This window comes from Protomyctophum parallelum, assembly GCF_964188405.1.
Source record: "Protomyctophum parallelum genome assembly, chromosome: 6".
Lineage (NCBI taxonomy): Eukaryota > Metazoa > Chordata > Actinopteri > Myctophiformes > Myctophidae > Protomyctophum > Protomyctophum parallelum.
Genome location: NC_139701.1, coordinates 40033799 through 40322156, shown reverse-complemented (window position 1 = coordinate 40322156; position 288358 = coordinate 40033799). Strand labels below are relative to the sequence as shown.

At 41.2% G+C, this 288358-nt stretch overlaps 11 protein-coding genes and 1 pseudogene across 21 annotated transcripts; 3 read left to right on the top strand and 9 right to left on the bottom strand.

Moving 5' to 3' along the window:
- The first annotated feature begins 5945 nt into the window (after positions 1-5945).
- Positions 5946-12672, top strand: LOC310859745 (chymotrypsinogen A-like). The gene is made up of 7 exons (XM_083766445.1): positions 5946-6097; positions 6335-6438; positions 7268-7347; positions 7739-7817; positions 11608-11788; positions 11891-12024; positions 12497-12672. The coding sequence occupies exons 1-7, from the start codon at positions 6046-6048 to the stop codon at positions 12656-12658; spliced, it is 792 nt and encodes a 263-aa protein (XP_083622571.1). The 5' UTR covers positions 5946-6045; the 3' UTR covers positions 12659-12672.
- Positions 12673-14786: 2114 nt separating this feature from the next.
- Positions 14787-15863, bottom strand: LOC310859954 (GMP reductase 1-like; the record flags this gene model as incomplete). The annotated part of the gene is made up of 1 exon (XM_083766721.1): positions 14787-15863. One exon carries the CDS (start codon positions 15861-15863, stop codon positions 14787-14789), a length of 1077 nt encoding a protein of 358 aa, XP_083622847.1.
- A 1013-nt stretch (positions 15864-16876) lies between these two features.
- Positions 16877-18463, bottom strand: LOC310859953 (glutamyl-tRNA(Gln) amidotransferase subunit B, mitochondrial-like; the record flags this gene model as incomplete). Its single annotated transcript, XM_083766720.1, has 1 exon — positions 16877-18463. One exon carries the CDS (start codon positions 18461-18463, stop codon positions 16877-16879), a length of 1587 nt encoding a protein of 528 aa, XP_083622846.1.
- Positions 18464-28003: 9540 nt separating this feature from the next.
- LOC310860539 (mitochondrial import receptor subunit TOM70-like) lies at positions 28004-49865 on the top strand. Its single transcript, XM_083767511.1, is given in 13 exon segments — positions 28004-28293; positions 28296-28324; positions 33555-33728; positions 34292-34418; positions 35450-35559; positions 38473-38627; positions 40176-40383; positions 41679-41813; positions 43142-43249; positions 46641-46757; positions 47033-47130; positions 47521-47643; positions 48078-49865. Coding segments are annotated over 13 exon segments (1752 nt in total). The 5' UTR covers positions 28004-28079; the 3' UTR covers positions 48232-49865.
- A 116-nt stretch (positions 49866-49981) lies between these two features.
- LOC310860538 (forkhead box protein K2-like) lies at positions 49982-53432 on the bottom strand (annotated as a pseudogene). Its single transcript has one exon. The product of its transcript is annotated as a forkhead box protein K2-like (transcript).
- A 933-nt stretch (positions 53433-54365) lies between these two features.
- Positions 54366-68285, top strand: ddx49 (DEAD (Asp-Glu-Ala-Asp) box polypeptide 49). The gene is made up of 13 exons (XM_083766372.1): positions 54366-54611; positions 55534-55657; positions 56147-56232; positions 57526-57647; positions 58666-58853; positions 61839-61979; positions 62200-62275; positions 63063-63139; positions 63867-63964; positions 65310-65384; positions 66429-66517; positions 66849-66920; positions 67760-68285. The coding sequence occupies exons 1-13, from the start codon at positions 54497-54499 to the stop codon at positions 68024-68026; spliced, it is 1530 nt and encodes a 509-aa protein (XP_083622498.1). The 5' UTR covers positions 54366-54496; the 3' UTR covers positions 68027-68285.
- Positions 68286-116905: 48620 nt separating this feature from the next.
- On the bottom strand, positions 116906-143675 carry LOC310860231 (unconventional myosin-Va; the record flags this gene model as incomplete). Its single annotated transcript, XM_083767035.1, has 35 exons — positions 116906-117147; positions 117538-117618; positions 117754-117928; positions 118777-119077; positions 119527-119665; positions 119956-120045; positions 121729-121880; positions 122693-122815; positions 123330-123438; positions 123680-123803; positions 124181-124281; positions 125841-126041; positions 126434-126582; positions 126839-126932; positions 127367-127582; positions 128689-128928; positions 129348-129504; positions 129684-130007; positions 130116-130202; positions 130566-130663; positions 132611-132763; positions 133046-133129; positions 133801-133932; positions 134659-134799; positions 135491-135572; positions 135922-136190; positions 136414-136526; positions 136640-136747; positions 137393-137474; positions 137681-137824; positions 138931-139087; positions 140059-140203; positions 142411-142579; positions 142679-142789; positions 143649-143675. 35 exons carry the CDS (start codon positions 143673-143675, stop codon positions 116983-116985), a joined length of 5043 nt encoding a protein of 1680 aa, XP_083623161.1. The 3' UTR covers positions 116906-116982.
- A 637-nt stretch (positions 143676-144312) lies between these two features.
- Positions 144313-154358, bottom strand: mbd3b (methyl-CpG binding domain protein 3b). 4 transcript variants are annotated; one of them, XM_083767599.1, is made up of 8 exons: positions 154271-154322; positions 152236-152313; positions 151032-151191; positions 150290-150427; positions 149955-150045; positions 148524-148701; positions 147733-147885; positions 144313-147189 (listed from the first exon to the last, which is right to left on the bottom strand). In XM_083767599.1, the coding sequence occupies exons 1-7, from the start codon at positions 154282-154284 to the stop codon at positions 147738-147740; spliced, it is 807 nt and encodes a 268-aa protein (XP_083623725.1). In that variant the 5' UTR covers positions 154285-154322; the 3' UTR covers positions 144313-147189; positions 147733-147737. The 4 variants fall into 4 exon arrangements, with proteins under 4 accessions (XP_083623725.1, XP_083623723.1, XP_083623726.1 ...); XM_083767597.1 differs by lacking the exon at positions 154271-154322 and adding an exon at positions 152770-153090; XM_083767600.1 differs by lacking the exon at positions 152236-152313 and having other exon boundaries at positions 154271-154358.
- Positions 154359-161607: 7249 nt separating this feature from the next.
- On the bottom strand, positions 161608-191459 carry tcf3b (transcription factor 3b). 5 transcript variants are annotated; one of them, XM_083767406.1, is made up of 21 exons: positions 190878-191459; positions 187878-187983; positions 185148-185220; positions 179778-179851; positions 178511-178583; positions 177500-177540; positions 177133-177265; positions 176482-176528; positions 172692-172791; positions 172479-172579; positions 172052-172172; positions 171712-171770; positions 171503-171578; positions 171065-171126; positions 170389-170589; positions 170134-170245; positions 169563-169710; positions 169237-169290; positions 167927-168165; positions 167485-167633; positions 161608-164702 (listed from the first exon to the last, which is right to left on the bottom strand). In XM_083767406.1, the coding sequence occupies exons 2-20, from the start codon at positions 187959-187961 to the stop codon at positions 167491-167493; spliced, it is 1941 nt and encodes a 646-aa protein (XP_083623532.1). In that variant the 5' UTR covers positions 187962-187983; positions 190878-191459; the 3' UTR covers positions 161608-164702; positions 167485-167490. The 5 variants fall into 5 exon arrangements, with proteins under 5 accessions (XP_083623532.1, XP_083623534.1, XP_083623531.1 ...); XM_083767408.1 differs by having other exon boundaries at positions 172052-172142; XM_083767405.1 differs by having other exon boundaries at positions 170389-170592; positions 190878-191458.
- Positions 191460-200399: 8940 nt separating this feature from the next.
- On the bottom strand, positions 200400-229461 carry zbtb7a (zinc finger and BTB domain containing 7a). 3 transcript variants are annotated; one of them, XM_083767318.1, is made up of 5 exons: positions 229111-229151; positions 226565-226633; positions 213202-213761; positions 211509-212437; positions 200400-208863 (listed from the first exon to the last, which is right to left on the bottom strand). In XM_083767318.1, the coding sequence occupies exons 3-5, from the start codon at positions 213685-213687 to the stop codon at positions 208431-208433; spliced, it is 1848 nt and encodes a 615-aa protein (XP_083623444.1). In that variant the 5' UTR covers positions 213688-213761; positions 226565-226633; positions 229111-229151; the 3' UTR covers positions 200400-208430. The 3 variants fall into 3 exon arrangements, with proteins under 3 accessions (XP_083623444.1, XP_083623443.1, XP_083623442.1); XM_083767317.1 differs by lacking the exon at positions 226565-226633 and having other exon boundaries at positions 213202-213765; positions 229111-229461; XM_083767316.1 differs by lacking the exons at positions 226565-226633; positions 229111-229151 and adding an exon at positions 227905-228043 and having other exon boundaries at positions 213202-213765.
- Positions 229462-231671: 2210 nt separating this feature from the next.
- map2k2a (mitogen-activated protein kinase kinase 2a) lies at positions 231672-248770 on the bottom strand. Its single transcript, XM_083766498.1, has 11 exons — positions 248015-248770; positions 247282-247492; positions 244190-244336; positions 243905-243982; positions 241938-241989; positions 235703-235827; positions 234826-235039; positions 234338-234402; positions 234051-234112; positions 233722-233767; positions 231672-233582 (listed from the first exon to the last, which is right to left on the bottom strand). The coding sequence occupies exons 1-11, from the start codon at positions 248101-248103 to the stop codon at positions 233472-233474; spliced, it is 1200 nt and encodes a 399-aa protein (XP_083622624.1). The 5' UTR covers positions 248104-248770; the 3' UTR covers positions 231672-233471.
- Positions 248771-252008: 3238 nt separating this feature from the next.
- pias4a (protein inhibitor of activated STAT, 4a) lies at positions 252009-267625 on the bottom strand. Its single transcript, XM_083767412.1, has 11 exons — positions 267561-267625; positions 265694-266075; positions 265354-265438; positions 263962-264003; positions 263497-263587; positions 263169-263297; positions 261920-262025; positions 259523-259596; positions 257974-258134; positions 257370-257521; positions 252009-255259 (listed from the first exon to the last, which is right to left on the bottom strand). Exons 1-11 carry the CDS (start codon positions 267585-267587, stop codon positions 255003-255005), a joined length of 1506 nt encoding a protein of 501 aa, XP_083623538.1. The 5' UTR covers positions 267588-267625; the 3' UTR covers positions 252009-255002.
- Positions 267626-288358: the final 20733 nt, after the last annotated feature.

Sequence of the window (288358 nt, the reverse complement as noted above, 5' to 3'; positions counted from 1 at the left end):
CAAGAACTTCATTGGCACACATTTTCTCGCCCATTTCCTGAAAAGCAACAGTTTTGGACATAATGGGTACAATCTTTTCTTTCACCCAAAAAGATGAGGTGCTTGGCTGGATCGACTTCATCCACCCTCTGTTGTCTGTGTCGGAATGAATAAAGGAGGACTGAAACGATCAATTACATACAGTTTAAACATTTAGCAAACTGACCGACCAGTGCCAAGTCGGAATGAGCAAAGTAAACATTGTGTTTACTTGGCTCTGATTTTGAGTTTACTAAATTATAGTCAACAAACAAGGTAAATAGTCACATGGAGTACATTTTTTACAGTTGCTGAATATTTCTTCTGTCAATTCTTATCTATATTCTATATTTATAATATTTGTACAGAATGCAGTGCTGTGCAGGACTCTTCTGTAATGACCTTTAATGTCTGCAGGGATACAGTTGACCCTGGCCTGTTTATTTCCTCACTTGTCAAGGGCTCAACTGCCTTAAACTAAAGGAACAGCTATCCATATTTGTCTTCTTTGCACCAGTAGTTGAGGAAAAACGATACATAGAGCAAGGAAACTCAACCTGGGAGCAGTGTGCGGACTGCTTTCCTTTTTCAAGGAAACTCACTCAGGGAAAAAACCTAGCTTAGATTAGTTTGTAATGTTTCTTTTTTGTTCTGTTAGTCTTCTATTGTTGAATATCCTATGTATTTATTTCCCCCCTAGATATTGGGCACATCTTATTTAAAATAAAATAAAAAGTCTAGCAAAAATTAGTGAAATGAAAGAGAAATTGACATGAATGAGCTAAGCCCCTTTGACAAGAAACGCAAAGTTTGAGTCTACAAAAGGAACCATTACGGGTCCATTTGGTCATTTTCCGTGGTGGAAAAAGTACTCAATTGTTTTACTTAAGTAAAAGTACCAATACTACAATTTAGAACTACTTTGTTACAAGTGAAAGTACAGAATTGAAAATCTATACTTGAGTAGAAGTGCAAAAGTATTGGCATCAAAATGTAATTAAGGTACTCAAAGTAAAAGTACTCATTGTGCGGAATGTGCCATTTCACAAGTTCAAAATGTGTACAGAATCTATTGAATAGCAGATCAACAAGCTCACAATGCGCCGCATTGTGAGCTTGTAAATCGGATATTTTCAAATGGCCGAAATGTATGTAGCTTTGAAGTGGTTAATGTATGTTTTCTAATCAAAATTAAAATCTCCAAAGTAACTAGTAACTAAAGTTTAAAAATAATTGTAGTGAAGTAAAAGTACAAATTTTGGCTTTGAGATGTAGTGGAGGTAGAAGTAAAAGTATTGGAAATTGGGGGGGAAAAGTACAAATACCTCAAAACTGTACTTAAGTACAGTACTTAAGTAAAAGTAATTTTGTACACTTCTCAGATTTACAGTGGGTGTCCTAGAGCCAGATGACATAGGGTGGGGGGGAGGGCAAGGTCCACATTCCTCACCGGGGAGGAATTCCATCCAGTCGGAGCATGCAGTCATTTCATCATGGGAACATGCACCACCACAGGACTCCCCTGTTCCTGTTCCTGTGGTTCTTAAACATATTTGTTATGTCCCAACAAAGTTGAGAAAGACAAATATCAAACTTATATGGTTTACATTATTTTCTGGTTCCACTGAAAGATCGGCCATTCATTTTTTCCCCCTAGAGATTTACAAAAACATCAATTATTTTAAGCCTATAGATTCAAGCCATCCAGGATCCTGGTGAATCTTGACCATAAAACCTTTGATACTGTGAATAGAAATTATTGAATATTTAATTATGATAAATTACATTGAATAATCACCCTTTGTTTAGCATTCTTTCACAGTATCAAAGGTTTTACGGGCATAATTCCCCAGGATACTGGATGGCTTGATATTTTTGTAAATCTCTATGGGGAAAATGAATGGCCGATTTTTCAGTGGAACCAGAAAACTATGCCCACTGCTATGACCTAATAATATTTTTTAGACAAACATGAAGTAGGCCTACAGTGCCATCTTGTGGTCTCTTCATGTCTGTAAATGTCTTGGGTCTTTGACTGAAACATCATTTTAAAATGCTACAGTAGATATTCAAATTAGTGGAAAAGCAGAACAGAACTTATACTGTATGACGTAATTTGCCATTCTCACTGAATATCTTTCATTACGTTGGCTAAAGGTGTTTGAACAGCTGAAATCTGCCCTGCCTCAAACTTTAAGTTGAGCAGTTTTGTCAGAGGAAATATCCAACTTGGTAAACTAGTCCTAAACTCCCAAATATACAGGGATACAAGATATATTATCAATATACATATAACTTAAAGGGATTGTGACATTAAAAAGAAGTTTTGGAATTGTTCTTATTTTTTTTAGGTTTTCTAATCTCAATTGCACCCAAAAAACATGAACTTTTAACATTCAGTAGATTTTCTGTGATCTGGGGTTTTCTGGCTCAAACAGGTGCTCTGATTTGCCGGCAGTTTGTGATGTAAGAGCCTGCAAATCCCATGGGATTTGCCAGCAGATGTCACTGTTTTCACTGTGTTGCCTGTTTTCATTGTAGCTCAAAAGGCTTCCAAACCCCAAAGAAAACTTCAGACCACAGAAAATCCACTGAATGTTCAAAGTTCAGGTTTTTTGGGTGTAATTGAGGTCATAAAACCTAAAAGAAAAAAGAAAAATAAATGAAAATGAATGTCATAAAACCTTTAAGATCTTACAATAGAGGGTATGCGCATACATAAAGTGAATGGCAAATCGAGTGGCAAATTGAGTTTAACATGGTTTAACGTCATTTAATGCAATCATATAGGACTTTTCTGTTTGGATGTATGGGCTGTCAAGGCCAGAAAGTACTTTTTGGCCACCGTTCCCGGCTCCGCATAACTTCTGGGTTTGATGATGTCACACGCATAGGCTTACTTGCAATGTAGCTGGACAATGCTAGACAATTTGAATGAACAATTTAGAATGATAATGTACAGGCCATTGTACCAAGTACCTATAGCCTGGGTTCCATAGTAACCACCCACCCTCTGACTGACACATGATTGACATGATTTCATTAATTAGCAATTTCACTGCATTCATTTAAATAAACAAAACAAAATGAAACAGGTAGGTAATTTGGCTCCAACAATAATTAATTAACTTCAAGTATACTTCATGTCCACGTAGCTATTATAGTTTATTGTAATAAATGTCTCTGAATGTGATTCACAAGAATGGAGACACTCTGAAATGATGGCACCAGTAAACGGCATGGATTACTTTTATTGTGGAGACTATATCAGTACAAGTCAGTGGTTAAATCGGGGTCATCCCTATGTTCTCCAGGTTCTATGTTCCCCACTTACCTTAGGGTTTAGGGTTAGCGTTATAAGTTTCTGGTTTAAGGACTTCAGTGTTTTGTACCATACAATTGTATGTATAAGACTAAGTACAGAACAAAGAATGTTTGTTTTTTCCATCTTTGTTGAAGAGTCTGAGCAATTATGTTTTTGTTTATTTTATGCCAGTGTTAATGTTTAGTTGGCTAAGACTAGATAGTTTAAGTAGCCTAGGCAGGCCTAAAGTCCAATTGTTCAAAGACTGATTTGCTCCTAAAAGTATGTAACACTAAGACTAAGTTGCTAAAATACGTTTAGTCTTTACTAGAATTACTAACATTACTAGGTCTGGTTTAGGTTTATTCTAAGTGGGGAACAAAGAACCTTTTTTGCATGGTGGGGAACATATATAGAACCTGGGGAACATAGGGTATGCTCCCGTTAAATCAGACATTCCACTCAACAAGGACATGTTAATGTACGAAGTACACACATGGAAATGTATAAGAACAGTCGCACCACTGACTGAGGTTCACTGTAAGTTAGCACACAGTTTTCACTTGTACCACCATTTGGCTCACCACTATGTTTTTACCATTTCACCACTATGCCACAAGGGCGGATGGACGTGGTCTGATAGGTCTAATGTGAACTACACCACGTGTAGTTCACATTAGACCCGTCAGACCACGTCCATCCGCCCTCCACATAGTAATCATTCAGTCCAATCCAGGTCTGTCCCTGTCCGACCATTTGGGTCATAGTTCTGGATCAGGGTTCGGATAAAGGTGCTCTCCTCCTCGCTGTGGATGGACACAAGGTGGGCACCTTCAGACCGGCAGTTCTTCTCTGCGTCGTTCCAGGTCATGTGACTAGGTATGTATTGCACACACACACACACACACACACACACACACACACACACATCTTACAAATATCCACAAAATCAACATCTACAAGATGTTAGACATAAAGTTGCAACCATTATGTCCTTATGTGGAACCATATGGGAGTGGTTCTCAAAGTATGGTCTGGGGACTCCCAGGGGTCCCCGCCGGGGGGTGTCCAACTAAATTATTTATAGTTAAGAGTCAAATGGACCCTTACAGTTCTGTGACTCTGATTATATCGGAGTTAAATTAACACTTTACAAGTTTACAGTGATTGGATTTAGAGACAAAAAGGCTTGCGTGAAGTGAGGGCCTGCAGGCTAATGTATGTCAAACTGGGGCCCTTAAAACCATATAATACATTTAATACTAATATTGCCTATAGTGCCATGAGGCCCAGCAACTAGCAAGCACAGGAGTTGAGGAGTCAGCAGCAGCATGTGAGGTGGTCTCTGTGTCCGACTGTCCGTGGATAGTTTGGGTTCTAGAAGGGTTGTTGCTGTCTGTCTTTTTATGTGCTCCCCACGAGGGTGTCTTCACAGCCCGCATCATTTGATTGGTCTCACGATACTGTAACACGGGAACAATCGCCAGCCTGTGCACAGCTATGGTGTTGCCCCACAGCCGTGTGTGTGTGTGTGTGTGTGTGTGTGTGTGTGTGTGTGTGTGTGTGTACTGGACATATTGTGTTCCTGTTTCTATTGGCTGTGATGTCTGTTTCGCGTGAGCCTGGGAATTTTACATGTGTGGGTACTTAGGCAAATTAGGTCCACTGGCAGAGCCTGACCAGAGCCTTTTGTGGCGGTGTAAACATTGTGACCTGTTCTTCATAGTTTCTTGGTGAAGGTGCAGCCAATGTGCAGAACAGTGAAAGAGTACAGATGAACTCCGGTCTCCACATGATTAAAGGAGTCCAGACCCTCCTCATAATTCAGGTTCCAATGTTACAGGCAGACCTGGGGCTCCATTTTCGTAACCACTAAACCCCTTATCCCTAAACTTCTTTGCTTATTTTGAAAAACATTTTTGAATAGTTCAACTAGCCAATCTACATTGACACGTTGTGAGCTTGTTGTCTGGCCATTTTAACTATTCAAAAATGTTTTGCAAAATGAGTGAGTGAAACTGTCAAACTGCACTGGCAGTGTTTATGTCCTTTCTACAAGGTATTCCTGTACTTCTCATTATGTGGACATAAATAAACATTTCAAATGTGTGTGTGTGTGTGTGTGTGTGTGTGTGTGTGTGTGTGTGTGTGTGTGTGTGTGTGTGTGTGTGTGTGTGTGTGTGTGTGTGTGTGTGTGTGTGTGTTCGTCACTTCAATATATTTTTTTCAGGCAATGAAGAAAACCTTGTCCATGTCCATTAAAACCAGGAAATAATCTGTCATTTTAGATGTTATAGCTATACAGCACATTGGTTCTTTATACTTATATATACTTATATACGCTATGAATGCTTTGCTTCCGGGGGTCCATGGAACAAGTTACAACATATACATATGACATAAAGGTTTTGAGCGCAACTGATATAGCAACATACGTTTTTCAGAAATTTTGGAAATGTAGAAATTCAGTTCTATAATTAAATTGCAATTGATGTCACATTACAATTGAATTGCTTCATAGCATCTAATATGTTGTGTTCATATGCCAAAAATATTTTATTCACGTGCAATGAAGGACAGAGTTTGTGCACTCTGCAGGATCAACTAAGGACATGCAAGGCAAGCTGTTCAAACTCCCACCAGGAAGATAAGATGGAATGATATGATGTTCCAGTATAAAGGAGGCTGCAGTCAGCCTGCTAGAGTCAAGCTGTAAACCAACCATGGCCTTCTTGTGGATTCTCTCCTGCCTTGCCTTTGTTGGCGCTGCCTACGGTAAATATATAACTGCTTTTTTTTGTGTGTTTAGCGACTTTGACTATACATAAATTCTATTTATTATTATTATTATTACTATAATGATTGATTACCTGCCATCTTTCGGTCAATTATAATGGAATGCTCCGGAACATTTTTCACCGGGATTGCTCCCGCTTCAATTGATTTATTTTATTAGATTGAATGGTTGTTCTGCATAAAGTTCCTGAACTTGTAATTTTATCTCTCCACCAGGCTGTGGCTCTCCAGCCATCAGTCCAGTGGTCTCTGGATACTCCCGTATTGTCAACGGTGAGGAGGCCGTGCCACACTCCTGGCCCTGGCAGATCTCCATGCAGGTGAGCCTCCTTTACATTCATTACTACCGTCAAGTAAAAGTGAAGTTTCCCTCAGAAATACATGGGCAACTGGCACATGCATGCGGCCCCCACCTTCACTTAATGTGGCCCTCAGGTTAATATCTGAATATTGATATAGTATTTATTTATTTATTCAGCTGTTTTCCAATTCCAAATATGCAAACATAACATAACCTGCTTCAATTACTTCAATCTATATTAGTAGCTGAATGACTAGAAGTCCATTTTTATGTACACTGTATTTGCATTTAAATTCAGAATATTACTACTAACTAAATGCATTTGAAATTAAATACATTTAAAAATAGTGAAAAAATAAATAAATAGAAAAGACATTCAGGATTTAAATTAAACATGTCTGTCTGTCTGTCTGTCTGTTTGTCTGTCTGTCTGTCATGTACTACTTTTATTTGAGTCAATATTTTGCTGGCATAATAGCTGAATTACTGTGGCCTCCTCTGGTAAAATTGCATATCATTCAGGACTAGACGATGTAATTAGGCAAAAAAAATTGGCCTGAAATAGTTTGGCCTAAGTCAGGTTTACAATAAGTATAATTTAAAACACAAAATGGCCTAAGTCATTTAATCCTCTTCTGTTACATAACTGACAGACTATTTGTATGTCAATAGTCATATATTGTTATTTGTTATAAACTTTTTAGGTGAAATGATTAAGAAATATTGTTTTGGTTCATTCATTCGTTTTCCGAAAAGAAATGACAAGACGCCATTATTAGCATTAAGGTGACGGTATGTAAATTAAATCCTACGGTTGTTGGTTGCTAATAAATACAATGTGAATTCAGGATGACACCGGCTTCCACTCCTGCGGCGGTTCCCTGATCAACGAAAACTGGGTGGTGACTGCTGCCCACTGCACTGTCAGGTACAGTAGTCCAACAGCGCCATCTGCTGTTCACTGATGATACTGACAGCACGTTTGGGTTCTGTACATTATACCAGTATTATGTCTACACACAGTACTACAGAATAACAGAACCATACCCATGCATTTCCAAAAGTGAGACCTAAGAAAATTATAGTATTTTAAAATGTTCAAGAGGTACATACAAGGCTCACCAAATCATAGTCTGTAATAATAGCTGCCTAATAGCCTATCCAGTGGAAAATATAATTACAATTACAGTATTTTCATTGTGAATGCTAAGAAGTCTGACTGAAGATAATTAGGTATTATTAGGCATTGGATATTTATTGACCTTTAATTAATTTTAAATTGACCATTAATTAATTTTAAACCTTTTTTTGTGTGTCAGAACTAATACCGTTATAGTCCTGGGCGAGCACGACCGCAACTCCAACGCCGAGGACATCCAGAAGATCAAATGGTCAAAGGTATGTTTTTAACACATTAAGACCTGAGGCAGATTCTTCTAAATCAGTAGTTCTCAAACGTTTTTGTTAAGAAATGCAAAATCAACAACGTGTTCCACGTGCTATGTCCGGCCGGGCATATTCCCCCTGTCAGGTGAAAAGAAGCAGCTTGCACTCCTTATGCATAGAAGGAAGCATGAGGTCAGTCCGCTGCCCCCTAGGTTGGCAGAGGAAGTGTAACGTCCAGGATTACATTAGATAATTGACACTGGGTGAAAAGAATGGGTTGCAAAATCGTGGGATAAAAATTATATATAATTTAAAAAAAGATCAATCATCAAAAAATAAATTCAAACACTTACAGTACAACATGTAAAAGCTTGTGAGCTTGTAGATCTGCTATTGTATCTGTAAAAGTATTCAAATGTTTTATTTAGTCCTATAATTAAAAGTGTCAATACGGCAATATAGAAGTACTGTGTTGCAAGTATAAAAAGCCAGGAATTCAAAACATACTTGAGTAATAGTACAAAAGTATTGACATAAAAATGTAGTACGGAAACTACACATTATGCAGAATGTCCCATTGCACGTTTTCAATTATGAAAATATTTTGAAAATGGCAGATCTACAAGCTCACAATGTGACCTATTGTGAGCTCGTATATTTTCGAATGGCCGAAATACATAGGGCTAGCTAGGGGGAGGTTAATGCCTGTGTTTTAATAATAATCAAAATCTACAAAGTAACTACCGGTAGTAACTAAAGTTTTAAAATAAATGTAGTATAAAAGTACAATATTTGCCTCTGAGATGTAATGGAGTACAAGTAAAAGTATTGGAAGTTGAAAGCACTCAAGTAAAGTACAAATGCCTAAAGATTGTACAGTACTTAAGTAAATATACTTAGTTCATTTCCACCACTGCTAATGGGATGAGACATCCATATGGCATGGAAGATCATGGCTATGTCTACACCTCCGATCACCCCCCAGGTCATCTTTGAGCAGGCCACCATTGGACAGGTTAAGAAAATTGTGTCTGACCCCTCCCATGTACTATACTAGCTAGGCGGGAAATAGAGGTGATAGTTCAGTTGGTGATAGAAGCATGAAATTTGGCACAGATGACCTTTATATGACCATAATCGATAATCAACCTCGGGCCACGCAAAATTCCTCCATTTTCCAAGATGGCCGCCAGTTTGCAATTGGACATACGTTTTGGACTACACCAATTTGCGGGGCCTATAAAACTTAGAATTTCCCCTAATTTTGGTATAAGATATGTCCTGGAGGTATTTCTACCAAGTGAGATAAAACAATAACATTAGGTTCCAATATGACGGCATATTTTTCAATATGGCTGCTGAGAAATTGCATAAATGTACATCTGCTCATGGTTAATCCACAGTTGGTGATACAAGCATGGCATTTGGCACAAATAACCTTTATACCACACTAATTGGTAATCAACCTCAGGCCACGCATAATTCCTACTTTTTTCAAGATGGCCGCCAGTTTTCACCAGTTGTAATGGCTTCAACTGTGCCTATGTTTTGGACTACTAATTCTTTTTTAATTTCCCCCTCATTTTGATATAAGAGAACATGTTCTGGAGGTATTTCTAACTAGAACTGCACTCTGTCGAGTGCCTACTTGCTTGTTGGACACAAGTAGGCCATAAATGGCCTACTAGTGCGCAAGCAGAGCGTGCAAGTACTGTAGACCGCTACAAACTTTCAAATCTCAGCCTCTCTGTGAAAGAACATTTGCTATATTGAATTATTAGGTTTAGCTATTTGCTATGTACCTTGCTTTTGGATGAAAAAAGGTAGTATTTTGAAGTATGGTAATGATTACTTATGCCTGTTATGGCAGTGGTGCCAGATTACATACATAGTGTATACATAGGGGCATTACCTTTAGTCCACCCGACACTGAAACATGTCATCGTTACGTCACCATCGATAACCAATTATACCCTGGCATTGGTACATATATTCACCACGTATACTGTATGTCTATATATATGTATATGTCTATATGCATGTATAATTTCTGAGTTGGTTAGTGGTATAATGTGGTTACTCGGGTGGTTTGATGCATATGTCCCTTGAATCCACCCGACACTGAAACATATCATCATTACGTCACCATCGTAAACCAATTATACCCTGGCATTGGTACATATCTGGGGCATAGGCTTCGTAGCATGACGGAAAACATACCTGCACGGTCTGCTTTCGTATGTCCCGTGCCAGCATATGACTGCTAAGGGACATTGGTACATATCTTCATCACGTCATGGGACATATGCTTCGTAGCATGACCGAAAACATACCTGCACGGTCTGCTTTGTGCCAACATATGACGTCATATCATATGCTGCTAAGGGACATACGCATCGTAGCACCTGACTGATAACATTACTTGCACGCTCTGCTTGCACAAGTAACAAGTAAGATCACCTGTACACCTTCCGAAAGACTAAAGCCCTGTCTTCCTTGGCTCGGCTCTCCCGTGCTGGCACATCCTGTCAATGCAGGTGCAGCTGTTTAACTTTAATTTTGGGCAAGCTAAACAGCATTTAGGAAACCTTATAGAAAATGTATTAGCATTGAACCCGGCCATGCTGAGTATCACAGCTATAGTGTCAACCAGTGTGCCCTGGTACTGCAATAACAAAATAACAACTTGTCAATTGGGCTTTTGGGATTTTGTAAACCTGTCAGCCATCTTCACAAATTGAGGGATTCTGCATGGCACGAGGTTGATTACAAATTAGTGTGGTATAAAGGTGATCTGTGCCAAATGTCATGTTTGCATCACCAACTGTGTATTAACCATGAGCAGATGTACATTTATACAGTTTATTGGCAGCCATATTGGAAAACATGCCGCCATATTGGAACCTAATTTTACTTTTTATATCGTACTTGGTAGAAATACCTCAAGAACATATTCTCTTACATCAAAATGAGTGGAAATAAAAATATTTACAGCCCCAGCGAAGTGATATAGTCCAAAACGGAATTGGAATTCTGCGTGGCCCGAGGTTGATTATCGATTAGGGTCATATGAAGGACATCTGTGCCAAATGTTATGCTTCTATCACCAACTGAACTATCATGCATTGAAAACAGCTATTTCCCGCCTAGCTATACCCTGAGTATCGGCTAATGCCATCAGGTAGGAGGTATGAGGTCCATGCGTGCAAATATAATAGGTAGGCCTACAAGCATTCCTTTGTCCCTCTGTCAATCACACTCCTTAACAGAGTCCTTGCAGAGGGCAGACAGGGTAGGGGTCGAAGGTTATGAGGTGATGTTCTTCCTCTTTTGCACTAGGTATGTTGGTGTGTGGTTTTTTAATGTTGTACGGGTCACTGTGTGCCTTTGTTGTCTTGTATTGTGTATTGTTTTGTATTGTATTGTATTGTATTTGTATGCTGCAGGGCGGGTCCTTGGGGTCCAAGACAAATTTCTCTCTTGGGAGACAAAATGGACCCCCATAACTCTGTGCACAAATGGAACCAAAAGGACCCTGCAGGTCCATTTGATTAAATTCGTAACCTCTGTTACAGGACTTTTATGGTCATTCAGAGCTATCACTTTATGTGTTTCTGGTAATATTATTGTCCAATGTCCACTCATTTTGTATGTCTATGGCAAAACATTATAACATTTTTCACATATTGGAATATATTGTTGAAGCCGTACATGCATTTACTCAACAAAGAAGACTTCTTTTAACACATCTCTCCTAACAGCTACAGTTGACTGTTGTGTGTAACTTAATCTTCTCTGACAGTACATCAAGCACTCGCGCTACGGGTCCAACGGCAACAGCTACGACATCCAGCTGATCAAGCTGAGAAGCCCTGCCAAGATGGGCGCGCACGTGTCCCCCGTGTGCATGGCCGAGGGCCGCGACGACTTCCCCGGCGGCATGATGTGTGTGACCTCCGGATGGGGCCTGACCGACCCCTGGGGTAAGGGACCGGCACAAAACATTCACCCATTCAGACACGGACCCAACAGACGTTCTGTCCAATTAAACCTAACACTTTGAGATTTCTTCATTTCTTCCCCAGCCTATGGCACGCCTGCCCTGCTGCAGCAGGCTTCCCTCCCTCTCCTCTCCAAGGACGAGTGCAAGAGACACTGGGGCGGCAAGATCACTGATTCAATGATCTGCGCCGGAGCCCAGGGGGCCTCTTCCTGCATGGTGAGTGACATCAAGATGACACTTTTGACATGAAACACATACAATTCACAAATGAAGCGTAGCCTGGCTGCGAGCTAGTTCAGGCAGATTACACTCATCTCGAGAGGTTAACACTCATGTGGAGCTTTTTGTGGCCCCGCGGCAATCCGCGCGGACGTTCGTTTTGACTGAAATATTCCTGGGGGAGCGGCAAATCACCCTAATAAAACGGAATCTCACTTGAATTGGATTCCTATGTGGGCTGGCATTAAGGATTCTGTTTGTTTCCCCCCCCCGGGGGGTTATAGATGTATATGTCTCTGCTCTTAAATGGCCATCTGCTAATGTGCTGTGCACTGCAGAGAGTAATGTATAAGCAGAGCCTGAATGCCAGGTATATCAAATATAATATTCACACTTTATTAGCAATTTATTATTAGTCTCAATCTATATGTATTGGTGAGTTATCTGACTGGACTGCTTGTTGTTTCAGGGGGACTCTGGTGGTCCCCTGGTCTGCCAGAAGGATGGCGCCTGGACCCTGGTTGGTGTGGTCTCCTGGGGCAGTGGATACTGCAGCGTGGACTCGCCTGGCGTGTACGCCCGCGTCACCGTGCTGCGTTCCTGGATTGACCAGACTGTCGCCTCCAACTAAACCCTGTCAGCATTGTCGATCTACAAGCTCGAACTTGTAGATCTGCTACTTTTGATGCTTTTGAATGTGAATCCTGAAAAGTAACAGTTTTGGACAGATTCACAATAAAAAAACTACAACCAATTCAAACATGTTGCCTGAGTGTACTTGTCAAATTGTGAAAACTTGATAAAATGCACATTGCTTATTGCTTGAATGAATAACTCTTGGATTCATGGTTGATTTGTGGTTCTTGGGTCTTCTTTACGGTAGAATAAGCATATGTACAGAAGTTTAATCCCACAGGGTAATCTCTGTGCCATTCACGATATAAAACATAGATTGGTTACGTAACCAACAACAGCCAATTAGCTGCTTCAAATGTTATGCAAAGCTAGGCCAATCACAGCGGAAGTTAGATTACTCCGGAATAGTCTGTTAAACAGACTATAGTTATAAACGATAATAATAATAATACAGACAATTTACATAGCACATTTAAAAATACTTAAATTCGCTCTAAAAGGAACAGAAATGAAATAAAAACAACTTTTATAATGGTCTGTGTCGAAGGTGGCAAAATGTGTTTGGAGGTTCAGCAGTTATACTTACCATAGGCAGCACCAACAAGGGCAAGGCATGAGAGAATCCACATGAAGGCCATGGTTGGTTTACAACTTGCAGCCTGTCAGCCTGCTGGGTAGCCAGCCCCCAGCTACCTTTATACTGTAGCTGGGGGCGGACTCGTAAAAGATCACCACAGTTTGGCTTTTGGTGACTAGTTTTTGAATTTTGGTTTGGTGTTAAGTATAGGTATAACTTATAAGGTTTTCAAAAAGCTGTGCAAACACGTTGGGCGCGCCCTCCTGGTGGGCTGTTTGAACAGACTCAAATATCAGATACGTATAGCTATGGTTGTAAACCAAAATAATTGATAAAATAGATTTTCAATGGATTCTGTTGCTGGGTGTGCTAAATGACAAGCTAAAATGTTAGGAAAAACAAACAACCAGAAAGGCATCGTTTTCAAGATGGCGTCCACGGTGGCTAAAATGAGCTAAAATGCCTATAAACTGGGATTTAATATGTAAAAAAACTGAGTTTTCTCCATTGCTCTGTAAAGCAAATCATGCAGCTACGGCATACGCATAAAACAACCCAAGTAACCACAGTATACTACTCATCAACTTACAAATTACATATAGACCTACCGGTACATGTATACAACATACATGTATGTAAGTTGTACTGTTTATATGACGATATGTACCTTTATGTTTCAGTGTCGGGTGGATTAAAGGTAATGCCTCTATGTATACATTTATGTAATCTGAAATCTTTATTATGTCACCATCGAGAGTTATACCCTGGCATTGGTACCTACTGGTACTCCTAGTCATATACTGGTGCTCATTAACGTCACATAGGTGAACAACACACAGACACGGACATTGCTATTCTTTGGAGTGGTTGCACCACTCAAAAAGTCCATCGACTTGGCTGCCACATGACGTGACATAAAATAATTCTAAATTCTAAGATATTGAAGACCAAACAAAATGCAAAAGACTCAAAAATGGTCAAAAAAATCACCTGTGTGAAGTGACGGGCGCTTTGTGTTTTGCGTCATACTTGGCAGACATTTGACCTAATTTCTCCTTTCATTGTCAATGGCAAATATTGAGACATGTGGGGACAAAAGCTGTAGCCCCTAAAAGATTGGAGACACACAAGCTCGCTGTGAGCTGGTAAAATGCTATTTTTAAGAAGCCGCTTTCTGTTGTCGCCATACACAAAGAGTATGTAAAATCTAAAATGACACCCGTTCCGGTTTTAAGTACCCATTTAGACCTGAGGCCGATTCTAAAAAAATGGCTTCTAAATCATGACAATTTTCAGAAAAAACCATGTTTCTCTGTCAGTCGTTCTCAAACATTTTCATGTCAAGGACCCCCCAAAATATCTGTATTTGGCCGCCGACCCAGGGACCCAGAAGCAAAGAGTTAAGTTAAAAACAAAAAAAGCACGTATCGTGGCACTTGGTGACGTGCTATGAGCTTGTAGATCTTCTTATATACACAGCTTTTGTCCCCACATGTCTCATATTTGCCATCGACAATGAAAGGATTCATATGATCTATAAGGAAGGTCATATGTGCCTCAAATATGTCCAGTTGTCATCACCGAACACGGTGTTGAGCTGCTGCGTGACCCTGATGAAGGTGGTCCTGCGGCTCAGCTCCTTCAGCTTGGCTGCGCCCACGTAGGTGCAGGTGGAGCGCACGCCGCCCAGCACGTCGCGCACCGTGGCCTCCACGGGGCCCTTGTACGCCACCTCCACCGTCTTGCCCTCGGACGCCCGGTACTCGGCCACGCCGCCGGCGTGCTTCTTCATGGCCGTGTCGGAGCTCATGCCGTAGAAGCGCTTGTACATACCGCTGCTGTCCTCCTTCTCGACGACCTCGCCGCCGCACTCCTGGTGGCCGGCCAGCATGCCGCCCAGCATCACGAAGTCGGCCCCGGCGCCGAAAGCCTTGGACACGTCCCCGGGGCAGGTGCACCCTCCATCGGAGATGATGTGGCCGCCCAGGCCGTGGGCCGCGTCCGCGCACTCCATCACGGCGCTGAGCTGCGGGTAGCCCACCCCCGTCTTCTTGCGAGTGGTGCACACAGAGCCCGACCCGATCCCCACTTTGATGATGTCGGCGCCGGACAGGATCAGCTCCTCCACCATCTCTCCCGTCACCACGTTCCCCGCCATGATGGTGTGTGTCGGGAACTTTTGACGGACGTCCTTGACGAACTGCACGAAGTGCTCGGAGTAGCCGTTGGCCACATCCACGCAGATGTACTGCAGCTGGGGCACGGCCGTCACGATGGCCGAGAGCTTCTCAAAGTCCCCGTCGCTGGTTCCCGTGCTGACCGCTATGCTGGCCTGTATGCACTCTGGGTGTTTCGCCGCGAACGCCCTCCAGTCGTCCACGGAGTAGTGCTTGTGGACGGCGGTGAAGAGGGTGAACCTGTGCAGCGCCAGAGCCATCTCGAAGCTTCCCACGGTGTCCATGTTGGCGGCGATGATGGGGATGCCTCTGTAGCTGCCCTTTGAGTTCCTGAAGGTGTAACTCCTTGTCAGGTCCACCTCGCTGCGAGACTTTAGCGTGCTCCGCTTGGGCCGAAGGAGCACGTCCTTGAAGTCCAGTTTGATGTCAGTTTCAATGCGAGGCATTGTCACAAACAGATAAATGACGCTCAATCTAAGCAACGGCTGAACCGACTGACCGCCGCTATACTTAATAGAAACATTTTGCACATGCTCTTTAAGATTTAAAGGCACAGGTGGACAGCAGGTGATGTCATGATTATGACATCAGTTCTGATTGATTGAATGATTAATTGAATACTTTATTACAGTACTGCAGTACAGGTAGTACAGTCACAGGTTAGGCTAAAAGGATAACACATGCTAACTCATGCTATTGGGATAATTTATTGATTGATTGAATATTGTATTAGACGGAACCGTAAACAGGTACAGTCAAACATTTGAGCTAAAAGGACAAAAAGCCTCAAGGGCTTATTGTGGGCTGGAGTAGCTAGGCTACTATTATCATCATAATATTCCCGGGCCTTTCGTCCCCTGGGCTGTGACGTCATGTGGGCCAACCAATCGGAAGACAGAGGGAGGGTTCCATGTGGGTCAATACATCATCATCAAGTATAGTATAGAGCTACTAGAGCCCACGCTGTTTCTTAAGGAACAGTACTTTCTATTTAGGGGTCAAGCCCAAAGGGCATAGACCCCCTTCCGTGTAATTCTGCCATTTTTGCGGATTTGGCGTTCTTCATGGCAATATGGTAGAAGGCCGTGAGGATCCCTCAGGAACTGAAGCTCACAGTCATTCGTCAACAGACCTCTGACCTTTAGATTTTCCGATGAGTATATTGTTATGATTTGGCCTTTTCTTTGCCACGTCAAAAGTGTGAATGGAGTCTGACTGTTTACGGGACTACAGCGTTAACAGACAACGGTGACTGTAGAAAGGAAGGGTCAGTTCTAGTCTACTACCGATGTACAGGAATTCCTTTAGGTCAGTTTTGTTTTTGTTAATCAAACAGGGTGTCCCTTGTAATTAAAAAGGTTGAGAATCAGTGCTGGAGATTCTACAGTGTAATGTTCTACAAAAGTCCACCAAGTCCAAACTCTCTCTTGTTGACGACTGTGATCCAGTGTGGTCTCCTTCAGGAAGTCTTCTCCTCAAGAATGGAGCAGAAGCAGAGCGGGTCGAACCGGCCTTTGGTCTCCCTTTGGACCAGACCCATCAGCTTGTTTAGAACCTTCTTGTTCCCCTTCCTGATGAGCTGGACCTCCTCGGGGTGTGAGTCCACCACCCTCTGACAGACGCTGTGGAGCTGTGTAAAGTCACTGACCATCCCCAGGTCCTGCTCCTGCACCAACTGGCGGGCCGTCTTCCCCGGACACCTCCACATCTCCTGAAGAACGCGCTTGGCAGCAGAGGCAGAGACGAGTCCTGTTTCCTGGAGTTGCAGAAGCTCCGCCAGCGCGGAGGGAGATACGCGGCTCTGGCTGACCTTTAGATGGTGCTGTTTGAGCAGACCGAGCAGCTCGTTGGTCACCCAGCCGACCACCTTCCTCGGCGCCCTACTGGTCTCCTCGACGACCGCCTCGAAGTAGTCCACGAGCCCTTCCTCGTTCAGCAGGGTGAAGCCGTGTTCGGGCAGGATGCCGTAGGTCTGCAGCAGCCTGTCTCTCTGGACGCTGGGCAGCTCGGGCAGACTCTCACGGAGCCGCTCCACCAGCACTGCCTGGCTGGGGTCCGCTCCGCTGGGCAGGGACGCCTCGTCGTCGTACACCGTCAGCGGAGGGAGGTTGGGCTCCGGCATGAACCTGTAGTCCTGAAGCCCATCCTTGTCTCTCAGTGGGACGGTCTGGCCAGATCTGGAGTCGAAGGCTCGGGTCTCATTCAGAACCGTACCGCCACTCAGCAGGATCCCCGTCTGTCTCCGGATCTCATAGTCTATAGCTCTGGCTAGGAAGCGGGCGCTGTTGATGTTCTTCACCTCCGTCCGGACACCCAGAGGTTCTCCCGGCCTGTGAACCGACACGTTGGCGTCCACCCGGAGCTGGCCCTTGGACATGTTGCCCTGACAGGTGCCCAGAGCCTGCAGGATGAGCTGCAGCTCTCTGACGGCGGCTGCAGCCTCCTCGCCGCAGCTCATATCCGGCTCCATCACCAGCTCCATCAGTCCAACTCCTGCTCTGTTGAGGTCCACGAGAGTCTGGCAGCGGCGGTTGTCGTGCAGACTCTTTCCGCTGTCCTGTTCCAGTTGGATTTGCTTGATGTGTACGGTCTTGGTGACGACCTGGCTTCTCTTCTCGCTTCCCAGGCGGCTGTAGGTCAGCAAACCGTCCACGGCAATGGGTCGGCGCCTTTGGGTGATCTGGTAGCCGGCCGGGAGGTCAGCGTAGAAGTAATGCTTCCTGTCGAACAGTGACTTCCTGTTGATGGTGCAGTTGAGAGCCAGTCCCGTCATGACCGCTGCCTCGACAGATCTCCTGTTCAGCACCGGCAATGTGCCGGGCAACGACGCATCGAAGAAGGACACCATGGAATTTGGTGGTGCCATGAAACGGACCGGAGAGCCGGAGAAGAGTTTTGTGTTGGAGTGGATCTGTGCATGGATCTCCAGCCCCACCACACCAACCAACTCCTGGAGAGCACTTGTACTGTGTAATTTAGTTCTGGGATAAAACACTATTTGTTTGTTGACGTTACACAGCAGCAGGATGCGAGAAGAGGCTGCCATTTGGCAGTACTCAGTACTATGGTAGCTGTATCAGCACTATGATAGTTGTATAACCCCAGTGTGGCCCAGGTTGGTGGTTCGACAACGGTGATGATGTCAGTCAGCTATTACAGCCGTGCTATGACATCAGTGCTGAAGTCCTCAAAGGTATATGGAACAGGGGAAAAGGGGATATCATGTTTGCCATATAGGTCACATATATACCAATATCTCTTAGTCTGTAAACGTGTGATATTTGGACTGAACAGTTGCATTTTTGCTTTGTCAGTGGGTTAAGACTCCTATACCACGTTCAAATGTAAAATATGTGTCTCTCTTCTCTGTTCTGTCCAGTGAAGGAGACATGTCATCAGTGAATAATGACCTCAGACTTACAAAAGGAAAATAAGTAACTGATTTGTTTATTTTTGGAAGACAGTTCTTATATGATGCAATAAGATTTCCCTGGAATTGTTGACAATTCCATAGGGAAACCTTATTGCGTCATATAAGAACTGTGTTCCAAAAATAAACAAATAACTATAGATTTATCTGAACATTTAAACATATACAATTCAACCAACCCGGCCATCCACATTTAAAATATACCTCTCTTTCTCTCTCTATCTCTCTCCACCTGTCTGTCTGTCTGTCTGTCTCTCATCTCTATCGCTCTCACGCACGCACGCACATGCCTACCATGCTATTTAGTGTCTGAAGAAACTTTATTTGCAATAATAACTGTACTAGATATCTCCACTGGTTATTTAAATGAGCATTTGTGCCTGTCGTAGACATGCGCAGAGCAAGTTCAGTCAGGGAACCTCAGTGCAGTTGCTACCGGCCGTTAATTGGGCCGCCTCAGCATCACGCTCTCATTCACATGATTCACTCAGCCAATCACACACTCACTCACTCCATCTTCATACCGGCTACTTTAACCGGAGGTTTGCATTTCTCCTCCTGCTTCCTTCTTTGCTGCTGCTGTATCAGCGTGCTGCTGTATACAAACCTGCTGCTCACCCACCTCCACCCCAGCTACCACCTGTCGTTTTGTATCTACTGTTTAGGTACGGGGCATTCAGAGTCCCTATGGCCGGGACTGATGCGCTTGATCTGAGTACCTAAAAAGCAGATCCAATACATCGCCAAACCATAATAAATATATTGCTCATCTTATATTGCACCCTTCATCTATTCTAGACCGAGTGGCAAAACACTGAGCAGCATGATGGAGCATTGGAGTTTGGAAGTGCTCGTTCATGGAAATCACTCAACGGTCCTGCGTACCTGTATTTTTTATCATGAAACAGAAACTTTGCCGAGAATAATTCAAGCTTTCTGTACAGCTGCAATGTTGTTGAGTTTAATGTTGTTTAATACAATAGAGGGTATGCGCATGCTTAAAGTGAATGGCAAATCGAGTGGCAAATCGAGTGGCAAAGCAACAGGCAAAATGAGTTTAACATTGTTTAACGTTGTTTATTAATGCAATCAGATTGGACTTTTCTGTTTGGATGCTGTGAAGGCCAGAAAGTATTTTCTTGCCACTCAGTAGGCGTTCCTGCGTAACTTCCGGGTTTGGTGATGATGTCACGTGCATACCCTCTATTAGATAGCAGGACTCTGTAGGTGGACTCTGTAGGCGTTCCCGCATAACTGCCAGGTACGATGATGTTGACACACATACAGCTTTTTTCTTTTTTTCTTGCAGGGACCCATTTCTGGGAAATGACCTGACTGACTTGCGGAGAGAGAGAGAGAGAGAGAGAGAGAGAGAGAGAGAGAGCATGCATGTTTACAGTTTGCCTCATTCCCTCATACAGTATATGCCTATACTGCGTGCATGCATTGTTTGAAGACATGGTGAGTCATATTTCATGTATCCTATAATTTCGTATTTTCTCTGTCATTTGCCATTTCTTTATTTATTTTAAGATACTTTTCTTTTTGGGGTGGGGGAGGGGGTTGCCTTTATTGAATGATACAGTAGCCTTTTGATTGATTGAATGGTTTATTGAAAATAAATGTAAAAACAGCAACAGAGTACAGTCAAACACTCAGTTCAAAAGGGATGTTTCCATTTAGGCCCTATATATGCAATCAATCTGTCTGACAGGGAATGGGGACTGGGGAGAGAAAGAGGGGTAGTGACATGCAGGGGATCTGCATTCGAACCGGCAACATGCTGTCATTAGCAGCCTATAGGCTGCTCTCAGCCTATAGGCCTGGTTTCCATTTTTACAGCGTGGCTCTACAGTAGTTTGTCCATTATTGGAATTGTACATCGTCTCTGTCGGGTTCAAAAATAGCAAAAGTAGTAGTAGTACAAGGTTGTGGATCTGTTGATTTTGATGCTTTTGTGTGACACTGTTAGCATGACAGGACGTTAAATTATGAAAAAATTAGAATATGAACATAAGAGGTTTCTGTCCGACAGCAACAAAATGGAATTAGGTATATGAACTATTTTAGGTTTGTATGCCAGTTTTGAACAGTGACATTTACTATCAATTCAAACATGTATTCAGAACATTGAAGTTAATTGTTTTGCACCCTGTCTGTCTGTCCCTCCGTCCGTCCGCGTGTGTCCGTCTGTGATAAGCTAATCTCCAGCACTGTTGGCTTGATCACAGCCAAACACACACACTCCCTGGATGCCAGAGCTGAATTAACCTCTTCCCCCATTTTTTCACATTGGCCTGTTATAGTGCCATGGAGGCCAACTTTTGCCTGTACTGTACATCTAATTGGTGAGAAAAGATTATAATGCAGTTGTTATCTTCTCTGATTCCCCAGTGTTTTGCGTCATGATTGGTTTGAACAACCATTGAAACCAAAGAGAGAGGGCATATCACTGATTGGTTGAAACCATCGCCACAGTGAGTAACTGATAGGTAAGACCTGTGTGTAGGCTACTGCAGTGCTTCTCAAAGTGCGGTTTGTGGGAAAACTCAACAATTAGGCTACTTTTATGTGTTCAAAATATAGCTTTAACTGTGTGTGTGTGTGTGTGTGTGTGTGTGTGTGTGTGTGTGTGTGTGTGTGTGTGTGTGTGTGTGTGTGTGTGTGTGTGTGTGTGTGTGTGTGTGTGTGTGTGTGTGTGTGTGTGTGTGTGTGTGTGTGTGTGTGTGTGTGTGTGTGTGTGTGTGTGTGTGCGTGCGTGCGTGCGTGCGCGCGCGCGCGAGTGTGTGCACGTGTGTGTGTGTGCGACAAATACTACTTCTGTCCATAACTCCACTGGGAGCAATACAGCCCCGCACACAACATCCACTTTCCCAAACTGCACTTTTTTCTAGTAATCGTTACCTGCAGGTAATTTACAGGACAGCACGTCAGTACCACAGGTTTGTGCGCGTGGCAGTGGTGTGACCTTTAGTAGTAGCTGAGCACAATGCTTATTTGCAACGCCCTGCAAAAAGACTAACAGTAACAAATATGGGTGAGTTCGGATATGCGCACCGGGAGCGCACTCACACTTTTATTGCAGTGTGCTCAGTGCGCTATCCAAACGCACCCCTACAGTACACACACACACACACACACACACACACACACACACACACACACACACGCACACACACACATTGATTGATTGATTGAAATCTTTATTAACAGTTTGTATAATTTACAGTACATTTTAAGCACGAACTCAATACACACACACACACAGAGAACACCTTAGGTTTGTGTACATAAATGACACAGCGACATGACAGCTGCACGTGGGTGTGGGAGTACAAACTTAATCTGAAATTGGGTATGAGAAGTGTTTCCTGATGCATGTAACTTCAACTATGCAGCTTATTGTGTTCAGTCTTTTGACTCTTTTCACATCAAAAGTATTCAAATAATGAAGCTGACATGTTAACATCATGTGTTTGTAACAGAATCCACCATGGGGACACTTAAGCAGCGCATGTTGGACACTCTGGACAACCTGATTCACGATGAGTTTGACAGGTTCAAGTGGCATCTAGAAGAGCCTGAAAATGTTGACGGTCTCAAGCCGCTCACAAAGAGTGTTCTGGAGAACGCCAAGAGGACAGACATAGTGGACCTGATCGTGCAGCGCTACCCTGGTAGAGAAACTCAGATCATGCTGAATGTTCTGACAAAGATATGCAGGATCGATCTAGTGGAGGGTTTTAAAACCACACCAACAGGTAGGTGAAGAGAGGATAGCGATTTTAAGTTTATAAGTTAATATTATATTAAAACACCCTTGTAGATTGTAATGAGTGTGTGTAAGGATGATTAGCTGACCTTTGGAACAATAAAATGAGTCTGTAGATGGCGGCATCCATTCTGTAGGTGTCTAACAATATGTCTAACTTTGATCAAAGGTGGGAGAGACAACTTTTAGATTAGGCATTAATGATAATGATAAATGAAGGACAGACGGATCAGATGTATTGATGATGATTGTAATGAAAGACAGTAGATTATGGGGAAAATATGGTCTGACTCTGCGGCTAGAAGAAGAATTGAAGAAGGAATTTGGTCTAGACTAGAGAGGACAGGTTTTTGGGCTCAATGGATGCCACCAGTTTTAGGAGAGACAGGAGAGAGGGCTGGGGGTTGTGGGTGAAGTTATAGGAGGTGGCAGTGTTATCTGTGGTAATCCAAGTCTAATGGTGAGGTGATAGAAACAGAAAGGGTAGCTGGGGGGTGGCAGTGTTCTCTGTGGTAATCCAAGTCTAATGGTGAGGTGATAGAAACAGAGAGGGTAGCTGGGGGGTGGCAGTGTTATCTGTGGTAATCCAAGTCTAATGGTGAGGTGATAGAAACAGAGAGGGTAGCTGGGGGGTGGCAGTGTTCTCTGTGGTAATCCAAGTCTAATGGTGAGGTGATAGGAACCACAGAGGGCAGCAGTGTTATCATCTGGTACATGTCACTGCAGATCCGCGGAACGCAGCGAATCAGGCTGGAACCCATGCAGGCTAATCATCTGGGGTAATCCAAGTCTCACGGTGGGGTGATCTCGGTCAGAACATGTAATTAGCCCTTCGCTAAGGCCCTACCGAAACTAGCTCTGGTCCATAGCCCTAATGCCCTTTGCTGCCGTTGCAGAGCTATGGAACAGAGCTATACCGAACCCATCCTTTGGACCATCGCTTTTGGGGCTGGAGAGAGGGTCTGGGCAGGAATTAATCCAGGCTGCTGATTGGTTTTCATTTTAACATGTTTCACCATTGGATATACTTGCCTGTTTGTGTGATTCTTCAACGGCGGGTCATGAGTTTACCGGTTTGATTTCTTTCTATTTTGACCGTCTCCAGTTTCTCCAGGGTCTGCCGTGTCCACCACCCATGCTTCAAGTCCACCAGAGCGTCCGGGAAACAGATGGGACTTTTTGAAATGTGAGTGCATTTTCATTAGTGGTGTAGGTTTATGAGTTATAATGTCATAATGTTGGTCGGTCATGCCCAAAGATGGAGTCTATCATGATGTCAGGTAGCTCCTTATATGGAGTTCCATGCATTCTGTAACGTGATCTGACTCACAGTGGTATCCATGACGACTAGCTATCAAGTATTCTGTAACTATAGCAATCTGCCCAAAGATGCTATGATATGAAAGACACACACACACACACACACACACACACACACACACACACACACACACACACACACACACACACACACACTACAGACACACACACACACACACACACACACACACACACACACACACACACACACACACAGACACCACACACACACACACACACACACACACACACACACACACACACACACAAACACACACACACACACCTATAGCAACCACACTAATGGCCAACACAGAGGCACCACGTTTAAAGTGATATATTTTGCCATGTGTTCACAGATTCCTGTAAACTTTCACTGGACCAAAACACAGTGAGCAACAACCTCGTCCTGTCAGAGGAGAACAGGAAGGTGACTTTTGCACGACGAGACCAACGTCACCCTCAACATCCACACAGATTCACCCAAGCGCCTCAGGTGTTGAGTAGGGAGAGCCTGCCTAAACGTGGTTACTTCGAAGTGCAATGGAGTGGATGGGTCAGCGTAGCGGTCAGTTATAAAGACATCAACAGGAAGGAGGAGGTTCTATCAGGCTTTGGAGAAAACAACAAGTCCTGGGCGTACAACTGTTCCTCCACATTGGGGGGTAGGGGGATAGTGGGGGTGGACGTGGATCACAGAGCAGGTACCGTGTCGTTTTACAGTGTTTCCAACAACACGACGACCCTCCGCCATACAGTAAACGCCACCTTCACACAGCCTCTCTATGCAGGGATAAGTATCGGCATGTGTGGAGATACAGCAGAGGTGTGTAAGATATGGCTGTTAGAGAGCAGCTAAACACAGAAAGGTAAAGGAACCTAAAGTTGTTCTTCACAGCGATGTCATAGCAGAGCCATTCTTTGGGTCCAAGAAGAACAGTTCAGGCATTTTTTTAAGTTATTTATATTGGAAACCTGTGACAATAATAATAATACAAAAAGAATATTCTTGATACTTGGTTGACCGGGGGTCCCCCAGGGGTCTGTACTTTGTCCCCTCCTTCATTCAAAGCTGTACACCTTGTAGATCAGGTATTTTAATTATGCTGTTTGATATAAAAAGGTTGTAAATAAATGAAGATGTACAAAGAGGAATACTTTGTTGTTGTTGTTCATTCATTCATTGATCCATCCATTCATTCATTCATTCATTCATTCATTCATCCCTTCATTCATTCATCCATCCATCCATCCATCCACATTCATTCATTCATTCATTCATTCATAAAGCTTTAGTTTTTGGTCATGTTTTCACGTCCCAGACTCTTCTCCCTTCTGGCTCCCAAAATGTGGAACAAACTCCATTGCAGGTAGAACTGCTCACTCCCAATTTATCTCTGTAATCTGAAGCCTATTCATACTCCAGTTTTAGGTGATAAGGTGACCAGAGAGATCTGTTTGGGTGAGAGGTGAGTCGCTTACGCGGCGTGACATCATGTTGTAATTTGCGGTGGTCACCTTATCTATATGGAAACAACAGACCATGTATTGCACAGCACTGTACTTCCCTGTGCTTGTCCATGCAAAGTGTTAATAAACTATTCAATCAATCAGTATTCTATTAAATCATTATTATTTCAGTTGTTTTGTGTATGTGTGAGGAACCAAAACAATAGAATGTTTACTTTTATATTCTTTAATCCTTTGTGTCTTCACCGCCAAGTTCACATAAATATTCTGTAACAGATGAGTGTATGTATGACAGAGCTGCATAGAATGTCTTGTACTTTTTAAATTGACCACTAGATGGCGACCATAGTCTGGAATGTAATGTATATTTGTTTTGATATTTGATATTTTTGTCGTAACAATATCTTATTTTTAATGTAATATGTTAACTGCAATTTGTGGGAAGCTGTCATAAAATCTTAAATCAGTTTTTTTGTTTGTTTTGTTTTGTTGGTCAAATCATGACTGCACGTTTCTCATGTTATTTGATGCTGTTTTTAGCCTCTTTATTCAGTTTAGATTTTACGGTAATAATTAATAAAGTGCCTTTTAACCTCTTTGGTAAAGTCCTATTCAAATAAGATGCATTGGCTTTTTTCCACAGTACCCGTGGAAAGCCTGGTTTCTATTCCCAATTAACTAGTGTGATCCGGTTTAGAGCCCGCCTATTGTATCCGATATTTTCCAACATACAAAGATACGCATTTAAAAGGTTTTTTTTCATATCCGCTCTAGAGAACTATGGTCTAGAATCCAGACCGGATCAGCAACTCCGGCGTGAAGCGCGGCACGCAAAGACCAGTGTTGCCATGTCCACTTATTATAAGCGACTTGTTTTTTTCTGTAATGTTGCTTGTAAATATTGGTAATTGTGGGTTGCTTTATTTGGGCTTGCATGTTGTTTTTGAAACAGTGCATGGATGGTTCTCAAACATTTTCGTTCATGTCCAGGACAGTCCCAAATGAATATGCATTTGTCCGCACTCCGCAGACCCTCACATCTGAACAATATTTTGATTTTGTGCCAGGGAACCCACAGCCCTCACCCGGCCATACAAGATTTACACTTTTACAGTGTTGTTAAAAATGTTTCAAAAATATGTGAAAGATGTTTTTCTTCTTTAAAAAAACCCCCAACAACCATAGCCTAGTGCAGTGGACAACTGCACTAGGCTATGGTTGTTGTTGTTTTTCTGCCATTGGTTCTCAACCTTTTCAGGCTGTGACCCCCAAATAATAATTTGAACTTGTGAAAATAGCAGATCTACAAACTCACAACGCCTCCATCCATCCATCTTCAACCGCTTATCCATAGTCGGGTCGCGGGGGCAACAGCTCCACCAGAGTGCTCCAGACTTCCCTCTCCAGAGCAACATTAATGACTTCCTCCTGGGGGATTCCGAGACGTTCCTGTGTGAGTGGATAGGACCCGAATGGAAACAAGGTCGCAAGGTCTTTCTTCGGTGAAATCCTTTTTTGGACAGAAATGCCTGACTGTACATTGTGCTGTTTGCATTTATGTTGCTTAATAAAGTATTCAATTCAATTCAATTCAAATTCCAAGGCCAGTGATGTGTTTCCTCCAACTGTGCCTTGGTCTGCCCCGGGGTCTCCTCCCAGTGCGTCGAGGACCTCCCTAGGGAGACGCCCGAGAGGCATCCTAACCAGATGCCGCCCCGAACCATCTCAGCTGGATCCTTTTCAGGCGAAGGAGCAGCGGTTCTACTCCGAGTCTCTCTCATGTGACTGAACTTCTCACTCTATCTCTAAGGGAGATGCCAGCCACCCGGCGAAGAAAACTCATTTCGGCCGCTTGTATTCTCAACCTTATTCTTTCGGTCATGAAAGAATAACACTTCATGACCATAGGTGAGAGTAGGAATGAAGATTGCTCGAGTCGGTAGGCGCCTTGTGTTTTGGATTATGTTTGACCAGTTTTTCTTTTCTTCTTTCTTCTTAAAAGTCCTTCAATTGACACTTCACTGTCATCTGGCGACACCCCTAAAATCATGCACATGATGACGCTCGTTCATGACAGATTGACAGTCATGTTCCAATAGTAGGGGGACTCTGTTTTGGGGGTAACAAGAAGACTCACCCCGGTGCGTGCCCGTTTTTCCTCCCGGAATTTTCCCCAGTGAGGGGGATAACTTTGTAATATGCTATTGGCTGTTTGTATTCTTTTTGGAAAAATATAAAAAGATACTCCTGTGGAAAGGCTATATTATATTACTTATATTGACCCTATAAACAATTTAGTATTAGTATAATGTTACCTCGTCAGATAATCCCCACATATCCTACAACAACTTCTGTGAACAGACTTCACTGTAGTAGCTTTTCATAAATTATATTTGTACTTAGGCTGTCTGCTGTCATGAAAGTTTATAGTTAGAGAAATTCAAAATCCAGCCGTCTGCTGTCCAGCCTCTCCCACCCCTCACTTGGGCTTGTTTTCATAGACCTGGTTGCTTGTTTTCCACAAAACCTGGCAACACGAACACTGGCGGATAGCGTCAGACCTACGTCAGACCAGAAGAAGAAGAAGCAGGCTACGGAGGCTCAGGCTAGGCTATCAGCTGAGCAGACGGTGTGGATTCTGGAAGTCAGAGAAGCAGCAGGATCCAGATCATGGCTGCTTCCAAGCCGGTGGTCACGGTGGAACCGCAGTCCGCCGATAGCGGCCTGCCGCGGTGGCAGCTAGCGCTGCTGGTGGGCGCCCCGCTGGTGCTGGGGGTCGGCGCCGTGTACCTGTGGAACCGCAGCCGGGCCAAGGAGCCGTCCGAGGGGGGCAAGGGGACCGCCGCCGCCGAGAGGAAGACTCCCGAGGGCAGCGCCAGCCCCGTGTAGAACAACAACACACACCACCACCACATGTGCCATGCTGCACGATTTAATACTTCAATTTTTGTTGTTTATTTGCTATGTTAAATGTACTGTAAAAGTGGTAATCTTATTGTTATTAATATTTAATTTTTTATTGTTCAAAAGGTTGAAGCTCTATATTCTGATCGTGGAATTAAAAAAAATGGGTATCCCGACATGATTTGAACATGTATTTCAGTTCACTAAAGAAGTGGAGAGACAACAGGGAGACCCCTGTTACTGTACAAACACTACACTAAGCAATGATCGAATCAGAATTAATTGATTGAGACACTTATCTTTCAACTAAAACATAATCATCATAATTACTACTGCACATTTTTTAATGAACTCTTGACAGCCAGCCAGGGTACAAAATGTAACCAAATGGACTCGGTCGGGCGGGGGGGGAGAGAGGAATCAAAATGATTAATTTGACATATTAAAACATTTTGCGAAAGGGACGTCTGTTTTTTTTTTATGTGTGATTTCTTGTGTCGCACATAAAGTAAAAAGCTCAAGGGCACCATCAGCTGTCACACCGCTGTGTGCTGCTGCGGATATGCTAGGCTAGGCTAGCGAGGCTAATGGTCACTGTCTGTGGTCAGTGTGGTGGTGGATTAGCAGCACTGTCTGTAGCTAACGCTAGGCGTATGTTAAGGATGTCGACCTTTTCCAACGAAGCAAAGCACCGTTTATTTAATTGTTGGTCTAAATGCCGTGTTTGGACGGAGTTTGGTTGAATTGTAACCACGCGTTTCACATTTGACGTTTTGGAGAACGTGTCAAAGTGAAACATGTTTTTATTGCTTTAGCCATGCCTTAGCCTTATGTGGGGCTATGAATGATTCTGCTAATCAGTGTTAGCTGAGCTAAAGCTAGAGGGGGGCGTGGATGGTTGAACATTTGTAAGAAGTGAACTGAGTGGTGTTGAGTAATATGCTGGACATACATTACAAATACAATACTATGGATTATATCATGATGAATGTAGATGATCACTGCAGGGTCCCAACGTCAGGTTTGGACTTGGAGACTAGTACCATGGGTCCAAAATCCAAATGGACCATGATGTGTCTGTAACTGAAACCATACACATGGAACCAAATGTGCTCCAAACACTGATTTTAAAGTGTAGTTCGGGCTTCCAGTATAGCTTAGTAAAGTGATTAATTCTCAAGCTCTTTCATTTCATGGACTTGATATGCATTTTTAGGCAGCATATGGTCATATCATATAGTCCAGTAGTCCACAAGGTAGGCTAGGGAGTAGGGACCTCCATTTGATAAAATTACAGACATGACATAAGTGACATGTCATGAGGGATAGCGGACTAGATCTCGTCACAAATTGTCACAATGAATGAATGAATGTGCTGTAAGATGAGTGTCCAAATATGATTGTTGCTGGTCATATTTATAACTGAGGATCACACACAGCATAATCCTGAATGGTACATTTAAATAAGACAGTGAAATGTAACCAAATGGACCCCCAAGGGTCACAGATAGTTACAAATGTATAAAGCAACTGGATTTTGTAGGATGTGGGCTCTTCCAAATTATACATATCATGTTGGGGGTCCTTGACATGAAAACCACTGAAATAGCAACAGAGAGACAGAGATGGGTTAAATGTTCCATCCTTCAGCTGTGAAGGCCAAGGCCACAATCATTTTCAACCAGCCAGCCACTGGTTAAAGTTCAGTAGCCTTGAGAGAACCAGGTTCCTGAGCCGTGGGGCCAATAGGTCAGGAGGCTATCTCCTGTTCCTGTAGCCAGTGTGATGCAGCTTAATTGCGAACGCGGTGAAGTAACTATGATTGCGAACGCAACCCGCCCGCCACCAGAGGGTGCAGCTGCATCACACAAAACACGCGCACACACACACACACACACACACACACACACACACACACACACACACACACACACACACACACACACACACACACACACAGACACGTTAACTTAACAAAAACTTAACTTAAAAAAAAACTTAACTTAAAATGAAAAAGAAAAAACTTAACTTAAAAAAAACTTTAAAAACACTTAACTTCAAAAAACTTAACTTAAAAATACAATCTTAAAAAAACACAAAAAAGAGAACTTTAAAAAGAAAAAGTATGTAATTTATTCTAATTGTTGTTATTGCCATTTACGAGCTGCGTTCGCTTCCCGCGTTTGCGCGTCTTACTTGTGTACTGTACAAGCCAAGGACCCACCTGATTCACTCTTTTCAGGGGGGTTATGTTTCGCTCCGGATGGTCGTGTTTTGAGGATGGGGGGGAAAAGAGACTCCCTAGGTTTAGGCATAGTTTTTTTGTGAGGTTAGACTAGAGATATGAGTATTAGTAGGGTCCGATCCCTGGGCGAAACACCCTGGAAAGAGTCCCGTACAAGGACGTCCCCTTGTCCCTGAGTGCCGAACAGGGTGACAATTCTTGTAGTCTTTAGTATGACTAGTATGCAGAGAGTTGGACTTTGCTTCCGGTTAATGTAATGATGTAATTTAGGACGCTATTCTAATGGATAATATTTTTTACATTAATGCAATCTTCCCCTAAAATGACTTGCCCAAAATAGGGACCCATTAGTACTTATTTTATAAAACGTATCAATATATATATTTTTTTAAATAATTATAATTAAATCGATTACTTTGACTGTTCTCAAGTTCACTAGACCTGCCCTGTGAATCGTTATTTATATATTTCTGTGCTGCTAGCCTGCTACGTCTAACATGCACATGAATTGTTGTGTTGAATTCTAGATTGTACCTTTTTTGAAGGTTTTGTGAATTTATGATAATTAATAATAAGAGTATAGAAGTCATGACATAAAACCAACAATCCCTGGCTCATGCCAACATTGCCAAGGGAGTGTTTTTCCTCATTGAATAAAAAGTAAAACACAAACAAACATAAACATGAGTCTGTCAATTCTGTCAGGGAAGTGGCTCTGTGTAATTTATGATATTTAATGATATTTTATACTGTCTGTGTGGATGGATGTCGGTGGTGAGGGCAGCTTTTGTACCGTTTAGGGCCCATTCTAACTAGTTCCAACTACTTTTTGAACAGGTTTATAAGATTACCTCTCACATAGTTGTTGGCCACTGTGCCATTTGATCACATTCTTGAAGAGTAGCCGAAGGGGGGGTGGGACTGTCACCATGCTGAAAGCTGGGCGGGCAGCTGTCTAATTATTACATTTATAACGGTTTGTCTGCGAGAGTCCAGAGTCCGGCGATTCTTTATTTTTTATTTTTTTGTACAGCTCAAGTTGAGGTCAATAACGCTCCCTTTGTTTTGCTTTTTGATCAATCATTAGGGCTGACTCTACTATTGTTTTCTTACAGTAATTTTAAATAAGTGAATACAGCCTATCTACAAGATCACATACGCTTTGTCAGCATGTAGGTAGGCTATTATTACCCTATACTGACATGCCCGAAAGAGAGATAAGATTATTAATTGTTATAAAATTATAGATCAACTGTTTTACCCCTAAAACCTTGCCAGTTGGAAGTAGTACCAGCCGTCTTTCCCCCCTGAGGACACTAGACGCATCAATTAGACGGCACACACTGTGGGAATTAGGAATTCTACTGATTTCTATTTGCTTAGCTTTTTAGCCTGAGCTAAAAAACCGGATGTAATCAGTTCAGTGGCTTTGTGGTTAGTGTCCGCTCTGAGTTTGTGAGGCCGGGGTTCTATTCCCCGCCTGGGTCATACCTTAAGACTATAAACAAGGGGACCCCCTTGGCACTCTGCATCATTATCAAGGTTTGGATAGGGGTAACATTACTAGCGTCCACAATGTCCAGGCGGTGTACTGTACTTGTACATCATGTCCAGGGATGTTCTTGCTCTGAGTTTGTGAGGCCGGGGTTCTATTCCCCGCCTGGGTCATACCTTAAGACTATAAACAAGGGGACCCCCTTGGCACTCTGCATCATTATCAAGGTTTGGATAGGGGTAACATTACTAGCGTCCACAATGTCCAGGCGGTGTACTGTACTTGTACATCATGTCCAGGGATGTTCTTGTAATGTACATCATGTCCAGGGGGGTGTACTTGTACATCATCATCAAGCCGCCTCGCGCTACAGAAACAGGAGATAGGCTCCTGCCCCTATGGGACACATCGCTCAGTAAAGCTTACTTTAATTACATACAAGGTTCCATTTGTTGTACACTCTCAGAGTTACAGATCCGTGGGGTACATTTGGAAGTTACCCCTCAAGTAACTCAGTAACCCCCTGGTTCTCACTTTAAGAACCATGAATCTGCTTTTGAGGAGAGTGCTACTGACATAATGAATGATATCATGTGTTGTCTAACTTGTCTATCTTGGCTCAGGCATGTGCCCTGGCTGAAATAACCGTTTTCCTTGTGCTAGAGAGCTAAAGAATTTGTTGCACCCACACTGTGGAATGATTTACCACTCTGCTTGAGAAACGCTGTGTCTGTTGAGATCTTTAAGAAACTACTGAAAACGCATTTGTACCGCAAACATTTTGGCTTGCTCCAGTGATTTCTATGTATTGTTTTATCTGATCTATTTCTAGGTACTGTCTTTGCTGCTCTGTTTCTTATTTCATTGTTGGTTTACTTTTGATTGAAATGTTCTTATTTTATTCCTTTTATTTTTATTGTACAGCACCTTGTAACAACTGTTTTGAAAGGCGCTCTATAAATAAAATCACCTTACCTTACCTAAAGGTGTCAAGTCGATGAGTGTTATTGTTGAACGCTGATTATGTTTAGTAGTAGTATCAGTATTGTATGTGGACATAAGGACTTGGGCTTTCTGACTTAGTGGCCTTAAATCCTGTGTGTTAGTTAAGCCTATTTGTTGTCTAGCCAAATGCTCCACAGTTTAGCAGAGATGTGGCTAACCTGCTTGCTTCTCAGGCCAGTAAAACAGTGGTTCTCAAAAGTGGGGTCTAAATGTATTAATTTAATATACATCACAGTCAGTTTAACCACCAGTTTGACCCTAATTTATCTTGACTATTTTTGAAAACATTTGAAAGCAATTGGGAGAATTTGAATAAATGTAACACAAAAATCATCTCTTCTGCACCAAATCCTTTCAGACGGGAGGGGGGGGGGGTTAGTCAAATACATGTCAATTTGGGGTCCTTGACACATGAACGTGTTTGAGAACAACTGAGCTCTCTTGCGGGATGGAACAATGCCATTTAATCTAAAAAACGTTACCATTTCTTCTTCAGAGTCCATTGGACCGGGCCCAGGCGGCGAAGAACAAGGGCAACAAGTACTTCAAGGCCGGCAAGTACGAGCAGGCCATCCAGTGCTACACAGAGGCCATTGCCCTCTGCCCCACCGAGCAGAAGTCTGACCTGTCCACCTTCTACCAGAACAGAGCCGCTGCCTATGAACAGCTGGTAAGTACAGTTAGAGCTGACACGATTTCACGTTTAAGATGACTATTAATTGTCTCCCAAATAATTGAGATTAACAATTGTAAACTTTGGAAAATATGAAATATGAATACAATTATTATTATTTTCTATAAAGTATATTTTTTAGGTTTTAACAAAATCAATAAACGCAAACACAACAAGAACATAACAGAAAAGAAAAGAAAAACAGCTCAACACTATTGTATACAAAGACATGAGCAATATTGACAACAAAGGACTATCGATAGTCTCATTAAGGAAGGAATAGAATGCATATAAAAATTGAATAAAAAGACAACACAGTTGTCATAGGCACACAACTTGGGTCCAATATGATCTAAATAAGGATCCCAGATTTTGTAGAAAGTGTCCAATTTAGAATGCAACATACATGTAATGTATTATGGATGAAATATATACAGTCGGATCATATATCCATGTAGTATGGGGATATGTGTGCACTGTGCATACATAAATTCAGCACACTCACAGACGTGTGTGTTTAATGTGTGCTAACGTTGTTGTGTAACATTGTGTGATTTCAGATGAAGTGGGCGGAGGTTGTGCAGGACTGCTCCCAGGCCGTGGGTCTGAACCCTCGCTATGTCAAGGCTCTGTTCAGGAGAGCCAAGGCCCTGGAGAGGCTGGACAACAAGAAGGAATGTCTGGAAGGTAGTTTTTACAAATCTTTAAATTTTGGCTCTTCAAGAGGGGGTCCCGGACACCCATGGCTCCAAAACTGGGCCCAGTCTGGCCCCTTGGCATTTCTGTGTGCCCCCCCTGAACAATTTAGTTGAATAGCCCTGAAGTATTGGCTACCGTTTATATGACTATGAGGGTGTCTGAATGACTTTTGATTGAAAAGTAAAAAAATGCAAATATTTCCAATGGAATCTAAATTTAAGGTGTAAGTATATGCTTATCGGTGTTGTGAGGATGAGGAAAATGTCTCCCCTCCAAAGGGTACCAGGGCCAAAAATGTTTGAGAACCCCTGGCCTATGGTGTCATCAGAGTTACTAGGATAGCATCCCCCCAAAAAACGAATGTATTTTAGATTTTAAGATGTGTAAACAATGTGTAAACAAACCGAACATTTACCGGTAATTTACATATCACAGATGGGGGCTGTCAAACAAATCTATGACGTTCAAAGAGAAAAGATGTGCACACCCCATAGCAGCACAAAGTAATGAGAAAAATCAAACGTCTGCACCCTTGAACTGAAATGACACTTTTTGCACGGTAAATAATTATTCTGAGCTACAAACTATCTGCGGATCTAAACAAATCTATGACACCATCAAAGCTGCTGCATCACTTGGAACAGACCCATGGGCACTTAAAATAAATCCAGTGAAATCTGTTGACGGATCACAGATGAGACACACATAATGTATATATATCGTTAGCCGAAAAGCAAAAATATTCAAGCTTGTATGTAGATGGGCTATTTCTGAGAGCATTTTAACTATTTTTTACAAAATTATGACATGCCCAAATTTGGGATGCTGGATTGGAACTTGAAAGTGGATGAAAACAAGTTGTGTAAAAAGTTAAAGCTGTTGCACTACCTCCAAGCAGACGAGGCCTCAGCCCCAAGGGGGCGAGGGTCCGGGGGGGGAGTGGCGATCTTTCGTTGGGCTTGTTGTCATTGTGGTACGAGAATATAAGGAATGCTTGTCTTGTTGTGTCCCTGCTGCAGACGTCACAGCCGTGTGCATTCTGGAGGCCTTTCAGAACCAGCAGAGCATGCTGCTAGCAGACAAAGTGCTCAAGCTGCTGGGGAAGGAGAAGGCCAAAGACAAATACAAGGTACGACGTAAACGTCCAAGTAAAAACGGAGTCCGTACACTGGATCATGCAATTTGTAAAAATGTATTTACCACCGTACGGATGTGACGTTTAGAGCAGACCTGGGCATTGTACGGCCCGCGGGCCAAATACGGCCCGCCGGCTGACTCTGACCGGCCCGTGAAAGATTACTTGATAATCCGAAAATAAAACATACTTTCTAATTACCTTATGCGTGGACTAAAACCGCATCGCTTTTATTTTGAAGCCCATGCATTCTCACAGTTCACACAATCTGCACGTCAACTGTGCACGTGAATTGCGTGTGATTGAGAACCTGTCTTCCTTCCTTCACCCCCCTCATATGCGAAAATGTCGGCTTTTTGGATTTATTGTTGACGACAACGTCGGTGAATGCAAATAGCCATGAAGCATGCAGCTCCACAACACGGTAGGCGCAGGCGCATGCTTACCAAACTTCATCGCAGAAGGACAAGTTAAATCCCATTATGCTTCATTGCTTTATTTAACCCGCCTCGCCAATAAAGTTAAGATGTTTTAAGATGCTGCATCGTAAGGCGGTGTTGCGCCCAGAATGTGGCATGCTTCTGAAGTTCAGAACGCTTGGGCGATGCGCCGTGAGCTTGTGGATCGTCTGTTTTCGGCACACGAGTCGATCGACACCGTTGTACCACAAAGTAAATATGGCAGAACGAACGTGCACACATCAACATACAGCGCCTGCCAGGCTGCCAAGTCTCAACAATACCATTACTGGTTGGCTTATTATTGTTTTCAGAACGTCGTTGTTTAATGGTTGTGACTCAACACTCATCTCTCGCTGATAGTAAGCAGCGCGCCATGGGTTGTGAAAGTGGCACCTCCAGGGTCCTCCGAATGGAACTATTAAGAGAGCTACCTCTAATGTTCTCATTGTTAAAAGAAAATGCTAGTATTTACAGGACTTGTAACTTAAACAAAAACATAGTTTTCAACTGGGAAAGGAAACGTCTCAAGTAGAAAGTAAAAAAATCACACCCATGTGAACTTGTGAAGTGAGGGGTGCTCTTATTGTACATCATCATGATGTAAAATAGTCACTAGCTCTGCCTATAATTTGAGTCAAATGTTTCACATTTAGTTTACCATTGCTTGGCAAAACAATGCCATTTACTGCTATTTATATAGAAATAAAATTGATATTATGCATAATTAAGTTCAGCCTTTTGGCCCGGCCCTCCAAAATATTTTCTGTTTCTCATTTGGCCCCTTGGGGAAAATAATTGCCCACCCCTGGTTTAGAGCCTAACCTCAAAATGGATTGTTTGAGGCCGAGCCCCCTCAGACAATCTAATCTGGCAAGGGAGTGAGTAGGCCAGTTACCGACATTTGTGTGGGCGTGGTATTAATTGGCATAATGACTAAATTGGAGAGAAAAGGAGAGCAAGGGTAATTGGCTACTCTGAATTAAAGAACTGACTTAGGTCACATTCATACCAGAGAGCTTTGCTGCGATTAAAACGAATCCTGCTGCGCATTGTCAGAAAGTGCGCTTCGTTTGGCAGGTGTGAAGGCTCATTCGAATCCTAATGCGCAGCAAATAACCGCATTTTACTCCGCCCAAAAACGTGGGTTTCGCTTCGCTTCGAATCGCACTTGACTACGATTCGGTGCAGGTGTGAATGCAATCCGCAGTAAATAAAGGAAATGAAGCAAACATAATGTGGCGGGTGAGGAGCTGAACACAGTTGGAGACGGAGAAGGCATATTTTACGCAGCGCAAAGATGTCCCGTTACTGTGGATAGACGTGGTCGAATAAGGAGACTGAAGCCCTGATCAAAATGAGGACGTGTACATTAATCAATTGCTTAAGAAAACACATAAAAACACTGCAGTGTATTATAGCCTACATAATATTCTGTCTGTCTGTCTGTGCGTGCGTGCCGTAAACATGGAGTGCTGTCACTGTGTGGGACTGGGGAGTTATATCAGTACGCTCATGCAGCGCTGTGCTGCATGCCCAAAAGAACAGTGTGTGGCGGCTGCGTGCGTAGAGAGAGAGAGGGGGGGGGGGTCCCAGACAGCACGACACATGCACGTTATGAGTGTAATTTTATCACCATAGATTTCACTGTGTAGGCTATAGTTTATGAATGGAACACATTGATAAAGGTCCCCCCTACTGCGTTTCCAATTGCTGCGAATGACAGTGTGAAGGCGAACCGCAAGAATCCCAATTTCCCCGCCCATACGGATCTGAGTCTACCGAAGTATTAGGTGAGAATCTGACCTGAGAAGGCAGTTGTAGAATCAGCCTCAGGTAATTGCCTGCCACGATTGTTTCAGTCTCAGCTGTATTTTAAAGTGAGGTGCCTTATTCAAGGAGCAAAAATAACCCCTGGCCTTAACTGGAAGTTAAGCTCACGGATAAGCAATCCTATCGCGGGAGGATCGCAGACCACCAGAGGCGTGATTTATTTAATTTTTTTACCGCGATCAGTGACGCGACCGGAATCGGCCATAAATAAAGCTTGTTTTTATTAGAATCTGAATCTGGGAATAGAATCTGAGACAGACCAACCACTTCTGGTTTAAGTCCTAGACACGGACACTCGACACACGAACAATTTCGTTCTCCGCATTTGACCCATCTCTTGGAGCGGTGAGCCGCAGTCAAGGCGCCATGAAATGCAGCCGTGCCTGGCCCGTGACCCCCCAATCCAACCCATTGATGCCGAGTGCCAATAAAGCAGGGAGGCATTAGGTCCCATTTTTACAGTCTTTGGTATGACCCGGTCGGAGATCGAACCCCGACCTCCCAATTTCTGGGCGGACACTCTTAACCACAAGGCCACCGTCTGATCGGTGTGTTAATTGTCATGTTGTTGAAAGTTCTCGCCAGCTTACTTATTTTTCTCTCATATCCTCTCCAGAACCGCGAGCCGCTGATGCCCTCCCCTCAGTTCATCAAGTCCTACTTCAGCTCCTTCACCGATGACATCATCAGTCAGCCGCTGCAGGAAGGAGAGAAGAAAGACGAGGACAAGGACAACGAAGGCGAGGCGGCGGAGGAGGAGGTCACCGGCAGGTCAGGAAACCTCCAGCGCCCTCTAGGGGTCTTCAACACGGGGTCCTCGGATCTCTGTGTCATAGGATACATGTTTTGACATTATCCACTTGTACCATAGCGTGTTCTGTGGAGAACTTTACACAGATCTGCTATTTTCAGCAAAGAGGTTTGGTGTAGAGTTGATAACGGACAAAGTTCAGGGTGAAAGAATAATCTTTATGCACTGAAAAAGACAGTCGGAGCTATTTTGGTGAAATAGTCTAAGTTGGCAGGGAATGAATGAATGAATGACGATTGCATCAATATGTTGGCGTATCTAGGTTGTTGTAGCGTCTTTTAAACTGAGTCCTCTTCAGGTGGCTTCAAGGGGAAAAGGCTTTTAAAGGGTCAGGCGTGTGCGCTGGGTGCAGATTCAAAGAGAACAGAAAGAGAATAAATCCGCTCTCAGTCGTAGTAAGAGTCTTGTTTAATAATGTTGAGGATCCGCAACAGCAGTCAATCCAGACAAACACGTTTCGGCGCGCAGGCCTTCGTCAGTGTCCGAATTATGGCACTGGGCCTGGGCCATGGCTCAGCGGTCCAGGCGCCTTGGCTGGTGGTAATCCAGTCTGGCAGTGTGCTGCGGGTTCGACTCCCGATCCCGACGGCCTTTACTGCATGTCTTCCCCCCCCCCCCATCTCCTGTCAGTCCCTCCATAAAATATATAAAAATAAAGGCGAAAGCCACAAACATTTTAAAAAAAAAGCATTATGGCACTGACGAAGGACAGTCAGTGCCATAACAAGGTAGCTGGTTCACCCAGTCTGTGTGTCTGAGCAAGACACTTATCCCCTTCCTAAGAGCTCCCCTGTGTGCTCATCAAAGACATCTGTTCAGATCTCCTTCCTCTTTCTCAGTCACTAGGAAAATCTCCCTTTACCCTTAAGTATACAATACAATCGAGTTGACTATATGTGCTTATGCAACACATTTGTGTGCTATCACTCTGGCAGAGATATTATGAATTGCCACATCATTTGCACATTTATGATGACATGTTGCTGGGGATAGAAACCGCAGCACGAGTTCACTTCAAGTTTATTGTAATTTTACCGTAAATCTGTGAGCGTTTCATTATACCATACCGGTCGGGCTACACCAAGCACATGTGCGCGTAATTCGCAATTCGAAAAGTGCATGTGTGCATTTATTTGTGTGTACTGTATATGCACACACACGCTTTCAAAAGCCTGGTTTAGCTCGGACGTATCTCTGTGAGCATTTCTCACTGTTTCCCCTTACAATTGTAGAGGACTGGTGCACGAACAGTGCTGACAATATTCAGAAAAATGGCCATTCATTCGGACCTCAATATTGATTGGGAGCTTATGCTGTAAATGCAGCCATTACTGTAACTCCATATGCTATTTTCAATATAAACGCATATAAATGCAGCTTTCCATCAACGGTCTTGATGAGTATTGTTTCTCTTGGATGGTGCTTGTGTCTTTAGCGCAGTACTATAAAGTATAAATTCATCATGCAGCTCTTCATCAAACAGTTTTTGTTTCATTTGTACGGTGTAGCTCTGGCTACCTAAAGGCCAAGCAGTACATGGAGGAGGAGAACTACGATAAGATCATCAGTGAATGCACCAAGGAGGTGGAGTCCGAAGGCAGATACACTGCTGAGGCCCTGCTGCTCAGAGCCACCTTCTACCTGCTGATCGGAAACGCCTTGGGCGCCCAGCCTGACCTGGACCGGGTCATCAACATGCAGGACGCCAACGTCAAGGTACTGGACCCAGTTATTAGCCAACGCCAAGGTACTGGACCCAGTTATTAGCCAACGTCAAGGTACTGGACCCAGTTATTAGCCAACGTCAAGGTACTGGACCCAGTTATTAGCCAACGTCAAGGTACTGGACCCAGTTATTAGCCAACGTCAAGGTACTGGCCCCAGTTATTAGCCAACGTCAAGGTACTGGACCCAGTTATTAGCCAACGTCAAGGTACTGGACCCAGTTATTAGCCAACGTCAAGGTACTGGACCAAGTTATTAGCCAACGTCAAGGTACTGGACCCAGTTATTAGCCAACGTCAAGGTACTGGACCCAGTTATTAGCCAACGTCAAGGTACTGGACCCAGTTATTAGCCAACGTCAAGGTACTGGCCCAAGTTATTAGCCAACGTCAAGGTACTGGACCCAGTTATTAGCCAACGTCAAGGTACTGGACCAAGTTATTAGCCAACGTCAAGGTACTGGCCCAAGTTATTAGCCAATAGCCACCATCAAGGTCCTGCCCCCCCACCCAAGAAAGTGTTATTTCTACAGTTTATTCAGCCTGTGATTGAATGTCTTGAATGCAAGGAGAATTATTGTTTGTATAACATTCCTTTTACGGTGAATGAAGCAAAGCTAATTTTGAAAAAACAATTAAGATTTTTAACAACTCAGTATTTTTGAGATGGAGGTCAGCGGCCAAATGCAATTCGATTGTTTTCTTGACATGGAAAAAGATCTTTCAGAAAACGGTTAGGATTTAGACGGCATTTTTAGAATTGGGTCTTAATGGCTTTCATTTCTTTACACTTTTTCAACGGAGGAACAGAAACAATTCTTATGCAGAAAGAAATTGTGACCATCTCAAATAATCCTGTGCAGGAGGATGCTAAACGCACACCAGTCTTAGTAGTGGTGCCAGCTCACGGCAGAGACATCTAAAGAGTTAAGTCTTAAAAAGACAAAAGAGTGGCTGCACACACTGTTACTAGCCAAAGTGACGAACCCCTTTTGGTGTTAGCATCATGTTATGCTTTAGCTATTGAAAAATAGCAGATCTACAAGCCTTTTTGAAAAATCGAAGAAAAATTAATTAAGATGATCGGGGATGTGAGGTCACTTTGTAAAGTCAACCTTTTTAGGAAAGTGTTTCCGGTTCATGGCTTTCAGAGTAAAGGCGACCAGACAACTCTGGCACCCCGGAGCTTCTATTTTGATGCACTTCCGGCACTAAATGTGTTTTAACGGTTCCTCTCCTGTGCCCTGTGTGACGGGTCTTAACGGTTCCTCTCCTGTGCCCGGGCAGCTCCGCGCCAACGCGCTGATCAAGCGAGGCAGCATGTACATGCAGCAGCAGCAGCCCATGCACTCCACGCAGGACTTCAACATGGCGGCGGAGATCGACACGCGCAACGCAGACGTCTACCATCACCGGGGACAGGTACAGTAGATTCTGACCATCACTGGGGACAGGTACAGTAGATTCTGACCATCACTGGGGACAGGTACAGTAGATTCTGACCATCACCGGGGACAGGTACAGTAGATTCTGACCATCACCGGGGACAGGTACAGTAGATTCTGACCATCACCGGGGACAGGTACAGTAGATTTCTGACCATCACCGGGGACAGGTACAGTAGATTCTGACCATCACCGGGGACAGGTACAGTAGATTCTGACCATCACCGGGGACAGGTACAGTAGATTCTGACCATCACCGGGGACAGGTACAGTAGATTCTGACCATCACCGGGGACAGGTACAGTAGATTCTGACCATCACCGGGGACAGGTACAGTAGATTCTGACCTCACTGGAAGGGGATGGACTAGTCTAGTTCAGTGGTTCCCAAAGTCACCTTTTCCCTGATTTATTTATTTTATTTTATTTTTTGAGGGGTGCTAGGCCCTCCTATGTCCAGCTTTGAGGGTCTGTGTAAACCCAAACATTGAAGACAAAAGTGAGGACGCAAATTGTGATTGGCCAGAATGAGATGACGTTATGATGATAAGAACGCCCCTCACTTCACACGGGTGTGATGGTGTGATTATATATATTTTTTAAGTTTATTGCTTTTTTTCAGATACAACACAAAGTGACATGCATGAAAATGTAAATAAAATAATCATACAATTAGACAACAAATTAAATGAAACGAAACAAGACTAATACTACAATACCAAACTCTACAGAAAAGATACAATACTCTTTCTCTGGTTTCTTAATCCATCGCCACACATTGTGATCTTGTAGATTGGCTATTTTTGAGAAGTGTATAAGGCTTAGGTGGTTCAGATGTCTGAAACCGTGTGTGTCAAACTGTTTGAGCTTGAGATCCAAAAGGTACATTTGGTGTCTCCCCGGGACCCAAAGAAAACTATTATGAATGAATCACCTAAGCCTTATTTTTTTAGTGAAAATAGCAGCTCTACAAGATCACAATGCTTGGCAACAAAAAGCGGTGTATATCGGCTATTGTCACTATTTCTTAGAAAAGACTGTGAACTTTTGGAATGTTTTATCTTTTTCTGACATTCTTTTGTAAAATGTTTGAAAAGTCCTGAGAAGAAAAACAAAACAAACATTTAGTTACATTTTTGGAAATGTTTAGAAATCATTATTTTTTGGTGGGGAAAAAAAAATAGGAAACGGAAAAACTGAAAAAGTTTAAATGGGCGCACAACCCCAAGATTGTTTGGGAAATATTGTTCCTGTAGTGCAAGAATCCGACTCTTGACGCTGCATGTGCTCCTCCTGGGTTCCTCAGCTGAAGATCCTTCTGGACCAGGTGGACGAGGCGGTGGGAGACTTTGACGAGTGCATCCTTCTCAGACCCGACTCGGCTCTGGCCCAGGCTCAGAAGTGCTTCGCCCTCGTAAGTCAGCGACTGAACGTTCATTTGTTATGATCTGTTGCTTAACCCATTCTGACCTGAGATCAGATTCTAAAAATGTCTTCTACATCCTGACAGTTTTCTGATAAAGCTATGTTTCTATGTCAGTCGTTCTTCGATTTTTCAAAAATAGCAGACCTACAAGCTCCGAGTGGCGCGCTATGAGCTTGTAGATCTGCTATTTTTCAATAGCTAAAGCATAACAATGCTAACACCAAAATGGGTTAACGTGGTCATGTCCTCCGATTGATTTAGATTGTATTAGATCCCCATTAGCTTACTGTGAGTCACAGCAGCTGAGCTATTCCTCCTGGGGTCTTAAACATATCATCATTACAACATTTCTTCCATATTATTACATACATTTACATCCAACATCCATCCAACACAAGTTACACAACAAAACAACTCATGATCCGTCTACTACATTTGATAGCTAGCTCCACAGTACAATCAAATCTTCAACATTGATAATAAAGTAAATATACATTATAATATATATTTATATAAATATATATATATAGCTCATATGCATCTCCTTCACATCTCTTGAGTGAACAAAAACAACTTCAGCTTCTTCTTAAAACTCATATAGTTATCATTAACAAAATACATAGGTAAAGAAAAGAGTTCCATGCCACCATTACTCTGTAATGGACTGTTCTTTGTTTAACATTTGTTCTACACTAGAATTTCGCGGCCGCTCATCCCAGAGTTACTTTGCCGCGTACTATGGGAAGAAGGAAATTGCGGGAGTTGACTCCACATGTAGTAACGGATGGGTTATTAGTTATTATTAGTTATTAGTTATTATCCTTATTAGTGTAGTGTAGTGTAGTCAACACGTTATGGCTCATACACACTGCCCGGTATTTTCTCCGATTATGCTGTCGGGGAGCATTTCTGGCGCTGGCCGACAAAACCCCTGATCTGATGTTACTGGTAGATCGTGATCTACCTTTTGGGCACCGCTTAACTCAACCTTTTTTGTCCCAGGGCACACTTTTCATAGCCTAAAAATCTCGGGGCACACCTAGATATACGGTTTGTGTACACTGTATATATACCGGTGTGTATATATAGTAAATATATATAGTGAATATATATATTATATATATATTATATATATATATATATATATATATATATATATATATATATATATATAAATATATATATATACATATACATATAGAATATTAGTGGTCCATGACATGAAAATGTTTGAGAACCACTGCTGTAAAACAACATTGGACAATGATGTTTGACAGTCAGCAATATTGTTGCTTATTCTAGATTTATTTTCTGACTGATCTGGCCTGTTAACATTTTCATAGACCTGGTTGCTTGTTTCCCTCTCAGTCAATGTGGCAACCCTGGTCAATGCCGTGTTGACTGTTCTGTATGATGATTTAGCTTAGCACACAACAGCTAGGAGGATGCAGCAGGCTGATGCTGTCATGTTTAACAGTATTTTGCGCAATTTATGTCCCCGAATTTATGGATATGGACTTATGGCTCCATCGCTGCCTCTTTCTTTAGTAGAAGTAGAAATTTAACGTGTTGCTGACTGTTTACCTCCCTCTCACACGCGCGCACACACACACACACAGCTGACGTCCTCTCCCACCGACGTCAGCTGTTCATTTATCTCCTTATTCATACACACTTTGAGCTGAGAGAAGCTATAAAGCGCCTTTTAAATATGACAATGCTGTATATATATCAGCTGCACAGTTCAGGCAAGTGTCTGTGGCATATGTAACTTTAACAAAATAGGTTTGACAGCTTAAATCCGCGCGGCAGTGTTGTGTGTGTGTGGGACACGGGGTAGTGTTGTGTGTGTGCGTGCGTGCAATCAGAAGTACTGGCAGTAGCGAAATAACAAACACGATCTGTCTAATCGTAGGAGTTAGGCACAGAGCCGGAGTGTTTTCATCATCCTCATGGGGGCCCCTCACTTTTTGTGCACGCAAATCTGCGAGAAATGCCACGATTGCACTGTAGTGTAGTTGGAAACAGTAGTTGCTCTCAACGAGGCAGCTCTCACGGTCCAACGCGTGGTGCACAGCGGTTTCAAAGACGGGGCATTTTCATCCTGGTGCTCCTTGAACCAGGCGAGTCTCTTTGGTGAATTCTTGATCAGTGTTATTATGTCATGACTCAAGAACAACTACCATGAAATTCTGACACGCTTTGATGTTGTGGACATCTGGCTAGGTGAAAACAAAAGAAACCCGATTAGCATTTGAGTACTTTTTAACACCTCTTGGACGTCCGGTGGAGTAGTCTCTCAAGACAGACTGTTGCCTCGCAACAGTTGAGGAACAACAGGGGAGGCGCTGTTTTCCCGAATATTTGACGATGGGATTCTCAGATTGCCGTCGGAGAGGTCCAAAATGTTCGGAAAATCTGTAATGTAAATGTAAAATGTACACAAAAATCTTCATGGGGGCCTAAAGGGGCCCTGGGAGTCCTCATGGGGGCTATGGCCCCGTGGCCCCCACAGACTCTACGTGGTTGGTTAGGCACAAACCAAGTACTTTCTAAGAACAATGTTAATGTAACTAAGACATTCGCTGAGCAAGCTATATTTTAAATACAGAGATTTAGAAGGAATAAGCAAAATGGTGAGGCGACTATAGGTAAGGTTTCTCTGCGGAGTGCGGAGAGGGAGATCCATAGGGGAGATCACATTACAGCAGCCATAGAGGGAGGGGGGGGCTGAGAGCTAGTGACGGCTGCGCAGATGTTGGCTTGGTTGAGTTTTCATTGGCTAGTGGCCACATCTTATGGGCACATCTTTTCATTGGCTAGTGCGCACATCTTTTGCGCCACATGACAACTTTACAACTATTAAATTAGATGATTGATGCTCTGCCCGAATGAGCAGATACATATAACACATACTACGTCACACGACGTTTAAGCACGAATAACTGCCAATCCTCACAAGGTGGTGTTACACATACAAAACAATCATCCCTAATAACGGTATTGGGGATGATTTTTTACTACCTTTCTTCACTGATGAAAATGAAATAAAAAATAAGATTTGGTGACTAAAACTAGCACTAAATATATTGACAATTTCGTCAACTAAAAACTAGACTAAAATGTTATGGAGGGACTAGTATAAGATATCCAGTAGAACTAAAAGACAAGTCATTTTATGTTTCGTTGCTCTCGGGTGTTGAAGTCTGCAAGTAGTGTTGTGAGGTTGTAGATCTGCTATTTTCAGCATGCAACCAAGTGTAAAATCAGGCATCGCGACGCCATCAAGGCCCGCCCCAAAATACATTCCTGTCGTTAAAATCAACTGTCAGCGGTCTGTAAAATCTTGCGTATGTGTGTTGCTCTTTGTGTGTTCCAGTACAGACAGGCGTACACTGGAAACAACCCGAACCAAGTACAGACGGCCATGGACGCCTTTGAGGACGTCATCAGAAGGTTTCCCAAGTGTGCAGAGGGATACGCGCTGTACGCTCAGGTACACCTCGTCGACCGCTTATAACACATCCTACGTTGTTGTTGCAACCTTAATTCCTTTCTCTATTTCCTGGAATGTTTCGAGAAGCATTTGAGTTTATCGTCATTTAATTTAATACAATCAGGTTGGACTTTTTTGTTTCATGAATGGGCTGAGAAAAGCTGAGGGGACTTTATTGCAACTTGCATCCAAGTAGCTTGCTTTTTGAGTAGCTGTGGCTGTTGAAAGGCACTGGCCTCGTGGCAGCGTGTTCAGCGTGCCTCCTTGTGTTCCAGGCCCTGACTGATCAGCAACAGTTTGGAAAAGCAGATGAGATGTACGACAAGTGCATCGACCTGGAGCCAGACAACGCTACCACATACGTCCACAAGGGGTAGGAGAATGTTGCGTGACAGACTGGTGGGGGGGGAAAATACTCACATTTTGTTACTTAAGTAAAAGTATCTATACTGCTATATAGAAATACTAAGTTAAGTTTAAAGTAAATGTCTGGAATTATTAATTTGAGTAAAAGTACAAAAGTATTGGTACAAAAGCATAAAGTATTGCAACATTGCTTGTAGATCGGCTATTTTAAAATGTTCCCGTACTAACTATAGTGGCCCTCTGGAGTGAGTGTGGAACTATAGTGGCCCTCTCCATTGTTAAAGTTGACCACCACTGATCTAATCCAAGATAAGATCTGTGATTGAGATTGATCAGTCCTGTATGTGTGCGTGTGTTCAGTTTGATTGATATTGATCAGTCCTCTATGTGTGTTCAGTTTGTTGCAGCTTCAGTGGAAGCAGGACCTTGACCTTGGTCTGGAGCTGATCAGCAAGGCCATCGAGATCGATAACAAATGTGACTTTGCCTACGAAACAATGGGAACCATTGAGGTTCAGAGGTGAGTTGAACACTAACACGCTTCACCGCAAAATAAATAAAACCTAGAAATCACATACATAGTAAGTAGCCATGCCATGTGACCCATAGCTCCTGTTACTCTGCCGCGAGGCGGCTTGATGTACAATCATCAGTGTTCATTTTGTTGACTAAGATGATTCAATTAAAGTGTCAAAGAAGGAGGAGGGAGAGAAGGAGAGACAGAGGAGATGCAGGCAAATACAAGTAGTGGCAATAACACTAACCCTAAAAGACTTAAGATTTTCATATTCTATCGATAATGATGAACGTCTGAACACTAGATCACTTGCAAAATAACACTGGTGGTACAGTCGGTTACTGAAGAGAAATCTGAGCAAAGCCTTTTGCACATCAAACGCATCGTCCCATGACTGCGTGACCTGTGACGGCCTTTTTTCTTCTCCTCCCTTCCAGGGGAAACCTGGACAAGGCTATAGACATGTTCAACAAGGCCATCAACCTTGCCAAATCGGAGATGGAGATGGCCCACTTATACTCGCTGTGCGACGCTGCCTACGCCCAAACAGAAGTAGCCAAGAAGTACGGCCTCAAGCCACCAACACTGTAAATGTGTACTGGGTAGCGCACCGGTGGCGAACAGGGGAAAAAAATAAGGCGATCTACAAACTCGCAGAGCTTGGCGATGCAACGTGGCGGGAGCTTGTAGATCGGCTTATTTTTCCCACCCCATGTCGCCGGCGCCCAGCCGAGTATAAATCTAGGTTTAACTTCTCCTCCCCACTGCTGAGCCCGAGTTGTGTTGAAACTGCAACTTAAACCGTTATTGTGTTGTTTTTGTATGAAAACGAGAACCGGATAAGAAAAGCAAAAAAAAAAAAATGTATGTGAAGAAAACGTGCTCGCCGAGTATGAGCCGTGTTTACGTCACAGTGCAGTGGTTGGTTGGCCACCGGAGAGGGGGAGGAGCCACCAAAGGCCACGGTCCAAGCCTCTGGTTGGTAGATCCCTCAGGGGACGATACGGTTTTACCCAACTGGCCTCCGCTGGCGTTTAATTTGACCCCCACCGCCCCTTTACGTTTTTTAAAGGTGGTATAAGTGATATTTTTTCTTGTTGAAAAGCGTGTTAAAATGGCTCTATATTCTGGTAGTAGAAAAAAAAGAATCATGTCCACATCATTGCTTTTGGGTGTTTGTACATCAACAAGGGGGTCTCCCTGTCTCTCTAAGCTCTTTAGGAAACCGAAAATACATTTTCAGATCAGGATTCCAACTTGATTCAATCAGGTGAGAGCACATTTCAGTGTTCCAACTCCAATCTTGTCTGCCCCTTTTTCTTCTTTTTTTTTAAGTTAACTTCATGTATGATATTGTAAATGAAAAAGTATTTTCTGTTTATTAAAGAGCTGGACAGAAAGCTGGAATTACTGTTTGTTCAGTAACACCGCTGTTACTGAACAAACACTAGGGCAATTATGTAGACTAGAGTAAATTATATAATATACAGATTTAACATGGAGGGGGGAAAAAAAGAACAAATCTTTGTTTAAACCAGAAACGTATCACTTGCAACACCTTTTGACTCTCATGTAGCCCCGGATCAGTGTCTGTCAAAAGAATCCAGTCTGTCCCGTGTATATAATTTAGAAAGGAAAACGTATATATACATGAATATACATGAATGGTCATATAATATTATAGCCATCTGTTCACTAGTGATTTTCAAATGAATAATATGCATAACTAAGAAGAGAGCTGAGAATGTGCTCGGTCTGTTCAGCCCGTTATTGGCTACTGATGCTTCTGTGACATTTTGTCTGTCTCCAGTACATGCTGTGAGAGCGCCCTATAGTTCTAATGGACTGTTCACTTGTTTAATTTATGTTGATTTTGTTCTCAACAAGTGCTTTTGTCCTTCAGCCACTTCCTTGTTCTAAACGAGGACTGTCTAAAGAGGACGAGACGCGAAGACCGTATGGGCGACGCCATGTTGCTCCATGGTGCTCCATGGAAGGAAAGAAACATGCGCAGTTGAGACCAGGAAGTTGTACATGCCCAAATTTGTGCGTGTACAACTTCCTGGTCTCTACTGCGCATGTTTCTTTCCTTCCATGGAGCAACATGGCGTCGCCCGTACGGTCTTCGCGTCTCGTCCTCTTTAGACAGTGCTGGTTCTAAAAGCAGCGGTTCTCAAAACGTGAAGATTTCCCGGACCCTCATCATGACTCTGAAAGTATAACGAGTGTACAAATGGAACCACTGGCCAACCTCCGAACCCTTTGAAAGAATACTACGGTCTCTTTTTCCACCAAAAGAACTTTGGTTCTACAACTGGTTCCATTCTTTATTTGTTTATGATGGTTTTTTTATATCTCATCTGCATCTTCCAACCTGAATAGTGACGACTTAGGGCAAGAAGTAGTATTGATTTTTGGTTCCAGTTCCAAACCAACTTTTAGGGATCTGAACCAATTCATAATGGATAAAAATGTAGGTGGGAAAAACGCCTGGGGTGTTTTTCTTTTTCAAAAACATCGGGTTGAACAAGTTCAACCCGGGCGGAAAAGGGCCCACTGTGTATCTTTTAACGATGGTGGTGTTGCTTCAACGCACGATATAGCCGATATAGCCAAAGTACAAAACAGTTGTCAGCAGTTTGTCTGGGGCCATGGTGATAGCTTGAACTATTAGCTGTGCATATGAATATGGAGGTTTGGAGTCATCCTTGGGGCTGTCTCCACCTGAGGCCTCTTTGTCATTTTCTGATTGGGAGTTGTCCCCTATAAGGTCAGAGGTCAAGACGCAGCCCATACTGTAGCTGGACAGTCCTGCCCCCCGTGGACTTGAGGGGCAAGAGTTTGCCGCACTGGATGATAGAGGTCCCAGCGGAGTCCTGAAGCAGGGTACGCCCCTAGGCCTGCGCTTCCTGAAAGCCTGCTCTATCAACTTGCTCTCGGAGGATGGGTCAATCCTCCAGAACGAGCCTTTACCCGGCTCTTCCTGGGACCGCGCTACTTTGATGAAGTAACTGTTCGAGGACAGGTTGTTGACGAATTGAGTTCTGCCAGCCTTTGTCTGCTGTCCGGTAGTAGGGGTAATTCTTGGTGATGTGAGTGTATATTCCATTCAGTGTCAGCTGTTTGTCTGGGGCCATGGTGATGGCTTGAACTATTAGCTGTGCATATGAATACGGAGGTTTGGAGTCATCCTTGGGGCTGTCTCCACCTGAGGCCTCTTTGTCATTTTCTGATTGGGAGTTGTCCCCTATAAGGTCAGAGGTCAAGACACGGCCCATCCTGTAGCTGGACAGTCCTGCCCCCCGTGGACTTGAGGGGCAAGAGTTTGCCGCACTAAGGTTACTGGTTGGTGAAGGCAAGGGGCTCATGAGGTTGGCTATGTTGTCTGGAATGTTGATGGTTAGCGGTGAAATCTGTGGCTGGACGGGCTTGACCGGCGACTCCGGCACGTTCCTTCGTTCCTTCTTGTCAGTGGACAGGGCTGTGAACGTGATCTTTATACTTGTGCTAGAGAACCGAAAACAGCACATCCGTGGCAGCTGGAGAGGTGGAGCCCCTCGTCTCTGGAACACCCCGTCTACAAACACCCCGTTTGACCCCCGGCATCGGAGCAGTGGGGTCTTTTGAGGGATGAATAATAATATATACTTAATGCCTACTAAACTACGCCACCTTTTTCTAGAGGGAAAGTAACAGGTCTACCTGGTTACATATGGATGGGGAGTTTTTCCCCCTTTTTGGCTGGCATGACATTGTGGCTTGTTCTTGTTCCTCAGGCTCTTTCTTTCGTTCGATCGTTCACTTGGTCTCCATTTGGTTCCACTTGTACACTCGTACACTCGAGTGTTTTTATCCAAAATGAGGGGTTCCATTTGGAACCCCCTGGGGAAACCCTGAGGGTCCCTGGACCCCACTTTGAGAACCACTGTCCCACCCCTGTTCAAACGTAGTTGCGTGCTGGTGTTGCGTAAAAAACAAATGGACCAATGCAAACTCAAACGCAGCTTTAAGCTTGTAGATCGGCTACTTTCTTTACAAGACATTGGCGCGCAGCTAAGTAGAAATGGCGTGTGATGTGGGGTTGCAAGGGTGGAAATCGCAAGATTGAAATGATCTAAAATTGTGTATAATTGTCAGTGTTTGGTGTAATGCTGGAATCGATCACATGGGATGATGGGATAAGGGTACACGGAGATAAGGTTCTGTAAGTGTTGTCTTTTTTATTTGGGGATTGCCTGTTTGTTTTTTGTTTTTATATATTCTGTACAGCATGTGATATTTCTCTTTAAATTAATAATGGTAATGCAATGCTTGTACCGACGTCAAATTCTGAACATTAGAACCCCCCCCCCCCCTACCTATAAATGCAAACTTTTCCATGACAAACAATTGACATAACTTTTCACATTTCAGTGTTTTTAGTTGGATTGGTTGGTTTTCCCATTATCCACTTGCCTCTAGTGTCAACGTTTGGTCATTTAGCACTTATTTTCTAGCACACTCAATTCAAGGAAAATAGTTTTTCTATTTTAATATTTTTTTTGGTTTCACACAGTGTTCAGATGCATCTCTTTATACACGTAGTCGTCCTGGAAGCTGGTTAAATACAAACCTTTGGGACCCTTTTGGTTTATTTTTTTCTTGCAGCAAATGCCTTATTGTTGGTAACTTGGCACCATCCTTAAAGGAATATTACAAACACCACGAAGCCTTGAATTCATTTAATTTTTGTTGTGTTTCTAAGTCAATAATCGGTTGTTTTTCTTTTGTATTTTTATTATAATGCACGTTATCACGTATGAGTCTTTCTCTTGGCTTTGTCTTTCTCTAACCTTATTGAACCCCACCCACCACGGTGAATGAAAAATACATTGTGACCATTATTGTCATGGAGGGACTTTTAGTCTTTTCTTCTCAGATTGGCATTTTCAGTATAGCTGTGTTTTGTGGAAAGAAAACGCAATGTTTATGCATGGAACAACACTCATGGAACAAGCTGATGCCACAGAGCTGCCTGACCTAGCATACGAGTATGACCAGGGGTCGGTCGTCTATAACAATTTCAGGTCTGTCATCTCAAGAAGTTGACCATCTAAATTCTAAAAAGATGGACATGAAAGCCGGTCATCAGATTATTGGCTGAGGAATGCGACAAAAACTAAAAGATCTCCGTGAATTCAAGGCTTCATAGGGTGTGTAATTGATATAAAATTCCTTAAGTTAAGATTCCCATGCCATTTTTGTCTAAGAATGAGTCTTAAGAAATTGGGTGCAACTGGAATGCATGCTTCATCCACTTGCAAAAAAACGACCTGCAAGCTAACCCGTGGCTTGTAGATCAGTTGTTTTTGTAAATGCTTCAGTCATCGGCCCTGGCAGTTTTCCAGCTGACTCTGTGAATCTAAACCAGTTCCACCACTCATTAGACAACATCTGAACGGCTCCACAAAAAAACCCGGAGTTAAGCAATATTTATTTTACTATATTATGTCCAGAAACGCTAACATTCTTTATCCCGAGAGATGTATCATGACCAAACTTTGAGAGAAAAAATCGTAATAAAGTTATAGTTCCTGGAAAAAAAAACTCTTCCCTTGTTGAGCTGCTGTATATGCCCACAACGTGAAACTGTGGCTACCTCTTCACACCTTTTGAAGGTCTTCATAATTTTGAGGAACCGTGCTGCCACTTGCTATAAATGTCCACTTGGAGGAGACAAAGGATAAGGAATGTATCTCAATTCATTTTAATTTGAAGTCTCCAAATTGACTGTACTTTGCTGCACTTAAGCTGACTTATTTTAATGAATAAAATGATGTTTTAACCAATCTGCATGGTAGAGTATGTTAATACAATAACTATTACATCTGTATGGAAGAGTATGTTAAAATTGAACTATCTGTAAGGTAATGGTAGAGTATGTTAATATAAATGGAAGTAGTACATCTGTATGGTAGACTGTAGAGTAGTTCGATTTCACCCATTTTCAACCTATCGTCATATAATTGGTCCTCACTAATATAATGGTACTATTTTCATCATCGTTAGACAGATTTCTTTATTTTACAAGAGTTATTTTTTGTATTAAGAACAATGGCTTCCATTATAGCATGACAACTTTCAGGAATAGAAAACCTGTTTCTATTAGCATTGTGTCCCTGGTAGGCAGTTTTCTGAACATGTCCACAGCCCTCTGAGAGACGAACTGAGTAGACAAAAATGGTACCATGTTATGAGCATCAGTGAGGACCAAGTATATGAAGATGGTGGAAGTCGTCCTTTAACTTTAATACAATATAACTAGTGTAGTTTTTGGCAACCATACCCTAGGATTGGGCAAGGGCTAAACAGGACGTAATATTCCCAATATACATTTTCCATAAATTATGAGAAATTAAAAGGCACCAAAGGCATGATCACATCTCTGATGCTCTCATCAAAATCCTCTTTTGACTTAGAATTACCAGTAAGTGAGAAACATCAGTTTCGAAATAAAAATAAAATAAAACGATTTTAGTACGCCCACCGGAAGTAGGCTATAATGTTAGTAAACTTTATTAACTAAACTTTATTAACTAAAGTTTACTTTATTTTACTATTGTAGCCTATTTTAGGCCTTTAAGGACGACTGCCCCCGGTCTGGAAAATGGACCAATCACAGACGGCTCAACCTCGGATACCCCCCCCCCCCCACCCTGACGTCATAACTCAGCGACGAAGCATTCGACACGAGGAAGGATGTGTAGTTCTTACACCTTCAGATAGCAGCGCATTTCTATGTTTATTAGTTTTCTCTTGCATATGAAACAAACATAATAAGGTTATTTAATAACGAGCGGATCCAGAAGATAACAGAATGGGCGATTTCAAGTCCCTGGGCCTCTCCGATTGGCTCATCCAACAATGTAAACAACTGGGGATCTCTAAGCCCTCTCCTGTGCAGGAGAACTGTCTGCCTCCCATCCTCCAAGGTAAAGCACATTTAAATATACTAACTTACTGAATGACTGACTGACTGCCTAATGTAATTTTCTTTAAACGTTATGACACTTACATTATGTAAGTGTTAAAATGACATTGATATTTATGTATATACAATTCCATGGTTCTTGGTTCGCATGACGCTCGTACGATCGTGACAGTCATGTTTCAGGGCTACAGCACATTTTAGATGTTGTTTACAGTTTAGACATTGATTGAAGTATTTATTAACAGTTTGCAGAATTACAGTAGGGCCTACATTTCAAGCACAACTCAAATACAAAAACTGTTAACTGTGAGTGGACACCATTTAGAGACGTACAATATTATACACGTACAATATACATATAGCCAAAAACAGGAAATCACCATAAAAGGGGAAACAACATACAGTGAGGGGAAAAACAAGGAGTCAAAGGGATTCACGTGTCTTAATGACAGTTGGTAGGGCGTTCCACATTTTTGTGGCATAGGAGCGAAATTAATTTAGTCCCTTGTTTGTGCCGAATCTGTGTTGCACATGGTTTGTTGAACTCCCGCTGGTGGTGTGGATTTCATTGACATTAAGGATAAGGAAGTATTTAGGTACATGGGTATCTTCGTCAGGTGCCTGGTGTATCAAAACCTGTGGACCAGACCCATTGCAAGATGCTGTACTTTGACAGATGCTAGTTTCTTTGAGGCACTGCGACGGCATTGTTATTATTTGTTAGACTAGAGTTGATGCTGCGCTTAGTTTACCCGCTTGTTCCGATCTTTGCTTTTTGTACTATGTATAGTGTTCTATATTGTTTGTTTTAATGGACCCTGAGTCTAGACAAATGAAGTTGATTGATATTGTTCCATTTAATAACATAGTTCTGCTAGTGACAGTATAGTTCATCACAGTTGTGTTGTGTTTGTGTTGTGCAGGTCGGGACTGTCTGGGCTGTGCTAAGACAGGCAGTGGAAAGACGGCAGCTTTTGTCCTGCCGGTTCTACAGAAACTGTCTGAAGACCCGTACGGTATCTACTGTCTGGTGCTGACGCCTACCAGGTTGGTGGTGTCTGTTCATTTCTACAGCATTGGATCTCAATGTGGGGAGTAGCAGATCTACAAGCTCACAGCGCGTCACTTTGGGGCCACAATATAAGCTTGTAGATTATGATAGGCTCACGATTAAAACAAAAAGAGCACATCTACAAGCTCACAGCGTGTCACTTTGTGCCGCACTATGAGCTTGTATATCTGCTATTTTGTCTTATTTTTATTATGAGAATTGGGTATAATGAGACAGAATAGTGCTCAATGTCTTGTTACTGATAATGAAGATATTAAGTCCTATGTCTGACATACAGTATGCTGATCTGTATTCAATAGAATGTATACATAAATTACACCACTGTAGTATGTAGTGGTACAAAAAACATCTTTCTGAAATGTAAAGCCTATGTAGGCAACATGGCTGTGTTATAACGATGAGACGTTTACATGTATTAATCTTACACATTGTCGACGCTTGTAAACATGGCGTTTGTTTGACAGGGAACTGGCGTACCAGATCGCTGAACAGTTCCGAGTCCTGGGGAAACCTCTGGGTCTGCGAGACTGCATCGTGGTCGGTGGAATGGGTAACGTTTCAATCATATCATACTGTATGCACATTCTGTTTGTAGTCTGCCACTGGGAGCAGGCAAAATGGGTAATTCAAATACATTGAATTTTCCTGTCGATTCCTATCGTCTCTGTCGGTGGAAACTGGAAACCTCATAATATTCTGTCCAAAATTCTTCACTATTAAAATTCAAAAGTAGCAGATCTACAGTACAAGCTCAAAACGTGTTTTTGTGTGACGCTGATCAAGGAAGATGATGCACATACACACACACACACACACACGCACACACACACACACACACACACACACACACACACAGCAGCTACTCACAGCTGCACTATATCGCTCTGATAAACCCACATTAAGGAACAAGAAGTCAATAACGGCTATCGCGGACTCACGCTGCATTATAAAACCCAGAGTAGACGGACAATAATAAGAACACTTACGTTATGTATCTGCAGTTTCTGCAATGTACAAATTCAACTTTGTTTAGTGTGGTAATAATGCTCCCGCAGTATTTAATTTGTTTTTATTGCGGACTGCAGATCTCCTGAAATGAATTCTGTCAGAGGAGAGCCGTAGCCTACTTACTTAGTACTCGGTGTGTGACTGTGTGTGTGTGTGTGTGTGTGTGTGTGTGTGTGTGTGTGTGTGTGTGTGTGTACAGCTGCGCTGCATAATAATTAGGAGAGAGAGAGGACGAGAGTTTAGGAGCAAGAGAGATGGAATGTAAAACACGTTGTTTCAAAGTCTTTATAGTTTTGACCAGATTTTAGTGTGCTTGTGTGTGTGCGTGTGTGTGGAGGGGTTATTGTCACGTCGTCACTATGGAGCAGACAGCAGCATGCTGCCGCGCTGCGGAAGCAAGTCCATGCAGTCTGGGAGATTAATCGGAAAATGAATATAACGGCGCGTGAGCCTGTCTGGCCCACGGCCCGTTGGGCAGTGACAAAGTCGGCCCGGGCCCGGCCCGTTTTGGTGGGCCTGGCCGGGCCCCGTCGGTACCCGACGGGCTTGCAGGGCTCTAACACACACACACACACACACACACACACACACACACACACACACACACACACACACACAGTCACACACACACACACACACACACAAAGTTAGAATTTGGAGATAAGAGGTTTCTGCCCGACAGCAACGATATAGCAGTTGTCTTATCTCACCTCATCCTCTGCTCTGCTCTCACGTTGGGGTTTTGCGCTGGGCTTTGTGTGAGTACTGTATTTTTATGTATGACAAATGTTTGTATTCCATTCTATGCTCTTAAGTCCGCTGTGTCTCCAAACAGACATCATCACGCAGGCCTTGGAGCTGTCAAAGAAGCCTCATGTGGTGGTGGCGACTCCAGGAAGACTGGCCGATCACATCCGCAGCTCCAACACCTTCAGCATGAGCAGACTGCAGTTCCTGGTCTGTCTTCTTCTCCTTCTTAATCTACAACTTGGTTTATTCATCAACCACTTCGTTTCAACCTGCTGTCCCTGTTTCGGGGCTATACATGTATACATGCTATACATGTACAGTGATGTAAATCAATGTAATGAGTCCCGGGATGCAGGGAAGGTCTTTTAAATGAGTCCCAGGGACATTTTATGAGTCCCACTTCAACGACGTTAGGAGTCATATTTTGCCATTTTTACAAATTGCAGCATTTAACTCCCATTTCATTTTGGTTATAATGTGGTTATATGCATGTAGAAAACAGAAGAAAAAATTATTATTATAACTAAAGCTAGCAAAATAAACTAGAATAAAAAAACAGTACAGTAGTGCAGAGGTCGTTGTTTTATTGCGTCCCTTAACTATAAACTGCGTTTTGGGATGCAAAATGCAGCCTATTTTAATCTCTGCATGTATACATGCTATACATGCTATATATGTACAGTAGCAACATAACTATTAAAAAAATGAATTTGAAGGTTTTCAGAAACCTTAGGTCAGGCCCTAGAAGGCCTTCCCAGATTCTGCCTCAGGCATCAACGGGTTACCTGGCTCAAGGAGACCAAATATTTACTTATTTAGGGGTTGGAATTAGAGTTAGGCCTGATTTAAACTTGGTGATGGTGACATCATGCAAGCTTGATTTTTGGTGTGCGTTACTACTGGCACCCAACGTATAACTCAGGCTTTAGGGTTAGTGTTAACCCATTCATACGAGCTTGTAGGTCTGCTATTTTTGAAAAATCGTGAAAATATTTATTTCAGAAAAATGGATTTTGAATATTTATTTTTTAATTTTGAGGTCGGGCCTAAATGGTAAAAATGATAAAATATTTCATTATAAGTATATTAGTTATACGTGTGTGTGTGTGTGTGTGTGTGTGTGTGTGTGTGTGTGTGTGTGTGTGTGTGTGTGTGTGTGTGTGTGTGTGTGTGTGTGTGTGTGTGTGTGTGTGTGTGTGTGTGTGTGTGTGTGTGTGTGTGTCAGATCCTGGACGAGGCTGACCGGCTGTTAGAGCAGGGCTGTGAGGACTTCACTAAAGACCTGGAGACCATCATCAGCTTCGTGCCCAAGAAGCGCCAGACGCTGCTGTTCAGCGCCACGCTCAACGACACGCTGCAGCAGCTGCAGAGCGTCGCCCTCAACCAGCCCTTCTTCTATGAGGCCCAGTCTGAGTGAGTCTGAGTCTGAGACCCCCCTCTCAAAGTGAGGCTCCCCCCTAAGGGCCCATTCATACTCCTATTTTACCGCTGTTTCGGCGCTGTAGTGCCGAAATGATTTCGGCTCGTCAGAAATTTTCAGTAGCACCGAAGAGCCGACTTTAGGTCGGTACCCGCTAGGGCATTCACTTCTAGTCATTTTTACTAGTTGACTAGTTGCCTAGTTTACTAGTCGACTAGTTGTTTAACTACCTATTATGTAAAAAATAGGAAATAAATATGTGTACATTGGTGACTATAACTATAATCTACCTGATCGTGTGGCCTACAAAATCGGGAAGAAAATGTACTTCTTTTTTTTCTTATCAACTAGTCAACTAGTACCAACAAGGTTGACTAGTGGATTTACTAGTCAACTAGTAAATTAGTCGACTAGTTGCTTAATGCCCTAGTACCCGCCCCCCCGAACCTCAAATGACGTCACATTGTAGGCTCTACAGAGCCTCTAAAATAGGAGTATGAAACGGCCCTAAGACCTCCACGGGTCTTAGGACCCCACTTTGAGAACCAATGGTCTGAACTGAACATCTATGAATGGCCGCGTTTATATGAAGGGTGATCATTCCGAATAAATGCTTCAGAATAAAATACTTCGGAAGTAATGTTTTTTGCTGCGAGTTTCCATGGGAAATGGTCATTCCGAATGAGTGTTTATATGGAGAAGTGATATAAGACATGATACATGTTAATTCACGTGAAACTACGCCATCTGTTGGACACATAAAATATAGGCAGTTCATTCATTGTGACTGTCTCAACAATACAAACATTACAGACGAAAGACGATACTTTGAAATCCCATCATTTCATTCCACAGTAGCTTTGAGGCTGCTGGTTGGATAGGGGCGGGCATACAGTGCCTTCGGAAAGTATTCACACCCCTTCACTTTTACCACATTTTGTTTTGTTACAGCCTCATTTCAAAATGGATTAAATTTGTTTTTTTCCTCATCAATCTACACACAATACCCCATAATGATGAAGTGAAAAATGTTTTCTCAAATATTTAGTTAATTTATAAAAAATAAGAAACTGGAAAAACACATGTACATAAGCATTCACACTCTTGACTTAGTACCAAGTTGAGGCACCTTTGGGGACTTTTTGGGAATGATCCTACAAGCTTGGCACACTTGAATTTGGGGTATTCTCCCACTTTTTCTCTGCAGATCCTCTCAAGCTCTGTCAGGTTAGACGGGGAGCGTCGCTGAACAGCTATTTTCAGGTCCTTCCAGAGATGCTCAATGGGGTTCAAGTCTGGGCTCTGGCTGGGCCACTCAAGGACTTTCACCGAGTTGTCCTAACCAATCCTTCGTTATCTTAGCTGTGTGCTTGGGGTCGTTGTCCTGTTGGAAGGTGAATCGTTGACCAAGTCGGAGGTCCTGAGCGCTCTGGAGCAGGTTTTCATCCAGAATGTCTGTACACTGCTCCATTTATCTTTCCCTTTATCCTGACAAGTCTCCCAGTTCCTGCCGTTGAAAAACATCCCCACAGCATGATGCTGCCACCACCATGCTTCACCGTAGGGATGGTATTTGCCAGGTGATGAGCGGTGCCTGGTTTCCTCCAGACCGAAGCCTCTCCTCAATAAAAGGCACATGACAGCCGGGCGTCACAGCGCACTTGGAGTTTGCCAAAAGGCACCTAAATGACTCTCAGACCATTATTAACAAGATTCTCTTGTCTGATGAAACCAAAATAGAGCTTTTCGGCCTGAATGCCAAAGCGTTACGTCTGGAGGAAACCAGGCACAGCTCATCACCTGGCAAATAACATCCTTACGGTGAAGCATGGTGGTGGCAGCATCATGCTGTGGGGAGAACAAGTCTCCCAGGAACTGGGAGACTTGTCAGGATAGAGGGAAAGATGAATGGAGCAGTGTACAGAGACATCCTGGATTAAAACCTGCTCCAGAGCGCTCAGGACCTCCGACTTGGTCAACGATTCACCTTCCAACAGGACAACGACCCCAAGCACACAGCTAAGATAACGAAGGATTGGTTTTAGGTCAAATTCAAGTGTGCCAAGCTTGTAGCATCATTCCCAAAAGGTCTTAAGGCTGTAATTGCTTCCAAAGGTGCCTCAACTTAGTACTAAGTCAAGAGTGTGAATACTTATGTACATGTGTTTTTCCAGCTTCTTATTTTTAATAAATTAACAAAATATTTGAGAAAACTTTTTTCACTTTTCACTGTGTAGATTGATGAGGAAAAAAACGAATTTAATCCATTTTGAAATGAGGCTGTAACAAAACAAAATGTGGTAAATGTGAAGGGGTGTGAATACTTTCCGAAGGCACTGTATATGTTTACTGTCTTTTTATCCCCACCCGCTGCGGCTCCCCTTCTTCGCTGGGAAGGTGATCATCTCGTTTTTATTTGTACTTTATTATCTACAGCACGGCCAGGGCACACAACACACTGATTATTATTGGGTCGCTCGTTATTTTTGAGAGAGAGAGAGAGAGACCGTTGAACACACACACACACTGACACACACACACACACACAGATCAGGGGTATCATCATCTGCTGCTGCTCCACGTTTTTTGTGGATTTCGGATCTGCAAAATGCACGAAATAACGCGCTCTATGTGCAAACTCCTCGGCGCGCCTTGGATATGAGCGCCTTGGAGCATGCTCAGAAAGACCAGAATGAACTTACATCCGAAGCAGTGTGTATACATGAGTCCAATTTTCTTTCAATCGCATTGAACATTGGAATAATCCGGCCAGTGACATCGGAATGGTTTTTAGATCGCATCGAGCATTTTCATTCGGATTTAAGTTTTTGTACAGTAGGTGTTTACATGACAAGTGTAATAGGATTGAACTTCTATTCGGAATGAAAAGGGGATTTAACTGCCCATGTAAACGTAGCCAATGATTCGTCACGTGCCACCACGACTCGGAATAAACATATTTTCTGTTGCGACGTCAGGACCCGTACGGTGGAGGAACTGGACCAGCGCTACATGCTGACCCCGGAGAGGGTGAAGGACGCCTACCTGGTCCACCTCGTCCAGAACTTCACTGACCAGCACTACGACTGGTCCATCCTCATCTTCACCAACACCTGCAAGTAAGACAACAGTCGCACAGCACTTCTGTTTTCTGTGATTCTTATGCGTGTTTGTTGGCTTTAAATAATAATAATACGCTTTTTTGAGGGGGGCTAGCCGCTCTCAACATCTGTCTTTTGGAATTGTGTCATGTGGCAGCCAAAGTCTATGGACTTTTTAAATGTTTGTTTAGAGCACTTTAAACAAACATAACCAGGTGCCCCTCACTTCTTCTTCCAGAAATTGCCAGATCCTCACCATGATGCTGCGCGAATTCAACTTCCCTACCATCTCCTTACACTCCATGATGAAACAGGTGATTGATGTGGGACTCAAACACTTCATCAAACTGACCCATTTGAAACGGTCTGCCATCGATAGAATAATCGGCAAAAATTGATAGTGGCAGCCCCAAAAATGAGAGTAACAATCAAGCTGTGCTTCGTTTATAGACATTCTTAACTGAAATGTCATGAAAGGTCCCTGTGTACTTCAGCAACGCACTGAACCCTGATCTTGCTCCACTCAATCTTATCTACCGTATATGAATTTTTATCCCACGATTTTGTAACCCATTTTTCACCCCTGTGTCAATTATCTAATTTATTATTTATCTATTTAATTATCTGATCCTGGGCTCTACACACCCTCCACCAACCTAGTCCCCATATATGGGGGGACATGGGGAGAGCAACGGACTTGAACTCATGCTTCCTTCATGCCTGAGTGTCCAAGTTGCTCCTTTACACCTGACAGGGGGGAGTTTTCCTGGTTGGACGTAGCGCGTGGAAGGAACGCGTTATTCCAACCAGTTCCTTTCCCCTCCATCAGGGAGGCAGTTTAGAGACCAGGATTACTCAATCTTATGAATGGAGCAGGATAAGAATAATGGAAATATAAAAACCCTCTGAGCCGATAACAACTCTCTTGAGAGAGAGAAATCCCATTTGCTTTCTGAAAAGAGTGTGATTTAAATTTGTGCGGCGGCACAAAACAATCATCCCCCCAATCATCTGCACTAAAGAGGGTTAAGTCAGGTGATGATAGGGTCTACTCTGCACAGTAAATCACAGCTTGCCTCATTCGTCGCCTTTTCTTCACAGAAACAACGCTTCGCCAACCTCTCCATGTTCAAGTCCAGCGTCTACAAGATCCTGGTTGCCACGGACGTGGCGGCGAGGTAACCGTGTTCCTCGTCTGCGAGCTGCACTTCGTATGATACAGAAATGAGATGAATTGATTGATTGAATACTTTTAACAGTTTGCAAAGAGACACAGTGGTACAATTATACAAATGGTGCTTAAATAAAGGATAACACAGAAATCCATGAGGCGTTGCTTCCATTGTGGGCCTGTGTATACAATTCATAAAGACATACAATAATATCTACACTCGGAGTTAAATTAACTTTGATTGAATATACATTGGGGTCCCAGAGATCCGTAGACTAATTCAGGTCCAACCTGGGGGTCCTTGAAATGAAAATCTGTCAAAATCACTGCCGGAGCCGTAAAGATCCTTGGCATTTTATTTTCTACTTTCCGTGGGATAAGGAGTGTCAATGTGGGGGGTCCTTGACATGGAAAAGTTTGGGAACCACTGATCTATACTAGTAGCGATAAAAGAAATGTATCGCACCCAAACATGAAAACAAAGTACAAATCCTGCTCAGGGTTTCATGACGCCCTTTTAAGGGGGCGGGAACCCCTTTTGGTGTTTTAAACATTATGTTATAATTTAGCTATTGGAAAATAGCAGATCTACAAGCTCATAGCGCGCGCGCTACGAGCTTGTAGGTCTGCTATTTTTGAAAAATCCTGAAAATATTTTTTTTTTTAATTTCGAGGTCAAGCCTAAATGGGTTAAAGGTGTTCTCTGACTGGTTGTTGTGTGTTCACATCCCCAGGGGTCTGGACATCCCTACTGTCCAGGTGGTCATCAACCACAACACCCCGGGACTGCCCAAGAACTACATCCACAGAGTGGGGCGAACGGCCAGAGCTGGTAACATCAGCTCCACACCACACCACACCACACCACACCACACCACACCACACCACACCACACCACACACACCACACCACACCACACCACACCACACCACACCACACCACACCACACCACACCACACCACACCACACCACACCACACCACACCACACCACACCCCACACCACACCACACCACACCACACCACACCACACACACCACACCACACCACACACACCCCACACCACACCACACACACCACACACACCACACCACACCACACACACCACACCACACACACCACACACCACACCACACACACCACACACCACACCACACCACACCACACCACACCACACCACACCACACCACACCACACACACCACACACACCACACACACCACACCACACACACCACACACCACACCACACCACACCACACCACACCACACACCACACACACCACACCACACCACACACACCACACCACACACACCACACCACACACACCACACCACACACACCACACACACCACACCACACCACACACCACACCACACACACCACACCACACCACACCACACACACCCCACACCACACCACACCACACCACACCACACACACCACACACACCACACCACACCACACCACACCACACCACACCACACACACCACACCACACCACCCACAGTGTCCTTTGTTCGATCCCTGCAAGACCCCATTACATGAATTAATGTTCTCAGTCACCACAAATAATTTCAGTTATTATATATTACAGAAGTCTTCCATTCAAGTCACCCCAAGCTCACAATAGGCTATTTTTTAAAGAGTTATCGAAGTGTTCAAACGAGCAATAGATTCAATTTAAGAGTGTTTGAATTGGTCAACATGGCTATAGAATGATCAGAAGCCTCTTCGGATATTTAATCAAATCAAAGGTTAAAGCCTCGATCTGCGATTTCTTCAACTGGGAATGAAGAACATCATTTAGGTTCCGAAAAATCTGAACAAAACATCATAATTCTACATGTTGTTTTTGGAAACACTCAGTTTCACAAATCACAGATTGTCTAACAAAAACAATTGCTGGTCATGAGATTTGGTGGAAGATGGAATGAAGACGTATGATGCACTTTAAAACCCATTTTGTTCGGGAACCCCTTTTGGTGTTGGCATTATGTTATGCTTTAGCTATTGAAAAATAGCCGATCTACAAGCTCATAGCTTGTAGGTCTGCTATTTTTGCAAAATCAGTAGAAGACATTTTTAGAATCTGATCTCAGGTCAAAATGGGTTAACACTGGTGTGAAGACTGCAAGGATATATCACAAGTCTTAGCATGTGCTGTGCTTGTTGTCTAGGAAGGAATGGAGTGTCCATCACCTTGGTGACTCAGTATGACATCCACCTGGTCCAGTCCATTGAGGAGCAGACCCGTAAGTCCAAACCAGGGTTTGTCAAAGTGGGGGAATATGGGGGATATGATCTTTGGAATTGATCAATATCTCGTCATACTTCGTAAAATGCACCGGGGTTGCACTGTACGTTGCGTTATTTTTCGATCTACAGTGCACCTAATCTTGCCAAAAATATCTCACAACACGTAGAGCAGAGACAGATGGTCTTCTCAATATTGTAAGGATTGTTATGTTACAAAGACTGATATTGCAAAAGTAATTAAATTTCCAAACGCTCTTCCTATTTATTGTGGCTGGTATTTTAACTAAGTGTATGATGATGTCTTCAATGTTACTGTACAATAGGAATTACTATTTCAGTAGATGAGGTGGTCCTCATTAGTACCATTATTTGCTTTATAGCTTAGAATGTAAACTGCTACTGGGATGTGTAATTAGGTCATACTGTTTGAGTATGTTTTAAGCTGATGGCTGAGGGTAAATGGCATTAATTGTCCAAAAGGTGGTGCTGTTTACCATTCATTGGAATGGCTCAGAGCACATGCAGACTGACTTGGGACTTTGTTAGTCCCGGCCTAGGCTGACAGTACTCAAGCTTTTCAAGGCAGCCAGCACAGGCACACCTGAGCTTCCATGCGTGGCCAAAAGCCGCTCGTGGCCGGTGTCTCTTCCTGGTTTTTAGACCGCTGGTGGATGGAAATTAAGCTCCACCCACGTGGCAGAATGCCGCAGGGGGCGAACATTTCTGGGAATTTAACCGACGCAGCATTTTGCCGCGTTGGTGGAGCTCCGTTTCCAATTTCCACCCACCAGCTGTCTAAAAACCTGGAAGAGACGTCGGCTACGAGCGACTTTTGTCCGCGCATGGAATCCTAGGTGTGCTTACACCCATAGAGATTCAAACTAGCGTCCTATTGGTCCACCAACCTATGTGAGCCACCTTTTTGAGCTTGTGGATCCACTACTTTTGATGCTTTTGTGTGAGACGCGTGATCAAGTAGTAGTGATTTATGAAAAAAGTAAAACAAAGTTTCAACAGCAATTTGCTCATGCTTTGTGCAGAGACCAAGCTGAAGGAGTTCCCTATGGAGGAGAAGGAAGTACTCAGCATCCTGACCCAGGTCAACATCACCAGGAGACGCTGTGAGATTGTACGCAAAGCTTCTGTCTTTCTGTTCATACGTTCTGTACACACACACACACACACACCTTTAAAGTTTACATGGAATAAAGCTCAAATAAAATCTTATGACTGAAAATGTAATGTTGTTTAGGTGTTATCATCCTAAACCTATATGCTGCTGTTCTTCATCTAAAAGGCCTTGTGTGGGTTTGACTGTAACATCTTAAATCTGCCCTGCATCGCATCGCACAACACAAATAGTCTGTATTCCATTTCCTAGTAGGTACCGATAGTTAGATGTTCATTCATGATCGTATCGTAATGCTTTTCTATGTTCCACTGTGTGAACCGTTTGACAGAAACTGGAGTCGACAGACTTTGACGAGAAGAAGGAGACTAACAAGAGGAAACAGATGATCATGGAGGGCAAGGTAAAACTAATTATGTATTGCAATGAATATCAAATAATTAAATATCGAATCAAGAAACCGGGCCTGCACACAAAAGCCTGAGTAAATGTAAAAAGTGATTCAATCAATCTGTATGTCACTAACTGCCTCCAGATTTTATTTTATATATTTTATATAAAATAAAAAATCGCCTAAAGCTAATGTGGCTACCGTCTTTTTATAAGTCATCAGAAGCGTTAATATTTTAACCGCGACGTAGCAACGATTTAGTAATGAGCCACTAAGGGCCGATTCATACACTTTTACCGCTGTTTCGGCGCTGTAGTGCCGAAATGATTTCGGCTCGTCAGAAATTTTCAGTAGCACCGAAGAGCCGACTTTATTACGGTACCCTAAAATGACGTCACATTGTAGGCTCTACAGCACCGAACCGACTTTTATTCGGCTCTAAAATAGGAGTATGAATCGGCCCTAACATCGACGTTCTTAAAACCCTTTTTTTTACTCAATTCTGAGAAAAAAAGGGGTTTAAGATTCTTGCTCAAATGTGTATCTCGATTTTCCTCCACAAGAATTGAGATCCTGATTCTCATTTTTTCCATGAAAATATTTATTAAAAAAAAACCAAACTAAAATGAATTGGACGGCCAACTGCTGCACGAAAGTGCTGCACGATTCGTCACAAAATGAGATTGCATAGGTGTCTGAATCTAGATCTTGATCTTTTTTCGATTCTTTGTGCAGCACTACTATATAGTTAAAAGTTTCATAGTGCTTCTTTAAGTGATTGATCTTTGTTCTGCTACGTATACAGTGCAGGGGCAGTGATGGTGGGTTGGTCTGGTCTGCTCTCTTTCCAGGATCCTGACCTGGAGGCAAAGAGGAAAGCAGAGATGGACAAGATCAGGAGACACAAGAAACGGTTCAAGAACAAGATCCGGGAGGACATGAAGAGGCAGCAGGAGCAGGAACAGCACGGTGGGAAACACCCTGACAAGACAGACGGGAACACAAAACATGACGAATCCAACAAGAAGAGAACTGCACCCAAGAAACAAGTAGAACCAACAACATCGGCAGAAACAGCCAGACGAAAGCAACCAGAAACCTCTGCAGAAACAATCTAAAATAAATCCTTTTCTAATACAGGAACTTTGCAAGCCGTGCTGTGTAACATTGTCCGTCGGTGGAAACCTCATGATTTCCAACACTGTTACTTTTCAGGATTAAAACTCTAAAAGTAGAAGATACACAAGTTCAAAATGCATTGCTTCACACTGCGTTTCGACCTTTTGGATCTGCTACTTTTTATGCTTTTGTGTGACACTGTAGTATGATCAAGTAGGCAGGGCATTTATTTATAAAAAAAAATTTAAACTCACAAAGTTAGAAAAACACTCTCCCCATGCTTTCGGCCTGGTGGAGACAAACGGACATAAGGTTTCTTCCCAACATCGATATTTCACAGGTTCGTTTCCATTATGCTACAGTTGGGTTTCAGAAAATATGGTTCTCAGAACCTATTTTGGGTCCTGATCTCAGTGGTAAATGGTAAATTTATGTAGCCTCTATTATCCAAAGTGCTTTACATAGATTGTGCATTATTCACCCATTCACACACCGATAGTGGAGGAACACATGCAAGTCACCAACCTGCACATCGGGAGCAATTAAAGGTTCAGCACTTTGCTCAAGGACACCAACTTTGGGGGATGGACTCGAAATCGAACTGGGAACCTTACGGTTCCCATCCGTCCAATCTACAGGCCACGCAACCCCTGATCTACTGCCTCGGTGCTGCTCGGGAGGTTAAACAAACTCTGAACGTATACTTCCAACATGACTCCCCTTTCTGCTTCTAAAATGAATGTCGTCAGACTCGTCACACGATACACTGCTCTCCTGTCTTTTTATTTTTAACCCATTCAGACCTGATGCTGATTCTATCTACAAATGCCTTCTAAATCAGTTCTCACACTTTTCAAATATAGATGTACAAGATGTGAGCTTGTACATCTGCTATTTCTTTAAGCCGTTTGTGCTGGCTTTTTTTTCTTCACTTGATTATCGTTGGGTCCAGCTGATGTGCATATCCTACCTTCATCTGGTTCTTGAGCACCTGCCCTTTTGCAGAAAGTGCCCTTTGTCACAATAATAATAATTATTTCTTTTTTATTTATTTGGGCTATAGCACATATCGGACGGCATACTATAGCACGCCGTTTTTCATCATTGTTGAGGATTTGAAAAAAAGACGAAAATCACTCCGATACCATGGATTATAGCCCATAAGTGATTTTCGACTTTTTTTCAAATCCTCGTTTTTCATCATTTTCACTTTCAACTGTCGGCGTATCAACGTCGTATGTAAGCTCCACAGTAAGCTGAATAATAAAAAGTGTGAATGGAGTTTCTAGGTGAAAGTGATTTTTGACGTACCAATGTCTGCCATTGAGCCCCATTGTAAATTTGAAAGCACTATATTTCTAAAACTATGAAACATTTCAAATATTCCTTTTCAGGCAAACATGTCCACCGTAAGATGAACCTAATTAGGCTAGAATGGGGTTGCTAGGTGTAAGAATGTAGGCTTCTATGTTGTTAGCAAAACATCATGGGTGTTGCGGAGGATGAGATTAGTTTCTCATCCTCCGCAACACCATCCTCTCATACACCGCTATACTTTTAAGTATGTTGCGGTAGAGAACGTCATCATTTTGGACCATGGGCTATAGCCCATATCGTACGGCATAATATAGCACGCCGTTTTTCATCATTTTTGAGGATTTGGAAAAAATGAAAAAAATGATGGGTTATAGCCCATCGTTTTTTGAATTTGATTTATCCTCGTTTTTCATCATTTTGTATGTAGGACTAGTAGCATGCCAAAGTTTGTGCTATTGCCATAGAGAATGCATTGGGCGTTTAAGTTGAATAACTCATAAACTACAAAACATAAAAATAAAAAAAAGTTCCAGCATGTGTCTCCACAGTAAGCTGAATAATAAAAAGTGTGAATGGAGTTTCTAGGTGAAAGTGACTTTTGACGTGCCTATAGAGCTGCCATTGAGCCCCATGTTAAATGTCTCAAATTTGAAAGCACTATATTTCTAAAACTATGAAACATTTCAAAGATTCCTTTTCAGGCAAACATGTCCACCGTAAGATGAACCTAAGTAGGCTAGAATGGGGTTGCTAGGTGTAAGTATGTAGGACTAGTAGCATGCCAAAGTTTGTGCTATTGCCATAGAGAATGCATTGGGCGTTTAAGTTGAATAACTCATAAACTACAAAACATAAAAATAAAAAAAAGTTCCAGCATGTGTCTCCACAGTAAGCTGAATAATAAAAAGTGTGAATGGAGTTTCTAGGTGAAAGTGACTTTTGACGTGCCTATAGAGCTGCCATTGAGCCCCATGTTAAATGTCTCAAATTTGAAAGCACTATATTTCTAAAACTATGAAACATTTCAAAGATTCCTTTTCAGGCAAACATGTCCACCGTAAGATGAACCTAAGTAGGCTAGAATGGGGTTGCTAGGTGTAAGTATGTAGGACTAGTAGCATGCCAAAGTTTGTGCTATTGCCATAGAGAATGCATTGTGTTGCGGAGGATGAGAGGAATGGTCTCATCCTCCGCAACACCCATTCTCATACACCGCTATACACCGCGAGGATATGGGCTATAGCCCATATCGTACGGCATACTATAGCACGCCGTTTTTCATAATTTTTGAGGATTTGAAAAAAATGAAAAAAACGATGGGTTATAGCCCATCGTTTTTTGAATTTTTGAATTTCTTTTTAATCCTTGTTTTTCATCATTTTGGAACATGGCCTATAGCCCATATCGTACGGCATACTATAGCACGCCGTTTTTCATCATTTTTGAGGATTTGAAAAAAATGAAAAAAACGATGGGTTATAGCCCATTGTTTTTTTTATTAAAAAAAAAAAATTATCCTCATTTTTCATCATTTTTGACCATGGGCTATAGCCCATATCGTACGGCATACTATAGCACGCCGTTTTTCATATTTTTTGAGGATTTGAAAAAATTTGAAAAAATGAAAAAAAAAACGATGGGTTATAGCCCATCGTTTTTTGAATTTTTGAATTTTTTTTTAATCCTCGTTTTTCATCATTTTGGACCATGGGCTATAGCCCATATCGTACGGCATACTATTTCACGCCGTTTTTCATCATTTTTGAGGATTTGAAAAAAATGAAAAAAACGATGGGTTATAGCCCATCGTTTTTTGAATTTTTGATTTCTTTTTTAATTTTCGTTTTTCATCATTTTGGACCATGGGCTATAGCCCATATCGTACGGCATACTATAGCACGCCGTTTTTCATCATTTTTGAGGATTTGAAAAAAATGAAAAAAAACAAAAAAAACATGGGTTATAGCCCATCGTTTTTTGAAATTTTGAGAAAAAAAAAGAACCTCGTTTTTCATCATTTTTGAACATGGGCTATAGCCCATACCGTACGGCATACTATAGCACGCCGTTTTTCATCCTTTTTGAGGATTTGAAAAAAATGAAGAAAAAAAAAAAAAACATGGGTTATAGCCCATCGTTTTTTGAAATTTTGAAGAAAAAAAAAACTCGTTTTTCATCATTTTTGAACATGGGCTATAGCCCATACCGTACGGCATACTATAGCACGCCGTTTTTCATCATTTTTGAGGATTAAAAAAAAAAAAAAAAAAAAACATGGGTTATAGCCCATCGTTTTTTGAAATTTTGAAAAAAAAATAACCTTGTTTTTCATCATTTTTGAACATGGGCTATAGCCCATATCGTACGGCATACTATAGCACGCCGTTTTTCATCATTTTTGAGGATTTGAAAAAAAAACAAAAAAAAAAACATGGGTTATAGCCCATCGTTTTTTGAAATTTTGAAAAAAAAAATTAACCTTTTTTTTCTTCATTTTTGAACATGGGCTATAGCCCATACCGTATGGCATACTATAGCACGCAGTTTTTCATCATTTTTGAGGATTTGAAAAAAATGAAAAAATAAAAAAAAACATGGGTTATAGCCCATCGTTTTTTGAAATTTTGAAGAAAAAAAAAAGAACTCGTTTTTCATCATTTTTGAACATGGGCTATAGCCCATACCATACGGCATACTATAGCACGCCGTTTTTCATCGTTTTTGAGGATTTGAAAAAAAAAAAAAAAAAAAAAACATGGGTTATAGCCCATCGTTTTTTGAAATTTTGAAGAAAAAAAAAACTCGTTTTTCATCATTTTTGAACATGGGCTATAGCCCATACCGTACGGCATACTATAGCACGCCGTTTTTCATCATTTTTGAGGATTTAAAAAAAAACAAAAAAAAAACATGGGTTATAGCCCATCGTTTTTTGAAATTTTGAAAAAAAAATAACCTTGTTTTTCATCATTTTTGAACATGGGCTATAGCCCATATCGTACGGCATACTATAGCACGCCGTTTTTCATCATTTTTGAGGATTTGAAAAAAAAACAAAAAAAAAAACATGGGTTATAGCCCATCGTTTTTTGAAATTTTGAAAAAAAAAATTAACCTTTTTTTTCTTCATTTTTGAACATGGGCTATAGCCCATACCGTATGGCATACTATAGCACGCCGTTTTTCATCATTTTTGAGGATTTGAAAAAAAAAAAAAAAAAAAAAACATGGGTTATAGCACATCGTTTTTTGAAATTTTGAAAAAAAAATTAACCTTGTTTTTCTTCATTTTTGAACATGGGCTATAGCCCATACCGTATGGCATACTATAGCACGCAGTTTTTCATCATTTTTGAGGATTTGAAAAAAATGAAAAAATAAAAAAAAACATGGGTTATAGCCCATCGTTTTTTGAAATTTTGAAGAAAAAAAAAAGAACTCGTTTTTCATCATTTTTGAACATGGGCTATAGCCCATACCATACGGCATACTATAGCACGCCGTTTTTCATCGTTTTTGAGGATTTGAAAAAAAAAAAAAAAAAAAAAACATGGGTTATAGCCCATCGTTTTTTGAAATTTTGAAAAAAAAAAAGAACCTCGTTTTTCATCATTTTTGAACATGGGCTATAGCCCATACCGTACGGCATACTATAGCACGCCGTTTTTCATCCTTTTTGAGAATTTGAAAAAAATGAAGAAAAAAAAACAAAACATGGGTTATAGCCCATCGTTTTTTGAAATTTTGAAAAATAAAATAACCTCGTTTTTCATCATTTTTGAACATGGGCTATAGCCCATACCGTACGGCATACTATAGCACGCCGTTTTTCATCATTTTTGAGGATTTGAAAAAAATGAAAAAAAAAAAAACATGGGTTATAGCCCATCGTTTTTTGAAATTTTGAAAAAAAAAATCCTCCGCAACACTCCGCAATTCCTCCGCATCCTCCGCAACACTCCGCAATTCCTCCGCAACACTGCTTTGAATGCCAGCATCAGAGTTTTGTATTCTGTGACTACCGGCCGTTAGCAAATTGCGGAGTGTTGCGGAGGAATTGCAATTAACCTCGTTTTTCATCATTTTTGAACATGGGCTATATAGCCCATACCGTATGGCATACTATAGCACGCCGTTTTTCATCCTTTTTGAGGATTTGAAAAAAATGAAGAAAAAAAAACAAAACATGGGTTATAGCCCATGGTTTTTAGATTTTTTTTATTGTATAGCAGTGGCTCACAGCCTCAGCCTGATGACCTCAAAAGTCTCATATCTCCCCTGAGCCATAGGCAGTTGCTTTGGCTTAGTGGTTAAGATGTTGTCCTTCAGTGCAGGTGACCTGTGTTCGATTCCTGGGTGTTACACTCTGATGAACGTGATTCTATGTTCAACTCTTGATTCTTTCAACTTTACTATCTGAAGGCTAACATACAAAAGATCGCTTCAACAGTACAAAGAGGCAGATGTTACTGAGTGATGGTGTAGTAGGGGTTATTCCGCACAGAGAGTTCATTTTCAAATCCCACTCTTCCTAAAGTTTAATGCTAGTTATTGAGCTTCATTTACTGCTATTCTAGCAGTGGCTCACAGCCTCAGCCTGATTACCTCAAAACTCTAATTGTCGTAGTGGTTAAGATGTTGGCTTTCCACGTGGGAGACCAGGGTTCGATTCCCGGCTGTTACACTATCATATAAAAGAAGACCTCAACAGCGCTAAGAAACATCTGATTAATATGATTCTGTGTTATTTAAACTTTACTAACTGAAGGCTAACGAACAAAAGATCACTTCAAAATGACCAGGAGACTTTGCCTGAGAGTGTCTGACTGATGGTGCAATGGTCTAATCATCAGGCTTTCAGTACAGACATTCCATGTTCAAGTCCTGTTCCTCCTACAGCTCAATGCTGCAGTAATTTGGACTTTTCAAGGCTTGAATGAAAAATAAAAACTCAAAAGCACCAGGAGACATCTGCTGAATGCCCAAAGGTGCCTTGGCGTAATGGTGTGGAGTGCTTGACCCGTTGCCTCTGCTACAGGCAGTTGGCAGGTTCAAGTCCCATGTCATGACATCAAGGTGCTGGAGGACCATCGGGAGAGGGTGCTCTCTCCCCCTGTTTCCTGAGATGTAACGGTTGGGGCTTATATCTGAAAGAACCCTGTCCAGCTAACCTTTTACCATGTCCAATTTAACATACTCTTACCACCTCTCAGTTTGCCCTTTTCCAACTGGCCTGGAAGCCAGACATAAAAGAGGGACTTTCCAACCAAGTTTTGGCCCAGTATGCAAATACACAGACTATTCTTTCTGTCAGATGATGGGCCAAATTGCTATTTTATTTTTAAACGTTTGACCTAATTCTTATCTGTAAAATTTTAGGTGGACAGGGTTCTTTCAAACATAACCCCCAACTGCTACTTTTCAGGAAACAGGGGGAGAGAGCACCGTCTCCCGATGGTCCTCACTAGTACCTTGCATGGGACTTGAACCTGCAGGCAGGTGGTAGCAGAGGCTACCGATCAAGCACACCACACCATTGAGCTAAGGCACCTTGGGGCAATCAGCAGATGTCTCCTGGTGCTTATGAGTTTTTATTTTTTATTCTAGCCTTGAAAAGTTCAAATTACTGCAGCATTGGTTGAGTATTAGTTTTGAACCAGTAACCTTTGGATTATGAACCTCAGATTTATCTTTTGAGCCACATCGGCATGTAAGGTACAATCGGGAACTTATATTTAACCAGCCGTTTAGAATTTAGATGGACAGTGAAAATGTTCTTCAGGAGAATTGAACCCGGAATGTTCTGCTTATAAACCCCAGGTTTATCTATGGTGCCACACTGGCATGTGAGGTACAATCGGGAACTTATATTTAACCATCCGTTTAGAATTTAGATGGACAGTTCTGTTTATAAACGTCTAAAACAAGTCTAAAAATAGACGTGTTTTAGCCGTCTGTTTTGAGGATATGAAAAAAAAAAAAAAAAACATGGGTTATAGCCCATCGTTTTTTGAAACTTTGAAAAAAAAAAAACTCGTTTTTCATCATTTTTGAACATGGGCTATAGCCCATACCGTACGGCATACTATAGCACGCCGTTTTTCATCATTTTTGAGGATTTGAAAAAAAAAAAAACAAAAAAAACATGGGTTATAGCCCATCGTTTTTTGAAATTTTGAAAAAAAAAATAACCTAGTTTTTCAGCATTTTTGAACATGGGCTATAGCCCATACCGTACGGCATACTATAGCACGCCGTTTTTCATCATTTTTGAGGATTTGAAAAAAACAAACAAAAAAAACATGGGTTATAGCCCATCGTTTTTTGAAATTTTGGAAAAAAAAAATAACCTTGTTTTTCATCATTTTTGAACATGGGCTATAGCCCATATCGTACGGCATACTATAGCACGCCGTTTTTCATCATTTTTGAGGATTTGAAAAAAAAAAAAAAAAAAAAACATGGGTTATAGCCCATCGTTTTTAGAAATTTTGGAAAAAAAAAATAACCTTGTTTTTCATCATTTTTGAACATGGGCTATAGCCCATATCGTACGGCATACTATAGCACGCAGTTTTTCATCATTTTTGAGGATTTGAAAAAAAAAAAAAAAAAAAAACATGGGTTATAGCCCATCTTTTTTGAAATTTTGAAAAGAAATATAACCTCGTTTTTCATCATTTTTGAACATGGGCTATAGCCCATACCGTACGGCATACTATAGCACGCCGTTTTTCATCATTTTTGAGGATTTGAAAAAAAAAAAACATGGGTTATAGCCCATCGTTTTTTGAAATTTTGAAAAAAAAAATAACCTTGTTTTTCATCATTTTTGAACATGGGCTATAGCCCATATCGTACGGCATACTATAGCACGCCGTTTTTCATCATTTTTGAGGATTTGAAAAAAAAAAAAAAAAAAAACATGGGTTATAGCCCATCGTTTTTTGAAATTTTGGAAAAAAAAATAACCTTGTTTTTCATCATTTTTGAACATGGGCTATAGCCCATATCGTACGGCATACTATAGCACGCCGTTTTTCATCATTTTTGAGGATTTGAAAAAAAAAAAAAAAAAAAAACATGGGTTATAGCCCATCTTTTTTGAAATTTTGAAAAGAAATATAACCTCGTTTTTCATCATTTTTGAACATGGGCTATAGCCCATACCGTACGGCATACTATAGCACGCCGTTTTTCATCATTTTTGAGGATTTGAAAAAAAAAAACATGGGTTATAGCCCATCGTTTTTTGAAATTTTGAAAAAAAAAATAACCTTGTTTTTCATCATTTTTGAACATGGGCTATAGCCCATATCGTACGGCATACTATAGCACGCCGTTTTTCATCATTTTTGAGGATTTGAAAAAAAAAAAAAAAAAAAACATGGGTTATAGCCCATCGTTTTTTGAAATTTTGGAAAAAAAAATAACCTTGTTTTTCATCATTTTTGAACATGGGCTATAGCCCATATCGTACGGCATACTATAGCACGCCGTTTTTCATCATTTTTGAGGATTTGAAAAAAAAAACAAAAAAAAAAACATGGGTTATAGCCCATCGTTTTTTGAAATTTTGGAGAAAAAAAATAACCTAGTTTTTCATCATTTTTGAACATGGGCTATAGCCCATACCATACGGCATACTATAGCACGCCGTTTTTCATCGTTTTTGAGGATAAAAAAAAAAAAAAAAAAAAAAACATGGGTTATAGCCCATCGTTTTTTGAAATTTTGAAGAAAAAAAAAAGAACTCGTTTTTCATCATTTTTGAACATGGGCTATAGCCCATACCATACGGCATACTATAGCACGCCGTTTTTCATCATTTTTGAGGATTTGAAAAAAAAAAACAAAAAAAAAACATGGGTTATAGCCCATCGTTTTTTGAAATTTTGAAAAAAAAAAATAACCTTGTTTTTCATCATTTTTGAACATGGGCTATAGCCCATACCGTACGGCATACTATAGCACGCCGTTTTTCATCATTTTTGAGGATTTGAAAAAAAAAAAAAAAAAAAAAACATGGGTTATAGCCCATCGTTTTTTGAAATTTTGAAAAAAAAAATAACCTAGTTTTTCAGCATTTTTGAACATGGGCTATAGCCCATACCGTACGGCATACTATAGCACGCCGTTTTTCATCATTTTTGAGGATTTGAAAAAAAAAAACAAAAAAAACATGGGTTATAGCCCATCGTTTTTTGAAATTTTGGAAAAAAAAAATAACCTTGTTTTTCATCATTTTTGAACATGGGCTATAGCCCATATCGTACGGCATACTATAGCACGCCGTTTTTCATCATTTTTGAGGATTTGAAAAAAAAAAAGAAAAAAAAAACATGGGTTATAGCCCATCGTTTTTTGAAATTTTGAAAAGAAATATAACCTCGTTTTTCATCATTTTTGAACATGGGCTATAGCCCATACCGTACGGCATACTATAGCACGCCGTTTTTCATCATTTTTGAGGATTTGAAGAAAAAAAAAACATGGGTTATAGCCCATCGTTTTTTGAAATTTTGAAAAAAAAAAATAACCTTGTTTTTCATCATTTTTGAACATGGGCTATAGCCCATATCGTACGGCATACTATAGCACGCCGTTTTTCATCATTTTTGAGGATTTGAAAAAAAAAAAAAAAAAAAAACATGGGTTATAGCCCATCGTTTTTTGAAATTTTGTAAAAAAAAAATAACCTTGTTTTTCATCATTTTTGAACATGGGCTATAGCCCATATCGTACGGCATACTATAGCACGCCGTTTTTCATCATTTTTGAGGATTTGAAAAAAAAAAAAAAAAAAAAAACATGGGTTATAGCCCATCGTTTTTTGAAATTTTGGAGAAAAAAAATAACCTAGTTTTTCATCATTTTTTAACATGGGCTATAGCCCATACCGTACGGCATACTATAGCACGCCGTTTTTCAACATTTTTCAGGATTTGAAAAAAAAAAAAAAAAAAAAAACATGGGTTATAGCCCATCGTTTTTTGAAATTTTGAAAAAAAAAATAACCTAGTTTTTCAGCATTTTTGAACATGGGCTATAGCCCATACCGTACGGCATACTATAGCACGCCGTTTTTCATCATTTTTGAGGATTTGAAAAAAAAAAAAAAAAAAAAACATGGGTTATAGCCCATCGTTTTTAGAAATTTTGGAAAAAAAAAATAACCTTGTTTTTCATCATTTTTGAACATGGGCTATAGCCCATATCGTACGGCATACTATAGCACGCAGTTTTTCATCATTTTTGAGGATTTGAAAAAAAAAAAAAAAAAAAAACATGGGTTATAGCCCATCTTTTTTGAAATTTTGAAAAGAAATATAACCTCGTTTTTCATCATTTTTGAACATGGGCTATAGCCCATACCGTACGGCATACTATAGCACGCCGTTTTTCATCATTTTTGAGGATTTGAAAAAAAAAAAACATGGGTTATAGCCCATCGTTTTTTGAAATTTTGAAAAAAAAAATAACCTTGTTTTTCATCATTTTTGAACATGGGCTATAGCCCATATCGTACGGCATACTATAGCACGCCGTTTTTCATCATTTTTGAGGATTTGAAAAAAAAAAAACAAAAAAACATGGGTTATAGCCCATCGTTTTTTGAAATTTTGGAAAAAAAAATAACCTTGTTTTTCATCATTTTTGAACATGGGCTATAGCCCATATCGTACGGCATACTATAGCACGCCGTTTTTCATCATTTTTGAGGATTTGAAAAAAAAAACAAAAAAAAAAACATGGGTTATAGCCCATCGTTTTTTGAAATTTTGGAGAAAAAAAATAACCTAGTTTTTCATCATTTTTGAACATGGGCTATAGCCCATACCATACGGCATACTATAGCACGCCGTTTTTCATCGTTTTTGAGGATTAAAAAAAAAAAAAAAAAAAAAACATGGGTTATAGCCCATCGTTTTTTGAAATTTTGAAGAAAAAAAAAAGAACTCGTTTTTCATCATTTTTGAACATGGGCTATAGCCCATACCATACGGCATACTATAGCACGCCGTTTTTCATCATTTTTGAGGATTTGAAAAAAAAAAAAAAAAAAAAACATGGGTTATAGCCCATCGTTTTTTGAAATTTTGGAAAAAAAAATAACCTTGTTTTTCATCATTTTTGAACATGGGCTATAGCCCATATCGTACGGCATACTATAGCACGCCGTTTTTCATCATTTTTGAGGATTTGAAAAAAAAAGAAAAAAAAAAAACACGGGTTATAGCCCATCGTTTTTTGAAATTTTGAAGAAAAAAAAAAGAACTCGTTTTTCATCATTTTTGAACATGGGCTATAGCCCATACCGTACGGCATACTATAGCACGCCGTTTTTCATCATTTTTGAGGATTTGAAAAAAAAAAACGAAAAAAAAACATGGGTTATAGCCCATCGTTTTTTGAAATTTTGAAGAAAAAAAAAAGAACTCGTTTTTCATCATTTTTGAACATGGGCTATAGCCCATACCGTACGGCATACTATAGCACGCCGTTTTTCATCATTTTTGAGGATTTGAAAAAAAAAAACGAAAAAAAAACATGGGTTATAGCCCATCGTTTTTTGAAATTTTGAAAAGAAATATAACCTCGTTTTTCATCATTTTTGAACATGGGCTATAGCCCATACCGTACGGCATACTATAGCACGCCGTTTTTCATCATTTTTGAGGATTTGAAGAAAAAAAAAACATGGGTTATAGCCCATCGTTTTTTGAAATTTTGAAAAAAAAAAATAACCTTGTTTTTCATCATTTTTGAACATGGGCTATAGCCCATATCGTACGGCATACTATAGCACGCCGTTTTTCATCATTTTTGAGGATTTGAAAAAAAAAAAAAAAAAAAAACATGGGTTATAGCCCATCGTTTTTTGAAATTTTGTAAAAAAAAAATAACCTTGTTTTTCATCATTTTTGAACATGGGCTATAGCCCATATCGTACGGCATACTATAGCACGCCGTTTTTCATCATTTTTGAGGATTTGAAAAAAAAAAAAAAAAAAAAAACATGGGTTATAGCCCATCGTTTTTTGAAATTTTGGAGAAAAAAAATAACCTAGTTTTTCATCATTTTTTAACATGGGCTATAGCCCATACCGTACGGCATACTATAGCACGCCGTTTTTCATCATTTTTGAGGATTTGAAAAAAAAAAAAAAAAAAAAAACATGGGTTATAGCCCATCGTTTTTTGAAATTTTGAAAAAAAAAATAACCTAGTTTTTCAGCATTTTTGAACATGGGCTATAGCCCATACCGTACGGCATACTATAGCACGCCGTTTTTCATCATTTTTGAGGATTTGAAAAAAAAAAAAAAAAAAAAACATGGGTTATAGCCCATCGTTTTTAGAAATTTTGGAAAAAAAAAATAACCTTGTTTTTCATCATTTTTGAACATGGGCTATAGCCCATATCGTACGGCATACTATAGCACGCAGTTTTTCATCATTTTTGAGGATTTGAAAAAAAAAACAAAAAAAAAACATGGGTTATAGCCCATCTTTTTTGAAATTTTGAAAAGAAATATAACCTCGTTTTTCATCATTTTTGAACATGGGCTATAGCCCATACCGTACGGCATACTATAGCACGCCGTTTTTCATCATTTTTGAGGATTTGAAAAAAAAAAAACATGGGTTATAGCCCATCGTTTTTTGAAATTTTGAAAAAAAGAAATAACCTTGTTTTTCATCATTTTTGAACATGGGCTATAGCCCATATCGTACGGCATACTATAGCACGCCGTTTTTCATCATTTTTGAGGATTTGAAAAAAAAAAAAAAAAAAAACATGGGTTATAGCCCATCGTTTTTTGAAATTTTGGAAAAAAAAAATAACCTTGTTTTTCATCATTTTTGAACATGGGCTATAGCCCATATCGTACGGCATACTATAGCACGCCGTTTTTCATCATTTTTGAGGATTTGAAAAAAAAAACAAAAAAAAAAACATGGGTTATAGCCCATCGTTTTTTGAAATTTTGGAGAAAAAAAATAACCTAGTTTTTCATCATTTTTGAACATGGGCTATAGCCCATACCATACGGCATACTATAGCACGCCGTTTTTCATCGTTTTTGAGGATTAAAAAAAAAAAAAAAAAAAAAACATGGGTTATAGCCCATCGTTTTTTGAAATTTTGAAGAAAAAAAAAAGAACTCGTTTTTCATCATTTTTGAACATGGGCTATAGCCCATACCATACGGCATACTATAGCACGCCGTTTTTCATCATTTTTGAGGATTTGAAAAAAAAAAAAAAAAAAAAACATGGGTTATAGCCCATCGTTTTTTGAAATTTTGGAAAAAAAAATAACCTTGTTTTTCATCATTTTTGAACATGGGCTATAGCCCATATCGTACGGCATACTATAGCACGCCGTTTTTCATCATTTTTGAGGATTTGAAAAAAAAACAAAAAAAAAAAACACGGGTTATAGCCCATCGTTTTTTGAAATTTTGAAGAAAAAAAAAAGAACTCGTTTTTCATCATTTTTGAACATGGGCTATAGCCCATACCGTACGGCATACTATAGCACGCCGTTTTTCATCATTTTTGAGGATTTGAAGAAAAAAAAAACATGGGTTATAGCCCATCGTTTTTTGAAATTTTGAAAAAAAAAAATAACCTTGTTTTTCATCATTTTTGAACATGGGCTATAGCCCATATCGTACGGCATACTATAGCACGCCGTTTTTCATCATTTTTGAGGATTTGAAAAAAAAAAAAAAAAAAAAACATGGGTTATAGCCCATCGTTTTTTGAAATTTTGTAAAAAAAAAATAACCTTGTTTTTCATCATTTTTGAACATGGGCTATAGCCCATATCGTACGGCATACTATAGCACGCCGTTTTTCATCATTTTTGAGGATTTGAAAAAAAAAAAAAAAAAAAAAACATGGGTTATAGCCCATCGTTTTTTGAAATTTTGGAGAAAAAAAATAACCTAGTTTTTCATCATTTTTTAACATGGGCTATAGCCCATACCGTACGGCATACTATAGCACGCCGTTTTTCATCATTTTTGAGGATTTGAAAAAAAAAAAAAAAAAAAAAACATGGGTTATAGCCCATCGTTTTTTGAAATTTTGAAAAAAAAAATAACCTAGTTTTTCAGCATTTTTGAACATGGGCTATAGCCCATACCGTACGGCATACTATAGCACGCCGTTTTTCATCATTTTTGAGGATTTGAAAAAAAAAAAAAAAAAAAAACATGGGTTATAGCCCATCGTTTTTAGAAATTTTGGGAAAAAAAAATAACCTTGTTTTTCATCATTTTTGAACATGGGCTATAGCCCATATCGTACGGCATACTATAGCACGCAGTTTTTCATCATTTTTGAGGATTTGAAAAAAAAAAAAAAAAAAAAACATGGGTTATAGCCCATCTTTTTTGAAATTTTGAAAAGAAATATAACCTCGTTTTTCATCATTTTTGAACATGGGCTATAGCCCATACCGTACGGCATACTATAGCACGCCGTTTTTCATCATTTTTGAGGATTTGAAAAAAAAAAAACATGGGTTATAGCCCATCGTTTTTTGAAATTTTGAAAAAAAAAATAACCTTGTTTTTCATCATTTTTGAACATGGGCTATAGCCCATATCGTACGGCATACTATAGCACGCCGTTTTTCATCATTTTTGAGGATTTGAAAAAAAAAAAAAAAAAAAACATGGGTTATAGCCCATCGTTTTTTGAAATTTTGGAAAAAAAAAATAACCTTGTTTTTCATCATTTTTGAACATGGGCTATAGCCCATATCGTACGGCATACTATAGCACGCCGTTTTTCATCATTTTTGAGGATTTGAAAAAAAAAACAAAAAAAAAAACATGGGTTATAGCCCATCGTTTTTTGAAATTTTGGAGAAAAAAAATAACCTAGTTTTTCATCATTTTTGAACATGGGCTATAGCCCATACCATACGGCATACTATAGCACGCCGTTTTTCATCGTTTTTGAGGATTAAAAAAAAAAAAAAAAAAAAAACATGGGTTATAGCCCATCGTTTTTTGAAATTTTGAAGAAAAAAAAAAGAACTCGTTTTTCATCATTTTTGAACATGGGCTATAGCCCATACCATACGGCATACTATAGCACGCCGTTTTTCATCATTTTTGAGGATTTGAAAAAAAAAAAAAAAAAAAAACATGGGTTATAGCCCATCGTTTTTTGAAATTTTGGAAAAAAAAATAACCTTGTTTTTCATCATTTTTGAACATGGGCTATAGCCCATATCGTACGGCATACTATAGCACGCCGTTTTTCATCATTTTTGAGGATTTGAAAAAAAAAAAAAAAAAAAAAACACGGGTTATAGCCCATCGTTTTTTGAAATTTTGAAGAAAAAAAAAAGAACTCGTTTTTCATCATTTTTGAACATGGGCTATAGCCCATACCGTACGGCATACTATAGCACGCCGTTTTTCATCATTTTTGAGGATTTGAAAAAAAAAAACGAAAAAAAAACATGGGTTATAGCCCATCGTTTTTTGAAATTTTGAAGAAAAAAAAAAGAACTCGTTTTTCATCATTTTTGAACATGGGCTATAGCCCATACCGTACGGCATACTATAGCACGCCGTTTTTCATCATTTTTGAGGATTTGAAAAAAAAAAACGAAAAAAAAACATGGGTTATAGCCCATCGTTTTTTGAAATTTTGAAGAAAAAAAAAAGAACTCGTTTTTCATCATTTTTGAACATGGGCTATAGCCCATACCATACGGCATACTATAGCACGCCGTTTTTCATCGTTTTTGAGGATTTAAAAAAAAATAAAAAATAAAACATGGGTTATAGCCCATCGTTTTTTGAAATTTTGAAAAAAAAAATAACCTCGTTTTTCATCATTTTTGAACATGGGCTATAGCCCATACCGTACGGCATACTATAGCACGCCGTTTTTCATCATTTTTGAGGATTTGAAAAAAAAAAAAACATGGGTTATAGCCCATCGTTTTTTGAAATTTTGGAAAAAAAAAAAACCTTGTTTTTCATCATTTTTGAACATGGGCTATAGCCCATATCGTACGGCATACTATAGCACGCCGTTTTTCATCATTTTTGAGGATTTGAAAAAAAAAAAAAAAAAAAAACATGGGTTATAGCCCATCGTTTTTTGAAATTTTGAAAAAAAAAATAACCTCGTTTTTCATCATTTTTGAACATGGGCTATAGCCCATACCGTACGGCATACTATAGCACGCCGGTTTTCATCATTTTTGAGGATTTGAAAAAAATGAAAAAAAAAAAAAACATGGGTTATAGCCCATCGTTTTTTGATTTTTTTTATTGTATAGCAGTGGCTCACAGCCTCAGCCTGATGACCTCAAAAGTCTCATATCTCCCCTGAGCCATAGGCAGTTGCTTTGGCTTAGTGGTTAAGATGTTGTCCTTCAGTGCAGGTGACCTGTGTTCGATTCCTGGGTGTTACACTCTGATGAACGTGATTCTATGTTCAACTCTTGATTCTTTCAACTTTACTATCTGAAGGCTAACATACAAAAGATCGCTTCAACAGTACAAAGAGGCAGATGTTACTGAGTGATGGTGTAGTAGGGGTTATTCTGCACAGAGAGTTCATTTTCAAATCCCACTCTTCCTAAAGTTTAATGCTAGTTATTGAGCTTCATTTACTGCTATTCTAGCAGTGGCTCACAGCCTCAGCCTGATTACCTCAAAACTCGAATTGTCGTAGTGGTTAAGATGTTGGCTTTCCACGTGGGAGACCAGGGTTCGATTCCCGGCTGTTACACTATCATATAAAAGAAGACCTCAACAGCGCTAAGAAACATCTGATTAATATGATTCTGTGTTATTTAAACTTTACTAACTGAAGGCTAACGAACAAAAGATCACTTCAAAATGACCAGGAGACTTTGCCTGAGAGTGTCTGACTGATGGTGCAATGGTCTAATCATCAGGCTTTCAGTACAGACATTCCATGTTCAAGTCCTGTTCCTCCTACAGCTCAATGCTGCAGTAATTTGGACTTTTCAAGGCTTGAATGAAAAATAAAAACTCAAAAGCACCAGGAGACATCTGCTGAATGCCCAAAGGTGCCTTGGCGTAATGGTGTGGAGTGCTTGACCCGTTGCCTCTGCTACAGGCAGTTGGCAGGTTCAAGTCCCATGTCATGACATCAAGGTGCTGGAGGACCATCGGGAGAGGGTGCTCTCTCCCCCTGTTTCCTGAGATGTAACGGTTGGGGCTTATATCTGAAAGAACCCTGTCCAGCTAACCTTTTACCATGTCCAATTTAACATACTCTTACCACCTCTCAGTTTGCCCTTTTCCAACTGGCCTGGAAGCCAGACATAAAAGAGGGACTTTCCAACCAAGTTTTGGCCCAGTATGCAAATACACAGACTATTCTTTCTGTCAGATGATGGGCCAAATTGCTATTTTATTTTTAAACGTTTGACCTAATTCTTATCTGTAAAATTTTAGGTGGACAGGGTTCTTTCAAACATAACCCCCAACTGCTACTTTTCAGGAAACAGGGGGAGAGAGCACCGTCTCCCGATGGTCCTCACTAGTACCTTGCATGGGACTTGAACCTGCAGGCAGGTGGTAGCAGAGGCTACCGATCAAGCACACCACACCATTGAGCTAAGGCACCTTGGGGCAATCAGCAGATGTCTCCTGGTGCTTATGAGTTTTTATTTTTTATTCTAGCCTTGAAAAGTTCAAATTACTGCAGCATTGGTTGAGTATTAGTTTTGAACCAGTAACCTTTGGATTATGAACCTCAGATTTATCTTTTGAGCCACATCGGCATGTAAGGTACAATCGGGAACTTATATTTAACCAGCCGTTTAGAATTTAGATGGACAGTGAAAATGTTCTTCAGGAGAATTGAACCCGGAATGTTCTGCTTATAAACCCCAGGTTTATCTACGGTGCCACACTGGCATGTGAGGTACAATCGGGAACTTATATTTAACCATCCGTTTAGAATTTAGATGGACAGTTCTGTTTATAAACGTCTAAAACAAGTCTAAAAATAGACGTGTTTTAGCCGTCTGTTTTGAGGATATGAAAAAAAAACAAAAAAACATGGGTTATAGCCCATCGTTTTTTGAAACTTTGAAAAAAAAAAACTCGTTTTTCATCATTTTTGAACATGGGCTATAGCCCATACCGTACGGCATACTATAGCACGCCGTTTTTCATCATTTTTGAGGATTTGAAAAAAAAAAAAAAAAAAAAACATGGGTTATAGCCCATCGTTTTTTGAAATTTTGGGGAAAAAAAATAACCTTGTTTTTCATCATTTTTGAACATGGGCTATAGCCCATATCGTACGGCATACTATAGCACGCCGTTTTTCATCATTTTTGAGGATTTGAAAAAAAAAAACGAAAAAAAAACATGGGTTATAGCCCATCGTTTTTTGAAATTTTGAAGAAAAAAAAAAGAACTCGTTTTTCATCATTTTTGAACATGGGCTATAGCCCATACCATACGGCAGGGTTCCCCAATTAATTTTCCTCAAGGGCCATATTTTGACTAGCGTACCAGGCTGGGGGCCGAGTCTGCACGCGCGAGGTCGAGGTCTTGCCCTGAAAATTCATTTTCAGGGCAAGACCCCATTTGAAAAGGATGCCCAGTTTGACATGCATAGGCTACTGACCCCCGTTTAATGCCATTTATATCTGGGACCCTTAAAAAAAAAGAAAAAAAAAAGATTTTTTTTTCTTTTTTTGGGGAAATTCTTTCATGGGCCACAAGGGGGCGCTCTGTGGGCCGCAAATGGCCCGCGGGCCGCCTATTGGGGAACCCTGCCATACGGCATACTATAGCACGCCGTTTTTCATCGTTTTTGAGGATTAAAAAAAAAAAAAAAAAAAAAAACATGGGTTATAGCCCATCGTTTTTTGAAATTTTGAAAAAAAAAATAACCTCGTTTTTCATCATTTTTGAACATGGGCTATAGCCCATACCGTACGGCATACTATAGCACGCCGTTTTTCATCATTTTTGAGGATTTGAAAAAAAAAAAAACATGGGTTATAGCCCATCGTTTTTTGAAATTTTGGAAAAAAAAAAAAACCTTGTTTTTCATCATTTTTGAACATGGGCTATAGCCCATATCGTACGGCATACTATAGCACGCCGTTTTTCATCATTTTTGAGGATTTGAAAAAAAAAAAAAAAAAAAAACATGGGTTATAGCCCATCGTTTTTTGAAATTTTGGAAAAAAAAATAACCTAGTTTTTCATCATTTTTGAACATGGGCTATAGCCCATACCGTACGGCATACTATAGCACGCCGTTTTTCATCATTTTTGAGGATTTGAAAAAAAAAAACAAAAAAAAAACATGGGTTATAGCCCATTGTTTTTTGAAATTTTGGAAAAAAAAAATAACCTTGTTTTTCATCATTTTTGAACATGGGCTATAGCCCATATCGTACGGCATACTATAGCACGCCGTTTTTCATCATTTTTGAGGATTTGAAAAAAAAGAAAAAAAAAAAAACATGGGTTATAGCCCATCGTTTTTTGAAATTTTGAAGAAAAAAAAAAGAACTCGTTTTTCATCATTTTTGAACATGGGCTATAGCCCATACCATACGGCATACTATAGCACGCCGTTTTTCATTGTTTTTGAGGATTTGAAAAAAAAAAAAAAAAAAAAACATGGGTTATAGCCCATCGTTTTTTGACATTTTGAAGAAAAAAAAAAGAACTCGTTTTTCATCATTTTTGAACATGGGCTATAGCCCATACCATACGGCATACTATAGCACGCCGTTTTTCATTGTTTTTGAGGATTTGGAAAAAAAAAAAAAAAAAAAAAACATGGGTTATAGCCCATCGTTTTTTGACATTTTGAAAAAAAAAATAACCTAGTTTTTCATCATTTTTGAACATGGGCTATAGCCCATACCGTACGGCATACTATAGCACGCCGTTTTTCATCATTTTTGAGGATTTGAAAAAAAAAAAACAAAAAAAACATGGGTTATAGCCCATCGTTTTTTGAAATTTTGGAAAAAAAAAATAACCTTGTTTTTCATCATTTTTGAACATGGGCTATAGCCCATATCGTACGGCATACTATAGCACGCCGTTTTTCATCATTTTTGAGGATTTGAAAAAAAAAAAAAAAAAAAAAAACATGGGTTATAGCCCATCGTTTTTTGAAATTTTGAAAAAAAAAATAACCTAGTTTTTCATCATTTTTGAACATGGGCTATAGCCCATACCGTACGGCATACTATAGCACGCCGTTTTTCATCATTTTTGAGGATTTGAAAAAAAAAAACGAAAAAAAAACATGGGTTATAGCCCATCGTTTTTTGAAATTTTGAAGAAAAAAAAAAAACTCGTTTTTCATCATTTTTGAACATGGGCTATAGCCCATACCATACGGCATACTATAGCACGCCGTTTTTCATCGTTTTTGAGGATTAAAAAAAAAAAAAAAAAAAAAACATGGGTTATAGCCCATCGTTTTTTGAAATTTTGAAAAAAGAAATAACCTCGTTTTTCATCATTTTTGAACATGGGCTATAGCCCATACCGTACGGCATACTATAGCACGCCGTTTTTCATCATTTTTGAGGATTTGAAAAAAAAAAAAACATGGGTTATAGCCCATCGTTTTTTGAAATTTTGGAAAAAAAAAAAAAACTTGTTTTTCATCATTTTTGAACATGGGCTATAGCCCATATCGTACGGCATACTATAGCACGCCGTTTTTCATCATTTTTGAGGATTTGAAAAAAAAAAAAAAAAAAAAACATGGGTTATAGCCCATCGTTTTTTGAAATTTTGGAGAAAAAAAATAACCTAGTTTTTCATCATTTTTGAACATGGGCTATAGCCCATACCGTACGGCATACTATAGCACGCCGTTTTTCATCATTTTTGAGGATTTGAAAAAAAAAAACAAAAAAAAAACATGGGTTATAGCCCATCGTTTTTTGAAATTTTGAAAAAAAAAATAACCTTGTTTTTCATCATTTTTGAACATGGGCTATAGCCCATACCATACGTCATACTATAGCACGCCGTTTTTCATTGTTTTTGAGGATTTGAAAAAAAAGAAAAAAAAAAAAAAACATGGGTTATAGCCCATCGTTTTTTGACATTTTGAAAAAAAAAAAAACCTTGTTTTTCATCATTTTTGAACATGGGCTATAGCCCATACCGTACGGCATACTATAGCACGCCGTTTTTGAGGATTTGAAAAAAATGAAAAAAAAAAAAACATGGGTTATAGCCCATAGTTTTTTGATTTTTTTTATTGTATAGCAGTGGCTCACAGCCTCAGCCTGATGACCTCAAAAGTCTCATATCTCCCCTGAGCCATAGGCAGTTGCTTTGGCTTAGTGGTTAAGATGTTGTCCTTCAGTGCAGGTGACCTGTGTTCGATTCCTGGGTGTTACACTCTGATGAACGTGATTCTATGTTCAACTCTTGATTCTTTCAACTTTACTATCTGAAGGCTAACATACAAAAGATCGCTTCAACAGTACAAAGAGGCAGATGTTACTGAGTGATGGTGTAGTAGGGGTTATTCCGCACAGAGAGTTCATTTTCAAATCCCACTCTTCCTAAAGTTTAATGCTAGTTATTGAGCTTCATTTACTGCTATTCTAGCAGTGGCTCACAGCCTCAGCCTGATTACCTCAAAACTCGAATTGTCGTAGTGGTTAAGATGTTGGCTTTCCACGTGGGAGACCAGGGTTCGATTCCCGGCTGTTACACTATCATATAAAAGAAGACCTCAACAGCGCTAAGAAACATCTGATTAATATGATTCTGTGTTATTTAAACTTTACTAACTGAAGGCTAACGAACAAAAGATCACTTCAAAATGACCAGGAGACTTTGCCTGAGAGTGTCTGACTGATGCTGCAATGGTCTAATCATCAGGCTTTCAGTACAGACATTCCATGTTCAAGTCCTGTTCCTCCTACAGCTCAATGCTGCAGTAATTTGGACTTTTCAAGGCTTGAATGAAAAATAAAAACTCAAAAGCACCAGGAGACATCTGCTGAATGCCCAAAGGTGCCTTGGCGTAATGGTGTGGAGTGCTTGACCCGTTGCCTCTGCTACAGGCAGTTGGCAGGTTCAAGTCCCATGTCATGACATCAAGGTGCTGGAGGACCATCGGGAGAGGGTGCTCTCTCCCCCTGTTTCCTGAGATGTAACGGTTGGGGCTTATATCTGAAAGAACCCTGTCCAGCTAACCTTTTACCATGTCCAATTTAACATACTCTTACCACCTCTCAGTTTGCCCTTTTCCAACTGGCCTGGAAGCCAGACATAAAAGAGGGACTTTCCAACCAAGTTTTGGCCCAGTATGCAAATACACAGACTATTCTTTCTGTCAGATGATGGGCCAAATTGCTATTTTATTTTTAAACGTTTGACCTAATTCTTATCTGTAAAATTTTAGGTGGACAGGGTTCTTTCAAACATAACCCCCAACTGCTACTTTTCAGGAAACAGGGGGAGAGAGCACCGTCTCCCGATGGTCCTCACTAGTACCTTGCATGGGACTTGAACCTGCAGGCAGGTGGTAGCAGAGGCTACCGATCAAGCACACCACACCATTGAGCTAAGGCACCTTGGGGCAATCAGCAGATGTCTCCTGGTGCTTATGAGTTTTTATTTTTTATTCTAGCCTTGAAAAGTTCAAATTACTGCAGCATTGGTTGAGTATTAGTTTTGAACCAGTAACCTTTGGATTATGAACCTCAGATTTATCTTTTGAGCCACATCGGCATGTAAGGTACAATCGGGAACTTATATTTAACCAGCCGTTTAGAATTTAGATGGACAGTGAAAATGTTCTTCAGGAGAATTGAACCCGGAATGTTCTGCTTATAAACCCCAGGTTTATCTACGGTGCCACACTGGCATGTGAGGTACAATCGGGAACTTATATTTAACCATCCGTTTAGAATTTAGATGGACAGTTCTGTTTATAAACGTCTAAAACAAGTCTAAAAATAGACGTGTTTTAGCCGTCTGTTTTGAGGATATAAAAAAAAAAAAAAAAAACATGGGTTATAGCCCATCGTTTTTTGAAACTTTGAAAAAAAAAAACTCGTTTTTCATCATTTTTGAACATGGGCTATAGCCCATACCGTACGGCATACTATAGCACGCCGTTTTTCATCATTTTTGAGGATTTGAAAAAAAAAAAAAAAAAAAAACATGGGTTATAGCCCATCGTTTTTTGAAATTTTGGAAAAAATAAATAACCTTGTTTTTCATCATTTTTGAACATGGGCTATAGCCCATATCGTACGGCATACTATAGCACGCCGTTTTTCATCATTTTTGAGGATTTGAAAAAAAAAAAAAAAAAAAAACATGGGTTATAGCCCATCGTTTTTTGAAATTTTGGAAAAAAAAATAACCTAGTTTTTCATCATTTTTGAACATGGGCTATAGCCCATACCGTACGGCATACTATAGCACGCCGTTTTTCATCATTTTTGAGGATTTGAAAAAAAAAAAAACATGGGTTATAGCCCATCGTTTTTTGAAATTTTGGAAAAAAAAAAAAACCTTGTTTTTCATCATTTTTGAACATGGGCTATAGCCCATATCGTACGGCATACTATAGCACGCCGTTTTTCATCATTTTTGAGGATTTGAAAAAAAAAAAAAAAAAAAAACATGGGTTATAGCCCATCGTTTTTTGAAATTTTGGAAAAAAAAATAACCTAGTTTTTCATCATTTTTGAACATGGGCTATAGCCCATACCGTACGGCATACTATAGCACGCCGTTTTTCATCATTTTTGAGGATTTGAAAAAAAAAAACGAAAAAAAAACATGGGTTATAGCCCATCGTTTTTTGAAATTTTGAAGAAAAAAAAAAGAACTCGTTTTTCATCATTTTTGAACATGGGCTATAGCCCATACCATACGGCATACTATAGCACGCCGTTTTTCATCGTTTTTGAGGATTAAAAAAAAAAAAAAAAAAAAAAACATGGGTTATAGCCCATCGTTTTTTGAAATTTTGAAAAAAAAAATAACCTCGTTTTTCATCATTTTTGAACATGGGCTATAGCCCATACCGTACGGCATACTATAGCACGCCGTTTTTCATCATTTTTGAGGATTTGAAAAAAAAAAAAACATGGGTTATAGCCCATCGTTTTTTGAAATTTTGGAAAAAAAAAAAAACCTTGTTTTTCATCATTTTTGAACATGGGCTATAGCCCATATCGTACGGCATACTATAGCACGCCGTTTTTCATCATTTTTGAGGATTTGAAAAAAAAAAAAAAAAAAAAACATGGGTTATAGCCCATCGTTTTTTGAAATTTTGGAAAAAAAAATAACCTAGTTTTTCATCATTTTTGAACATGGGCTATAGCCCATACCGTACGGCATACTATAGCACGCCGTTTTTCATCATTTTTGAGGATTTGAAAAAAAAAACAAAAAAAAAACATGGGTTATAGCCCATCGTTTTTTGAAATTTTGGAAAAAAAAAATAACCTTGTTTTTCATCATTTTTGAACATGGGCTATAGCCCATATCGTACGGCATACTATAGCACGCCGTTTTTCATCATTTTTGAGGATTTGAAAAAAAAAAAACAAAAAAAAACATGGGTTATAGCCCATCGTTTTTTGAAATTTTGAAAAAAAAAATAACCTAGTTTTTCATCATTTTTGAACATGGGCTATAGCCCATACCGTACGGCATACTATAGCACGCCGTTTTTCATCATTTTTGAGGATTTGAAAAAAAAAAAACGAAAAAAAAACATGGGTTATAGCCCATCGTTTTTTGAAATTTTGAAGAAAAAAAGAAAAACTCGTTTTTCATCATTTTTGAACATGGGCTATAGCCCATACCATACGGCATACTATAGCACGCCGTTTTTCATCGTTTTTGAGGATTAAAAAAAAAAAAAAAAAAAAAACATGGGTTATAGCCCATCGTTTTTTGAAATTTTGAAAAAAGAAATAACCTCGTTTTTCATCATTTTTGAACATGGGCTATAGCCCATACCGTACGGCATACTATAGCACGCCGTTTTTCATCATTTTTGAGGATTTGAAAAAAAAAAAAACATGGGTTATAGCCCATCGTTTTTTTGAAATTTTGGAAAAAAAAAAAAAACTTGTTTTTCATCATTTTTGAACATGGGCTATAGCCCATATCGTACGGCATACTATAGCACGCCGTTTTTCATCATTTTTGAGGATTTGAAAAAAAAAAAAAAAAAAAAAACATGGGTTATAGCCCATCGTTTTTTGAAATTTTGAAAAAAAAAATAACCTAGTTTTTCATCATTTTTGAACATGGGCTATAGCCCATACCATACGGCATACTATAGCACGCCGTTTTTCATCATTTTTGAGGATTTGAAAAAAAAAAAAAAAAAAAAACATGGGTTATAGCCCATCGTTTTTTGAAATTTTGGAAAAAAAAAGAACTCGTTTTTCATCATTTTTGAACATGGGCTATAGCCCATACCGTACGGCATACTATAGCACGCCGTTTTTCATCGTTTTTGAGGATAAAAAAAAAAAAAAACATGGGTTATAGCCCATCGTTTTTTGAAATTTTGGAAAAAAAAAAAAACCTTGTTTTTCATCATTTTTGAACATGGGCTATAGCCCATATCGTACGGCATACTATAGCACGCCGTTTTTCATCATTTTTGAGGATTTGAAAAAAAAAAAAAAAAAAAAACATGGGTTATAGCCCATCGTTTTTTGAAATGTTGGAAAAAAAAATAACCTAGTTTTTCATCATTTTTGAACATGGGCTATAGCCCATACCGTACGGCATACTATAGCACGCCGTTTTTCATCATTTTTGAGGATTTGAAAAAAAAAAACAAAAAAAAAACATGGGTTATAGCCCATCGTTTTTTGAAATTTTGAAAAAAAAAAATAACCTTGTTTTTCATCATTTTTGAACATGGGCTATAGCCCATATCGTACGGCATACTATAGCACGCCGTTTTTCATCATTTTTGAGGATTTGAAAAAAAAAAACGAAAAAAAAACATGGGTTATAGCCCATCGTTTTTTGAAATTTTGAAGAAAAAAAAAAGAACTCGTTTTTCATCATTTTTGAACATGGGCTATAGCCCATACCATACGGCATACTATAGCACGCCGTTTTTCATCGTTTTTGAGGATTAAAAAAAAAAAAAAAAAAAAAAACATGGGTTATAGCCCATCGTTTTTTGAAATTTTGAAAAAAAAAATAACCTCGTTTTTCATCATTTTTGAACATGGGCTATAGCCCATACCGTACGGCATACTATAGCACGCCGTTTTTCATCATTTTTGAGGATTTGAAAAAAAAAAAAACATGGGTTATAGCCCATCGTTTTTTGAAATTTTGGAAAAAAAAAAAAACCTTGTTTTTCATCATTTTTGAACATGGGCTATAGCCCATATCGTACGGCATACTATAGCACGCCGTTTTTCATCATTTTTGAGGATTTGAAAAAAAAAAAAAAAAAAAAACATGGGTTATAGCCCATCGTTTTTTGAAATGTTGGAAAAAAAAATAACCTAGTTTTTCATCATTTTTGAACATGGGCTATAGCCCATACCGTACGGCATACTATAGCACGCCGTTTTTCATCATTTTTGAGGATTTGAAAAAAAAAAACAAAAAAAAAACATGGGTTATAGCCCATCGTTTTTTGAAATTTTGAAAAAAAAAAATAACCTTGTTTTTCATCATTTTTGAACATGGGCTATAGCCCATATCGTACGGCATACTATAGCACGCCGTTTTTCATCATTTTTGAGGATTTGAAAAAAAAAAACGAAAAAAAAACATGGGTTATAGCCCATCGTTTTTTGAAATTTTGAAGAAAAAAAAAAGAACTCGTTTTTCATCATTTTTGAACATGGGCTATAGCCCATACCATACGGCATACTATAGCACGCCGTTTTTCATCGTTTTTGAGGATTAAAAAAAAAAAAAAAAAAAAAAACATGGGTTATAGCCCATCGTTTTTTGAAATTTTGAAAAAAGAAATAACCTCGTTTTTCATCATTTTTGAACATGGGCTATAGCCCATACCGTACGGCATACTATAGCACGCCGTTTTTCATCATTTTTGAGGATTTGAAAAAAAAAAAAACATGGGTTATAGCCCATCGTTTTTTGAAATTTTGGAAAAAAAAAAAAACCTTGTTTTTCATCATTTTTGAACATGGGCTATAGCCCATATCGTACGGCATACTATAGCACGCCGTTTTTCATCATTTTTGAGGATTTGAAAAAAAAAAAAAAAAAAAAACATGGGTTATAGCCCATCGTTTTTTGAAATTTTGGAAAAAAAAATAACCTAGTTTTTCATCATTTTTGAACATGGGCTATAGCCCATACCGTACGGCATACTATAGCACGCCGTTTTTCATCATTTTTGAGGATTTGAAAAAAAAAACAAAAAAAAAACATGGGTTATAGCCCATCGTTTTTTGAAATTTTGGAAAAAAAAAATAACCTTGTTTTTCATCATTTTTGAACATGGGCTATAGCCCATATCGTACGGCATACTATAGCACGCCGTTTTTCATCATTTTTGAGGATTTGAAAAAAAAAAAAAAAAAAAAACATGGGTTATAGCCCATCGTTTTTTGAAATTTTGAAAAAAAAAATAACCTAGTTTTTCATCATTTTTGAACATGGGCTATAGCCCATACCGTACGGCATACTATAGCACGCCGTTTTTCATCATTTTTGAGGATTTGAAAAAAAAAAACGAAAAAAAAACATGGGTTATAGCCCATCGTTTTTTGAAATTTTGAAGAAAAAAAGAAAAACTCGTTTTTCATCATTTTTGAACATGGGCTATAGCCCATACCATACGGCATACTATAGCACGCCGTTTTTCATCGTTTTTGAGGATTAAAAAAAAAAAAAAAAAAAAAACATGGGTTATAGCCCATCGTTTTTTGAAATTTTGAAAAAAGAAATAACCTCGTTTTTCATCATTTTTGAACATGGGCTATAGCCCATACCGTACGGCATACTATAGCACGCCGTTTTTCATCATTTTTGAGGATTTGAAAAAAAAAAAAACATGGGTTATAGCCCATCGTTTTTTTGAAATTTTGGAAAAAAAAAAAAAACTTGTTTTTCATCATTTTTGAACATGGGCTATAGCCCATATCGTACGGCATACTATAGCACGCCGTTTTTCATCATTTTTGAGGATTTGAAAAAAAAAAAAAAAAAAAAAACATGGGTTATAGCCCATCGTTTTTTGAAATTTTGAAAAAAAAAATAACCTAGTTTTTCATCATTTTTGAACATGGGCTATAGCCCATACCGTACGGCATACTATAGCACGCCGTTTTTCATCATTTTTGAGGATTTGAAAAAAAAAAAAAAAAAAAAACATGGGTTATAGCCCATCGTTTTTTGAAATTTTGGAAAAAAAAATAACCTAGTTTTTCATCATTTTTGAACATGGGCTATAGCCCATACCGTACGGCATACTATAGCACGCCGTTTTTCATCATTTTTGAGGATTTGAAAAAAAAAAACGAAAAAAAAACATGGGTTATAGCCCATCGTTTTTTGAAATTTTGAAGAAAAAAAAAAGAACTCGTTTTTCATCATTTTTGAACATGGGCTATAGCCCATACCATACGGCATACTATAGCACGCCGTTTTTCATCGTTTTTGAGGATTAAAAAAAAAAAAAAAAAAAAAAACATGGGTTATAGCCCATCGTTTTTTGAAATTTTGAAAAAAAAAATAACCTCGTTTTTCATCATTTTTGAACATGGGCTATAGCCCATACCGTACGGCATACTATAGCACGCCGTTTTTCATCATTTTTGAGGATTTGAAAAAAAAAAAAACATGGGTTATAGCCCATCGTTTTTTGAAATTTTGGAAAAAAAAATAACCTAGTTTTTCATCATTTTTGAACATGGGCTATAGCCCATACCGTACGGCATACTATAGCACGCCGTTTTTCATCATTTTTGAGGATTTGAAAAAAAAAAACGAAAAAAAAACATGGGTTATAGCCCATCGTTTTTTGAAATTTTGAAGAAAAAAAGAAAAACTCGTTTTTCATCATTTTTGAACATGGGCTATAGCCCATACCATACGGCATACTATAGCACGCCGTTTTTCATCGTTTTTGAGGATTAAAAAAAAAAAAAAAAAAAAAACATGGGTTATAGCCCATCGTTTTTTGAAATTTTGAAAAAAGAAATAACCTCGTTTTTCATCATTTTTGAACATGGGCTATAGCCCATACCGTACGGCATACTATAGCACGCCGTTTTTCATCATTTTTGAGGATTTGAAAAAAAAAAAAACATGGGTTATAGCCCATCGTTTTTTTGAAATTTTGGAAAAAAAAAAAAAACTTGTTTTTCATCATTTTTGAACATGGGCTATAGCCCATATCGTACGGCATACTATAGCACGCCGTTTTTCATCATTTTTGAGGATTTGAAAAAAAAAAAAAAAAAAAAAACATGGGTTATAGCCCATCGTTTTTTGAAATTTTGAAAAAAAAAATAACCTAGTTTTTCATCATTTTTGAACATGGGCTATAGCCCATACCGTACGGCATACTATAGCACGCCGTTTTTCATCATTTTTGAGGATTTGAAAAAAAAAAAAAAAAAAAAACATGGGTTATAGCCCATCGTTTTTTGAAATTTTGGAAAAAAAAATAACCTAGTTTTTCATCATTTTTGAACATGGGCTATAGCCCATACCGTACGGCATACTATAGCACGCCGTTTTTCATCATTTTTGAGGATTTGAAAAAAAAAAACGAAAAAAAAACATGGGTTATAGCCCATCGTTTTTTGAAATTTTGAAGAAAAAAAAAAGAACTCGTTTTTCATCATTTTTGAACATGGGCTATAGCCCATACCATACGGCATACTATAGCACGCCGTTTTTCATCGTTTTTGAGGATTAAAAAAAAAAAAAAAAAAAAAAACATGGGTTATAGCCCATCGTTTTTTGAAATTTTGAAAAAAAAAATAACCTCGTTTTTCATCATTTTTGAACATGGGCTATAGCCCATACCGTACGGCATACTATAGCACGCCGTTTTTCATCATTTTTGAGGATTTGAAAAAAAAAAAAACATGGGTTATAGCCCATCGTTTTTTGAAATTTTGGAAAAAAAAATAACCTAGTTTTTCATCATTTTTGAACATGGGCTATAGCCCATACCGTACGGCATACTATAGCACGCCGTTTTTCATCATTTTTGAGGATTTGAAAAAAAAAAACGAAAAAAAAACATGGGTTATAGCCCATCGTTTTTTGAAATTTTGAAGAAAAAAAAAAGAACTCGTTTTTCATCATTTTTTAACATGGGCTATAGCCCATACCATACGGCATACTATAGCACGCCGTTTTTCATCGTTTTTGAGGATTAAAAAAAAAAAACAAAAAAAAAACATGGGTTATAGCCCATCGTTTTTTGAAATTTTGAAAAAAAAAATAACCTCGTTTTTCATCATTTTTGAACATGGGCTATAGCCCATACCGTACGGCATACTATAGCACGCCGTTTTTCATCATTTTTGAGGATTTGAAAAAAAAAAAAACATGGGTTATAGCCCATCGTTTTTTGAAATTTTGGAAAAAAAAAAAAACCTTGTTTTTCATCATTTTTGAACATGGGCTATAGCCCATATCGTACGGCATACTATAGCACGCCGTTTTTCATCATTTTTGAGGATTTGAAAAAAAAAAAAAAAAAAAAACATGGGTTATAGCCCATCGTTTTTTGAAATTTTGGAAAAAAAAATAACCTAGTTTTTCATCATTTTTGAACATGGGCTATAGCCCATACCGTACGGCATACTATAGCACGCCGTTTTTCATCATTTTTGAGGATTTGAAAAAAAAAAACAAAAAAAAAACATGGGTTATAGCCCATCGTTTTTTGAAATTTTGGAAAAAAAAAATAACCTTGTTTTTCATCATTTTTGAACATGGGCTATAGCCCATATCGTACGGCATACTATAGCACGCCGTTTTTCATCATTTTTGAGGATTTGAAAAAAAAAAACAAAAAAAAAACATGGGTTATAGCCCATCGTTTTTTGAAATTTTGGAAAAAAAAAATAACCTTGTTTTTCATCATTTTTGAACATGGGCTATAGCCCATATCGTACGGCATACTATAGCACGCCGTTTTTCATCATTTTTGAGGATTTGAAAAAAAAAACAAAAAAAAAAACATGGGTTATAGCCCATCGTTTTTTGAAATTTTGAAAAAAAAAATAACCTAGTTTTTCATCATTTTTGAACATGGGCTATAGCCCATACCGTACGGCATACTATAGCACGCCGTTTTTCATCATTTTTGAGGATTTGAAAAAAAAAAACGAAAAAAAAACATGGGTTATAGCCCATCGTTTTTTGAAATTTTGAAGAAAAAAAGAAAAACTCGTTTTTCATCATTTTTGAACATGGGCTATAGCCCATACCATACGGCATACTATAGCACGCCGTTTTTCATCGTTTTTGAGGATTAAAAAAAAAAAAAAAAAAAAAACATGGGTTATAGCCCATCGTTTTTTGAAATTTTGAAAAAAGAAATAACCTCGTTTTTCATCATTTTTGAACATGGGCTATAGCCCATACCGTACGGCATACTATAGCACGCCGTTTTTCATCATTTTTGAGGATTTAAAAAAAAAAAAAACATGGGTTATAGCCCATCGTTTTTTTGAAATTTTGGAAAAAAAAAAAAAACTTGTTTTTCATCATTTTTGAACATGGGCTATAGCCCATATCGTACGGCATACTATAGCACGCCGTTTTTCATCATTTTTGAGGATTTGAAAAAAAAAAAAAAAAAAAAAACATGGGTTATAGCCCATCGTTTTTTGAAATTTTGAAAAAAAAAATAACCTAGTTTTTCATCATTTTTGAACATGGGCTATAGCCCATACCGTACGGCATACTATAGCACGCCGTTTTTCATCATTTTTGAGGATTTGAAAAAGAAAAACGAAAAAAAAACATGGGTTATAGCCCATCGTTTTTTGAAATTTTGAAGAAAAAAAGAAAAACTCGTTTTTCATCATTTTTGAACATGGGCTATAGCCCATACCATACGGCATACTATAGCACGCCGTTTTTCATCGTTTTTGAGGATTAAAAAAAAAAAAAAAAAAAAAACATGGGTTATAGCCCATCGTTTTTTGAAATTTTGAAAAAAGAAATAACCTCGTTTTTCATCATTTTTGAACATGGGCTATAGCCCATACCGTACGGCATACTATAGCACGCCGTTTTTCATCATTTTTGAGGATTTGAAAAAAAAAAAAACATGGGTTATAGCCCATCGTTTTTTTGAAATTTTGGAAAAAAAAAAAAAACTTGTTTTTCATCATTTTTGAACATGGGCTATAGCCCATACCATACGGCATACTATAGCACGCCGTTTTTCATTGTTTTTGAGGATTTGAAAAAAAAAAAAAAAAAAAAACATGGGTTATAGCCCATCGTTTTTTGACATTTTGAAAAAAAAAATAACCTTGTTTTTCATCATTTTTTAACATGGGCTATAGCCCATACCGTACGGCATACTATAGCACGCCGTTTTTCATCATTTTTGAGGATTTGAAAAAAATGAAAAAAAAAAAAACATGGGTTATAGCCCATAGTTTTTTGATTTTTTTTATTGTATAGCAGTGGCTCACAGCCTCAGCCTGATGACCTCAAAAGTCTCATATCTCCCCTGAGCCATAGGCAGTTGCTTTGGCTTAGTGGTTAAGATGTTGTCCTTCAGTGCAGGTGACCTGTGTTCGATTCCTGGGTGTTACACTCTGATGAACGTGATTCTATGTTCAACTCTTGATTCTTTCAACTTTACTATCTGAAGGCTAACATACAAAAGATCGCTTCAACAGTACAAAGAGGCAGATGTTACTGAGTGATGGTGTAGTAGGGGTTATTCCGCACAGAGAGTTCATTTTCAAATCCCACTCTTCCTAAAGTTTAATGCTAGTTATTGAGCTTCATTTACTGCTATTCTAGCAGTGGCTCACAGCCTCAGCCTGATTACCTCAAAACTCGAATTGTCGTAGTGGTTAAGATGTTGGCTTTCCACGTGGGAGACCAGGGTTCGATTCCCGGCTGTTACACTATCATATAAAAGAAGACCTCAACAGCGCTAAGAAACATCTGATTAATATGATTCTGTGTTATTTAAACTTTACTAACTGAAGGCTAACGAACAAAAGATCACTTCAAAATGACCAGGAGACTTTGCCTGAGAGTGTCTGACTGATGCTGCAATGGTCTAATCATCAGGCTTTCAGTACAGACATTCCATGTTCAAGTCCTGTTCCTCCTACAGCTCAATGCTGCAGTAATTTGGACTTTTCAAGGCTTGAATGAAAAATAAAAACTCAAAAGCACCAGGAGACATCTGCTGAATGCCCAAAGGTGCCTTGGCGTAATGGTGTGGAGTGCTTGACCCGTTGCCTCTGCTACAGGCAGTTGGCAGGTTCAAGTCCCATGTCATGACATCAAGGTGCTGGAGGACCATCGGGAGAGGGTGCTCTCTCCCCCTGTTTCCTGAGATGTAACGGTTGGGGCTTATATCTGAAAGAACCCTGTCCAGCTAACCTTTTACCATGTCCAATTTAACATACTCTTACCACCTCTCAGTTTGCCCTTTTCCAACTGGCCTGGAAGCCAGACATAAAAGAGGGACTTTCCAACCAAGTTTTGGCCCAGTATGCAAATACACAGACTATTCTTTCTGTCAGATGATGGGCCAAATTGCTATTTTATTTTTAAACGTTTGACCTAATTCTTATCTGTAAAATTTTAGGTGGACAGGGTTCTTTCAAACATAACCCCCAACTGCTACTTTTCAGGAAACAGGGGGAGAGAGCACCGTCTCCCGATGGTCCTCACTAGTACCTTGCATGGGACTTGAACCTGCAGGCAGGTGGTAGCAGAGGCTACCGATCAAGCACACCACACCATTGAGCTAAGGCACCTTGGGGCAATCAGCAGATGTCTCCTGGTGCTTATGAGTTTTTATTTTTTATTCTAGCCTTGAAAAGTTCAAATTACTGCAGCATTGGTTGAGTATTAGTTTTGAACCAGTAACCTTTGGATTATGAACCTCAGATTTATCTTTTGAGCCACATCGGCATGTAAGGTACAATCGGGAACTTATATTTAACCAGCCGTTTAGAATTTAGATGGACAGTGAAAATGTTCTTCAGGAGAATTGAACCCGGAATGTTCTGCTTATAAACCCCAGGTTTATCTACGGTGCCACACTGGCATGTGAGGTACAATCGGGAACTTATATTTAACCATCCGTTTAGAATTTAGATGGACAGTTCTGTTTATAAACGTCTAAAACAAGTCTAAAAATAGACGTGTTTTAGCCGTCTGTTTTGAGGATATGAAAAAAAAAAAAAAAAACATGGGTTATAGCCCATCGTTTTTTGAAACTTTGAAAAAAACAAAACTCGTTTTTCATCATTTTTGAACATGGGCTATAGCCCATACCGTACGGCATACTATAGCACGCCGTTTTTCATCATTTTTGAGGATTTGAAAAAAAAAAAAAAAAAAAAACATGGGTTATAGCCCATCGTTTTTTGAAATTTTGAAAAAAAAAATAACCTAGTTTTTCATCATTTTTGAACATGGGCTATAGCCCATACCGTACGGCATACTATAGCACGCCGTTTTTCATCATTTTTGAGGATTTGAAAAAAAAAAAAAAAAAAAAACATGGGTTATAGCCCATCGTTTTTTGAAATTTTGGAAAAAAAAAATAACCTTGTTTTTCATCATTTTTGAACATGGGCTATAGCCCATACCGTACGGCATACTATAGCACGCCGTTTTTCATCATTTTTGAGGATTTGAAAAAAAGAAAAAAAAAAAAACATGGGTTATAGCCCATCGTTTTTTGAAATTTTGAAAAAAAAAATAACCTAGTTTTTCATCATTTTTGAACATGGGCTATAGCCCATACCGTACGGCATACTATAGCACGCCGTTTTTCATCATTTTTGAGGATTTGAAAAAAAAAAAAAAAAAAAAACATGGGTTATAGCCCATCGTTTTTTGAAATTTTGGAAAAAAAAAATAACCTTGTTTTTCATCATTTTTGAACATGGGCTATAGCCCATATCGTACGGCATACTATAGCACGCCGTTTTTCATCATTTTTGAGGATTTGAAAAAAAAAAAAAAAAAAAAACATGGGTTATAGCCCATCGTTTTTTGAAATTTTGGAAAAAAAAATAACCTAGTTTTTCATCATTTTTGAACATGGGCTATAGCCCATACCGTACGGCATACTATAGCACGCCGTTTTTCATCATTTTTGAGGATTTAAAAAAAAAAAAAAAAAAAAAAACATGGGTTATAGCCCATCGTTTTTTGAAATTTTGGAAAAAAAAATAACCTTGTTTTTCATCATTTTTGAACATGGGCTATAGCCCATACCATACGGCATACTATAGCACGCCGTTTTTCATCGTTTTTGAGGATTAAAAAAAAAAAAAAAAAAAAAACATGGGTTATAGCCCATCGTTTTTTGAAATTTTGAAAAAAAAAATAACCTCGTTTTTCATCATTTTTGAACATGGGCTATAGCCCATACCGTACGGCATACTATAGCACGCCGTTTTTCATCATTTTTGAGGATTTGAAAAAAAAAAAAACATGGGTTATAGCCCATCGTTTTTTGAAATTTTGGAGAAAAAAAAAAAAACTTGTTTTTCATCATTTTTGAACATGGGCTATAGCCCATATCGTACGGCATACTATAGCACGCCGTTTTTCATCATTTTTGAGGATTTGAAAAAAAAAAAAAAAAAAAAACATGGGTTATAGCCCATCGTTTTTTGAAATTTTGGAAAAAAAAATAACCTAGTTTTTCATCATTTTTGAACATGGGCTATAGCCCATACCGTACGGCATACTATAGCACGCCGTTTTTCATCATTTTTGAGGATTTGAAAAAAAAAAAAAAAAAAAAAACATGGGTTATAGCCCATCGTTTTTTGAAATTTTGGAAAAAAAAAATAACCTTGTTTTTCATCATTTTTGAACATGGGCTATAGCCCATATCGTACGGCATACTATAGCACGCCGTTTTTCATCATTTTTGAGGATTTGAAAAAAAAGAAAAAAAAAAAAACATGGGTTATAGCCCATCGTTTTTTGAAATTTTGAAGAAAAAAAAAAGAACTCGTTTTTCATCATTTTTGAACATGGGCTATAGCCCATACCATACGGCATACTATAGCACGCCGTTTTTCATTGTTTTTGAGGATTTGAAAAAAAAAAAAAAAAAAAAACATGGGTTATAGCCCATCGTTTTTTGAAATTTTGGAAAAAAAAATAACCTAGTTTTTCATCATTTTTGAACATGGGCTATAGCCCATACCGTACGGCATACTATAGCACGCCGTTTTTCATCATTTTTGAGGATTTGAAAAAAAAAAAACGAAAAAAAAACATGGGTTATAGCCCATCGTTTTTTGAAATTTTGAAGAAAAAAAAAAGAACTCGTTTTTCATCATTTTTGAACATGGGCTATAGCCCATACCATACGGCATACTATATAGCACGCCGTTTTTCATCGTTTTTGAGGATTAAAAAGAAAAAAAAAAAAAAAACATGGGTTATAGCCCATCGTTTTTTGAAATTTTGAAAAAAAAAATAACCTCGTTTTTCATCATTTTTGAACATGGGCTATAGCCCATACCGTACGGCATACTATAGCACGCCGTTTTTCATCATTTTTGAGGATTTGAAAAAAAAAAAAACATGGGTTATAGCCCATCGTTTTTTGAAATTTTGAAAAAAAAAAAAAACCTTGTTTTTCATCATTTTTGAACATGGGCTATAGCCCATATCGTACGGCATACTATAGCACGCCGTTTTTCATCATTTTTGAGGATTTGAAAAAAAAAAAAAAAAAAAACATGGGTTATAGCCCATCGTTTTTTGAAATTTTGGAAAAAAAAATAACCTAGTTTTTCATCATTTTTGAACATGGGCTATAGCCCATACCATACGGCATACTATAGCACGCCGTTTTTCATTGTTTTTGAGGATTTGAAAAAAAAAAAAAAAAAAAAACATGGGTTATAGCCCATCGTTTTTTGAAATTTTGGAAAAAAAAATAACCTAGTTTTTCATCATTTTTGAACATGGGCTATAGCCCATACCGTACGGCATACTATAGCACGCCGTTTTTCATCATTTTTGAGGATTTGAAAAAAAAAACGAAAAAAAAACATGGGTTATAGCCAATCGTTTTTTGAAATTTTGAAGGAAAAAAAAAGAACTCGTTTTTCATCATTTTTGAACATGGGCTATAGCCCATACCATACGGCATACTATATAGCACGCCGTTTTTCATCGTTTTTGAGGATTAAAAAAAAAAAAAAAAAAAAAACATGGGTTATAGCCCATCGTTTTTTGAAATTTTGGAAAAAAAAATAACCTCGTTTTTCATCATTTTTGAACATGGGCTATAGCCCATACCGTACGGCATACTATAGCACGCCGTTTTTCATCATTTTTGAGGATTTGAAAAAAAAAAAACATGGGTTATAGCCCATCGTTTTTTGAAATTTTGAAAAAAAAAAAAAACCTTGTTTTTCATCATTTTTGAACATGGGCTATAGCCCATATCGTACGGCATACTATAGCACGCCGTTTTTCATCATTTTTTGAGGATTTAAAAAAAAAAAAAAAAAAAAAACATGGGTTATAGCCCATCGTTTTTTGAAATTTTGGGAAAAAAAATAACCTAGTTTTTCATCATTTTTGAACATGGGCTATAGCCCATACCGTACGGCATACTATAGCACGCCGTTTTTCATCATTTTTGAGGATTTGAAAAAAAAAAACGAAAAAAAAACATGGGTATAGCCCATCGTTTTTTGAAATTTTGAAGAAAAAAAAAAGAACTCGTTTTTCATCATTTTTGAACATGGGCTATAGCCCATACCATACGGCATACTATAGCACGCCGTTTTTCATCGTTTTTGAGGATTTAAAAAAAAAAAAAAAAAATACATGGGTTATAGCCCATCGTTTTTTGAAATTTTGAAAAAAAAAATAACCTCGTTTTTCATCATTTTTGAACATGGGCTATAGCCCATACCGTACGGCATACTATAGCACGCCGTTTTTCATCATTTTTGAGGATTTGAAAAAAAAAAAAACATGGGTTATAGCCCATCGTTTTTTGAAATTTTGGAAAAAAAAAAAAACCTTGTTTTTCATCATTTTTGAACATGGGCTATAGCCCATATCGTACGGCATACTATAGCACGCCGTTTTTCATCATTTTTGAGGATTTGAAAAAAAAGAAAAAAAAAAAAACATGGGTTATAGCCCATCGTTTTTTGAAATTTTGAAGAAAAAAAAAAGAACTCGTTTTTCATCATTTTTGAACATGGGCTATAGCCCATACCATACGGCATACTATAGCACGCCGTTTTTCATTGTTTTTGAGGATTTGAAAAAAAAAAAAAAAAAAAAACATGGGTTATAGCCCATCGTTTTTTGAAATTTTGGAAAAAAAAATAACCTAGTTTTTCATCATTTTTGAACATGGGCTATAGCCCATACCGTACGGCATACTATAGCACGCCGTTTTTCATCATTTTTGAGGATTTGAAAAAAAAAAACGAAAAAAAAACATGGGTTATAGCCCATCGTTTTTTGAAATTTTGAAGAAAAAAAAAATAACCTTGTTTTTCATCATTTTTGAACATGGGCTATAGCCCATATCGTACGGCATACTATAGCACGCCGTTTTTCATCATTTTTGAGGATTTGAAAAAAAAAAAAAAAAAAAAAACATGGGTTATAGCCCATCGTTTTTTGAAATTTTGAAGAAAAAAAAAAGAACTCGTTTTTCATCATTTTTGAACATGGGCTATAGCCCATACCATACGGCATACTATAGCACGCCGTTTTTCATTGTTTTTGAGGATTTGAAAAAAAAAAACAAAAAAAAACATGGGTTATAGCCCATCGTTTTTTGACATTTTGAAGAAAAAAAAAAGAACTCGTTTTTCATCATTTTTGAACATGGGCTATAGCCCATACCATACGGCATACTATAGCACGCCGTTTTTCATTGTTTTTGAGGATTTGAAAAAAAAAACAAAAAAAAAACATGGGTTATAGCCCATCGTTTTTTGACATTTTGAAAAAAAAAATAACCTTGTTTTTCATCATTTTTGAACATGGGCTATAGCCCATACCGTACGGCATACTATAGCACGCCGTTTTTCATCATTTTTGAGGATTTGAAAAAAAAGAAAAAAAAAAAAACATGGGTTATAGCCCATAGTTTTTTGAAATTTTGAAAAAAAAAATAACCTAGTTTTTCATAATTTTTGAACATGGGCTATAGCCCATACCGTACGGCATACTATAGCACGCCGTTTTTCATCATTTTTGAGGATTTGAAAAAAAAAAACAAAAAAAAACATGGGTTATAGCCCATCGTTTTTTGAAATTTTGGGAAAAAAAAATAACCTTGTTTTTCATCATTTTTGAACATGGGCTATAGCCCATATCGTACGGCATACTATAGCACGCCGTTTTTCATCATTTTTGAGGATTTGAAAAAAAAAAAAAAAAAAAAAACATGGGTTATAGCCCATCGTTTTTTGAAATTTTGGAAAAAAAAATAACCTAGTTTTTCATCATTTTTGAACATGGGCTATAGCCCATACCGTACGGCATACTATAGCACGCCGTTTTTCATCATTTTTGAGGATTTGAAAAAAAAAAACGAAAAAAAAACATGGGTTATAGCCCATCGTTTTTTGAAATTTTGAAGAAAAAAAAAAAAACTCGTTTTTCATCATTTTTGAACATGGGCTATAGCCCATACCATACGGCATACTATAGCACGCCGTTTTTCATCGTTTTTGAGGATTAAAAAAAAAAAAAAAAAAAAAACATGGGTTATAGCCCATCGTTTTTTGAAATTTTGAAAAAAAAAATAACCTCGTTTTTCATCATTTTTGAACATGGGCTATAGCCCATACCGTACGGCATACTATAGCACGCCGTTTTTCATCATTTTTGAGGATTTGAAAAAAAAAAAAAACATGGGTTATAGCCCATCGTTTTTTGAAATTTTGGAAAAAAAAAAAAACCTTGTTTTTCATCATTTTTGAACATGGGCTATAGCCCATATCGTACGGCATACTATAGCACGCCGTTTTTCATCATTTTTGAGGATTTGAAAAAAAAAAAAAAAAAAAAACATGGGTTATAGCCCATCGTTTTTTGAAATTTTGGAAAAAAAAATAACCTAGTTTTTCATCATTTTTGAACATGGGCTATAGCCCATACCGTACGGCATACTATAGCACGCCGTTTTTCATCATTTTTGAGGATTTGAAAAAAAAAAAAAAAAAAAAAACATGGGTTATAGCCCATCGTTTTTTGAAATTTTGGAAAAAAAAATAACCTTGTTTTTCATCATTTTTGAACATGGGCTATAGCCCATACCATACGGCATACTATAGCACGCCGTTTTTCATTGTTTTTGAGGATTTGAAAAAAAAAAAAAAAAAAAAACATGGGTTATAGCCCATCGTTTTTTGACATTTTGAAAAAAAAAAAAACCTTGTTTTTCATCATTTTTGAACATGGGCTATAGCCCATACCGTACGGCATACTATAGCACGCCGTTTTTCATCATTTTTGAGGATTTGAAAAAAAAAAAAAAAAAAAAACATGGGTTATAGCCCATCGTTTTTTGAAATTTTGGAGAAAAAAAATAACCTAGTTTTTCATCATTTTTGAACATGGGCTATAGCCCATACCGTACGGCATACTATAGCACGCCGTTTTTCATCATTTTTGAGGATTTGAAAAAAAAAAACAAAAAAAAAACATGGGTTATAGCCCATCGTTTTTTGAAATTTTGGAAAAAAAAATAACCTTGTTTTTCATCATTTTTGAACATGGGCTATAGCCCATACCATACGGCATACTATAGCACGCCGTTTTTCATTGTTTTTGAGGATTTGAAAAAAAAAAAAAAAAAAAAACATGGGTTATAGCCCATCGTTTTTTGACATTTTGAAAAAAAAAAAAACCTTGTTTTTCATCATTTTTGAACATGGGCTATAGCCCATACCGTACGGCATACTATAGCACGCCGTTTTTCATCATTTTTGAGGATTTGAAAAAAATGAAAAAAAAAAAAACATGGGTTATAGCCCATAGTTTTTTGAAATTTTGAAAAAAAAAATAACCTAGTTTTTCATCATTTTTGAACATGGGCTATAGCCCATACCGTACGGCATACTATAGCACGCCGTTTTTCATCATTTTTGAGGATTTGAAAAAAAAAAACAAAAAAAAACATGGGTTATAGCCCATCGTTTTTTGAAATTTTGGAAAAAAAAAATAACCTTGTTTTTCATCATTTTTGAACATGGGCTATAGCCCATATCGTACGGCATACTATAGCACGCCGTTTTTCATCATTTTTGAGGATTTGAAAAAAAAAAACAAAAAAAAAACATGGGTTATAGCCCATCGTTTTTTGAAATTTTGGAAAAAAAAATAACCTAGTTTTTCATCATTTTTGAACATGGGCTATAGCCCATACCGTACGGCATACTATAGCACGCCGTTTTTCATCATTTTTGAGGATTTGAAAAAAAAAAACGAAAAAAAAACATGGGTTATAGCCCATCGTTTTTTGAAATTTTGAAGAAAAAAAAAAAAACTCGTTTTTCATCATTTTTGAACATGGGCTATAGCCCATACCATACGGCATACTATAGCACGCCGTTTTTCATCGTTTTTGAGGATTAAAAAAAAAAAAAAAAAAAAAACATGGGTTATAGCCCATCGTTTTTTGAAATTTTGAAAAAAAAAATAACCTCGTTTTTCATCATTTTTGAACATGGGCTATAGCCCATACCGTACGGCATACTATAGCACGCCGTTTTTCATCATTTTTGAGGATTTGAAAAAAAAAAAAACATGGGTTATAGCCCATCGTTTTTTGAAATTTTGGAAAAAAAAAAAAACCTTGTTTTTCATCATTTTTGAACATGGGCTATAGCCCATATCGTACGGCATACTATAGCACGCCGTTTTTCATCATTTTTGAGGATTTGAAAAAAAAAAAAAAAAAAAAACATGGGTTATAGCCCATCGTTTTTTGAAATTTTGGAAAAAAAAATAACCTAGTTTTTCATCATTTTTGAACATGGGCTATAGCCCATACCGTACGGCATACTATAGCACGCCGTTTTTCATCATTTTTGAGGATTTGAAAAAAAAAAACATGGGTTATAGCCCATCGTTTTTTGAAATTTTGGAGAAAAAAAAATAACCTTGTTTTTCATCATTTTTGAACATGGGCTATAGCCCATACCATACGGCATACTATAGCACGCCGTTTTTCATTGTTTTTGAGGATTTGAAAAAAAAAAAAAAAAAAAAACATGGGTTATAGCCCATCGTTTTTTGACATTTTGAAAAAAAAAATAACCTTGTTTTTCATCATTTTTGAACATGGGCTATAGCCCATACCGTACGGCATACTATAGCACGCCGTTTTTCATCATTTTTGAGGATTTGAAAAAAATGAAAAAAAAAAAAACATGGGTTATAGCCCATAGTTTTTTTATTTTTTTTATTGTATAGCAGTGGCTCACAGCCTCAGCCTGATGACCTCAAAAGTCTCATATCTCCCCTGAGCCATAGGCAGTTGCTTTGGCTTAGTGGTTAAGATGTTGTCCTTCAGTGCAGGTGACCTGTGTTCGATTCCTGGGTGTTACACTCTGATGAACGTGATTCTATGTTCAACTCTTGATTCTTTCAACTTTACTATCTGAAGGCTAACATACAAAAGATCGCTTCAACAGTACAAAGAGGCAGATGTTACTGAGTGATGGTGTAGTAGGGGTTATTCCGCACAGAGAGTTCATTTTCAAATCCCACTCTTCCTAAAGTTTAATGCTAGTTATTGAGCTTCATTTACTGCTATTCTAGCAGTGGCTCACAGCCTCAGCCTGATTACCTCAAAACTCTAATTGTCGTAGTGGTTAAGATGTTGGCTTTCCACGTGGGAGACCAGGGTTCGATTCCCGGCTGTTACACTATCATATAAAAGAAGACCTCAACAGCGCTAAGAAACATCTGATTAATATGATTCTGTGTTATTTAAACTTTACTAACTGAAGGCTAACGAACAAAAGATCACTTCAAAATGACCAGGAGACTTTGCCTGAGAGTGTCTGACTGATGCTGCAATGGTCTAATCATCAGGCTTTCAGTACAGACATTCCATGTTCAAGTCCTGTTCCTCCTACAGCTCAATGCTGCAGTAATTTGAACTTTTCAAGGCTTGAATGAAAAATAAAAACTCAAAAGCACCAGGAGACATCTGCTGAATGCCCAAAGGTGCCTTGGCGTAATGGTGTGGAGTGCTTGACCTGTTGCCTCTGCTACAGGCAGTTGGCAGGTTCAAGTCCCATGTCATGACATCAAGGTGCTGGAGGACCATCGGGAGAGGGTGCTCTCTCCCCCTGTTTCCTGAGATGTAACGGTTGGGGCTTATGTCTGAAAGAACCCTGTCCAGCTAACCTTTTACCATGTCCAATTTAACATACTCTTACCACCTCTCAGTTTGCCCTTTTCCAACTGGCCTGGAAGCCAGACATAAAAGAGGGACTTTCCAACCAAGTTTTGGCCCAGTATGCAAATACACAGACTATTCTTTCTGTCAGATGATGGGCCAAATTGCTATTTTATTTTTAAACGTTTGACCTAATTCTTATCTGTAAAATTTTAGGTGGACAGGGTTCTTTCAAACATAACCCCCAACTGCTACTTTTCAGGAAACAGGGGGAGAGAGCACCGTCTCCCGATGGTCCTCACTAGTACCTTGCATGGGACTTGAACCTGCAGGCAGGTGGTAGCAGAGGCTACCGATCAAGCACACCACACCATTGAGCTAAGGCACCTTGGGGCAATCAGCAGATGTCTCCTGGTGCTTATGAGTTTTTATTTTTTATTCTAGCCTTGAAAAGTTCAAATTACTGCAGCATTGGTTGAGTATTAGTTTTGAACCAGTAACCTTTGGATTATGAACCTCAGATTTATCTTTTGAGCCACATCGGCATGTAAGGTACAATCGGGAACTTATATTTAACCAGCCGTTTAGAATTTAGATGGACAGTGAAAATGTTCTTCAGGAGAATTGAACCCGGAATGTTCTGCTTATAAAACCCAGGTTTATCTACGGTGCCACACTGGCATGTGAGGTACAATCGGGAACTTATATTTAACCATCCGTTTAGAATTTAGATGGACAGTTCTGTTTATAAACGTCTAAAACAAGTCTAAAAATAGACGTGTTTTAGACGTCTGTTTTGAGGATATGAAAAAAAAACATACCGTACGGCATACTATAGCACGCCGTTTTTCATCATTTTTGAGGATTTGAAAAAAATGAAAAAAAACAAAAAAAACATGGGTTATAGCCCATCGTTTTTCATCATTTTTGAACATGGGCTATAGCCCATACCGTACGGCATACTATAGCACGCAGTTTTTCATCATTTTTGAGGATTTGAAAAAAATGAAAAAAACGATGGGTTATAGCCCATCGTTTTTTGAAAAAAAAAAGAACTATCCTCGTTTTTCATCATTTTGGACCATATCGTACGGCATACTATAGCACGCCGTTTTTGACGTGCCTATAGAGCTGCCATTGAGCCCCATGTTAAATGTCTCAAATTTGAAAGCACTATATTTCTAAAACTAGGAAACATTTCAAAGATTCCTTTTCAGGCAAACATGTCCACCGTAAGATGAACCTAAGTAGGCTAGAATGGGGTTGCTAGGTGTAAGTATGTAGGACTAGTAGCATGCCAAAGTTTGTGCTATTGCCATAGAGAATGCATTGGGCGTTTAAGTTGAATAACTCATAAACTACAAAACATAAAAATAAAAAAAAGTTCCAGCATGTGTCTCCACAGTAAGCTGAATAATAAAAAGTGTGAATGGAGTTTCTAGGTGAAAGTGACTTTTGACGTGCCTATAGAGCTGCCATTGAGCCCCATGTTAAATGTCTCAAATTTGAAAGCACTATATTTCTAAAACTATGAAACATTTCAAAGATTCCTTTTCAGGCAAACATGTCCACCGTAAGATGAACCTAAGTAGGCTAGAATGGGGTTGCTAGGTGTAAGTATGTAGGACTAGTAGCATGCCAAAGTTTGTGCTATTGCCATAGAGAATGCATTGGGCGTTTAAGTTGAATAACTCATAAACTACAAAACTTAAAAATAAAAAAAAGTTCCAGCATGTGTCTCCACAGTAAGCTGAATAATAAAAAGTGTGAATGGAGTTTCTAGGTGAAAGTGACTTTTGACGTGCCTATAGAGCTGCCATTGAGCCCCATGTTAAATGTCTCAAATTTGAAAGCACTATATTTCTAAAACTATGAAACATTACATAGATTCCTTTTCAGGCAAACATGTCCACCGTAAGATGAACCTAAGTAGGCTAGAATGGGGTTGCTAGGTGTAAGTATGTAGGACTAGTAGCATGCATGTGCTATTGCCATAGAGAATGCATTGTGTTGCGGAGGATGAGAGGAATGGTCTCATCCTCCGCAACACCCATTCTCATACACCGCTATACACCGCGAGGATATGGGCTATAGCCCATATCGTACGGCATACTATAGCACGCCGTTTTTCATAATTTTTGAGGATTTGAAAAGAATAAAAAAAATAAAAAAACGATGGGTTATAGCCCATCGTTTTTTGAATTTTTGAATTTCTTTTTAATCCTTGTTTTTCATCATTTTGGACCATGGCCTATAGCCCATATCGTACGGCATACTATAGCACGCCGTTTTTCATTCAAATTTGAGACTTTTAACATGGGGCTCAATGGCAGATTTTGGCACATCAAAAAATCACTTTCACCTAGAAACTCCATTCACACTTTTTATTATTCAGCTTACTGTGGAGACACATGCTGGAGAGTTTTACTTTGAAATGTTTTTTAGTTTCTGAGTTATTTAACTTAAACGCCCAATGCATTCTCTAAGGCAATAGCACAAACTTGCATGCTACTAGTCCTACATACTTACACCTAGCAACCCCATTCTAGCTTACTTAGGTTCATCTTAGGGTGGACATGATTGCCTGAAAAGGAATCTTTGAAATGTTTAATCGTTTTAGAAATAGTGCTTTTAAATTTGAGAAATTCAGAATGGGGGTGGCAGATTTTGGCAAGTAAAGATTTGAGTGGGGTTTGAACCCACAACCTCCAGATCATGCAGCCAGTGTGCTAAGTCACTGATCTACTTGCTACCTGCCACAATGCAGTTTGTTGTTCCCTTTGAGTAACAACATTGATACAAAAATAAAATACAAAAAATAAAATAACAGGAGATTTGTCTATCGTTTCTTTTGCTTTTGTTTATCTCTAGACGTTCGAATGTTTATGAACCACAATGGAAACGTGTCTCTGGCTCTTCTGTCATCATCTATTCGGCCTTTTGAGAACAGCATGTGTGTGTAGTGGCTCACTGGGTACAGAGCCTGCCTGGGAATCAGGAGGCCGCAGGTTCATCTCTTGGCTCTGTCATATTGTCCCAAATTCATGAAAATATGACATACTATAGTATGCCGTCCGAAACCATGGACTATAGTATGTCGTTTTTTCATAATTTTCATATTTTTTTCAAATCCTCCAAAATCACGAAAAACGACATGCCGTTTCAGATAATGGTCGGAGATCCATAGTTTGTGTGTACAACATTTCACGCAAATCGCTCAAAGATCCAGTCAGAGAATCAGGTATAAGCATTTCAGTCACGACAACTCAAGAATGTATTGAATATATATTTATTGAATATAAAATGAGCAATATATTTATTATATGGTTTGGCAATGAATTGGATCTGCTTTTTAGGTATCAAGCGCATCAGTCCCAACCCTAGGGACTCTGAATGCCCGTACCTAAACAGCAGATCCAAAACGACAGGTGGTAGCTGGGGTGAGGAGGGTGAGCAGCAAAACTTTAGGCAGACAGCAGCGCAGCAGTATCAGTGTGTGCAGCAGCAAACAAGCAAGCAGCATGAGCAGTGCAAACTTCCAGTTCAAGTAGCCGGTATAAAGATGGAATGAGTGTGTTATTGGATGAAGTGAATCATGTGAACGTGATGCTGAGCCCAATTAAAGGGCCGGCAGCAACTGGCCCTCTACCATATTTCCGAGTTTTGCGAAAACCGACTTGCAGTTTGGGCAACTCCAAAGCAAACTCCACATGTCCCAACATTTTATTTACCTGCCATAGTGTCAACCCCTTACCCCTGTGTCGGATCTGTGGTTAGACTGGTATATTCACCGATACCGATATGGCCCGATATGACAAATAAGGGCCGATCCGATATTTCCCGAAACCGATAAAGTATCGGGACATCTCTAATATATTTATATATATATATATATGGTATGGTGTGTATATATATATATATATATATATATATATATATATATAATTAATATTATGCAGAATTCAGTTCAGCCTTTTGGCCCGGCCCTCCACAATATTCTCTGTTTCTCATTTGGCCTGGTGGGCCTCATCTCCAAAGGGGATGAGTCGGCCTACAGGAGGGAGATCGAGCGGCTGCAGAGTTGGTGCAGCAACAACAACTTAGAGCTTAACGCTCTAAAGACAGTGGAGATGGTGGTGGACTTCAGGAGGAACGCAGCCCCGCCCCCTCCCATCACGCTGGGAGGCACCCAGGTGACCCCAGTAGAGTCATGTCGGTTCCTGGGCATGATTCTCTCTCGGGACCTGAAGTGGGAACTAAACATCATGGCCCTCCTGAAGAAGGCCCAGAAGAGGCTGTACTTCCTCAGGCAGCTGAGGAAGTTCAGACTTTCAAGGACCATGATGGCTCAGTTTTACACAGCCATCATTGAGTCCATTCTCACTCACTCCATCATCACCTGGTTCCCCGCTGCAGCTGCGAAAGATCTCGCCAAGCTGCAACGGGTGATACGCTCTGCAGAGAGGGTGATTGGCCGTCCTCTGCCCTCCCTCAAGTCCCTGGACGACTCCAGGGCATTGAAGAGAGGAAGGAAAATCATGGCCGACCCCTCCCACCCTGGCCACGGCCTCCTCACCCTGCTCCCCTCTGGGAGACGGTTGCGGCTGCTGAAGACTACAAAAGTCCGCCACAGACTGAGCTTCTTCCCCTCAGCCGCCAGGCTGCTAAATGACTCTGGTTTCCCTCTCACCCCTGCCCCCTAGGGAGTGTCACCGGACATGTTTTTTGCACTATTCCATAAACTCTGCACTTTATATTTATAATTCCTGCACGGTGTTGTATTTGTGTTGTTGTTGTTTTTCGTTATATGTGAAAAAAGGAAAAGAAATGCACACATGTCAATGTCAAAGCAAATTCCTATGTGTTTTACACAATGGCTAATAAAGGTATCTGAATCTGAATCTGAATCCTCTTGGGAAAAAATAATTACCCACACCTGCTATAGTATGTCGTTTTTTCATGATTTTCATGACTATAGTATGTCGTATGTGTGACTAAAGGTACAACTCAGACTTCAGGCTTTGCGGAGGAAGGAGAGCTTAATGGAGTCTGGGATGTGTAAGTGTTCAGCATGAAGCGCTGGGGGCGGCTGGTAGGGGAAGGTGACAGGGAACACACGCCTCACATCCATCAGGAGCTGCTGGGAAGGCTGACGGTCAGAGCGCTCCTTCAGAAGACCCTGCAAGAGCCCAGACAGAGGCACTTACACAATGGCACATTATGCACCAAAAGGTTCATTCATTTCATGTTCACTGTGGAGACTTGATGGTACACACGGTATTGTTCAAAACTGTCACTTTTTCAGGATTCAAATTCAAAAACGTCAAAATTATAGCAGATATACATGCTCAACAAGCTTGTAGATCTGCTACTTTTGATCAAGTATAGGGCATTAATTTACAAAAGAAAGTTAAAATATGGAGATAAGAGGTGTCTGCTCAACAGCAACGATATATTGCATTTATGACAATGCCAAATTATAACATTATTTAACATAATTTTAAATAAATATAACTATGAGATTGTAAAAATTGACCTAGCATTTCGACCATACTACCATGGTGTGTACCTGGACAGAGCGGATAAAATTCAGCGTGACTCTTTCTTCAAGGTCGCTGTCGGGGGTGTAAAGGGTCAGGATCTTCACAATCTGTTGATACAAGTAAGACATCAAAGACATTCAGGCCTGAGAGCTGAACACACTGGAGTTACACAGTTCATTATTATTATTATTTATATTTTTCAACAAACACAGAAAGAAAGAAAAAACCAAAGGGAGAGCCACCTGAGGTTTGGCCAGAGCAGTGCAGGTCTGAACAATGGCCTGTGCATCTGCCTCAGTCTTCTTTCCCACCTGCAGCAGCTGGACGGCCTGAATGAGTGGCTCCAGCATGGCAACAGCACCCCCTGCCTGCAGGCCATGGCAACGCAGCCACTCCTCCAACAGGCTCACATTATATCTGGCAGAGAGAAATGTTTTAAAAATAATAACAAGCATCAAAGGGTAATAATAATAAATGTTTTACTCTGTACTCTTACATTAAGAACCATGTTTGTGTAAGTGTTCCAAATGATGAGTTGGATTCAAGAAGTGGCTGGCCTTAAGATTATGGTTCAACAATAATAAATTAAAACACCCCTTAATAGTGAACTATAACAATCCATCATACATATCCAGATATAAGGGTAATCCAGTGGAGTTAGTCTATTATGAAAATTTAAAATTTGCATTAAAAGACATCTCTGTGTATCTAAAAAAAGGTAATCGATAGAACAATCCCTGTGGAAAAAAAATCAATAGCTGCAGTCAGGGAACAGTCTCTCCTAACAGGTCTACACATGCATGCAAGGTTTAAAGCAAAATAAAAGCTTATGACTGAAACTTTTGTTAGGCCATGTCCCAATCTGAACAATGAGTTCTACATTCAGAACTCGCACATTGAAGCTTGAACATTTTTCTTTTGTGAAATATGGAAGTCCATTTTGGAAGATGCTTCTGAACATGCATTCTAGTTTGACCAATTCAAACACAGTTTGTCCTTACCGTATCTGCATGCCTCGTCTGCAGCAGCACATGTCTGTCCTTACCGTATCTGCATGCCTCGTCTGCAGCAGCACATGTCTGTCCTTACCGTATCTGCATGCCTCGTCTCCAGCAGCACATGTCTGTCCTTACCGTATCTGCATGCCTCGGCTCCAGCAGCACATGTCTGTCCTTACCGTATCTGCATGCCTCGGCTCCAGCAGCACATGTCTGTCCTTACCGTATCTGCATGCCTCGGCTCCAGCAGCACATGTCTGTCCTTACCGTATCTGCATGCCTCGGCTCCAGCAGCACATGTCTTTCCTCAGCAGAAGGCTGTTGAGCGCTGAGGCGGAGATGAGGTAGGTGAGCTGGTGGAAGGCCTGCTCCAGCAGGCTGGCGGGCAGAGCCTGGCGGGACAGGGCGGTGTGCAGGGCCCCCAGTTCCCTCAGCACCGACGCCATTGTGGGGGTGTCGGCCCCCGCGGTCCGGGGGTCTGAACCCGCTCGCTTCCTGGACCCTCCCAGTTTGAGAGCAGCAGACCCAGACAGGCCCGGTATGGTCTCACTTTCTAACATGGCTGTGACTGTGGGGGGGGGGAGAGGGGGGTAAGAACATGTACTCAACTCCCAGGTACTTAAGTTGAGACAAACTATAGATACTCCTGGTCAAAAATTACTCAAAGTTGCTCTGTTGAATTTATACTTACTTATTGAAATTTGACATTTTCCATCAATAATCAATGATTTTCCATTGAATAAAAATCTGATTCACGACACATTGTGAGTAGGTCGGCTACATATTGACTATATTTTACATAGGGCTCAAGTGGTTGCCTTCCTAGAGATGTAGTGGAGTCAAAAGTAAAATATTTACTTCAAGTCAAGTATACGACTATATAAGCACCCCTCACTTCAGACGGGTGTGATCTTTTAATAGCCAATGTGTAAAATACAGAGTAGGGGGTCCCTGGACCCCCTACTCTGAGAAACACTGACCTATAGAGTAGGACCCCCTACTCTGAGACCCACTGACCTATAATGTTCTGGAGGCGTGCCTCCGTGATGGAGAGGAGCTGCTGGTAGGTCTGGATGCACAGGTCGCTGAGGGTTCGGCTCAGGTCACTGAGGTCGCAGGTCAATGGAACCAGTGCCTCTGACCCCAGGGTTCCAACCTTATGGGAATCAATAACACCGCAATACGAATCAATAATGCTGCTTTTAATGATACATAACTATTCTGCTATCCTCCTCACATTGTTTGCAATGACCAGTGGACACTCCTGATTAAATATTGACATGCAGTTCATTAGCCGATCTGCAGCCAGCAGAGTATTATAGGTTTTTTCGTGTTACCACAGGCAGCCCAAAGGTATATCTCAGCGGCAAGGTTGTCTTTGTCCAGTGGATTATAGAGGCACTGAATTATTTACACGTTTCTTGTTAGTATGGTAAAGATTTTTACCTGCTTTGTCGAGTGCTGGGTCAATAGGTCATTCAACAGACAGGTATTTTTCATCCACAGTGCTGTCATATCTACATCGTTATTATGTTTCTGCAAGAAGATAATAGAACAGAGATGTCAGTAATTGTTATGTAATTAACACTTCTGTTCTGTGTGTGCGTGTGTGTGTGTGTGTGTGTGTGTGTGTGTGTGTGTGTGTGTGTGTGTGTGTGTGTGTGTGTGTGTGTGTGTGTGTGTGTGTGTTCAAATAATGTCATCATCAACTATGTGGTGGATTATAGAGGTACACATGCTGCCATTGCAACTCATTGGTTGCTAAGCCCCTGCAGAGTTGGCTGGGAGGCCCCACTGCCCCTTGAGCGGCATCTGTTTTAATTTAAGTTTTCGTTTCCCTTTTGTCCTTGGTGGAGGGTGTACGTGTAGCACTAGTGTTACCATGCGTGTTATATATACCTGGGATGGTAAATATAAAGAAATGCCTTTAAGTATAAAGACAATAAGTATGGTAGTTTTCTGTTTCCGCTTAAAAATCTTGAAAGTGCTTGGTAAATGGTAAATGGTAAATGGTGCATTTATATAGCGCCTTTATCCAAAGCACTTTACATAGATTGTGCATTACATTCACCCATTCACACACACATTCATACACCGATTGCGGCGGAAGCCATGCAAGGTACCAACCAGCACATCGGGAGCAATTTGGGGTTCAGTGTCTTGCCCAAGGACACTTCGACATGTAGACAGGAGGAGCCAGGATTCGAACCGCCGACCCATGGATCATTGGACGACCTGCTCTACCTCCTGAGCCACAGTCGCCCTTGGGATCATGTGTTCCGATTTGTGACTTCTGTAAGAGCACTAGAAAAGTGTGTTTTGAAGAAAACACAAAAAGGTGTACATGGGTGCATCATGATCCAAACAATGTCGATAAATATGGTTCAAGAGTTATGGCCCAAAACGTGAATATATATATCCTTCTACCCTAGGGGTACACGAGCACATGGCCGTTTATCCGTGTTCCTTCTCCTACCAAACCACACTGTTAGCACACATCTCTCCATGCAAAATAAAATCTGCACGTTCCCAGAATACATCTGCACTACATTGCATCCACGCAACTGTCATATTTACTGTACAAATATTACTTTTGTCAAACACACTGTTATTGCGCAACATTTCGCTGTGATGCAAATTACATCACAACTTTCTCAGCACCGGCACCTCCCCTTTTCACTGCACACACACACACACACACGCACGTGCGCACACACATACATAGGGCACAGCAGCACGGTACAGCACAGTACAGTACAGTACAGTACAGTACAGTACAGTACAGTACAGTACAGAATGGTAAGGCACAGCACAGTACAGTATGGAACAAACAATAGGGCCACTCAGCCAGGTTGCCAACTTTGCACTTTCCAAGCAACTGGATATATGAAAACATCATGGTTGCCATGTTTGCTTTTCCAAGTAAATAAAATAAACAAAAGAAAAGTATTGAGTATCACCCTTCCGCTATTGCCTTCTTCCCATTTGCCACACGTGGCCCTAGGATGAGCGGGCCAAAGCCCCGCTAAATTCTAGTGTATATATATATATATATATATAAGGCTTCACGGGGTGTGTAATTGATAGAAAATAAGTAATGTTTTGGGTGAACTACTCCTTTAGGTAGCCAGGAGGCAAGCTTCTCTCTGTAACAATGTCATGAATCGTACACGGTCAGAGTTAAATTGTCACAGATGATGATGTTAGTGTTACTGTTACCTTTACAGCTCCTTTCATGGCACTGACGGCAGCGCTACAGAGTGAACGTGCACGAGTCTGGTCTCCACTGCAGTCAGCCTGGCGCACACACAGGAACAGCACACTGGCCGGCAGACCAGGGGGCAGAGACAAGGCACTGTGTCCACGCACATCTTAACCACACACACACACACACACACACACACACACACACACACACACAGGTCATATTCACACAATTTAAGTCTTAGCTATTGCCCATTGTATTAACCACTTAAAGGGGCATTCCACTCATTTTCAACATTTTACTATGTCATTAATAGGAAATAATAAAAAAGTCCCCCCATTCTGTGTTTCCTAGAACTGTATGGAAGAAAAAAAAAAGTATGAAAGAATCATTAACATGGTGAAACACATCTTGATGATGTCATCAAGATGTGTTTCACCATGTTGATGATTGTTAATGATGTTAACAGCTCTAAGGTATATTAATGACATAATAAAATGTTGAAAATTTGTGGAATGCCCCTTTAAGATTTATCACACAACACACACGTCACAAAGTATCACAACGTGCTGTGAGCTCGCCCCAAAACACACTCGCCACCTATTTTGTCGAAGACCACTCACCTGAGAGTTTGTGTTCTTGTATTTGTTACTATTGGGACAAGGTTAGGAATACGTTTAAGGCTAAGCAGAGCTTTACCGGGGTTAAGTTTAGGAATAGGGTTAGATTTTTAAGCATAGTTTTACTGGGGTTACGTTTAGGAATAAGGTTAGGTTTTGGCATAGTTTGGCATAGATTTGACCCGGGGGAGCATGTTTTGTATTCCTGTGAGCTTGTAGGTCTGTGATTATCGCTATTTTAGACTTTTTTATTTTATTTTATTCTTGTTTAAATATAACATAGTGACTCCGGGTTGAAAGTGGTCTTGTTACAAATGCAGCTGTTTGAGTACAAATAAAAGATAATATGACTTCTCACCTGTGATGAGATTCTTGATAAGCTTGGCCTCATCTTTCTTCCTACATTCCAGCAGGCTGGTAACTGCCACTGCTTTAGGTTGGGAGGGAGTAGAGCCTTCTGGGCGCAACGATGATGGGAGGACTGGGCGGAGAAAACACCATAACACAGACCAGACAACAGGGGAGAAAAGACAAGACTACACGGCTGTAAATCCATGTGGAAATCCATCTGTTGTTTTTGCTACCATGAATTGGGCTTAATGCATTAGAGTTTATACTTCTCAGAGTTGTTGAATGAGGACTAGGCCAGGTAAATGGATGCTTATAACTTTTCACTAACTTCTGATGTTTTAAATAATGATTTTCCGGGGGCAGTGATATGAAAGAAAGCAGTTGTATTGCTGTAGTAGTAATTTATCACAATGTGTCATGAGTGGAGTCCCTTTATCACCTCCATATCGTCTCTGGTGGAAACCCCATATGTCCAAAACTGTTTCTTTTCAGGACTCAAATTCAAAAATAGAAAAAGTAGCAGTAGTATGATCAATTAGGGTGTTAATTTATGAAAAAACACAAAAGGTTAGAATACAGAGATAGGAGGTTTCTGCCCGACAACAACATTATGCTGATGTGTATCACAACCAGTGATATCATACCTGTTTGAGCCAGTAGTCGTCTGACTGTGACTGTGCTTCTCAATTCCTTTACCTCTCTTCTTAGTCTCACACACTCCTGTTCTCTTGCATCGAGCAACTCCTGCACATCCTGAACGCACGCACGCATACACAGACAATTTAATGAACGCACGCACGCATACACAGACAATGTCCCAGAGTTAATATAACTCAGTGAGTGTACTAGTCAAATACAAGAGCGCTTCCCCCAAAACATGCCCACCCCGAGTCGAATCCGGCGACCACGACTTATTCCTAAACATAACCTCAGTAAAACTATGCCTAAACCTAACCATATGGACCTGTGAGGGCACCAGAGTTTGACAGTGTACCTGATGCAGTGCCTTGGAGGGAGGATCAGCGAGGGCAACATCTCCATGCGGCTGTGTGTTCCCCATAGACTTCCTCTCCTTCTCCCACTGGCTGTGCTGGCTACGGAGCTGGCCCTCCAAGAACCTGACACATAGATGGAAAAAAAGCATTCTATAGGGCCCTATCTTTCCTTAGCCCTTATGCCTATAGGGGTCGCACGGCTTTTGGTGACTATTTTATTTTTATTTTGGCGTAGTGTTAGATATGGGTATAATGATTTCAAAAAGCTGTGCAAGCGTATTGGGAGCGCCCCCTAGTGGTCTGTTTACACAGACTCAAATATTACCCTTATAGGTATGGTTGAAAACATATGCATATCCGCACAGTGTGATATTAGTATTATACGGTCAAGCCAGGCTACACATACTGTACATATAATATTCCTCAGCACTTTAAATGTAGTTTAACACCACTGAATACTTTGTATATAACAGCTTGTTATGGTGAAATGTAACACTGACTTGTTGGCTACTCGAACAGCATCATAAGCATGTCCCAGGTCCTCTCCTCTCATCTTCACTGCTGTGTCTTTGGCCACGCCCATCCTCTCCATTAGCGGCTCCTTAAAGCAATACCAAAACATTCTGCTAAATACAACCTCCACGCCCACGCTGATGTTCCCAAGAAGACAAATTTCACTACTTTGTTGCTTTTTCTTTTTTGTGAGTAATTAGTAGTGTGTAGAAACATGCAACTCTGAGAATTATATACAGTTAGCTTTGACTATGGTCGCTAAAAGGCTATTTTAAATGACAGTCATGTCCCTGCACCTATACTAATATGAAAACACATTTTTTTATAGATTTAAAGTTGTATTCTGTGATTTTAACACCATGCCCTTTGTATGTAGCCCTATCAGAGCATAGCAGTAGTGGCCATTTTCTTTACTGGCTCTGGTTCCACACATAGAAAGCCCATTCATTCAGACCAATGAGACCATTGAGCCCAGAGATTTCCAAAAATATTGATACCAATAATTGTAATCCTGGAACCAAGCCATCCAGGCTCCCGGTGAATCGGGACAATAATAATTTGATTCTGTTTAAATAATAATAATAATAATACATCGGAAAAACAACTTGTAACTTTGTCTTTTTTGCGGAAATCTCTATGGGCTGAATGAACTGAATGGCTGTGTGCTTATGTATCTGCACGGGACAGAGGAAGGTGTCTCACCTGGGGAGACTATATAATGTGACACTTCCCGTGTCTCCAGCAGACAACGCTGATGAAGGCTTGAACGCCGAAACGAGTTTGTTGCTGCTGCTCTGCAGCATACCATGTCAACATTTAAAGGACAACTTTAGTTTTTTTCAACCAAGGTTCATGTTTTAGGTTGTTATTAGAGAAACTAAAAGGTGAATGTTAATTTTCTTTCATTTTCTGCTTTCTTTCGTTGTAGGGATTTTAGCTCTTTTTGACAGGGGGGCGGGGGCATTCGAGCATGGGACTAAATATGTATTTTTTTACAGAATTGTATGGTGATTTATTTTTGTATTATTAACTATAGTCCGACTAGACCCCAATAAATTACATCTGGTCACAGGATCACAGGATCTATTGAATGTGTCAAACTGACATATTGAGCCTATACAGTATACACACAGTATAAGCCTTCCCCCAGTAGGCTACCTTCACATTCAGTAGATCCTGTGATCTTCTGTGGACAGATGTAATTTCCTGGGGTTTAGTAGGACTATAGTAAATAATAAAAAAATAAATCACCATAACATTTTGTAAAAAAATACATATATAGCCCCATGCTCGCCCCCCTGTCAAAAAGAGCTAAAATCCCTAAACGAAAGAAAGCAGCAAATGAGAAAAAATGAACACTCATCTTTTACTATCTCTAAAACATGAACCTTGGTTGAAAAAACTAAAGTTGTCCTTTAAATAAATTAAGAGTGCCGTAAAACATGAGTTCCATGAGTGCTGGTTTTCTCTTTTAGAGACATTTCTGTTAAAGTTATTTACCCGACCGCGCACCCGGTAAGAATGCTCAAGAAGTTTGAGACTGTTTGGAGTTGTGCGAGCTATACCTTGATAAAATGAATGAACGGGAACCAGAGTCGGTAAACAAAATGGCTGCCACTGCTAAGATCTAGCTTTATATTCTCTCACCATGTGTGTCTCGGCGCCCAAGATAGGGACACTCCACTCATGGCTGGCAGAGGTTACACTGACCCTGCAGACCTCCTCTGGAGAGGTGGGTGTAGATGGGAAGAGCGGTGGGTTGGAGAAGGACGGGGACATGGGGGTGGGAGAGGTGGGCTCCCAGCCCACACTCTGGGAGGAGTCAGTTCGTCTGTGACCCTTGGCATGCTGCCATGGGCAAAAGAACACTTTTAAACTTTTTAATAATTTAACCTTAAAAGTGGCTGTGATATTTGGCTTTTGTTCAAATAAGTGTTAATAAATAGTGCTATATTCCATTTTCAGCATTAACCCTACAGCGATCTCTATTCTGAAGAAGCTAAAGGTCAGGTTTACTAAGTATTGATGGTTTAAGTGGTAAAATGACTGAAAATACACATTAACATGAATCTAACATTAAGAAAAAACTATCTGCAACACAATTTCACACACAATGTAGTGGGGGGGTCGGAGGACCCCTGCTTCATCTCTCTCTCTCAGCTAAGTGGTCCTTGGCCTGAAAAACGCTGAAGACCACAGACATTCAAAGAATATATGCTATATTCTTTGAATGTTTGTACCTCTGTGATCAGGCTCATCTCCTTGAGGTTGTCGTATCTCTGCTCCAGTCTTGTGAATTCTCTCAGCAGACCCTGGTACTTCCTCCGCTCATCATCCACCTCAGCCCTCAGAGACTCCCCTGCATGGGACACAGCGTCACGTACGCACTCTGCACGCGAGCACAAACACGCACGCACGCACGCACAAACGCACACACACACACACACACACACACACACACACACACACACACACACACACACACACACACACACACACACACACACACACACACACACACACACACACACACACACACACACACACACACACACACACACACACACACAGTGTGACTGAGAAAGAGAGAACTTCACTATTGATCCAAAAGAATCCTTCAGGACAGTGGAGGTTGGGTCACCTACCCTCCTGTCTCTTCTCTTGTTCAACAAGACGTGAAGTGAGTTCCTTGTTGTCTTTCGCTAGACGCTCCCTTTCTGTCTGCAGGGCCTGTAGCTCCTATGTGTCAAAGAAGGTGAGGTAAAAAGGTGTGAAATAGTAATACAAAGCATCGCAACACAAACAAATACACATACACGTCAAAGCTATTTACCTCCCCAGTCATGTCAGTATGCTAATCGTATGGATTTCCGTGGATTGTGTGATGTTATTATCAGACATGCCCTTGAAGGGTTCAACTGGGTCCATGTAAAAACTCTGTATGTCAGGCTCTGCTTCAGGGGGGTTGGTTCGTATTGTCAGATTCTGGGTCATGCTTGCTCAGATAAATCTGTAGTATCACAGGAGCAGTGCCAGTGGCACACTGCCAAATGAAATATCATTGTAATAAATAAATTATCTTGGAGGGTAATAGGTATTGCAACTCTAGATTCATCCCATTATAAATTATAATATGCAAATTGCGGCTATATGCGGTCGCTGGCTGCATCTACCTGTGTGAGCCGTGAGATCTCCTGAGCGGTCTTCTCCTCTGCCCTCCTCTTCTCCTCCATCTCCTTCTCAGTGACCACCACGGGGACTGGATGCGGAGCGACGTGCTGTTTTTGGCTCTCCAGCCTCTGCAGCGCCCCCCTGAGGGCGTCCAGCTCGGCGCTGTGGGCCTCGCGTTCAGCATGGAGGGTCTCCCTCAGAGCGGCTCTGTCCCTGGCCTGGACACACCCAGCACAAACAGTGGTGGCAAAAAAAGTACTCAAGTTTGTTACTTATACGTAAAAGTACCAATACTGCAATGTAGAAGTACTCTGTTACAAGGAAAAGTCTGGTAAGTAAGTCCAGAGTAAAAGTACTGGTATCAAAATGTACTTAAAAGTAAAAAATAAAGTAAAAGTATTCGTTGTGCAGAATGTCCCATTTCAAGTTTTCTAAGCCCTCACTCACACCTTCGCAACAGACTGATGTATGCTTGTTGTATACAAAGGGTGTGATACATCTTGCCCCAATGCATTTCCAATGGGAGTCACATGGTTTGACACAACATTTGTGTTGTACGAGGGGGAGGGGGGCAGTCGAAACACAGCCGAAAGCCATACAACAGCTTGTAGTCCAAAATGTGACTTCCATTGGAAATGCATTGGGGCGGCCATGACACTTACATCTTGCTTACATCTAGCATGCATCAATGTTGTATGCTAGATCGAAAGGTGTGAGTGAGGCCTAAGGTAGCCATTTTCAAATAGCTGAAATAATAATAGGGTATGTTTGGTAATAATAATCAAAATCTACAAAGTAACTAGTAACTAAAGTTTTCACATAAATGTAGTGGAGTAAAAGTACAATATTTGGATCTGAAATGTAGCGAAGTAAAAGTAGTGAAGTAAAAGTACTGGAAATTGGAAGTACAAATACCTCAAGATTGTACAGTACTTAAAGGGGAATACCACTCATTTTCAACATATTTTTGTACACCACCATAAGTATCTATTGTATTATCCAAGTATAATAAAGGGTTAGTTGTTTAATCAGATTAATTTAGTGGATTATTTAAAAAAAGATCTTTCATGTCGATTCGTTGATAATACAGATAGAAAAATATGAATAAACCTGCATCTCCATTACTAGATTAACCTACATGAGTACGATTAAGTTTAATTGGTTCTAAATATCGGTTTTGATATATTTTTAGTTAATTGCCTAGCCCTAAAATACATTTAAGAATATATATTTTCAACCAAATAAATGATATAATTAATTTATTTCAATTCCTTTTATTTTTACCCCGCCCAACCCCTTCCAAGCTCAGCTGCCGTTCACCAACCTGCTGGTCGACTCTCATTTGTAGCTGCATCACTTTGACCTCCATGCCCTTGTTGAGTTCTCTGTATTTCTCTACCGAGCGGGCCTCTGCCTTCAGCTTCAGCAGCTGTCTCCGGGCGGCCCTGCGACGCACGCAGCACTGCATCAGCACCACCGCCGCCCGCACGCGCCTATAGGCCTGCCTCGCCAACCAGCCACGCACCGTTGACTGCAACAACACCGCGGCTCGCTCTGACACCATCTGCACAAAATAATGATATCGTGTTTTTTTAAAGGGTCACTGTTTAAGACAATAGGCTCTATGCACAGCAGCTATATTGGAAAGAAATTGGGCAGGTCTTATCAATTATACGAATGAAGGCTCTGTTCATTATTCAGGTCAAACAGAGTCAGGGTGCAGATACTGTGTAATGTTAGTTCACTGGAAACACTCTGCTACACCGGTGGGTCTGAAAGTGTGGTCCAGGTACCCTCATGATTCCTTGAGGGGGTTCCAAATGGCCCCTTATGGAGTTACAGGTGTGTAACTCTGAGAGTGTACAAATGGAACCAAATGGAACCAAAGGAATGAATTAAGAGGCCCAATTTCTTTCCAATATGGCTGCTGTGCATAGAGCCTATTAGAAATCACTGCATGGGTAGCCTGCTGATTGCCGTTACCTGTTTGTGCCTGCGTCGGGCCAGCGTACCCCTGGTGAAGGCCTGGATGGTGACGGTGGCCTGGCGGATCATGAGGAACAGCTGTCTGATCGCTACCATGCGGTAGGTCTTCTGGATCACCAAGGCTGCCTTGGTGTAGTGGATGGTCATGACCAGCCTGGAACACATAAGATACAAAGGATCAAAATGAATGTAGACCTTTTCGCCCGGTCGGATGCACACAAAGTGAGTGACACCCACAGCCACGACACTAGAGGGCGCGACCATGATCTGGTACCACCCACATCAATCAAAAACCCATTGTGAAGTGATTTCCATCTCTCTTCCCAACCTCACCGTCTGGCCAGAGCTCCCCTGCAGTATCTCTGCAGGGTGAGGGTTGCCCAGCGGATCCTGGTGTATTGAATCCGTGCCAGCCATCCTCTGGCCCAGCTCTGGATGATCACCCCGGCTGCCCTCAGCCTCTCCGACCTCAGCCTCTCCAGGATAGCCACCTGGCCCGCCCGGAAAAACACCTTGGTCTTGCCAAAGCAGTACTGGTCCGGGTCGGGGATGAGCTCGGGCAGGGTCTGTCGGCATGAGGTGATGTGGGCCTGCTCTTGGCTCCAAGTTCCTCGGAGCAGAACGCGGTACCGCCGGAAGAACTCTGCATATGTCCATCTTGGAAATATACAGACAAATTAGGTGCTACAGGTGCTACAGTATGTAGACTAATGTTTTAGACCTGTAGAGTAGCTATAGTGACGAATGTCTGCCAGAGCCGTGTACCTGGATGGAAAGCCTGCTGCACTGATCCGAATGGTCTCCAACACGCCACAGGCTCTGAGCTGCTGGACAGCCCTCTTCGGGTCGAACCTGGCAAGGAAACACTCTGTTGTATAGCAGTGGTTCTCACACTCTTTGGAGGCCAGCACTGCCGTCCTATTCGATATCCAGGTCTCTTACCATGCCCCACATCCAATTACATTTAGGCTAGGTTCATGCTCTTAAAATTATTAATTTGACAATACACCATTTCATATTATTACTCTGGGCTGTCTTGAGAGATATATAATATGTCTACTTCCTAGGGAGCAAAAACAAAAAAGTAGCAAAATTTTAAAATAGGTTATCATTGTATTACTGCTCCTGCAAGCACCAGGGTCCAGTGCACATAATTCAATTTTTCTGTAATTCTGTCTCAAGCAAATACACACAAATGTAATGTACAGTACTTACATGAAAGGCTCTTTGCAGTCGTTGGGTTTTATACAGCGGACATAGTGAGGAGTGGTGCTGTTCAGAGTGTCCATCAGCAGCTGTAAGGACTGACGGAACTGCAGTGGACAGATAAAGACAAGACCAACAGTGTCATTTAGACACAAGGATGGATCTGATAATGGTTGAAACTGAACTGTCGTTGAAGCCTGAGGGAACATCTAAACAAGTGATTCTAAAACTTTTCAATTTCAAGGACACCCAGTTTTATTAGGCCAGTGGTTCTCAAAGTGGGGTCCAAAATATTTGAAAAGCAGAAAAATAGAGATGGAGGTCAGCAGGCAGATACATATAATTTTGGGGGTCCTTCACTAAAGGACAACTTTAGATTTTTAGATGAGTGTTCTTTTTTTTTTTTCATTTGCTGCTTTCTTTCGTTTTAGGGATTTGAGCTGTTTTTGACATTCGAGTATGGGGCTAAATGTGTATTTCTTTTACAAAATGTTATAGCGATTAATTTTTTTTATCATTTACTATTGTCCTACTAGACCCCAATAAAATACATCTGGCCACAAAAGATCACAGGATCTACTGAATATAAAGGAAGCCTACTGGGGGGAAGCCACACTGTATGTGTGTCATAGGCTCAATATGTCAGTTTGACACATTAAAACTAGGGCCGGGACTAATTGCGATTAATTTAGATTAATTAACTACAGAAAAAATTATCGCGGTTAACTACAGATAAATTAATCGCACCTTTTTTTTCACCGCGGAACGTTTCTCACTGGGCGCTTTTCTATAGTACTGAAAACTGGAAATAATAAAAAGTCACCCCATTTTGTGTTGCCTAGAACTGGAGGTCTGACAAAAAACAGTAACAATATGAAGTAAGTACAGCTTTGTGATGTCACTTTTTTTCAGACCTCCAGTTCTAGGCAACACAGAATGGGGTGACTTTTTATTATTATTTCCACAACAGGTATATTAATGACAGTAAAATGTTGAAAATGAGTGGTATCCTGTAGTCACTATTCGTTGATTCACTGGGATACCAAAAAACCTTTAAAAAAAAGGTTTCTCACTGTTCTCGGGTTGAATATTGATATGCGATTAAAATGCGATTAATCTAGATTAATTAATCGCAAAGCCTCTGATTAATTAGATTAATTTTTTTAATCGAGTCCCAGCTCTAATTAAAACTGACATATTGAGAACCAACTGTATTAGGCCATCGACCAACATTTGATATTATGGGCTGTATTTTGCGTGTCTTAAGTACCAGGTCTTATTACTTAACTTAAGACCTGGAGGTGTGGTCAATGCTCTTTGGCCACTCAGAATAGCCAAATGGCATTGATCACGCCTCCAGGTCTTAAGTTAAGTAATAAGACCTGGTACTTAAGACAGCCCAAAGTATCAAAGGAGCCCCAATCTACAGTAATTAATCTTCAGTGTGAATTCAACTCAGAGTGCACAAATAGACCTGCTGAAATGTGTTCACACACACTGTAACGTAAAGCGTCCATTTGGTTCTAAACGATCAATCATTTAGCTGGGGATTGAACCCTCAGGCCAGGGATCCAGGGCAGGGAGTCAGTCCAGTCAAATGGACAGAAGAAGACTGTTGTAATATACAACATGCTGTGTATACTTGTACAATGTAGTTGTACGTAACTATACAATGTACTTATATGTATTGTGTACTGCCTGAACTGTGACATACTTTATAGTCAGCTCCTGGAGTAGAGCAAGCAGCAAGGTCAAGCGTGCTGCGGCAGTGATTGTGATGTCTAGTCAGTGACGTCATTAGGACATGAGGATCCAAGCTATATATGTGCTGTATTAATTAATGTAATAAACTTTGTGAGCGTCTTAGCGTGATACTGTCTGGTGTCATGTTATTGTTCTCCCGGACTGGGCCCGTCCGTCTGTCCGCCGCTGAACCAAGGAAATATTCAACCGGGTCATCACACACCAACCTCAGCTTACACACACAAGACCGGTCTGTCAGAACCAGACGAGGGTCCAGTACTTAGTATATAATCATAACAAAGACCACTAACCTGGAAGCCCACAGTGAGTTTATGTTCCCTGTGAGCTCTCTTCCCTGAGCTGATGCTTCCATTGGACAGAGAAGACTTCCCACCTGACAGGGACACACTGCCCTCTGCACTGTCTGCAGGATCCTTTTGGAACAGCTCGGCCACCAGCTCAGACTGAAGCATGTGTGGCCAGCGCAGCCCATACACACGCACAATTGCACATGCACACACACAAGCACAGGAAAGCAGTCATTTTATCGATGACCAAAATATTTGTGTGTACAGTATATTATGCATACAGTTCATACACACACAAAAAGCGTGTGTGCGCATGGCACGGACACATATAAGAAAAATCGAGTTAATGTGTGATTCACTCTTTAGACTGATTTGAAGGAGAAGGGCACAAGGTCAGATATCAGATATATGTGATAGATAAAAATATAACATAATTACCTGACTTGCTCTCAGAATATTAATGGGTTCTTCAAACAATGTGCCACGATTCTTGTCTAAAAAGCCGTCACATTCATATTGGACCTGACAAGAGAACCAAAACAAGTTAACAAACGATCTAGCTGTATGCAAAGCACTTATCGTCTGTGGAAAACACAATAGGTCTTTTTACAAAAATACATTCCATCAGTGATTCCCAACTTGTGGGCCGGGGACCACAAAATGCCTGCGTTTGTTGTAGCCTCTCTGAGGCTAGCCCCCAAATAACTGGAAAAACGCTACGATTTTAATGATAATACTTAACAATATTGTAAGAGCCATTTGAGTCATGTATCTATTTGTATGTCACTGCAGGGCTTGTCAATCAATCAATGGTTGCCATTGTTACAGGGCGGGTATTTAACCCAGCTGTCCCTAATAAGGTGCAGGTACTGCTGACAGAGTAGTCTTGCGTAGAGCCAGACAACTATTCCACAAACAACAGTTTTTAGACTGTGTTCGGAGGGCTCGTGGTCTATAATCTTTTGACTGTTATGTTTATTTATATGCTGAAGTATAGGACTTTGGATAGAAAATAAATCTATTTCAACCGAATGGACACATCTGGTCTTTTGAGCACACGTCATAACTTCAAACCTGGCTGTCGGTAACCAATACTGTAACAATATTTTCAAGTGTGATCTTGATCTAGCATAGTTTGGGAGCCACTGCATTAGGTCATCAGTGTGGCTAGGAGATAGGTTCACAGTTCTTACCGTATCAGCAAAATGCAGTATGATGAAAGCAGTGTTGGACATCCGAGGTTTACGGAAGTTGGGATGGGGCTTGCTGCTCTGGTGTTGGTCATAGAGCTTCCGTGCCCAGCTCTCCTCTGTGCCCTTGGGCATCTGATCGATAAATGAGAGGCTACTCATTACTTTCATGCATTGCTCTAACAATATGAGTGTCTTAGTCTAATGTTTCCCCACGGTCGTCATGGAAACGGCACATTGTAGTTTGAGAATCTGTATCAATCTTTATTGTCATATCACATTGGTTGACATTGGTTGTGCAGTTAAAATATTTAACTTTTTTGGGTGGAAATTTTAGAAAGTCCTTTGAAATAATAATGTAAAACAAAATGTAGTGAACAAAAAATAAAGGGTGGACTAAAGGGTGGACCCATAAAGAAATCGGTCAGCCACAACCCACCGTTTGGGAAACAGTGCATTAAAACACAACTCAGTTCGTCATTTTTAAATGCTGTGTGTGTGTGTGTGTGTGTGTGTGTGTGTGTGTGTGTGTGTGTGTGTGTGTGTGTGTGTGTGTGTGTGTGTGTGTGTGTGTGTGTGTGTGTGTGTGTGTGTGTGTGTGTGTGTGTGTGTGTGTGTGTGTGTGTGTGTGTGCAAGGAAAGGAGTGAGATCTGAGATCTCAAGATTAGACAGAGACCGGCAGAGAGAGAGAGGGAGAGGTGAGAGGGAGAGGGAGAGGGAGAGGGAGAGGGAGAGGGAGAGAGAGAGAGAGAGAGAGAGAGAGAGAGAGAGAGAGAGAGAGAGAGAGAGAGAGAGAGAGAGAGAGAGAGAGAGAGAGAGAGAGAGAGAGAGAGAGAGAGAAACCAGAGTGCATGACTGACCCTACACTCCTCATCCAGCAGATCCAGCAGGCCCAGATGTCCCTCTATGAGAGCGATGCAGGGCTGGTTGTCACTGAACTCTATTCTGCTCCAGGCCAGTTCCTCTCTCACATACTCCTCCTGCTCCAAGTGGAACACATGCTGCAGACAGACAGACACCACACAGACCATGGTTGTCCCAGGTCACACCTGGCAGACATGCTGACTAAATGGGATGTCACATGAGGACACTATATATATATATATATATATTTGTTTTATTATATGTGTGTATACTATATCACCCCCACCTGACAGCAACAATGGGGGGGGGGGCATCGTTGCTGTCAGGTGGAAACCTTGTATGTCCAAAACTTATTGGCCATACAAAAACTTTTCATTGCTTCTGGAAGTCTATGACCTTGGGTGGGTTTGAATTCTCAACCATACCTGTCGTCATAGAGCTTGGGTGGGTTTGAATTCTTAACCATAGCTGTCGTCATAGAGCTTGTCAGCCTATTGTCATGGCCCATGCATGACGTATAGAGGGGTGTGGTAGGTTCCCATGTTTTCCACTTTTAGCTTGACGAAGACTCAAGTCGGATTGAAACGTTGTCACTATTTTAACTGTTTAGGCGTAGAGAAGTGTGCTGGTGTTACTTCTTTTGTTGAGCATGACACATAGGTTGTGCGCACGCACGCACACACACACACACACACACACACACACACACACACACACACACACACACACACACACACACACACACACACACACACACACACACACACACACACACACACACACACACACACACACACACACACACACACACACACACTTCGGACTCACCCTATTGAATTGCTGCTGCAGTTTCTCATTAGCATAATTTATACAGAATTGCTCAAAACTGTTTCTGTCAAAGGTCTCAAACCTGCCAGAGAGAGAGAGAGGGGGGAGGGGGGATGCCTGGTTCATTATAGCTTGGTAATAATTACGTGACATTCTTTTAAAGACCATTTTTGACACAACCCCAACTCACACACTGTGGATGATAGTTTTATTCCTTTAACATGGGGTAACGTTTAAAGTGGGGTGGGGGGGTTCTAGGTGTACCAGGGGGTCTTGTTACTATAGCGTTTTTATATGTTTTAATGGAAATCACACAACGTTTCGTCAGGCTTTCTTTCTAAATGCAGATGCAATTTCTTTGTATCTGCATCTGAGTCTTGCATCTTTTATTTTGGAGTTAACCATTGCTTTAACGTCTCTCCCAAACGCACCCGTAAATATCCAGCACGCCGATGAACGACTTGGGCTTGGCTCTTTGGGCGCGCAGGGCCGCGTTGAGCCTGTGGACGGTCCAGGTGAACAGCTGACCGTAGATGTGCTTGGCCAGGGCGTCTCTGGCCTCCACCGCCTGCTGACCAGACATGGGTTTGACCAGCATCTCTCCTCCTACGGCCAGCCTGCGGTGGCACAACCAGTGGGCCATCTGAGGACCTTCTAGCCCCAGCAGCTTGGAGAAGACAGCCAGAGAGCAGTCCTGCCCCTGCAAAGAAATACACAGGACATGCATATCGTTGCCATTTTTGTTTGTTTGTTTTCTTTCCTTAAAGACTACGGCAAGCCCACAGAGATAGACATTTTTGCATAGCTGGAGTATGCAAGTATAACATTTTCCATCAAGAGACACAGCCTAGTATACATCATTTGAAACAAAGGGACACACATTGCCGTTTCTTGGAGTGATTGCACCACTCAAAAATACGTACATCAATGTAACTCCGATCACCACCTCTGCCACTTGATTGGATGTTGACATTCCCCAAGTGCAGAACAGCTGACAGGATCCTGAAGAGCTCCATCTGTTGGTCATGCTGCACACCTGCAGTGTTAAAAAGAGAAGAAAATAATCATTTTGAATGATCTTTGTCATATATCAATCACTTGAAATATTAACTCGAGATGAATTAGTGAGTGAAAATAGTCCCGTTATACCCAGGACGGTGAAGGCATTGCGTGTGCGCTCGAGGTCCACCTGATCATCAGTACCAGGTATCACCATATCTCCTCCCTGGTTGGTGTAGCGGAAATGTTCAGCAGCATCTGTAGGATTTATATAATACCCAAAGCACACTTTGAGCAATGCATTGATGCCGTCAACATTTTAAAAGTAAGACAATATTGTCACAAGCAGGGGTTTCACCAACTAGTCGACTAGTATAACCACTTAGCCGACACTTGTGGCAGTAGTTAAACTAGTTGATGATTTAAAATATATATAATTTGAATTATTTATTTTAATAATTCAGGGCAGCATATCTACAGCAGATATGCAGCTGTAGGAACTGAAACATTATTATTCTCTTAATACATGTATGGATAATTGTTGTCAAACAAATCATAGTTGTCAAATGATGTTGTGCGTTCAGTGCAGGATGCTCAAACACTCCTTAAATCACACTGCACATACACTAAAGTTTGCCTATTCTATATAATTTAACCCTTTAATGGTTGTATCTGAGATGTTTTTTATTATTGTTTAATGGATGAATAAAATGTGATTTATCTCCACTACTTTGTTAGTAGTCGACAACTATTACAATTCAGTAGTCATGATTCGTGAATGCCCTATAGGCTATAGGGCATTCACGAATCACGACTACTGAATTGTAACCGCTATATCCCTATCTTCACTTAGTTGACGAGGCGATCTGTATATCAGACAGTGCCTATATTGTGAAGGCTCACCCAGGTTGAGGGCCCTCATCTCGGGCAGGTCTCTGGATGCACACAGCTGATAGAAGATATGGTAGTTTCTCTCGGCTGAGGCCTTAGAGTACATAGACATGAATACAGTACTGAGAACAGATGCGTTGTTAAACTTCAAATTAATTCTTTCTCTTTCGAGAACAGGTGTTTTAGCAGTTCAAAAACAACATACAGAGTTTACAGACACAATATTAAGTCGTATGAATCGGGATATAGCAGCGTCATTTCAGAATGTGAAAACTCTTCAGCAGCCAGGAAATGGTTTACCTGAAAGACAACTCTTGACTTTTCCAACAGATAGGTCCTCATGTTTGCACCGATGATGTCCCCCTTGCTGCCAAAGCCAATCTCGATGTACTTCCCAAATCGACTGCTGTTGTCGTTCCGGGTGGTTTTAGCATTCCCAATGGACTGTGTAAATGAACCCAGCATAATGGCATCTGTTAGACTTGACTGTATAACAGGGGTCTTCAACATCTTTCAGGGCAAGAACCCCCTAGCTGAGAGAGAGATGAAGCAGGGACCCCCTAATATTGTATAAAATTGGGTTTTTCACATTTTCATAGATTGCATAGATACAGTAACTTCATAGACTTAATTAACTTAGTTAAGTAACTTAAACCTGTGGTCAGGGGACCACCAGTTATCCTTGAGGGGGTTCCAGGTGGTCTCCAGCTAAAAGATGGATAGTTAGGGAAGGGAATCAAATGGACCCTTATAGAGAGAGACAGCTTATAGATCTGTAACTGATGAAAATGAAACCAAATGGATCCTTACAGGTCCATTTGGTTTAATTTTACTCTCTCAAGACTTGCATTATTTTTAAACCTCTGAATTACTTAATTAAGAAGTTTATATAATTAGGGAATATAGAACAATTGTAACTTTGATCAACTTGATGGTGGAGATAATCTTATCCAACAATAACAAAATATTTTGTTTTGGATGTGAGAGGCTACCGTGGTGGTGGTGGTCTGTGACTCAAATGCTAACTAAATAATGGTTGGTTTACTATGAAAACCTGAATTTCATGTCAGTAGCCCGTCACGCCTCGTGACACGCTCCATATATGGCCATGTATGAAGATCACGACACCTCATCAAACCCTAGATAGCCAATGCCATACATGGAGATGACTGGATCATCACCTAGATCTGCATATATGGCCCCCGGCTAGCAACTCTACATCTGACCTCACGGACACCAGATTAATAGTTTAACTCCTGCTTCTTAACTGTGCCGTATTAAGAAGCTCTGTTGTTTCAGCGCGACCTTTCCCCATCAAACCCTGGTTAGCCATACATGGAGATTGGAGAAGACTGGATCATCACCTAGATCTGCATATATGGAGCCGGCCAGCAACTGTGACGTATTAAGGGCAAAGTCACTTCTCGGCCTCAGGGCGTCTTACTGGTATGAAAGGTATGAAAGCCACCCCCAGTTGAACACCGCTGCTCATGAGCCCCTCATAAGAAAAGCTGTGGATTTCTCATCATAAATGCTTGGTCCATCATCACCTCCATGATAGGGTTTGAGGCCAGAACCCTCTCCTCTACGCTGGTCTGCTGAGAAGCTCCTCCCACCACAGCAAAGTAGCGCATGGTAAACTTGGCGGAGACTGTCTTTCCAGCGCCCGACTCTCCACTGATAATGATGGACTGGTTTTTCTCCTCCCTGTACACACATAGATAATAGGAGTGCCGTTAATCGAACTAATCGATTCAACTAATTTAAAAAAATCAATACTATAATAACCAGTAAGACGCCCAAGGGTGAGGACTAGCGACCCTAAAGGGCGAGGTCGCGTGCACTGGCCATATATGGAAGCTGTCCTGAGTGTACAAGGTGTGATGAGTGAATATGGAGTCTATGCAGATGTCAGAATGATGTCAGAAGTCGGTGGGACGAACCTGTATTTAGGCATGCCCAAAATATGGAGTCTAGCCCGGCAGAGGCCTTGTGATGTGAGCTATATCCCCTTGTATGCCCATATATGTAGTTATTTGTTAGGCATGCCCAAATGTAGAGTCTGACTCTGGCAGAGGCCTTTTGTGGCGATATGGAGTCTAGCCCGGGCAGAGGCCTTTTGTGGCGATATGGAGTCTAGCCCGGGCAGAGGCCTTTTGTGGCGATATGGAGTCTGGCCCGGGCAGAGGCCTTTTGTGGCGGTATGGAGTCTAGCCCGGGCAGAGGCCTTTTGTGGCGGTATGGAGTCTGGCCCGGGCAGAGGCCTTTTGTGGCGATATGGAGTCTGGCCGGAGTCTGGCCCGGGCAGAGGCCTTTTGTGGCGGGATGGAGTCTGGCCCGGGCAGAGGCCTTTTGTGGCGGGATGGAGTCTGGCCCGGGCAGAGGCCTTTTGTGGCGGGATGGAGTCTGGCCCGGGCAGAGGCCTTTTGTGGCGGTATGGAGTCTGGCCCGGGCAGAGGCCTTTTGTGGCGGGATGGAGTCTGGCCCGGGCAGAGGCCTTTTGTTGTGGTTCTGGACAACCGTGGGTCCGACCAATTCGACATATGGGCTTAACTGCGACAGCAGGTCGCATTTACTATGACATAAGGGATATCCATACCTGATGATGTCATTGTGTTTTAGATTATGACTCCTGATTTCTCTTGTTTTTTGTTTTACCATGACCTTTGACCTCTCACCTGGTCATTGTACGGTAAGCCTCCTCAGCCACAGAGAAGATGTGGGGCTCCATGTCAGCCATGTCCTGACCACTGTAAGCATCCACCACCTCCTCTCCATAGATGGGCAGCTGGTCATAGGGGTTGATGGCCACTAGGACGATGCCTGCAAGAGCGAGGAGGAATTATTGTACTTGGATCCAGTATTAAAAGGGATATTTCACTTTAAAAAAATGTCATTTCATCATCTACTCAGGCTTATGTGAACACCCCAGCCAGACAGTTTTTAAGTTACTTCAGTCAGTATTTAGATACCGGTATTTGATATTCATTTTAGCTGCCCCGCCCCGTTCCTATACAAACCCATTATAGAGCGTCGCAGTCCCGCCCCCTTTCAGAACGAAGAGTGGCCCAGGAAATGATTCTCCATTAATTTTCTCCATAGGCTTTTCAAAAAGTATTTATATAAAGACGGTTACGCCGCGGACAAAGCCAACGCGGATCGTGACAAATCATGACAACAAACACAATATTTTGTGCCGATCGAATAATTAGTAAGAAGAAAAACAAAACAAATAGTGCCTTTATATCCTGCCTTTATTTTCTTCTTTCAAATTATTTGATCGTCACAAAATATTGTGTTTGTTGTCATGATTTGTCACGATCCGAGTTGGCTTTGTCCGCGGCGTAACCGTCTTTATATAAATACTTTTTGAAAAGCCTATGGAGAAAATTAATGGAGAATCATTTCCTGGGCCACTCGTCGTTCTGAAAGGGGGCGGGACTGCGACGCTCTATAACTTAAAACTTTAACCATGATAGATTCATCGAAAACATAGAGTATCCACTTCAGCCCTTTGGCTATATGATAATAGACGATCTACAAGGCAAGCTCACAACACGTCACAATGCGTCGCAAAGCAGCGAGTTATTCAGTGCAGTCTGGCAGTGAAGGAATCCTCTCTATGAACTTTAAACATAATAAAGATGGGATTACGAGCCCTGATCACAAGCACACGACAGCTGTCTGTCAGACCAACAAAAACCACTAGGATCACACCCATCTGCCTTTCACCCTCTCCGGCATTCTACTTCAGTTTTTCTCAACCTGTGGATGGATTTGAGGGGGCCCCCAGATGACAGTAAAGTGACAATTTAAGGACTTTAATACCTACAAATAAATAAAAATCACACTCGTATGAAGTGAGCAGCACTCTTATCATCATACATCACATTCCGTGCTCAGCCAATCAGCTGAGCACATTCCGTGCTCAGACACACAAAGCTGTGCATAGGAGTGGCTAGTGCCTGCATCAAAAGTAATCTGGACAAACATTGGCCAAATTCTCAAATAATATACAGCATTGTGAGTTTGTAGATCAGCTATTTTTAATATACGTGTTGAACCAAGTCAAACAAGTAAGATGACCAGCTCCTCTCGTTTGAGGAGCTGGTCATTAAATATGATATCCCTCGCAAACACTTCTTTAAATATCTGCAACTGAGGGATTTTATTAGAACTGGCTTAATGCCTGGAGAACAGATATTCAGGAGGAGTACGGCTTGTGCACAAACTCAATCCCAGACTGGGAATACTCGTCTAAAACTTCTACAGTACAATTGGTTTATGAGAGTGTACATCACACCAGTTAAACTTAATAAGTATAATTGTAATATTCCGTATGCACCAGATGTGGTGAAGATAGAGGCACATTGTTCCACTGTCTATGGTCCTGTTCAAAATGTATGGAGTTTTGGGGGAAGGTCGGGCAGGAAATACAGAAGATTTTGTCAATAAATATTGTACCAGAACGAAATTCTTCCTGCTATATCCAGAGGGACACAAAATAAAGCGTAATGAACAAATGTTTACAGATATATGTCTTTTACAAGCTAAGAGAGTGATAGCATTGACCTGGAAAAGGCCAGACAAACCAAGTATTGCACAGTGGTTCAGGGAATTGTCTTTGTTTACCTTTGGAAAAGATTACATACATTCTTAAGGACAAAAAAAAATGTTTCAGGAGGTGTAGGGTCGTTTTATAAGATATATTAAGATTAAGAACAATAATTTGACTAGTGCTGTTGTTTTTCTTTTTTGGTTATTGTTGTTTTGTTTATTTTGTATGAGTAATTGTCTTGTAATGTTCATTGTTGTTTTTTGTATATTTGTATTGTCATTTGTGTGGAAAAAGGAAAATCAATAAATACATTGTTGAAAAATATATATATATATTGTGGGGGGTCACGGCCTGAAAAGGTTGAAGACCACTGCTCTACTTAAGGGATTTCCCCTTTAATATTGATATCTTCCCGTCTCCCATTTTGTCATCCCTCTCTCTCCACCTGGTCCCTCTCACCCATAGCTCTCACCACAGTAGGTGTAGATGCTATTGTAGTCCAGGAAGCGGACACGAAGGTTGTGGAGCACCGCAGGCTCATGGAGGAAGCTGAGAGCAGTTAGGTCATTCTCTCCCTCAAGGATGTCAGGGTTCCCCATAGGGGGGAGATTAGCGGCCGAGGCCACAGGGTACTGCACCTCCTGCCAACAGAGACGGGGGGGGGGTTAAGGAGCTGTAAGAATATCAATGCTACTCGTTGACGATGCTACCGTGTTTGTGTGCGTGCTTCTCTCTCTCACCCTGCCATCTGCGAGCTGTAGCAGTAACTGTTTGTCTCCAGGGCTGTAGTCTTGAAGGAGCTGTGCTGAAATCCAGACTGTGTCTGGGTCTGCAACCCAGACACTCGCTCCCTAACAAAGGAATGTTAATTGTTTGTGTAAGAACAGAGAGCAAATGAGTTTGTTGGGGGACAGAAAGCCAGCCAAACATGTACTTTTGTACATGGACTGGACTGACAAGAGCTGAAGTGATTGATTGATTGATTGTATTTGGTGTCATAAAAAGAGCACTTTCCGACATACACTGAGTATGAAAACAGAATAAAGGCTGAGGGCTAATTTACATTGTAGTCCCAGTCATCAAAAAACACTAAACAACAGTGCAGGTGACATCATTACGTAATTCATTTTCCTTTCTGTATAACTGTACCAGTGTTAAACTGGCCTGTCACACCCAGACAAGATATTTGTCAGCGATCAGCATAAAATGCTCTTAAACAGTGTTAAAAATTAACATTGGTCATCCCTCTGTGCCAGTCCTACTATGGATTAGTTATTACACTCCATGAGGCTTTTTCTACAGTATGTCTTCACTGAAGATTCAGTTTTGGAAAGTCTGTTGTTTTTGTCTCTCTTTTTTTTTAATTAACATTTCTTTAGAATACAAAACAATGATAAGGCTGACATTTGGGTTGAGAGAAATGAGTATTGATTTATCTGAGGGATGTGACCAGGTGCACAAAGAAATAGAAAATCAATAATCTGTTTAAAAATGAATGAAAATGAAAAATGAATGACAGCGGTGTGCAAACGCAACAAAATCTCAATGTGTCTCATCACAAATAGGAACATAGATTTACTATGTTACCAACTGAAATTAAATTTGAAATATTCCACATCCATGCATTTGTTTGGATAAACAACAAAAGCAATTAATATGGCACCATGAAAAAATAAAAAATACATCTCCAATTCACTCATCAAACCTTACCTTGCAGTACAACTCCACTGTTTCCATGTTAAGCAGGAAAGTGGGCAGACATTTAGGAAATGCTCACAATGGTCCCTCGGGAATGGATAGCTGATGTCCTCTTCCCTGCAAGTTTGTGTGAATGTTGTTGTACTTTGTCCATTTACCCAGAGACACTGCAAGTTAACTGTTAATCTGAATGAGGAATTGAGGATGCAGTGACTGGATGGAGCCAGTAGTAGTAGCCAGCTCAGTAGATTCCAGAGTTGGTCATTTTATTGTACCGTTTAACAATCAAGACAAGGTGTAAAGTGGCTCCGACTGCATCGTTACTATCAATACATTAAAAGAAAAAAACTTTAACAGATTACATCTAAACCTTTACTTTTCAACGTATCACTGCACTCCATCTAGAGACCCCTATCACATACAAGTGAATATTTGAACCTATAGGGATCCCTAGAATACAATATTTTGAGATAAAAACATATCATTTTGGGGGTCCTTGATATGAAAAGGTTTGAGCACCACTGGTATACGTTTCTTTCCAGAAAACTGATTGTGGAATACATTTGTAGAATCAAGCCTCAGTGTTTAGTCTTATGTGAGCTCAACAAATCAACTTTGTTGATATGGGAATATCAAAGGATTTAACGATAACACAGAAGAAAAAACATCACTGCTGTTGACATACAGATTTATTTTAATAATTAAAACAATCAATTTAATAATGTTCAGCAATCAGCCTGCTGATATTGAATAGGGAATTCATTTCAATTGGAAACATCATTACCAAGCTTTGAGAAATGGTGTAATACAGTCATACAAAATCACTCTTCCTCAAAACCCAGTGCAAAACAAATTCAATTTACATAATATCTCAGTTTTAATTTACATTGTCACCAATTTTGTCCATGGGAGTTGGTACTACGAGGCAGCATGTGTGGTAAAACTGACACTTTTTAAAAAATATCTATGGACTGAGGTTGAAGCAGAAACAAGCCATTGACAAAAAACAGCAATGTTTCACATCATCAGTAAGCACCAACTTTACATGATGACTAGCGTTGAAAACAGTTAACAGTTACACAATACAAGTCATTTCTTCATCACGGTGCTCATCTCCACCACATTTGCTTTAATTCTCAAAGGGGCCACATGATTGCTTAAAGTTAAATAGCTAAGCTAAGTAGACTAGATTTGGAGAGAACTAAAACAAAAGTGCTATCCCCTCCAAAAAATAACATGGCTCCTCTTTGGTCAACAACACTGAAAATGAATGGTCTGATGACATAAGTCATAGCACGTGAATGAGAATATTTGAGAACACGGTAAAACAGTTGAGCAGTACTTGTCCTCTCTGATGGATTCACAGACGTTTCAGCTTTACTATTGTTTGCAATTTAAGTCTGTTCCAGTCATACTGGAACTCCTCTTGTGGATTATGTGTGTATTGTGTACCGGTATTCTACTAGGAAATGTCAATGTATGCTGAACTATTCAGTGAGGGCATTGTATAATTCAAGCACGAGACATACAGATGGGTGAAAATTTAAATAAAAAGACCTGAATAAATAGGTGGAGAAACATAATGGAATGCAACTGCTTCCATCCATGTGTACCACATGATACAATCAAGCATCCCATTCCCATCATGCACTGTGGCATGAACACAATTGCTGAGCAGGTTCTCGTTGACCTTGATTCTGATGATCAAGATGGCAAGAACAAAAACAACATCTAAGTCACTATGAAAGAGTTAATCACTGGGGCAGGAGCTTCAGTAACTGACTGCCCAACTGGCTAGTGTTTGAATAGGATTTCAATCTATGGGTAAGACTACTAAATATGGTCAGAAATTGTGGTAAAAAGCAAACATTCAATGACTGATGCTCATGTATTAAAGAAAAGCTAAACAGCAACTCTTTCGCAAGTGAGTGAGAACGTCATTGCAGACATGATCAGAATGTGTCAGCAAGAACAGTCTGCCTGTGGACAACATAGAGAGCCATGTTATAGTAGGGTTGCTGTGCATAACCCCTACAGGGGTTGGTGCACATTTAGACCATAGGCACTGGTCTACAGAGTGGTCAAAAAAGTGGAATGAGTCACCCATCACTATTTTCTCCACAGGTGGGCGAGTGCACGTGTGGCATACACCATGGTACGGTCCTAAATGCTTGACCCTTTCAGTGAAGCTGGCTCTGTTGGGGGTTCAGCCATGGTTTGGGTCCACTTGTATGAAAAGAGGTAGGATACGCACAGTCTCGCAATTCTTGATAGTACCGGTACTAGACCAAACATTCTAAATAAATAAATAAATCCTATGATGAAAATGTTTTGACTTTGAATGGTCTCTTCCATGATGACAATGCCCCCGTCCACAGGGCACAAAGGGCTCACTGAACGAATATTATTTTTATGAAAATGACGGGAATCATATGCTATGGCCTTCACAGTCACCAGATGTCAACCCAATTGAACATGTGAGATTTGGGATCGAGGCATTAAGACAGCACTTTCAAAACATTGTTTGCTGGAATTGTGTTCCATCCGTCCAGTAGTTTCAGAGACTTGTACAATCTATGCCATAGCACACTGATGCCATTCGGGTGGCTTGTCGTAGTCAAATACCTCACTAAGACACGTTGATGTTTTTTTACCTAAGTTTTACACCCGTCTGTATGCAAATCATACACATTCTTTCATTTCTCCAAAACCAAAATGCACCCAAATTAAAGGTATATTCAGTGATTTCACTTAATTCAAATATCACTTATTTTTTTGTTTTGTTGTGATAATCCTTTCTACTATAGAGTGTGCTGACTATATAAGGAGTTCCTCCCTGTCCCCAGTTAACCCCTGGGGGTCAAAAAACCTTAGGTTTCGTTTTTGGCTAGGTGGCAAAGCCTTCATCCAATCAGGATAGAGAGGGGCCTTCCGCCAATCATGATCGAGCGGGGCGGTCCTTGGTGTGTGTGCTGTTCGCCTGTTGCTTGTCACCCGTAGTGCGTGCATGTGCACATCTTGTTACTGGGATGGACCGGGGGGTTTTCCAAATCACCTAAATCACTGAATGCTACTTTAACATGTTGAATGCATGTACAGAAGAATGTAGGGGTTTGACATGATTGTCATAAAATATGCAAACCCATACAATGTATTTTCCCCATTTCTTTTTGTTTAGTAAAAAATACTTTTATCATTGAACACTGAATTCACATACTGTACATAACGCTGTTAACTTTTTAGCCTTTTGTTAAATTGCTGATGTCTTGTTTTGACGTTCTAAGAAACATTAAAAATCTTCTCTTTATTATCGATAGGGATTCAGAGTACCTCGGTCCGAGTTGGTCAATGAGCACTGGAATGACGGAGCTCCAGCCAGCAAGGGTTAGACGGGGAGGGGTAAACCAATCTTTAGGCTGCCCTGCTGTACATGATGGTCTGGGGGTGCAGGCTGGGGAATAAGTCACGGTTGGATTGGTGTGGCGGGGATCCTACCATTCACGTTCAATTGTGAGCCGTTTGTGTTAGTTAACACTCCCGGACATCAGAAAACCTTACAGGAGGAGAACAAAGGATGGTGAGGTTATGACATTTAGAATAGATCAATCTCCTTCGTAGTTTACATTTCACATAAAGAACTTCATGTTAAATTGTTATGTTATGTTAAACTTATAAAGCTAACAAAAAACCTTGGCTCCATCGGACCCTCAAATTGTCTGATAAAGCAGCCAACTCCACCACCTCTCCCCCTCTCATGCAAGTCATTGACAATATAAAGTCACAACACAAACTTTGATGAGGCACTATTGGTTTGTTTTACAAAATATAAGGTTTTCTTAATTTCCTGACAAATTTATATATTTTATTTCCTGAAAAATGAACATTTTGTAGTTGGTGGTTTCTTCCCGACAGCAGAGCTATTTGAAATGTATAACATGGCTACAGAGAATACTTGATTCTGATTGGATGGAAGGCGTGTATTATTTTAACCACTGTTGCAAAAATAATCACTGTTCCAAATTAATATGCAGTGGCATAATATGAGCCAATCCAAAGTTTCCATTTAAAGCGCCCTATTAATGCAACCAGACCTTACCTGTGCTATACAGTGTCCATGTCCTCACTACTGTTGCCCTCGTCCTTCAGAGCTTCTCCGTCGCTACCGGCCTCCTCAACGTGAGCCAGCATATCAGCCATCAGCGCCTCCTCTAGCCTCTTCCTCACGCTGTAGACCAGTTCCTCCTGTTTCCTACACCAAACATCAGACAGGAAACAGTTACTGTTGACAGTTATGAATTTATTGTGTGCGTGGGTGAGTACATGCGCGTGTGTGTGTGTGTGTAAGGGGGGGTTGAAGTGAGAAGGAAGGTCAGACCGTAAAGGTGCGAAACAGATATGCCATTATTAGGACATTTCTCAATGTAACTGGCTGAACATGATTGGTGCTCCCCAGTTAAAAAAGTTTGCATCAACTCTCAAAATTGTAAGAGCGCTAACAATGCTAACTGATTGCATTCGTGCAAGTGCAAGATGATAGGCCGGGTCCTCCTTGCTTCATGTTCAGCACGAGTGATACTGGCATTTCACTATGTTGATTAAATACGCAATAAGTCACTCGACTATGAACAAGTCATCTCATTAAAATAGAATCACTCTTGCACACAAAACAAACATTTTAATTGTTTGAACGCAATGCCTACAGCTCACAAGGAACATACCGAGTATACTAACTAGAGAATGTACAAAGAGATGTTCAACTGGGGAAAACAAAGGTTGAACAAGAACAATTATTTGCACTTGTACAAATGTTCCCAATTATATTTGGGGTTTGGAGCAGATGCAATTTCAGGAAGATATGCGACCAAAACAGTGGCACTGCATGCTTACCTGATGTCCTCGTCGGTGACGATGAAGGCCTTGCACAGGGGCTGTGCGGTGTTGAGCCACACCCCTGGGTTCTTCTCTACAGCAGCAGACAGCTGGCCAGTGATGGGGGCTGCGCTGGTGTGGAGGGCACTAGCGATGGCCGATAGAAGAGTCTTGTCTGTGCAGCCTGGACCAACCCCTGAAGGCACAGTGGGACAATTTTGAGGGGTTGCGTGATATCCAAGGCTTTGTTCAAACTTCAGGCAACCTGGCAAATATTACTTATTTCTCAAATACGATTTTTTAGGACTGACTGTCCACAGCCTGCCCTGTTATTTGCAAGAGATCACTTATACTGTTGTGCAACGGCGTTGCTTATCAGAAACAGCACATCTACAAGCACGATTACAGGTGCTTTGTGTGTGCTGCTGCGGTCCTCGAGCAACCAGCTGTTTACATTGACATGCCATATGCTGCTAAATGCTGTCTGACCTGCACAAAATGCATGAATCACTAATCAGAATCATCTTTATTGTCGCATCACAGTTTTAAGGTAAAAAGGTGGGTGAAATTTGTTTTTGTGCATAGTTCCCATCGTGTTGTTTTTCCAAGAAAACAAAGAAAGGGAATAAGAGAGGGGGGTAGGAGATCAAGGCAAGAAAGAAAAAACCACAGCACACTCATAGGGTCTCTCTTAGCTCATTTACAAACAGCACAGCCGTAGGGTCTCTCTCACACACACACACACACACACACAAAAGCCGGGTCAAATAAACTTTAAGATGCAATCACTGTCTAAACGCCAATATGGCATAATAGCTCGTACACACTGCACGATGTTTGCTCCGATTATGCTGACGCAAGATCGGGCTTTGATCGCCAAGGTTTTGCTCTCTGTGTGTGAAAGGCTCTGCAAAAAGATATAGAGCCGATAAAAGTGCTCGCCGACGCCTTCCCGACCGTTTCTGAATATCTAGCCATATATATATTTGGCTCTGTCACCGACTGGACATCGTACAGTATGAAATGGGTTGCAACCGCGTCCCAAGAAGTCCTGTATTACAGCCAATGAGAGCACAGGACAGCTGTGCTCACTGACACTGTCCGTCTGTCTGTCGTCGACTGTATCGATAGATGATCAGATGATAATATATATATAACCTTTATTCGTTGGGTAAATCCCTGTCCTGTGTCGTACATGGTAGCTATATTAGCCCAATGTTTGAGATGTAAAAATGAATTGGAATACAAAACAAATGTGTAGCCTATCGGGTCTGGATCGCATCTTGGTGAACTCTTGCAGTGTGAGATGCCTAGTCGGCTATCAATCGTTTAAGCCACAACGATATTTAAAAAAAGACTGCTGTAGTGTGAAATACATAACTATCTGATGACTCGCCGACAACTTTAAAACTCCTACAGTGTGTAGGGGTCAGAAGGGTACAAGTTTACCTTGCAGGCCTTTAGGTAGCTCCATAGTTTTTACCAGTTCCTCAGCAATGTCATAAGCATTCAGACCACTGAGCTTCTTTTCCCAAAACAGCTGTGGACAGAAAAGAAAGTGTTTGCTTTTAGTATTCAACAATTCCTCGTGGTCACTTCCAAGTTCCAACACGACTGCACGATTACTGCAAAAGTGCTATTCCCAATAGTTTTTTCTTAATATTGTTAATCCCAATTATAAGGCACAATTACTGATAGTGAATGATGTATTTTTTGTGATGAAAGATGGCATCATCTTCTTAATGCCTTTCTTGTTCACAATATGAATAGGATGAGGGTGATACCTGTCTGGGCTGATCCACTGCCTTCTGGGGATCCGTCTTCACTTTGTTACTGGGGTGGTTGGTAACCTTGGTAACAGGTTGCTTAAAGATGGATGCTGTTTGTCTGACTGGAAGCGACGTATTCAGGTCAGGCTTACCCTTTGAAACATAATAAGACATGCACACGCACACACGCACACACACACACACACACACACACACACACACACACACACACACACACACAAGTTGAAGACAGGCAGGAGAGAGAGAGAGCAAGACCAGTGCATCACTTGATGTTGGTAACTGTTGGTACAAACTAAGTACATGCACCAGTATTTGCTAAGTACCGGTATATGTAGCTTTATGTACATTCTTTCAGAAGCTGTTATATATACAGTATAGAGAAGAAAGCTTCTGTCACTAGTTACTGAACTTTTGTCAAATATCCCAGACACAGTCAAACTGTGTTTTGGTCTGTCACTAGTAAGCAGAGGAACTTGGACTAACTTCAAGACATTCCATCAAGTTTGAGGCCAGCCCAAAATCCCAGATTCCGATTCTAATCAATTCACGGCCAATAACTAAAGCTTGCTGATCATACAAAATGTATGTTTTGGGTGAATAAAAAAAGACAGCGATAGTTTTTTTTTAAACATTTTTCAACATGTAAATGATGACGGTTATGCAAGAATTTATTGTGATTATCTCAAATAATTGCAATTAGGCGATTATGTAATAATGGTGACAGGCTTCATCTCACCTTGTTCTGGTTGTTGTTGTCATAGCGCAATCTCTGGCGGTTTTTGTTCAGTTTACTCATCAGCATCTTCCCTGTACGGAAATCAAAGGAGCTGAGGTCCATCTGGTTACCGAGGTAACGGGCCAGTTGCGGTTTACTCCGGAACTTCTTCCCAGAGGGGCTAGGACGAGGAGAGACAGAGAAGTGACACAACACTGAATACATTGTAAAGTCAACCATGGATGGAGATACACAATGTCATACAGCAGCCATTCCCAACCCGTGTCGCCACCAGGGACCACTGGTGGGCCGTGAGTGTAAGTGTGCCCCCAAATAATTGGCAAAACACAAGATTATTTTATGATAATATTATATATCATTAACATTTAGTGAGAGTGAAATTAGATTTAATTGTGATACCAATAAATAGGACCTTGAAGTATGCTCCTATGTTTAAATTCCATTGATCCAAGCCAGGAAAACAATCAATTGATAGTTAATTAAAATAAACATGCTCTGAAATTGCATGTGGCCCACCCATCTTACTACTTAACACACCATAAACCACATATACTAGTATCTTTTCTTTTTTACGTTATTGTGGGGAAAGCTTTCACTGGAAATGGCCGATTGACAAGCTCACAACGCGTTGTTAAGTGGTCAGATGGGTGGGCCCTGGTCACAGAAAAGGTTGGGGGCAGCTGACATCATACAGCAAAATAAGAGACCTGCACACAAACACGGACACAGGCCACACATCAGAATGGTACGAACAACACTGCAGACAGAAGTAAAGAACCTTGACATGCAACAAGTCAAAAGCAAATTGTGAACACCACCACATCATCCATATCGCAATGAGTTCATGAATCGTCGCATCATGTTTGTGACAACGGTGAGTGAAAAGGATGCTGATGGTCCATTAACATCACATTCAAAACAAAAAGTGTTACTTTTTCCTTTCAAACTCAACATTATATCCATGGGTGCAAAAAATGGTAACAATTGATACAGAATGGAACAATTGTGTTGGTAACAGTGTTAACAAATCTGTTTACTTTAAACACAAAATGTTTCGGGGTAGAAACATTGTTGACTTCACTTCTAGGAGCAACGATTCTGCAATGAGTAGAAACAAACAGCTGCTGCAACGTGCTAGTAACTCATGCACATAACTTACATCACACAGCACAGTAAACACCAGTAGGATGGTACAGTAGCCTACCACAAACTATACAAACGACCCGCCTGAGCCTCCCCCCTCTCTCCTCGCCTCTGTTCCTCATCTTGCTCTTCTCCTCTGCTAAATGGAAACAAATCTGACGTTGTTGGTTCACTTATAGTGGGGAAATTGTAAGATTACATTACATTAGGACCAGAGATTTGAGGCTTTGCAAGGCCTCGGACAGGCTTATGGATTAACGTTAGTATCAAGTACAAGTAGTAGTACTAGCTGCTACTTCTACAGTAAACTCCTATGTTGTTGTTAATTTGTATCCATTTGTAACTCGGAGTGTAACAAATGTAACCAAATGGACCCGGCCGTCACTAAGAAGTACGTACTACTATAGGCTGCATATGGCTGGGTGGGACAAGCTCCTTCTCATCCCATCCCAACATTGTGAAAGCTGGCCTGGACTGGCCTAGTTCAAACAGACGCCCTGTTTCCAAACTTTGTCTCCGTTTCTAATTCCTCCCAGCTCAGAGCCTCGTGGCTTTCACTTGAATGAAGTAACAACCTCATGTTTTCATTCAGTACCTAAAATAATACACGTCGCTTTTTCCAGCGGACAAACCCGACTTTCTGGTCACTTCTTCCATTTTCCAGCCCTTGGGGAGAGCAGTGCAATCCCACCTTTTCTTCTCCATTCTTACCCGACCGCGATTTAGCCTATAAAATCCACTTTAATGTGCCCGGCGACTAGACTTGGTGGTATTTTAAGCAAGTGAAAACGCTCTTTTGTTTGGTTTTTCACACCATTACAAGGCTAACACATTTACACGCGCTGTCTGTAATGAGATCTCGCTGCCCGACGGCATCATCATCACATCTCTTTGTCGTTAGGCAGATCGCTCCGCCGTGGCCGTCGCGGCCACATCACTACCTGTCTGACTCGCCGGGACAACGAGGTCTAGAGCCCGCAAATAAAACACAGCAGCAGCAGGACGGTGACGGTGTGTAGCACCCACATTGGTGGCCCATCGAGTGCCGTCGTCGTGGCTACGAAGGGTCGTTGTTTTACCATTTGTCATGTGGCCTTTTTGGTCAGTGGTCCCACCACAAATGTGTTTAGTTTAAATATAAATAGACGTCTAAGATGATGAGCAAATGTCAGTGCCATACACATATGTAATCTATTTTCAACTACAATACATAAAACCAAATATTAAGCAGCCCATGTACACGTTTTTTTGTTTGTTTTTACTGGCAACTTGGCACCTACTCCGTTTTGTGAAGAATGAATTTACTGCAATTGCAAACCGGCGACCTCTAGAGTCACAGAATGCGTTAAGACACCGGTGTTTGTGAAACACCTGTACTACAGTAACATTAGCTTGCGATGAAACCAAAATTGATATCCTATAAAAAATGTATTTCAAATAGTTGGCACTAACAAAACATGATAACCTTCACGACATGTGTGAAACAACACATTTGCAAGACGACAAATAAAACGCCGGCAAGCGGCAATAATGTGTCGCTCAACCGAATAGCTTTACAATATTTGAAAGTTTCATGTAGGCTACGTGAAATTGGAGAAGCGTTTCACGACAATGTACCCTGTGTCATTCAGACTTGGAGCCGGGTTCTTTTTTTAATGAATGAACAAAGTAGGCCTTGTCGATCAAATGCAGACATTTTAAAGGGTGACATGCATTTACGGAATCTTTGTACCCCATTTGGAAAATATGCTGCAGAAAAACAATTAAACGCCATTTAATGTAAAAACGAAGAAATAGCTAAATATGACATCGTTTGTGCATGATGTACCTTTGAGTCGCTTTCAAGTTTTAAGCATCCATAACAAGGTCATTATTTCACCGTGACGCCAACAGTAAATCCGTAACAAATTTTACAATCTGTTGTAAGACATTGCACAGCATTTGTATTTGCAAATCCGAGACCACCGAACGCCTATACCTAATCGATGACAAACATACTCTTCAAAATGCATTATGAACACGACACATTACGCATTAAAAGCATAAAGAATCGAAATTATGGTGAGTCCATTGCATTATCCTTTAGATATACTTACTCGTTTTTATCCATCTTGAAGATACTATCTGGTTTTCTCCCTTTCGCTGTTAAATCCCTTCTCCCCTCTCCTCTTTCAGTCCCCTCCCCCTTCGATGGGAGAAATGCAAGACATTATCCACGCAGAATTCGTAGCTTGATAAAATGGACAGATTTACGCCCGGAAACTAGCTCATCATTTTAGAGGAATAATTAATCTTTTTTTTATGTAATTGCAATGAAGTATGCGACTGGAATGTTGATATAAACCATCACATAACTCATTATACTTATAACACATTCCTTATACAGTAGGCTACAGTTTAATTAAAATGACAAATCCTAGGCTGCAGTGTCAGAAATATCAGAAGAAACACGCAAATATACCAAAAAGGAACACAAAGGAAACAGACATGTTCATACTTAGATTTTATTTCAGAAAATATAGACCACACAATACAATGGAAACCTTCCACCATGCACAATTTAACATGTGGCAATATTTTAAATACTCTGTCAGCACAGAAAGACAATATATTTGTTCACGTTAAATAACGGAAAGAAAAACAAACAAAGAGCATTCACACATATTACAGTGACTAAAGTTACAATCAGGGGGTCAGAACACTGGCATTTTAAGCGAACTTTAGTCATTTGTCCTCCTTGCACCAAATGATTAACCTCGATAAGAGCCCCATAGTGCAACTTCTTAAGGAGCCCACTTTGATTGGCAGATTGGTGGGCCAGGGCATCTCTCTTCAGCCAGCATTGAGTAAGCTGAGCTCTCATCCACAAATCCAGGCCCTGTGTAGAGAGACACAGCTCCTGCCGGAGCAACAAATGAACAGTGTCGTTCGAAATACTTTTAAAGCAAATCCCTCCTCTTCTCATTTGTGACTCTAGAATGTACGTTATGCTACAAAGTCAGGAAACAATAAGAATGTATAATAAAAAATAAAATGTGCTTTTAAAAAGAAAAAAATCTTTACTCCAGTGTAGTGATTTGAATTTGAATGGATGGGTTCCCCGTTGACCACAGAGCATACGGAATTACAGATGTACTAGCACTGTCCTTCCATACAGCAAAAAAAAGGACTAGTTTGACACAATCTTTCTTCCAGATAAGACAATCCAAAGTTTCTTCTTGCACACCTGGATAGAATCTTTCTGACAGGTGTGTTGGAGTATACACAGGTAAATTAACCAAACACACCCCTACACTGTTGTCACTTGCTCAATAAAGAAAATGTTTAATAGCACAAGGTTTCAGTCAAGAAAGGCCCATGACCGAAATGGCATGCCATTAAAGGAGAATTCCATACTAGAAGGCTTTCTTACCTTTATTTGTAGTTGTTACGTTCCCACCAAAGAGGTCCAGATGTTATTTTGTGCAAAAGCGCATTATTGGCTATTTCCCCTACCATAAGCCCTCAATGAATTTAATTGAATGTGGCTATGGGGTGTTAAAAAATCTATTTCTCTTGTATATATATATATCCTCTCTTCATAATGTAAATAGTATCCCAAGCGGCACACTTTACTACTTATTTTGATGGAAAGCGAAATTGCACAAACCCAACCCCCATTGAGGGCTTATATTAGGGGAAATAGCCAATAATGCACTTTTGCACAAAATATCACCTGGACCTCTTTGGTGGAGACGTAACAACTACAAATAAAGGTAAGACTAAGAAAGCCTTCTAGCATGGAATTCTCCTTTAAACTATGTCTTTATTGAGCAAGTAATGACAGTCTGGATTGAGGGGATCCAGATTATTCTAATTCTTGTTTTTCCAGATAGATGAAATTTCCAAATATATACACCATATGATACACAAAATACTAGATACACTAATAGTAGCGGTTACAATTAGCAGTTGGATGATTTCAAGCATAAAGCTGAGAAACAAAGAATTCCTTAGGTAGGGCAATTGATATTTTATTTAGTTAAAACAAAGTTTTTTGTTGAGAAGATAAATACTATATTCTGATAGTAAACACACTATAGTGTCTGCTCATTTCTTTGTCATCAATTCCATTTTCATAAAATTGGTATCCTGACCTGAAAATGCATTTTCTGCTTAACCCATTTAGATCTGAGACCAATAAAGAGCTGAAGAAACATGGAGGCTCCTGCAACTGAACAAACACTTCATAGCAATGAGTACTATCAGAATATAGAGCTATTTAACACTTATTTTAACCAAAGAAAATCACTTACCCTACCTTTAATATTATATTTACTCTATTAAACAACTCACTCACAATTCATCATCTTGTGAGACTTTACTCATCATCCTTGAACTTTCCGTTAATGTAGGGCACAAAGTCCAGGAAGAGCCTCCAGTCTGTAAAATGAACCAGTGCCACTCCACCGACAGTGCCCCAACCAACCAGATTTGGTATCCTGAACAAAATATGAAAGAGAACAATGTGATTCATAAATGTGTCAGTCAGACCACATTCGCTCTACAGGTTTTTGTAAAGAAATGTGAGCACCTCACACTTGTGTCATTGTCAGTATGGACCATGAGGGCTGGCATGACATTCAAAAGAAAAAGCAAGCCTGCAACGTTTATGACACGTTTTAAGCCAGTGCTACTCAACCTGCGGCATGTGGGCCGCATGCGGCACCTGCTTAATGTAGTTGCGGCCCGTCATGGTCATACCAATCAAAACAATTAGTTATTTTCATTGTTTTGAACAAGATTGTAGGTATAGTATTGTTTGTTCCAAGAGAAAGTGATGTCATTTGAGTATTAACTAGTGGTGGATATTTCACGATATGTATCACGATACAGAGGCCATGATACGATATATATCGATTATACGTTTATTCAAAATAATGACCATGTTGCACAAATACAATAAAACACTTTCAGGCCTATAGAGATCTTTAAATTAAAATAAAATGTCTAAACATCCTAACAAGGGGTCTGGGAAGGTAGTGCATTGCAATTTGCAAGGGGGGCTTTGATAACGTTAAACAGAGGTACATTTGTCAACACCAGATAATTAATCACCCAGATAATTCATGCCGTATCGATACAGCAGCCTCTTGATCGATTCACCTATCGTCCAGAGTTTCGATCGATATATTTCCTTATCGATTAATTGAATGCACCACTAGTTAAATAAGGACTTATTTATTCACCTATGATAATCTGTTCATTAAATGTTCTCTTCACATTTTGTGAATGAAGACTCAATTTGTAACTTAATCATTAATAACATTTGTAAACATTTCAAAATAATACTGACATTATTAGCTTGCGGCCCTTGGACTTTTGAAATTGTGTGGCCCCTGAGCCATCTGAAGTTGAGAAGCCATTTCCTTTTTATTGTATAAAATTAATAAATGTTAAGTATTTTCTTTGTATTATTTCAGTTATTTGATATATCTGCCATGTGCATTTTTGGATTAAGAAGCCTGAAAGCCAAAAAGAAGTTCAAATTTTATTCATATGTTCCAATGCCAAAAACACAATTAGCCTATATCGTTAATCGGAATTATTTGAGTGACAATTAATCGTGAACTTTTTGAAAATTTGTAATCGTGACAGCCCTATCATGAGGGCTGGCATGACATACACTTGACCTACAGTACATAATACATACAGAGAGAATATCCTAATCTCATCACCCTAGCTTGATTCCCACTTGGAAATTGGAATATAAAATAACTATGGATGGAGGTGAGCTGAGCTGCTCACAGCTGCTCACAGCTTGCATATGGACTTATGGAGACATGCTAAACTTAATTAAACATCAAGATACTTATTGAGGCGTCTTGTGTCATAGGATTTTCTATTTAGAATAGGTTGCGTGTTTGCCTTCTGAATTTTGATAGGCTAAATACATCGTATTGTCGTGGTACTAATTGACTGAAAAGGTTGTTTTCACCCATTCCCCCCTTAGCAGGGGGCACACTTGTAAAGATTTGGCTTTTGGTGACTATTTTTTTGGCATAGTGTTAGAATAATAAGAAGGTGGCAAGTTACAAAACAGGAGCACAACCAGTTCTGGCGGGCTCAGTATAGAGAATGAACTGAATCAAAACAGATCAACATGACACAGACATGAATAATCATGAAGCAAATACGATTTGAGTCATATCATTACAGCGTCCACGATGGCTGCCGGGAGATTAAAAGGCCTATGGTTTCATTGCAAACCGACCACTAGGCGGCGACCCAAATTGGTTTGCAATGGTTTTTGAAAACCTTATGACCATACCTAACTCTGTTCCATAGCCTTCCGCTTCGCAGAAGGCCAGTTCGCAGAAGGCTATGCGACTTGCCGGTTTGAATCTCAAATCGAAATCAGACCAGCCTCTCCTCTTTAGTGGAAATCTCACGAACGTTTGACCTACTCACCAATACAAACACGGGTTGTGTCAATAGAAAGCCTACTTTCCTTAGTGGAAGCACTCTGAGCCCCCCACCACACGTATAAACGGTACTTTTTGGCCAAAAGGGGATTTTGTTTCCACCGGAAAAAAAAACATTTTTAGTTACTCCGCTGCGCCCTCTACTGATATTGCCCAGAGAACTGCCTCATAGAGAATATTTTCCCTCCGGTGGAAAAAAATCCCTTTCTGGCCAAAAAGTACCGTTTATACGTGTGGTGGGGGACTCAGAGTGCTTCCACTAAGGAAAGTAGGCTTTCTATTGACACAACCCGTGTTTGTATTGGTGAGTAGGTCAAACGTTCGTGAGATTTCCACTAAAGAGGCTGGTCTGATTTCGATTTGAGATTCAAACCGGCAAGTCACATAGCCTTCTGCGAAGCGGAAGGCTATGGAACAGAGTTAGACCATACCTAGCAACATGCCAAAATTCAAAAAGCAAAAAATTCAAAGTGCATAATTGTTATGATTAATGTGACGGCTGCCGGGAGCTAAAATGCCTATAAACTGCATAAACTGGGATTAATGTAAAAAATATAAAATGATGCACTTGGTAACTGCTCTTTGAATGTCGGCATGGTGTTAGGTACTGTATGGTCATAAGTTTTCAAAATCCATCGTAAACTAATTTGGCTCGCCCCCTAGTGGTCGGTTTGCAACCATAGGCATTTTAAGCTCCCGGCAGCCATTGTGGACGCCATCTTGACAACGATACCTTTTTTCGTAAGAATTTAGAATGTTATTTAGCACACCCAATAGTATAATCCATTGAAAAATCTCTACTATCAATTATTTGGGGTTTCAACCATATACTGACATACTGTATCTAATAGTGGTGTGGGCATAAGGTTTTCGAAAACCATCGCAAACTAATTTGGCTCGCCCCCTAGTGGTCGGTTTGCAATGAAACCACTATTAGATACAGTATGTGAGTATATGGTTGAAACCCCAAATTGATAGAAGATATTTATATATTATATAATTATATTAATATTAGGTGTGCTAAATAACAAACAAACAAACAACTAGAAAGGCATCGTTGTCAAGATGGCGTCCACTTGGTTTACAACCATAGCTATACGCATCTAATATTTGAGTCTGTGCAAACATCCCACTAGGGGGCGCGCCCAACGTGTTTGCACAGCTTTTTGAAAACTTTATACCAACCAACACGGCAACACCACGCCAAAATTCAAAAAATAGTCAACAAAAGCCAAATCTTGGTGATTTCTTACGAGTTCGCCCCCTGCTACCTGATAAGGTAGGTATATTAAGGGCTTGTTTGCCAAAATGTTTATTGACAACAGTATTAGACAAAAAATGCAGTGTACAGGTCTAGCCCTCTCTTCTGTAGATAGACTAGACTGGTTTCAAATGCTTATCAACTTATCACTAAGTGTGAACTTGCCATTGGTCACCTCCTGCAAGGTGAAGTGCCACACGGCTCATACTGAGCCGAATGATTTAGAAGGGTCAGTAACAGTAGTATTCCCAGTCTCAAAACATTAACAAACTGCATAAATTGGTATTACACATTAAAAGATAGAAACGTTGGCGCAAACATTGAAATTCCTGTTTACTTTACACATTAATTATTAAACAATAACTCTTGACAATTTGATCAAGAAATGTGTCAAAAATAGCTTCGATACCATACGTTAAATGACATACAAATATTAAACTTTGTAATATGACATTTACTTTCTGCAGTTTCCAACTTGCCTCTAAGCTAACATTAGCTAAGCCAACTATTTAGTTCGGTCATATGGAAGGGCGGACGTGTTGACATGTTTTGGACTAAAATGATCGAAATTAGGTTTCAGTATGAAAATGTACACTTGCTACCCGGCCGTTCAACTCACCACGTCTGGAGGATGGAGACGTATTTCGCACCGACTACTTTGTTTATTATTTTCATAACCATTCTGACCTTCGCTTGTCTACTACTAGCTGGTTTCTCCTATGGGTTTCTCTCCCGTTACTCCATACAAATCTGGCTCGTTCCGCAGATGGCTGTTCAGGACCCGCGGACTGTCTCTCCTTATGCCTGATCAAAATAATGACGTGGTGGCGCAAGGCAAGCAGCACTAGACCCATTCTCCAAGACTAGACCACTAGTAGACTACAATACAGGGTCATCATTCTTAGGCCAATGTTTCATTCGGTATTTAATATCCGGTATGTGACTCTGAGAGCACTATGCTTGTCTCCGACTCTGAGTCATTAAGTTAGTAGCTGTAGCCTTTATCAACTACAGTTTTTAAATTATGTAGAATACACTGTGCAATGATAGTGCACTGATGCGAGGCCGTAATGTTTGGTCATTTATCATAGGGAAAATATGGACAAATTCACTTTCCAAACTATAATAAACCCTTTATTACAATGTTTTCCTTTATTTTCATTTTTATGTATACAAGATTCAAAAGCCAGACATTGAAAAATGTATAATTCTGTTATTAAAAATGGCACATTTATTGCTACATTACTGTTATATACAGGACAGTTCTCAACTACTTTATATATATATTTATATATAAAAACAAAGTAACAAAGGATACTGGGATTGGAGGCACTCTGAGGACACTACAGTAGTCATGATCATGTCCTCACCCCAAGTGTAAAGATGTCAGGGTCTGTAGCTGTGAATGTACTTGTTTCAACACTCAAATATTAATCTCCCCCCATTTTCTAGCTCAAACAAAATTGTGATGGGTGAAATGCTTTTTTTGTCGTTTTATTACTTTCTTTTTCCAAAACAAAAGCTGAATCCCATCAACTAAACACTTTCTGTCAATATTAGTCATGTTACTAAAACATCCTCTCGGTCATTAAATAAGAGGACAATTATTTCTTCAGGTTTCAAAAAGAATGTATGCCAAGAGTCAGGTCAAGAAACAATGCAGACTCAAAAAAAATCCCCCATCACATAACTCATAATACAGGATGTAGGCTACAGGTTGTTGTCATTGTGGGTTGTTTTACAGAATAATCAATGTCCATTCTTCCCCAAACAAATCTGCAATATTTAGTACATATTCATCTTGTAATAGAAAAAAAAAAAAAAACTTCAAAACAACTCTTTGAAAGAAGTGTTAAAAACCTCTCACAAAAAGTCACTGTCAAAGCCAGAGCCGGCATTCAGAAAAGTGAAATGTAGAGATCTCAAAGTCTAAAAGGAAATTGTCATTAAAGTCGTAATGTGCTGAAATCCATCGCAGCAAAGGACTCGTACTCGGGAACTGAAAATGCTGCTAGTAATGACAAGCTCCAGTTACTACAGCTCAAAAATAAAAACAGCGTCCTACTTCAAAGCCGAAGCGATACATACACATCAATGTGTATCAAAAAGCGGGCCAAAAATCAGCATCTCCTTTGAACCCAGTAGTGTAGAGTGGTTTAGCAATAGGGGGCATAGAAAATAAATGCATGACCTGAACCCACGACCCTAAATAAAAACAGTAGTTTGGACAATATGGTCATAATCCAGTTGAATAATTAGAAGAAAGGAATAAAAACTAAACAAGATCTACATATCATTTATTTATTTTACTAGATACATTGGGGGGGAAAATCTCTTTATACCACTTTAAACTTCTTCCTGAAAATTGAAAAAGCATAGGAGAGGGGAAGGTGAAGGAAATGAACAGTTACCTCTCCAATCTCTGTGATAAAATGAAATGATATGGTTTACAAAATAAAACTGTCTTATAATGAAAATACAAGTTCAGGCACTGATAAGGTATCATCACTCTCCCACCATGACATCTTCAGTCTTGAGAATGAAAAGGCCACACTATTGATTTTAAGTTTTTTTTTTCTTTTCCCCATCTTTTTCTACAAATTAAAGTTAGATCTTTCAACAATACTATGATCACAGGACACACAAAAGGCTCTTCGACCCCCACCCCCACCCGCACAGAATCTGTGATTACAAGTTGATAAAGATCCTTCACCACGGGAGACAACATGGGAACAATATCACAATCAATAACACTGTTTTTGATCTCCATATTCTCTTGTATCTTACACTCAAATACCAATGTCTGCCTCCAAAACAAATGTGCAGTATACTGTAGTTAGCTGCACACTGAAATAATGCAGACGGTAAAAAAATAAAATAAAAACTGAAATGAAATGACAATGATACTGTACTGACAAAACCCAGGAATATGAAATCAGAAAATGAAGGCGATACACATTTGAATGGTAGCTACATTCAAAAAACCAGTTGCATAATTACTGTTAGAAGAGATTTAAAAAATCCCTCCATACAATTTGCCTTATGGTGCCTCACCACTTGAGTAAGAACACTTCAAAAGGACGGTGACACACACTCCATCCACATGTCCCCATATGGAAATAAAGAATTCCTCTGGTTATGGGACAATACACTTCCATTCTAATTCCACAAACTAAAACTGTATTTAGGCCATCATATCACCTTTAATGGTGACTTTAACTTATGGGGGGGTGGAAGGATAACCACATTTGTACAATTATCTTAAGTTGATCCTTTTCATTCGCCATCCTGCCTGAGCAAAGCACAGTTGAATGTTGAGCTCATTTTTGAACAAATTCATTTAAGTGTCAAATATCCCTCATTCAGATAATCTACAATACACTCTAAACTTCAAACTAATATTGCCTTTGTTATTTAGAAATCTACAATGTATAGACTAACAAAAAAATATATATTCTTATATATATATATTTCATTTTGCTCAACATGAAACATATCAGAGTAATGTATGGATGAAGTGAATTTACATATCAGACTTGTCTCAGTAAGAAGATACAAGGAAAACGTACTCAGGTGGAAGTTGAGTGGCTGAGTAACTTAATGGGAATGATCTTTTTAAGAATACAAAGCCTCTACTTGGCAAAGGCTTGTCTGTTTCTACAACAGTGGGCCGATATGATTCCTTACATCAATGGAGTCAAGATCGTTTTAAGTTTTTATCGATTAAGGGGCAAAAACATGGGATTCAAGTCTGTTGTCACAGACACTTTCTAAGTCAAAGCAACAACAGTACAGCTGATCAGTATTTTTATAATTGTTTATAAGTTGGCCTTGTAGAAACTGAAATGCACCGACGGTTGACACCCATAGTTTTCAGTATATTATATACAACTGTGCTTTGTCTGGTCTACCTACACTTTAGTAAATAAAGCATTATCACTAACTGAAGCCAGGACAAGGGAGAACTGGAGTAACACTAGAGTGTGTGGTCAATAAACAGGAAGAACAGTTTGAAGGTGACTGATTCTACCACTGGATCAACTCTAATTTACAAAGAAAATCCTCCCCTTCTAACTCTCCAGATTCCCTGTAGGATGAAACAGAGAGACTGTCAGACCCTATCTGGATGTCAGAGGTCCTGTCATTCATGTAGCCTGTGCTCAAATTATCAACATTTTACCTTTTCCTGGAGGAAAAGTGGGCTAGAGACAATTCGACCTCACAGCCAGGAGCTTGGTTACATAACATATGTAAGACTGTACCATCACGCTGGGAATGACATACTACATTAAAAAATAATTGCTCATACACATAAGCAATCCCTTACAATAAATGTTCCTCACTTGTAAAGCAATTCGCTTAAATGTCTCATAGAAAACATGTAACAATTAGGCACAAATCCTTGATTAAATTTGTTTGTTTTTTTGTCATATTTCTTGTCTTTCACCAGAGCATATCGCGGCAGTGTGTGAAGTCCCAAATTTGTGGCAGGACAAACGTACTCTGGTGTGCCATCATGGTATGGAAGCCAAAAAAATTCTTACATGTATATAAAAAAAGAAAAGACAACTAAAAGTTCTTCACATTTGAGCTGGTAGTCATGGTCAGGAGTGCGGCAAATAGGCTGTGTCAGTTTTGGCAGTATGCATGTGTGTACAAGGTTGTGTGAATGTGCATCTCAAAACTGAAAGGGATAATACACAGACACGTCCATATCTACACACACACATACACAGACTGAGAATAATGGGTGGAAGAATCTGTTAAGGCCACATCCTCAGAGCCAAGGAAATCCCACCAGATCTGTAAAATAAAAGAACAAACATCATCGATCCATACAAAATGAAAATCTCAAGCTAAATATTGTGAACATGATGCCTGCTTTATAGGACCATAGTGGCATCAAGAAATGTCATTGTTTATTCACAGATTCAAACATGTATTGTACATAAACAGACCACTTTCCTGAACATTTTGATTTACAGTTTCTCCAGTCCTTAAAAAATTCATACTTGTTGACTTCAATGTTAAGCGAAATCTTAAAACACTTTCATCTCAGATTCTGTTTCCAGATTTAGTTTATGATCAAAACAAGCTTTACTTAGTGTTGTATTAAGCAAGTTTCAAGTCTCTGCAGGTTTACCAAGGGTTGTTTGATTATAGGAAGCCATTAAATGCATTCCTTTCATTTCTTCAATACAGAATAAAATTTGAAGCTCGCTTAATTAAACATGCTGAATTTCATTGCATTGTTATTGTTGCGTTAAACATTTTTTTAAGTATTAAAAAGGCTTTAAACATTTTAAGTATTAAAAAGGCATTAAATTGTCCTAAATTGTCACTTTGTTATCTGGGTGGGGACCCCTAACCTGACTCCACCAGATTGCGGCAGTATTGAGTTCACAAGTTCACTCCTCCTGACTGCATCTGGTCTCTCTCAAGCAGAAACGATGAACCCGAAGCAGCGGGACAAAAATCTGAGTTGTAGTCCTGTTAGGTTGTGTTTACATGTGCGTTTACATGTGCGCTGTGGCAGCGCTTCAATATGTCACCAGTCTTGCGTTGATCCCGCATATCGCTCCGATCAGCATTTGATCGGAGTACATCGTCTCTGCCCGAGAGAGACCAGATGGGAGCAGTAGAAGGAACCGGTGAAGTCAGGTTAGGGGACCCCCCATCTTTTCAGAGTAAAATCTGCTATATCTGCTGGCAGATATAGCAGATATATATATAATTCCCCGGCAAAAACAATTGTGTTGATGGCGTTGTCTTTCAGTCACGGATATAATTACACAGAATACAATTACAGTGTCAGTGGAAATTAAATGTATACATCGTTACGGGTTTGAAAAGGCTTTAATATACAAGTGGGTCTTTGGTTTTAAAAATAGTAATGGAGCTAGAAAACCTAAGGGCGGCCTAGGAGCCCCACTTGCAAAAGCCTCGTCACCCTTTAGCTGAATTCCAATACCAAAAATCTCAGCCACTCGCTCACTCACTTCAGAATGGTGGTGTTACAGTAAAATTGGTGACCTGCTGAAATATGTGATCACATAACATCAGTGTCCGAATGTAAATCATTGCAGTTTGTTTATTAACAGAGTTCATCCTAGCTGTATTTAGGCCATATATTTAACTCTTTCTCCCAGTTCCATCCACACACACATATACATATATATATATATATGGAGCCCGCCACTAGGGTACTTTATCAGCCAGTTCTGTGTATATACGGACCCCAACGTATACTCTGTGTATATAATGGTTGAGCCCCACGGCAGCTTTTAACATTAGTCCGGTTGCTATGGCAACACCCCATCAACAACAGCTTTGAGACGTAAAATCTGATCTCCGTTTAACTCTGTTACAAGCAGGATTTTCAAACCTCAATAAGTCAGAATCTAGCAGAGCTGTCCATGGTGGATCTTCTGCCGTCCAAAATTCTGATGTAATTTGTGCCTGTCGCTCCCGACATGTAAACGTTTCTGGCGAGAGGTAAACAGTGTGTGCTTGTGCCAATGATACTAAAGTGTGTTGAGTGTGTGTGTGGGCCGGGCAAACTCCTTCTAAGTGAACGTGTATGGTGGCACTGGGAACGTCATAAATGCTAACAGCTAGCCGGCAGTAAGTTACGTGAAGTCCAGAAGATAGTCACGTATTTCGGCAGGTCACTAATTTCACTGCAACACCGCCATGCTGGAGTGAGCGAGTTTAAGTGAGCGAGTGGCAGAGATTTTGGGTATTGAATTTGGCTTAAGTCACCAGGTTGGACTTATTAGAAGACCTCAGTTGGCGAACAGGCACATGGGGTTCTAGTAGTTCAGCTTGGTAGGCTACTGCGGTGCCAGTTTGTAAAATATTCCTTAATGGTAAATCCCAAATCCAAATGAAGAACTTGAATTAATAGCAAAATATAGAAGAATCTGTCCATAAACTCCAAAATCACTGCATATTCTGTTTTACCGAAGCCCGCCGAGAAACCTTCCAGAAATATCACCAAACTTTTAAAGGAGCCGCTCATGCATGAACAAAGAACTTCCATGGGCATGCCCATGGGGTTCAACAAAGCCCCCAGAATAGCTGGGCAACGTTGAAGTCGTCTCCCTACTGGTCAAAACCTGGTACTGCAGGCGGGCTGGGCCCAGGTTAAATTTATTAATGAATGACTTAGAGGTACCACAAGAACAGCGCGAGGGGTACTATGATAGGAGCAAACCAATCATATCAACGCTGTTTTAATCAAGAAGTTGTTGTTGTTTTTACCGTAGCTTAATACAAAATGATAAGACATTTGGGACACACTAGGAGTAGTGTTTTTGCGTTTATGGACAGCTGTTAAAATTTGTCTCTGATTAATTCCATTCATCAAGTTTGTTCATTTTTGGAATCGGGATTTACTGCAACGGAATATTTTACAAACTAAAAATATCCGTGACTGAAAGACCTCACCGGGTAAGTAAACGATAGAAATGAAGACATTTCTTGGGTGAACCACGTCCCCCGTCCCCAGGTTGTTTTCTCAAAAACAGAATATTCAATTTGTCTCTCTGTACCATCGGTAAAGTAGCAAAACAACTCTGCCTACCTGGCGTTACATGTGGCTGACTGGATTGTGGCCGTCGCCACCCAGACTAGGATGGCCTCCTGAGAGCATTGGTGCGTCTCCCACCACTCCGGACACCTTCTCTTCCTCGCGACGCTTCAGACATGCTGCCTTGGGGTTCAGGTTACGTTCTTGAAATAGAAGAGAAATTATCGCCTTTGATTAAAATATGAAATTTACCTTATATAGAAGAAGAGGCAGAGAGAAGCAGGAAGCAGGAAGTAGGAACCACTATTCTAACGGCTTGTGCTGCACAGAGCCATCAACGTCATCCTCAACTTGGAACAACAACTCAGAGGTCAGTCACCAGTATAGCCATTTGCTACAATTGTAAACTCTCCGAGTCTGGGTGACACTCGTGACTTTACAGTGCACTAAGAAGAACACATAATAGCATATGTCTTCAGGCTTGTCGGTGACTGACCTCTCACTTGTTGTTCCAAGTTCAGAATAACGTTGACGGCTTGATGCAGGATAAGCAGCTTGGTCTGAGGTTTGTCGTTGCTCAGGTGGAGCTGGCACATCCTTCCCAGCTCCTTGAAAGCCTCGTTGATGTCCCTCACTCGCAGGCGCTCGCGGGCGTTGTTGGCCACCCGGCGCTCCTTCTCGCGCTCCAACTTCAACTCAGGGGGAAGGTCCTCGTCGTCCTCCTCATCATCAATACTGGGAATAACAGGTAAAAAAAAGGATGATGCCAACAGGACTTCAAAACCAACCGTGTCAGGTGTTGGAGAGGTTAGCTGTATAGATGGACAATGGTTGGTTGCACTAGCTCCCTGGAGCAGAGTGCATGCACAATACAGAATCATCATCAATATGAAGTTATTTTATTAGTTAGTTATTTGTTTTTAATTCGAAATAGTTTCACAGTTTTAGCCACTACACTGAATTTAGATGTCACATATCGTATTGATATGCAGAGATCTCAGATTGTCTGGATACACAAGACTAACTAAGCTGTAAATGGTTTAGCTCCAGAAAGCATCTCTGATCTTGGAGGGCTTGTTGCACCCTGCATGGTTGCTTTAATGTAGTCTGAAGTCTGTACATTGTCCTTCAAATATGAGAGAAATGTGCTAAATAAATAAATTGCACTTGACCACCACTTGTATTATGAAGTGAATGGAAGAGAAGACAGTAAGGAGCTACACTCCAGATGTTTTAGAGAAGGGCAGCAGCATCCTGCCCTCAAGTTATCTTTGTCCTTTGACCTAGGCTGTATCCCACATGAGCTGGAAATGTTAACATACGTTTGTATCTCAACAATGTGCTTGTAATGCTAAATGCGACCACAAGTTGTATATATTATTATATAAGTTGTATGTCTGGCAGAAAATAATTAAGAGCGCAGACAATGTCGAGATTGTATTTTTCTAGTTCAATATGTTCATATAGCTAGCAGCTACACCAACAAAATGTGCCTTTAGTGATATTTGAAAAGAGCCCAAAAGCACATCGTCGCTGTCGTGTGGAAACCTTTTATTCACAAGCTCTTTTAAATCACTAGACTCATTTAACTGATTTTTCAAAAAATAGCAAGTCTAGAAGCTCACGTGCCGTGATGCAACTTGTTGTGAGCTTGTATATCCGCTCTTTTGCCACTCTTGTGTGAAACTGTCGTATGACGAAGTAGTGCATTAAATTATTGAGGGGGGGAACATAAAATGTTGAAATATGGAGATATACGGTTTCTGCCCGACAGCAACAACCTGAAACCCTATTGGAGAGACTTACTCATCTTTCTGGTCTGAAAGGCTAGAGAGGATCTGGAGGGCCAACGCCTCCTTTCTGTAAACAACGTGAAATAAGGGGAGAGGGTATGTCAACAAAGTTCAACACCAAGTCTAACATAGGCTAGCATGGCCTGGGACAACAATTATATTAATTAAGCACATATTATACAAATCTCATCAAACCAAGCAGGCCCTATGTTTTATTTCACGTCGCAACGTAAGGGTAGCAACATTTCCACCTATGTGGGATAAAAACTGCTAACTCTTTTGAACAAATGTAATGATACAAGCTAAAAGCAAAACAGTGATTGGAGCGAGGAACTATACCTTGCTCGAGTGCGTGCCAACTTGACCTCCTTCTTCTCCTCCTCGGACTTGTCTCCAACGGATGAGTTTTCGTCATCCTCCTTGTCCTCTCTCTTGATGTCTGAAGCGCTGGAGGAGTGTGTGGAACGGGCTACACCACCGGGGAGATCTAGCAACAAAACACACACATGGTCATCAGGGGCGTCCATTTCCATGACACTGCTAACTTGATTTCAGCTAACAAGTGGCTATTTCCTCCATATTTATCAGAAAAGGTGTGATATATACACACACGGGGAGTACAGTAAACATCTGTGTATGTATTTTGTAAAGTTAATTTCTTTGATCCCCAACACTACCTTCCGAAAATAAACTGAAAATGTCACTGGAGGACTCCTGCGGCGCGATATTTTGATGTGCATGCACCTTTAGGCATTGCAACTTAATCACACGTAAAATAAACTTTCTCTTTCTGAGGGCTGAGATAAAGAGTCAGATGACAACGTCCCCTGATTAGAGGAAATAGCAGAGCCAAGCAAATACAGCTACTACTGTGGAATAAGATGGTGATAAACGGTGTGCTAGGACTCACTGGTAAATCCCTCAGGTTGACCAGCAGTCTGTGGTGGTCCAGAGGCATGGTGACCGTGCAGCAGGGTGCTGCTAGGTGGAAGGCCTGTGGGCTCCTCGTGATGGTTCCCTCCCTGCAGAGGAAGGCAGACAGAACATCAACCAGGTCTCCTATTTTGCATGACATCACATGCAGTATTTTGACAGAGGCCCACAGCCGTAAAAGCACACACACACACACACACACACACACACACACACACACACACACACTTACCATGGCCGGGTGTCTGTTGCTGAGGGCCAGTCCAGCGTTGGAGAAGGCAGGAGACAGGCCTCCGAGGCCGTTATGTACCGAGGACACAGCACTTAGCAGGCTGTGCATGTCAGAGTGAGGGCCCCCCAAACCTGGGCCCTGGCCCACGGCATGGCTACGCAATACATGGATTGCCTCCTCCAAACGATCCTCCATTTTATTCTGCTAGATTGGCACAAATTATATGTAGTTTAGCAATATTTTAATTTTTTAACAACATTTTGTCATTTTCTGGCTCAATTAATTTATATGCAGGCACTCAGATGATCAATTACTTATTTATATAACTAGCAACTACGGTTGAACGATATGGCGAATATATTATACAGCCGAATGTATACTTAGATGTATGACAGGGTTGCCCCCCGAGCAGCTGTGTGGCGGTGTATAAATCGAGTAGGGGATGACAATATTTGGGCCGACGGTGGCTGATAGGAATATTTTGGAATAATGCCCAACCTTATTAGTAACATTATGAACATAGTACATAATATGAACGGGCAATTTCTACAATTGCAGAACTAGCAACACAAGAGTAGTTATAGATCATATATAGACAGATGCTTATTTCAAATAGCATTCTCCTCATTAAGTACCAAGAACAGTAATTTATTTTGAGACAGATGTCTGACTGTACCAGTGCATGAGTTTGCCCTTCGTAGTTGGGTGTGGGTGGTCTTTGCCACTGAGACTGAGCCCCTGCAGAGATAATGGATGAAGAGCAGCCAGTTAATGAGGGTTCAGATAATGTTCACTAGTGACAATTCTAAACTCTAACAGCAGATGGAGCTACAGATCCATTTCTGTCAAGTGTATGCATCTTTTCACAGGTCACTCCTTACAAAAGTATAAAGGATCAATGACAAATCTTAAAATACGACATATATTCTATCTATATTATGCATATTAATATACAATGAAAGGGTTTTCAAAATGTAACGACATTGCATCGTTTGATGTGTCCAGACTACACAATTGAAAACAACCAAATCCAAGATCTTCTAAATGGAAGCCCATATTTCCCCGAGTCTACACGTGATCCTTGTACAAGCATTTCGGGATGGCCTTATTGTACCTGCAATTCCCTGAGGAGAGCCAGGGGTGGAAGGAGCCGAAGAAAAGTTGTTACTATTATGGTCCGAGGGGTAGATCTGAAGAAGAAAAAAAGACATGAAATGAGCACTAAGCCTCTACATAATGAACAACATCATGCACTGGGGAAGTGAAACTATGAACTTCAATGAGATACCATGAAGCTGTGGAGGAAGGAGGGAACAAACTCACCGAGGCCAGAGCCTTCCCGATCTCATCTCCTGAACTGCCAGCCGTGGTACCTCGGCTCGCTGCATGAAGACACGGAAAATTATGTTGGTCGGACAATCTCATTCATTAGTGTCTTAGGTACAAAATGAACCATGGACTGACCTCGGATTACGGAGCCAGAGATGCAGTATCATTGTGTGATACTCAATTAACCATTCAAAAAATGGGAGATCTACAAGCTAACAGCATATCGGAATTGAGCTTGTAGATCTGCCATTTTTGAGATAATGTTGCCTATAATGGCATGCTCAAAAGCGGGACGCCAGGATTAAAGTGGTTAAAAGCCATTAAGAGGTCTTACCCATAATGCCATCTCCATTGAGGGATGTGTGGTTGTAGGTGGACGGAGCCGAGTGGAAGCCGTTGACCTCACTGCCATGTAAAGGATAGTTCTGTGGGGACAGAGGCAGGGGTTGACGCTTCTAGAAAGAGAACACAGGTAACTAGATTAGAAAACGCTCACACCCCTCTTAGAAAAGATACAGACTTTCAGTCTTATGAAGGGAAACAAGTGACTTCATGTCTACCAACACGTTTACCAACCATTTCATTATATGGTATGATGATCTCTGTGGATTTTATTAAACAAAACTAAATGCCATATTTAGATAACTAGTACTGATAAAAATGTGAGGGGAAAGCACACAATCATGGGTAAAATCTATGTCGAAGGACGTGAGTGAAAGACCAGACGGTAATATTAGAAAGAGACAGTTCATTTCGCTCACCATCCTATCTTGTGGGTTGATAGCAGAGAAGGAGCCTGGCTGTCCAATGTGAGGGGAGTTGCCCAACATGGCAGAGTAGCCGGATGAAGACCATGGGTCCTCTGGAGATGCACAAATATTATTTGTTATACAAGTACAAAGTATGCAAGCATTAACAATGCACGGTCAAACTCTGTAAAAAATGATAGCGTAAAATAACCACTGCGAGGTTACCTTGCATGTAGAAGGATCCAGGGTAAACAGCTCCAGGCTTGGCACCAGGATATCCTCCATTCTCCCTAGCATATTCATCACCAGATGTGGAAGCGTACACCTAAACAACAGACAGGAAAATAATGCACAGAGTTGGCACACAATTTCCATACACACAAGACCTGGATATTTTATTCTTCTGAAACACATTGCTAATATTTTCCCCTTCACGCATAGCTCTGAACAACAACCGAGGGAAACGAGTCAGAAATACTGGCCCACCCTATCCATGTCAAATGCCATTTAATTACGATACTCTGACAGGCCACAAGATGGCGCGAGGGAGTCTACCAGGCAAGCAGGCCATCCGTCCGTCACCTATGGAGGACAGCACAGCGACCATGGCACGCTGGGAAAAGCAACGGCTCGAATCCCAGTGCACAGCGAGTGCTTCCTCTCGTTCCCAGGGGTCCAGTGACATCGCACTGTCTCTGCCTGGCCTACAGCCGCTCCCCATAGACACCGTCTCACCTCACACACACACACAACACACACTCACACCACCACAACCACGTCTCTGCGGATAACATCAAAATAAACTCAACTATATTTAATCCACTTTCGATGGCGTCGATTGGAGGTTCATTTTTTATCATGCACACGCACACAAGACAAAGCTTCTAAAGACTCCTATAATGACATTGGACATTTTATATTAGTCCCTCAAGGTGTTCAATAATCCTTTCTACTTAGAGCTAACAAAAATGGATGCTGTGCCTGTGGTGACATTCCACTCCCATGTGTTCCACAGCCATAGAATGAAGACAGACATGAGGAGCCCTCCACTTCCTGACACCATCAACCATCATTTACTCTTCCTCACGTGTACTGGAGGGGTGGAGAGACAGAAAAACGGGAGAAAGGAAGACAGAGAGAGAGAGAGAGGAAGAGACGGAGAATGGAGGCTATGCTGCGAAGAATGCTAATCCAGAAAAGGGACTTTTTTTCCTGTAATTTGATTTAACAGGGAGAAGTGGAAAGGGAACGGAGAGATGCACTTCTAATTACAGAGCCATCTGCCTGTTCCTGGACCACGTCCAACTCCACAGGCAGCTGGGCTGAGGAGAGGGAGAGGAGGGAGAGAGACAGAGCGAGAGGGAGAGAGAGAAGGGGGCTGGGATTCAGTCAGCAAGAGAGGGAGGGAGGGAAGGAGGGGGGCCAGAAAGAAGAGAGTGAGAGCAAGCAAGAGAGAAAGAGATTGCAGCGAGTAGGGGGTGGTGGCGGGGTGGGGAGGGAAAAAATGAAGGCCCTGATGATTTATGAAATGCTTAGTGAGATAAGGGGTGGGGGGGGAGACAGAAGAAGGTAATCTAAATGACTTAAACAAAGCTTGATATGGCCAGGGGAGTGTGAAGGGAACAGGGGATTTAAAAATGATCACGGCTAATTCAGGGGAAAACATGACGGAGATGGCTTCATTTAACAATGGGCTTTAGGTTGCTCTTTCACGGGGAACAATGTCGCGCGATTCCTGCTGCTCTGGATGGGAGCGCAGAACCACACAAAGACTGGCACTGCTGGATAATTGTATTCACAGGAAGAAAAGGGATTTCTAGGGTAAAATCCTCCGCTAATAGGGGTTTAATGTAATTCAGGTTGTGACCGTGTAAAGGTCCCCACACTGGCAAAACCAGGGTTGTGACATGTTGCTGGGGGGAGGAGTGAGGAAGTGAGGGGGGTGAATAATATCAAAACTATATTCAAAAATGATAATTGAACAAGCAGGGTTATGAGGCTGGTGCCTGGTGGACAACCTGTGGGCAAGAGAGCAGCTCCTCTGCACTGCTGTTTGATGGTTTGTGAGGACAGTGCTCAGGGATCAGGATCTAGTGTACAGGTATTAGTGGATTACAGAGGTTGGGCACTTTCGAGGAAGGAGGGGGAAGGAGCTTCACCACTAAGGCTAGTGCAGATTTACCAACAGTAATGACAACGATGTGCATTACTATTTGCATGTATAAGGAGGATATTTACCTACAAGTTGAAACTAGTAAAATAGTGATGCCATCACATCAGTTCTTATGGTTGCTTTACTTGCTAGGACTGGATTAAACAAAGTGCACTAGATGTAAAGGAGCAAGAGAGAGAGAGAGAGATAGAGAGAGAGAGAGAGGGAGAGATGAGATGAGAGAGAGAGAGAGATATGAGATGAGATGGGAGGAGTGTTGAAGGGAGGGAGGGACCACAGGATCATCATCATCAGTCATTAATCTGGGCTCAGACACGGGGCTAAGAGGCCTCGCAATGCGCCGCGCCTCACAACTGGGTCACTCACAGGGGGAGGCCCACCCAGACCATCATGTGGCGAGGCGTAGGCGGGGGGGGGGGGAGCAATTCACACACACAACATAATTTGGGCTGAAAACCACATGGCCATCGTTCTCGCTGCGGGGAATGGTTGCGGGTCATACCGAAAAAAAGACGACAGGACCTCCATCAGACCACACAGTCAAATTGTGTGTTCGTTGAACTCAGAAAAGTGTACAATGAAACCAAAGGGCCCCTTTGGTTACATTTTGTACACTGCAGAGTTTAGTAGTTTACACATAGTTTTTAAAAAAAGTCGGAAAGCTAGGTCACACAGAAACTACACTTAAACCGCACACACACACACACAAACTACACTTAAACCACACACTACACTTAAACCACACACGCACAAGCTTTCCACTTAGTTTCCAGGTAATAATACAATAAGATTCCATAATACATCATTCACACTGTGCTGTTGGGTACAGGCTTTAGTTCCGACATACTATTGATCCTAAACCTCAATCCCTAACCTAACCATAACCGCAAGCACGGGAGCAGCACATGTCGGACCATCGCATTTTCACATCGCATGTCCCCATGCTTCGGACCTTTGGTGTGTCAGATCTCTGTGTGCACCCAGTGCTGTTCACGCAATTGGGCTCCAGCTGACAGTGACCCACATTATTATTGTCATTAGAGTATGGTTGTGACACAAGATTGTTACAGAAAATGTCTTTGTGTAACAGCAGTATTATTTTTTTCATTGATGACCAGATAGCAGCTCTGACAGGAGGGGATTCAGGAAAAAATAAGTTCACTTAAAACTTTCAAATATCACAAACTCCCCATTTCATGTTTCATTAGGCCTCCAATAGTCGATTAAGAACAAAGTGAAACTTTTGTGGTTTGGTTTTCCAGTAAATTTAGCTACAGAGAGTAACCGGAGAAACTGAAACTGGGTTCATTACCACTGGTCATATCACCATAAAACGTTGGTGAGGGGTGCGTTAAAACGACCGGATTGGAGAGGGTTAGGTTTAGGTGTGCTGCCCCGTGGGAGGTTAGGGTTAGGGTGAGGGTTTGAGATAGGTTGTAGGACTAATGACTGGTCTAACCAATGACTAGTCTAAACTAAGTACTGCACCCCATAAAACTGCAACTGTAGAGCAATCCAAAGTGGGGCGTGATTGAAAGCCACCACACTAGACAGCAGCACAGAATCCAGGTATTTTCTCCTTTTCTGTACACATGAGAAGCAGACCCTGGGGACTACAAGGAAGCAAGCGTGGACACTGCAGTGACAAGGAAAACTATGTTTATCGGAGGCATTCAGAGTCACCTAGCTGTCAACTCGCAGGGAAAGAGGGACTGAGCAAGAGGACCTTAACCTATGTCTGTCACAGGACTGCTCAAGCAAAGTACTGAGAACAGAGAGAGAAAGAGAGAAGTAGAGCATACTGGCTGTGGGCTGTGAAGGGGAGCAGAAATTAGCTCTTACCGAGGATGGCAGGCCATGGGGTTTCCGGATCTTCTTCGGCTGGGTATCTACAGAGAGAAAGAAAGACAGAGGGGGTAGAGAAACACAAATTGAGGATGTAGTCGTTGACCGTCTGTGTCAGTGCAGGTGCAGTGTGGGCTTCTGGTCCTACCACTATCTAATAATACGTGTGAATGTGGAAAATGTGGAACAAATACGTGGCATACATCAGTGTGTTTTGCGTTTGTGTGTCTCAGTATAACTGAATTTGTTGTTTTAACCCTTGAAGTTTGAATGTGCACTAAAGTATCCACAGTCACACTTGTGTGACGTGAGGTGCGCTCCTATCATACAACACATTCTGTGCTCAGCCAATCAGCTGAGGACATTCCGTGTTCATAAGCACAAAGCTGTGCAAATGAGTACATTCCATGCTCATAGACACAAACACACAAAGTTGTGCATAGGAGGGGCTAGCACTCATCAAAAAGATCCCCATCAATTATATTTCCTACCATAGATCAAAGACAAAATGTTAGTGGAGATCACCTACGCAGCGTGAGATCAACACAATAAAAAGCCCTATTGCACATAAATGGGAACTGTATGTCCTGGATTCGTAAGATGACCTAATAAAGCCATCTATGAAAAGCGTCTATTCCATTGTCCTACCTATGCTTCCATCAGGGGGTCTCCTCCTGGGGTTGTTGGGGTATGACGGGTAGTACTGGGAGGCAGACTTCAGGCCAGAGGGAGACATGGCATCAGGGCTGGGCAATGCAATGTCGCTGGGTAGGAAGCCAGGCTAGAAGGAGACATGGATTTTGTCTTTTAACAATACATTCAAGGTTGCACAATCACAGGAATTCCCTTCTCTTCTAGGAAACGGAGGCCGCTAATTCAATGTGTTTCACAGGAAAATCAAAGTAAGACAAGGGGGTGGCCTTTATATTAGTCCCTTAAAATGAGCCCCCCCCCCCAACCCCAACACAAATTAGAGCCCCATATTATGTGAGGATTAGGCTTAAAGGTTGCTTACCTGGCCTCCAAAGGAAGAATATGGTGGCCTCTCGTTTTTACCTGTAGGATGAGAATGGTCATTGAGGGATTATGAAAATCAAACATTACGCTTGTGCGTGTGTGTGTGTGTGTGTGTGTGTGTGTGTGTGTGTGTGTGTGTGTGTGTGTGTGTGTGTGTGTGTGTGTGTGTGTGTGTGTGTGTGTGTGTGTGTGTGTGTGTGTGTGTGTAAATGAAAAGTAGGTTTGTGAAAGTACAAAAAGTCCAGAGATGCGCCCCCCCCCCCCCCCCCCCCCCATCTTTTTTTTCAGTACGCTCAGCTGCATAAAGCTGCCTGCCAGATAAAACCCTAGGGAGGGTTTCTGCTCTGCTGCCCTAACATCCAACACTCAACCAATGAGCAAACGCACACACATGCATGCACACATAACATTCACATGCATACACAAACGCATCCACGCACACATTTTGCCACCCAGATAACGATGTTTTGCGGTCAAAACAAAATATGCGAAACAGCTACTCAGCCACTGAATTAAAACCCATTGTCATTTCAATTTTTAGCTCTGAAGTTCTGAACAACAGGGCTGCTTTATAATTCATGTTTAAAATTGACCATATCGTCGCTGTCAGGTTAGAAACTTTGTATCTCCATATTGTACGTGTATGTATTTTTGTTTTCAGAAATAAATGCCCTACTTTATCATAACAAAGAAGTAGTGAAAATAGCAGATCTGCAGTATAAGCTCGCAACATCAGCGCTGTGAGTGGTTAAGTAAGCTATTTTTAACTATCTTTGCTTTTTAATTTAAATCACAATAAAAACAATTACGGATATACGAGGTTCGCACCTGGCAGTGACAATATGATGCAACATAAACAAAATGAGCAACAACATTTGACACGGCTCTGACATTCCTGCTTTATCGTCGAATTGAAGGCACATTAGGACGTCAGCCATATTTGGCCTTACATCACACGCAGGGTCGGGGAGGGTCGGGGTGATGTGAGACGTCATAAGATATATCATACCTGCAATCCCTGAGTTGAGGAATGGGGAAGACAGGCCTTCATGCTCACTGTAATGAGATCCCTCTCCATAGCCCTGGAAAAATATTGGCACAAACATACACTGTAATGACACTTAAAGGACCATACCACTGCAAATGCAACATTATCATAGCCACACACAGATTCAGCCAAAAAAAATCTTTGCAACTTTTTCTTCATCAATAGAATCGACTAGTCAATGTTGGCAAAACATCACTGTGTGCTTAAAAATCATGCACATCATAATTCAACTAAATACATTTCCAGGAAAAGTTACAATCATAAATCAATCTTTTGTCCAGGGGGAAATTTCAGCTACACTTTTCAGATCATCCCGCTCTTTAAAATTGACAAAACACAATGATAATATAACTTTGACAGAAATATCCACATAATAATATTTAGTGTGGATTATCTATATCAAATGAGTTTCAAGTCTCTGCAAGTTGGTTTTCATATTGTGCTGAAGACCGATGTCTTCCTAGGAAGAAACAATGCTACAGTATACTGCTGTGGAAAATGGCAATAATTCTAAATGTACTGTGCGTTGTAGTCAATGGGCTAAACATGCTAGACCACTGGTGTGGTCCTTTCAAGTAGGATGTACATGCACCAGCATAAGGCTAAAACACACTAATGAAAAATAGCCAGTGATTCGAGGCCATCTCCCCCCATGTGCAGCTTAGTGGTTACCCTCCCTTTTGCCTCATATCTAACCAAAAGCATCCATGCCAAGGAGATCTGCATCAGCTTGGGGGATTCAAACACCGACTTTCTTAATTATCAACTTGTGGTAATCAAAGTCTGCTGCATTTATTTCACCCCCCGTTCCTTGTATTTACAAAGAGTTGTGCCAGGACAGTTACGGAGGATGTGAAGCCGCAATTACCGGTGGGCTTCCACAGAGGTTCAGGACTGGCAGAGAGCTTGCCAATGCATGATTCTGAGCCAAGGCTATTAGATAGAGAGGAAAACTACTGCTCCGAAAAAGGGGGGGGGGGGGGGGGGGGGGAAATGGCACAGAGCGTGCCAAAATACTAAGCTGATGTGGGGTTTGCAGGAGAGGGTGTTATTTTGCTGTGTACATGTATGGCTGGTTTATTGTGTGCAGACAGACATTCATGTGCACATGAGATACAGACAAAGAGAGTTAGACCAAGACAGATATGTACAGACACACAAAGAAAAAGAGTAAGATGCTCATAAACCGAAAAACATTTGCAACCAAAATGTGTGTGTCCATTCTTACCCGTCCCTGGTTAAAAGAGGGGCTGTTCTGTTCTGCTGATCCCCAGGACCCAGAGCCACTGCGCTCATCTAGACCTGAGAAAGACATGTTACATTGATTAGTAAGAAGACCAGTAACATAGGATAGACATAAAGCAGAGCTGAAAGACACCGCCAGGCAGGGACGTGACTTGGCCACTGCCGTCAAAAGCTCATTAGCATTCCCCAGATGAGACTATATCATTAGTACCATCCTATGTTTCACCACAGGTATGTAGCAAATAGCAATGTCCTTATCCTAAAGTCACATCAGACAGTGGCACCTGTCGACAAATCGTATACTTAGTATCCAGTTTTATTGACAGATCCCAGTGGACCTGGATAGGCACAGCAAAAATGACATTTTACATAAACGCCGTTATATTCTAAAAGGATTTTTACATGAACCGAGAAACTTTTTTTTAAATAAATATGCGAGACGCTTCCCCTTTTCACACGTTCTTCCTATGCAGTATGCATCATGTATGTATAGAATTGATGGGGTGGGTAAGGGGGGGGAAGGTGTGTTGAGAGGGTGAGAAGTGTTGGGTTGAGAGATGATTGAGTATTTGAATGTGTGCATTTTCTTCTGCATTTTGCACAGTTTCACAATTGAAAATATCAAAAACAACTGATAAAAAAAAAACATGATAAAAAGAAAGTAAGATGCTGCTCAGTATACTCATTTACCAATCTAATGAATAGGGGTGTTCTAACAGTGACTGAATATTGGAAGATGTCGATCACTTAATAATTTGCAACCCAAAAAGTTCAACAGGATTAAATAGTTCTTAATGTAAGCCACATTCACATCCCATGATTTATCTAGCTTATATACTGTGTTCACAGATTCCTCTGTGCATCTAAACCAATCACATCAATTTGTGAGTGGGATGTTGAGGACAACTGACTTGGGATTTGCTTACTACATGGTCATCTAAACATTCACAGCGATTTGAGTTCATTTCAATGTAAAATTACGGACGTGTGCTTCCGTGAAACTCGCCACCACTTTAAACAGTCTTTTCAAAGTGGAATATCATGCTACACCTCTGTGTTACTACAGACTTCTGTAGGGCAATGTGGACACCATTTGCAATATGACGTTGGATGGTAAAGCTACATGACTGAGTCCTGAGCTCCAGCGATGGTTTAGTGTGCTGCTGGTGTTTGTCATTTGTGCATTTAAGCCATCGAGTGGAGATGGGCTGCGTACATGGGCTTAACAACGAGAGAGAGGGGGGGGGGGGTCTGTGTGTACACACAGAGGATAGTCGTGTAAGAGAATGAAATAAATATTATTTCAATTCATCATTGAAATTTGTTTAACTACAGAAAATAATGTGCTTGTGATTTACACTTGTAATCAAGACAGCAAGCACCCCACGCTCATATATAAACATATAAATGTATATACACACACACTGTGTGTATATATATATATATATATATATATATATATATACACACACACACACACACACACACACACACACACACACAGTGTGTGTATATACATACATATATATATATATATATATATACAGTATATAAACCATACATACATATACATATATATACAGTATATAAACCATGAAAAAATTCGTTTAAAAACTGAAAATGTGATTTGAATTGTGAAATGTTTTAGGTACACAAAGGGCCAGTATAAGTGACAGAGGGGAAACGCGTCCAAAAGATCGCTGGAGCAGAAAACTCCAAAATACCCCCATCATCCCCTTCTCCCTGTCTTATGCGCTAATGCTATCCAGCCTCTCTGGAGACACAAGGCTTAATTGCATACTGATTTGCATAATTGTGCATATTAATGCGGTTTCCCTATGAATATTCATATTTCGCCTTTGATTTTTGCCTAATTAAAAAAATGTGTGTGAGAGAGCGAAAGAGAATGAACGAGCGAGTAGAGGGATGGAAGGAGAGAGAGAGTGTGAGGGGAGGGAGGAGAGAGAGATGGAAAAGAGGGAGGGAGAGCGAGAGGGGTCTGGGCGAGATCAGCAGCCTGGCTGACGAGTGAGAATGAGTGATGAGACTAACAGAGCGGAGCAAGCACCTACACACGCTGCGACAGCCGTGATCTATGGAGCTGATGCCAGTAGCATGGAGAATCAGGGGAGTGGGGAAGAGAGGGGACGTCAGAAGATCAGCCTCGCTTGCTCACTGTCAGCCTGGCCCTGCTGAAAGGCCATAGGACTAATAAAAGCACTGTGTCGCTGGCAAAACACAGGAGAAGCTGCTGACGGACAAACTGATAAATAAAGATGGCAGGGCAGACTTTTCATCGAGGTGCCTCGATTCATAGCGTGTTTTGTCCGGTGAGAGTCTGACCCAATTTAGAAAGGTGATATGCACCAAACAACCGTGTAACCATTAACTATCAGATATTACAGGACAGCTAGCCTAGCAATGAACGAATATATCTCAAATCAAAAGAAACGCCCTACTTTCAACAGCCAGGAAATGTTACATTAACCAAAACACTGCAAACACTTCCACACCGCCTTTGGGAAACACACAGATCATGCATAATCACCGGCGAAGTCATTTGCTTTGAATAGGCCTAGAAGGCAATGGTTTCGAGTGTTTGAGTCAAACTCTGAATCCTCCATACATTTTTCTAATACACTGCACAGCCTCCTACAAAAGACTCAATTTGACCAGCGGGGGAGCGCGGGATAGAGAGAGCATGGTCGTGCAGGAGAAGTCTGTCAACATTGTTTCACACTTAGTGGAGTAATTAACTCAGAGGCAATTAAACAAGGTGGAAAGCTGCTGAGGTGACACTGACACTCAGCCAGCCTATGAGAGCCAAACATTGTGCTATACCAGGGGAGGGCAGGCAAGAGGAGAGGACTGTTGTGATGGTTGCCATGTTACCCCTCTTCCACTGATGCCACTGCAAAATATTAAGAATCATTAACTTTAAGTAACAATAGTGGCCGCAGGGGGGGAAACACTGGAATTATTTATTATGCATTCTCACTATTAATTCAATAAGTAAACGGGGGCCATATTATACTAAAGTAACGGGGAGTTGTCAAACTAATGCCGATCCCTTTCATCCAAAACACTGCATTTTTGGACAAATTGTTTTAACTACTAGTACTAAGTAAAGTTAAGTAACTACTTACTTACATCTACTACACTAGCTGCAATACCGTGTGCGCGTAGCGTGCTGTGCCGTTTGTTGTGATAGGGAGAAGGGGGAACAGGCCTGTTGTATCCCTTGAAGTTGTGTGTGTGTGTTGGGGGACGTTGCCAGCAGCTGCAGAGGTGACAGAGGGGACGCCTGCCTGAAGGCTCGTAGGCTTGGCCAGATCCTCACACTCCACCTCCCCAATATCCCCTTCACTTCAGTACACTCCAATCCTCTCCTACACGACACACCCCTCTCCTCTCCGCACACACACACGCTCTGACCACTGAGGAGGGAAGAGGGACGCCTAATGCAATTAGCACCCCTCTGAGCACTTTTGTGCTGATGAATAGAGGTGGTCTGGTGGGCCACCAGACCACTCCGCCGTTCCCGCGCTGACGGCTCCCTGACTACACAAGCCGCCAAAGGCTGACGTCACAGGCGGACCTTGCTTCTCTCAATTTCAGTTCTTGTGCATCATCTGCATCAACCAGCGAGGTTCACAGCCGTAATCACATATAGGCCCCCCCACTACAGCATGATGAACAAGATCCTGTGAACGAAGCTGCAGGACGCCATACAACAAAGCAACAGGACAGATCTCAACTCACTACTACCGATGACACATCCAGGTGACGGGGAACAGCCATGGAGGTTTAAGGGCACCTGAACAGCCACATTATCCATTTCACTGACACAAACAGTGCACAATTCTGTGTACTAAATGTGATAAACATCTACATGAAACTCCTGGCACACAATTTGCAGATGTTTGCACTTTGACTCTCGTTTGCTATCAGAACCTACCTGGCGCTTGTTGGAAGTTAGATGTGACAGCTATGATAAGTATCACATTCAAAATGTGTCAGTGACAAAAGGGGCACACTTTAGGACTTGGGGGTGGTGGGGTGTTTCGGGGTGGTGGAGGAGGGGTAGGCAGGAATTAACTCCTCACTGCTAAGTAATTGCCTGCTCTAATAGAAACAAACAGATTCCTGCCTTCCACTGGCTGATCCCTCTATTCAGTGAGCTCTCTCCCACTCCGGCCACTCACTGCATGCTGGGCCAGTTTAAGAGGCTGCAAGCTGGGGGTGAGGGGCATTGTCTCAGGCTCAAGCCATTTCCTGCAGATCAGTGGGGGGAAGAGCCCTGTGCTGTGTTGGGGGAGGAGTGTTTTACACTTCAGGGTGGGGGAGTCGTTTCAAGTCCATAAGCCCCTTTTTTGCCTTTGTTCCTCTGTGGCTGAGTTCTCACTCTGGGGAAGGCTGGGGAGTGTGACTCGATTTCACACGGCAGGTTGGCAGGGTGACAGAAGAGTGGAGCAACATGACTTACTAATAACATTCAGGAAGAGAGCAAAAGCTGGCTCATATGCTTCAGGTGTTCTGGGGTGGGAAACTGACAGCCATTTTGGGCTTTGAAAAGGAAAGCAACAGAAGCCAAAACAATGAAAGCACACTTATAATTTATGGAAGAGGGGGATGTTTAAACTAACATGATCCTGCTAAATGTGAATATTAGGCAATTTCCAGAGTAGAAAAGGCCATGTCAAGGTTTTATTTTTACATTAAGCAAAATAATTGTCTTCCAGCTACACTGTGTTAAAAACACTTAAGATGGTCAAATCCCTCGGGCTGTATGACTCACATTGGATAGATAAAGAAAGAGGATTTAACAGGAGAGACCACCACACATAAAGGCATAGTAGAGCAAGCTGTTGCATGTCCCCTAACAAGAACTCCCATCAAAGTGAGGCTCTAGACAGCTTACCACCAGCAGTAAAATATACACATGCTTTCCTCATCCTGCCTAGGTTAAATACACGCATATTTCTTTTCCGGATTCCAGCTAGGTTCAAAATGTGAAAATGCTGAATGCAAGCAATTTCTTTCCATTTGATGTGTTAAATAAATAAGCACCGTTTTCAAGGCACATACTGCAGTTAGCACTTTCTCATTTCTGCAAGCAGGCAAATGTATATTCCAAGCAGGATACAGCCATGTCAATAAACATTAAGTACAAAGACAAGTCAACAGCTAATGGTTGAGAAACTAAAATAATCATGTTTTGAAAGGAGATGTTTAATGCTTCTTTATGACTAATTAGTTACGTTTGATACCTAATAAAGAATGCAGTAAAACATTATGTGGTCTCAGACGATTCTGTTTCTGTAGGTGTTCTGCACTGTGGAGGGAATCTTACCTGATCCACTGAACTGACTGCTAGCGAGCGTTGTTGGTCTTGGCTTTCCATTGGCGACAGGAGGTGCAAACATCTATGAGATGGAGAGAGAAAATGCTAAGTAACAAAACACCAGTCGACGCACTTCACACATTATAATTTCACCCAGCCAAAATACTTTGTCACTTTATGTATGACTTCATTGATCACCAATGCCCCCCCCCACCTTCCCCCAAAGCGAAAGAATACTAAGAGCTTTAGCATTTGAGAAATGTTACACTTCTTTCTCTTACAAAATTGAGAGAAAAGGTGTTAAGACACTCAAACACCCTCAGAAATGTTGTAGTCAAAATGTTTGAGTAGAAACATTGGTGAGCAGATCGTTTGACTCAAAATGTTAGTTCACCAATGTTTCTGGTAGCATGTAACAGTAACACTACACTGTGGTAGTTTTCTGGTAGGATGGTATCTAGGCCATTACAATATGCCAACGCTTGAAAAATAAACCACTGAATCTGGTGACGAGTTAGCTTTACCAGCTTTTATTGCAGAAGGTGCATCAGTTACGGAAAACCTTCAGTCATTAAATAAATATTGCATTTGGTATATATGTTGCACACACACACTAGATATATGCTGAGCATCTAGAACCAAACAACAAGGAAGAGTCAAACATAACCCTCATAAAGGGGACTTTTCCCCCACGACCACTCCTTGTTGATTTTGTTATAAAAGCAATGAAAACAACTACTTTAGTGGGGGCTGTTGACACGCCTAGCATGTCATGACTGAGCACCATAAAAGAGCTGCAATGCAACAGCCACATCCTCCTAACCATCCGTATTAATTGACTTTCCTAAATAAAAGAAACGGGAGTTTCTGAATGTTATATACACATCATAGGGTTTTCGATGACCCAGCCGACACCTACAGTACTTTTAACTGTAGTTAGTCAAAAGAAACCTCATGGGACAAACAATTACTTCATTAAGATTAATGTTTTAAAATTACCCTTTGTCCATTCATACATAATTAGTATCTATAAGGCACAATTTAGTTTTGCCCAGCTATTCAATTTATTGAGAGAGAGAGAGAGAGAGAGAGAGAGAAACCTGACATTGGTCCTATGAGAACGGATGTCAACACAACACGCAGCTTAACAAAGGCATCAAAACAAACAAAAACACAGGTGAATAAAAAACAACTATGAATGCTGCAGAACGGATGTCTAGAGAATACTTCTAAAAGCATTGCCGTGATAATCATCAGCTATCAAATTGTGTTTGTTGTGACCAACAAAAAAAACGAGGGAAAAAATAAAGAATCCTCTTCAGTTCTGAAAATAACACTAAAAGAAATTAATCTCCTCCAGAATGAACAACAAGCCATCGTCTCAGGCCCAGATCATATATCATAAATGTGTCTGTTGAACTGCTTGTAGCAGTGAGGAGTTGGTGTAAATTTGGTCCTGGTGACTCAGGTTTTCTCACGGTCCTACACATGAAATCTGTACTGTTATTCAACTCTCTGAAAGTGTAGACAATTTGATTTGTAGATTTTACTGTGTGGTTCTTCTAATATTACTTTCAGGTACCCGTGTTGATTTCTTTTTAAAGATATTTAGACGTTATGTATCGTATCCGAGCATTACCTGAATAGCAGGTGTGATTTCCCAGTAGCACAGTGAGTTCCCATTACCCCACTGGTGAATGAGTAGAGTCTGCATACACAACTGAGTAACTAAGTAACTAATCTTTAAAAACATCTCTTCTAAAAAATTAAAATAAGAGTCTGAAATATACCTACAATGAGCTAAACATCCATCCATCTATTAAAAAGGACATAACATTGGTATTGCATTTTAGCCAATTGACTATGACTCATGGTATGCTCTACTGCCGACCATTTTCAAAAGCATACAGTAGGTTTCTTTTCTCTCCATTCTCAAGGAATTCCATTGGTTTGTTTCCACTCATCTCAGTAGAATACAGTATGAAAATCAACATGCAGCCACCTGACATTTGATTGAGATCCACTAAGTAAATAGTATGTGGATATTTGTCAATATTATGAAATCTGTTCATGTTAATACAATTTAAAGTGTAATTTGATTTGTAAAATCTAGCTGAACATACTTGAGAAAGGATTGATTTATGCCTGAAACAGTTAACAGCATTGAACAGCTGGTGAAGCAGAGAATGTTATGGTAGATTTACCACTTGAAAGTTTGATCCTTAAAAACATTGCAAAATCCGATAACCTTGCAATTATTCCAAAATATAACAAACTGTAATATGCATTAGCAAATGTAAATTACATCATGAGTCGTAGTCAACAGGCTAAACATGCAATACCGCCTATATGGTCTTTTAAATGGGATGGAAACAAAAGTAAAGTGTGCCGCATCCTGCCATGCTAGATGACAGATGACAGAATCACTGCCATTCCTATTTTTTTAAATCAGAACTGACCAAAGGTAGAAGGCACACATGCAAACTCACCCCACTACCCATCCCATACAGCCTTATCTCTCTCTTCAAGTCCAACTCCTACCTTCCACTCATTTTGTACCCACCTCTCTGACTCAGACCTCTCCCTCCCACCGCCATCCAAACCCACGTCTCAAGTCTATCTGCCTCCCCATCCCTTCCAGGCACAGACCCTTAACCCACTGCTACCCAGACCCCTATCCCATTGCCACCCCGATCACCCATCCCACTGCCCCCCCAGACCCCTATCCCACTGCCTTACCGCACTGAAATCCAAGAGGTCGTTGAGTTCCTTGTCTGTTCCCACTGTTCCCGCAGCCATTCGTTGCTGCTGCTGCTCGTTCATGCCCTTCAGTCTCTAATAAACCCTACGAGAGAGATTTGCAGATACCAATGTTTAATGGCACCAGACCACAGTGAGTACACACATTAAATGTGGTTATAAAAAAGGGGGGGACAACAACAATCTGTCTGATTCAAACTACCACTGTCTGGTTAGATCACTTAAAAACCATAAACAGGGCAGCCATGTAGGCTGCTCCTTCATGTCCTAAAAATACTGGGAATATGTCAACACTGTTCATAGAAGCAGGTGAATTTAATGAACTTTCCCTAAAGCGGCAACATCCATACCCACTCAGGTCCACCACAAATACCTGTCTTTCAAAACTTTGAACATGACAATTTATAAAAAAAACAGTGGCCAAATTATTATCATTTTGACAACATTCCGAGTGAGGCAAATTTTCCTCAGATGCTGCCTTTCCACTCAGGCAGAGAAAAATACAATGACACATAATGATGAATATGCTGCCTTTAGTCAAATAACTACCAAGTAATCACTTAAAATTTGTCTTTCTTCACGCAACCCTCGCAAATCATGCACGCATACGTCGATCACTCATTGCTACATAAAAGATAATGTAATACATTTACAATTACAGACATAATTGGGACTATTGTTAGCCCAAGGAAATAGGGGTGAAAGGCAGAGTTAATGACTGTATGCAAGCACGTCATTACCAAATTACCATATGTCAACTCAGAAGGAACCTTGTCAAATGACACAGTGAGCATGAATACTGGATTTACCCTGTTTTGCATTCCAACGGAAGCCTGAGGCAACTCTCTGATGCTGAGCAGTGGCTCTGCATGCCTGACAGAGGAACTGGTGGAGAGCAAGTGGAGGAATAGAGGCACTGGGACACCAACAGGTGGTGTGCTTTTACAGCCTCTTTGGTAATCCAGCACTAGTATAATTTGTTGTTTCAATGGAAAAATTAAATTAAGGGCTTTGAGCTAATATAATTAACAAAAAAAAACACAAACAAGGATTTGATATGATCCAAATCACTACAGGGGGAATCTTCTCAATTGAGAATCCATAGCATACACATAGACGAGACAAAGTCTTAGGTCTAAGCGTAACATCCCTTTTCCAAAATTCAGCACTGCTTCAGCAGAGCTGGACAGGACAGACTAGGTTTTGTGAATGCAGACTAGCATACATAATCTAACCTTGAGATGGGGAAAGGAAGTGGGCAAACACCACACATATGCCCAAGTGTAAATATGATACGCATTAGTCTTTGATTGCCTTTTCTTAACTTTTGGATAAGGTGACCAATAAAGGGCAAATAACATTGGCCAAACGTAGCTAAAAAATGTTGGCTATTATTTTCCAAATATTTGGAGACATCTCATCTGATAGTTAAAGAGGCAAAGATTAAGGCTTCTGGTGACAAAATGGCATCTTCTGCAACTGTTGGATGATTTTGGATCAATATTTGAAGGAGGCAAAAGATTAGGGCTCTTTGTCAACCCACACAAACCAGAGGGCTCTTTCACAAAGGAGGCTGTATGTCCTAGGGTGAAACAAAATTTGGTTCGAGACTCGAGTAATGGATGCTTAATTTGGAACAAGAACTTTACTACATTTAACCACCGGTCATGAGAGCAAACACATCAGAATGATGTGCAGGACTACGTAAGTGAGCGTGTGACAATGCTCTCCAAATGTGTACTAACCAAGCACCCTTTATATGCCCTTAATAAACCTACAATTATTTGTGGAATAATGTGTTAACATTATATTTTACGATATTCTGTCAAATAAAAAAATAAACAAGCTACAAATGTGCACAGAATGCATGGGAACATTTTAGTTGTTAAGAGTAAAGGTAAAACATAATAAAAATGTTGACTATAAATGTGTGATTACCACATTGTTATCGCCATATTAGCGACTAGGAGTATTTGTGCTCAATGGAAAAGACAGTCAACAGTTGTTACAAATTATACTACAAAAGACACAAATGTTATGTATTTGCATCTAAAACATAAGCAAATGTGCCTCACTACTTCCCATGTGTGGAATTAAACGATGTACGTAAACATAATGCTGATACACGGTGTAAACATGACTACATGGTCAACTATTGACTAGGCCACATCCAGGACCATGAGCATAGCCTACTGACAACTAACCCAGCACTATTGTGTTTTGAACTAGTCCCTAAATTGTCCTCGTGTTGTCAAAAGGGAACCAACAATATCTGCTAACTAACATGGTCAAAACAAACAATCGTGCTTGTAAATACACGTGCTGTTCCCCCGAGTATATATAAAAAGGAAACAATGTTTCCAACTTCAGCAACCAACAAATGTTACGTCTCCTTTCGGGATTTTAGGGTTCAAGTTGTGCATTATGAGGGAGTTCAGGCGGTGGGGGTTGGGGGGAATAAGGAATTTCCTGCCAAATGTGCAATAAAATAAAGTCTCGCCCGTGAGCAGGCAGTCCCATAAAGGGATTCTTAAAAGATATCCAATGGGTTTTTTTTCTTATATAAGACAATAAAGTTTGTTGGTGGTGTAGCGAAAATTAACGCACAACTGAAACTTCAAAATGGTCAACATTACAAATGATTTCATATTCCTACATTGTTGCTATTGTTCTGGTCATTGGGCGAGTGGAAAGGACACAAAGAAAGAAAAAGAAAAATCTAAGTGCGGCTTCTTGTAGAGAAGCAACGTTTAGCGGAGTGTTTTTTGTAGAACAAAGGAGTAATTTCCTCTTCTTCGTGGTCGATGCGGAGACCATCACACACTTGGCTCGCCACCTCAAACCAGACAAAAACTTGCATCCCCCGCTTTAACCACACATTCCCAAAACTTTTCTAAAATTTGCAGGCACTACAATATAACCTTATGAAACATTACATGCAATGTGCCTAAAATACGTGAGCGAAATGGGAGTAATTACCTTTCCTCTTCAAACGTCTGGTATCCAACAGTAAAAAAAAGAAAGGCAGAGACTCGGCAAGGGAAAAAACATAAAACTTCGGGAGAATTTCGACCTCAGTGTATGAAACGCATTGGATCGCCGTGGATGTCTTTCCTTTTCGCCACTAAAACACCCTGATTTTCGCACAGCGCCCACGTGTTCGATACAATGTAACCAAGTCTACGTGCAAACAATTCTATTATAGTTACTAATCTCGCGTCTTTCCTTTTTGTTGTTACAATTGAGATGATTTCATTCTTCTAGTAGACATCTTCACCACCTCCGTCCACATTGTCAGACGCAACAACGTATCCCTCCGCCACAAAAAGTGAGGGCCTCAAAGCCAAGCGGTGTCCAATTTCAAACGCCTTTGAGGGACGGGGCTGTTTTCGCAAGAAGGTAAGGAAAATGTACCTCGAATAATCGCCGAGGCCGAAATCGGTAAACGTTCCGACGTTAAAGCTCCGTCTTTCTCCGCCCGAACCCCTCGCTTCAAAATACGGGCACTAGTACAGCACTATGTTGTCCGGCGGAAAGTTACAGCAAGAAAGTTAGCTGCGATTACACAGCAGCTTGGCGAGATGGAACGATAAATCCGAGGGAGTCCGGCGAATGAGAAGGCAGATATAGTTGACGGGCAGGCGCACGGACCAATGGGCGTGTGCAGATGGACCCTCCCTCTTCTTGACGCTCACTTTCCCTGTGTGCTCGGGGAGGGTGGCTGGCTGAGGGGGGGCTATGCGCTGACATCATTTTATTGCTTTGGTTGCTGAGACCTCCTTTGCTGTTATTATGAACGTGGCCAACACAACGCTCCACCGTTTTATTTAGTGATTTGCTGCAACTACACATTTTTATTTTTTGTTTAACCAACTATTACAATGGCATAACAGTGCTATTATTATTTCCTTATGTTGGGGTTTAGAATAATAGATCATGAGCTTGCTGCATATTACAAAAGGGCCCCTGTTTACACCGGTATGGTCTTCATTCAAAGTCCAGTATTATATAGCCCAAAAGAAAATATATTGGGAAAAACACGAAACATGCTACTGTAGGCTATAATCCATTGGAATTTACCAAATGCCAACCGTGCCTAGAGTAAATGTACACATGTTGCTTCCGTTATACCCTCTTTTGACAAGAGAAAGTTTCAAGCACAAGAATATTACATTTATAAATTAAAAAGTAAATCTAGGAGTACAATGTTATGCTAAACCTCTCCTGATGCTAAAAGGATGGAACATGTCCGCTTACATTACCTTTTTCCTCGTCTTTTTATCCCAGAAACATAAAACCAAGGTATCCCCAGTAACTGTTCCTGTTCCAGTGCAGACTGAGTGGATAGGAGGGAATGGAAGGAGTATAGGATCACAGAGTAGGGGATCATAACAGAGAGCATGAATGTAGGGGGAGGGGAGAGAGGAGGAGGTGACACAGAGTGAAGGGAGAGAGAAATATAGTGAAAGAAAGAACAGTTAAAATTGCGGGGGAGGGGGTGGGGGGGTCATAGTTGATGGTCATCAGGAACTTGGCAATAGTATTAGCATGAGCTTATACAGGGAGAAAAAACTTTGATAAACCTGTCATAGACGTGGAAATTGAAATACATTTAGGGTAAATTATGACCATTATATGATCCACTCTGCAATAGTATACTTTTAGATCAGCAAGAGGACCCTGATGTAACCAAGTCTTAATGCTTTCCATGGTTTTATCCTCGCAGCAGTTTTTGTATTGACTTTGTGCTTTCTTTTGAAATGTGCCCATTCTACATACTGTGAATACAATTTTCAATCAATCAAGACATTTCCAGAGAAAAGTATTCTCTCATTCACCGCAAACATGTGAAATGTCTCACATGACATAATGACACAATACCTGAAAATTGTATGTGGGTGTTAGAGACAGCTGCTGTTGTGAATCTGAGGGCAAACTTTGCAATGGAGTACCATTGTCTGTTTACAATCTGATTAGAGCATTTAAAATGTGTTAAGGAAAAAACAATTTACTGCTGATATTTGGTTGAAACCCATCTTACACGTAGGCCTATGACTACGTTGTAGCATCAACCGGTGGATATCATCAGAAAAATATTCGAATCACTGTAGGAGTGTAGGAGCATGGATAATACGTGCCTATATTGCTTACGTAAAAAACGGGGCCGCTGAAAATGCAAATGTATGCTAACAGTATTATAATTCCTGGTCTAATGCCTCAATCTGTCTGTTTGCAGAAGTTACTAGGGCTGTCAATAGGACATATAGGTAAATAATCCAATGAGTCTCCCCTGGGTGTAGAAAAAGCCTGAACACTGAAAATTAATTAGTCTCGTGGACCATCTTTGGAATGTAATGGGGTTACTGCTTGGAACAAGCACACATATGGACCATAAATACCTTTACAAACACACCACACAGTATATGCATGCATGCATCCGCGCACACGCGCACACGCACACACACACACACACACACACACACACACACAACCCACAGGCCTACAGCCTGTACTGAATCCTCCCCAAAAAGAAAAGATAGCAGCAGAGACAGAATCACATAATAATGTGAGCTATGAGAGAAATGGCATTTTGAGTTATTCGCCGATTTCGAATCCTTTCATTTGGGAAATGTATTAATCAAGAGATTATATTGGAACAGATGGAAACATCTGTTTGGGAAATGAATTTCCAGGAGAGAGAGAAAAATCGCTCCTACTTTTTCCAGTATAGACTATAGACGTCGTCGGGGCCCTGAGTAAGAATACTGCTGTTGTCAGTATTAGCAATGAGGCTTGTAAGCCCTCCAAGTAGTTTGTAGTAACAGCTGGGTCTGACATGGAGAGCATGTACAAGGGCAGTGAGGCTGAAGAGAGGGAGGGGGTAGCAGAAGAATGAGAAGAAAAAGAAATAACAGAGAATCACCAATTAAAGGAACACAGAATGCACTGACTGAATGAGGCGAGGTTAAATGGCAGGAAGTTCGGCGTAAAAAATGGATTTGCCAGTTGCAATCGATTGTCTCTGGACACATCTTGGCTTAATAGGCCTGTGTCCATAATATGGTAGATTTAAAATAAAAGTTGGCAATTAACAATCTAAATAAAATGTTTTGCTGTTTCAAAAAGACTGTTTAAAAAACAAGACAGACAGGAGGGAGTATTTAGGGAAACCTAAATTTAATATGTGAACTGATTATATGCACTGGACAATGGGTAAATTGCCATGTGTCTCCCACATCATGATATTATACATCATGAGGCAAAAAAAACAAAACAAACATTAACCTTAAAAAGAATCAAAAAAATCTCTCAGTAATCTAAGAATGCATCCACAGTACAATGGACAGTATGTGCAATGGGTTGGATTCTGCATATGCCCTCGTAGCTTCCTTCAAGCTATTCCCGCTTCAATTCTGTAATTAACGACAGATGCACATGGAAAATTAGCATATGTTTGGCACATTGGTGCTAATCGGTCATATATTTGTGCATATTAATGAAATATTTATCGTTGGAGATCTTTACAATCACATACATTCACATAATAACAGCATGTACTAATATGTGCTAATTATTTAATCCAGCGTTAATCTTTTTCAATCAGCCCTGGCCTAAATGAGAAGAATGCTTTGTTGTAGGGGGACGATGCTGATGCAAAACATATGTCATAATATTTGTCTCCCTGTATTCTGTACCGCCAACAATGTAAGTGTTAAGATTGTAGATATTGAACATGACTTAACAAAGTGTGATGGGTTAGCCATCCTATCTGTCTACCTGATTCCTATAGCTACTTCTTTGTACTAAACCCTGAGCTGTCTATTCCATCCTGCTCGGTGTATAGGAAGCCAGCCATGCAAGCCAAACCACATCACATCCCCAGGTTAAATCACGCGCACACACATGCGCGCGCTCGTGCGCACACACAAACACACACATGCATGCACACACGCACGCAGGCCTATGTACCCCGACAACCACCTGCCTCACACACACACACACACACACACACACACACACACACACACACACACAGGCCTATATGCTACACCCCCCCTCCACCACCACCACCACCACCACCTACCTACACACATACACAGCTCTGTGCCGGCAAGGCAAGGTTCGCTCACCTCTTTCCATATTGAGCCTGCTCTCAGCCAATTGCCAGTAATGGCAAAAGCTTAGGTTTGGGTTGGGTGGGGGAAGGGCAGAGGTACATAGGTTTCTGATCAGAGAAGAAAACTAGGCCAAGACCGACAAACCCCCCTCTCAAACCCCCAGCTCCTCCCAAACACTGCAACTTGTTACTGGCTTATTATGACAGCCACTTGCAAGAATGTCATTAATGGAGAAACAACCAAACTGACTTTCACTCACATCGAATGTACGTTAAAAGCATAAAAGCTTCACGTAGTTGTGGTATGATTCATTCCATGCCCCTTTGGAAGCCAAGAGTTAGAGGTTGGGGGTAGTGCCGGATAGATTGATAGTGTTGGCTGAGCGCCCATGCTCTGAGTCGGTCTGTGCTGAAGGGGAGGAGACAGGGGGGATCTATCTGTTGTGCTCTTCGTGCTCATGATAAACTGACTCCCGTCAGGCTTCTTCCCCTATTACAGCGCGCCTGGCAGAAACACCCAAACTCGGACTGTCTCCAACTTATTAGACGACAGCAAAATGCGATGGAGAGTGGAGCGAGTGATCTAAACAAGGCTGTAATCCACAAGGTTATAGGCTAACCTATTGCAACAAAAACATGGGCTCAGAAAACATCCACCGCAGAGTACAATTGTTATGGAATGGCAAAAAGACAACACACCTTCTTGAACTCACATGTCTGGAAAACAGTTGATAGCTACAGGGACACAGAGATCCCAGCATTCACTACACACAAATGCAACATCTTTAGCAAAAAGAAAAAGAAAAACAATAATTTCTCTTCCCCTTATCCCAGAAGAAATAATGAGTTTGAAGAATTGACCATGACATTAATCCAACCAAAACATTTCAGGGCTAGACTGAACACAACACTGTACCTCACAACAAACACCATGATCACCAATCTATTTATGAAGGGAAAGAAAACTACATCAAGAATCCTTTAGCCCTCCCTGTGGACTCATTTCACACAGGTTTTCCTGGACACTGCCTGGCCCTGTTCTCTCTTGTGGTTTTACGGGGGCCCCTCCCTGCCATCTTGGAATCCCATTATTGAGCACTGCAGTTCCACGGGTTGCCCCTGTTTCTGCCACACATGCTTCAGGTACTCTGAACAGGACATCAGCTTCCTGTTTACCTCAGGACCGACCACACCGCATGCCCGAGGAAGAGCAATTGGGGGGGAAAGACAGGAGAAATTGGTCTATGAAGGTAGCTGAAAAAAGAAAAGAGAAAGGGGGTAGGGGTAGGGGTCTGGAAACATGACTTAGGAGGCAGAATGTCTTGTTGAGAGATGAAGTAAAACAACAGAGGAAGCGGGGTGGTGGAGAGGGAAGGGCTATTCCTGGCAAAGTCGAAAAATCTTTTCCTATTTTAGATGTCTATCTCTTGACATTCAGTGTGAAAATAATACAGTTGTCTCATATCGAGTGGGAGGTGTGCAGAAAGTCATATGATAACAATCAGATCAGGAACTGAATTGACTCTAAATCAATTGAAGTAGGCATGTCAGGGCTGCCCAGGACAGGGGGGGGGGGGGGTTGGAGAGTGAAAGGGAGATAGATGTGAGCGTGTGTGGGGGAGGGAGACAGAGATTGTTGGTGTCGTGGGAGCACTGGAACAACAATAACAGCAGTGTGTGTGTGTGTGTGTGTGTGTGTGTGTGTGTGTGTGTGTGTGTGTGTGTGTGTGTGTGTGTGTGTGTGTGTGTGTGTGTGTGTGTGTGTGTGTGTGTGTGAGAGAGAGAGAGAGAGAGAGTGAATGAGTTGTGTTGTGTTGTGTGAGTGGAAGTGGGGATGTGTTATTGCTAGCAGAAGTGATGAAATGACATCTCCTTTTACTCCACAGTACAGCTGCTACTGCAGCAAAGCACGTACTGTTATAATATCTGATGTCTTATATCTCCCTTTTTACTTTGGCAGGCACAGGTCAGAAGAGTCTGTCATCTAATTGGCTGTGTGCAATTCAAAGTAATCTCTGCCAATTGATAAAACACATTTTTAGATCTTGAGTCATTTCTTAATAAGCTTGTAGTGAATGGAAAATTTGGAAATGCAACAAACCTATCCCCATTTTGAAGATTGCACTCCGTTGTGTCACTACAGTATTGTTTAAAAAACGAGACTGCTAACAATTTACATCAAACCCACATCTCTGGCACACAAACTTACGGCTATGACAAAAATTTAGGGTGAGGCTTTTTTCGTTGTTTTCCCTTATTTCTTTCATCTCTTTTTCTCCTCCCCTCCCCCCTTTCTTTGCAGATTAGAATTCATTAGCAATCAAAGAGCCTCCAGAGAGCTCCAGCTCTTAATTACCTACTCATTTGCATTTTTGCATATTAATGACTGCAGGGTTTTGGTAGTGTTTTTGCCGCAGTGGTTTAAAGGTACCTCGGTCCTCCGTTCTCCAGGGAGGCTGAGGGATGGCCAGAGGCTAGGCTCCAAGCCTCTCCCGTCCCCTCTCTCCCCTTCCTGGTGGGAGTTGGACAGGGGACAGGGAGAGGCAGGGCTGGGTGTGGGATACATGCAGGGTGGGGCTACAGGGGTGCATGGGTTAGAGGTCAATGTCCCTTATCACCATAAGAAAGAACACATGTCTTCAACACTGCTTAATTATTGTCATATTGAGTAGTTTAGACACCTGATCTGAACAAAATACACCCCAAGAGAGCGCTAGAAATGTATGCCGCAGAGAGTCGCTCACGTGTGTTTATTGAGGACGGTAGCTAGTTTGGATGAAACTATCATGTCTCGCAGCTTGTGGAGGCAGGGGCATTTTTATATCCCCAGAGGAAGGTGTGTACCAGGGAAAACGAGGCTAGTGTGTGTGTCTGTGTGTGTCTCCCCCTTTTGCCTTACATTATAACCCATCTCCATACGTAGCTTGTTTAAAATCGATGAAAACGACTATGATGTGCATGTTTGTGCATCTACATACAATATAAACCCATGCTTTCACATATAAGCCACATAGCATTGTCAAACACGAGTAAACAGGTGCACGACCACATCAGAGAGACACACACGCACGCACGCACGCACGCACGCACGCACGCACGCACGCACACACACACACACACACACACACACACACACACACACACACACACACACACACACACACACACACACACACACACACACACACACACACACACACACACACACACACACACACACACACACACACACACACACACACACACACACACACACACACACACACACACACACACACACAAAGGGAATAATGCCACCAGAGACATCAGACAACAGCTCCCAGGCATCTCCCAGCCCCTGAAGTGCCGCCGTTCCTCTTATCCAATATGTTTTGACTGCAACAATGGGGCATGTACATGGAAAATAACATCATATCCCACTGTGTTTTAGGTACCTTACAAACATAGGAATTAATGACTTGGAGCCTCAAGACATCTGGCCAACAGGTTTGACATGAATGGATTTTAATAAATATGCTTTGCGGCCCGTGCCCTAATATACGGAGAGGCATTGTTTTAACATTAGGGTTTTTTTCAAGAATGGCAAAATGCTGATTCATTTCCCTACACAATCTATGGGAATGTCAGATGGTCCTATAGGTACGTGTAGACGCTTGAAAGGGCATACAAACATTATTATTATTTATTTTTTACTAAATTTTATCCCACGATTTTGTAACCCAGTTTTCTTTTCACCCAGTGCCAATACAAACATTACAAACATTATTAATGCCATGGTAGTAGTGATTAGTGAATATGCACACACAGCACGCGACACACACACACACACACACTTCTCCACCTAATCTTATGTTGTATCTACCAAAACGTGCTGCTCATGCAATGAGCTTAAGTTGACTGCTATTAGTGGAGCATTATAAAATGTGTGCACTGTGCATGTGTGTGTGTGTGTGTGTGTGTGTGTGTGTGTGTGTGCGCGCGTGTGTGTGTAGGCAAGGCCTGGAGCAATACGTGGGCTGTTGGGGTGAGGTTAATGAGCTGTTCCATGACCTCTGTCACCCTGCAGGACGGCCTGAGGGAGACAGACTTTCTGAGACAAACAGGAAGACAGGGTGACAAACAGGCCTGTGGTTGCAGTCAAGACTTCTGGGAGGAATCTGAGGAAAGGGGATCACCACACATGTGGTCTGACACCAACAGACATAAAATATATATGGGCATATATGCAATGCAAAGATGACATTCAATTTGGTTCTTTCACATAAAAAGAGCAAAGTGATTGTCGGGAGCACAGTAGCTATATACTAGGCTACTGAAGTAGGCCTACTTCCAGCTCAAAGCACAATGTATTTGCGAACAGAATGTGCTTGATGTGACGGTGGGTTTATCTTGGTGGGAGATATGAGTTGAATTTTAAGCATGATTGCATTTGTGTCCATTTTTATGTACCGGTATCTGACAAGATGTAAAACAGCAAGTTAGTCTGTGCTGTGGTGCATGTGTGAATGAGAGAGGGAGGGAGGCAGGGAGGGAGCGTGTGTGAGAAAAAGAGAGAGAGAGAGAGAGAGAGAGAGAGAGAGAGAGGGAGGGAGCAGTGATGTGTGGCTGGCAGCACCACAGGGATTATTTCATGCTGGAATAGTTCAAAGCAGGGATAATACTGCCACCTTCTGGGAAATTTGTAGAAGCAATTTGTAAATTCACAAAACCTTAAAAGAAAAACAGAGGTTATAACTTGGTTTTAATTCAGTGGTTCTTAAAGTGTGGGGGTTCAGAGAGTCCCCAGCAAAATTAGTTAATTTAGTTTAACACCCTATTTTATACTTCGAAAATCACCGATCTACAAGTTGGGGACGCAGCATGTTGTGAGCTTGTAATAGAATCAAAAAGTGGAATAATTTAGGGGGAAAAAATGTTTTATTGGCACAATATCTTAGTTGGGGGTCCACGGCCAAATACATACACTATCAATTTGACATGAAAATGTTTGAGAAGCACTGGTTTAATATAAATGTATTTTTGGGAGTGACGCTTAGCATCGGGACTCAATCCCACAACACGCTGTCAGGCTACATTGGAGCCTAGGTGCACAGCCACAGACCGCAGGGCCAGCAGTCCAGAGCCAGTTTAATGTGTCTACTCTTAACCTCTTAAACCCCAGCATGCATTCCATATTATGGGGAAGCCTTTGCTGAAAAGGCTGTTTCAATCTTAATGATCTTCGGACAAGGTCAACATATTGTGTAATTTACAATAGCCTACATTAAAAAAAAGTACTTTTGAAATAAAAGCATCACTTAACAATTCACATTAGTGACATTAAGTGTATGATGCATTATGTGTAGGACATCGGGATGAAATCAGGATCATACATACACGCAAAACATTGAAACCATAGTTTTTTTTTAATAGAAAGATCTTGTATTCTTTAAACCAGACAACCAGATGCCAGACATTTTTGGATATATTAAAAAAGGGAAACAAAAGAGAAAAAAAAATAACTAAAAACAAAACTGAAACAAAATGGAATTATATGGTTTTTAGACTGTGTGGATTTAGTGGTCTCATATACAATACAATTTTTCTTATCGCCAAAAAGTGCAAATTCCTCAAAAATCACCTATATACCCCCTGCGGCGTCCAACACATACTGCTATGCAAGTAAAAACAACCTCTGTGAAGAGAAAGGGGTTCATTAACATCCAGGCCTGAGTGACAGGACATTTTCTGCCATCCCCATAATCTACCCCAGGAACGTTTCAAACTGCTGTAAAGGATTATCTCAATAATCACAGTAACAAATCAATCTATTATAAATAATAGCCTATCTCTTTCTTGTCCCGAGTTTAAACCATTTACTGAGCTATAGATTTACTGTAGGTATATTTTCTTGATCAACACTTGAATTATCTCCGTTATTCTACTGTAAAAATCTTGATTTGACATTAGATGTCACGGCCCGGGACAAACTGTGCAGTTTCGCAAAACTGCATGATGGTCATTTGGTCATTTCAGCTCTCTTTCAAATGTATTTCTGTACTGTGTGGATACCAGATCCAGTCATTTACTTTTACAATAGACAGGGTATTATAGCAGACAACGACAGATTCTGCAGTGGATACAACACTGCAAGTTTAACATTCAGCACAGCTAGCCTTCTCTGAAAGCTTTGCAACTGTTACATAGGTTTCTGTACAAGAAATAAATTCTCCCAAAATTAGATCCAAAGACCTTTCTCCCAATGAGATCTGAGATTGTAAATGGAGAGAGGATAAGGCGAAGTCTCAGGTCCTATAAACTCCATAGTGTAAGTATGCAACCAGCTGGATAGAACAGAAATAAGGTGGTGGTAAACTGGAGACTTTCTTTGTCTCATGTCCTGATGGGGCGGCAGCATTGACAAACTTCAATCCAAATGTCAAATATTCAAGTTTTTCCTTTTCCCCCATTTTCATTGCATTTTCTTTTTTGCATTTAAATAATCATCTGTAATGAAAAAGAAAAAAATCCCCAAACATTGACAAGAACAACAAAATAACAGTAGTGACAACCATAGCACACACAATTTGGGATGGCCTTTTCGCAAAGTGCTTTGTTACAATCACAGAAGCTGAAAGGGGCAGTTGGCTAGCCAAATGCTAACACATAAAATCACTGGTGCTAATTTATCATGTATAACTCTAAAGCCCAAACCACACCAAAGGATCGAGACGGGACGAGACTGTTTGTAAGGTCATCCACAGGTTAAGGATGACCTTAAAACAGTTCAGTCCCAAGGAGTCCCTACCGGTGTGGTTTGGGCGTACAAAAGAAAGAGTGTACAAAAGAAACCAAACCAACATTAATTTTGTACACATACATTTACACTGAGGATTTTACCCCTTGCTGTCAACATGTCTCTTTGTCCCTCTTGTACATTTCAGGGGCATTTGGAAGATAGAAAGACTTAAAATAAACAAACTGCAAAATGGTGATTGTTCTCCTCCTGGCGTCTTCAAAACGCCTTTGAATCTGCCACGTTTGCAAATTGTGAATCACCGTATGAACTTATGGAATGTATTCTAAATTGTTATGGGGTGACTGCAAAAAAGCAAAGAAAAAGAATCCCATACCATGGCCATAACCACCTCTTCTAAAATCCCCCTGCTGAGTGCATGATCTTTGATCAAAAGCCAGTCAGCAGTAAAGGGGGTAAGAATGAGGGAGGAAGTAGGAAAAGGCAACATAACTTCCACCCCTCTCTGTGCTTTTCCATCCGGGATACTTTTGGAAATATTACAAACTTGACTATTAGAACCAATTCCCTAGCTTCCCTCCACCAAACGGTTCACTGGATCAATATTAGATGGCGTAATGGGCTGGTCACAGTCACTTTACAATGAGGAAATTGTTCCTACTTTTAACTTCCCGGGACCTTTAAATGTTAAATGTCGGTGTACTTGCATGGACAGAAAACAACTCAATAACATAAACCCATGTTGCAATTCCCTCATTGTGAGATCTGTGAAGAGCTCCATTGTATTTCAAGGTTTGTAATTTTCCCACACCATCACTCCTATGAAACATGGATCTCTCAGGTCACCCATGAAAATCTCTTCTTCTGTACCGTACAGTATGTCCGCCCTAACACTCCCACCCCAGCTCCTCCCATCTTTGTGCAAACCATTATACCCCCAAGAGACAGAGAAAGACTCCAAGTGCAAACTGTTCCCATTGGGCTGAGAGTGGCTAACAGACTGCAACCTGCCTTTGTGAAGGACCCAGGGCTGTCGAGTGCCAGAGCCATGCTGTGCATGGTGCCGTATCGCATATGCCACGCTCAGCCTGCTGTGCATTGAGCGCCTGATGGAAAATACAAAGATTTCAGGTGTGCATCAAAATGCCAAGGCAAAGCAAACAAGTCTCTCCCTTCTCTGCCGCCACCACCACCATCAGCATCATCATATAACAGCCATTACAAAGTCCTCATTCTTGTAATTATTCACAAAGTTATTGTTGTTGGTCATCTTTTTTTTATGGCCTTCAAAGTTTCACTTCCAAATTTTTGATACAGATTAAGACATGGACAATTTGGGAGAAACAAACAAACAAACAAAAGCGGTAGCCACAAGGCTTTAAGACCATCTCAGTGTAGCCTGTGTCAGAGTAACCATGGGTCTGGGGCTGAGGCTAAGACAGATACCACTCGTGGAGCCATATAGAGACATAGTTCTGAACTGGTAGACTGTTGATCAATTTCAGATGCATTTAAAATTAAGGACAACCGGACAGAGTTCAGCATTAAGTCACTGCCGACTTTTAGGATATGATCTCAAATTATGGACATAGTTGAATTTTCAATGTTGTTTCATGCAGGAAAATACAGGAGACTGACAGCGTTGTTCACCTGTGTGCAATTAAGGCACATTATGACCCTATTATAATATCCACTTGGTGGGAATGAGCCCCAGCCCCAGACTGCAACTCAATGTCTGGACCCATAAAAATAAGCATCAAGCCTAATTTATAAGATGTATAGTTTGTTTAATCTATACAAAGTATAAATTATGCTCAAGTCCTCAGACAAGGCCACAAAAGTCCCAGAGAACATTCTTTCATACTGTAGCCTACAATGTCCACTTGGGTGAGGGTACATTTTTATTCAATTAAATCAATTTAGAAATTAAACCATTAAAGCGTTAATCTAAACTACTTGTATTTTACAAAAGACAAAAACATATTTAGCGTTTTCCCCAATAGTACCAAGTCTAATTCATTACTGATCTATGTTCAATGGAGACAGGGAAAAAAATCTGATTACTAAATTGAAGAATTAAAATTTAAATGTATGCTAGATAGCCACTCTGAATACATTTGAGCCATCGGACCAGGACAAACAATGTTCAGAATGTTTTTTGGGAAGGCCTTACCTCCCAAAGGCATATTATGTATTTCAACTATGGCCTAGACTTTTTGAACATTTCTTAATGAGAAGAGCAAATGTCAAATTTGCTGTTGTCATACTGCCGCTAGTAACCACAAAAACATACAGTACATCCAAAACCTCTTTCTAAGAGCCTTCAGATTTGAACATATATAAATTCCATTAATCCAACAAAAGACTGGTAGCTTAAAATGTGCAATGACTTTAATATAAGTCAAGCTTTTTTTCTGACTCTCTCCTTTGGTATCTGCGGTTGTTGGACGTTTGTATATTACTCTGACTATGATTATATCTGTTGAGGGGTTGGATGGACACTGTGTTGGACCATTGAGTATATTATGCACTGCTCTGTGCTCATGGAAACTCGCAGGCCGTTCTGAGGTCTCCTGCCCTTCTCCCACAAGCAGGACAAGGACATTTAACTTTAGTGCAAACTCTTGCTGTCTCAGCTAAAGCACTCCTTCCAGTGCTATCAGGCTTTATATCCATAACCCCACCCAAAACACCCCATACCCTACCTCTTTAGTTACCCCACCCTCCTGGCACCACAACCCAAAACTATAACCCCAACCCACACACACAGACACGCACGCACACTCGCAGCCATGTAAATTAGTTAGAAAAATTTAGCTGTAGCACGACACCTTTTACAGAGAAAAAAAAGAGAACAAAGATGGACACAAAGTATAAGCTATTACATCTATTAACCTCTGAGTCTAAAGTCCATAAGGAAAAAAACAAACAGCAATAGAAAACGTGAACTCAAGTAAATGTCTGTATGATTCCACACACTTTTCTGCATAATTTTTTCAGGAGGACATTGGTGTTTGGCCTGGTCAGAGAGTCTCAGTCTGCCTTCAATATACTGTACGTCTAGTCTACAGGACAATCATAGAGGGCTTTCCCTCTACTTAAACTTTGGAAGCTTTGGCTGGTAAACAAATAAGTGAGACAAAGTCGAAACTTTGTAGAAATAACGGTATGGCGCAGGAGGCTTAGCAGACCCATTAATGCAAAATTAGTTTCAGTAGTCAATACAATATACCACACTGCCAAAAGCTCCTCTCATCTTTAAGCATGATTTATGCTTTGTCGACAATTTGTTTCATTTGAAAATATGTTATCTGTTTGTTACGTGACACATCCCAGGACATTTTGTTGCCCACGCCTAAAACGTGGCTTTTGTGTTTGTCCATATACAGGACCAGGTATATCATCAACTTACACAGCTCACTACTGTTATGAGTCAAACAGTACAAATCAATCAGCTGTTTAGCATAATGGAGTAGCCGAAATGAAGAATAAAGGTGAGGTCTAACCAGAAACCGATAAAGATATAGCATCAAGAGTTATGCAAACATCTAAAAAACCATTGATTTATCACACCACAGTGTTGCTTGTAGGAAATAACAGATCGGCAATAACAGTCATTCCAGTATAAACTACTAGAATGCCACAACCGAAACCGACAATAGCCAAGTCTGTTGTTCTAACATCCAGTATATTTGTTGTCCTGTGTAAATATTGCCACTGAGGTCTGGATCCTCTGAAAATAATTATGTGTAGTTATGAGAAGAGCTGGTGACCAGATGGGCTACATACAAAGTTTGTTTATCCAGGCTTGTTCTGAGACCCTCCGCCTGACAGTCAGCAACATATGCATGCATGCACTCAGACATGTATGCATCCACCCACCAATGTGCAGGCACACAAGTGCCTTCTCTCCTTTGCCCCTCTCCTTCCTCCATCGCCTTGCTCTGCATTAAGACATATAGAGAAATCTATATATATTTTTGTTACCAACTAACTTCAAGTGCAATCAGTTACATGGGTTAATTTTTGTCTTTTTAAGCATTTAAGGTCACAAAGCCCATCATATTCGTTTCTGAACCCACCCGACTTCTCTTTTAGAGATCTGTATTTTTTTGGCAGCTTGTCATCAAAACCTGAACAAAACCAGTGAAGGTGATCAATGTCACCTCCTAGGATGGGTTTGATGTCGTCCTCCACTGGTATGTTTCGAAGTACCCGTTTCGTTGACAAAAGTGCCCTTCTCAGTAACAAAGTGCATTCAGAACCTGCTACTTTCCAAATTAAGGTGCAAAGGACTGATACTCAGAACTACAGCACTGCAGCAGCAATGGTGGGGAGGGGGGGGGGGGACTCCATTTTTAGTTCTCTCCTTCACCTACGAGCTCAATTTTCTAGTTTGGAAAAACTGTGGATTTGGACTACAATAACACAGGAACTAGCAAATCCAGATGTATGGAGTCGCTGACAATGTCCAGTGTCCACACATAGCTTGCTGGCTCTGGTGTTTAGTCTTTCTCGGTGGATGCCTGGACCCTGTGTGTGTGTGTGTGTGTGTGTGTGTGTGTGTGTGTGTGTGTGTGTGTGTGGAGGAACAGCATTTGGGCTGGCAGTTCAGGGTGCATGTTTGAACAGGCTGTGGCTGACTCACATCATGATGATGTGGCCAGAGGGACCCTGGCTGCCACGCACACATACTCACCCATGTGTGTGTGTGTGTGTGTGTGTGTGTTTGTGCTCGTGTGTACGCATGCACGCATGTGCACAAAGACACATAACACAAAAAACTGCCAGCACCAGCCAGGCATCCTACCCACAGCAACACCCAGTTCTAATACAATAATATCCCCTCTAGGCTGGTTTGGGGGCATTAGAGGACTACAGAGGGAGAGAGAGAAGGGAAACAAGGCCTGATTTGATCCCCTCCTGCCTGGAAACGTGGCTGTGCATGGGGGAGATTATTTTTTGGAATGCAACAGACATTGTGAGATCCCCCTCCCCTTCCATGGATTCCCCTCCCCCACCGACCAGCTGCAGCTGTGCTCTTATTTGGCCTCCCAACTTGGACAGGTATTTATTGCTCTCTTCATCACAGGTTGCCTCATGGTTTCGTGGTCCCTAGGGCAAAAACGATTGGAATAAGCGCAATACATAAACCTTTGCGCATTCTGTCCCGCCACCAGACTCCCTCCTTTAAATATACCCCCTTCCCCTCACTCAGTTGGATTTCTTTAGTAAAGCTGTGCAAACATAGAAAAGGTGCTCATCTCTCCTTCCCACTCTTATCATTCTTCCATCCAGGCTCCCTGCCATTCATTTAACCTGTTGTTGGTTAAATGCTACCCGCGTCTTGTCACACAAGGACAGATTCCGAAAAACTGCACGAAGCTAAGCACATTCATTCATCCAATATCCGCATCCTTTGGGCATGTCAAGTGTTTAAGTTTAGGACCGATTGGGTTTCTCAATTCAGTATTTTTGTTTTCTTATCTAACATTCATACAGTTTGTTTCGTTCACCCCAAAAGCTTCACTCTGTGAGAAATATGACATCAAGCCTAAGAGGAAAAACCCGATTGGTAAGTATACCTCAGCATTAAGAAGGGACTAATGTCATATCACCATCTGCTGTATATATACAATGTATACAATTGTAAAGTGTCAAGTACCCGAAGCAGTCAACTCAAAAAAAGGAACAAACGACATTAACAACAACAAAAATTAAGACAAATCAAAAAGGGAATTAGAAATGCTGAAATCGCAGGGTTGTGAGGGATAAGAGGCAACGTAGCCAAGCTTACAGATACATTGACGATGGTAGTGCTTTATAAACACAGACCCTCCTCTCCTCATCTTCCCTAGCCCTGCATCAGAAGAGCCCCCAGAAACATGGATACGGCTCAACGCAAAACATTTTTTTTTCTTAAAAAGTTGAACCATAAATTCTTAAAATATATATATATATATTTTTTTATAGAGTAAGTAACACTTCAATCAAACCCTTGTCAGATTCTTTCTGGAGCATTTAGAGAAAAGAATGTTGCATCAAAATTGTGTGGTGGTGAGAGTTAGACTTGCATATGCCATAATGTGGCAATGTTGTTTCTATGGTAACTGTACATTTCAGACCTGCAAAAGAATAGAAAAAGGGTTGTTTTCACTCAGCGGATTTGTCCTCGTTTCACCCGTACAGCAGCCAGAAGGCGCTTGACAGACACCTTGCTTAGAGCTTGAAGGCTGTGAGGACAAGACCAATATAAATCTAAATTAAACTGCATAGTTTCTCAGAGTTGCTCTGTATCTACTGTACACAATTTGCCCAAGCATGTTATGCCAATGTACAAAAACTCCCTAAGATTACAAAGGAAGGAAAATGACCCAGAAAGTGGACGTCATGGGTGTGTGATTTGAAGCGTTCTTTGCTCTTTTAATCAGACAAACTGACATGAGTGTTTGTGTCTCTACTCTGTTTCCTAAAGCAAATGGAGAAAGAAACATAAAGATTAGATTTTTGTGACACCCTGATTTGGTTTATAGAGGAATAGTTAGTTGTGTTTTTTTTTTCTTTAAAAGTTTGCCTTAGCGTGTTTTGTTTTTGTTCTCCTCTGTTCTGTGGCCCATCTCACAGGTCGGTGCAGAGTGACTATGGCGTGTCCAGCAGTGTCCTCCTTACCCCTGCAGTCTCAGGGCCCCGGCTCCCCTGCCCTCTCCTCCTCCAGCTCAGGACTGTGTGCATGTGGCCCAACAGCCCCCTCCACCTCTGAAGCGGAAGTTGCCTCCGAGCGCCGCCGGCCCTTGATGCCGCGGGGCCCCTGGACGGCCCCGTGGCCCAGCAGACCGAGGGGGACCTCCGGGTGGCCGGGCTCTCGCACCCGAGGCTTGCGGCCCCGGCGGGACGGGATGCCGTTGCATCCGTCCTTCTTGAGGTGGCGGTGCAGGTGATCCGAGCGGACGAAAGTCTTAAAGCAGCTGGAGCACTGATAGGGACGCAGGCCGGTGTGAACGCGCATGTGGTTCTTCAGGTCGTAGTTGTGGGCGAAGGCAGCCCCACACTGCGTACACAGGTAAGGCTTCTCTCCCGTATGCTTACGCATGTGAACCTTGAGCTTGTCCTGCCTGAGAGGACAGAAAGTAAACAAGATTACATTGAAAAGAATGTCGAGTACCTCTCCACACAAATACTTTACATTACTGCTCTGTAGTAGATATCACTCATAAACATAGAGCCACTACATAATCACAATAACAATAATAATATAAATAAATTATTCAATGCATATGGGTTAACAACTTAACATGCAATGTAGGCTTTAGTTGTTTACATGTCCAATTATGCTCCCCCTGCCATCTTTTGGAGCCCTTCCAACAGACTAATTCCGTGATGGTAGCAGGGTCAACTGAGGACAAGCCATAAACTTTACATTGTTATCTATGCAATTTCTCACTGCTGAGGATTGACAAGAAAGTGCAATGTTCAATGTGTAGTTAGGAACAGTTCAGTCAAATATCATGAAAAATATTACAGTTTATGTAATCCTTATGTATTCTGAAATTGAATTAAAAAAATAATAATAATAATAATAATTTTGGGAGGGGACAACAAACATTATTACTTGAAGATAAAAAATAAATTATTATCATTGTTCTACCAAAACTGTTGGGGTCAGTCCAGACAGAGTTACTATGCTCTCTAGACTAATCTGTGTACAAAGATCACAAATACCACTTGATGACACAATCAATACATCTAGCTCTGGCTCATTGCGTATTGGTATTCTGCTTCTAAATGTTACACCCACCATTCTGCCCTGTATTCTCTGTCTAATAGGACTTACTCCTCTCCCCTAATCCTTCCTACCTCACTCTTCTAGCACTCAAGTCTTGTAACAGACTAGTATAGTCAAGACAACTAAGCAAACATACACAGCACCTGGGTGTGTTAGCTTTCAAATAGACAAATTCAGAAACGGGTCTCATGGTCGCAACTTACGTATTTCCTGTAGGCGGAACAGACATAACTGCGGGGTAAACCTGCCTCTTAAAAAACCTCTTTTACTAAAGGTGAATGGTAGAGTGACTGATGTACAGTCTGCCTCAAACGTTACTCTTTTACCTGCTTTTTACTAACACTAACATTACAAAGATGCCCAGACCATCGGGAAAAAAAAAAAAAAAACGAAAGTCAAAGTATGGCTGAGAGCAGAGCCATAGAGTAATGGTTGAGACGAAGCAGTGAAAGGTCCTGAAAGATACATAACGTCAGTCTTACCCAATACCCACTCTTTCTGTTTTATGAACAGAATGCTGCTGTACTTTATACCTCATACTTTAAATGCTTAGTATGATGTATAGTACAGCAGCCTTGTGTTCATAAAATTTCAATTTTTTTTTTTTTTAATGTCGCCACTACTGTTGGAGCAGCCATAAACTACACAGGTTCATCCTGATGGTCTGGGCATCTTTGTAATGTTAGTGTTAGTAAAAAGCAGGTAAAAGAGTAACGTTTGAGGCAGACTGTACATCAGTCACTCTACCATTCACCTTTAGTAAAAGAGGTTTTTTAAGAGGCAGGTTTACCCCGCAGTTATGTCTGCTCCTCCTACAGGAAATACGTAAACTGAGTTTACTCCGTTTCTGAATTCGTCTATAAACGAACACAATCATACAACATCAGCTGTACTGTAGGTTCTGTGACAAAACTACTCAAATTAGCAAGACACTGAGAGACATGTAGGTAAGTAGGTACCCCCCCCCCCACACACACACACACACACAACAGGCCAGGGCCTTGGAACAAAGTGGCACACTGACAGAGGTGAATTATTTAAAGGACAGGAGTGATTTATTACAGCGTGAGGCACACTCTTAACCCTGATCAAACAGGATTACGATTACAATACCCCTTCCCACTGCCGGACGCATTTAGCTGGAAAGCAAGTCTAGATTGGAAAGGGATTCTCTGCCTATCTGCTGGCTAATGCAAAGGGTCCTACTCCTGGTATTTCGACCCTGTTGCATCCATTTCCTTTGCATGTCCACTGATTAATTCATTAAGCGACTGGCTTCAAGGAAGAAGCCGTAGCTGGCTTAAACAATTGGGGAATTTATGTAGCCCCCTCACCCTGGATGTACCACAACGAGATGAGCAGCACATGGCAAATTGCATTAGGGAGGTTAAGAGAGAGGGGGCGGGGGGCAGGGGAGCCATTCTGCTGTGGGCAATAATCAACATTACCAGAGATCACAAGTTCAAATTACTGCATTGGCACAGATAGGGCACAACTCTGGTCCTGTAATCCCCCTCAAAATCAGAACACACCACTTTATAGCAGCTCTTTTCAAGATAACACTTTACCGGCCCAGCCCTCTTTTATAGGACCCCTATGTTAATATTCCAGGACTTTGCTATGGAGCCTGTCACAATAAAACAGGCCTTTATGACAACCTGGACACACAGGTTGTCATAAAGGAACAGAAAATGGGATAAGCATTTTGGTACACACTGGGCAAAAATATATTATTCAGGCTATAGCATAGGCAGGGTGATTCAATACAGAGCTAGGAATTATTAAGCACCCTTTGGTCTGGAGTAAAATAGTCAAATCATCAAAATGGAGTTGCTAACTTAATACCGCGCTAAGTTGGTTGGTACTAATACCCCTGCCCTTGGTTTGGTGCTGACTGCCATTAGCTACAGGGCTGAGTCCAAGACTATTAGTAGATCTCTCACATGGGGTGGTCAGCTCATTAATTGGGCTTACCTGGTAAAGCGCACTTTGCAGATGGCGCATTCATAGGGCTTCTCTCCCGTGTGTGTTCGGATGTGGCGGGGCAGCTTGCCTGCTCCCTGAATGACCTTGGAGCATATGGGGCACTTCTGGAAGGCCTTAGAGCGCATCTTCCTCTCTCCTCCGGCCCCTCCTCCTCCTCCTCCACCCCTCTCTCCGCCACTGCCCCTCTCTCCTGCTCCTCTCTCTCCCGCTGACCCTCCCCTCTCGTGGCCGGCGCCACCCCGTGACGCCCACACAGGCAGCAGTCCCTGTGTCACAGCGGCCGAGGCTGTGTCCTCGTGCTGTGCGCTGTTAAAATAATTCAAGTAAAACTCCATGTCGGGATCGTCCCCATCCCCCGGCTCCTCCCCGGCGGCCGCGCGCTCCATCATCTGCTGCAGGAGGGCGCTGGCGGAGCCCCGCTCCCTGTCTGCCGCCTCCCTCCCTCCTCCCTCCCCCACGTCTGCCTCCTGCCCCAGCCTGGACTCGGTGGAGAGGTAGAAGTGGCCGTTCTGGGACGGAGGGTAATAAGACGAGCCTGGCCCTCCTCCGTTGCCCCGTGGCCAGTCTCTAGGCTCCCCCTGTGCCGCCTCCCCTTCCTCCTCCTCCTCATCCTCGTCCTCGTCCTCTTCGTCCTGCTCCTGCGTCGGGGCCTGGGCCAGGGCGAGGGCCAGAGGGGAGTAGTACTCGCTGGGGCCTCCAGGGGCCCCATTGCTGTGGGGCCCTCCGTTGCCGTGGTTAAAGTGCAGGTGTGTGGGCAGGTCCCTGAGCTCCGGCGTGCTGCAGCTGCTGCTCCAGTGCGCCCCCCTCTGGAAGTACTCGAGGTATTCCCGGGCCCGAAGACGATTCCCCTGCTCCCCGCCTCCTCTGCCCTTCCCTTCCTCCTCATCCTCGTCTTCATCTCTTTGCTCACTGCCCGCCTGGGAGAGGGAGGTGGGGGGGGGGGGGGGGGGGGGGGCAGAGGGAGTGGGAAGGACAGAGAAAGTGTGTCAGTGGAAGAAATAGGAGACTGACAGAGAGGGAGATGGAGGGAGTTACGCAGAGAGGCACAAAAGTGCACAGTTACCTACGTCCACCACACCATTGCTTAGCCTTAGTCCATGTAAATCACATTCAATGTGAAGATTATAGTACATCACACACAGGGCGAGGGGGTACACGTCAATGCACTAGGGTACGGCACACACAATCAATCTATCTGACATGCTTTACATCATGTGAATGTTGAAGCCTAGCTGTGATATGCTGGGTCTGTAGAATGTTGGGTACCCCACCCCATCTCTCTCTCTCTCTCTCTCTCTCTCTCACACAGACACTCACACACTCACTCACTCACACACACACACACACACACACACACACACACACACACACATCGGCTGAGCATGAGTAAGTGTTAGAGTAACCCTGGAGCTGTGGGCGTATGTGTTGCACTGTGTATGGGACGGATTGAGAAAATAATAAGGGCCATGATGTAAGCTGACTATTTGATAGCGGGATGGAGGGGCATTGGTATGGTATGACTGCCAGGGGCCCCAAGTTCTCCAACAACACATACTGTACCCTTCAAAGTCCCCAACAGCACTGCACTGTACCACAAGCCACCGTTCTACGAGATGTCTTTCCTAGTTATGGCGTGCCGTTGTGCAGAGCTGACCGGTGCTCAATAGGAATGACATGTTACCTGCGGGGAAAGCACTTTGGTGTCCAGTAGGTGCGTACAGACGTCCTGGACGGGTGGGATCTCCAGCAGATGGGCGGCGGCCAGGATGTCGGCTACACTGCTGTGGCTGACCATCAGAGTGGCCGTGTAGGCAAAGTCCAGCAGCGCTCCCAGAGCCTCTGCCGCCACAAAGTCGAGGGCGTAGACGCTCTGCTGGTCCGCGGCGGCCCCCGACGTGAAGAGCTTGTGGAAGTAGGTGCTGCAGGAGGCCAGGACGGAGCGGTGAGCTGGGAACTCGCGGTCCTGGGTGACGAGCAGCACGTCGCAGAGCAGACCGCTCATCCGCTGCTTGTTCAGGCTTCCGAGGATGTCGGCGCTGTGCTCGGGGAAGGGGATCCCCACGGGGCCCTCCTCTGCCTCCCCGGCCCCTCCGCGGCCTCCTCCGCCCCCGCTGGCCGCCGTCCCCCTGAGCCGCCTTCCCCCTCGCCCGCCGGCCCCTGACGACATCTTCCACCAGCCTGCCGCCGAGCCGCCTAGCACAGCCGCCGCCCGCGTGTCCGTCCTGTCGTCTGTCCGTCTGCCTGTCTGAGGGAACAGGAGAGGAAGATCAGTTCACTGTTCACGTCATAGTTATACGGATGAACGAAGAACAAAATGAAACTCATCCTCTACAACTCCCAGGTCACAAAGTATATAAGTATATACTGTAGGCATTCTATGGAGAGGAAAAAAAGGGTCAACCTCAAACAAATTGCAGAAACTCTTTCAACTTCTGTTTTGTTTCATAAATATGTCAAAAAGTCCTAAGAAATCCCAGTGTTGGAACATATTGAAATATGTGCAAATAGATGAAGGTATACCCCTAACAAACCTATATTTTCATCACAGATGTCTATACATACAGTAAGGCTGCTGAGAATACAACACACACTATAACACACAAGGGCCAAAACCATGCTGCAAACCCCCCCCCCCCCCCCCCCCCCCAGTGCAAGAGTTCAGTCCATGGTTCATGACCTAATTCCAACTCAACTGCATGTCCCGAGCCCCGTCCATCCATTAAAAGAGGATTAATTGAAGACCAATCTTTTTTCGGCAACTCAAACGTTTATTCTGAGAACCGTTGTACCTATTTTATTTCTATATTTTTACAATTTACAAGCAGTTAGATGTGTTTAAATTCCATGCCATCTATTGAATAGAGGACTTCAGTGTCCGATATGACACTTTTTTTATGCTTGCGTCTCTCTGCCTGTCAATCCTCCTGCAAGTGTGAAGGCTCACATCACAAGTGTGCCCGCCCCTCGCCCTAGAAAACAAACTTTCCTCCCTCTCCTGTCTGAGTTCCTCTCCCCATTGTTTTGACAAGGATGTCAACCGTCGGTGAGCAAATACTGTCTACGCATCATATCACACAGCATCATATTACATTGAGACAGGGCCCTGAGGGCTGAATTGAATCGTATCGATCCATTGGGTGCTTAAAATGTATCTGCATCCAATCACTGATCGTGAATCAAATCAGTCCCGGAGGGTGAGATGCACATCGCCAGTCATAACAAATTAATTTAGTAGATACCTTTAAACCACCTTTGTCATTCACTTGACATGGTAAGAAGTGAAACAACCTGTCAGGAGTAGCAACGTTGTTTTGACTGCTGTAGTTGTGAGATGCGTTTTGACTGACTAGGGGGTGGGGACATTGTGCGTTCTTTAATAACCAGATCTGTTATTCTTAATCACATTGTTATATAACCTCAACAGTCCACCGGGTAAGCGGCAATATGACTCCATAGATCAGTATAACTCCCAATATTTCCAACACCTACGTGACTCTTTCATCAACTGGCCCAGTACCTCAAGTATCTGGAGGGGAGCCATATTGTTCTAACACCATAGTCCTACACACCTCTTTTTATGCCTAATGATTTTACAGCAAAGCTATATTGGCACAACAAGTGTATTTTACAAACTATATATATAAAATTATATATACTATATAAGTATAAATTGGCTGAGAGATTACAATGTAGTGGAGTGGTCTCAATGATTTTGAATAAATTGCTATTTTGGCCAACGTTAACATAAGCGGGAGGCTGAACACAGGACTGTAGATATCTGTGTAATATGCATAGATTGGTATTTATGCACAGCACATGGCTGTGTACTGTGTGTGTGTGTGTGTACATAAGCGGGAGGCTGAACACAGGACTGTAGATATCTGTGTAATATGCATAGATTGGTATTTATGCACAGCACATGTCTGTGTACTGTGTGTGTGTGTGTGTGTGTGTGTGTGTGTGTGTGTGTGTGTGTGTGTGTGTGCCCATGTATTATACGTATGAGCATGGCTGTATGTGTACCTGTGTGTGTGCATGCAAGCTCCTGCAAATGCAAAACTAAGAGTTTGCGGGGGACATAGTAGAGAAAGAGGGCAGTGGGGATCAGAGTGCATGCTGGGAGCCGGGCAGTGCAGCTTGCGCACTCCGTGTCAGTCAGAGTGCCAGAGTGGGGACAGAGGGAGGAGGAGGAGGAGAGGGTGGGGGGGGGGCTGCCAGATACAGCAGACCCTGTGGAAAAAACCCACAGGAGGAGGAAGAGGACACGCAACAAGCTGCAAGGGAACGGTATTAAAAAGGGAGGTTGTCAATCCGGTCTGAGCTGGTTACCCCACCCTGTACTGTGTGCCAAGTTCCAGCAAAGGCTGTCCCCTCGCTCACGTGTGGGGGGAGATTAAAACGATCGACTGAAGCCTGCGCAGGGGGAGGGGGGTTTCGGTGGAACAAGCCATCCTCCATTTGTCAGTTTACAAACACACAAATATACTGTATAATATAATGTGTGTGTGTGTGTGTATATATATACAATTTACACACAGGCTTGTATGACACGCTCACACGTAGGCAGACCGATAGATAGTTATAGTCTCTGTGCGCCCACCCTCTTCCATCTGGCACAGATTCCCAGCAGGGGGTAAGGCCGGGGGTAAGCGGGGAGGGGGGTGCACACTCCATAAGAGCACTTCTTTCAGTTGACATTCCTCAGATTAGCCTTTCTGCTACAGTGCATATACAGCACCACCGTGCCCAGCCGTACCTGCCCATACCTCTATGTCTCTCTCTCTCTTCCCTACCTGTTGGGCGACGTTCAGTGTTGCCAGACTTTGCGAGAGAAGTAAGCAACCAGGTCTATGACAAGCCCAAAAGAACCGACTGTAGGCCACATCATGTGCCCTTTAAACCTATTATGGATCGGCCATTTGAAAATAGCCGATCTACAAGCTCACAATGTGTCGCATGCCACGAGTCGTTGTGAGCAGTTTTCAAACAAATCTGGTATGTTGGTCCCTGGCACAAAATATTAAACAATATTAAACAAGCCGAAAATCAACCCACAAAAAACAATATTTACAAGCGACTTTACAGAAGAACAATTAGCTTATAATAAGCATACATGGCAACACTGGTGACGTTCACCTCTCCCCTGCTCTGTTCAGCCACGTCCACTCCCTTCTCAAAAGCCATGCCTCTCCTATAGACCGATTCCGTACCGGTTTCATGGTTGCAGCCTACGTATTTCCTGTAGGCGGACTCGACATAGCTGCGGGAGTAAAACCCTCACCAGGCGCACCTCTTCCACTACAGTGAACGGCAGAGTGACTGATTTTAGTTTGCCTCAAACTTTACTCCTTTACCTGCTTTTTTACTAACACTAACATTACAAAAATGCCCAGAACATCGAGATGAACCTGTGTAGTTTATGGCTGCTCCAACAGTAGTGGCAACATAAAAAAAAAAAAAAAAACGGAATGTCTAATATCCACCTCGGTGGCGGAGACCAGAGCCATTGAGTAATGGTTGAGACAAAGCAGTGAAGGGTCCTGAAAGATACGTAATTTCCCAATACCCAATCTTTCTGTTTTATGAACACAAGGCTGCTGTATTTTATACCTCATACTAAGCATTTAAAGTATGAGGTATAAAGTACAGCAGCCTTGTGTTAATAAACAGAAAGATTTGGTATTGGGTAAGACTTGCGTTATGTATCTTTCACTGCTTTGTCTCAACCATTACTCAATGGCTCTGGTCTCCGCCACAGCGGTGGATATTAGACATTCCGTTTTTTGTTTTTTTTTATGTTGCCACTACTGTTGGAGCAGCCATAAACTACACAGGTTCATCTCGATGTTCTGGGCATCTTTGTAATGTTAGTGTTAGTAAAAAAGCAGGTAAAGGAGTAAAGTTTGAGGCAAACTAACATCAGTCACTCTGCCGTTCACTGTAGTGGAAGAGGTGCGCCTGGTGAGGGTTTTACTCCCGCAGCTATGTCGAGTCCGCCTACAGGAAATACGTAGGCTGCGACCATGAAACCGGTACGGAATCGGTCTATAGGTCCACACCTTGAGTTCTGGCACCGTGTCAGCTGTACCCACAGGCCAGAGAGAGATAGGTGAGGCTCTCTAAAACAGACCTCTCAGGTAAATGGTGCATTTATATAGCGCCGTCATCCAAGGCGCATTACATGATTGAGTGATTGAATACTTTATTGGCAGAAGTGTAATCAGTACAGGGTACAGTCAAACACACGTCCAATGGGATCACGAAAAAAGTCCTTGCGGTCTTGTTTCCATTCAAGTCCTGGGTATTCAATTCATAATCATGACGTGAAAAATAACAACAAAAATCAAATAATCATAAAAGGTAAAAATACCAAAAATATATAGGTTGGGGAACAAAGAAGGGGTTATAAGGAGGTGGGGGTAGTCACTAGACTAAGGTGGGGGGGGGGGGGTAATCATTTCCTCTACCTTTGGCATTCTGAAAGGTGGATTTTCAGGTCTATTTAAAAGGGACGCCAGGGATTTACATTTTTTGAGGGGAGTCAGGGCATTCTACACTTGGGTGGCTGTGCTGTAGAAGGAGAATTTGCCCATGTTTGTTTTGAAAGTGGTACCAGATCGTTGTTCTCGCTTCCTCTTGTATTGTGGCTGTGGGAGTCACTTTTTTAGGTAGTTGTCAGGTATGCGGACCAGAGGGCAAAGCTTCATTTACAATTTTAAATGTCAGTCCCAATTTCAATTGCTTAACTCTGTTAACATTTACATTTACAATCACCCATTCACACACCGATGGCGGAGGAAACCATGCAAGGCACCAACATGCATCAGGAGCAATTAGGGGTTCAGCGTCTTGCTCAAGGACACTTCGACACTGACTCTGGGATCGAACTGGGAACCTCACGGTTGGCATCCAGCTGCTCTACCGGCCACTCTACCCCTAAGCAGACACTGCAGCCCCGGAGATGCAGAAAGTTGGGATGCGTGCACTGTTATCTCCATGTCACTTTCCTCTTATCTCCCTTTTCTATATTTACCATTTCAATGTCACTGACATAAGTAGGATGAATTCATTTCAACACATGGTTATCTTTAAAATGGGTCAAAAGTTTACATGAGAGCACAACAATGATATAATGGAGACATTGAGAGCGCAAATGATAAAACTGTTTATACATTCAAATAGGACATGCTATATTTCAAAGTACCCCTTGTGCTCGACTTATTGTACAGTGTCTACTCACTTGATCTTAGACCCAATAATGTCCTTCCTCTCCTATCTATGTGTCCCTTAACATTATTCTAATTTGGATAGGCAGCTGACATCTTAGCCTCTACAAACTCAGACACTGTCTTTCCCCAAGAACTCTGATAAAAACGGCCCATCCGACATTGACGCAAATTTTATTACCCGCCACTCAGTTCGTATTTGAATATGCTGAGGGAGGGGAGAGAGGCTAAGTCAGAGTGTGGAGGGCAAGTGAGGGAGAGCAAGCTCGATGGAGGATGGGGGTGAGCGAAAGAGATAGAACAAGAGGGGGAGTGAGAGGGAAAGAGGAGAGTAGAGGGAAGAGGAGAGAATGAGATGAGACGGATGAAGGATCTAGGGAGAGGGCGACCACATGGCGAACGGTCGTGTCCTTCACAGGTGGAAATAGATCTCAGTGAGCCCTAGCAGAGGAAGAGCTATTCTGCTTCCCTCGGTCTCTCTGCCACTCTCGCTGCTGCTGCACACAGGCAGCACCTGCAGAGGAGGCTTTGCTTGCAACATCGCTTACACGTTATCCCCAGGACACACACAGCTGACCCTGGGTCACGGCTTTGTGGGGTAAAGAAGCTGAGCTGAGACGAGATAACACTAACACACACACACACACACACACACACACAGACACACACACACCAAGTCAATACAGCGTCAACGGAGCATGGAGGCAGTGTCCCGCGCGGAGGAGCCGCCCGTCCCCGAATGACCTGCAAAGCGCAGGTAGAAAGAGGAAACACAGTGCAAACAAACCTGATCCTGACACCTCCTCATGGCTTGAAACATTCCTTATCACTAATTCATGCCTGTGGGTGACAAGGCCCGCAGTCTGGTGTACAGCAGAGCAGCGCCCGGCCGGCCGGCTGTGTCCCTCTCAGTTCCAGAGGGGGACGGCCCTCCTCTCTAAGGCTAGGCTGCATGCACACACTGGCCTGTTTTGCAAGTCAAACCACCACTTACTGCAGAACCCACCGGCCCCACCCATATCCTCATCTCCTCTAACCTTACCTATACTAACCCGCTGACTCCGCCTCACCCCACACAAACACGCACGCGCGCACGCACGCGCACAGTGCACACACACACGCGCACACACACAAGTATAACTATACTTACGAGGACGTCAACATTTTAGAATGGCATGGCATCGAAGATTGCAGTTTAAATTGCAGATCTACAAGCTCACAATGTGTTGCATTTGCAAGTGTAACCATTTTCTTGGGGCGCAACACCAGCATGCAACTAAAGTATGCGTAAATATAAATCAGTCATACCTCTAACCAAAACCCCTAAACTCAACATCTAACAACTAAATAATTTGAGGACCGGGAAAGTGGTCCTCACAATGTCAATTTCTCAAATAATTCTACTATACTTGTAGGGACATTTGGACCTTACAAGTATAGTAATACAAGTACACACACACACACACACACACACACACACACACACACACACACACACACACACACACACACACACACACACACACACACACACACACACACACACACACACACACACACACACACACACACACACACACACACACACACACACACACGTGCATACTAACCACACAGCAGGGGAAACTATGCAGATTAGATTTCAGGGATGATTTGAACGCATGGCATACTGGCCAGCCAGAGCAATGCGTCAACTTTGTTTCAGTCCTGTTCCAAGGCATGTCTCACAGTTCACAACTCATCCATATACGCTGCTGTTGCTTTTAGACCAGAGTGGTTCCCAACCAAATCACAAAAGCATTCGTGGCCCACCCATCTGATCACTTAGCAAGGCAGCCATTTGGCTGCCGTGTTAAGTGGTCAGATGGTCGGTGCATTTTCAGAGTTAATTTGAATGATCAATCAATCGATTGTGTTTTTCTTCTTCTTCTTCTTTTTACACGAATGATTTCATATTCATGTTATATTATCAATGACATTTGGGTTTTTTGCCAATTATTTGGGGCCCCACTTGCAATACCATCATGGCCCACCAGTCCACAGGATGGGACTTGCTGTTTTAAGATAATGTGGCTGTGCATCGCATCGAGTTCTACATCTAGTAGATGTATGACTGAATAGTTTCCACGTATCTATCTTTGCGTGTGTCTGACACATACCAGTCATTCCTAGAATACAACAGAACAGAAACAGAGTTTAAAGCATTAAAACCGAGAAAGTGCCATTTTAGATTTTAGTGTTGGCTAATTCAAAGATAGCAGACGTGCAAGCTCACAGTGCGTCACTTCGTGCCACGCCGCAAGCTTGTACATCATTCTGAACATTTTATAAGCATCTTGAAAAGTGTGAGAACTACTGGTTTAGAATCGGCCTCAGGTCGTAATGAACACTCAATAAATTCAGGTGTGTCTTACAGTAGCTAGACGAGGATGTAAGCAGAGGAATTATAAATGCTGAGCAGCGATGATCGGGGCCAGGCAACCTGAGGTCTGGTCAGGTCTGGGCAACCTGAGGTCTGGTCAGGTCTGGTCAGGTCTGGGCAACCTGAGGTCTAGTCAGGTCCGATGCTATGTGCAGAGTTTTGTTGATGCTACTCATACACTGAGTTGGCACTGCTGTCAGTGCCTGGTATCGAACCTAGGGCTGTCACAGTTATGCGATTTTACTTGGCAATTGATTGTCGCTCAATACATTTGCGATTGATTTAATTGTGTTTTTGTTGTTGAACACTGGGGAAAAAAATTACATTTCTATTTGGCTTTGTATGTATAATGTATACTTGTATGTATAGTGAAAATAGCCAATCTATATCTGCTATTTGAAAATGTTTGAGAATACGATTATGCAAATAATTGCAATTAGACGATTAATGTAATAATTGTGAAACGCCTAATTGAACACACAACCTTTTGACTCAAGGGGAGCACCCATGCATACACCATGTTAGTTACTGTTACATGGATCTATTCTAGAATAAATATTACCCAGCTAGAGTGTATTGTTTAAGGGAACCATTTGCAGAGTTACAGTTATATTACCACAGTATTAAACACATCTACACCCTTAGTTGACATTTTAAATGTTGCTATTCTTTGAAATCATCAATCAGGGGATGTGATGTTAGAGAATAACAAATGAAAGAAATTAATATTTTTAAATCGCATGCCTCTAATCCACAAAGCACAATTTTGCATCACTCAGGGCTCAAACTCCCAGCCATACACACAAAAGCCACAGGACACACACGCATAAGCACATGGTGCTTTTCTTCCGCTCCGTCCGTGTTAATTAATGCAGCCATGCTCACACGGACGCTCCGTGCGTGGCGAGAAATACATCATATGTGCAGATACTTGCTTTTTTCATTGCGTTAAAGGAGAATTCCATGCTGGAAGGCTTTTTTACCTTTCTTTGTAGTCCTTTGTAGTTTGTTACGTCCCCACCAAAGAGGTCCAGGTGTTCTTTTGTGCAAAAACTCCTTATTGGCTATTTCCCCTACCATAAGCCCTTAATGAATTGCATTGGAATTGGAATTGAATGGGGCTATGGGGTGTTGTGCTAATTCGCTTATTTCCATCGAAATAAGTAGTAAAGTGTGCCGCTTGGGATATTATTTACATTATGAAGAGAGGATGGGGTTTTTTTAGCGATGGAAATATGCGAATTACCACAACACCCCATAGCCCCATTCAATTCCCATTCAATTCAATGCAATTCATTTAGGGCTTGTGGTAGGGGAAATAGCCAATAAGGATCTTTTGCATAAAATAACACCTGGACCTCTTTGGTGGGGACGTAACAACTACAAAGAAAGGTAAGAAAGCCTTTTAGTATGGAATTCTCCTTTAAACACCAAGGGAAAGTCATGAACTTGTTGAGCTACTTACCAAGTGACAAACCACATCATATGGCTTCACACTATGTGAAAGCTTAGATTGTAGAGTTCTAATTAGGGCAGGCTACTTGGCTTCTATCATCATGGAGCAACAGTTTAGGTAGCCTACTATAGGAAAATGAGCAGAACAAGATTTCCATTTAATACTTTTTTGTTTGTTTGTTTGCAAAAGTAGCACTGGCATTGATTTAGGCCGGGTCATCGTGGATTTTGTGCGTCACTTAAAATCAAGAGAAAACAAGCCTGGAAGAGCCATGGTTCAAACCGGAGTCCTTTGGATTCTCAGACACTAAAAGTCCTGAGTTACTGCATCACCAAGGTGAATGTTGGTGAAAGAAGACCATGTAATTAACAAATGAATATTGAAAACAAATGGGCACAAGGCTACCCGATAGCTAAGTGGAGATGCATACCGCAAGGGCTCTCAATTCCTGGCCGTACCATTTGCTGTACAGTATATCATTCCTCTGCTCTCCATTTCCTTCACTGTATCTGTCTCAATAAAGCATGAACTAAAAAAAGTCTAATATGAAAATGTCATGGCAGTGTGGCATAAATATGAAGGAAAAGAAGAGTAATAAACATTGGAAGTTGATGAGAAAGAGAGTGAAACAAACAAAACTCAAAGCTTATGAAGATTTCTGCTCAATTGCGACTACATTTTGGTGAAAATTCGCAGCACGCATAACTGAAGATTTGAAGAAGATGATGAAGAAAGAAGAATCCGAAATACAAGAGGGACTGGCTGGCAGCATAGCTGTCCCTCTTTTTCACTGCTGGTCTTTCTGAAAGTTAAACAACCTTCTTTAAGCTCATGTGTTTTTGTTTTTACTTTCACTGTACTGTTTTTATGTAGTGTTACTACAGTTATTACTGTAGTTACTTTGTAGAAAATGTCTGTCATGCAAAGCATGTGATCTATTCATAGAAGTAATTTCTCATGGATAATAACTATTTGCATGCAGGCTGAGAGCAATATAGGACATTGCCAGGCCGTGACACACTGTACAAGGACACAATATTGAACAATATGTCTATATTGTATAAAGAAACTCTTACCTAATAATTACCAAATAATAACCATTTCAGAATATCTATACTTTTACTTGATAGAAGTATTGTATGTATGTATAGCCCAAGAAACGTCTTCACAATCAGAAGTTCTTTTGAACAGCATGTGTGTTATAATACTGTTGTGCTGTAATCTTAATTCAAAGTCAGGATACAGAATATGTGAAAATGGTCTTTCCTCTCCTATATAATACTCCTTCTATGTCTTTCATTTCATTTTTCAACTCTCTCCTCTTTTCTCGACTGTCTACTGTAATTCTTCTGGTCTGGTGATTAGCAGAGATGGGGAATAACTAGACAAGGGTTCAAGGTCGAGGCAAGAGGATATTACAAGATAATCAGAATCAGTATAGGGCCAGTTCCAAGGGAAGGGGATTTTAAGCAAGGGTTCGGGCCAAGTGACTCACCGTTACCAGCGTTGGAAGGAAGCACGACTGGTTGTAATGGGAGCAAAAGGGCGAGAGTGTGATGAAACTAAAGTTGAGAGGGCCAGTCTAGGCTGGGCCGTTTCAATAGAAACTAACCAGGAAACTGCCTAAACTGAGAGACAATGACGGCGAGAAAGGTGGAGGTTTAGGTGGAATGTAAAACAAACTCAACCATAGGCTCATGCATAACCCCCTGGGTGTATGACACTGACAGCCTGGTAATCTAGGTCTGATGTCAATGATAAACTCTTTTAACCTCTCCCTCACTCACCCAATGTGACCCTCATCAACAAGGGAAAACTTAACCACCAGGTGGTCAATAAAATTTTAGTATGAGGAACTTAAAGTTTTTCTTTTTTATGAAGTCAGGGCTGAGATCCTTTCTGTCAAGTTAAGTAAAGTTATTATTATTATAACAAGGTTTCTACAATATGGCGTGTATACTGATGTTACTACCGGTAGCTTACTGTAATGCATTTAACATACTGTAATGCATTTAACATCAAACTTTTCTTAAAATACTATGCTATTAATACATTTTGGTCGCTCGTGACAAATACCTTTGAGAGCAGATGATTACATCTGCTGTGCTTCTATTTTGTTAGCCATGTTTTTCCAATCAGAACTTCAAGACCACTCTATTTCACTGGCATACTACTGTAGCAATCATTTCGTCAGAGTATGTCACTCACATTTGCCAAATTGTGCATTTCTCAATTTGGAATTAGAGTATTTTACTTCACTCCACTTCTAGGGGGCGGAGCCACATTGGAACATGTTTTGACATAGCACCCTCCTCAAGTCACCAGAGCAGTACAACCACAACCACATTCTGACATTCGTTACAGCTAGTGTAACATGCTCTAACACTGTTGTGATGTCAACCAGGAAGTGTATCTAAATCTAACACGTGGCTTCAAAGACAACACTCGACACATCACAGAGCTGCCAAGTGGAGAGCCCAGGCTGGTCAGTTGGTCTGTCCATGGCGGGTCCAATGTGCCCGAGCTGCACCATTCTGTGCATGCACAGCTCAATGGAGAGAGAGAGCACTTCCTGTGTGTCTGTGGCAGGCGTGTAACAGAACCCGCTCTGTTATCAGATGACCAGCTCTCTCTCTCCTTCTCTCTCCTCCTCTACCCCCTCTCCCTATCTCTCCGTCTGTCCCCACATCTGACCCTCCTCTCTCTCTCTCTGTCCATCTCATCATTCTCCATCTTTCTGTCTCAGACACTGCCCAGTGCCCACTACATCACCCACTTCCCCTTTCCCCTGCTGAGAAGGCAAAACTCAGACACCCACCCACCATCCCACCCCCTGCTAATTCTCCTTCCTTTTCTGCAAGACTGCAAACTAACCATCTTCACTCCTTCCTCCTCACCATTCCAACCACTAAATCAACAGACCAACAAAAAAAGAAAGTAAAGATAAGAAAATAAGGGAAGGGGTCATTTGCATCTTTACTCATATATTGACATTTTCACATAACCAAAAGGACAGCCTGGTCTCTCAAGGCACAAATGATATTGAAGGTCAAAGTGTTATTGCTTAAAGCTGACAACAGGTTGGAGGTAAACCCCTTGAGCTTGTCTTTAAAATGTCTCCAGGGGGTGGGGCAGGGGTCTGTCAGCACAAAAATGTGTAGTGTACCAGCCAACATACAGTAGCACAAAAATACAGCATCAACTCTCACATACTATACAAATGTGGAAGTGTAGAAAGTCAAGTTTAACTTAACCTCCACCCAGACAAACATCCCTGTGCTCTGACTGTGTATCCTGGCCTCTCTCTCCCACTCTCTCTCTCTAATTTGATCAGGTTGTGTTGGCCTCTCCATAATAAACGTCCCAGAACAGAACAAGCCCCTTCACTCCCCCCAAACTGCAGCTAAACAACATGAAAACAACAGAGGGGTCTGTCTGTCCGTCTAACCAGGCTGAGAGCTGTGGTATACAGAGCAGCTGACCAGGGGAGCCAAACTAAAGTGGGAAGTGAAGCTCCATTCTCTTGTGTATGAGGCTGGCCGATAAACAGGTATGATATACTGTAGGCTATAGATTAAATATTTTAACACATACAGTTTAACACTCCAAAAAGCATGCTGGTTTAAGGGCAAACTACACGAAACAACGTAGAATTGGTTTGAAAATAGCAAGGTTTCACAGGATTGCTTCCAGTTTATAGATCATAATTCATAACACACAATTTTCGACCACATACACAAAACCTTGGACAAATATAGTGCTATGTTAAAAAAACAAAGTGTATCGTACAATAGCGACCGTTTCAACCTAAAATGAAGCCTTGAGCTGCCACAGCAAACCTCACGCAACCTGTCTTCACAGTCAGTCTGAACCTGCTAGTTTCAGGCTATAGTGGCGCAGGCACAAACATACAGGAATATCAAACTGTATTCAGCCTCACCGCCAAATTGATGGGTGGTGTCTTGGACCAGCCCACAGCCACTGAAGTCCCCTGCAATTCCCCTGGAGTCTATTGTTGGCAACACACACACACACACACACACAACACACACACACGCACGCACAGCGTCCTAGTTTAACCTCTTGCTGGAATTTACTTGAACTAAAAGTATAGAGTTACTTGTGTTCTGCAGTGGCATTCAGGAAGTGGCATCGAGGGCAGCATTGACATAAACATTAAACATTTTCAGTGACATTGGACAGAATGAAAAATGTCATTCACTCCGGCTATGCGCTACCTCCTGACAACAAGGATTCCAAACACTTTCCCAGCGCCTGGGCGTCTTCCTCTTCATTTGCTCTCTCAAGTACTCCCTGCTGCTTGTACCCTCTTTGTGCCCGCACACTTAAAAAACGGGTTCAGCAAGTATGGGATGCCAAAAAATATGCATCTGTGTATCAAGCAATGCAGGCAGGGTTCCTGTAAATTCTTCAAACAAACCACAAGAGAGTAGTGCTGTACAGTCTAGATTTAAGAAACGCTGTACATTTGTATGTGTACTATACTGTATGTATGTGCGGGGCCTGGTATGGTTTGAGCTGAAGAGAGAAACTTGAAATCCATAAATAAATACTGAAGTGCCAAAGGATATTGACCTCAGTTTCCAGACCTTAAGGTTTTAAGTTATGGCAGCTTACACAAATAACAAGGTACATTTTCCACAAGAGCTTCCACATTTCCTCCCCTCCCGTGAGAGCGGCAGTTTTTAACTTGCACACCTTTTCCATGTAAACGAATGTGACATAACGTGCCTCTACTACGCCAGCTCTCAACACAGCCCACTCTGCTGCCGTCTGTCAAATAGCCGATGCCGTGTCCGTTCATATATCGATCTCGCATACAGTGGCCTTAGATGAATTACCCAGGGCCCTGAGGAGGAAACAGTAAATGATGTGCATCTTTTTCCATCCATTTTTAAGAACCAAAACCTCATCATGACATCGTGGCCATACATACAATAAAAACACAAAAGAAACCAGCCCGGCAAAGGAATGTTCAAAAAGCTTGCCTGTGGGAATACAAACTTTGACACAATGCGCGTCCTCTTGAGCTGTATACTGTGCAGTACCTTACTCTCAGCACTGACCTCCTTTATCTGCAAGTGGGTCAAGAACTATGAACTCTATCAACCTCCATCTCCCTATGTTTCATAAACATGCACAGTTGCACATACACACTACAGCACTCTTATTTCTCTATCAATCTGCCTTCTCATCTGTCATTTTCTCTTTCACATTACAATAAAACAGATTATCTGTATATATATTTGGAGTGCTTACCAGCTAGGCAGAAATAATTCCTGGGCCCCGTCTGCCTCTCCTGCCTGCCTGCCGGCCTGCTGTCCTGCCTCCGTCTCTGGGCAGGGCTGGAGCTTTACCAGACAGGAAACTTGCTAGTGGCCCTGGTCGTACAGGCAAGCCCTTGCCTGATCCCACACAAGCAGACACCTACCAGCTCCCCCCCTCTATTTTCAGCCCACAACTCAGGCTCTGCTTGCCTTCCTCCTATTGGCCTGACAGCTGCTCACTCACCACACCTCCTTGCTGGGATAGGCTAGCGGCTGTTCCCTTTCCTGTATGGCCAAGGGCAAGGCACTCTGGGATGTTGAGTCCTTGAATCCTATGTGACCCGCTACGCAGTCCCTACTGTGAACTACGTGTCCCAGCTTTCTCTGCCCTCACCACCCCCACTATCTCCAAGCTTGTTCTAACGTAAGCACTCCGGGCTGAATTATACACTACAGTATGTTGCTAGCAGGCTGCCAGGTATTAAAACTACAGACCAGCCATCAAACAGGGCAGTGCTTCGTATAAGAAAAAGCTTTCGTTCAGCACTGTTGGTAAACAACAAACAAACATCAGCTATGATACTGTCACAGTGTCACACAGTAACACCTCTAGACACATCTCAGATACACTTCCAAGACTCCTGACCTAAATTAACACTCATTCTGTAAAATGTCAAACACCAAAACAAATCCAGCGCACATAGAACACAATTTGCACCCCACTCCAATTGGGAAACGGGGATGACACTGTCCTGAAAAGTTGTTGTCGCCTGTCCGTTGTCCGATATAATTATTTCTGGTTCCTTCTTCCTCTTGTCCAGTGCCCCCCCCCCCTACCACCACCACCATCACCACCCTCTCTCCAGAGAGCCCCCATCCCCCTCCTCCTCTAAGTGCTTCCACCTGCCTGAAAAGTTAATGCCTTGAATACATCCAATAAACTTTATCGCAGGAATTCCCAGAGGTGAAAAAAGCAGTCCGGAGTAAGTACTTTAGGCGGATATGGAGGAAAAAAGGGAACCTTGACTAGTGACTACTGCTGCGACCCACCTCTCCTCCCATGCCAGCCCCCCCTGCTCTCTCCTTTCTGTCCCCCTCCCTCATTCCGTTCTCTCCTCTCCTCCTTAGCCTGTTTCTCTCTTGTCGACAGGCCCAGGGCAGACAGCAGGGGGGTAGCAGGGGGGTGTCTTTAGCTCACCTGCGATGGCCGTGGTGGTGCTTGTTGTGGTTAGCTCAGCCCTCTCCTCTCCTCCTCTCCGGAGCTCTCTCTCTCTCCCTCTTAGCTGTCGTGCAGCTCAAAGCCCCGTATGCGCTAAACCAAGCAGCAGCAGATCAACTCAATTCCCTTCCTGGTTTCTGGAGGGCAAAGAGGTCCCTCCCTTTCTCTCTCTCTCTCTCCCTTACTCTCTCCCCTTCTCTCTTAAAGAAACAGCATTCGCCCCTCTGTTTCTATTCCTCTTCCCTCTGAGGAGCGAGAAGTAAAGTGTTTCTTTGCAGTTGTTGAAGTGGAGCCAGTTGTAAAAGCAAAACATAAAAAAATAAAATGTATTAAAAACAAATCAGCATCATCGTTAAACCATGGCTATCTGCTCTTAGGTTTTTAAATAAACCTCAGTGAGTCTTCTCTGCACTCCAATGAATGGCACGCGGGGTGAAATAAAAGTTAGCACTCTCTTCCTCTCCTTCCTCATCTATCACTCGTATTTTCTTTCTGTGAGTAGAGTCGCACCCACCCATCCTACTGCCTGAGGTCATGATGTCCCACCCCAAAAAACAAGCCTTGGCACATTCCAGCACATACAGTAGGGGCTGCCAACAACCCCCTCAACACACTGGCTCAGCCTCATCTCAACATAATACCTGCCAAGCTGCTACAGGTGAGACATCAGGAAATGCATTACCAGGTATGAAAGCAGGCCTTTACGAATCCACCACGAGGGATGACAGCGTCACTTCTTTTTACAGCTCAAGTGCCTGATGTCTCGATCTCGGATGTTGTGCAATTGCCAACCACCCGCCTGCACAACCCCTGACTCAGTCGTTGCCAGTGTTTGTACTGTGTTGAGGGGTGGTGGAGGATGTAGCAACAAGTACTGTGCAATGTGCATACATACCTCACACAGGCAGAGCTGGTGCAGCACATCTGACAATGAACTTGGAAATCATATGCTACGTGTGGATGAATGACATACCTTATGCAAGGCGCTAACCCTCACTGCTGGTTGGAAGAGTTGCCTGTTTGCCTCCAGTCTCACAGGAAGTTACAGAGTCCCACATGACAGCATGGCATTCTGGCTTGACGGTGGCACTGCAGAGATCACTATGCCAGGGACTCTAGTGGCTGATTAGGCTAGGAGGCAGTTTCACACACCCTGCCTAGAGGGCACTGTCAAACACCACAACAGGTGACTATGCATATACACACACACACACACACACACACACACACACACACACACACACACACACACACACACACACACACACACACACACACACACACACACACACACACACACACACATATATATAGCCTATGTATATACATATACACACACACATACATACATACATACATACATGTATATATACACATACACACACACACACACACACACACACACACACACGACACACACTTATTTAGGGAATTAAACAAATTGAGATTAAAATACTAATGCATATTAGGTTATAATTATTCTCTTTCGTTAAGTCTTGCAATAACTGAAAAATAAAAAAGTATCAATAAAGAACTTGGTCACAAAAAAATTAAAAAAGTCTTGCAATAACTAAAATTGCTTATTTTCAGCCCCGGGTGGATGATGTCAGCCATTTTTACGACAACGTCGTCGTCCAATATAAACCACCCGTCCCAGTCCCAGACAACCCCACATCAGCTCTGTGTTTGTCATTTGTGTCTGCCTGATGGTTTCAATTAAAATCTAGACAAAAAAAGGAGAGACGTGGAGAAATCCAATTTGAACCTCTGTTTACAGTATTATGAATTAGGGCTATGGTCAAATTACATTATATAACACTTTAAACTGTGTATTTTGCAGGTAGCCTACTTTGATGCAACAAATACAAATGCACACACACACGCGAAGACGCAGGCCTGCCGCCTCACCAAGTGACATGTTTCGAATACGATCCTCAAGATATACCCGCTCATTCTGGTCATTTTACAGGCCGAACCGCACGCCTCAAGTTCAATCTGGGTGTAGAATAGATACGATTACTCACAGAGAGAGAAATTGAAGAGATCGTGTCAGAATCAACGTAGCCAAAAGTTGGTTCCTTCCAAACTGTTCAAACACAGTAGCTACTCTGGCTCACCTGTGTAGAAAAGGCCACCGACCCTCCGGATGAGTGAGCACTGGGCAGTAGCACCTAAAACATCAATAGCCACAAATTTACAGAGCACCGGAGTGGCCATATTGACAGTGATTAACTTCCCCAAAATATAAAATACAGAATTTGAACATGCTACGTTTATTAGCTCTGGTCCATAGCTCTAAGCGTTAAGGACCAGAGCTACATCATTTATCAGACCTACATTTACCCATTTAAATTACATTTGTATGTCACTCATTCCACACAGATATATAGCTATACTCCATTTTATCCATGGATTGGACAATGGACATGGTAGCATAATTAACACAAGTGGACTGAATTTACCCGAGTTAAGAAATTCTGAAATAGTACTGTCACAAGTGCTTATGGGAGTTGCTTTCTCAAAACAAAAACTGTTAAAAGTACATTCACAAATAAGTTTTTATTTTGATCATTTTTATACATTAACCATTATGAGACACATTTTTATATTATAATAAAAGAACTCTTCTCCCATGTAATTTACAGAAATCAAAATGTGTATATTAAGACTGCAAAATAGTACTCCTGTACCTTTTTTTTAAATAGCTTTGTACATTGAGGTGACAGTGCATTCACTTTGAGGATGAATGCAAAGTCTATTGGGAATATAAGGAAAGTCAGCCAGAAGCAGAGGATACAGGAGCAGACTGCAGGCTAGCAAGTTAACATCACCACCACCATACCCCAAAAACCAGACTTGAGTCAAAATGCTCATTAAAATCCTTTTTAACTGCTTGAAGCATTTGCTTTTGCCTGTCTGGAGTGGTACTTGAGGTTGGCTTGCATTTTTATCACAACAGAGTTGGTTAAATAACAGGGAAAAAAGTAACTGAGAGGGAAAGAAAAGCTTCCAATGGCATTCTCCATCAGGAAAACCAGGCTCTGGACTGTGTAGCTTACTGAGAAAGAGAGCTTGGAGCGCATGTCACATACTCAAACATAGCAGTACAGTGGAAACATGACCACATACACTTTGGGGCAATTCTTCAAGTACAGACCAACAACAAAGCAGAAAAATCTTAGTAGTCAACATGATTGAAATTACATTGATGTAACAGAGATTCAGGCATTTGATAACACCAGCTAACCATCATCCCCATCATGATCTTGGGAAACAAAAATACCCATACATTAGAAAGATAGTAAATCATGCTATATTGTCCAAATAGTACATTTTGATCATTGCATCCTCATGGTCATCAGAAGACATATTGGCATGTTTTAGGGCCCCGAAAGTGTAAAATTACTTCCCCTACATGAAACATGTCACACAAACATTGAAGGTCAATTTCGTTATTATGAGGAAAGAATGTCTACACAATCTGAGTAATTACCTGGGGAAATGAAATGCCAACATTCAAATTACACAGATATACTGTTACAGATATGAATGTGTTAGTAGTCATGAGTACCCTCTTTGGTTTGTCTCTCACCGTTAACAAAGTACAGTCAAGTGATTTTTAGCACGATTTCTCCCCATTCAACGATTCAACCCATTTTTGTCCTGTACTCCTAATCAAATATACCACGGCAGGTAATCGCAAAAACCCCAGTTGATAATATCAACAAAAAAATAAAAATAAAAGGATTCTGTTGAAGACATTGCATAAACATTCAAAACATTAACATAACCGTCATTAAAAACCATTTTTATAATTTGTCAGCAGAGAGAGAGAATATCTTTAGACTCCTCGTCTCAGTTTCACACGAACAACTCTCTAGCGCAGCAAACTATTAAAATACAACCCCACCAGCCATCAGCCGTTGCCATAGAAAAGATTAATACAGAATATTCAACAATACAAAAGTGGTGCTGTGCGATCAATACAAATTCATCAACCGACACTCTGGCAGCCCTTCAGTGCCTCATGTCTCCCCTTAAAGAAATGTGTGGCAAACTAAGCCAAGGTTAACTCAGACACTGGTGGTGCAGGTGGTGAATCTGTGGTCTTACAGTACAGTGACTCAATGGGCCCCGCTTGCTGGTGAAAAAAAACACGAGACCAAAACAGGTTTTTTGGTTTCTTTGTTTTTCAACCAAAGAATAAGACAAACAGGGTGAGAAACATGTGTGATGACATGTGTATATGTATGCGTGTGTGTGTGTGTGCATGTAAGCATCTACTGTATTTTAAGACCTAGAAGTCTGAGTGAGGGCAGTGGGGCTCTTTCCAGGTTTGTTTAGTCAGTGCCACGAGTGGGAGTACTGGGCTGGTTGAGGCCCATGGTTCTACACAGCCAGCCGGCAAAATCCACCCCTTCCACCTCAGATCGCTTGATGAACGTGTGACTCTGTTCAAATCAAAGAAAAAAGATGACCGATTTTAGTTCAAGCTGCTAAACCATAACATCAGACAAATGTAAAATAATTGGAATATCACAAATCGATATGCATTTCAAATTGGGCATCCCCATAAAGTTGTGGACCTACCATCAGCATCTTCAGATCTGCTCTCTCTGCTGGGTTCTTAATCAGACTGCAAACACAAACAAGACAACAATGGAAAAAAAACATTTGCTTTGTATTTCAGTGTAAGAAACGTATGTAGCTATTGCAACTTTAGTACTACTATAATACTTTATAGTTTTGTACTGTTGCTTTATCCATTAAGATGGAGTTGGTAGCCAAAGTCTAATTTACACAAGTTAGATTTTCAAGCCAATATCAATTCTTAGCTTAAGCTATTTTAGGCGAGCGGCTCCATCATGCAACAAATTATAAATTAGGCTGTAGTTTGACGTGGCCATGTTGATGCTCACCATTTTGTAACAAATTCCTGGAAGTCGGAGGTGAAGACACCATGTGGCAGCTTAGGAGGAGGCTGAGGAGGAAGCAGGAATCAAATAACATCACCAACAGAAACCAGAACAGAGAGAGAGAACAAGTGTGTGTGTGTGTGTGTGTGTGTGTGTGTGTGTGTGTGTGTGTGTTTCAAGAGGAGCGAGAGAGAAAAGAGGGAGAAAGAGGTGGGGTGGGGAGCTATGAGTCTGTATGAGGAAAGAAAGAGTGTAAGAGAATAAGCTGTGCAGTCAGCAGTTCCTCTGACCTCATTCACAATGTAGTCCAGAAGCTCGAATATAGCCATGGCAGGTCGGCTGTCCATCCCATGTCCTGTAGAGGAAATAGCATATCATTAGCTAAATCAGACATTGTCATCCATGCAATGGCTGTGTTATAATCTTTAAAAGCGTTATCTTTGAAAAACAAAGAAGGTCCCGCACACTGTCAGAAAACTTGCCAAAAATGTTGCTCTTTAAAGCGTGTGTTATAATCTTGACATTTCACTTTATGAATGTAATTTTATAACAACTCTTCAGTTCAGAAAGGTACAATAGCAAACTAATCAATATACAAACCGAGATGTGAAATGCAAAACAAAAACTAGCTATGAAAGAGTAACATCAGTGTTAAGTTTGTCCAAGCAATGTGTGCATGTGTACGAGTACCATTATGCTTTAGAAATGTTCATTAAAAAATGAATAATCGCATTATCCGTGTGCTCGCGCGCGCACACACGCAATTCTTTATCCCTACCGCTTGCAGGCCTGCCTGGGGGTCTGGGCCTCTGCATGTTGGTGTGAGGTTCCCCCTCTGCCCCATCTATGATGGGCCGTCCGAAGATGGCTTCCAGCTCCTTAGTATCAGGCGGGGGGATGGGAAAGCGGCCGATAGCCAGCTCCACCAGAGACAGACCCATGCTCCACACGTCCGACTGCACAGAGTAGTGAGTGCCCTGCAGTCTCTCCGGCTGTTGAGGAATACACAACTACGTCAGAGAGAGCACGGAGAGCCTCTGTGTGCCAAGTCGACAGGCAGGATAGAGAGGAATGGGCAGAGATGGCTAGTAAGGGGAAGGCAACGTGTGGGGGTGTGGAGTGGGTACAGCAAGGACAAGGTGTGGAAGGGGGCAAAAGGACAGAGGATAGTAGGGGTTGGCAGGAAATGAAGGAGGCCTTTGTTCTGTTCAGACTATGAAGGAGTATTGAGGATGGTTGTGGGTGTTGGGGCTTATGACAGGGAAAGGCAAAGGGCCATCTACCTTTCAGTGAGAAAGCAGCAATATTCTGGGCACTGCAGCCTCCAGGTATATTAAAAGGAGACTAGGTGGGAGAAAGGGAGGGAGGGAGGGAGAAAGGGAGGGACAAACAAGGGAGAGGAGAGAGAGCACAGTTGGCAGTGCCTGCTTCAGTGCCAAACAGCCCTTTCCTGGGCACGGCCCTATGCTCTTGGCAGGGACATGAGGGCGGGCCAGAGGAAGGGAGCGAAGGAGAGAAGGAGAGAGAGAGGGAGGGGTCAGTGAAATAGGGAGATGGGAGAAAAGAGGAGGATGGAAAAAGTGGGGATAGGGCCAGAGAGAGAGAGAAAAAATAAAAAGGATTGGAGGTGTGGAGGGGGCGCTAAGCTGACTCACCGACATGTAGGAGCGCGTTCCAACAAAGGAGTTGGCCATAGAATCGATGAGCTGGCCGCTCACGCCAAAGTCGCACAGCTTGATTTCCCCGCGAGAGTTGACCAGGATATTGGAGGGCTTGACGTCTGCGTGGTGAGGAGAGGGTGGGCGGACGCACGCACGCACAAACACACGAGCAAGCGTGCGCACACACACACACACACACACACACACACACACAACACACAACACACAGGGGAGACAGGTGCACAAAGGTGAACTCCCTGCTCAGCACCCAGAGAAGCAGCACATGCCGCATCCTCATACTGCACTTCCTCTACTCCCTTTCTGTCTCCCACACCAAAACAAACAACCAACCACTGATGAATGGGCCTATAGCAAAAGCTGTGGACACTAGCAAGAAAATATGTCACTGCTAATGGGATTCTGTACAATAAATTACCAGGACTGACCACAACATAAATAAGAGCACTGCCTGGTTTGTTAGTGTTAAGAGCCTGGTACGCGAATAAGTCCTGTATATGACCAAATCTTTCTCACTGTGGAGAACCGCTTCAGAGACAAATATTTAGAGCAGGACTCCGAAGTCTGCCTGTGAACTAAAGGCCACCACGGGTGATGGCAAGCCCAGGCCAAGCTGCTCCGTCCTCGGGGATTCTTTAAGCAAGGCAGTAAGAAAATAACTAGTGCTGAGCCCCCGTCACAAACAAACCCAGTCCTCCTCACTACTGGCCCTCAGAGCACTGTGGAAAAACATCCTGCAGGAAAAAATAAAAATAACGGGGTAGGACTGAGCCCTGCAATCCATCCTCTGTGGTGTGTGACCCGCCCCCCGCACCACCATCACCACCACCCAAGGACAAACAAGGAGCGACTCTGAGAAAGAGGTGGCATGAAAGAGCGGGAGAGCGACAGAGGGAGAGGGAGACAGAGGGAGGGGTCGACAGGGCGCGGCTGCTGTATAATCACATTCGAGAGGCTGTAATTACCGCCTGGGCTCAGAGACAACTCTGTCCTTACTAAGACCTGCCACTACTCACTACAGTACCACCGACCCTATCCTGCGGGAAAGCTAAGCTCGCAACACCACCCTGAGCTACAATATGGAGGTCAAATCATCCTGTTTTGCACCAGCAGCCGTGATAATGTTGGTGTTAATGAGCAACACATAAGTTATTCTTCACTGGGTCCTATCATGACACCACAGCACCACAAGACCTACTCTATAGTGCTTGCACCTCAATGTTTTCAGAAATGTAGGCAGCTCTAAATGTACTATGAAATTAAAGCATAGAAAAAAGAAACATGAAATAAGTTAGTTTAAATTGTACTAAACATCATGAATTTGATTCCAAGGTACTTCTTACATAGTGTGGAGGTATGTTATCTTGCTGTAGGATGAACCCCTGACCAAGTAGGTGTAGACCAGAGGGTGCAAAATGCTATGGTAGACCTTTTTGTTCAGGGTGCCAGTCACTCTGTTCAAGTTCCAGACTCTCAATCCAGCAAGAGAGCCCCAGACCATCATGCTGCCTCCTCTATGTTATAGTTGGTATAACGCACTGAGAAACTATTTTGCCTTTTTACCTTTGGATCTGGCAGACCTCTTCCAGAGTTTCCTCCAGTTCCTAAGCAGAGTTGTTAGATAGTGATACCACTATCAGAAATGCCTCGGATAACATCTAAAATGCTGGTATCAGCATTGGCGAGTCTATGCAACAATCAGATTCTATATAATTTATCTAGTGATGATCGCTAATTTATTATCGGGTCCTGACCTGTACTATTATGTCTCCAGGGAAAAGTGTTAACTCAATTGAATTAACAGTGATCTGCCTTAAAATGGTGTGTAATTGTCACATTGTGCTTTCTGCTAATAAGCTAAAAGGCTATGGGACTGAGGCCCAGGCCACACGTATCTGGATCTTTTGCTAAACGCACATTTCTTTGCGACCTTTCAGCCACACGCAAACGGCATTTTCGGCCACTCAAAACTGATAAATAAGTGAAGATTTTCGAAAATATCCGGATCAGTGGAGCTGTGTAGTCATGCGAAACGGAGCTTTTGAGAAACGATGATGCCACCGCTTATTAGTGCACATTTTCACTATATTTAGGTGAGAAATGCAGCTTATGCCTGCATGGAAATTACGGATATCTATCCGATTGTTCATGTTTATATATCACTGTTAACAACTTTAAAAACGTATCATATGTTGCATCAACTGCAGCAAGCAAAGGCTCTGCTCTGCTGCATCCAATAATAAATAGATCAGCTATAGTCCAGTGCGGACTGGTGATTTCATCGAGTGACAATATGTTAATTGCGGACCGCTACAGATAAACTGTAGTCTGAGGATATAGCATGGAGCGAGAGAGAGAGAGAGAGAATACAGTGGGTCCCCGTGCGCTGCTGCGCACATGGCTCTCTCCTGTTTAGGTAATAAAGGGCGCACCCTTGACTGCATTTGTCACCGTGTCTGCATGCCGACAATAAGCGCGTGTGAACTTTTATTAGCCTACATTATAACGTGACATTTATTATACACCTCGAAAATATAGCCACTCTACAAGCTCACAAGTGGTTGTGGACACTTCTATAGGTCTGACTCTGCTATTATTTACTGTGCAGGACTTGCCAAGTCGCCAGAGCAATGGTAAAGTGTCTATCATTTTTAAATTAGGCTATATGGAGAGAAAAGTCGAGAGTCTGGATTTGGAGATTTACGCACATAGTGTGACATGCTGACAGACAATGAAAGAAACATGTTCCACTTCCACTCACAATTTAGGTGGCTTTTAAAATGCGGTACTTATTCCTTCATAAATAAATGTGATTGGCACCTCATAAGTGTAAATATAAAATCAAATATAATATAGCCTACAATTGAAACCTGCTACTGCAGTGATTTTATCCTGTGTTCAATGCGTTTCTACGTTTGTGTGTGGACATAGATATCTCTGTCGTATGGCCAGGGATTTCTTCTAAAACGGAGGACGAAAATATCCGTTTTGCAAAAGATCCAGAGTAGTGTGGCCTGGGCCTGAGTGCCACCCAGAACGGCACTTGAATAGTTGACACGTTATTAAATTGATTGTTTAAATGTTTCACCTTTGGCATTCGTGTAAAACCAATAATATTCCCAAATTCAAGATTTCTTAACCCCCCACACTAAAGCCATTGATTTCACAGAGCTCCATGCTGCGTAACTCCCATAACTCCCCCTGTAAAAGATGAGGGAATGAGGCTTATTTCAACTACAAATGTGCAAAATCTCTGCCTATCCATCATGCATCTCAATTTGAGATACACTAGTGTAGGGAACAGTACTTTCCATCTTCATTATTGCACTATTCTTAGCTTGATAGCAATATTTTTTTCCCCCTGCAGTACAATATTGTCCCAATAGGCCAATAATGTTTCAGAGGGTGTAATAACATGCTTTCATAAAGAGAGGGTGTTTGTAACAGTAAAGGTTGACACCTGGAGGAATTGTTTGCATAAACGTTCAAGGCTTTAAAAATGTAGTGCAAGTGATATATTCTGGTTAAAAGGTTAATGCTAAAGCATTGCTATAGATCAGGAGTTCAGACTTTTCTGACCACTGAACCCCTTCAGTCTCAAAAAGGTTCAACTGAAGAACTCCTATGATTTAAGTTTTTGCTCAATAGGAATATAAGTTTTAATTGCAGTATAAAAAGGAAGGTTACACATACATTTAGTGGCAACATTGCATAGGAAAGAATATGGAAACCACAGATGATAACAGCTTCAATGCCAAGTAGACAGAGGTAGGCTAGGTTAAAGCGACTATCCAAGCCTCAATGTTTCATTATGTGGCAACAGGCAAAAGTTATCCTAGGTATTTGGTAAATACTATTATGTCAACAAATGTGGATGAGCGTCAAGTTTAAAGAATGAAAACGTTAACATTGCAGAATTTGTTGTAAACAAGGTTAATTCATAGTGTTCATTTTGACAGCAAATTCTGATTTAGTCTGTTTTATGAATAACACACCACATCAGTCATTTGAAATTGTCTACTTTTCAAAATATTTTTATTCAGGTTTTTTGTGACAAGCCCAGGGCGTCTTAGTCTAGTCTTAGTCAACTAAATCCAAATCTTAGTCCTTTAGTCTTAGTCAACAACATTAATACTGAATTCATACAAATATAATGTAATATATTATGTGCTGAATGAATGCGATTCCTGAATGAAACGTCCAACAAAGAAAAACTGTACTGCTAAATGAGGACAACCAACATGCCATGATTGCCCCTATAACTTAACTATGCATAAGCAGTTTATAAATGCTGTAGTCTATGCAGGGCTGTTGCCAGACAACCAAAACATATATTACAGATTTAAACAGGTTCTTAAACTGCTTTTAGCCAAAGAACCATCTGTATATCACAAGAAAAAAATAGGAATTAGCCTTAAATAGCATGCCTGTACGCTATAGTCACACACCCTGTAATAAGTCCACTGGTGCAGTGAGTTGGTGGGAAAGGCTGATACATTGAGTTTTGTAAAAGCATCGTTATCGCCATTATTATTGTTATTATTATTAGATAACTGACAGAGTTAGAAGAGAAGTGAATACATCTCAGTGAACAGGAATGTTCTTGGAAATTATACGACTGAACTAGTTGCTTCTGCCTAGCCCATCAGTTGAGTTGAGTTTGCAGCTGGTGCTCCTTATCGGAATACGATTTGTGCTCAGATTAAGAATAAGAGAGTCAAGTATGAAACCTGCTGATTTGCCTTGCAGAAAGATGCTTCTGCATCATCACCATGAACAAATGGCTTGGAAGTAATGTACTAGTCATTATTCAGTTATTCTGTATTATGTATATATACTAGTCATTATAATCACTGTATAGCTATCGTACCTTCTGCAGCCCAAATAATTGATTTTAAATTCCATGTGTTCTACCTCTTAAGCGTGTACAAAAATATATCTAAAAAGTGGCTTATATGGACTAAAGAAACCAGTGAAGAATGCTACAGCAGGCCCAGGCCGTAGCGTAACGGTCTGGGCACCGGACTGGTGATCTAGTCGCGGTGTGCCGCGGGTTCGACTCCCGGACCCGACACGGCCTTTACCGCATGTCATCCCCCCATCTCTCTCCCGTTTCCTGTCAGCCTACTATCTGTCCCTTACAAAATCAATAAAAGGCGTAAGCCGCAAAAAAATATCTTAAAAAAAAAAAAAAAAAAAAAGAATGCTACAGCACAGAAGTGATATATTCTGGTAGCTTGAGCCCATTTATAAATAAAATTGGCTCAATGTTTTTAAATATGTAACACAAGTTTTACAACTCAATTTGTCATGCTCTGAGATTGGAATCCAGTATGGGAACTTAGTCATAAACAGCAGGTACACAGACAAATGTGTTTCAGGTGTTTTAACTTTTAAATAAAGACAATGAGCAATATGTTAAAGAGAGCACTACTAATCATCAGTAGAACAGGTTGACAGTTTCACATATCTTGGACTCACTCTGGGCAATACTTAGTTTGATCAACATATTACGTTATTTACGTATGTATTTAGTCAAGATCATTATCTGTTGCTCCTAATCTTCTGTTATTATTGTACAAAAGCATTATTTATCCTGTTCTGTTGTATTGTTCTGCAATCTGCATGTTTCTACCACATACTGTCCATGCCTAACAGAAACAAACTTTTCAGTATTACCTGTATCGGATTTCCCACACCCACACTTTCTGATCTGAACAATAAGGCCATCACAGTCAGTGGTGACCTCATGTTTTTTTATTGTCTTGGTGTTATGTTTTCTGTACTATGTGTTGTTTTGTTGTGGGTGTTGAACAGACCTGTGAAGAGGAATATCCTTCGGGACAGGATTTTATTACTGTGCTCTGTGATTTCGGTTTTTGCTATGATTTGATGTATGGAATATCGAAAATGCTGTCTTATTTGTACACAAAGTACAGGGAAAAAATATTGTCTCCATTTATAAACACTTGCAACACACCCGTTTGCATGAAGTGATGAAGATCCTGTGCAGAATCGAAAATCCATTAAATCTGGGAGCATAGTTTGTTTTAGTTGCGAGCTGTTGCTGGGTGATTTTTCTTGGCTCAGTACCAACTTGGATGTGTGTATACTGTATAGTTTACATTTCAAAGTAATTGTCACGTCCTCTGTCAAACAATAACATTATTACCATCCAGAATTCTGTGAACGGAAACAAAAATATAATTACCTCTGTGCATGATCTGATGTTTCTCCCGCAGGTAGGCTAGTCCCCTCAGCACCTAAAAGATGGTAATATACGTTATACACAGCATGCTCAACAGTTGTTCCTAACTTCCTACACATACTAAACTAAATCTAGTCTTACACTGCACATCTATTTGTAGATATTGATCTCCACATATCAACGGCCAAAATATTATCTCAATAAGAATTTATTCGTCAACCTGTGCCCCACATTCCTAGCCGTCGTCATCATGTTGATTGACACTATACAAATTATATGATTTCCTGCAAATGAGGCATCACTCTATGCAGCTGTTACGGTAATTTACTGAATGCACCTGATGTTTTTGTAAGATGGATATGATAACGCATTACAGCACGCGTCTGCTGAATAAACCAGTGTCAATGTTACTGAATTGAAAGCACATGCTTTAAATGCTTCATAAGATTTGTCAGATTTGTCCCAGTACGACTAAATTTGTATAAATTTGATTTGATAAAAAACATCTAAAAATACTTGTTTTTTGAGTGGTGCAACCACTCCCTTACGGAGCTGTGTGTGTGGGTGCCTGCCTGGGTGGGTCTGAGGCATGAAAACAGCATGGTTGGCTATGTGTGTGTGGGTGCCTGGGTGCGTCTGAGCATGAAAACAGCATGGTTGTTTTTCACCACCTGTGTACAGTACAGTACAGTACAGTACAGTACACAGTAGAGGGACCACCACACGGTAACTCTGTCATTTCTCAACCTTTTCGGACGTGGGGCGGCTCACCGGAACCAGCCCGGCCCCATGGGTGTGGGTGGTCCTGTGGGTCTGGAATTTCCGGGGACCCCCACACAGAGTTGCACCACTCACTTCACATGGGTGTGATCTTTTTACTCACAACACCTACATCCCGATCCAAGCGCACGCCTTTTCTCCTCTAAATGAGACAAACTGCGATCTTTGAGACCTTCTAAAAGTCTGAACTTTGATTGCGCTAATAAAGTTAATCCATCGCGCGTCGAAGCACAGCCTAGGATGAGGCTCAAATATGGACGACTGGCACCACGTTCTGGCCTGGAGCCCTGGATGGCTGGCTCTTGTGATAAAAACAAGCTATTGCCAGGTAACATACAACAAATGGTGTTACATTTTAAGATGAGAGCTTAAATTCAAAGAATTAAAAGTGCAACTCCCGTCTATTGGTTCTCTGTATCGTTCCAATTTGTATCGTCCAAATTTCTTCTCTGTATCGTTCCAATTTCACACATGCGCACACCACTCGTGCTCATGACAACAGGATACAGGTACACGGACATTGCTGGTTGTAGGAGTGGTTGCACCACTCTGGTGCCCCCTATTGGTATAAATAAGTCACATACTCGTGCTCACTTATACAGGTACACAAACAGGTACACGGACGGACATTGCCGGTTGTAGGAGTGGTTGCACGACTCAAAGAATCGTGTTAACTGGACATTGAAAATTATGTGCATTTCAGCCACCGAGTGGCGTGATACGAGCTTGTAGGTCTGCTATTTTTGAAAAATCACTTTTAGAATCTGATCTCAGGTCAGAATGGGTTAATAATGAAACTGTCAGGATGTAATAGACATTTTTAGAATCTGATCTCAGGTCAGAATGGGTTAATAAGTTTTACACATCCTACTCCATTTCGGACATTGTTTAAGTTTTGTTTTAAATAATGTATTTGTTTTCAATTTATGTTCAAAGCAAAAATCAGACGTGTGTTCAGCGAGAGGCGAGCAGGCAGGTAGGGAGACACAGACAACAGTCTGTTTGTGCTTGTTGTCACGCGCGCACACACGCGCCAGAGTTTAAGGACGCACAGCTAACAACATCACCATGGAGACACAGTGAAGTCAGTCATGTTATTTTGTTCTTATTTGTCCAATTTGAGACGCAAAGCTCAAAGCAAACGTTAAAGACAAATCTTAATATTTATAAACAAGGAAGTAACTACTTACAGCTATGCTGACTTTGCCCAAAATTTCCTCTGGAATTCTCCTGGCTTCCTTTAGGACTTGGTCCAAGGATCCTCCATCCTGTAATGAGCATAGACGCGTAATAAAAAGGTATGCACATCGCTCTGTCTAGTTATTGTCTTTGCAAACAATTATATTGTACTATAAATACATATTTTATCTGTGTAGTAAAAGTAAGATGGGAGTCGAATGTTAAATATGAGTATGCAAACACGTGTTCATTTTCTCTCTGTTCATTCTTTGCCTGTTTGTGTGCTTGTCTCTCACCATGTGCTCCATACAGATACTGATCTCCCCATCACTATAGAAGGCTCCATAGAAGCCCACAATGTAGGGGGAATTGCACTCATGCAGCACCTGCAGCTCTCTGATGATCTGGTTTCTGATGGCGGGCTTGATTTCCAGGTGGATCAACTATGGAAGGAAAACGGGAAAGAGAGAAGGTGCTGTTCTGAGTCTGACTAAGACTGATGAAACAAATGTACCAACATCCTTCTCTGTCTTCCCTCCATCTCCAGGGATCACTGGTCCCATTTTGGAAAGTGGAAAAGAATACATTAAGTCCTCTGTATTTATTTGGGGATTAGTCTGAATTTTATAAAATATTTGAATAGTAGTGCCAGTTGTAGGAAAAAGTGTGTGGGTGTGTGTCACACTGTCACACACTGTTACGGATGTCGGGGCGCAGGTCTGCTATATGTCTGGGTTTGTCTGTGCGCGCGCCCTGTTTGTCGTCTATGCAGATCCGTCCTGCGCAGCCAGTGGTGGGGAGCGTTCCCTACGCTCCACCCTTGGCCGCCTACTCCCAACCTGCGTGTCCAACCAGCGCCTCCGCCCTGTCTCGCCTGATGGCATAAAGCCCAACTGAAGACTGCGTTCCGGGCCGCTGTCAGACTGTCATTGTGTTCCTAGAGTAGGGAAGTGACAGTGCGCCCTCCGTGCAGGGAAGAGAGTTCATTCAATCTGTACACGATCTATATATTAAGAAACCTCCTAAGAGAGAGTTATCTAGCGTTACTTAAAGTGCTTTCATATAACTGTGAATCACGAGCAGGTAGTATTTTCTATATTAGTATTCTCACTGTATCACTATAGCTAGTTAGGCAGGCACCTTTCCCCTGTACTTTTATTTGATGGTAGGCATAAGAATAGAGTAGTCAGTTAGCGTTTTCTTTTGTTACCAGTCAGATAGTCAGTATTGGGAGGGGGTTTAGTATAGGGTGCAGTGTTAGGGTATTTTTGTTGCTTTCTTTCCTTTAAGGTCCTGCTCAGCCTGCTCACCTTGTTCACCAGTGTTATATATATGTATTTGTTTCACTCTGTATGCCACAGAAAAAGTTAAGTAATAAAACAACTTTGGCATATTCCATCTTGCCTTCTTCCTCATAACCAACCTAGACTCAGTGAGTCGTAACACACACACACACACACACACACACACACACACGACGGTAAACAATCTCTGTTCATCGCCTTGATGTGGACTGTCACTGTCCAGTTTTAGAGACGGGTCCTGTCTACAATAAATATCCCATATACCGAATTTGACAATACCACTGCTCGCCTGGGTGTGCACCGTCCAGTTTTAGAATTGAGCAAACCCAAGTTTTGGGGATTCCTTTGTCAAGTGGTTGAAAGTTTCAACATGACTCGAAAATGTATTTACAGACATTTGTCCTCTCTACGTTGTGTGACTGCTGCTGTCGACAGGCTGCTGTCTACCGGGTCATCACCAGGAAACCGCCACTGATTCACCAGATACTGCACACGGCCACTGAACATTGACAGGTAAGGCAGCCAAAACGAGAAAAGTACCCGCACACTCATCTGCACCAAAAGTTATAATTTATTGACAACGTGTCAAGCCAAGGCTCTTCATCTGGTCAAACCCATTTAAATAGACACCCACAGGTCACATTACTAGTCAGTGAGTGTTACCAACACAACATAGTCATCAAATCAATTAATGAAATAGCTATATACAGTGTTTCACATTTTTCAGATCCACAACAGTGGAATAAGCATAAATTTATATCATGATTAATATAAATCTATATAAACATTATACTTTTGAACCCAGCACCTCTACTAAGTGATGTGCGTATTCTATAAATGTTTAAATCATGTCAAACAAAAGATTTTGGGCCGAATAAATAATTAGAAGAAAAAAAGGACAGGTTACAACACTTTTTCGTTGTTTTTCTTCTTTGTAATTATTTGCTTAGCCCAAAATATTGTATTTGTTGTCATGATTTGTCACGATCCAAATTGGCTTTGTTCGAGGCTTACAGATCTTTAAATGCTTTTTTAAATGTCTATGGGAAAAATGCATGGCGAATTATTTCCTGGGCCATCATGAAAGGCGGGACTGCAATGCTCTATATTGAGGGATCTCCATATATGGACTTAATATTGATGACATGACGTGACGTATAGGGCGTGACCAGCTTGACGTTAAATGCACGCTTTCATAGTTAACTATAATAAGATGCACATGCTACCTACCGTTTCTGAAGATCGGTTGATTGGAAATGCAATGCTGTCATATATTCATTCCTGTGACATGCTACTAACTAGTGTCATGCACCTGTACATCAAGCTGCCTCACACTACAGAAACAGGAGATAGCTACTGACCGCTCGGTTGGTTCCCAAGGCTACTTACTTACTTAATGCCGCCCGGTTGGTTCCCAAGGCTACTTAATGCTGTCATTATTGGTTAGGAATAGGATTGCTGAATGTTGTAGTTTTTATTTATTGTGCAAAACCCTTTGATTTCAATGATCCATTCTAATAAGGATAAGTTCATTTCTTTATTTTTTTTAAAGAATATTCAAATGATTTTGGCTGGTCACGGAAATTGCTAAATTCACATTCTTTTCTATGCCCACTCTAGGATCCGAGTTCCTCCTACCTAATATTGAGTCAATGTGGAATTTAGGTTAATTCAATTCAAGGAAATGGTGCAGCGACAACTATGCCAGCCCATGTCCCTGGCGGCTCCATCAATATTAACCTTTTTCCCCCATTTCTAGAATGATGTCATCCATTGCCTGAGACTATATCAATCTAGAATAGATGCATATGAGAAAACTGTGAAATGTGAACCAGAGAATGCACCAATATGCCCAGATATTTGGAAAAGCATTGTTTGCAAATTACACACAGGAAATGTGTTCCATTTCCCATTAGTCATACAAAAAAAACATATTGAGAGCAGGAACTCTTGTTCAAGATTATATGACAGTCCATTTGAGCAAACAAACAAACTGTCCGTCTATCCATCTATAATCAACATTTTGCTTGCTGGAATAATATGTACAATATATCAACAATATATTAAACCTAGTGGGGTTTTACCTTTCGGGCCATGACCAGACTCGAGGGCTTGTGGCGGACTTTGTTGACCACTCCTCCATTTCCAGCTCCCAGCTCACAAATGGGGTGAAAATCATCATCCTTTAGCTCCCCAACCTGAGCCTTCTGGGTGAGAAAAGCCTCCAGGCGCTTCCTTTGCTGCTCATCCAGGTCCAGTTCACCCAACTTCTTCTGTAAGGCTTCAAGGTTGGCTCTGTGACACACAGTGGAAGGACAGGTTGAAGTAGAAATCACATTTCAAGTGTGCCATTTAACAAGACCCAAATTAATCCAAATGAGATTTATTAGCATGAGAAAACATGTTTACATTGCCAAAGCAAGTGTCAAAATATAATGTTGAAAAATTGGAATGGTATATAGTTGGAGGGGGTACAGCATTTTGTAAACAGAGCTATGACTGGAAAAGACTCGCTCACCGTATAGAAAAAGAAGTAAAACTCCTTAGACTGAGACTTAGAAAAATATTTCCAGTCAAAGTTTTCCTTATATTTTTGAGACCACCGCTACCGTAGTTAAGTTTGAAGAGAGAAAAAAAGGACGAAGAAAGGCGCAACAGTTTCCTCAGTGCTTCAGTAAACAGAGCTATGTCACATTGCGTCGTTATGTTATACAGGGTATAAACCAGTAGAGTAGACTATAGCTATTCAAGAACATATGATCTTTCAAGTACAATTGTTTAAACTGCTGTATCATCAACAATAAGTACGCTACTTACTCAGATGCAGCATCGATGGACGTTGAGGTGGCCTGTCCCTCCCCGATTGGCGTTATGTTGAGGGGAACGGGTCTTCTTTTGGGAGCCATCTCAATGACACCTAACCTAGCTAACCCGAGTGAAGTGGTAGTGCAACAACAACCTGCGAGGTGCTAAACAGCAGCTAATCTAATTTGCCTTGTTCAAAACTCAAGACTAAGAGCAACAGGGGTAGCTTTAGGCTGCTAGCAACGTAGCTAACGTTAGCTATCTTAGTTTACTTTTGCGAGCATGTCAGTCAGCTATTTGGATAAATCATATCGTTCTTCTGCAGCTATAGTGGCCTTTGCAGTCAACGCATTGCTGTTTCCCCCCTTACGTATTTTTGGCTGCTAACGTTAGATACCTGTGTGTAAACACACTGGCCAGGCATTAGCCACCTAGCTGCTACAAGCTAGCACCAGCTCCTGGAATGTCGTGCCCTGCGGGGATCGGCCCTTGCTTATCTTATCAGCTTTCACCACACGGTGCCCCCCTTCACCCGCGAATCCGCGATGATCGCCAACTACACCGGAGAGGAGAAGCAGCTTGGGCGGCCGCCTTGACTTGTGGAAGTCCCACAGCTATCAGGACTCAGGAGAGGTCTTGAGCCTGTGTTGTGGTGGGGCTGGGTTTCCTTTCCTTCGATGCTTCAATCCAGGAAGCAGCGTCAAATACCACTGTACTGCAGGCACAAGGAGAGAAAGCCTGCGAGACTGCCTGACTGACAAGTTGATTGATGCAGAAAATCGTGTTGGTTCGTATTTAAGTGTTAACACTTCCGGTTCCTTTTCTTTATATGTAAGAATTGCATTCTATCCTACAGCTCCATCCACTGAGCTAGAGTGTGAACTGAGAATTTGATTCTTATCACGTAAAGACAGAAACATGCCATATCTTATCAACATGTTTAATCTTATCAATGTCATGTTTTTGTCAAATGATAGAACATAGTTTGTTTCTTTCCTGGCGGCCTGGCCTCTCCCACAAATGTAACAATCTATTAACGCTAACCTTATTTAAAAATGTCGTCAACTGGCATTGTGGGCTAATCATCATCCTGATGGTGCAGTTACCGGTTAAAAAAACCGATTATTAAACCATGTTATGAAATAATGTTGCTTCTTCTTGACTTGATCTGTTCCCTTGATAGAAGATAAACGAACCTTTATTGATCTCCAGAGGGGAATTCAGGTGTCAGACTCATAGCAGTGTCATAGCAAGTCACTATAGAGTTTAGGTTCTGCCATAGACTTATACTTTTTAATTTGGTTTTATGTAATCTGACCCATTTTCTATCTCTATTCTTCTCTAGTCTCTTGTCTAGCAATTGTGATTCATTCACAATTAAAGGACTGCTTCACGACTTTTCAACCCATCTTCATATAATTGGTCCTCACTAATATTTATGATAAAATACCACATTTTATTCCTACTCAGTCTGTCTCATAGGAGGGCTTAGCCCCTTTCGGGACCCTACATAAAGCTTTTCTGAAATTTTGATGAGTTTTATGTTGGGTCCCTGGTCATGACTATATTTTCGTATGGGAATTCCGGAACGCGGACATTCATATTCTCTCTAAGCTCGTATCTGCGGCGTCTGACGGCCTTTTTTTCTTTGAGTTATTCAGAATTCGTGAACTTTAAGTACCTATACATCCCGCTGCGAATATCTCCTGTGGCGCGGAAGCCGTTAAGTATTTTTAATCTTTGTTTGACCGATTTGGTCGCTTTATTTCTTCTTGTTTGTTTACCGTTTATTGTACCGCCTCCTGGTGTGCGGTTGGCTTGTGCGGCTACGTCCCTGCCTCTGATCTGCTCTGTCATAGCTATAGCGCCACTAGCTAGCCAGATAGGCGGTACAATGAGGTGTCAATAAACAAGGAAGGAAGAGAAGAATCAAAGCGACCAAATCGGTCAAACAAAGATTAAAAATACTTAACGGCTTCCGCGCCACAGGAGATATTCGCAGCGGCATGTATGGGTACTTATACTTCACATATTCAGAAACGCTCACACGAAAAAAATTCGTCAAAGAGCGCAGCTAGGCGCTAAACATGTTGTTTATGTTTTATGAATGGCCGCGTACCAGGTGGCATGGTAGTGATGCAACAGGACCCAATGCACTGGGTCGAACAAATGTCAGAAACTTCAGTAGCATTGGGTTCTGCTTGGAGGGCTAAGGAGGGCTGTGGGCAGTTCAGAAACCCAGCCACCAGTGACATCGCTAGGCAGATTATTTTTAAAAACTAATTTTGTAAAATATTTAGATTTTATTGTGAGAACGATGGCTTTCATTTTGTATTGCAACTTTTCAAGAATAGAAAGCCTGTACTTTCTATTGGTTTGGATTCCCCATCGTCCCCTAATGCTAAATGCATTAGGGGACGTCTGCTAAATGCCTAAATTGTAAATTGTATCGATGTCGTCACTGGGTTTCTGAACTGCCCACAGCCCTCGATGAGACACAGACCGAGTAGATATTTTTATCGTGATTATTAGGGAGGACCAATTATATGAAGATAGGTTGAAAAGTGGTCCTTTAATAGGATATGTCACGTTTTTTGTGAGACCTATGTTTTCAATATATTTAGTAAACAATTAGGATGTTGCCTTGTCACTGCCTTTTCTATTAACACAGTTGTGTGATGTGTCTGTAAGAGGGGCTGGGGCTGTTCGTTAAGTTATTAGAGACAAACTGTAAACTGGTCTCGAGCATGATGTTACCAGGGATGGGACTATAATCGTTACTTTATCGCGAAACAAAGCAAAACACGCTCAGAATAATCATATCGCAAAGCTTTAATTGAAATTGTCCGTCATACACTGGACCTGAGGTGGCTCTGTACTCTGAGCTGACCACCTTTTCCCTGCCTACACCAAATCTCTTAAATAGCAGATCCACAAGCTCACAACATGCTGGATCATGCCATTTATGGCTAATGTTTCCCCCAAGAGCATGGATGCTGGCTGTGCGTGAAGTGGTTCTACCAGATCACTGATGCATGCATCAGTGAGCTGGTAGAACCACTTCACCCATCACCCCATGCAGAACCACCAATATTTCAATTTAGCAAAATTTAAATTACATAGTCATTTTTACTATCACAGTATTCCAACTAAGAAAATTGAAATAGAACCTCCCTTGGTACATATAAGTTACTCATCCACACCTAGCAAGCTAGGAATTTCAACCTCCTCAAAAAGAGGAACCCGATTAATATACGTATAGATGGGTAACGTGTACAGTAGCCCCTTTTCCATCTCGCCCCACTACTCTACCTAGCTGTAAATAACAAACATAATTCATGTTGGTGATTAATTTATTATATTAATTTATCATTGTTAAGTTCACTCTGTATATCCACGGGCATAATAGCATGATGATGCCATTACAAAAAATGGGCTACATGGAAGAAACGAAATTTACTTAATTAAGCAGTTGTTCTTATAGAGATCGACTACTATACAATCAAATAAATCTGTATACAAGATAATTTCAGATTTCAGAGAGGGAGGGAAATATTAACTGTTTCATTAACCTGTCGCAGGGGCGAGTTGGTAAACGGGCGAGTCGTTTGGTATTCTATATATATAGTATAGATGTACCCCCTTCCCTGCCAAATCTGTACCTCCAAAAGAGACTTGACTGCTATGAGTTGAATAGAGATTTTACTATTCCTAACACTGTATTCAACATTTTCTAATTTCAAAATGACAATGATGGCAGGTGAGTTTTTAAAAACGGATTTTAATTAATTCCACACGTCAATAACAGGTGTTAGAATACGATAATTCTGAATTTACAGTTTTTCCAACAGGTGACAAATTTGTCCCTAAGATCCAACATTTGGTACAGAACATTACAATCTACAACTGCTCTCTCCTCAGTCCTAATGGCATCAGCTTCAACACTGGTAACCATTATATTGTCTCAATGTCTGTATGGAACAACTGGAGGCGATTCAAAGCTTAATAAAATATTATTTAAATTTATTGTCTTTTAACATGAACATATAAAAAAACACACAAACTGGTGGACAATTGTGGATTGTAAGCCTCTGCCCATGCTACCTTACACATTTTAATAAGAAGGGAAGCCACCATGAAAGACCGGACCCTCTCCTCCACTCTCTTCATCCCCACATAACCACAAACTTTACCTGGCTCAGTTCAACAGAAGCAACCGCACCTCTTCTTATTTGTAATCAAATAGGGGGGAAAGATTTAGGGAGAACTTCACACAAATTTCAATACCTATGAACAAATGTCAATTTAAATGTATAATAGTTTCCCATCAACCTGCCTCAAACTGCCTGTTTAAAAATGTGCATCAGAGTTCTTCGCGTTATGTTGCTTGAATGCAGCTTACGTAGGGAAAGAAATCTGTTCAGGTTAAGGGAAAGATTTCAGGCAAAGTGCCATCAATAAAGGTATGTGCGAATTAACAAAATGGTATCAGTATAACAGTATATCGATCTGTAAGCCAAGTCAAGTGTCAAAAGAGCAAGAAAATGGAAGACCAGATTTTGACTACATCTACTTCGTCAGGCCTCAAACTCAGAACATGCACTTGCAACAGCTCTGGATCAATGCGTAGATGCAATTTCCCATGTGCATTCGTGGAGTTATGGATCAGAAGCAGCTTCTGAATCTGAACCCATAAAACTACACAACAGGGACAAGCATACAAAGAAGTCATATAATGCAGGTCTGATCCACGATTTCTCAAGTGCCACAAAGTGGAGTGGGATAGACTTTGGATCCACAGAAGAGCCACAAGATGGCTGAGGTGACCTGGTCACAGCCGTCAGAGACAGGAGATAAACACTGCTCATCTGGGACCATGGGCCAAGAGTCAAAATACAATCATCTCTGGGTGTAAGGCAATTCACTTCAAACCCAGTGTCTTTTCCCCTGCAGTGCTAATGTACAGTATATAAAACTGAAGCCTGCACATCCAAACTAAGTCTCCTATCCTTTCCGCTCCTCAGAAATAACCATTACTTACTGATAATGCTAGAGTAGGGGCAGAGTGAGAAATAACCATCAGGCCTACATGGTATACTACAGCCATTATTAAGTACAGTTTTTATTCCAGCAAATAATGACATATATTCCGATGGGGATGGGGCCAAAGGAGGTTGTAGGTTGAATTACCGGTAGCTTACTTGTGTTCCAAAAGGGACAGTTAGTGAAATTAATTTAAATGTTGGTGGGGCTTGTACCAACAAAGAAAATACCATACATTGCAATGGTAGCTTTAACAAGCAAAGGGAACCAGTTTATCAACAGCAATGTCATAGGCCTGACTCATTTACAATAGAGCACACAGGACTTTAAGTGTCTGTACAGCACTCTTACATGGCAAAAATGTATGTACAAATACAGCAAACCACTATTAAAATAAAAGTTGTGAAGCAATTATCAATAAATACTATGATTTTAAGAAATTCAAAATATGTCAAAAGGATGTGAGCACTTATGAAGGTTACTCCAGAATTAGAGATATTGTTACCATCCAATTCTTCTCCTTCTCTAGACTCCTATGTCTATTTTTCCTTTTGGAAAAGCCTAGGCAAATGACAAACCACAATGAAAAGAAGAACATCTGTCAGAGTGGGTTGGGGGTGGGGTGGGAGGTATCATTTGCTGGCCAGCTCTACTAGCCCCTCCACTGAAAGGCTCCAGCCTTCATCATTCAAAATCCTAAACTAAAAAAGGCACCCAAATCTCCTGACCAATTCACATCAACGAATACGTAAAATAAACAAACCTACTTTGGCACAACTGCCACAAAATAATTGTGATGAGTGAGTTTTGTCCAGAATGTAATAAATCAACCCTCAAGAGTTCCTGTTGTTCAAGCAAGATAACTGCACATTGCACAGGGTAGCACAGTCCCAGCTGCCAACCTTTTCAACCATCAAACACCTCTAGTTGGGCATGTCCATTATTAAACATTTTCAAAAATAGCAAGAATAGCATATCTCACAAGCTCAGAGGCTGCGCAATGCAAAATCTGCTATTATCACAATTTTATTGTGCGACAGTCGTACGACAAAATATAAACTAGGGCTTAAGTGCTGGTCATTGACCGATTACCTTGCATTTTTCATCGCTCTGGGAGGACTAGGAACTGTATGGAACACCTGGGGGAGAAAACTAGGGAAACAAAATCTCCAGTGTAAAATTGGCTTCAATACATCTCTCATCAATGCTTCTGTTCCCGTTTCTAAGCTACTCTCTGGTCATGTATGCAAAGTTTATATGACTGAGGTAGGTTCTCTTTATCTATAAAGGACCAAAAACAAAAATAAAGAGTTTAACATCAAACTGAGGGCAGCAGGATTTTTTTGCCCATCTATTCATAAAAAAGGACAAATTCCTGGGGGGAAAAAAGACATTTCATTCTCTGACCAAATAAAACCAAAAATAATAATTTTAATGGGAGAGGGAGTTTTAACTTGCATCACAATTCAGACATCTTCAGCTTGGCCTCCCCCAAATATTTACGCCAATTCCCCTCATTAGTCATTCGCGTTTTGACCTCCGACTAACAAACTACTAAAGGCGCCTTCATTTTTCCCCACTTACCCGTTCATCCCAAAAGTGACAAAAATCAGAGACGCAAAAATCGGAACGCCCACGGCTAAAAGAGCCAGTAAGTCCAAGTCATATAAAGTACAGGGAGGCGAGGAGGTGGTGGGGAAAGGGGAATGAAGAGTTTAGAGAGGGAAGAGGTGTGATGGTAGTTATTCTATTCAGTCAGATATCCTGAGAGAGGGGTGGCGGTGCAGCAAGGTGGTAGACTGAAGAGTTAGGAAGCTGTTATCCCATTGGTGTTCACTACACTAATGTTCTCCTCTCCCCAGGTTCAGTCCCCCGCCTCTCTCTCTCTCTCTGCCTCTCCCCCCCCCCACCTCTCTCAGTCTGTCTGTGGAGGTGAAGGGGTGGGCTGTCCGGCCAGTCAGTAGGCAGTGACCAGGTCTTTGTCATAGTTGTATCGACCCCTCTTAGGGGCAGGGCTGTCTGCGCTGTCCTCAGTGTCCTCGCTGTCTCCGCCAGCCCCTCCCCCTTCCTCCTCAGATGAGGAGTCCAGAGTCAGATCTACTACTGTGCCTCCTCCCGGTGCAGCTCCACCCACACCCAAGGACCCGCTCCCCGACTTCCCCGTCAGACTGGTGCTGCTGTGGGCCGGTGAATGGCCATTCACCTCAGGGCTGCCTGTAGATAGAAACATTAGAATGAAACATTAGAATGAAATAAATATACAAATATCACATTCGCAAGTTTTTAGATTCACAGACATTACCACAGTCAGTGACCTTTTCAGCACAACATTGGCATTGTTTCAGAGAGACAATATGCCCATTTTGTTCAGACAATAAAGTACTACGGTAAAACACACATACCAAATAACAAAAAGTCCATTCAGGTGGTCAGTTGTACGTGCGCTTGGGCTCATATCTGGCAGACATGGCATTCTTCAGCAAGTGTCACATATGTATGTAAGTGGTACATATTTCACACACACTGGACTAGTTTAAAGGTGGTAATTGTGAAAGGGACAATATCATGTTTCAAAGTTCAGCGTGCTTTTGATGTGTATTGCAGTTATTGTTGATGATGTGCAGTAAGTACTTGGTAGATGTTGTTCTCCTCCTCAGCAATCTATTGAAAAGTGGATAGACACGCTCATTCTCGACCGATACCAACAATAAGTCACTCCTGCCATTCCGATGATTATGATAATCTATAGAAACAATATTTACAATACAATTCAGACTGTGTTCATACAATTCCCACGTATTTATTTTTAAAGCGTCAGCCTGGCAAGCCCATATGGTCTATGGCAGGGGTGTCGAACTCAACTTGGGGCGAGGGCCGCATTGGTCAAAAGGTCACTTGATGGGGGCCACAACCAGTTGCGGACGCACGCTCGATGTCTATGGCTTCCATTACATTAACCCACTTTATATTTTAGTGACAAAAAACTGGAAGCAAGGATTGGACTCATGTGTGCTGTAGAAAAGGTCAAAGTGCACTTATGATTTTCTTAAATGTTTATGTTGTCATCAAGAACCTATATATATTGTATTTTGAGGAATGTCACTACAGTCGTCATTATGGAACCAACAGGATCGTAGGAAGGGGTGGGGGGGTAGTGAAAGGAGGGTAGCCCTGCATACAAAAAAAAGAAAGGGAAATAAGTGACGGCATACGTAGGTGGGTGATTGTGGATGTAAACATGCATGTGCTCTGCTGCACACATGCATGTATAATGTCCTATTGTCCGTACACTGTAAATCAAACTGCTGAGCAAAATGGGTTGTTCTCGATTTAAAAGAAAAAGAAAAACGAACGATAAAAATGGTCACAAAAAAAAGAAGCAAGGGTTGAAGTTCGGCAAGTTTCAGAGTCACACAGAAGATTGCTCAGTTCAGTTCTGCCTTGTGAATATAACATTAGCCATGAAACAAAAAAGGAATATGGTATACAAATATGGTTGAAAATGGCGATAGTGTCCATTTTAATGTGTATTCACTTTGTAATTGAAGGAGTTTATCTGGGCACTAAGAAAACTACAGTATGTGTGACGGTTTACAGAATGGCTGTGCGTTCCCCGCCAACTCCCTACATAAACTGTCAGGAAACCCCATCGAGACTACCATTTAATTCACAGGGGCAGTTCCTTATTGACAGCAATGTTAATCTACTTATATTACAGCATTGACCAAATGCCACTTTCTCATTGTTGCCTTTGTGAATGGCTGCGATTTCACTTAAATATACAGTTGAGTATTATACTGTAAATGTATGACTGCAGAATGATGCACGCCACTACTGATGCCGGCTGTTATTATATCATAGTCAGTCATTTTAACTGGCTAACTTTATAGATTTTTAAACCATGCACCTTTTGAAAATATGTGCTATTTAATTTCATTGCCATTTTTAGTCACGCATTCTATGTATAAATCACGCATCTGGTATACATTTTACTCTGCTTATATACTGTAGAAAGTGTAGATATCTGACCCATTTTTCGGTTTCTTTCCACCTTTCTTGAAAGTGCAATGATGGAGCTTGTATATAGCACATTTTTAACACCTGTACAACGCAACAATAGAATAAATTATTGCCCAGAATTTGTTGTTGCTTAAAGTTAACCTGTTTGGAGCCAATGTATCAACCAAAGCACGTAATCCACACATTGATTTTTTTCCTTCAATAAAAACGGGTCAATATATAGTGTACTGTAGATGGATATATAAAAAAATACATTAATTTAGAGGTGATTATGGCTTGGCTTTGAACTTAGCCGAACACTCACAAATATCAACAACAGGGTATTCAGGTGTGTTGCTGCGTTCTCTCTCCCTCTCCCTCTCCTTTTCAATATTGATGGGTCGCCAGGAGCCGTCGGTTAAGTATTCGATCTCCTCAATGTCCTCATTCGTCTCCTTCAGGATTTCAGACAGCTGCCTGAAAGATGACAATGATGCAATGATACAAAAGACACATGATGCAATGATACAACAAAAATAAAACTGCTATGAAAGTGACAAATGGCACAGGTCAGTGTGGTCTGAGTTTGTCATTACAGATCAGTAGAACACATGCTTCACATCACAGATTTAATTTGGGGAATAGTCCAGAGGACAGCTTCAGTATGCTCCCTTAATGAGATGATTAGCACTCTTCCTAAAGTTTCTCAACTTTATCCAACTAGCAGGCCAATTTATGGACTTGAATCTGTTGGTATAGATTAGAATAAGCTATGTTGTCGGTCAAAATGAATAAAAAATCGTTTTGACTTTTCAGCTTTCTTTGGTTTCAACATGCCGCAAAGTTCCCTTAAAATGACTCATTAATGAACATTTTCCAAAAAGTGAAGAGGAAGCTTGTGACAAGACTGAGCACGTCTGTCTTCTTACCCATCAATGATGAGCAGTTCATATGGAGCAGGCTTGTCACATACAGGACAAGTCCATGTGGGCTTCTTCTCATTCATCTGAAGGAAGAAGACGGCGTCGAAACATTGAAGATGGGCGCAGGTTAAAACTCGACATGGCACACCAATCCGCATCTTCACCAGCTGCGGAAGACAGAAAGACATGTTAGTTTTTACCAGGCTTTATATTATAAACAGAGTAGGACAACATTCCTTGGGAATTGCAGAAATATCCGCAACCGCCACTTAAAGACGTAGTGAAATGACTTTCGGTTATTTTATTTTGATGTTTCAGTCTGAAACGCCCTCGCAAACGGAAGGTTGCATTCCTTCAGGCACGGTGGCATCTCACTCACAGCAGCCGTGCAGAGAAGACGAGTGCTAGTATTTGTAGCCTGCCCAACATAGATATTATGAAAAATAGAGATGCACGATATAATCTGTAGCATATCGGAATCGGCCATAAAAATCGGATCGGATATCGGGCATAATAGTGCACCCCTAAAAAATAAAATGGATGCCTCATTGGCCGCTGCAGTTTATTGGAGCGATGCGTTATCAACGTGCGTCGGAAGTGCAGATGGCACGCTACACCATGCTGCCACTCAATTCCTGGCCAATCACATTGCGCCTTTTCCGGGTCTTATCAGACCCGAACGTCCGCTCTGTAGCATGCGGAAGCTTCTGTGAAGAACTAGTCTCGTGTTGTCAAACTGTTGCCTCTCGCATAGTTGTCTGGCTACGCGAGACTAGTGAAGCACCAATGCGGAAGCTTGCCCTCACTTTAGCACATACGTCCCAGAGCCAAAGGAGGCGTGTACCTATGTCAATGCTGATAACTACTGGCCGGTGCCATTAATACGACCGCCAGGCTCCATACAAAAAACACCGTTTTGACCAGAAATGCCGCCTGGGAGGGGCATTTGGAGACTAAAGCGACTAAAAAACACGTGCACTAATGAAGATGGCGCAGCCCAGGGTCTAAGCTAACAACAGATAGCCATCCGAAGCGAATGTGAGTAGCCTTTCCACTAGATCGAATCAAACACATTTATACAACTACGCATTTTGGCAGCGTCGCTTCCCGACAAATAACGCAGACGAAGTTTTTTAGCTGGGAAAAGGTTATCAGCTGTGTTAAAAGGAACGTGCAACTATGGGAATCAATCTATGTCATCACGCAGCACGTTTTCGATCACAGGAATTAATTAAGATTGGCCTTTTGATTAAAAAAATATTTTTTATTACGCCGTAGCGTAACGGTCTGGGCACCGGACTGGTAATCCAGTCGCAGTGTGCCGTGGGTTCGACTCCCGGACCCGACACGGCCTTTACTGCATGTCATCCCCCATCTCTCTCCCGTTTCCTGTCAGCCTACTGTCTGTCCCTTCAAAAATCAATAAAAGGCGTAAGCCGCAAAAAAATATCTTAAAAAAAAAAAAAGGTATGTCCATATTATGATCACACTGCTCTAAAAGTGTGAAAAACATATTTATTTTCACTATGTCACTTGTAAATTATTAAATACTCACCGGACAGATGAGAGAAACCCGGAGACCTGTGGTAGCGATTTCACTCTCTGGGTCAAAACGTAGTTTGTCTTGTACTGGATAAGGAGAAATGGCAGATCATCATTATGATGCTGCACGGAGTCTCATTGCAGAACAAATCAATGTACTGAATTTGACAAACAAGTTACCATAAAAGAGTAATAAATAAGAAATTGAAGACATCAGTTAAACAGGGAATACATTTTGGGGTTTGAACAGCTAAACCTTCCCCGCACACTACATTCAGAAATTATTAGTAGTTTGAGAATCATGTCAGGTTCATGTCAGGAGAGAACTCGGTATAAACAATGCAACGATCCTTATATGACCATACTTTTGACATTTAATTTAAAGGTATATTCAGTGATTTCACTCCAAAAACCTTAGGTTTCGTTTTTGGCTGTGGGACCCAGCCTTTCGTCCAATCAGGATAGAGAGTCAAAAACGAAACCTAAGGTTTTTTGACCCCCAGGGGACAGGGAGGAACTCCTTATATGGCCAGCACACTCTATAGTAGGGAGGATTATCACAACAAAACAAAAAAATAAGTGATATTTGAATTAAGTGAAATCACTGAATATACCTTTAATATTGAACAGTAGGGAGGCTTACAGAGTATTGCAAGGATAGCTGAATGCATTGTTGATATACAATGCAACAGATTCAAAAAGTCTTAATGTGTAGCCGGCGATACACGATGACAGCCGATTTACGTTTCTGTGGGTTGGTGCTCAAAACAATTCAAGTCCAAAACCTGCACCATTAACCTGCAATTACCACATACGTATTTCAGCACCACAGGGAATGAACAGCGACACACAAATAACAATATATTTATGTCCACACAAAGGGAATTGCACACAAGCAAGGAAAAATAGTTCAGGTGCAGCAAAGTTGCATTCACAAAATCAAGGCATGTGTACTCAGTCACCCCCCCCCCCCCTCCCACACACACACACACCCACACACAGTGTACAGGAATTGGACCAAAAGTTTAACTAAGACAGCTACAGGTATATACACAGTTACACACGCACAATGAAACACAAAAATCGGTCCAACATATTTCGTAAAAAGGCTAACAGACATCAACAAATTCCCTCCGAAACGCGAGTGGCCCGACCTAATTGATAAAGACCTCTTTCCCTCCCAACAATGAGTTACCCGAGCTGTTTTTGATCACTTTTAAGACATACAAGGTTTACCGCGGACAGAGTGTGATACGTCACACGTTTGGATCACCTGACTGAAAAAAAAAAAATGACGCTGGCTTCTAAGGGCTTGTTGTTAATCCAGTCCCAATGCAATGCCTATTGAGTGTCATTGTAGCCTCTGTGTCGGTCTGTTCTCGCTTCTTGTTGATGATCGGGACTTTGGAATATTTTCGACATTATGACGATGAAGCGATGGCACTATTTTAAAGGCATAGTGAAATGAAAAATAAGTTTTTCACACTTTTAGACCATGGATGCCAAAAAAAATGGCAAATTCTCGTGAGTTTTTATATCAAAAGTCCATAAACATATTTATTTTATTACTTCCTGAAAACGAAAACGTGCTGCGTGATAACGTGTAGAGATACACATCTATAAAAGCCAATGAAAATGAAGCTCACCAGTTTTATTCATGCTTCCTGACAGCTGGTGTTGATTAAAGAACTACTAAATTTTTTATCCAATTCAAGATGACATCCAGACAGTGTATTACCGGTACTTGTTTTAAACGTAACCATCACGCTAAAATATGTGACACAAAATAAAATGTCCACCATTTCCGTTTCCCTAAACCTTTAAGGCGGACTTTCATGAAGCGGAACTAACGACAGAAGGGGAGGCCACCCGTACAGTACTGTACTGTACTAACCCTTCCTCCCTGGCCTGTGTGTGTCCGTGTCTGTGTGTTAGGATGTGCAACATTGACACTTGGTGGTGAACAAACGCTATAACGCTATTTTCGTGCTCCGACACAGGGACAGACCCAGCCACACACATAGCTGTCTAAAAATGTAACTCTTGAGAGAGTATAATGAAACTCATTTTACACTCTCAAGAGTTAGAGATCTAAGGGTCCATTTGGTTGCCAACTCTCCATCATTTAGCTGGGGACCACCTGGAACCCCAGCAAGGACCACTGGTTGAAAACCACTGCACCAGAACATTGTTCACTTGCAACCGAACAGAGTCCTGGCTTTTTCAGGATGACTATGGTTCGGTTGTTTGATCCACAACGGAGTTTGAATGCACTTCTCCGATTGAACCGGAGCAATAGAGTAAACAGACGATGGTTCAATTAAAATCGACCAAACAGTCAAGGTGTGAATGTTCCGTAAATTAGTCCTGTTTAGAAGAAAAGTGACCAAAATACAAAAGCAACACTTACTTCTTTCTCTGCAGCGATCTGCACTCTCGACAGAGTGGTGCTTAAGTTGGCTGAAGAGGTCAGCTGAAGTGAAGACCCTCACCAAATAGACTGCTACTGAATATCGCTGGAATCAAATGCAAAGATTACAATGCTGTAAGCACCAATTTTAAGTGCCAACTAGTGCCCACAATAATAGTATCGTGGAGTCATTTATCGTGAAATTGTCCTCGTCATACACTAGGATGAATTAGCTTGTTGAGATGCAAATTCATTACCACTTAAACCCTCCCTCTATGTAGCGTCGCAGTCCCACCCCCTTTCAGAACGACGAGTGGCCCAGGAAATGATTCTCCATTCATTTTCTCCATAGGCTTTTCAAAAGGTATTTATATAAAGACGGTTACGCCGCGGACAAAGCCAACTCGGATCGTGACAAATCATGACAACAAACACAATATTTTGTGCCGATCAAATAATTTGAAAGAAGAAAATAAAGGCAGGATACAATTTGTTTTGTTTTTCTTCTTACTAATGATTTGATCGGCCCAAAACATTGTAATTATTGTCATGATTTGTCACGATCCGAGTTGGCTTTGTCCGCGGCGTAACAGTCTTTAAATAAATACTTTTTGAAAAGCCTATGGAGAAAATGAATGGAGAATCATTTCCTGGGCCACTCGTCGTTCTGAAAGGGGGCAGGACTGCGACGCTCTATACCTAAACAGACCTGAAAGAGTGCATTTGGTACGCGCTTATTTCGTTCTAATTTCACTCAAAATCGATATTGCCAAAAAATTGCAGATCTACAAGCTCACAACACGTTGTGAGGTTGTAGATTTGTTTTGGCAAATGTTCCTCCCAGAATAGGGATGGTAGGGTTTCAGTGGGTTAACTAAAGTCCCATTTTTCCCCATTTCCTGTCAGCCTACTGTCTGTCCGTCTATAAAAAATATAAAATATAGGCGAAAGCCACAAAAAAAACATTTGGAACAAAAGTGCCATTTTAGGTTTTAGGCATAATATTGTTAATCACAATTATTTTTGCCACAATAATCGTGACATGTAATTTTCCCATCAGACTCCCATATCCCATCTCATAGTGCCAACCAACAGATCATTGAGTGAACTGAACATTATAATTCTATAATTCTTCCTCCATCTGTGGGAGCTCTCAAAATATCTTTTGACCACATCCTTGTAAGAGAAGGTTTTGAGAAAATATACAAACTATGAGACAACATAACAGTATTCTGTAAAAGAGGCTGACCTTGCCGAAGTTGCCCCATGTGATAGTGACTCTGTTACTGATAGCGGAGAGATGTAGCCAGGGTGTAATGTTTACAGGACGACATGGGCGACGGGGTTCAACACCAGGCTTGTTGGAGGGATAATAGCCCTGTAGATATACACAAAACATCCAGGCACATTTCATTTAAATACAGTGAAAAAGTGAACAGCCTTGTCACGTCATTAATAATTCAAACGGAAATGATGAACATTCCCTGAGCTCCCTCCCAGGGGCTTAAATATAATTTATTCATTTACTTTGCATTTTCCAGCTCTTATATTTCTCATACTGAAGATGGCCTACTCACGGGTACGTGACAGTACGACTGGTTGACTTTGACAGCAATGTTAGGAGGGTACTGGTCTTCCTGTACACCAATGGAGTCTGTGTAACAGATTCTGGAAACGGACATGACATGAGAGAGGGCGGTTACCAGGCCGGCATTAATCTTTAATACTGTATAATAATGTCTGTTCTACAAGCTTATTTTACAACCTCATTGAACCAATCAAGTCATTCATCCACTTGTTCAATGAATGGCAAAAAAAGTATAAAATAGGGCTTCAGTGGTTAACAATAAGAAGGAAAAGAAGTAAGAGTATGTAAAGATCTGTAAATCATTACACACACAGAGCACCTTCCAGGCCACAGTATTATGAAATACCGGTATCTGTTTATTTTCAAAGAAACAGATATTTCATAATACTGTTAAATACTGATTTGAACTGGTAGGCTGGGTTGTAGGAGTACGAGGGAACTGGCTTGAACTTACCTAAGAACCACCTGGATTGATTTTGTTCCTGGACGAAGCTCACTAAGTGAGAGGAGAGAGTGAAACACATCTGGTAATGGTATTATTGTATATGGCAATTACACGTTTGTAAATATAATTTGGTGATATCACATAAAAAGATATCACATAATAGCACTCCTGACACAGAGGATAAAGATACAATAAAGCCAGAGGTCTCATTTACATTGTGGTTCTCAACAAAAAAACGAAACAAAAATCTAAACATAAACAAAAACACATTACAGACATAATCTGTCTCAAAGTTATCCATATATGGAGCTGACCTGTTCTGACATTCCATGTTGATCTGACCTCATCAAACCCTGTACACTAAAGACACACTCCATATATGGCCAGTACAGAATTCATTCCATAGTTGATCTGACCCCCCATGCCAAAGCGCCAGCGCCACGTGATGCAACCCTCGCCCTTTAGGGCGAGGTCGCTTCTCGCCCTCAGGCGTCTTACTGGTGATATCATGGGGAGAAGTAGGTTAGAGTAGACATACAGTCTGACACAGATCAGTGTCAGCGGTAGCCTGGGCACCATTTCATTTCGGGTATATGATCCAGTCGGGAGCGGATGATATCGTTACGTCATGTTGTAGTATTGTTTTGTAGTCGACAGGCAGGAACAATCAAACTTCAAACTTCCTTTTCCCTCAAACCGATTTTTCTCAATAAAAGCTGCAGGCTACGAGATTTCTATTGTTATTCTTCCGGTTTGAGGGAAAAGGAAGTTCCATTTGATTGTTCCTGCCTGTCGACTACAAAACAATACTACAACAACGATATCATCCACTCCAGACCGGTTCACACGGCACTTTTGGAACAGAGACCAGGCTTTCCTCCGAGGTGGAAAGCCTGGTGAGGCAAGGTTAGTGGTACGGTAGTTCTGCCAGAAAGCACAGAGCTCAGACCATAGTTCTACTAGCTGCTACAAGGACAAGCTGAACCACAACAGACAGTCTGTAACAAAAACAATAGCTACACAAATGACTCCCACCACAACTACTCTAACAACCACAACTCAAGTATTAGGCCTTCTAGCAGAGACATCTTGGCTCCTACAGGCTACCAAATATCATATGTCATATCATAATCGTATATGCAAGTACTATAAGTGATAATAAAATATAAAGGTTAGACATAAACAACCATAACAATATAGTATAATTCTTCCTCAGATGTTTTTGTGTATGGCAGTTAATTTAAAAGCTTGTTATGCCATATGACAGTTACATAGTTTATAAATAAATCATGTTTTCGTGTATGGAAGTTAAATAGTTTGTATTGTAAAGCAAATAAGTAAACACAAACACAAACCCACTGACATGGGTGTGACATGGGTGTAAAGGTGTACATTTCATACCTTGCATTTCTGATCTGGTCTGCTTGGCTCTGTGTTAACTCAAATATGCACTGACTGTCCTGCAGTTTCTCGTTGTTCTGGGCAACTGTAAACATTGGACAACAAAACCATCAGTACAAAATCAATCTCATACCATTTCATTGGGTTACAGCATGACATCTTTTGGTGTATGCAAATAATAGGTTAAGTGGAAAACCCCTGCCCTTCAGTGTTTCCCACCACCAAGTATGATGTAAGAGCAAAATAGCTACTGCTTGAATATGGTTAATAGATTATAATGAGAATGTACATAAACCATTGTGCTCCCTATCATGCCAGTAGACTCCAAAGGATCACTCACTTAGCTCTGTTGGTTGCAACAGCGTCTCCAAGGTTTGGTAGAAGGGCAGTGGCACTAGCTTGACTTCTGCCGCAGGTGTAGTGATAGATTTGGAGATGCCATTGAGGTAGTCTGCGCCCTGAGAGGTGGCAGAGGGGGAGGAGCTGAGCGATGAGTAGGCTACCGGGACCCCATCTGGACGGCGAGCCGCCAACCAACCGGACGTCTTGGGGAAGCGCGACTCGTAGAGCTGCCTGACATTCTTAAGCAGCTCTGGGCTGTATTCAGTCTGCACCAGCCTCAGGGCACGGCCAACCAGGTCCTGCTTCAGACCGCTTTTGCTGCGACCCATGGAGGCCAGCAGTGTTTGCAGGTCTGAGACCCGGAAACTTTTCACCATGTTCTAAAAAACATCACAAAACAGGAAATGTATAATCAGGGAGGAGGACCAGAGTGACAAATAATCATATGTGCCCACCCATATATGTGCCACATGATGATATAGTCATGTATGTGATGATCTTGCAGGCAAGGATCCATCTTGCAAGCAAGATTTATTGCAATCTGCTTAGGATGCACGATCACCCATCATAACGCAGAGCAAGACGATGAATGTTGCAATTGGCACCTAATAATAAAGTTGTTACCCATTATCTGTATACTGTACAATCAATGTCAGCCAATATCCTGCGTCACATTTAGGATAGTAGTACTCTCTTGTATAGCATCCTTGACAACATTCACATAATCTCTAGATTATCTACATTTAGACAAAGTGCAGCAAAAAACAGAGGGTGGTAATATATAGATAAATACTGGAATATCTATAACAATCCGATAAGTACAGCTTGGATGCAAGATTGGAGGTTCCCTCCTGACTTTTGTTACATTTGGGAAAGTCTTGTGAGGGCTAACATGAGTCTGATATATCAGTCATATATCAGTAGATTGATAATCAATAGACAAAACTATTCATTTGCTTAAATAACAAAGTGCAGGTGTATCTGCTTATATAAAAGACACCTCCTTAGCACTTTCTTTAAAAGAGACCAAATCTATTATTTAGTTCATCATAATCCATTCGTTACCATTACCAACCGTTCCTGAAAACACCCAATGTTTACGTTTATCTGAAAAGCACGCTAAATACTCAGAAGACCAGTGTTTACATCTTTATGCTCAGCAGTGACGCGGTAGGCGACCTAGAATGTTTTGTTCCTGGGAAACATCCGCTTTGTCCTACTACACATAGATATGCCTATGTAAAAACAGTAAACAACCATACATGCTTCAAACTTTGTCATAACAACAATATTTTGGTCTTTCCCAGCTCGTGTTGTTAGCAAAGGGCGCAAAGTAACGCTTCTACACGGCTTTCTCTTGGTCATCTATACCATTACGACAGCCTAGACCTGTATGGATTGAACTGTCAATCCATAACATTAAATTGACAGCTAGTTGCATGAATTAGCTCGCTTACAATGAGCACAGCAAAGACAGCCGAAAGGGCGCTGGACAGTTCAAATGCCGGCAGCATGTTAGTAGCAAGCCAGCCGAGTGTTTTTACTGCCCATCATTCATTTCTCCTGTATGTATGTCTGTCTGATCTGTATGTCTGTCTGTCCGTCTCTCTCTCTCTCTCTTCCTTCTAGCCAGCGTGAAGCTAGCTTACCCAGAGTACTACCAGCTAACATTAGTTAGCACAAAGCTAGCAGGACAGGCTACCTCATTTATTTTTCATAGACTTAAGCGGTACACAATTACACCGGTTATAACCGTGGGCCAGATTCAAGGAACCCCCCGCGTCACAATAATGGCAAAAACCGACTCGTTTGTACCCTCCCGCATCCCTCTCTCATCAACCCGGGGCCAGCAGAGCTCTACTTGCCATCGCTTCCACCAGTTCGGCCGCCATCTTCGTACAGCAGTACCGCGAGAGCCGCAGACGGTGGCTGGTGCTTTACCAATGAGACGCGGCGCTCTGTTTGTTGGACGGCTAACGGCCGCCAATCGCAGAGACATGCACGGAAAGTAGGCGTGCCAAAGCGTCTTTTAAAGTTACAGTACAACTTTTTTAAATCCACTAAGAGACAGGTCGCCTTTCCAAAATAAGGCCTCGGTATCCACAATTTATGACACCCGCTGAAGTATTTCAATGCTCACTCTGTTTCGGTTTAATGGTATCGAGCTATTACAAATGCGTATTGGGATAAAGGCAGGGATTGCCAGTAAAACGTAATCATGGTGTGCCAAGTGGAGTGGCTCGCATGGTCCTTGAAACTCCCGTCCGAACAAAAAAATCTGTTCCACGTTATACCTCTAACCGTAAGATGCGAGCGTCGATGCTTTGTCTCTTTCACAGTGACATTAAAACAGACCAGGGAATTTAATGCTATATCAAATATAATACACCTCCAAAAATCCTGCTTAGGTCCTCTGAACATCATGCCATATTTCACTTTTATAACTCTGGGTAATGTGTATTAAAGGCAAGTTACTATAAAACTCCATCTGTGGATCCAGTCCTGCTTTTCCCAAAGTCCTTCTTGTGTACTGTAGTACCAGAGACAGCCTCATTGATGCATAAAATCAATTGAACAAATTACAATGCCATATCATGCCATAATACCACAGTGGTTCTATTTTAATGTTATGTTGAGATGAAGGGCAAATTTAAACCAGTTTCCTTTAGTTTTATGACTTTCATCTATCAACATGGAATCCTTTACATTAACTGAGTGACTATGTCAAGGTTATATAAGGTTAAATTAAGAACTATGGGCTATCCGGCTATGTTTACAATCATTTTTCATAACCAGACCAAATTACTACAACATTTACATCGTTATACAAGGTGTACATTTATTATAAATGATATCTACGAATGTAAGCTATGTTACGTACAGTGGCCTATAGTCCTACCTGTAGGCTTATTGCGAACGCAGTGATTGCGAACGCATTGATTGCGAACGCAATGATTGCGAATGCAATGAGCACTAACTATGAGACCCTGCAGATCGTGTCTGTCTGTCTGTCTGTGTGTCTGTCTGTGTGTCTGTCCCGCTGTGACACCACCCGCCCGCCACCAGAGGGCGCAGCTGTAGCACACACACACACACACACACACACACACACACACACACACACACACACACACACACACACACACACACACACACACACACACACACACACACACACACACACACACACACACAGTAGAAAACTTAAAAAAATTACTAACTAAAAAGAAAAAAAAAGTACGTAATTTATTCTAATTGTTGTTATTGCAATTTACGAGCTGCGTTCGCTTCACGCGTTTGCGCGTCTTACTTGTAGTCTACTGTTATACAATAAAATATCTAGGCTACAAAATATGGTTACAGATCCAATACAATCATAATGTCCATCCCACACATGACTACTGTGCCTTTATATTTCCAATTGTATTCTTATTTAATCACAAGAGGCCAATATGTTCTGCTTGTTTAATTCCCTTTCAATTTAATTCCTTTTCAGAATGAATGAATTGCAATTTACTCAAATCACATTTATGAAAGGTGATAAGGTATATAATTTATGTAGGCCTATCTTGTCTAGATATAGCCTAGGGGCTTGTTCAGAATAACATTTGATCACATGGGTTGACTATAGCCCTGTTACATAACATGACTGTCATATAATATGACCATATTATATGACAGTCATGTAATATGGATCCACCATAATAATTCAAATTGTAAATGAAAGTTATACATTCCTTCATCATAATTCATAATATTCATACAGGTAGATATAGTTAACAAAAGAACGAGGATGACGAGTCAGACAACTAAATCTGCAGGTTATGAAATATTAAAATTGAACATATTGGCCAAGATCTAAGATGGAAAGAAAAGAAAGAGTCAAATCTAATTCAAGACGTTGAAATAAATAAACGTAATACACAGTTGTTTCAGACAGAAATTCAAACTATAGAGATGGTTATAGAAAGCCTAAAGCTATAAGAATGTTTGCTCCTTATTTGAAGTTGAACTATAAACAGAATGGAGAGATCAAAATGTTAAATTGTGTGAAGTGAATACTTTTGGTCCACTTAAAAAAATGAAAAAGGGTAAAACCTTTCAATGGCATGGAAATAGACATGGTATTTTGGAGTAAAGTAAAGTAATTATAAGAGTAAAGGGAGCACGATCTTTTGGCTCACTCATAAGAGGACAGGACCGCCAAGTTGCCTTGTGGCTATTCATTTCGGCACAATACCTTCACTCCCATGGGTAAAATAGGCTGTTAGGCTGTTTTGTGTAAGTTGAGTTGAGACCTTTTTACAGTCTATGGTTGAGACTCAAAACTTGGACAAACCAGTCCAGCGCTGTCAAAACCACTTCTACAGGATAACGCTGCCACCTAACGGCCTTTGGTGCAATAGCACCCATGACCCACCCCTTGAACACACTTCTTAAATATTAATGTGTTATTTATATTTGGAGATATTTGCTTATAGGTTAAATTAAAAAAAATACCTCGTAGGCCTACCTTAAGATGCTGCTGTGTTCCCTTTGCCTACTTTTGTGAGGGAAGGATCCACTGTCGTATATGAACACAGTCTTCTCTTCACAACGGTAAGAAAAGTCCTTCGTATCATATAAATCGCAGAAATAATGATAAAGGAAGGTTTTGATCCAAAGAGTAAGGCAGTAAGGAAACAGTAACATTTAATCAAAGGTTCTCTGCAACATAAAATAAACACAATTTTCCACATGAGGTTGTAGGCTATTTTCTGGTGAGGGTCATTGAGAAACTCATCTTTGTCTGTAAACTTGATCCTGTTCCCTGTAAGTCTTCTGCAAAAGAGGCAGAGAGGAGTATTGAATCACACACCTTTTCTGAAGTAGGCTAGTACACTTTGTAAGACAATACTGTGACACTGTAGACACAGACTTGTGGAAATAATTTTAGGACTGACTTTTAAACTCAGAGATGGTGGACAGAAGTAGCAGCAACAGCAGCAATAGCGCCTGGGTAAGGCTGGGACTGAGCTTCACTATTGACTTCACTATCATCAATAAAGGAGTCAAGAGTTCCAAAGAGGGACTGGTGGAAAGTCGAACAACGGTGCAGTTCGTTCAGATTCAAGATTCAAGATTCAATAATTTATTTGCCATGTCAACAAGTTGATAGGAATTTGTCTTGGTTCATACTCAACATATACAGACGACCATAGATACACACACAAGAAGGACAATACAATACAATAACCAGCAGCATAGGAAATTACATTCAGTTTTTTAAAGTGCTATATGCATATTTCTATGTGTGCTATATGCATATTTCTACGAGTTCAGATGGCTAATGGCTATGGGGTAAGTGCTATCTCTGAAGCGAGATGTTGAGCTCTTGATACTTCTATATCTCCTGCCTGATGGGAGGAGATTGAAGAGGTAATGTGCAGGATGGGAGTTGTCTGCAATGATTTTGTTTGCCTTCCTAATTATTCTGGTGGAATAGAGTGAGGAAAGTGTAGGGAGGCTACATCCAATGTTTTTTGATGCGCGACGTACTACTCTTTCCAGCTTTGATTTGTCTTGAGCGGTTGTATGACCAAACCAGACAAGAGATGGTAAGAACACTTTCAATAGTGGCCAATAGTGGCCCCCAGACAGTAAACAACTAGCCAGATCCCAAACCCAAAGAGGTGGGGATTGACTCGAGGATACCAGGGGAAGAGGCAGCAGGATACAAAGGTCAGCTGAAGATAATGAAGAGAGGAAAGTGAAAGAATAGCATGAAATTGGAGATGAGGGGGAGGGGAGGTCACCACGGCGACCACTGCTACACCATCATCAGAGATCAGCCTTGGTGTAGTCCTACACTGGACTCATCGCCATGGCCATTTTGGCATCAGAGGGGAACTGAAGAGGTGAAGGAGTCAGGAATTAGACAGAGACTTTAATATTAATAGAAAAATAATATTATGCTCAACCCAAAACCCAACAAACGATTCTGTAAAAAGACCATCATAAGTGCCTTATATAGCTCTGAAATGTATAACTGTCTACTGGTGTTCAAGTCCTTCACCTTTTCACCATTTTGATTAATTGAACAAGGTGGACCCTCTTGTAAACAAGTGTAATGCTTTATTGGGTCGTCCACTCACAGTTAACAGTCTTTGTATTGAGTTGTGCTTGAAATGTACTGTAATTCTGCAAACTGTTAAATATTTCAATCAATCAATCAAAAAACCTTGATCTTCAGTTCTTAGTTTTTTAGACATGCCATGCCATACTAAGGACAAAGGCCATTGATTCAATGTGTCTGAAGAGTAGTTTATATAGTTATTGTGACTCGGGTGATTAACATTGGTCACTGTAAAAGGAAAAAAAAAAAAATTATCAGTGATTTTGATTTCATATACATTAATTGTCTAACCATGATTCCAATTTGATCAAACAGGATAAAAAAGTGGAAGAACAGTATGTGTCACAACTTCGCCTCTAAATCTGTGTTTCATCAACGCAGGCAGGCAGGACTCAGTGCCACTTGACAGCCTTTCATCCGTCAAAAGACCAGGACTAATTATGTCCAGTATGTACATATAAGTGGAGGGAAAGGATATCTCTTTTTTTTTTTTTTTTTAAGATATTTTTTTGCGGCTTACGCCTTTATTGATTTTTTAAGGGACAGACAGTAGGCTGACAGGAAACGGGAGAGAGATGGGGGGATGACATGCGGTAAAGGCCGTGTCGGGTCCGGGAGTCGAACCCGCGGCACACCGCGACTGGATCACCAGTCCGGTGCCCAGACCGTTACGCTACGGCCTGGGCCGAAAGGATATCTCTTGACCTCTCCAAGCCGGCGAGCCCCCAATTTCCATTGTAAACATGACCACTTTCTTATGAGTTCTGTAGCCTGTATGTTCTGTGTATAATGGTTTGTCACGTTTGTGTGATGTGAGAAAGTGAAAGTGAGAATGTGAAAGTGGTCTTGTATCATTATTATTTTGCTTTGTTTGAGTGATAATCTTTAAACTATATGATTAAATAAAATGTATTATATTAATCTATATCTGTAATGCACAATTGTTTCTAGAGTTCAAATTTGTATTTATTTAATTGAACACAATTCTTTGTAGTGATGACACACCCAGAAAAAAGTAATATTAATCAAATACTATATAAACTAATACAATAGACGATAATTTGAGAAGGGCAGTGATAATTTCCAAAAGATCATGTTTTGTGTTTTTGTACGGTAATAATATTCTATTTTTCTATATATTCCTCATGTATTCATGCTCTGCTTATGCATGTCCTTTTGTGTACTGTGATGGATTTGTGCGACAGTAATTGATTAATTGATTGATGGGTTGCTAACCCTTTACAGACACTTGTTGTCCATTTAAATAACGGTAGTGTATAGGAATGAATGAAAGACACTCAAACATGAGCCAAAAAGGTTAAAAAGAAGAAAACACTTGAGTATAGGGCAATATTTGAAATCAAAATAATTTCAAAGTAACCGTCTGGGGGACAAATGGAGGATCAATTAAAAACTGTTCATTATGCTCATTAGGGCAATTGCGAATCCACATCATTATTTTTTGATAAACAATTCTCCCTTTTCAATGTCAACAGCTAATTGGAGATATAAGTTGCTAAATAACCATGAATTGCTCTCTGCTTCAAATCCTCTTCAATTCGCATGCAGCTTTAAGGCTTTAATTTGGTTAGATTGCTGCCTGCACACACTCGCACGCGCACGCACAAACATAACCTACTAATATATCTTTTCACACTGTGTGTGTGTGTGTGTGTGTGGGGGGGGGGGGTTGGTGTAGTCCTACTGTATGTAGCATACACGCGCACGCACACACACAACACACGCGCGCGCGCCACAGTAGCTTTTATTTGGTAGATTATTGAAATTCTGCAGCTGCTTCTATATGAACTATAAGCTAGATGTGGTGACTCGGTCGAAAATTACAAGACGATTAGAACGCCTTTGGTCGCACAGACTAAAATAGTAGACCAATTAAACCTTAAGTAGTAGCACCTTAGAAGAGTAGCACACCAATGATGAACCAAAAGCAGCTGCTTTTTTGTGTTTAGTTGTGTCCCATCATGAACAATAGCCTCGTTGCCTCAGCTTCAAAGGCTCCATAATAGTCAATCGATCATCATGAATGCGAGGCTCTATTCTGCAGATTACTGTTAACAATAATTTGCCTCCCAGTGCACCGTTGCCATCTTTGAAGCAATGTTTTATTGCCTTTCTTTTCATCTGCATCTGTCATCCCCGAGGTCCGCTGTTTGATCTCTCCCCACTAGTCTCTACCTCCCCGGGGTCGCGTTGACCTGTTGATTGGCAGCTGCGCTCAGACATATGGTAGGACGAAGCATCGACCGAAGCTCCCCGGAGACAAAGGCAGACCGAGCGATTTCCCCCCCTTTCTGCAAAAAGAAGAGCCCGTCCCGAACCACACAGCGGCGCTGCCTAGAAGAGGTCGAATCCAACCACTAGATGTCGCACGTTGCCTGCAAATATTCTCAGCGTGACGTTAACCCCCCCTCCCCCTTTAGGGACAGGAGCACCAAGGCCTGCCTATAGTGCCTATATGCAATTATGCTTATAGGCAGGATTTTTATGAAGGTATGTGTTTATTGTTGATATATGTTTCTGTCTGAATTATACAAGCTTGTGAGAGCTCATAGGGTAGAGCTCTGCTCTGTAGTATTCTGTAGTTATTTCACAAGCTAACTGAATTAAATAAATAGGGTTATAGGGCATGGACCAACATTGCTAAATCTCTAATCCTCAGTGTAAATTTATCCATTTCTAATTGTACACATGCAACAAATGTAGGGCCTACAAAACACTGAGGATAGGTATAGTCAGATCATGGTCTTAATAGGATATTCATTATTATCTCTAGATATGTACTTTGCTGTTGCTGCTCATGTGCTCACACTAAGGCTTCAAGCAAATAACTGTGGATAAATGCAGCTGCCCACGACTCATTCAGCTGAGCTGCGTGCTAGTATATTCTAAGCCAATAGGGGCAAACTTCACTCATAAAATGGCACAGATGTGATGCGCGTGTATGCAACATTAGAGCAGGACTATGGAGGACCCCTCCTCTCCTCCCGACGAGAGGTGTTGCCATGGTGATGTTCTCTGACCAGTGCCTGCAGTGATCCCTGCTGACCCTTGTTTGTGACCTCTGACCTTTAGGCCATGGCCAGGGTCAAGAGGTCAGCGATGGCCGCAGGGCAACAAGAGCACTTCCATGATTGGCACTCTGACACGCTTACATCCCTTCATCCGCAGCCTTGTATACCTCCCTCCCGGTTTGTATAGCAACTCATTTGCATTTACTACGGAGGGTGGACCAAACGAGCTGCATAATATAAGCCCTCTTTCCACCATTTTGCATTGCACCTCTGCAGGTATAGCCTGTCCTACATGCTCAAGGCAACGCGGTGGTCAATATTGTGTAATTTGCATTCAGCGCTTACATCGTCTCTATACATTCCATACGCACTGCATGTGTCCAACGGCCACACACTGGTGCACACGTTTCCTAGGTATATCCACTTTGGTTTTGTGTAAATTGTGATGGTAAAAATGAATCTCTAGCTAGCTAACTCCCTGTATCATGACGGTTATGATAGCAGTAATGATCATGGCTATTCCCATGGCCACCATATAATCCACTGTATGTGTGGTTATTTATAGTCGTGTGTGTGTGTGTGTGTGTGTGTGTGTGTGTGTGTGTGTGTGTGTGTGTGTGTGTGTGTGTGTGTGTGTGTGTGTGTGTGTGTGTGTGTGTGTGTGTGTGTGTGTGTGTGTGTGTGTGTGCGCGTGCGCGTGTGTGCGTGTGTGCGTGTGTGCGTGTGTGTGTGTGTGTTCACTTCCATAGGGGGGGGGGGGGGATGGGCAATGCACCACCACACCACCATGCTTCTCGTGGGGAATAATTACAGAATCGTGGGTACTAAAAGTCACGTGACCCTAGCCTTCTGCTCCCAAATAATTTATCCCCCGGCTGATAGCTCGTCAATATCAATTTATTAATTTAACAGCTCTGGACTGATAAAAGGTAGTGCACACGGTTAGTGTGCTGGAGCGGGGAATAAGAACAGATTTTACAGTGTGAGAATAAAGACAGAAGGCAGGCGAGAGAGAGAGAGAAAGAGAGAGACTGGAAGAGGGCGAGGGAGACTGCATGGCGCTATGGAGTGATCAATGACGACAAAGAGGAGAGAGATGGATATTTTCAGCTTAAAAAGGGGGCACCATCGCTCATTCCAAAGCTATTGAGTGAAACTTATGAAAATTAATATGCTTATTATTACCATATTAAAGATTAAGATTGAAGACAGGGCACGGATTGTATTGATATTAAAATGTTCCCAATATATTGACAAACCCAGTTCCTAAAGAGAGTAAACCTTTACTCCCATCTCAGAGTAAAAAAAAGAAAAGGTTCCCTATACTGTATAACCTTTTGAAGGTTCTTTCTTTGTGTAAAACATTTTGGTGGCGTATCATATAGCCACATGTATATCCTGGAAATTAAAATATATTTCTTGATGATGCTACCTTTTCTTACACACAATAACATTGGACAATGAAGATGATACACAAACATTAAGCCTGACCCTTTTTGACCTTCTAGCACTTACTTTACATCCTGATGTTTAAAAAGGGCAATAAATATACATCTGGCATAAAGCAGAGAACATATATCATTTAGCATCCACCAACAAAACCTCACCCTCCAGCCCAACCTATTCCCAGAGCCATTACATAACATCCCTGAAGGAGGCTAAAAGGTATTTTAACAAGACCCACTGCTCTGTGACCTTTGACCTCTTCTCAGTTGACCCCAAACCCCTGACCCCACTTACACTAGCCAGTGACAGTGGTGGACAGTGATCCTTACACTTCCTGGTTTTAGGAAAGAAAGAGAGAGACAAATTTACACATTTGCAAGTTTGTTGATCAATTAGTTGTTCTACCAACTTGTCTATTGTCATATTTGACATTCATCCATCCATTCATCATCCATCTACCCACTCACTCACCTGTCCTTCCTTCCATAGCCTACATCACTCATCCATCCATCAACCCACCCACCCAACTCGATCCATATCCATCCATCCATCCAGCCATCCATCAAACTATTTTATTGTTCTTAATTTTGTTTTGTTGTTTTTACACAGTAAAATCCTCAGCATTAATTTAGTCTATATGCTCACAACTTGCCAAGCTACGACATGGCAAGTTGTTCACCCCAGAATAGGGACTCTAGGGTTCAAGTGGTTAACTAAGAGTGTACAAATGGAACCATCCATTTGGACTCTCTTTGGAGCAAGGTTTGATTATGAACCGGGCCAATTGGACCAGTGCCATGCTGGGGCACGTGACTATCCCCTCCCTGGTTTGGACCCTGTGATGTGAGACTTGTATCCACTTTACTACAAACCAGTCTACTCGGGAATGATTTTAGTGAAGAACGAGGCAAGTTGAAAATGCATGCCTATTGGCCATATATGGGCCAATCGGCAGTTCTGGACAACTGCCTGTCCGACCAACCTGCCTGACCGATCAACACTGCACTCCCTCGGGTCCTTGGCGTGCCGAGTTTGAAGTCGGCCTGTTGTTCGGTTCTCGAGATTACAGATGCACATCAGATAGACAGATGGACAGAGATTTTGTGCATTTACAGTAGCATGTACAGTGTTGTTGGTGAACGCTCAAATGTGGAGGTAGGGCGAGCTTCAAAAGTGGTCTTTGGCATGCCACTCCACAAAAAGTGGTATACCATTTTGAAAAGTGGCATGCCACTTTGCCAAATGTGGGCCTCTCAACCGATACAACAGGCCGCTCCTATATGGCTGTCCATATGGCCTAATCTTACAGGTTATTGTCACATCATGCATAGGTTTAAAAGGTGTAAAGAAGTGGGTGAAATTCATTTTTGTTATTCTCTATCTGTAGTATTCAGAAAGGAAAAGGGTGGGGGTTATAGAGAGTGAAAAAATAAAACAGTAAAGAAACGTGTCAAAAATAACACAAATGTGTTTCTTCTTGTTTTGGGAACTACCGGATGCAGGGACAAATTAGCCATTGGGCCAGTGGGGCCGTGGCCCAGGGGCCCTTGGCTCTCAGGGGCCCTTCGGGGAAATTGGACCACGCAGTACTAGGTTTGACGCCCTGAAAAGGGCTCCTGGGGCCCTTCATTGGCCATTGATTTAGTTAAATTTAGGTCAAAAACATGATGATGATAAAAACACGCATACACGCGCGCTATGGGGGCCCTGCAAAAATGACTGGCCCAGGGGCCCTCATGGGGGTTAATCCATCCCTGACTGGATGGAAAGTAACTTTCGCTAAATCCGGCATACAGTATTTGCACTTGCTCATGTCATGTGTATGTATTGTGTTCAACAACGTGCACTCTCCAGACTAAATAATTAAAGTAGAGATATCTATACTTATCACATGCTGTACTATAAACAAACAAAACAAACAGGTATGATAAAGTGTACATAAGGCAGAGCCTGAAATAATACTGCAGCCAGGCTATAGTCTCTGCTGAGCCTTTTACCATGTGTGGTGTTGTCCCAAAATAGTTTATTATCCATTCATTTTGTCCTTCAAACTACTTCATCCACCCGTGGCAAATAACCCATATCCTTCATGTAACATCCATAATCCTTTCCTGTGTTTTATCTTCGATCAATTCATCCACCCATACTAATAGTGAATAAAATAATAATCACACCTCACCTGCCCTCACCATAATCTATATTTCCATATATGTTACTGTTACATCATCCTCTCCAGGCTTCAATATAGGCGTCAATGCTGCTGTCCCCGTACTAACAATGACGGTAGTGGATTCTCTTCGGGTCTTTGGAGAGCTACAGGGTGGCGAGTGTCAATAGAAAGGAAGCCGGCGAGTGCGAGAGATGATAGACCAAGGTTAAGAGGTGTCAACACACAGCGAGAGGGTTTGAGGACTCTTCAGCAGAGCCACCCTGACACTTTGACGCTCTCCACAACCTCTCCTCTGATTAACCACTCTAAAGACGCCAATGAGACACACACACATACACACACCCTTCACATATAAACATACACTCACGAATGTAAGCACACGCGCACACATAAGACACACATGCAGTCCACACACACACACACAGATTCGATGACACATTCTCTATCAATCCCATTCTCTCACCTCATAGTCGCCACACACCTTTGTGTAAAGCTGCAGTACATCTGAGTGGATCGTAGCCAGTGTGACAGATAAACACACACACGCGCACACACACACACACACACACACACACACACACACACACACACACACACAGTGTACTTACTGTGTTGCATATATACGCATACTGTACATTCACATGTACACATGTGTGAGTGCACGGCACTGCACGCACGCACACACACGTGTGTGTATACACACACACACACACACACACACACACACACACATCAGGTCTGAAGTGTGGAAAAACTGAAGATGTGTTGTTCACAGGCAGGGAGCCTGTAAAGCTTCTGGCAGACAGGAATGGATTTGTTACACCTCTGATGTGAGGTATATGTTTAGCCAAGTGGAAGATACAGTAGTGCTTTCCCAACGGGCATTGCTGCTGTCAGACAGCATGGCGCATCGTACAAACCCTGCAACACGTACATTGTCACACGTGCACATGCACAGACGTGTACACCAACAATTCTTCACCCATGCTCTCTTTCTCACCTCCATGATCGTGTGTGACACACACGCACGCACGCACACACACACACGCACACACGCACACACACACACACACACACACACACACACACACACACACACACACACACACACACACACACACACACACACACACACACACACACACACACACACAATTTCACAGGACAGGACTTGATTGTTATATGGCGCTATCAGCTTTTTGGAAATGCCTCATATAGTTCAGGCTTTGAGTGTCATCATCCTTATGCCCTAAAATCTGTGTTCTGGTTTTCGATAAGTTTTATTGGCCTATTTTATCATTAGACAAGTAAATACAATGTTCTGGATCTGCAATTTATAGTTTGTGTTTGGTTTAGTGTGAAGGTATTCTTTATTGCATTCCCTGAGGGTAATTATAGTTGCAGTAAAAATAGGCGATTAAATCTATGAAAAAAAAGCACCTTACCCCAAAATAATTGCAACAAAAGGTTTCTCAACTGTTTTTTATAGTATTAGGTGTCCCTAATAACATACTAAAAGTTTACCAAAGTGTTTTCAAGATGGCGTCCAAGATGGCCTAAAAACCATTAAAATAGCCTAACTCCTTCATTATTCATCCTAGACAAGTACTTTTTTTGTCTAACCCTATGTTTTTGGGGTCTAGGAGTCCATTGAACTTGTTCAAATTGCAGAGATACAATTAGATAATTGTGAAATCCAATATTGTGTTTGTGACTCTGTTAAAACCCTCTGAAATAGTCACCAGTTTCAAGTTAACTAAACTAAATATTTAATAAATGTCTGAATATTTATATATTTTTTGGAATAAGGTTTCAAGATATCCTCAAAACACAACAAAACTAATAGTCACAATTTTCAGTAATTCAGAAGGTTGTGGCAGAGAATATTGTCAGTTGATAGATAATAGCCTACATGATTGCAATATTGAAACGTTTTGGATAGCTTGGTGGATAAACTTTGACTCAAACTACTGTAAATAATCATTATACACCCCACCCAAAACTAATTTCTTGCATTATAGAGCGTCGCAGTCCCGCCCCCTTTCATGACGACGCCAGGCCCAGGAAATAATTCCCAATGCATTTTTCCCATAGACATTTCGAAACGTATTTATTGAAAGACATTATAAGCGTCGTACAAAGCCAACTCTTGTCGTGACAAATCATGACAACAAACACAATATTTTGGACCAAACAAATAATTACAAAGAAGAAAAGTGTTGTAATCTGCTGTTTTTTTCTACTTTCTAATTCTTTGTTTGGCCCAAAACATTGTGTATATTGTCATGATTTGTCACGACAAGAGTTGGCTTTGTCCGCGGCCGGCGCGGCGTAAACGTCTTTAAATAAATACTTTTTGAAAAGTCTATGAGGAAAATGAACGGTGATTTCTTCTCCGTCTCTCTCGAGGGGGCGGGACTGCGACGCTCTACTTACTCTTAGTGCAGAGTAGTCAGAACCTAAGTCTCTACCGGGTGCAGAGGGGAGTATGATAGGTGGGGTTGGGTGAGAAGGTAAAGGGGGGTCCGGTCTAGAGTTTAGTGGGCCTAGGGTTCCCCTCAGGTGGGTACAGGGGAGTATGGGGAGTGGGGGGTCACTGGATTTCTCCCTGGGGACTTGGAGCACAGAAGAGCAAAGTTAAGAAGACCCTCATGGTCTTCTCCTCTATGCGTGTCCGAGGTGGCTCATACAGTACATGTCCCATTAAAGCTATGGGGCACTTGAGAGCTTGAGAGATTGGGGCTTGTCTGTCCCTGTGGTGGTAGTTCTAAGACCTCCATGTTGTGATATTGATTAATATGGGGGGTGGGTTCAATTAATCGATTATTAATCGGCAGAGCTGTCGACTATTGTCAACATATTCCCCAATTTCCACTGAGATTATGGGGTGAATGAATGTGGCCAGACCCATCTTCTCTTTCTGTCATAGTGACATAATATTGTCCTGCATCAGATCATGTCCAAATCAGGTTCTCCAATCTCCAGTAGCCTCTTCAGTTTTTTGAAGATTTCTTGAGTGGTGCAACCACTCCCTTACGGAGCTATGTGTGTGGCTGGCTGGGTCTGAGCACTATGTGTGTGGCTTGCTGGCTGGGTCTGAGCACTATGTGTGTGGCTGGCTGGCTGGCTGGGTCTGAGCACTATGTGTGTGGCTTGCTGGCTGGCTGGCTGGGTCTGAGCATAGCATAGCATAGCATAGCATAGCATAGCATAGCATAGCATAGCATAGATAGATAGATAGATAGATAGATAGATAGATAGATAGATAGATAGATAGATAGATAGATAGATAGATAGATAGATAGATAGATAGATAGATAGATAGATAGATAGATATTATAGCAGTGACTGACTGAGACATCAAGCGTGCGTCCGCAACTGGTTGTGGCCCCCATCAAGTGACCTTTTGACCAATGCGGCCCTCGCCCCAAGTTGAGTTCGACACCCCTGCTCTAGGCACATGAGGGGCCATTTCTCTCCACTGTATCCCCACTGAGGAGTCCATCTTCCCCATAGACCAGACAAGTGGCCATTTGGTTCTACTGACTGAGTGTGTTTGCTGCAAAGACACTCAGCATTGTGAGCTTTTATAGATTGCCTATTTTCACAATGTTTGTCCCGGCCCACAGTTTGGGAACCACTACCCTTATAGGGGACTTTTTTTAATTATTATTATTGCCAGACACCTTTACAAAAAAAAGGGCAGACATTTCTCTGTAAATTTATTCCATGATTTGTGTAATATTCCCATGCAGTCTATCACTTGGCAGCCATGCTTTTACAAATGTCACATGACAGTACCACCCAGTAATAATGAATATATTCCTTATTGTTATGGTATCAAAATAAATCTCCTGGAAGCTTCAACAGAATGTGAATTGTGTATAGGTGATGAATTCACCTATACAGCAGTACGGCATTATAGAAAAGGGAAATGTCCTATTACACTGTTATAACCTTATAAACAATTGCTTTAATATATCATTGTACTTTTATATAATTTATATATGCTAATTGGATTCCTAGATAACCAAAACATAGGGTTAGACACCAAAATTATTTTTCTAGGATGAATAATGGAGGAGTAATGGTATTTTAAGAACTGGCGGCGGCCATCTTGAAAATAACACCTTTCGGGTGGTCAAACTTTGGTAAACTTTTAGTATGTTATTAAGGACACCTAATACTACAAAAGAATGTTGAGAAACCTTTTGTTGCAATTTTTTTAGGGTCAAACCATATTTTTACCCGCCTAAAAGTAAAAAGGAGAGATTCAAAGCTCGCAAAGTAGAAAACTCTGATACATTTTTGAGTGGTGCAACCACTCCAAGGAACAGCAATGTCCATGTTAACCTGTGTGTGGCTATATGTGTGTGGCTGAGTACCAGTAGGGGCAAAAGTGGCGCTTTTGTGCCAGAAACAGAGAGAGAGAGATAGCGTTGCACTGTTGCCTAGTGCTAATTACAGAGAGAGAGAGAGAGAGAGAGAGAGAGAGAGGCAGGGGGAGAGGGGAGAGGGGAGTTGCACCACTCAGTTCACACAGGTGTGATTTTTTCTTTTCGTCTGATGAGTTGATTGTCCAAAAAAGAATGTGTTGGTAATATTGGCAATTTGTGAGCATGAGGTAGTCCAAAACATTGCACAAAATCATAACTTTCATGCACTTTCAATTTGGCATCCCCATTTTGGGCATGCCATTATATTGCCAAAAGGATTAAATTCAACATTCTTTCCAAAAAGGTTAAAAAATTACTAAAACATACACTACAAGGCCATACATGAGTTTGTAGATCAGCTATTTCAGTTATTCCAACACTGTTAATGAAGTTTACTTCTCTCATGTCCTTCCGTGTTCTGTTGAGCAGCCAGCGTTTGCTATTTAGATGTCTATGTCTATATGCTTTCATGCAATACATACAAACATTATAAGAACATCATACAATAAAAACACTAGCGGTCTGTAGTACAGTGTCTGAATGGCATGAAGGTTCCACAACATCTATTACATAATATTTGGTTATATTGGGGATGATTAAACATCTCTATCTGTTGCTTTTCCTTCATTTGTTGCTGTTCAAGTGAAATCGGTTATAAATGATAAATGTATCTGTCTGAAAGTTAATCATTATGTTTATGCATTAGTTCCCTGCAGTTCTCAGAATATTGTCTACATTACAGGGAACAGGGCTGTATAATTGCGGTGCTGGACCAATTCTTGCCAAAACCGCCATGCTTTTAAATCCGTTAACGTCAATAGACATGAAGCGTCCACTATATGTTCCACATTCTGCAGGGCCTATCCAAACAGTAGATCAGATCCATAAGACATGCGCTCCCTCCCTCTCCATCATGCTTTTAGCATAACACAATCCACTGCAGCTCAGAAGTGAACTGGACCAAACTGTACAGAAACAGAGATATAATGCAGACTGTGTGGCTATGGATTCCAGAATCTGTGGACGCTGCACAAGTCAATAGCTAAATTAAGAAAGATGCTGATGTGAACATAGATATATGACTCATGTCTGTAAGAGTTGACACGCAGGCAGGGAGGCTCATGAATCTTAATAATCAGAGATGAGAAGAGACTGGGCTGTGTGGTATTATCAAGATATGTCACTCTAATGACACACGGGCACTTGTGACATAAAAGTGACATAGAGTAAATTAATGGAAGACCCCAGCCAAATGGTGCCCTGCCACCGGTTCACTCCTTTATCCCCTCCCTAACCTTTCCCAGTCCTGTGAGGTAGAAAATGGGGAGATATGAACATGTAGGGATGGAGGGAGATAAGGTAGAGAGGTGTAGATATAGAGGCTTAGGGTCATAGAACATGGTAGTCTTCATCTCCCTGTTGGCGATGTTGTTTTATTAGCCCTGTCAGATTGTAATTTACCCAACAGTAAACATACAGAATGGGCTTAATTAAGAATTTTTGAGCAGGGATACGGTCAAGTCCGGAAACATTAGGGAGATGCAACCGGGTGTCGTAAAGATTGATTGAGACGGAGGGGATGGAAGGACATGGTTAGAAACAGAGTGTGGAGGAAGGGGGGCAGGCGTGGTGTGTACGACATGCTGGAGGGGTATTCTTGTGTTGCTCGGGGAAGTAGGGTGAGATAAGTTTGGAAAGATAGGGACAAATGATTTTTAATGCATTAACAGCCTGGCTGTGCAAGGCAATAACAAGGACGTGATCAACGCTAAAATGTTTGACATCCTGCTTGGAGATCAATGGATACCGCCTCACCACATTAACAGGGCACACAGAGCTATAGGCCACATACTCGCCTCGGCTCTCTGCCCAAATAACACACACACACACACACAGGCACACACACAGGCACACGCACGCACACACACACACACACACACACACACACACACACACACACACACACACACACACACACACACACACACACACACACACACACACACACACACACACACACACACACACACACACACACACACGCGCACGCGCGCACGCACGCACGCATGCACGCACACACACCCACACACACACACACACACACACACACACACACACACACACACACACACACACACACACACACACACACACACGCCAACCGGGTGCAGACTAGTGCATGTGGGTGGGGAGAACAGGTTAACAGCAGTGAAACCTCTAGGCAATGTACAGAGAATAAAACAATATTTATATCCATAACAATATCCGCAGGTAAAAGCATCTTTACTTCAAAAGAGAGAGGGCGGCTTGAGTCGATGGCTGAGAACTGCATAGACCACGTGAAAGGGCAACAAACTTAAAGCATAATGAGCCCATCCAGTTCTCCCCGTGGACCTTAAGTTTGCATTCAATACATTATTTACAGCTGAATTTTTACTGAGGTATGGGTTCCTCTCTCTGGGGTGTTTACAGACTGTGCATGGGGCTCTAACTGCTTCCCAGCTTGCCTGCAGTAAAGCTGACTTACCAGAAGGACTAATGCTGCCAAGTGAGGTCTGTTTATCGTGTTTGTAGGCATGCAGGTGCACAATGTAAAGCATGACGTCATTCGAGACAGAGCTTCTCGACAGTCGACACTGCATTCCGCGTTAAAGATTTGAATTATCACTTGCAAGACAAGGTGAATAATGTGCTGTGCTCTTCAAGACGCCCCCCTACCCCCCAGTCTCTGTGGATAATATGACTGTGTAGTGAGAGGGTCAGTCATCCGAGCTTAGGTTTGATAATAATCCGCCTGTATGCAAGGCATATAAATCACTGTCCTGCAGAGAACTGTTCACAATGGATTTAAAACATTCATCTCTGGTTCAGAGGGTTTGTTCCAACCCTCTGAACCGTCTCCAAAACTCACTCCAAAATCTGGAGAGTTACTTTAACCTGGACTTGGGTGTACTGTTACACTCTAAGAGTTGAATGGACACTGTGATTTGACTGTGTACTACTGTACTCCAAGAAGCGGCTGCTCTCTTTTGTCTTTGTAGTTCAAGAGCTCCCACCCCAAAAATAACTTGTGGGAATCTGAGCATCCTCAGATCTCTGTTCAGAGCACACAGCTTGCTGGTGGATGAGTCTCTCTCTCTCTCTCTCTCTCTCTCTCTCTCTCTCTCTCTCTCTCTCTCTCTCTCTCTCTCTCTCTCTCTCTCTCTCTCTCTCTCTCTGTCTCTCTCTCTCTCTCATTTTCTTTGTCTCTCTCATGCTCTCTCTCTCTCTTCAAATAGACTATTTGTCATCTCAGAAATAGAGCATTTTAAAAATTCAACCTGGAAACACCAACCCCCATCCTGACTCCCTTCTATTCTCACTCTCAATTCCCCAGACTCTGGCCAGCTGCGATCAATAGCCTATTGATCAACTCTCTCCATTCCCATTATACACCAGTGCCAAAAGAGCCGACCATTCTCCCTGCAAAACATATCTGGAACGTATGTGCAATGGTATGGTTTTGTCTGATTTCTACCGGGTTTTATGAAATGCATAATCTAAGTAAACATGTTTTGGTTCCCTGAACTGGAGACAAGTGGAATGGATCAAAACAGATCTCCTTGGAAGTAATTAGCTTTAAAATTGGAAAAACATTGAAAAAATGTTCTATAGATAAGTACAGTATAGTACTCTGCAATTAGTTTGAGTAATAGGAAAGGTGAGAGCATTACCAGACACCCAATAATTATTTTTCTAGTCTCTTCTACTTCATCTCTCCTCTCTCCTCTCTCTCTCTCTCTCTCTCCATAGACAATGCTACGGGCAAAATCAATACTCCAAAGGAAAAAAGAAGGCATATTTTTAGCCTGTTATTATATGAGCTGTATGAGTAAAACAATGTTTGTGGGAAAGAGAGAAATGCCAATGTGCTGATAAGAAAGAGATGAGGTGAGAGAGAGATGGGAAGAGAGACAAAGGGAGTGAGAGGGAGAGAGAGTGATGGTGGGCCGTAAGGGAGAATCTAATGGAGATGGATCAAACGAAGGTGGAGATAAGATGGGGTGACTGTGAGAAAATGGCTGATGTCTTGACCACAGAGTCTTAAGCTGTGTTGTGTGTGAAGCCAGATGAAGTAGGAGGAAGGAGGGGTGCGTAGAAAATGTATGGGATGCCGCAACAAATAATACATCTATCTGGAAGGTGCCATTCATAGGAATTTTGAGCACTTTATGCAGTGAATGTATTTTCATATCGTTGCTGTCAGGAGGAAACTATACCTAACTCCATTTTTTAGGTTTTAGATTTTTTGACAATTATGCCATTAACAATGAATGGAGAATTTACATCATACGTATGTACGAGCAAATCTGTAATTTTGTTGCTATTGAACACGCTTTACGTCTGTGTGATGGTTAAAAAAATATTGAACCAATGGAATGTATTAAAAAGCACTTTGGACAAAACCTCTTAACTCCATTGGACCCTCAAACTGTCTGCTAAAACAGCTAACTCCACTACCTCTCCCCCTCTCATGCAAGTTGACAATATAAAAGTCACAGCACCAACTTTGATGAGGCAGTATTGCTTTGTTTTCAAAATATACGTATTTCTTTTTTCATTTCCTGATTATTATTATTTATTTATTTTCTGAAAAATGAACATTTAGTTAAGTGGCTTCTTCCCAACAGCAGAGATGCTGATATTGGCTACTGTATTAGATATACAACAATATGAGTCGCATTTTACTCTTCTCGTTTCGGTTCTGATCCTGCATATATAATGAAACCTACGCATATACAGTACATAATTAATCATCCTCTGCAGTGTAACATCACGTCTGTGTCTGTGTACACACAGGGCTTTCCGTCTATGGATCTGACTGCACACCACAGCCCTCAGCTGCAGTCCTGCTGCCAATGGTTTTCTGATGGACTCTCTCTCCCTAACCTCCTTTAGGGCTCAACCCCCGCGCTCCTGTCAGTCAACCCCCTGCTCCCACTCCTATTGGCCAGAGACGCCATGTTGATCGAACGATAGGCCCTCCGATTGGCCGAAGAGCTCGAGGGGGAAGGAAGGAATTGATTTATCTGTGGTATTAGGGGATCAATTAATCCCCATTGTGTGTGCCAGCACAGATAGTCCGACGTGTCTTATTTGGTACGGCTTGTTTCTGCTCGGCCAAGATAAGAGTCTCTCCCATCACTTCGCTCTATGAGCAACAAATCAAATCAAATCGAAAGGGATGATGGCATGCAGCGTGGTCCTCCCCGGGTTGGGCCTGACTGATCACAACAAGCAAAACTCGTCAATATGAAAACTGGTCTGTGCAAAATAGATGATTCCCATTTGGAGGTTGAAATGTCAGACGTGTCTCCTCGCCAATCAAAATCGAGTCATTTGATGACCATTAGCACCTACGCTTTCATGTTCACCTACATTATGCTGTATGAATGTGTACAATGGCACGAGAAAGAATAGTAGG

Coding starts and splice junctions, on each gene's coding strand:
- LOC310859745 (XM_083766445.1), top strand. CDS start 6,046: ATGGCCTTCTTGTGGATTCTCTCCTGCCTTGCCTTTGTTGGCGCTGCC. Junction 6,439..7,267: donor CCTGGCAGATCTCCATGCAG/GTGAGCCTCCTT, acceptor ATGTGAATTCAG/GATGACACCGGCTTCCACTC. Junction 11,789..11,890: donor GGGCCTGACCGACCCCTGGG/GTAAGGGACCGG, acceptor TTTCTTCCCCAG/CCTATGGCACGCCTGCCCTG.
- ddx49 (XM_083766372.1), top strand. CDS start 54,497: ATGGGCGATTTCAAGTCCCTGGGCCTCTCCGATTGGCTCATCCAACAA. Junction 58,854..61,838: donor TTCTATGAGGCCCAGTCTGA/GTGAGTCTGAGT, acceptor TTGCGACGTCAG/GACCCGTACGGTGGAGGAAC. Junction 62,276..63,062: donor TACACTCCATGATGAAACAG/GTGATTGATGTG, acceptor TTTTCTTCACAG/AAACAACGCTTCGCCAACCT.
- mbd3b (XM_083767597.1), bottom strand. CDS start 152,879: ATGGAGAAGAAAAGGTGGGATTGCACTGCTCTCCCCAAGGGCTGGAAA. Junction 152,314..152,769: donor AGCGACGTGTATTATTTTAG/GTACTGAATGAA, acceptor GTTTCCATTTAG/CAGAGGAGAAGAGCAAGATG. Junction 150,428..151,031: donor ACAACAACAACCAGAACAAG/GTGAGATGAAGC, acceptor TATGTTTCAAAG/GGTAAGCCTGACCTGAATAC.
- tcf3b (XM_083767405.1), bottom strand. CDS start 187,961: ATGAACGAGCAGCAGCAGCAACGAATGGCTGCGGGAACAGTGGGAACA. Junction 176,529..177,132: donor ACCCCCTGATGGAAGCATAG/GTAGGACAATGG, acceptor TTCTCTCTGTAG/ATACCCAGCCGAAGAAGATC. Junction 171,771..172,051: donor CAATGGAGATGGCATTATGG/GTAAGACCTCTT, acceptor GTCTTCATGCAG/CGAGCCGAGGTACCACGGCT.
- zbtb7a (XM_083767317.1), bottom strand. CDS start 213,687: ATGTCGTCAGGGGCCGGCGGGCGAGGGGGAAGGCGGCTCAGGGGGACG. Junction 212,438..213,201: donor CCAAAGTGCTTTCCCCGCAG/GTAACATGTCAT, acceptor TCCCTCTCCCAG/GCGGGCAGTGAGCAAAGAGA. Junction 208,864..211,508: donor TGCAAAGTGCGCTTTACCAG/GTAAGCCCAATT, acceptor CTGTCCTCTCAG/GCAGGACAAGCTCAAGGTTC.
- map2k2a (XM_083766498.1), bottom strand. CDS start 248,103: ATGGCTCCCAAAAGAAGACCCGTTCCCCTCAACATAACGCCAATCGGG. Junction 234,113..234,337: donor TGGACTACATTGTGAATGAG/GTCAGAGGAACT, acceptor CTTCCTCCTCAG/CCTCCTCCTAAGCTGCCACA. Junction 233,768..234,050: donor CAGGAATTTGTTACAAAATG/GTGAGCATCAAC, acceptor TTGTGTTTGCAG/TCTGATTAAGAACCCAGCAG.
- pias4a (XM_083767412.1), bottom strand. CDS start 267,587: ATGGCGGCCGAACTGGTGGAAGCGATG. Junction 266,076..267,560: donor CCGAACTGGTGGAAGCGATG/GCAAGTAGAGCT, acceptor GATGTTTTTTAG/AACATGGTGAAAAGTTTCCG. Junction 265,439..265,693: donor GTTGCAACCAACAGAGCTAA/GTGAGTGATCCT, acceptor CAATGTTTACAG/TTGCCCAGAACAACGAGAAA.